Source organism: Aquila chrysaetos, chromosome 2, assembly GCF_900496995.4.
Source record: "Aquila chrysaetos chrysaetos chromosome 2, bAquChr1.4, whole genome shotgun sequence".
NCBI classification, from domain to species: domain Eukaryota; kingdom Metazoa; phylum Chordata; class Aves; order Accipitriformes; family Accipitridae; genus Aquila; species Aquila chrysaetos.
In genome coordinates, this window is record NC_044005.1 from 51,237,568 (window position 1) to 51,523,586 (window position 286,019).

At 48.5% G+C, this 286,019-nt stretch overlaps 3 protein-coding genes across 40 annotated transcripts in view; 1 reads left to right on the forward strand and 2 right to left on the reverse strand.

Moving 5' to 3' along the window:
* LOC115348958 (ninein-like protein) overlaps nt 1–6,125 on the forward strand; it is a 19,666-nt gene extending 13,541 nt beyond the window's left edge. For 23 of the 27 annotated variants that reach the window (XM_030032520.2, XM_030032657.2, XM_030032687.2 and 20 more), the window contains 7 exons: nt 1–161; nt 865–972; nt 1,687–1,756; nt 2,916–3,167; nt 4,226–4,438; nt 5,274–5,390; nt 5,472–6,125. The exon at nt 1–161 is cut by the window's left edge and continues 40 nt beyond it. In XM_030032520.2, coding sequence (XP_029888380.1) covers nt 1–161; nt 865–972; nt 1,687–1,756; nt 2,916–3,167; nt 4,226–4,438; nt 5,274–5,390; nt 5,472–5,660 — 1,110 coding nt within the window. In that variant the 3' untranslated portion in view covers nt 5,661–6,125. Of the gene's footprint in view, nt 162–864; nt 973–1,686; nt 1,757–2,915; nt 3,168–3,415; nt 3,527–4,225; nt 4,440–4,972; nt 5,251–5,273; nt 5,391–5,471 lie in introns of those variants that run through there. The other 4 variants (XR_005931630.1, XM_030032625.2, XM_030032634.2 and 1 more) reach the window with 4 other exon arrangements.
* Nucleotides 6,126–7,730: 1,605 nt separating this feature from the next.
* On the reverse strand, nt 7,731–11,046 carry GINS1 (GINS complex subunit 1). Of its 4 annotated transcripts, XM_030032747.2 has the most exons (7): nt 10,930–11,040; nt 10,783–10,847; nt 10,586–10,681; nt 10,095–10,185; nt 9,449–9,565; nt 8,500–8,574; nt 7,731–8,224 (listed from the first exon to the last, which is right to left on the reverse strand). In XM_030032747.2, the coding sequence occupies exons 1-7, from the start codon at nt 11,002–11,004 to the stop codon at nt 8,156–8,158; spliced, it is 588 nt and encodes a 195-aa protein (XP_029888607.1). In that variant the 5' UTR covers nt 11,005–11,040; the 3' UTR covers nt 7,731–8,155. The 4 variants fall into 4 exon arrangements, with proteins under 4 accessions (XP_029888607.1, XP_040976998.1, XP_029888617.1 ...); XM_041121064.1 differs by having other exon boundaries at nt 7,731–8,574; nt 10,930–11,046; XM_030032757.1 differs by lacking the exon at nt 9,449–9,565.
* A 10,005-nt stretch (nt 11,047–21,051) lies between these two features.
* SLC8A1 (solute carrier family 8 member A1) lies at nt 21,052–165,823 on the reverse strand. Of its 9 annotated transcripts, none has more exons than XM_030041947.2 (11): nt 165,741–165,823; nt 135,826–137,661; nt 42,015–42,121; nt 39,320–39,340; nt 38,483–38,500; nt 38,360–38,374; nt 37,612–37,680; nt 36,625–36,755; nt 35,341–35,440; nt 29,348–29,623; nt 21,052–26,698 (listed from the first exon to the last, which is right to left on the reverse strand). In XM_030041947.2, the coding sequence occupies exons 1-11, from the start codon at nt 165,791–165,793 to the stop codon at nt 26,322–26,324; spliced, it is 3,003 nt and encodes a 1,000-aa protein (XP_029897807.1). In that variant the 5' UTR covers nt 165,794–165,823; the 3' UTR covers nt 21,052–26,321. The 9 variants fall into 9 exon arrangements, with proteins under 9 accessions (XP_029897807.1, XP_029897743.1, XP_029897752.1 ...); XM_030041883.2 differs by lacking the exons at nt 37,612–37,680; nt 165,741–165,823 and adding exons at nt 144,516–144,735; nt 146,919–147,076; XM_030041892.2 differs by lacking the exons at nt 37,612–37,680; nt 165,741–165,823 and adding an exon at nt 148,265–148,434.
* Between the last annotated feature and the right edge of the window lie 120,196 nt (nt 165,824–286,019).

The window sequence follows — 286,019 nt, forward strand, 5'->3', positions numbered from 1 at the left end:
GTGAATCCTGATGTAAAACTGACTCAGAAAGCAGCTGCTGTGAGAAGCGTCCTGCCAAGCAGGGGGAGCAAATGCCACACAGCCCATGCACTAGTCGTCTGTCTTGGTTGCTTGGGGAAGACAGGAAGAACTTCCCCACTCAGCTACTCTGCCTCCCACATGGAGTGCCACAAACTGCAATGCTGTCCTCCCTGCCAGGATGGACAGTCTGTTCCCTTGAGCTCTCCCCTGAGGAATTTGGGTCCTGTATGGACCTGGGGTTCAGCAGTAGCTATTGGATAGGACTGTCCTGTTTAACACAGGACTAAGCTTCCTTCCCACAAGTGCCTGTATTCATGGCCTCATGGAAGACTGGGAGTACCAGTAGGAGTGGAAGGATAATGAGGCAGAGAGGCTACCTTGGATTTGGGGTCATAGCTGTTGTGTCCAGCACTGTAAAATCACAGACGCCTCACAAGCAAGCTGACTTCTCCAGACATGGCTCTATTGCAGTTGAGGGGTTGGGACCACCACCTGGTTATCCTGTAATGAAGTCTCGGTCTGTCTTGATGAGCCAAATCACTTTGTTTCCACTCCTTGGCAGGCCCTCAAAATAATTTCAGCTAGCTGGAAGCCACACAAATTCAGGCTCTGATGCTATTTGTCCTTATTCCCCTTTATTTCCCTTCCCTTGAAGACCTGCTCCTTCTCTACCAATGTCTCTTGATTGTCCCCACATGTTTTGCATGAGTTATTGGATGGTTGTTTCTCAGATTTCTTTAGTTCTTGCAAACCAAATGACAATAGAGCAAGGAGCCAGCGTAGAACGCCAAGAGCAAACTGGGCTTTTGCGTGGTTTTCTCACTCTGTTGTCTCTCCCTGCAGGGGAGAGCTCTGCCAGCTGCTGGAGGAGAACAGCTTGCTGAAAAGTCAACTTGGGAGACTCCAGCAAGAGCTGAGGCTAGCAAAGGAGAGGGGCAGCAACCATGATGTGTAAGAGAGGAGCCAGCTGTGGGAGGCTGGCAAATGGGTGGATGGCTAATGCTTGTAAAAGGAACAGCCACTCAGGTGCATTTACCAGGTTTCAGCTGGCTCAATCTGCCTTTTGTTTTCTCATTTCTGAGCATGCCAGCACACTCACACCCTTTGCTCCATGCAAAAGCAGCCTGTGCTGGGACGGGTTTGGCCAGCCAAAGGCTTGGGCAGGCCAGAGCACAGGGTCCAGAGCTGGGTTTGTGGAAGGCTGTGGGGATGGGTGTACTGAAGCAGGAAAGGATGGGCTTCTTCACTACACTAACCTTTTGGCCAGTGGCCTGCTGCTGCCTTGGGAAGCTTCAGATAGGAGCTAGGGTCACCCACCGAGCCATAAATCCAAGCAGAGACAGGTTTCTGGTGCGGATGGTCCCACGAGTCTGCTAAGCTGGCTCTCCCACTGTTCTTCATCCCCTGATTTTTAGGCTTCTGACAATGTTGCAGGACTTTGGATGTCCCCAGCTGTCTACCCTGGGCTAAGCTGAGTCACCTCTTGGGGCAGAGACACCTGACCCATTCCTGAATCAGTTCAGGACCATATCCGTTTTGGCCTGGCTTTGCTTCCTGTTGCAGGCCAAAACTAGATGTATGGCTCCCCAAAATGGGGCCATTCTCTGGGGGGCCATGGTTTGCTGCTTTCTGGCCTGAAGCTGATCATATCCCTCTCCCTGACAGGAGAAACGTGAGCAAGTTGGGCAGAGAGAAGGTGGAGGAGCTGGCTGAAATAGCAGAGTTAACAGCATCGGTAAGAAGCCATTAACACTGACAGGCTCTTGGCTGAAGGATTTAGGAGAACAAAGACTGCATGTGCTTATAGAGGAGAACGGGAATGTTTATTTCAAACAGTCAGACCCAGTCTTGCTTTGAAGAACCAGCTTCGTTTTACAGCTTGTCAAGTAGGGAAAATTTGTGTGACAAAAGCTAGTGCAGGTCTTACAGAAGGGAAGGTATTACTACAAAATCTCTAATGAGGTTGACTTTACCTACTTACACTCTTTCTCCCAGAGATTTTGCTCACTCCCAGTTTCAAACCCACATGCTCACGAGCCCTTAGACATGTGTGCACCAAGGCCTGGCCAGGATTGCTTGTGTGCAACATGGATGAGGGTTGCAGGTTGTTAGTTCCTCACCCTGTTTCTGGGATTCCTTATGACTGGGAACCATAACCTATTTTTTGGACATGTCTTTTGTACTCTTCAGGGCCAGCAGCCACAGCAGGGTGGCCTTTGCTGGCCCTTGCTGGCTTCAGCTTCCATTAACCTTCAGCCACAAACCTGCTGCCCATTATTTGCTTTTCCTTCTTTGGAGGAAAGCTGTGTTGGTTGCCCATTTTCCGGGGAGGCTAGCAGAGGAATGGGATGCCGAGTGTGTTGCCGCCCTGCTGTTAGATGGAGGCTTTCTGCGGACATTTTATCTGTGCTGTGGCCTGGTCAGAGCACGGGCCAGAAACTGCACCTTGCTCAGCATTACTGCTGGGGATAGTGTCCTAGGAGCAATATCTGGGGGATGGTGCCCTTTAGTGTTGATGCGGGCTGCTCTTGTAGCCCTTACTCTGCTCTTTTGTCTGGTACTTTCACACATGCACATGGACACGTTTCCATTCATACTGTATTCTTACCAATCTTAGTATTTCTGTTACACATCTGTACAGTTGCCCCCCCCTGCCACCAGTGACCTCCAGGGCTATCATCTGTGCAGGTTTTCTTACCCAGGAATGCTGTGCTTCAACTCGGCCACCGGGCTTTGTTCAGGCTGGGAAATGAGGGCACTTGTCCTTAGTGTCTGCAAGGCCCTGCAGCGACAGCAGTGTTCCTGAGTGGGAATCCAGCAGGGACAGTGTGGGACAGGTTCAGTCTCTGTTGCCTCTCTTCCCACCAATTGGTTTTTTTCTCAACCTTTTCCAGAGTGAGAAGAGCAAGGGGGATGTCTCCCACCTGAATGTCAAGATGCGTCAGCTGGGCTGTGAACTCACTGAGTGCAAGGCCAGTCATGGTGCTGGCCCTGGCACTGTCCAGCTGCAGAGCCAAAGGCTTGCAGAGGCTGAGCGGCTACGAGGAGCAGAGATGGCTGCAAGGCTGGAGCACCACCAGCAGCATGCAGCGTGTTGGATGGAGACAGAGCTGCTCCAACAGCAGCTCAGGGCCTCACAGGAGAAGGTGGGTGTCATTCAGTTGGTGGCAGGGTGGCAGGCTGCTGAGTGGTCCCTGCGATGTTGGTATGGCCCTGCTCGGGGCTGTATCGGACACCTTCCCCAGGCAGAAAAGACTGTCCTCTTCCTCTTTGTGGGGGACAAAGGACTCGCCCTCCAGCTCAGACGTGTCTGAAACCAGTTCAGGTGCAGCTTGGGACAGGTCCTTGCTCGCAGCTGCCCCTGCACTGGCCCCTCTGTCCTTGTCCTGTGCAGGCTGGCTGGGCAGAGATGGAGGCTGAGTGGAGGTGGCTCACACAGGAGTGCTAGGAGCTGTGGTTCCCCATGGCTTAGCTGACAGAGGAGCTACAGGAGTGGCAGGATCAGGTAGGAGCTGGGCAGGGATGACAGGGGCCAGGCAGGCCATGTCTGACGGGAGGGAAATGAGGTGATCAGAGCAGGGGAACAAGGACCACTAGGATAGAGGAAAGCCAAGGTGAGAAACCTCCAAATGTTAATATCCTTATCCTGCCTTCTACCCTGGGGACAGACTCAGGGACTGGCTTTCCAGAGTACAGCTTGCCTATGCCTGCCTCCCCTAGGTCGCCCTAGGGCAAAGCTGGACCAGAGCTGCTTCCAAGAACTAGTCCTTTGCTGGTAGCAGGAAGCAGAGATGTAGTACAGGCAGGGATTGAAGCCCAGCTTGCCTGGGATGTATCTAAGAACAAACCCAGGTAAGCAGACCCTCTGCCTCCTACCATTGCGGCTCTTGGTGCTAGGACTCCCTCCCAGAGGATTCCTCCAGCAACGCCTGCTCCTCGCTGCTCAGCAAGGGGATCATCTCTCAGCAAGAGGTCCCCATTTCTCCTCCTGCAGCTCTAGGTGCTCTCCATCCCCAGCTTTGTAGGCTGCCCAGCAAGCACCACTCCCATGGTCCTGCTGCTCTGCTGTGGCCGTTGCTGCTGTGAGAGCTGAGGCCGGGGCTGAGGGTGCTTCATAACCTCTCCCCTCATCTGCAGCACGCCCTGGGCCTGTCCCATTGGTGGCACAAGGCTGTAACCAGCTATTGGCCTTTCTGTGTTACAGCTCTTAGAAGCCAAAGCAAACCTGAGCCTGGCCCAGACTCGGCATGCTCTGCAGTTGCAGCAGGCCAAGGCCCAGATGAACAATGTGGTGCCAAAGAAACAGTTTGAGCGGCTGCAAACCAGCTTGAGAGAGGAACAGTGCAAGGCTCAGCAGCTCCAGGAAAACCTCCACCGGCAGGCTGAGCAGACATGCAGGCAGCTGGTCACGATCCAGGTAAGCAGGGAATTGCGGAAACTCAGTCAAGGGTACCGGGGAGGGAACACTGCCAGCTGGGAAGGCAGCTGTGTTCAAAGCCACCAGAGGTTTGGGTGGAAGATGCTATATATCAAGACCCCACATGGAAAAATGCACTCGATCTTCAAATTCAGCTGCAATTTTCATTCCTCATGAACCCAGTCACTGCCCTGCACTCAAACAGGAGCCCTCCCCACTCTAATCCACCTACCCCAGACCAGATACCTTGTGCCTAGAGGAGCAGGAGTTATCCAGGGAGATGCTCTGTGTTGGCTCAGGCTGGGGAAAAAAAGTTTGAGCCCTCTACATGGAGATGTAGCCTGCACAGAGTGGGGTGGTTTTATCTCTAGGGGACTGGGCAACAAGGTGTTGGGTTTTTGTGAGTTTGTCCTTGTTTTCAGGACACTGTGATTCAGTTGGAACTAACCTGGGGAAAGATGGAGCAAATTATAACCTAAGGAATTAAAATGAGCAGACACAAAAACTGCATCCAAGGAAACTGTCTCTCCCTGGGGTTTTCTGGACGCAGCTGAGAGAGGGGAGGCCATTGGCTTGTTTTTATAGAAAACATTGCTGGGAAATCTGTGCCTTGTCTTAAGACCCGTTGGTGCTGACCTAGGGAAGGTTGTACTGCTCTAGACACTTGTCCCACTGCTCTTTGCATCTTGTACCACCTCCGCTGATCCGCCCACGCTCTCCTTCAGGGAGTGTGAAGGTCTGTGAGTGGGGCCTTGGGGAAATGCATGGTCCAGGATTGCCAGGGACCAGGTGAGTTCTGGGACAACACAACGCTGGGCCTGGTTGCCCGTTGCAGGAGGAACACGAGAGTCTGCTGCAGGCAGCCGTGGAGCAGGCAGAGGGGCTGGAACACAATCTGAGAAGTGCGGAAGCTGTGCTGGCAGAGAGGGCGGCTCAACTCAAAGATGCCCAGGTGAGTGCAAGAGGGGTTAGTGCTGCATGTCCCTGCCCTGCATGGGAGTGCTGAACTTTAAGCTTCCTGTCCCTGCTGTAGGCCCAAATCTCCAGGAACAAACTGCTGATTGAAGACCTCCGTGAGGAGAACAGGGGGTTTGCAATGGCCCTACAGGTGGCTGAGCTGAAGCAGAAGAGCACTGAGGAGAAGAACCAGCTGTTGGAGGAGCAAGCCTCAGCTCTGAAGCAGCTTATCGGAAAAATCACGCCAGCATCTCTGAGTGGGTGATGGGGCACCCGCTGTGGTAGCCCTGCCCCTGGTCCTGGCTGGGGTTTGTCAGATGCAGAAGGGGAGGTGTGGCTGGGTTGGGAAATCAGCTTTGTTCTCCCTGGTCTTGCCAGGATTTTCCTGGGTAGAAAGTAGAAAATGGAGAAACCAGACAGTCCTTTAAGGAAATTGGTCCTGTGGTAGCTGAATTTTCCTGCTGAACACACCAGCTTTGGTGCCTTTCTCGGTGGCCGAGTATGCTGTTGTAAGTCAGGTCTATCTGAGGGCAGCCATCCCACAGGAGCTGCCTGCACTCTGGCAGCGTGTTTGGTGGTGGTGTGGATGCTCCCTCTCTGTGGAGGGGTGCTGTTGGGGCCATGCTATTACAGCTGGAATGCCAGGGCAGGAGGGCTTGCAGGTTCCTGCACCTGGCTCACTCTAAGCAGGAAAGCTGTGTTGTGGCATTAAAATGTTTGCAGTATTACAGCACCTCCTGCCATCTCCGGTCCGCTCTGTATTTCAGTAGCTTCCCCCAACTGTTGCTGAACTTTTATTCCCTACAGCTCCTCTTGGGCTCTAGGAGACTCTGGCCCTCCTAAAGCCTGAGCCTAGGATCCAAACCAACGTCCTACTGGATTGTTGCCTCTGTGCTGAGCAGGACAGAGGGGCTGGGGGACGAACCCTTTCAGTTTGAGCCTCCAAGGCTTGGGGCAGGGTTGGTGACCCCTACTCAGCACTGCACTTCTTCAGAGGAGACGTGGTAAGTGAACTGTGTCATCTTGCCTTCCTTGACAGCTTGCCATCTTGTTGGCCTTCACACACTGGCAGTGAGTACTGCTCTTGCCAAAATAAGTTGTCTAAAAGGCCACAAAGCCAGGCATTCACATCAGCAAATACCAAATTTTTTCATCTGCCCAGGGTGTTACCCTCTGCATGGAGGATGCATCATTGTCACGGTGCCCCTGCCTTGCTCTGTGCAGAGCAGAGCGTATTTACTTGGGGGCTGTGGTTGCCACTAGCTATGAAAGGACTTCTAGAATTTTGGGGGACATGGAGACTACTGTACAAGAGAGATTAGACAAGCCTGACTGGATCAGGGTAGCAAGGCAGAGCCTGGACAAAGTCAATACAAAGAAGGGGACTTAAAAGTAGCTCAAGCTGTTGTTGGTTCAAGAACAAAAGGGAATAAATTGGCTGTGAGCTGAAACTCAGCCACTGCCTTTAAGTCCCAGCCTGCCAGGGCAGAGGGGTTCCCCCACCCTGGGACAGTGCCAGGAGATGGCTGGAGGCTGTGAGTGAGGCAGCCGCCTTGGTCTAGGTGTGCTTTTTCTGCCCAGGTGGATGACAGCTGAGACTCCTCTTTCTTTGCCTTGGGGGCAGCCCTGATTACAAGGGCCGTGAGGGAAGCTGGGCTATTACAAGGAGAGAAGCACCACAGAGGGTGCAGGCTAGCTCAGGGAGGTTCCTTGGCTGGGGCTGGGAGAGCAGTGCAGTAACACCCCAGGCATTTGTCCTGTTCCTGTATTCTTCCCTAAGTATTTGCTTTTTGGCTCCCGTCAGATGTGGGCTAGGCAAACCTCTAGTCTTACCTAGGGCTTATGTTTTAGAAGCGTTACCTCTCAGCTGCTACTTGAGTGAGCAGCTCCATTAGGAAAGACCAGACAGGGAGAGCAGCTCTTCAGCCTTGCTCTGGTTTTGTGCTAACTGGAATCCTTAAAACCCTCTGCTCCCTTTCCTGTCCCTGGGCCCTGCCAGACCAGTGCTCTGGGGACGGAGACTCTTCATAGAGGGACAGAGGCACAGCCCAAGCATGCTGGGATAAACCTTGGCCAGGCCCATGACCCAGACTGCAGTGCTCATTCACTCAGCACCTTAAGGAACAACATTTATAGGCTTCTGATGGGAGAAAAAGCTTCATGTCTAATCCTAGAAAGAAGCTTGTGCAGCCTCCTCTGATACTTGGAGAAGTAGCTCCACTGAGACACCTAAATAACCAGTTGAGCATCACCCTGCAGGGTCAAGGTGGGTTGGGCCAGAGCGCCAGGTCAGAGTGTTTAACAAACACAGCATTACCTCTTGAAAAACACTAAATTGAAGGCGGAAGCAGTTCTTTATTTTGCAACTGTGGAGCTCTCCTGGCTTCCAGAGCTTAGCCAGTTGCTGTCTTACTCCTACATGCCCAGTGTGAACAAAGAACTGCTCCAAACACAAATAACCTGCTTGTAGCTGTGGGGCTTGGATAACACCACCGCTCCCCTGCCCACCCCCCCCCCCCACTATGCTGGATTCCCAGGATCGCTACATCACCAGTATGCACCCTTTGGTCATGAAGAGCTGGCCAATGTGGTCTGCATACTTTATAAACTCAGGGCTGATCTTCATGTCAGGTATCAAAGGGCGTTGAGAGGAGTGGCACTGCAGAAATGCTGAGGTGTCTGAAGTCCTGCACGCACCAGAGTTCATTCCCTGTTGTGGGCAGGCCACCGAGCAAGGGTTGTCCCTCCTGTCCTGCACGCTTAAGACAGAATGTGCTCGAGGACTCCTTGTCTGATTAACTGCTCGCATTTCCAGCGGGGTAAAAAATGCTGCACAGAAACACAGACAAACCTTCCTTAAAACCCAGGCAGACTGGATTTGTTGCTGCACACAACCAGCTCTGTGGTACTGTATGGCTGCTGCATTGTGGTACCAGATCAGGCAGAGCTGAACCGCAGTCCTGGGCCACGCAGACAGCTTGCAGCATGTGCAAGGAGCCACATGTGCAGGAACTGTGACATGCTGCGAAGCTGGGATAAGCAGGGGATGTCATGAGAGTGAAAGGGAAGGAAGAGAATGGACCGCACTCTCTTGTCATGGGTACCTGGCTATTCTTCTTCAACAGGACAGTGGTACCATCATCGATCTCAAATTCTCCATAGTCTCTTAAACACCGCACCTGCAAAGCAGAAATGCAGCTCTCAGATCGCAAGATCTCCCATAGAAAACACTAGACGTCACTGCTGGCTTACAACACGTGCCCCAGAACTGTGAGTATGGACACATTCCTACCCGCCTGCTGGAGCCTCAATACAGAGCAGACCTGGAAATGCAGAACTGGACTGATCCCATGGTCTGTGGACTCCACCCGACATTCTCTTCCTGCCTCTGCCTGGAACAAGAAGTGCCGGCAACCAGCACAGCCCAGCCCTCCACAGAGGCTAGAGGAAGAGCAGTACAAGAGACAGGGTCTGGGGAACAGCAGCAGCATTTCCAGGAGAACCGCCCCACACACATACCAGAAAATGCCGATCTGTTAACAGTGAAACTGTCTTAAGGAGCAAGTTGATTGTCGCTACGTGTTCTTTCCAAGAGAACATCAGAACAGAGCACTTCAGCTACTGACTCCGATTTCTCACATGCTCTTGCTTTGTTGTATCGTGTAAAAAGATTTATAGTCTCATCTATCAGAGTCCATTTAAAATAACAACAAAGAAAACTAGTTAACAATCTTTAACATGGCAACAAGGTTTCTAGTTGATCAATGCTGCAAAAACTTCCCACTGGGATTCAGACCACTCGCCCCACCACACCAATACCCTGTGAACTAGAAATGCCATCTTTCAACATGCTTTGAGCCCTCAGTAGAAGAGGGAGTAAAATGCTGGCAGGCAGAGTGTAAAGAATAAAATGTAGAAGCTTGTGGAAGCTTTGGTGCTCTCGAAGGCTTTGCTTAATGACCTTCTGGCTTGGGACGGGGGTGAATTTCTCTAAAAAAAGATGGTTGGGCAAAATGTTTGTTCACAGACAGAAACCACTGATCTTGCACTTACTTCGATGTACAGGCTTTTAGGAGGTTTTATGTCCTGTGTAAGGTCCAGCCCTTCCTCTCCTCCTACTGACCTCATGTAGGTAGCCAGAGACTTTTTGTACCGATTGAACCACTCCACCTGTGGACATTAACAGTGATCCCTCAGGCAAAGCCAAACAGCTAATGCTGAAAGACAGGTCCCTGATGAGTGATATCTAGTGTATTTGTGCCGTCAGACCACCGTTCCCAAGTGTGTTCATGCCAGCCAAAGGTGAACGCAAGCTCTTCTAAAGGGAAAAACTGCCCCAGAGGCAGAGCAAACTGGATTCAGGGTAGAACGCTTGCTGCTAACGTTAGCAGCTCTGTACGTTGGTCTAGAGATGGGATTTGAGAGCGGCATGTGAAGACGTAGTTCTGCCGGCTGCAAGACTGATCTAGTGAAGACCACCTGATCCTTCAAAGGGCCGAGCATTACCTGCACTCAGTATCCATTTGGGATTGTACCCCCAGACAATGAATAAACAAATCAGTATTTACAGAAAGGCACGTTAAGCATCATGTTTATAGTGGGGGAAGAGAAGTCCACCTATTTTGATTCTACTAAATACATAATCCATCAGGAGGAGTAAGTGGAAAGAGGGGAAGAGTTTAAGACAAGGCCGACTCACTTCCTCAGCTGACATGTGAAACTGGATGGTGTTTGGCAGGACGCTGCCATACTCCCACCTTAGTGCTCGGATCCGCAGCAACCGGTCGTACCTGGGGCAAGAAACAAGGGGTAAAACCAGAGTCTTTGCTGAGGCGAGTGCTGGCAACATCCCCGGGCAACGCTGATGCCCCAGTCTGCCCTCAAAGCAGAGGGTAAAAACTTGGGTCGTTCCACCTGCCTGCCTTCAACGGATGTGATTTTTGGCCTACCCAGTAATTAAAAATTTTAAGAGCAGGAGGAAACAGGGCCTTCCCTTTGTGCCGGCGCTTGGTGGTACCGGGACTGAGCACAAAGGGAGCCGGCCCCGCAGCTGCACCCCGCGGAGGAACCGCTCCCCCCCGCCCAGAGTCCCAACACCCAGCGCTCGGGGACCCCCCCTCTTTTGAGGCTGCGCCGATGAACCCACGCTCCGTGACCCCTCCGGGCCGCGGCACCCCCCGCCCCACTCACAGGTAGGCCAGGACGCAGCGCTGGTTTCGGAGCAGGCAGCAGTGGCGAAACCGGATGAGGAAAATCAGGTCGGTCCGTCCCGACTTCGCTTCGGACCTGGAGGAGGAGGAGGAGGAGGGCGGGGGGGGGAGCCGCGTTACAGACCTGGGGGAGCACCGCCCGGGCTCTGCGGGCCCCGTACGGGGCGCGACACTCACACGTCCGCCTGGTTCCGCTCGTAGAGCGCCCGCATCTCCTCCAGCGCCTGCCGCAGCCCCTCCGCCTGCAACACCGGACACAGTCAGTCAGAGCGAGCCGGGGCCCGGCCCGTTCGGTCCGGTCCGGTCCAGTCCGTCCCCGCTCACCCGGAATGGCGGCAGGTTCCCGCCGCCGGCGCGGTGCAGCTCCCGCACCAGACCGGCCGCCCGCTCCCCCGCCATGCCGCCCCGCCACGCCGCGCGCGGGCGCGGGAAACGCCGCCGCTCGGCAGCCAATGGGAGGGAGGGGGCGGGGCCGCGCCTCCCGCGGGTCCCGCCCGCCGCTATTATGTGCACTGAGTTGTGGCGGGTCTCGGCGCCGCTGTTGCCGCAGCCGGTGCGGGGTTGGTTTTTGGGGGGGGGGGGGGGGTGTCTCCCGCAGGTGAGGGTTGCAAACCGGGGGTGGCAGAGCCAGAGCAGCCCCCCCGGCCCCGCCCGGAGCACCCCCGTCCCAGACAGCACCCAGCCCAGTGCGTGGAGACCCCCGCGGGACTGGGCGGAGGGACGCGCCAACCCTGCGCCGGGGCAGGACAAGCCCAACTCGTCCCCTCTCCTCATCCAGTTCTTGAGGCTTGTTTCGAGATTTCACTTTTCCTGTTTCCGACCTTTTTTTTGGCCTCCCGGCCCAAGGTGGCTCTCTGGGCCAGGAGTGACAAAAGCAGCGACCGGAGGGCCCCAGCCCAGCCTTGGCTCGGAGCAGGGCTACCCCCGAGCGAGGGCAGATCCGCTGCGGACAAGCCCCGTACCCATCCCTATCCCCGAGGACGTCCTTTGCATGCCCCGGGACATCGCCTTGCACACCCGAGGGTGTCCTCTTGCATGCCCCGGGATGTCCCCTTGCACGCTTGAGGATGCTCTCTTGCACACCTGAGGACGTCCCCTTGCACACCCCAGGATGCCCTCTTGCACACCCGAGGGTGCCCTCTTGCACACCCTGGGAGGTCCCCTTGCACGCCCGGGGCTGTACAAGCCCCAGCAGGGCACCGCGAGCTGTGCCAGCAGAGCCGAGGACAGGGCAGGTTAAAGTGAGGGGAACCAAGGTGAGGGGGGTCCAGCACCAGGACGCTGCGAGGAGCCCACCGAAAGCTGTGGGGTCCTTTCCTCTCCTGCCAGCCGGCGCTGAGCCTGTGACTTCCAGACGGTGCCTCCCTGCAGCAGCAATGAGGGCGGGGAATGAGGCACGACCACAGACACTTCTGGGGTCACGCCAAGAGCCCCCGAGTGGATAAGGCAAAAATTAGCGTTTTTACCCCACGCTTCAAAAAAAAAAAAAAAAAGGGGGTGCCTGTAGCAAAACTGGTTTCACCATTCGTCTTTTTGGTCTTCTCTGGGGTGCTGCACAGAGCCGTCTCTCTGACAACCTCCTTCCTGTGCTACCCCAGCCCTTCCCAGTGCATCTCCCTTTCGCCCGCAGCATCCTTCAAACCTGAAGCTTGCCAAAACTAAAGGGAGGAAAAGAGAAAACTGGGAGGTGTGTTTCTGGATGGAACAGGAAATTTTATAGCACTTGAAGCCCTGGAAAGGGAATTAATAACCCAGGACCACAGCTTGTCCTGTTCCAGGAATTTACATCCCTGGCCATGTGTTTCTATGGTTACTAGATATAAAAAATGACCAGCGTTTCATACGGCACAGTTATGCAGCGACAGTCAAAAAATGGAGGATTGGGGGGAGCACAGTGGGGCTTTTACACCACGATTGAGACACCTCAGTGCGGTTTTGTATGCCTGAAACGTTTATGCTGCTTCTGGTTAGGATGATGGCACCTGTACAACCGAGCTGGGACCATGGCTGGCTCTGGCAAGAGTGTTTTAACTCTCTCAACAACTGTTTTATTTGGCATTTTAGGCACAGAAGGAAAATGCCCAGAAATACCCCCATCAGCTGAGAGCCGGAGATGGGCTTCTGGGTGTCTGTTCCCCAAACAGACCTGTTTCTTGGCCTCACGATGCTGCAGCCCTCGGCAGCAGTTGTGTCTGGGGGGGGGGGGCAAGAGGGGTGACACGGCAGAGCTGGCGAACCCCACTGCGGGGGGTATTAGGTCACCTCTTGTCCCTGTGCCGCCACCGAAACAGATTTGTGCCTACCTTGTACTGCTTCCTTCAACGGCGTGGCATGTTTTCCAAAGGATCTGAACTGTACGTGGTATACTGGTGTCTAGCTGGGGAGCACATTGCTGTTAGCCAGCCGTGGAGTAAAGTGATCCCATGGCTGGAAACCAAAGCTAGGAAAAAACCCCACGCACGGCTTCAGCAGACGCTGTAGCAGCAGCCGTCGTGGGCGATTTTGCACGACGCAGTGTCAGGACGGGATGTCGGTCTTCGGGGGCGTGCCGCAGTCGTGGGGTTCATGAACGGACAAGGTGCAGTTTTATGGCCGGGCTGTCACGCAGGAGGGCAGATGGCACGGCCTTGGGGTGTCTCATGTAAGGAGAAAAAGTGCCCTGGCGTCGGGACTAGTAAGCAGCATCTCTCCCCTCTCTCCTCGCGGCCAGCCGGCTGCGGCAGGGACATCCACCCTCTCCCTTCCCACTCAACCTGCGGCACGGCGGCGGCGTGGGGCCCGAAGAAGCCACTGTAAAGCGCCTGGTCCCCAGAGGGCTGCCACTACAGAAGCATCACGTGTGGCTTGTCATTAATCATCGCGTTCTGCAGCGATAATGGCCCATCTGAGCCAGAAAAGATAACAGCAATAAACATACGTCCCTAATGCCAATTGTAGCTGCTGAAAATCGGTTGTTGCATCTTGCTGAGGGATAGAAATGTAACTGAGCCTTGATTGAAAAATTCGGGGGAAGCTGCCTTATCTTACTCCTTTGCCAGATTAAAAAAGCCTCATACATAAAAATAGACAAAATGAATGAAGAATTTACAAACATCTATATTTTGTGTTAGGAAATGTGATAAAATTAGGAAAACAGCTGAAGACACTGATTTATACAACTCTGACTATTTCAGGCAATGAGAGGTTTACATATCACAGTTTAACAAGATAAAAGGTCTCCCACAAAATACATAGATGACAGACAACTCATCTGAATTTGACGTAACACAGCATCAAGTACACATGTAATGTGATGAACAGTGCCAGGTCATTCTCCAGTTAGGTAACACACAACCTCTTGAATAAGGCAATTCAAATATAACTCTTAATTCAAATCACAACATACCCAGGCAGCATGCAGGGAAAAAAGTCATTTATTTTGTACATTGGAATGACACAACTTGCAACATGTTTCCATTTTATGTAGTTAGAGCAACAGGATATAAACCATTCAAATTATATATATATATTTATATATATATATATATCAAGTCAACAGTTGTCTTTACTGGAATAAAGATTATCTGTTTTTGGTAAAAATAAAACTATTTGAATTCACTAATTAACAAAATGCACAGTGATCAGAAACCCAATTCTTCTCACAGTTGTCTTCCCCGTCTCCCTCGCATTTCCTTGTGATGCAGCAGCTGCGTAACCCCGGATTCAGAGAGTTCGTTGTACAGAGGAACAAAAATTCACCGGCACGTAGTTCCCACGGCTGCAGATTGTGCTTTACTGTGGCGTGGCGTGACACCTGCGCCTGGTGGACGGCGGTGCTCCCGTCACACCCCACGGCTTGGAAACTGCTTTTCACGTCTCCGTTTCTGGGCGCCTGTCCACTAAAGCACTTACACGTGTGCCTGACTGGTGGTGAGTTAGAAGCTGAATTGCACGTGGAAACCGGTTCACTGGAACAGGGCCCTCATTTCTTTATTATCGATTAATTCCTCTGGACCTTTACAACCAAGAAATTTAAGAAACTGAATCTGCTCGGAAGTGAAAAAAAAAACTGAGCCAAAAAATCTCTCTGATACGGTGGAGCCTAACGGACGTGGCTGAGGATGTATTTCCACTGCAACAGACTTGGTGATCGCAGAAGATAATGAAGGCTTTTCCTAGCATTGAAAAGTACTTTCGAAAGGAAGAAATGAAGAAGTGAGATAAGATTTTTCCCCTATGAAAAAAAAAAAAAAGATTTGCAATTTCTGAACAGACTCATCGGGCAGCTTCTTCCTGGTAAAGAGCCGCACATCCCCCCATTTAACTGCAGACCTGCAGGGACGGATCCTCTTGCTGAGGTATCGCGTCCCGCGACGGCTGGGTCTCCCCTGCCCCGTCCCCATGCGGGGAAGGGGACGGATCCGGGCGGCAGCGGGATTACTCCTGCCGCCGGGTCGGGGCTGCTGCTGGCAGCGAGCGCGCTGTGGGAATGGCTTTGGAGGGGGCCAGACCTCCTGGGGCCGAAGCCCCGCAAAGCCCTGAGCACGGGTCACCCGTGTGCCTGTTGAGGGCTAATAAAGGTGTCGTGCTCTTAAATAATGAAGAGGCAGAAGTTACCTGTGAGGGGGTGCAAATGCCCCGAGCCTGCAAATGGATGGTCGAGAGATTTCTCTCCTTCAGGTGAGCTACACAGCAGCGACAGCAGCCGCAGCTGAGACCTTCCTGCTAGAGAACCGGCCCGGGGTTCAGAACCCATCTGTCCGCACGAGGAACTACAGGAGAAACTGGATTTTCAGTGTGATGGTTACTGGATCCCATTTATCACCTTTATAAAGTTGTCTTGTGCCTCCCTACTACTCTATTTTACTGCTCCGGTAAAAAAAAATCATTGGCGTATTTCTTTGCCCTTAAAGATACAAAAAAGCAAATCTTCAAAAGATAGTGGGGAGAAAGGTGCTTTCACAATGACATTCAGAGCAAAAAGAGAGAAACAACATTCTACAGATCATTAGAGAGCTATCTTTGGCAGAATATTTTAAATAAATTATTTTTACAAATATTTTCTGCAGTCGTATATTTATTTTGAATAGTTCACTTTCAGCTGATAGGGTTACTGGTTCACTACTCTCTATTAATAGGAAAACACCACAAATATAAAAATATATGAGCTCAGCACAATTTTTAGGCTACCACAACTGTCTCCAATGATTTCAAAAGTTGTAGATCGATACCACGGAAAATATGAAACAGGTTTTCTAACAGCACGCGTCAGGTCAGAAAATCACAGCTCGTCGCTGTTGTAAAACGCGCTGGGGAGGCCGGCTGGTGCCGTTGCACGGGATTAGCGTGGAAACGAGTCGGAGGAGCCGGACGCTCAGAGCCAGTCTCTGCCACCGCCGGACACCCCCCCGCCGGGAATCGTCTCTCTCTGACCATAAGGCTTAGAGATGTCGCGCTGGGGGTGCCTGAAGGGTTTCCACCCTGGGCAGGAGAGGAGGGAAGCGGGTGGGTGACGCCGGGCTTGCTGCGCTGAGAGTTTCTGACAAAGCAAGCCGTACCCGGTCCTGTGCTTCACCCCCCCGGAGGGAGATGAAGTGCGGCCGCTTTCCCTTGCAAAATCGCCTCCTTTCGCCTTTGCGTGGGCTGCAGGCTTTGCCCTTGCAGCGTGGCCAGACCCTGCCGCAGGCTTTGACCAGGACCCCAGCGGGATGGTGAGTCTGCCGGGGACCCCGAGCCTGAGCCGTGGTGGCCCGCGGAGGGGGCTTGCCCCGTCCCAACCTCTCCCCCCCGCCCAGCACGTGCCACCGAGTCCACCGAACATTTAGATTTAAATATTTCGCTTTGTTTATACAGCATGTACAGCATATACAGCATCAGATAATTATTTCCCAGTAGACTACAAGTGTCTCCCAAGATGACCTCTTTTATCAACAAATATATATAAATCGACGGTAATAAAAGAGTCGTACCAACAAATATTATGGCTTTTCAAATAGTGTAGCTGCATTGTGCCATTGAACTTAGGAGGAACCATGAGAGAGACAGAGAGATCGGGAGGCTTCAGCTGCTGAGCCCGGGGGCGACCCTCAGCTCTGACCCACCAGCACAGGGGCTTCGCGCTGCCGGGACAGTGCCGGCTCCCGGCGCCAGGCTTGGCGCAGGCGGCAGAGGGAAGGTGGGGTTGAATTGATGACCCGTGCTCTGGTTCCTGCCTCCAGGCAAGCCAGGTCTTCTGCAAACTCTCCTTTCAGCCCCGCTTTGGAAAAAATTTGGCTCTGCCCAGCTGGGGTCTGCCTGCCCTGTTCCCGGTGGGGTGACCGGGTGGTGCATCGGGCTCTCAGAGGTCTCTTTCTCTCTCTCTCCCTCTCGGTCAAGGTTTGCACAAGACGTCCGTCTGCCCTAGAGTGCCCTGCGGCCGTGAGGGGTAGGATGCACGGGATGACGGGTGACACGGGACGTGGGGGGGGGTGACCGTGGCGGGTGGCCGGGTTGATCGGTGCTTTGGGTGCATCAGGGTGGTCGCAGCCTCCCCCCCCCCGCCTGCCTCCCCCGGGCTACTCCCAGGGCGGCGAGCAGGGGGACCGCTGTCAGAGGAGAGCAGGAAAGCGTGAGCCGTGATTTTGGAGCACATCAAAGAAGTGCTCCAGCGCGTCAGAAAGACCAGAGGACAACCTTGCCTCGGCAGTGCCGTCCCCAGCCGCTGCCCTGGCACAGGGTGCCCGTCAGGCGGTTACCTGTGCCCCAGCACCGCACGCCTGCTGTGCCTGGCGGGGTGCATCTAGCCGCTAGCTGTTCCCCTCTGTTTTTAGGACCAGTGAGCCATTTAGAGCTCTTTCTGTCCTGCGTCCTGCCCCATCCATGGGGAGCATCCAGCATCCCTGGGACCGGCTGTGCAGGCAGCTGCCAGCTCCCTGCCTGAGCGTCCCTCCTCTCCTGAGTGGGACAGCGGAAGAAGTGCTGGTTTGAATTACATCCCTGCCAAGACAGATGTGTTTCTGTGCCCTCTCCGAGCTCATAGCAGCAGCCTGTCTTCTACTCTAGAAAGAGGAGCGGTTGCTTTCCCCGCATTTCAAGTGTGTGGAAATGGCTTTTGAGAACTGGAGTGGTCACTCAAGCACCGAGGTAACCGGACCACTTAATTACAGCGGAAAATTAGTAATGGATCTAAATTACTGCTAGTATTGTTTTTTTTGACTAATTCCCTTCTCATTTCCCTCTTCTTCAGAATATTATGGCCACTCCCTGCAGGCCCTCTGGCCGAAATCAAAGCTGAAGCTCGCGTGAACAAGCATGGCCTCTCCTTTAGCTCTGCCTGCAGGACGCTGGGCTGCGAGCAGCTCTGCCCGCTGCGGCAGCGATGGAGCAGCGCAGAGAGAGTCCCACGGGGAACCTGCTGCCTTTGAGACGTGTGAGCTCTCCTGGCAACAGCTTTGCTCCCTGGCAGTCTGACTGCTTCTTGCTGGGAATATCCCACAGGCTTGTTTGTTGGGGCAGGGGGAAGGTAGCACGTGGTGTCCTCCACGTCCTCTTCTCGCTTGAGTAACGGTGACATTTGCACCGGGTGAACGCCGGGTGTACCAGAGACCTCGGCGGATATCCTAGGGAGAGCGGTAGGTATAAAGATGCCCGCCACTGCTGAGTGGTCTTCAGGAAGTCACGGTTTTGATTTTACAACCTCATGCCACGTCTCTTCGGCACAGAGACCCGGGATACAGAGGGCTGCACTCTTTCAAACTCAGCATTTTGTGGCTTTTACCAGTATGCATGTGTTTCTTCCAGCAGGAGCTAGGAAGCTTAGGAGAATTCACTAACTTCTCCCCTCCATCCACAAATAAAACTCTTTTGCTGGATTGCTGAACGATGTCCTCAATAGGTAGTCTTGAAAGCTGGGTTATTTGCAGAGCAGTGCCCCCTAATGCTTAATGCATTATGGAAAAAAAGAAGCTGGACAAGTGTTGTCAGAAGTTGAGTTGTCAGGGAAAAAATAAATAATGTTTTCTTTCTTGCTAACATAGTGACTATAATGTAAAAGGTATTATCGCAATCTTTTACTCTCTAGAGCTGCTAGAAGTAGTGCATGTTTCCTGATTAAGAGCAAGACAAGCAGGTGTCCTGCATGGCTCACTGCGTGAGCATGTTTTTTCAAGAGCTCGGAAGACAAAGGAAGCAACATGGGGCAAACAAATGAACACACAACAGGCATCGGTTCGTTTTCATCTGTACAGGGGGAGTTCAGTCAAGGGGCATCTAATCACAGCTCTTATTGCAAGGCAAGACCAGGGCAATGCACAGGGCCATAGCTGAACGCAAGGGGCAAGGGACCCATCTCAGCATTACACCGAGCAAGAGGAAATCTGGTCGTGCACCTCCTTACATCCCTGGGAGTCACAAAGCCACTAGTTTGCAAAAGCTTTCATTAACGCTTCCAAATAAGCCTGATGGCAACCTGGGATACATTTGAACCACCAGGATCCAATCTATCCTGTTGCTAGTGCAGCAATTTTACAGTGACTCAGCAACTCTCCACATTTCTAATTATCTCTGCAAAGAAGCTCATCTGCCAGAAACTCACATTTCTGTAAGGGAGGAGCCTGCCAGGGGCTGTGGGCTGGGGCAGAGGGGCACATGCTCCTGGTGATGACAGTGCCATGGACTGCCATGGCAATTTTCATCAAGAAAACAGAGCAAGGCTGCACTCCACATGGGTCTCGCCTTGCTGTCATCTGTAAGGGACTCTTCTGAGTTAGAAATGAAGAAGAAATAAATCCAACCTCAATGAAGAGATCAGGAGGCGCAGGGAGAGAGCCCTGTGGCAGTCCTCCATGTCCTGCAAGGGTTTAGGAGATCTAAATGTGGATAAGCACCCCAAGCCATTGCAACTCGCTTTACTTAAACGTTACTCATTTTAGGCGAGGGCAGGAAACTTTTGTAGGAAGGTAGATAAGTTTTAGAATATTTAGAGCACCAAGAACAGGCTCCATTTTGAAAGAAAGGAGTTGAGGTGGACCTTGAACCCCCAGTTAAAGTGATTAGTTTGCTCTGGGAGCGTAGAGGCAGGGTTGGGGCGGGGGGGGGGGTGGTGGAGTTGGAGCATCTGTGGGACTTGATAGCGGTGGAAATTCAGCAGAAATGTTTAATCTTCCAAAAACTCATGAGTGAAGGATAGCAGCACAATGAAAATGGTGCCTGTGGGTGGTGGCTGTAACGGTGCCTGGGTGAGGAGCAGGAAGGGCTCAGCACACTGAAGTTCGCCTCCGCTGTGTGGAAACTTGCGTGGTCCTTTGCTTGCAGGGACTCAAGTCCAAGACATCTTTTGGAGTGGTTAATCTTTGCCCCGAGACACAGACACCAAGCCTGAGCTAACAAGCACTGCTGTTCGGTCCAGTGAGAGAGGAGGAGGCTCCTCTGCAGGGAGGGCATGTGAAGAGGCTCCACAGGGGGGGACCAGCCCAGAACAAGCCCCAAGCTGCACTATCACCGTGCGCAGATGGCCATTTTGGGGCCTTGAGCTGGCTCAGGATGGATGCTGGAGGACCCCAACATCAGGTAGCATATGCTCCTGGTGCAGTGCTAATGCTCCTTCCCACCACTACCTGGAACTGCACACTCTTGGGGGGGGGGGGGGCGGTGCTTGGAGGGGTGGAGAGCTGTTGTCGTGTAGTACAACAGATCAAGGGCTGTTTTGAATCAAACAGATAAAAGTACTGCCTGGGGTTGGTGCCTATAGCCAGCTGAAAAAGCTAGAGGCTGTCCTATAGCTGTGCAGAATTCAAGACGCATGTCTGTAGCCACGGCAGCTGCAGCAGGGGGACATGCTGTGGCAGTGCCTAAAACGGGGTTTCCAGGTCTGGCTGGGACCCCGTGGCACTTATCCCTTCCCCGTGCCCTCTGATGCTGGACATCCCACTGGCAGCAACCAGCTCGGCCACCCAGCAGCGCTCCACAGCACCCACTTTGGGAACCACGTGCACTCCAGTGCCCTCCTTCACACTTCTAGAGAGGGGAGCCCCAGGCTGGCGTTCGCTTTGGGAGGGTGGGAAGGAGCCAAGGGAGGGTGCAGGGCCTGCAGGAGAGAGCGATGAGCCACCCTGGGGGCACTGGGTGCTCAGAGACAGCTCTGGCTGTTCTCAAGATGCTCCAGAGAGACAGCAAGACACTGTGGAGACCCCTCGGATGCTCTCAGGGACGTGGCATAGAGAGCAAATCCTGCTAGTAACAGTAATCTTCTGGCTATCTTTGCTGACAACAGCTTCTGCTTGGCCAGACGGGCCCCTTTCCTTCGCAGCATCTCTTCCCCCTGCATGAAGGATGTTGCTGGCTGGTGAGAGGCTCTCGGCACCTCTCATTCCAAAAGGAGGAAGGCTCAAGTCCTTAAAAGGTGAGGAATGCCACCGTATTTATTGTCCCTTGGTGCTTTTTGCAAGAATACAGATGCCTCTGGATGCTTTCCTGCACAAGTCAAGAGGCACAAGATAAACAGGCTTTTTCGCAGCTGTGCTGTGCATGTGTATGCATGTGTGTGGTTGGTCATCGCACGCTCAGAGAGGCCAGAGAGGTTCCTGGTGCTCTGCAAACATGCTTCCCCAGATGGGCCTGGGTGCCAAAGCCTCCAGAAAAATAAGGCAGGGGTTTCTCCCAGAATAACACCCTCCGGCGTTAAGTCTTCCCTCTTTTCTCTCTGCCACTTTCTGGCTATGCCCAGCCCTGCCCCTCTGGGAATGCAGCTGAACCTCCTCCTTAGGTACGTATATGACCCCAATACTGTTGCACTTGATTCTTACCCAAGCATTTAAAAATAGCTGTAACAATACCACACAGGCTCCAGTTCTCCCCTCCCCGCCCACAGCAGAAATAGCACGGTGAGTTTGTAGACTGCATCCAGACTCGTGACCAGAAAGGGCTCAAAGCCTCCGTTTCCCTTTTGTCCTTTAAGGAAGCAATGAAAGCTGGGAGAAAGATGCACCAATGACTCTTGCAATGTCCCCTCACCCCAGAGCCGTCGCAGGCAGCCTGGAAATGGGTGACACGTGGGCGGGCGCATTGTTTGGAGACGAGGGATCCGCACCTCGGGAGCGAGCGGTTCCCTCGCTGCCCTGGCACGGGTGCAGGCGGGCAGCAGCAGTCCGGGCAGGCTCAGCCGTAAGATGCTGCAGGTTTGCGGCTCCAGCTGGCACCAGGGACCTGCAGAGTCCCTGACTCTTTTGCGCCTTTTCCGTGCGTTCAGGTAGTGGCTGGGATTTGCCTCCACTCCTGTTGGCCCCCGAAGAGCCGGGGATGTGGTTTTGCTAAGATGCTCAGGGCTGTCACTGCTCCGCGCGCTCCTTCTGTTTGTCCCCAAGCGCTTTGCAGCGGCCTGTTGAGTTACTCGGACGTCTGTCTCTGAATGTCCTTTGCACCGTGCTGCATCCTTTTCCATGGAAAGGTTTGCCTTTGGCTAGCGGGGCGATGAGAGGGGGTGACGAGAATCCGGGGCAGGCGGATGGACGGAGGCCGAGGGTTTGAAGTGCGGTTTCTGGCAGCCTCCCTGAGCCCAGGGCTTTATCAGAGATGCTCGATGCCCTTCCCTCGCGAGGGAGGGTGAGGAGGCTGGCAGGGATGAGGAGGAGATGGGAGAGCACGGGCATCAGACCCATGGGATGGGTGGGGGCAAGACGTGCCTGCGCCGGGGGCTGCGCTCCCTCCTGCTGTCCCCTGGCAGCGTGCTGCCAGGCACGGGCGTCTCGCAGAGGAGGGCAGTTTGCTTTTGCCTTTGGAGGGTTTGATTTAAAGACGAGGTTGGTGCAGCAGAGCCGGCGTTGCACCCTTGCGAACACAGGCGGGCGGCTGGGGCTGGGTGGAGCGGTCCTTCCCCCCCTCGGCACGGCAAGGCGGCAGCCAGGTAGGTGAAAGGCTCACTGCTCGTCCGTGGGTCCTCCGCCAGCGACCGGGCGGATGATACACATCACGCTTTGCATCCGCCCGTTAAAGATGCCAAAAAGCACGCAGCTGGCAGAGAATAATTGCATAAACAAGGCTGGTGTTTACTGTGTGATTTAGGCCTCGTCCTAAGCAAGCAATGCTCCATCATTCCCTTTGGAAAGCTCTGTGAGCAGAAGAGTTATTTACTGCCTGTTAAACTGAGCTGCTACACGAGTCCCGTTCAATTTGTTAATGACTTCAGCGACTGCAATTCATTCTGAAGAAGCAAATGATGAGAGTAAAATACCAACATCACCTTTCAGTAGATGTAATTACTGGGTCAGGAGAGCTGCTTTGCTTTCATCATTCACTGCCTGGGAAAAGCACACGGACGTGACCGGCTGCGTTCGCCTGGGGCTCGACGAGCGTCGAAGCTTGACCCGCACTCATCCTGGAGGGTGCCGAGCACCCGCAGGGAGAGTGGGGCCGGCAGCACGGCTGGCAAAAAGCATCGTAGTGTGTGCGGAAGGGCCAGGTTTGGGTGAGAGCAGCCCAGAGATCATGTTAAATCCTCTGGCTGCCAGGGTGTGTTAGCTACCTGCTCTGCCACACATCCCGTCACATCAGCAGATGGGAATTTTACTGCCTCTGGGCCTCTACAGACACCACCACGCTGCAACAAAATCGGCTACCTCCTACCCTCTCTCTTTTTTTGCTTGGTGGCACGTTTCTAGCCTGGAGCTCGCAAGTCAGCCACTGCTGTTGGTGCCAGCCTGACCGGCTGTGCGGCCACATCCCGATCCTGCACGGCCGATGGGCAGGAGCCTGACTGGGAGGAGCGGGGAACGCCCCAGCAGATGAAGACACTGTCTCCAGAGCTGGTGTTTGAGTTCAGCTGTCAGAGCGGGACCTTGGGAGCATTGCGGGGGTGTGGGGGACATCGCAGTTATTCGGGGACAGCGGCTCAGCAGATGCTGGATGAAACACAGGGAGGAGCAACATCCCTGGGCGCGTAGAGACATTTCTCCTCCTCAGTGCTACCCGAGATCTGTCCAGCCATGGGGGTCACAAACGGCCCACGGCACCTGGACTGGGGCACGGGCAGGCAGCTGCCCAGAGCAGCCTGAGCTCCCGGTTTGCTGCATTCCTACTTATCATTAGCTAGGGGCTTAACCTAGTGCAAGTCACTGGGAGGCTGGAACGAGAGCCAGGAGCCATTCTACGTGGCTAGAGGACACAAGCAGAAAGAGCTGCTGAGCACCTTGGGGGCATGTGCACAGCTCTCCCCGAGCCTAGGGCAAGCTAGCAATGACGGGGGACCCAGCACAGGAGCGGGTCCTGGCCCCAGAAGGATCGTGCTGCCGCTTTGTCCCTGGGTGGTTTCCTGCATCCCCCTGAGAGCTGGGCAGGCTGCGAGCCCCGGCGGTACCGCACACACCGAGCCTGAGGCGCAATGGAGATGGAGCAGGAAGAAAGCCATGGGATGGGGCAAGAGTGGGCGCGCGGAGGCACCGCTGCCCCCCCGACAGTGGCAGAAGCACAGCGAAGGCAAACCAATGAGTAAAGAAGAGATGGGCACAACGGAAAGGGAGACAATGGGAGGGGAGGGAAGGGTTTTCCATAGAGAATATGCAGGAGCACTACTGGATCCATCAGGAATCATTACAAACTTTATTTGTCTGTGCATTGTGTAGCATTGATAAGGATCATCACAATTAGTGGACTCACTGCCTATAGTGGTGGGCAATACACACAAAGAAAAATCAATGAAGCCAAACAGATGAAAATGAAATCATTGTACATAACGGTAATCATAAACCTGAACAACCTGCACCTGTGTTTGATTCTTCCCTCAAAATAACGAGAAACAAAAAGAAAAACCCCCAAACCCATCAAAAGTGAGAAAAGGCTCGAGAAGAAGAAAAAAAAACAAAACCCCAACTTCATATTCCTAGAGAAAATCTTACAACAGGTTACAAAAATTTCCACAGATTGTTCAAAATGAGTACAAATACCCCAGGCCAATCGGTTATGGTGCAAGCATCAGACGTGGTTTTCAGCTGGGTGGGAAGAGATCACCAGTGGACGTGCAGGCTGGGCGTTTGCCCGGCTGGGACACCACGAAGCCTGGCGAAGGGCGTAGGGTAACAAGACATCTCTCAACACCAGCGCACAATGTCAGCCCTGTGCTGCGCCCAAGGGGGCTCTACACCCGCGCCTCCCTGGGCTGGGCTCGTTACCCCAGCCCCCACTGCTGGAGTCGGGGGGTGATGCTGAGTTACACCTCCCTGCCTCACCCTTCCCATTGATTTCAGATTCGGACAGTGCAAAATGTGGCCTTTTTCCTTGGGGGATGCTTCCCGGTTACGCTCAGCAGCGTGGGAGATCTCGTTATGGCCCTTCAGCCCTTACGCTGAATTATTCTGCCTCCAAATGGCTGTGGGAAAGGACCAGCTTCGGGGACTGATCCTGATGGCTTAACGCTCAGAAACAGGGGCTGTCACTAGACCTCTGGGGACACAGGAGATATCGGGGTTCCGAGGCACCCACTGGATATAAAGGCATAGGCAGGCGAGGTGCTGGGAGCCAGCCATGCCACCCCCCCCCCCCCGGGCTCGGACGCTGCTCATCCCGCTCAGGCTCCCCGGGACCTTGTGTAAAACCTCCTGCGGATGGTGGAGGCCTTCACGCCAGCTTCAGCCATGTCCCGGACTGGCCGCTGTGGGGGGCACCCCAGCCACGCAGCGGGATGGAGCCTGCAGTCGCTGGGGTATCGGTTTTCCTCCCCTGAAAACCTACATCTGTGTGGCTGTTATTGCTTCTCATGGACCCACGCGCGGAGCAATAAATGGGGACAGCTTTCCCTCCTTTTACCCCCGCTAAGAGGAAACAAACGAACGAACAAAAACCTATGGCGAAACTAAACTAAGTAAAATAAATAAAACCCGGTGAAAAGAAAACACTTGTATCTGCAATGCTCAACCCACATGGCTGGAAGGACTATCGCTATAGGATGCTATATACAGATAGGGTTCATTTCATTCATGCAAATGTTACAAATACCACGACAGCATGCCCGAGGAGGCAGACGAGGCGGGAGGAAGGCCCCCGCCACTCCGCGCAGCCTCAGCTTAGGACACTGGACACGAGGTTGCGGCTGCGCAGCCCCGAAGCACGGAGGGGGAGAGGTGAGGGGCATGTGAGGGGGAAATGCTAGTTGTACACACGCCAAAACAAAAAAAAAAAAAACCAAACCCAACCCCAAATCGATGACGAAAACGGTTTGTGTTCTATCCTTAGAAAGCTCCCAATTTCCCCTTGTCTTCAGTCCGGTCTCTCGCTTCTCTCCAACAGGGCCAGAGGGACGTTCCTGAGTGGCGAAGGCAGGCGGGTGGTGGTCGGAGATCAGGACCCTCGCTTTCCTCTCCTTCCCTCGCCCACTGCTCTGTTTCTCACCAGCTACTCTGGCCTTCCCCGTACCAACACGCCCCGGTCGCCTTCGCATCCATCCTCCCGGGGGGTCGGCGGGTGGGAGAGAGCGATGGGAAAGGGCTCGGTGCCTATCAGCTGCTCTTGTTGGTAGAGTTGCAGAGAGGGCCCTGCCGCCGGGCTCCTGGCCGGGGCCGCTGCCCGGGGAGGAGTCCTGCTGGCTTTGGGGTCCTGCCTAGTTCAAAGGATGCTCCAAAGCCGCTTTCCATCAGCAGGTGTGTGAACATGGCAAATCTCTTTTATTCTTTCTCTGTTCATTATACACAGCGTTATATCTATATCTATACCTATATATCACTCTATATAGATACATATAGATATATATATATTTACTATCTCTGATTGTCCCTTTAGAAGCCCTTTATGTGGCAGTAGGCTTCCAGAGATGAGAAGAATATGTACAAGAGCCAGAGGAGGATAAAGAGTGAGGATGTGAGCAGCTTGGAAGTCCGCGGCCCGCCCAGCTCACCTCCAATCTCGGGTCTCCGCCGGTAGAGCAGCACGCCCACACTGATAAAAGCAAAAATGGTGAAGAGGGTGACGGAGAAGGCCAGGGTGCCAGGCGAGACTTGGAAGGCTTGTCCGTGCGCCGCGTGGTAGATGGCTGCGATCGACCAGGCCACCCCGATACCCAGGAAAACGTTCACGGCATTGCTCCCGGTGACGTTCCCGATGGAGGCATCCGCATACTGGTCCTGCGTCGCTGCTACTTTGCTGGCAAACGTGTCTGCAAAGGGAAGGCAGAGAGAAATCCTCGGGAAACAGCCAGGTAAGGAGGGACAGCAGCAGGCAGCTTGGGGACAAATGTCAAGGCATCACTTGGGGAATGAAGATAGGGGGTAAGGGGACAGGGTACAGCCCCGTCTATGGGCACTCCCAAGGAAGGGGACATCTGGCCAGAGCCAGAGTGACAATCAGGGTCCAGAAATGCCCAGGAGAGAAATCTCAACGTCCAGAAATATGGGGCTTCCCCCAGTATGGCCCCAGATGCCCCACAGTGCTTCAAGCAAGAGACAACACTTCCCAGTACTACATGGTGTTGGCCCCTTCTCCCACATCCTCTAATTTGTTGACCTGTAAAAGAACAGAAAAGGTTGGAAAAGCTTTATGGGAGCCACAATGGTTTGTATCTATCCTCCAGGTCCCCTGAAGTTTTGTATTTGTGTTTCTGTGTTTGCTTTAATGACGTCTCTCCAAAACCTTTTGCCTCACTAAAGTCCAGTGCCTTGTGCAGACCCTGACACTTTGGTAAACAAGTGGTCATCTTTCACCCCTTAGGGAGAAAAACCATGCACGTGGGTGTATGCTTGCCCAGGTGCTCCACCAACTTTAATACCAGTGGCAAAAGAGCTGTGATAAAGCTCAGTTGGCCTTTTACATGGCAGATCTTGTGTCAAGTAGACCAGCACGACACTGCTCTGCACCACAGGGAAGTGCTGATTTTACATCCAAACCCACTCTGGATCTGCAGGGGAGGTGAGCAGGATGGGGGGATTAGCATCTGGGTTTTGTCCAGGTGAGCACTCTCAGCTAACAATGAGAAGATGAATCCTTAACACATCTGCACTCCCAGATCACCTTGGGTACAGGCAGCAGAGTGTGGCTCAGAAAAAGAAAACGGTGAGGTCAGATTTCATGTTTTTTAATTCTACAGAGTTTCCTTTACGCTCCTTCCCAGTGGGACTCCAAGGTGAGACGGTGAAGCTCAGCCTGGCACGAAGACCCAGTTTCATGTAATGGGAGGGGCTGGGCACCTATAAGCACAGTGAGAGGGGCCATTTGCAGCAAAGAAATCAAAAGGCTGCTTTATTTTTTTAGAAAAGCTCCCATGGAAGTGCATCTGACTGCTGAGGGAAGGAAAAGGCATTTGCCCTTGATCTCAGCCTTGGTCATGGTGCAGTAATGGGGTTGTGGGACAATGCCGATGCCTCTGTGGCTCTCCAGCTCCCACTGTGGGAGGAGGGATGGGGCACACTGCCAGCGCCATGCAGAGTGTGGAAACAACCACGCACACTTCTGCAAGCTTGAGCAGTGCTTTTAACGCAGGGAAGGTCCCCGTCAGTCTTGTTTTCACTGCACATTTGTCTGATGCCTGTCTGCCTGCCTCCTGGAAGGCAGGTGTGGAGGAGACCAACTAGCACCCAGCTAACACAACACAGTCTGGGAGCATCTGCTAGTTCAAACAAGAGTAGCCAAATGTACCCTAAAAAGAACTTCTTAAATGCTACCCTTTGTCGACAAAAGCAGGAGGGAAGATTTTCGCTGTCAAGGGTGTGAGACAGCCCTGCAAACCTCGCACCTAAAAGCTCTAGTGCCAGAGGTCTAAAAAATGCTACTTCTCCTGTTCCTGGCCCTAATCTGTTCTTCCTTTTGGTTCTGCTGCTTCTTTTGGGGGATCTGATAGCCTTAGGACAATTTCAAGATCTTCAAGCACCTGAGTGCTGATCACTGGAAGTCTGGGGGTGGCAAGGGAAGGTGTGACCGACGTGAGGGGTGGTTGGGTTGGGGTAGAGCCCCTTCTCTGGGAACCAGGCTCTGCCTGGCCAGCACAGCACATGGAATAAGGTGAGTGAAAGGCACAGGCCCTCTCACACAAGCTGACGTGGGACTTCCCAGAGAAACCGTGTCACTGGGACCATCCTCTTCAGTGCACTGGTTCATCCCTAAGAGGGGCCCTTTGCTGAGCCAGTTGCAGCAAGTTGGCTGGGTTGCAGCAAGTCAATGTGCATTGGGAGGACAAAGTGGTATGTAGGTATGGAAACTCATGTTTTTTTCTCTCCCTGGTCAGCCCTCAGTCTCTGCTGTCTTCTGAGGCTGGGTGACCATTCCATCAGAGACACGTCTCCAAACATTTGTGGGGCCGGGGCCTTCCAGGGGCTTCACAAGTTGCATTTCGAGCAGCTCCCCCAGCTCAGCGACCTCACCTTGATCCATCCAAAGCTGACCCTGGTCTCACACAAAGGTGTCTGTGGGGGATGATGCACCCCGAGTATGGACTACCACCTAACGGGAGGCAAGGTTAAAGGAGCAGATGCTCAGAAAGTGCAAGACTGCCAACACAGGCAGCATTTTAATCAAAGACCAATTTCCTACTCTGAGAGTGGATGCCGTGGAGGCTGTCCACAGAAATAGACACTTCACAGTCTTTGCAAGGGCAAGGTCCTTGAAATAATTTTGTGGACTGAATCCACATCCTGGTTCGATCCTCCCTGCCCACCTGAGACCGAAAAACAACTTCCACATACATCTCATATCTGTCCTTGGGGGTCCTGCAGAGCACAGCCAAGGACCACACTGTGCCAGCTTTCCCAGCCCAAACCCAAACCCAGATTGGGCAGAGATGGACCTTTACAACAAATCCTGCTGTTGTCCTTACCTGGCACTGATGTCCCCAGTGCGACAAACACGACCGCGGTGACCGAGTCCTTCAAGCCAATGGTGCAGCCGAAGTGGGATGCCAGGTCACCGATGAAAGCTGTCAGGAGGCCGATCATGAGGATGGAGACAACAAAGCAAGCCCAGCCATTCCAGTAGTCTGTCGGGGGCACGAAGGCAAAAAGGACCTTCCAGAAGACAGTCAGAAAGTGCATCACGTAGTCGAAGCAGGAGGGCAGCTTCTCCTCCCCACATTCATCATCATCGTCATCTTCCCCTGGAGAAAACCACCAGTGCCTGATTAGACTCACCCATCCTGAGGGAGGTCGGGCAAAGCTCCTGTACATAAGGCACCCCCCCAAATGCCATCTCTCATGATTTGGGCCCTAGAAGGCCTTGACTTCCAAATATCTTATTTTCTGGGCGGTCATCAGAGGGGCTTGATGGCCTTTCCTGGCCCCTTTCCACGGCACAGAGACCCTCCAAAGGCATTAGTTTCAAAAACCAACCTGCACTTCAGAAATTGCAGAGCCTCGTGCCAGCACCTCTGCCTGAGTTGAACCACCAGATGCTTTCTGGGACTCAGCCCCTGCTCAGGAGCCCTTTCCCCAGAAGACGTGGGAAACGACCAGCCTCACACTGGCTGGAGCCAACTGGGGCAGGCAAACCCACCAAGAGCAACACGAGCCTCATGGAGACTCCCCTAAGGAAGCCCTTTTTCAGCCGCTTTTCACACGTGCCTGTGATTGCCTCCAGCTCTCTGGAAAGAAGGCTGGTTTGTGTGGCTGCTGAGCTGCTAGCTCTGGTGCTTCACCTTTTCTACAAATTGGGGTCCAGCCACAAAGAATACCTGCTCTAAAACCTCCCTGGTCCATCACTGCTGACTGTCCTTCCCTGTTGTATTTCCCTGCCCCTTCACACGCCTCCCTACGAGCTCTGGCTGCCCATTCCTTTCAGTCTGGTCTGACCCAGGTCAGTGGGTTTTCCCTGCACAAGAAAACATTTTCCCATTTGCACACCTTCCAGGTAACTGTCAAGCACCACAGGTCACGAGCCAGCTATGGGGCATCATTTGTCACAGCAAAAATGCACTTTCCTCCTTCTCTTTGTTTTCTGTCCCTGATCCAGGTCAGTGCTTCACTTCTCACCAATCTGTTGTTAATGCCTTGCAGGGGTCATTCTCCCAGCTGGAGACTGCCAGCAGTCCTGGCCCCATCTCTGCTCACCAGGCACACTGTGTGGGTTGGACCCTGGCTCTCCTGGTGCTGTGCTGAGTGCTCAGCCCCGCACAGCACACCGCTGCTCACGGCTGTGGCCCCTGCGGCACCTGCAAGACCTGGGTCTCCAGCACAGATGAGGAGTTGGGGATGTGAGTCCTCATGCCCGTCCTGCCTGATGTCCTGGGGGCTCTCGGACCCTGAGTGCCCGCTGCTGCATGCCCCCAGAGGCTCTCCGGGAGTTGCGCATCCACAGCCATGCCCCCTGGATGTGCAGGCTGGCTCGTGCCCAGAAGCTCTCCCGTGGGTCACAGGGAAAGAGCTCAGCAGACGTCGGACTGTCCCGGCCCCCTCCCCTGGTTCCTCGGCCCTTTCCCCTGGCACTGGCCCAGCACATCTTCACCTTGTCAGTCCCAGCAGGACCATGGGCATCCAGGCAGGTGTCTCAGCTTCTCCTTTCCCTGCTCCAGGTGTCAACACCTCACCTGTCTCTCCAAAGCCACTTGGCATCCAGCCTCCAGGGAGTCCCCATTGTGCGGGGCTGACCGGGCCAGTGAGCCCCTTGGGGCTGGTGACCTCCAGCAGCTCAGACATGGCATCTCACGAGCCCGCCGGCCAGCCTGTCCTCTGGGCAGGCTGCGTGGCAAACGTGGAGCTCCCCCAGCCTGGCACAGTGGTCAAAAACTCCTCCTGCTTGTGCTGGAACCACCCCTGGGCATGAAGGGGAGGTGATGCTTTCCCGATGAAATCAGTGGAAGCCTTCCTGCTGCCCTCAAGGAACAAGGATGGGTTTCTAAGTCACGAACGTCGGGGATTCCAAGTCCAAGGCCATTGCAAGTTGTGTTAAAGACATCCCTTGCACTCGGGTTGGTGATTTGTCATTGTCTTTGATGCACTTTTTTTTCCCTCCAAGGATGTGGACCACCAGATCTCCCTGCACGGCTGTTGGAAGAAGCTCCTTACCAATGGGAGGATGCAACGTGCAGTCCCCGTCAGACGGCACGAGTGAGCCCGGCTTTCCTTCCCTGGAGGACACCTTGGGATGGCAGAAAAAAGGGGCCATGTCCCAGAGTAGCCAAGAGCACCCAGTGAGACCTGAGCCTCTGCTCCGCTCCACCACAGTGGGTGAGGGGACGAGGTCCCACCTCGCCAGACACTGGGTTTAAAGGGATGATGGCTCCGTGCCTGGGAAAAGCTGCTTCTCCCAGCAGCCACAGTACTGATCAGGCTGGCGTAAAGCATTTGAATGAGACCGTGCTGGTTTTTTCTGCCCCACTGCTGGCCAGGGTGAACATTCCTCCTTTCACATCTTTCTCCACAATGTGGATGTTTGATTGAATAACAAAATTTATAAAGCCTCCTACAGGGAGAATAAAATGGTCTTGCTGTATGCTGTGTACCAATACGTGGGTATCAATTAACCCCATGTTCGAATGGTGGCTCTGTGCAGTGACAGCAGAGTTACAGGGGGAAGCTGCTGGTGAGCTGCTTGCTCTGTTGCTGCTGATAGCAACAATCGCTTTCTGCCTCATCGCAAAGGTGCTGATGAAAAGCCAATTGGGGGATCAAGACATGGCATCCTTCCTGGGAAAGCGGTGGCCAAACCCTGCGCACTGAAGTTTCACCTCTTGGCTATTCCCCTTTGTGGTCCTGCAGAGAGCACACGGTACATGGGAGCAAGAAAAGGAAAAGGCCCAGGGATCATCCAGATTGTGATCACCCTCAAGAGACGTGGTAACCTGTTAGGGGAGCCAACCTGCTCTTGGTTTGGCCCAGCTCCGGTACAGGTAGTCCTTGCACTCTGCTGGCATCTGTGGGGCTCTCAGCAGAGACGCGGCTGCAGGGGAGAGGGCAGTGACGGAGCCAGTGAGAGCACGGCAGGAGGGGACTTCTAATGTGGGTATCTGTCTGTACAGAGGGGGTACGGCATCCCACGTGAGGACGGGGGTGAAGCTGGAGGGGATTCAGTGGGGCCACCAAGAGGATTGGAGCCTGGAGGATGTTGCCTATGGGGAGAGGTGGAAGGAGATGGCTTGGTGAATCAGGAGGAGAGGAGGTTGGAGGGGACCAAGCAACAGCCTACAGTGACTTGGAGGGCATGTACAGAGAGGATGGAGTGAAACTCGCCTCTGCACTAAGTGATACAAGGGGCAACGGCCACAGACTGCAACTTGGGTGGTAACATCAGGAGAAACATCTCCTTCAGGAGGGTGGTGCAGCCCTGGGACACATACCCTGGCTGATGGACATCGTCTTTGGAGGTTTTCAATATTTGGCTAAATAAAGCCAGGACGGACCAGGGAAAAGTCCTACTTCGCACCCTGTTGGGGTGCAACTTTGCACACATCGTTTGTCTTCAAAGCACCTTTGCAGATCAAGACCAAACATAAGATAGAGGCAGTGGGAAACTTCATGTCTCTACAAGAACTTGATGGAAAATTCTGTGTTGCTTGGCTTTAAAGCTTCAAACTCACTATGGCAGAAACAGTAGCTAATCCGTGGCATGGTGTTATTATTTTGGCAGATAAAAGTACCCTATTCCTGTGCATTGTTGTGAAGATAAAGAACAGTTTTTTAAACTGGGAAGCCTATGCTAGCCTCATTGTTTTGCTCGTTGCACAAAGGCTGGTACTGGCAGGATACACTGTGCTGTGCTCACACTGTAACTTTGCAGCAGGTATTTTCTCTCCCAAGCTGCATGGCAGCAGTACTGTCATGGATCTAAACCTTTATGGAGATGATAAAACAGACTGAAAAGTGAACATGAGTGCCACTGTCATAACACTCATCCAGATCTGTCTATCATTTTATTAAGCAGCAATAACGTCTCTCTTTTGAAGAGCTGACCAGATCCTGTGAAGGTGACTTGAAATGCAGAGTGAGGTCAGATGGTGACCCCGGGGTGCATTCAGGAACAGGCTCACAAACCCCAGGATGTTTTTGCTGTGGAAGAAACTTTATGGGCTGTTAGGTGCACCCCAAAGGCAGCTATGGGTGAGAGGCTCCAGCTCAGCCCTGCGGACAGCACGGCACAGCGTGGCACAGTCTTGCCTGCACCTGCAACTGCCCTTCCACAGACCTGACCTCCTGCTGCTCCATCGCTCAGCATCCCTGCCAACACTGCTGCCGGTTGCTCACTGCGTGGGAAATGGGCTTTTAGTGTGTCTTTTCTCAGCTGGGATGTTACATTTTGAAGTGGCAGTGTGTGACTTTCACCTGCGCTCCATGGTGGGCTGCAGGGGAAAACTCAAACCCAAACTCCAGTGTTTGAGGCATTTTAACTTGCCTGGCACAAAGCTTGAGGAGCTAAATCCTGGCAAAAAAGTAGGTCCAGAGCTCAGAGACAAACTGCTCTTCCCCATCTGCAAGGGACAGCTCATGTCCACCAAAATATGCCACATTTATTAAATGTTTGTTAATCATCCTGTTAGCACTGATGGTGGCTGTATATTCAAGACACGGTGGCAATGGGGCTTTCACATAACTGCAGTCTTTACCTGTGTCACAGAGATGGGATCCAAGTACCAGTGATTATCTTTGCTTTAATATGGGATGCAATTTAATAATCGATTCTGGCATAGATTAGTTTAGTCGTATTAGCTACAAAACCTGCAGCAAGGATTGTCTTGCATGATATGTTCATGCTGTATCCAAAATAATGGAAGGCTCTTGGCTGGAGGCTCTAAGAATAACTATGCTACAAGAGGAGGGATCACAATTTGAGGAGATAGCTGCTGCACAATGTCCTATCCTCATTTTCAGAGGCAGAGAGTAAATGGTACAGCAATCACTTTTAATTACTTTGTGCTGGGCAGAGATTACCCTGTACAGCAGAGCTCGAGGTAGGAAGTGTGAATGTTCCCCCATGCATTTCAATGCACAATTAGCCAGATGAGCTCCAATTGCCTTCCCCAGTGATTTAATTTAAGCTGGTTGATTTTGCCCTAATGCCTGCACACACACAGCCCAAGCTGCTGGGCTGTGAGGTGGTAACATCCAGCCAGTGAGTTATAGTGTCTCCAGCTGTTAGAACCGCATCTGGAGGAGACCACCTTTCTTTAACCTTCCACAGATGTGGCAATGCTGATGTATCCTAGACTGGGCATACTGGTAAACGTGGCACTGGTGCCTGTGAAAACAGTAGAACAGGGCATTTCTGAGGGAAAGGCAATTCTCCAAGAGAAGAAGGATATGATCAGATATGATCTGATATGACCACAGATATCATGTGCTGCTACAGCTCTTGGGCTGCTGAGCCATTACCTCCAGCCACAGCTGGCTGGAGCAGCAGGAGCTCCTGAAAGCAGGGGGTCAGGGACAAATTTTGGCCCACAGAGAGGGTGGCTCAGTGACTGTCTTCAGGGCTTGGCACCCTTGCTACCGCATTGTCCTCACCGCAGCAGTACGGGGAGCACCGGGGATGGGGAGCACTGCTGCTTCGCTCTAGCATCATTTATGCCACTCTGAATTTACAAACTGTTCACCTCCCAAATCTCTCTCACTGAAATGACTTTTCCCCTCTGCCATCTGGTAACAGCCAGGGTGTTTCTCTGCCGGGTGCTAGAGACACACTTAATGCAGGAGGTTTCCTACACATCAGACAAGGTGCTCTCACGAAAGGGTTTAATCAGCTGTCTTATTTATGCAGGCGCTGTAAATAACTCTGCCACTCGTTTTGCCTCCTGCTGCTCCACTACGGTCTGTATTACTGATACAGCCAAGCCAAGACACGAGCGAGGCTGATGGTAATTCAACTGGAGCTGTGGTCCAAACTCACCTGCGCTGACAGTAATAGCCTCAATAAACTGCTCCCTCCAGCTGTTTGTGCCAACCACCAGGGCCAGGTTTGTCTTCTTAATGAGCTTGTCCACCGTGTTCTGTGGATGGAGATGCAGAGGAGAGAATTAGGGGCTATCGGGCTGGAGGTGCTGGGCTAAAACCCACTGGCACTAGCGCTTACAGCCATGCACTTATGGAAAAAGCTTAGCAGATTTTAAGCTCAGGTCAAGAGCCCCAGCAGTGAAAGCAAATGTTAAGTACTTGCAATTCCCCTTGCTGCTGCTCAGAAAGACCTTTTGAAACCTGTTCATGATGGGAGTTTGAACCATCTCAGTGGAGGTTTAACAGCAAATAGTGCTGAGGTGCCACAGCTCCTGTTGTTCCCAACGCCTTGGGAGGAATGTTTACCGGACTGCTTCAAAGCACTGTCTGGGACTTGATCAAGGCCCATTTGTGGAGCTGGGCTCCACCACCCTGTGCCGCTCAGGAGCTGGAGCTCAGTGCCAGCAGGGAAGGTGCTGTGGCAGCAGTGGATAGGCAATGTTCCTGGGCAGGCAGCCTGAGGGCTGCCCTCCCGCTGGGATGCCTCGGGCACACGCTGACGGTGGGCAGTGAAACCAAGGGAGGGAGGCAGCCACCGCTGCGACACAGTAAGGGCGGTCTGTTATTTTTTATACTGCAGAAAAATGGAAAAGATAATGCAATGGCCAGTTTTCAGCTCTTGGTCTGGCACATGCATTCACGGCAGCTTAGCTTCACAGCCGTTACTTGCGTTTAGGGTATCAGCCCTTTGCGCTGGGAGTCCCAGGCTCGGGGCTCACTCAAGACCACCTGTAAGTAGGAGCTGGGTGTAGCACACCACTGTGAGGACAAGGTTATATTTTAAAGCAACCTGCAGCATTTTGGAGCCCTGCCAACTCTTAGGCTCACCAGACTGATGTGCTTGTATAATAATAACCACAAACAGTCTGTGAATGGGACAGGAAGTCTGGGATCATCCCCCAAGGACCATGGCTGAGGTCTAATGGCCAGGCTAATGAGGATGCAGAGTGCGTTTTAACCCACAGCCATCTCACTGGGGTGACCCTCACCCTTTCATCATGCCTTGGCTCAGCTACCTTTCAAAGCGTCCCTCGGTCCTGCTCTGAGACCTTGTGATGCCAGGAGCTGCCTCACTTTGCTGCAATACCATCAACGTGTGCTTGCCAATGCCGTGCAAACGCAAAAGGAGGGTCCCCAGCTGGCGGGGAAGAAAAACAAGGACAGGGGACGTGGACAGTACCTTGAACTCGTAGGATTCCTCAATGATGACTTCGAGCTTGGTGTGCTCCCCCAGGACCGGGCGCCCCAACTCGGCGATTCGACGCTCTTCCTCCTCCTTGCTGGTCAGTGGCTGCTTTTCTTCATCCTCCTCTGCAAAGCAAAGAGCCCATCGGTGAGCCAGGCCCGGCCGGTCATTCTCTGGAGCTGGCTTCCCATCAGAGGGGGAGGTCAGGAAGCCTCTGGGTGGGAGCGTGAGCGACAGAGCAGCTGAGAAGGAGGAGGTCATGGAGCAATAGACAAAGTAGTTTTGCTGGGAAATGCTTGCAAGAGGTCTGCAACTCGTCCACCCTCAAAAGGAGTCCAGTTCATGTTCGGGGCTGGGACACAGCTTATCGCCTGGTACCTGCTGCCTCTCCTACAGGGATGCTGGGAGGGGACAGATCATCCCTAGGGCTGCACTGTTTCCCAGGTCTCCAGGTCTGCACTGGTGCATGGTCAGGACATTTCTATCAGCCTGTTACAACCAAAGAGAGCTGCCAGCAGCCCCAGGGCTGAGATGGGTATGAAATCTTGGCTCTGCCTCCTTCTGAGCAGGCCTTTACCCTGGGGAAGGGGCCGGCAGCCGGACAGCATGAAACTCCTGCTGTGATGGTGGGGCTGGAGGAAATAGTGCTGGGCCATACAGGTGCGAGGAGCCACCCACAGGGCACAGCCGGGCCCCAAACCCTGTGAGAGGAGGCAGTGGAGGGGCTGCAGAGCAATGGAGCCGGTCTGCACCGCCACTGGCATCCATGCAGCCTTTGGGGCACGGGGACCCCTGGCAGCGTGGCTTTTGTCACTGCAGACCCCCACTGAGCTCCCTTCCAGTCCAGCCCAGGGAGGAGCGCGGCATCAGCGCTAAAAAGGGCTGGATTCACCGGAGACGTGAGTTAAACTGTCAGTAGGCAAACACCCCGGTCAGTCCGTGTTAGACCGCCACGGCCCTCGTGCGTCACGCTGCCGGTACCTCGGACGGTGACCACGGTGCAAGGAAGAGGATGATCTCTAGCCTGGACCTTCCTGAAGACAGGTTTGCCTATCAAAGCGATCAGGAGGAGATCAGCAGGAGGGACCGTACGCCCCGTGCAAACCGCCGCTGTGCGGTTAGTAAGCTCTACTCCTACTTCACACGTGGTTAGCGTTGCTCCCTTGCCGGCTGCCCCTCGTCTGCACGGGTGGCACCACGCCGCGGGAAAGCCCTTCTCCTCCTGCTGGCCCAAGGGACCGGCCTCACGGCCGGAGCCTCTTTAGTCTGAATTATTGCTTCCAGGGCTCCCGAGGGGCTGCGCTGCAACGTGCGGGACCCGGGACCTTCTCCCCCTGCAGTGCTCAGCCTAGTGACGGATGAAGGACGAGCAAACCTCGCTGCCAGGGAAGGGCACGGGCTGCGTGCCCGAAGCAGCCGTGGGGTCCCACACCCCCCGCAGTGCTCGGGCACCCTGCCCGCAGCCTGGGAAGCGAGGACAAGCTCCCCGCACCGCGCAGAGCCCCGTGCACACCTCCTGTGCGGGGAGGGGATGGCTGGACCAAGTGGAGAAAGCCCCCTGCTCCAAGAGATGGAGGGGGGGGGGGGGCTGCCTGTTGCTTCAGGGGTGACGGCTGACCCTCCCCGAGGTGGGGGTTAGGTGCGTGCGGCAGGCAGAGCACTCTGTGAGAGGACACGGCGTTAGTGTGACTGGCTGGGGACGTGGGGCCGCGGCACGGTGCCTTCTTACCCTTCCAGAGTTTCCCTCCAGGACAGAACAAAAGCAAAGAGGAAACCAAGAGGAAAGAGCGGGGTGAGCGTATGGCCATTAAAAGGAGGGAAGGGGGGGGGCGGGGAGAGCAGAAATCCATACCTGTGATGGTGAAGCCACCTAGATGAAACCAAAAATATGAGAGAGAGAGAGAGAGAGAGAGAGAGAGAGAGGATTAGCATCGGCACAGCAACACGGACACCCTGCAGCCCACAGGGACGTAGTGGTCCTTCCCTGCCCCACGGCCAGGGACTGCGGACACGGGGGGCTGCTCCCCGACATGCACCCCAGGGGTAGTGTGGGGAGACCTGAACACAGGCTTTTCAACCTACACCTGTAAGCTGCCACCCCCAAATACCCAATATATGCCACGGAGTGGGCAAAACCAGCGCGAGCCTGCCCTGGGTCTGGGGGTGTTGCAGGGACTGAGGGCAGCTTTGCTTCCCTCCCTGGCCGCCCTATCCTGGGGATGGCCAGCAAAGAAATTCAGAGGCTGGGTGGGCTCTAAATCTCCCCAAGACTGGAGGCAAAGTTTGCATCGTCTCTTCAGAAAGGATTGGCCAACTTTCCTGTCCAGCCACAAGCATCCCTGAGTCACCAGGCAATCCTGTTTCTGCCATGCCAATGTAAAAGGCTATGGGTTAATTTGCACGGCGCAGGTTTGTAGCTCGGGGTGTCGGCGGGTTTACTATGGCTGTAACGATGCCGGTCCCGAAAAATGCTCCTTGCCACAGCAGGTTACCGCTCATTAACTTTAGTGACTTTGGGGCTTTACTCCAAGGAAAGATGTGGCATTAGATACCTGAGCTTACTTAAATAGTGCTGACCACCCTAAAAGAGAATGTTGTGAACAAAGAAAAATGTCAAGCAAAATCAATTGTCTCCGAAAATACGCAGACAAACTGGAAAAATGGAAAAGAAAAACAAATGCGCGCTTACCAAGCTCATTCAACAACAGGGCTGTGAAGGAGACAGACAGAGACAAACACAGAAGAAGAAAAGTAAATGAATAATGAAATCAAAAGGGATATCCACAGAAAGACTCCAGATCCCAGGGCAGAGATTTCAGATCTGTAAAGCTGCAGGATACCATTAGTGTTGAGAGAAAGGCACTAAAAATAAAGGAACAGAAATGTTTCATGGGATTGTGGATTTAAAATAAAAACTATTGCAAACATGGGGTGGATATGTGATTAAAAGGCACACTCCAAAAATTCATTTTTCCCCTTTGAATTGTATGTGCAAGATCTTCCATTGGTCTCAGAGGCGGTTCTGCCCCGGGGGAGGACACAAGATGTCCCATGTGCAGCGGCTACTGGCTTTGACCTCCTCCAGCTGCCTAATGGGGAGCAATAGCTCCAAGCAGGCAGCTGTGCTTCTGGCATATATAACGAGAGAAGAAAAGTCTGTGGCAAGGCTTGGCTCAAGGATCTTGTTGCTCAACTTTTTAGGTCTCCAAAACAGAAGAAAAAGCCTCTCCATTAGGGCACTGGTGGGTCTCTGGCCTCTGAGGTGTGGACCTCACCATGGTTACATGGTCTAAGGGTGACAGACATTTCAGAGATGCTCTTGTCTCCAGGGTGCCGAGCACACAGCTCGCCCTGCCTTGCTGCCTTTCATACAAAACCAAGTACAAAAAATGAGTTAAAAAAAAATCATTGCATGGCCAAAGCAGCAACTAGCATCCTTTAAAATCTTGACTTGCCTTCCAGCTAGTGAGTTTGCAAAGCTGAGCTTCCCCCGGGTTTCCTCAGTTATCTTTGTGACCAGGAGGATGACGAACTTTCTTTCCTTTTCCTTCTATTTTTAATTAAAAATTTCGGCTGGGATCTCATGAGCTGGTACCACGATTCTCAAACCTGGGGCCTGGAAAGCGTGTTTGCTCTTGCCAGACTCACAAGGCTGAGCCCACGCTGGTCCCTGTGAAGCTGGGCAAATCCGGAGCCGCTGAGTTGAGTCGTCCATGTGTCTCTTTATCCTTGGCAACACTGGCTATGCTCCATAGATGCCACTGGCACCATTTAATGATACAAACCCCACCTGCAGAGCCTGGGCCATGCCAGCGTGTCTGATTTTTTTAGCCTTGCTTCTGCTAGCTAGTCACATAAACCAGCAGGAAACCTGAGGCAGGGGACGATGCAGCCGACCTAGACGGCACCAGCGCTGAAGGGGAACGTGGCATTGCTGCCGGATGCGTCTTTAGCCTGAAATGCAGCAGCACGTCCCCACTCAGCATGGGGACCGCTGGGGGCCCTCTCTGTCCTGAACAAATAATGTATTACAACCCCATGCCTGCTGAAGGGAGAGCTTATGTCCCAGAAATTAGAAAGCAGCTCCAAGGCAGACAGACCAAATGCTGCTGCCAACTTTTTACAAAGGGTTTAATAAGGGTCTCTTGTAGGGCAACTAATTATCTTAAGTAACTCTAAAACTGCTTCTTGCTCAGCCACCAATACTGCGCAGAATTAGCTGTTGCCATTAATTTTCACTTAATTTCCTAGCAGAAACAGATGCATGGAAAAATAAGTGAACTCTGTCTTTTTGGGAAGGTTTGCAGTTGGTTTAGAAATGTGATGAAAGAGGAAATTGTTTTTATTATTCCTATGAGAAGCTATTATCCACTGCAGAGCCATGAAACTTTATTTGAGCATAACCTGATTTCTCCTAGACTGATTGCATCTTACAGTATTACCTGCTGGTGCCGTGATTCTCAGCTATTTTCAGAGACTAGTGCCAGTATAAAAAGGCTAAAATTACTGCTCTGGCCATGCATTTTATTTGAAGCGAAGGCTATTTTATCTTCCGATAGAAATGATGCAGCGTTGCCTTTTTTCTTCTCGAGACTGAATTTTCTACCCAATTAAATGAAGGTCTAGCTGCGACGCAGCAGGGCAGCGCTCCCAAAATGTCTCTGGGGGCTGGCGATGCTCATCGTCCCCTGCGTGGGTGCTCCAGAGCCCTCCTGGGAGCGTGCCTTGCTCCCAGGGGGCCCTCGTGAGTGAGGCAGAGTCCTCCCGAAATGAAAGAGGAAAGAAAACAGAGCAAAAAGGGGCAGTGGCCAAGCTTCGAAGGAGGGAGGGCAAAACGGCCGGGAGCCAAAGTGCGAGGAGAAAGGAGTGTGAGAGTAGGGAGACACAGAGAAAGCGGACGGCAGCGTCTCAAGAGCTGGTCTGGTTTTACTCTCACACCTTTCACTCCTCGTCGTAGCCACACCGGGTCCCCAAGCACAAGGAAGAAACTGCACTCTTTCTCATACTCCTCACGGTCAAGTACTCTAAGGGTAATGAATTTCCTGTGGGAACACAAGACAAAGGCAAACACATGATTGGCATCACACACGCATGCAGTTCGCGTCCGCCCAGGTGCCGAGGTGCCGGAGATGGCTGGGTGGGGGGAAGCGGCTGCACATCCCTCCTGGGGCGTATGGGGAAGGGCAGGAGCATCCCCACCACCCGGCTGGCGTGGGACCTTGGCGGGCTGGGGAAAGGCTGAGTTCGGGAGGGGTGGGAAGTGTCCTCGCTCCTGCCCTTTTCCATAGGCGTTGGGGATGTGAGCTTGGTGTTGCAGGCGCCAGGCATGAGTGAGCCAGACAGGGACACACAGGCTGGGCTCAGCCCCGGAGCACGTCCCCCACCTTTCTTCTCACTCATCTCCACAAGCCGGGGCTCCCCGATCTCTAGGTAGAAGGTCTTGTTTTTCTCATACTCCTCATCATCTATCACCTTGATTGATATCGTTTTGCTGGAACAGAGAAGAAGAAATAGAGATTCAAGAGTAAGGGGGGAAAAGGGAGGAGGGGAGACAGGGAGAGGAAGAGGAGGCTGGAAATGGCAGGAAAAGGGGGCTGCGGACAGAAAACGGTGGGTTTGGTAGCACAGGCTGGAGGGGCAGCACAGCTGAAAGCAAAGGGCAGGAGCCGATGGGCCGAGCTTGCCTCAGGATGAGCACGGACCACAGGGTCAGAGCACCGGCAACTCACGGGGTACCATCCTCCCCGGCATGGCCAGAGGCCACGGCTGGACATGACAGCCTGGATCAGCCTCCTCCAGAGCTGCCTTGGCCTGGGGGCAGCGAGACACATCCCTTCCCTTTCCAAAAGCCCAGGGTACAGAACAGCCCCCTGACAGCTTGCACACACCGCGTAGGCTCCCGGCGACACGAGCACTGGGAACCAGCACAGACCAAGCCCCTGAAAGCACAATGCACTGCTTAAACCAGCCCCTGTGCATGGAGGAGGCTCTGTCTCGCCAGGCACAGCAGATCCGTGCTCAACATCATGATCAGCTGCTCAGTTTGGGCTTTGGAGGCTCCAATTTAGAAGTTCAAAAGGGATGCTGGAGTTAGGACTTTTTCTGTGGAGGGAACGTAAGGGAAAGACAGTCTTTCTGGTTAGGGCAGAGTGAAGGAAAGCTTCACTCGTGGTGAGATTTGACATTTTTATTTTCCTTTGCAACCAGCACATCCTACCCCAAGCTCTGAAGGTTTGGTTCTCTCCTGTTTGAGAGTTCTGCAGCAAGTCTTTCTTCTCAGATGGCCCAGTGTCCTGGTTTCAGCTGGGATAGAGTTAATTTTCTTCCTAGTAGCTGGTATAGCGCTATGTTTTTGAGTTCAGGATGAGAAGAATGTTGACAGCACATGGATGTTTTCAGTTGTTGCTAAATAGTGTTTATACTAAAAGTCAAGGATTTTCAGCCTCTCATGCCCAGCCAGCAAGAAGGCTGGAGGGGCACAAGAAGTTGTGAGGGGACACAGCCAGGACAGCTGACCCAAACTGGCCAAAGGGGTACTCCATACCATGTGACATCATGCCCAGTATATAAACTGGGGGCAGTGGGGCTGGGGGGAATCGCCGCTTGGGGACTAACTGGGTGTCGGTCGGCGCGTGGGGAGCAATTACGTTGTGCATCACTTGTATATTCCAATCCTTTTATTATTACTATTGTCATTTTATTAGTGTTATCATTATCATTATTAGTTTCTTCTTTTCTGTTCTATTAAACCATTCTTACCTCAACCCACGAGTTTTACTTTTTTTTTCCTGATTCTCTCCCCAATCCCACTGGGTGGGGGGGAAATGAATGAGCAGCTGCGTGGTGCTTAGTTGCTGGCTGGGGTTAAACCACGACAGCTGGGGTTGCCCAATTTACCCCTTGCGGCATCAGCAGGGCAGGTCCAAAGGCACAGCCCCTGCTCAGAGCATAGCCACAAAGCACGCACCACAAAGGGCGAAAGCCTTGCAGGAGGCTGTGGCCACCAGCAGAGAGATTTGCTTCTTGAGGCACCCAGTAGAGTGAAAATTGAGTGAACGAATTGCTTCACCAGGGGAAAAAATTAGCACAGAAGAAGTTTCCCAGCTCTTTTCAGGGATTCATGTAAGTAGCTGAGAAACACCCAGCTGAAAGCTGCTCACCAGAAGGTGACCAAACCCCTGGGGTACAAGGGGCTAGTGCATCGTGGGGTGGGACTACTGTGGTCTTTCCTACAGTGCAAAGCCCTTGCAAAGACAAGATGGGGAGGGGCAGAAATCCAGCAGCCCCTGCTCCTGCCCAGAGTGCCCTGCTCACTGTTATGGACGTGTGGCATTGCTGCCAGGTCAAGAAATAAGAAGGCAATAACAACAAGAAATAAAAAGGCAATGCAGTGACTGTCTGCAGCCCCCTGCTTGCTGCCAGTCTCCTGGCTGGGTTTGCTTTTTCCCCACGCTTGACGGCACTGTCCTTCTGTGAATGCTCTTGCTTAAACAAGCTTCTCAGTCGCTCTCCCCTTGCCCAAGCCTGTCTGTCCTTTGAAGAAACACTTCTTGTCCCATCCCTGGCTGCTCTGCGCTTTCCACACGCAGCCAGCACAAGTTGGAGCAGCCCCGAGGCTGCTCCAATGTATGATCAAGAAGGATCTGCTGTTCCTGGCAGGTCTTAGCACTGCAAACCCATAAACATGGAAGAAAGCCACGCTCTAGGGGAGTCAAATTCAGGCCATGCTGCCATAATTTCTGGCTTTCTCCCCTCCTTGCACGTCTGTACTGCCACCCAGAACCCCTCTGTTAAGCTGACAAGTATTTGGCAGCAGAGTCGACATTTTATTCTCATTCAGAGCAAACACCGCCAAGCACTTGGAGGAACAGCCAGGATGATTTCTTGTGCTGTTTGCTATGAGTCAGAAGTGTATTAAGTTTGCCCTTCATGCTTCTAATGAAACCATTTACTCAAGAGCAAGTGATGGCTGTGAAAAGTGTAACAACGCAGTATGGCTCAGTGTAATTGTATTTTATAAAGAATATCTGTAATAATTTGTTCTGTTTATAATTATTGCTGCAATAGGTTTGTACATAGGAAAAATGGTTACTAAGCATGCAGCTGATCTTGCTTTGCATTGATGAGTTAGGGGAAATTATCGTGTATTAAAAAACTAATGAAGGATGCAAAAATGCTCTCAGCCAAGCTATCAAAGAGGACCTGACAGAATTAACGGAATGGCACAATTTCAAAAGCATTACTAACAAAATCAATAATTTTCCTGACAACTCCCATTAAAATGTACACTGCACCCTGCCCCCCTGTATAAAAAAAAAAAGCCTTTCTCAGGAAAGTTAATTAAAAAAGCTGTCTTCATCAATTCTGAGGGCAGCAGAGGTATCAAGCCGTAAACTTCCTGTGGGTGTGCTCCAGCTTGCCGCGTGTGGCATTCCTCAAAGCCCCACAGAATAATTCTCTCTCACAAAAAGAAACCTGGGTGCCAATTAAAAAAGCTCTTCCTAATGCTTAGACCCAACACCAATAGGAATTCCTTCAATAATGCGGCCTCGGGGCTTAAAGTGCCATTGCCAGCAGGTGCTGCTATCATGCAGTTTTCCCAGCGATCTTTCTAGGGTGCGAGCAAGTGCTCTGTGTCAGGCAGACGTGCACTGCTGCTGTTTCTGCTGTACAAGGTTGTTGGGAGAAAGGGTGGGAGGAACAAATGGCAAGCCCGCTCTCTGGATGAATCTCCAATCAGCAAGAATTGCTAAGGCAAATTTGTCCCTGGAATGAGACTGCAATCCTGGAGAAAAGGATTACCTCCTAATGGTGTTTGAGATCACATCTGTTTGAGAAACAGCAAGTACGTGAAAATAACACAGGCTATTCTTAGAGCATGCCTGATCTCCACCACGCCGCCTTTTGCCTGCTGCAAAGCCCCTCCGCAGGGTCCCGCGTGCATGGGGCCTTGTGGCAGGTTTGATCAGTGGAGAATGAGGACGATCAGGCAACTGCACAATTTATCCTGCGCTAGAGGAAGGACTGCTTTCTACAGTAATCCAGGACACGCACTGATGACACCCTGCTCTTGCTGGACCCTCTGACATGGTCTCTGCTTCTCGCTCCTCTCCCAGGCAGAGATTTGCCGGGTAGCGCAGGCTGTGACGATGTGAGCAGCATCGAGCTAGCGTGGGGCTGCCTGTGCAGGCTGTGGATTGCAGCCCGTGTTCTAGGTGGCCTCACCTAGTCCCGTGCTCCTGCTGCATTCAGTGTCCAGTTTTGCAAGCCCACTGCCCGCAGTCCTCTTTTTCAGAGGCACATCTTGCTGCGTGAGGCTGATGTTCTTGCATTACAAGACATGGCGCGAATGAGGCAGACCAGGAGCGCCTGTCAGAGCCAGGACAGCTTGCTAAGGCTCACGGAGCGATGTGGGCTGCAGCGCTGAGCGCGGCGGCTGAGACGTCCACCCCTCGGTTTCCCTAGCTGGACACAGCGGGATGAAGTATGCCGAGATCCAGAGTCCCGACAGCGCAAGTACGTGCTGAAATTTGCATTTCAAGTCTCTCTCTCCTGTGGCTCAGGGGCTCTTTCGGCACAAGACATGATAGTGCTTGTGTAAACAGAAAACAAAAGGGACACTGTATAGCACCTGAAACCCCCACTGCTGACTCACTGCAGGGCCAGAAACCAGGAGTCCCAAATCCACGAGGCAGAGGGAAAAAACAGAAGATTAAAACATTAGATTAAATCAGCCTCTAAACCATTACGCATTTTCTTCACCTCGTGTGAATCTGGGGTCCATCTAGATGGTGCTTCCAAGCTGTCCCTCAAATCCTCACAAAGGTCTAGAATCAGCTTTGCTTTGGGGATGAAAGTGGCGTTTCTGCCATAATCTAACATTTCCAGGAGCTGAGTATTTAAGCCAAACACTCAAGATCCCATGACTGTGCAACACCACAGCCCTTGAAAAAGCTGGAATATATTTTTTTCCTGCCTTGTCCCTCGGTCACACTGCAGGTAGGAAAGAGCAATTTCTGGAGCATCTCTCCAACACATTTTGGGTGCCTGGGGCCGGGCTCTGTGTTGCCCTAAACCACCAGGCTTGGCACACCTCCTGCCTTCCTCCCTACCTGCTGCAGGCAGCCCCAGTGCCACCACGGGGCAAGTTTGCAGGAAACCACTGCTGCTGCTGGGGTTTTCTTTCCATTGGTGTTGAGCTAAAGAGCTCTGCTCTAGCCTGACGGCTGATGGTATCCATGGTGCATCCAACCGCCTGCATTTCTGTGCCAGAAATTGCTCTTCCCTGAGTCTGTACCCGAGGCAGTTGCTGAGGGAATGAGTTTCATTTCTATGTACGGGAAATCAAAGAATAAAACAAGTCTTGCAGAATTGCAGCTCCAGCTCTTCTCCTCTTGCTGACACCCAGCAGCAACAAGAGAAGGATGGTATGTTTGTGACCACGGCGTACAAATCTCTGCCCTTGCTCCAAGCCCAATGCTCTCCATCAGGATTTAGTTTTCATTTCAAACCATGCTATTTCATTTGAACTGTAAAAGTCTTTTAACAGAGCATTCCCACACAAACCTTAGTTACAATAGCCCATGGAAAAGTCCTCTTGGCTGGTGATGCTCTAAGGATGGTGCACCAAGGGAAGAACGGCTATACCTGATCGGACACAATGGCCATCCAGCACAGCCTCTTCTTCTGACAACTGCCAAGAGCACCTTGGAGTAGGAGGATACTAGAGCAGGACGGGCGTATAGACAGTATTTCCAACTGATACTCTCCCAGGCCCCAGGTATTTGTGTCTCAGGAGTTTCCTAACCAGATCAGGTTTCTATGTATTTAGCTATGCTCTGCAGAATTCTCCCATTTCCCTTTGAGCCTGAGTAAGCTTTTGGCATTTGTGGTATCCTATGTGCCAGGGAGAGCAATGTGATTGCTAATACCAGCTCAGTGTCACGGACAGCAAACAGCTGCTCTTAGGAGGTGATGTGTACTTGGCACAAGCGTGCCAGCCCACCTGCATGTTCTGGGCACATCTCTGGAATGGGCAAGAGAGAGCAGCCAGACGCCTGCCTGCAAGTGACCCCGGCAGGGACATGGTACTAGCAGGACAGGGCCGAATGTCCCCTGTCAATGGGCAAGCAAACTGGCTTTGTACAATGGCAAAGACGGGGCAAGAAGAGAGCTAATGCTTAGAGAAAAATGCCAGCTGGGGAAGGCACCCTGTGAGCAATCATCTTATGCATGTGCAGGGACAGGTACATATGTAACGAGCTAGCGCAGTCTAGCACAGGGTGACAGGAGCAGAACAGAGACAAATAGGGGAATATTTGTCTACAAGTATTTTTTTGACCAAGGCCACATGAGAAGATGGGCCCAGCCCTGGGCAGAGGTGTAAGGAGCTGGGACTCCTGGCTCTCCTACCTGCACCAGCCTTTTCTCTCTTGTGGGATCGGATGGCACCAGGAATGACTGGTGACAACCTACTTGGACCTTTGCATTCATATTGAACCTGAATATCTGCACAGTCACGGTGCATCAGTGGAAATCCTCAATATACTCGCAAAAATCCTGCCATTCCCAATCTACACTGTACTGCTTAGTTATGTGAAAAGGCAGAAAACCCTCTCGTGACCCAGACAAGTGACCAGAACTGCAAGGACCAAGGGAGCTTGCTGTTTCCAGGGCATCAGCAATCAGCTCCAGAGAGATCCAGGCAGGACATGGTGAGGGACAGGGGACATCCTGCAGGGCGCTTCTTGATAGGGCCAGATCTCCAGGAGCAGAGCTGCTGCTCAGATTCAGCATGGCGAAAAGTGGTTTTCATTGCTGCACAACATATCTCTTAGCTCTCCTTCAGAACTGTAGTCATGCCTTTTAAAAACTGCTTTCTTTTCTTTTTTTTCCCGAGTGAGAGAATGAGGTCAGCTACCTCCATCCTTGGAGATGTTCAAAGCTTGCCTGAGCAACTTGCTTTAGCTTTGATGTTGGCCCTCTGAGAAGAGGTTGGACCAGAGACCTTCTAATCCAGAAACCTTCCAATCCAGAGATCTTGCCCACCTCAACACTGCTGTGCACCTAGATCAGAGATCTCGCAACTAAGAAAGCATCATTGTGCCCAGATCACCAATGAGCCGGGGCTGGAATAGCTAAGAAGTACTGCACGTAGCCAGTAATGGTGTCTCCAGTGGGCCAGGAAAATGATCATCTCTAAACACACAACCAACCAACTGCTATAGCCATCAGTAACTAGCTTGCCCATGAGAACATGGCATGCTGTTGTTGCCTGGATAGACAGACACTTATTCCTGAATGAACAGAGGGAACAATGCGCTTATGCAGCTTGTCACCCATCCAGCTTCCACTGATCACCCAGGAGAACGACATGAATAGCTTGGAGGACTTTCAACTGCAGATTCATAGTTGCAACATCCAGGGTAGGCAGTCGGGAGTGGAGTCCTGTTGCCTCAGCCCGGTGCTGCCAGCCCTGACCCCAAAACAGCCAAGCACTCCCCACCCAGGGGGTCAGCGATCGCGGCGAGAGAATAGCCGCAAGGGATGCACATTCTGGAAGTGACATTTCAAAGCCACATCCATTGGTGCTGCCCCTTCCAGTACATGTTCTCAGACTCCCGCAGAAAGCTGTCACTTTGATTTCTCATACATCTGCTTGTCAGCCAGTCACTTAATTAGCTGAAGTTAAAGCTTGCCACGAGAGACGGGCATGTGGCTCGGGAGACTCCCTGCCCTGCGCAGCTCATGTAAGTGCTGGGCACTGGGCAGTGCCTGTGCAGAGGGGCAAGCGGGCTGCTGTAGGGGATCAGGTGCCGGAGGGGAGAAAGCTCCCAAATTATCATCAGGGCTGGGCACCACCAGAACCAGCGGCCAGGGCCGTGCAAACTGGCTGTGGCCACAGCGAGGAGTCTGAACCAGACCCCAGAGCACGGGGGGCTGGAGCCAACCGCCAAGACCAAGGCAGCTCTTTCTCTCCCCATCCCTGCCTTCACCACGCTTTGCTCTCCATCTCCTCGGCTGTCCTTATCTGCTTGGTGAGCCTCCCTGGAGGCTGCAGGGGCTCGAGGCCCTGACTGTGCTGTTATAGACGCAAAGACACCTAGCTGCTCCCTGCAGCACACAACTCTTCCGACCAGGGCACCAGTGAGTGCTTTTATGTAATTAGCAGCTTCACTGCTCAAATTTCTGACAGCTACTTGAGGAGGGAAGTTGTCTTGCTGCTGGAAGGAAAAGGAGCAGATCAGGCTTTTCTTACACCAGTTGACAACAAAATTGCACGTGATGGTGAGGAGGCGACAGCCTCACGTGCAGAAAGACGCCCAGGTCTGCGGTGGAGGTGTTCGTCCCAGCCACAGGGGACGTGTCTGGCAGGGGACACACGAGAGGTCAATGCGATGCCGGCTCAGCCAGTGCAGGGACACACCTTCCTGAGGGACAGAAGATGCACAGAAATGGGCCAGATTATGTGAACGACCTTGTGTCTCACGTGATTTTAGCTGTTACACAGTGGCCTCTGACAGAGGAGAGGGTTCATTAGGGTTTCTGTCCCTGCTGATGGGATCCCGTCTTTGTAAGATGTCCCATGAATCACCCATGCGGGTCCTTTGCTGAACCAAGCCTTGCTGACATGAAATGTCTGTACTTAATGAAAATTTTGCCTGCATCATGCTGCAAACGTGACATGGAGGGCAAAGGAAAACCTGCCTGAAGCTAAGCCTGACGCATGCTTTGGGAAGTGTGGATGTGAGCTGATCTGATGTGGCAGCTTGCTTTGCTGGTCCAGCAGCCCAGGTCTGCGTGGGGCTGCACCGTCCAATGCCTACCAAACCCATGATTGAGCACACCAGCCTGGGCCCTGCAAACAAAGGGAGGGGGAACCGGTCCCTCTATCCTCCCCCCACCTCTGGAGCCAAAATTCATCTGGCTGCTCTTATTTTCTTGGTTGCCCTCCACCTCCTTCTCCAAGGCTTGCTGAATCAATCTTTGTAAGACCACAGGGCTGTGTTGTCATTTCCATGGCTGCATAAACCAACTGCTCCCCTGGCCTCAGGATGCACTGAATTTAAATGGCAACATACAGCTCAAATACATAACACTGGCCTGCTCCAGAGCATCACTACCAGGAAAATCCTGGAAAAGGAGTCAGCCTGCTCTTCCCTGGCCTTGTGGAGATAGAAGATGTGAGAGGTGGTTTGCAGAGACAGGAGGACTGAGAGCTGTTGCTGCTGGAATAGCTTCTGAGGCACAGCTGATGCTCAGTGCCTCAGAAAACACTTTTCAGGAGCAACGATTGCCAGGTAAGATGATTTCACATGCTAGACTGAATGCTGCTTGACTCTCCTCTTGGGAAGACCATATTGGGCAGGATTTGTCAGACCAGAAATGCTTTTCTGCGGAATCCTCGAGGTTTGCTCTGATCTTACTGTGAATTTTGCACTCTGGCTAATGCAATTCTTCATTCATCTGCCAATGCCACATCTTGCAAGGGGCCAGCTACGCAAAGATGCATGGCACTCTCTTGATCTGCCCCAAAACAGGGCCTGAGCCCGTGGTCATGCTTAAATGTTTCACTGTCCCACGACAGCTGAAGGTGTGACGTCCCCCTTCCCGTGGCTCTGGATGCAGTAACACCAGGTCAAAACAGTGCTTTGCTGTTCTTCCCCAATCCCACTGCCATGCATGTCTAGTAATGGTCATCCACAGTCCTTATAGCCCCCAGAGTGCCTGCTGGAGGCAGAATCACTGGGGGACCAAACAGGAGAGACTCCCTCTAGATCAGTATCTGGATCACCAAGGACAACATGCGCTAACGGTGCAATATAAGTGACAATGACCAGGAGGGAAAACACATTTGATGTGCATTTGATCAAAAACACCCCCAGCAGCAATTGCTTAAGGCATCTGGGAAAGCTGACAGAGCAGAAATAACTTCTCCCCTGGCTTTGCACAACCCTGCCCATGCCAGCTAAAAACTGCCATTAGTCCCTAAAAATTCAGCCCGTGCTGCAAGCAAAGGGTTGACTGCCCAGGGCTCAGCCCAGCCCAACATCCTTGCTCAGTACAAAACCCCTGCAAATCCCATTTCTAAGCCTGCAGGGTTCAGAGTCAAAACCTGGCATTTCCCCCCATTCTGCCTTCCTGGGATTTTCTCCTTGTGCCTGGCTGGTCAGTCAGGTCTGTGGGTAATGCGGGTGGGTAACGAAGGGGACAGACACTCGGCTCCAATGTTTCATCGTGCTCCATCGGCAAGATTTGCCCTGGTTCACAGGGAGCTGGGTGATGGGGGGTGGCGTGTGGCAGGGAAGAGGCGTGTGCTGAGCTGAGAAGGGGTCAAGGCTGGATTTGAAATCCCCGCTGGAAAACAAACATGGTGAGGAATAAAATCGCAAAGGAGTTCGGGTGGGAGAGGAACTCTGGGTCAAACCCCCATCCCTCTCCCCCATTGTCCTCATACATGTTTTCCCCAAAGAAAGCAACTGGAAACTCATACAAGTGCTTCTTGCTTCTCTACGCACCCAAATACGCATGCGGCTTTTCTTTACAGCCAGGTCCTCCCATATGACAATAATTGCTCTAGCCTTTCAAATAAATACAAGTTGCTCTTCCCTGTGTGCACCTGGCATAGTTGCCATGACAATGCTCCTCAAACCAGAGACATCACTCTTATTGAAATGGCTTTGGCACTCCCCAAAATGAATTTCAACAAGCAACTGCCAGCAGAGGGTACATTTCTGCAGCCCTGTTAATCATTTAGCAAACTTTGCTAAGTTAAAGCTGACTAAACAAAGCAGTGGGGACCATGCAAAATAACAGGTCCATGTCTAATAGCATGGCTTCAGCATCAGAAATCGGGATTCAAGGAAGTCCAAAATAATTCTGTTGTGCATCAGCTGCTCCAAAACCGCCACTGCGGCAAGATTTTGTATCACTCATACCAGCGCTTCCCTCCCAGGGAAGGTACATTTCAAATCTCACTTGCTGGGGTTTCAGGGCAAGGGAGAATTTCCCTTGTTGTTTGGGAAGACACTGGCCAAGGCGTCTTGATTGTGCCCTGCCACTGTGCCAGGGCTGCTGACAGGTTGCTTTGCAGCTGGAAAAGCAGCTGTACATGGGAAAAGCAGGAGAGGATGAGGGGATGTTCAGTGACAGCAGAGGGCATGCCGCAGAAATTCAAAGGGCAAACATCAATATCGAACGTGCAGGTTCCCTTTCAGGAGCAGTATCCAGTTTCACTTTAACTTCATGCTCAGTCAGGGACGCATCTGACTCCTGTTATTTGCTGGCTGGCCCTGAAAATCAGCCCCCTCTTCTCAAGGCACTGCCCCAAAACTCTTGGAGTGGTGACCCAAATGCAGGATCAAGGCCTCCTGGTGGTGTTGCAGAAATAAGCACTTCACCATTGCTACGTTTATCATCCTTTCCCTAATGATGCAAGCGACTGACTTCAAGACTCGGAAAGTACCTGTGACCGAACCATTTTGTGCTGTGCTGCTCACACCAGCGTGCCCTGCTGCTCTCAACAGCTTCTGTGCCAACTTAGCAAAACACGTGTGCATGCACACACGTTGCAGTCAAAGTGCTGAACAAAATGACATCTGCCTTAACGTGCGATGTGTGCATGTGTGCAGATGGGATCTGCATTTGCAGGCGCAGCACACAGCTAACATCCTACCTGCTCTCCCCGCGGGGGCCCTGCTGATGCTAATGGACTCCGGAAAAACCTTTTGATCTTTTATGAGCTTGTCGCTAAGTGTCACACTGAACTTTTATTAGAAGAAGTTGTAAGTAATCTTCTGTCAAGGGAGGTTCAAGTGCAATGCTCACATTTTAGCAATTTAAATGACTGGCTGCAGAGCTCACTCCTGTTCAGACTCCCTTTGGAAAGTCACCCATGCTGGACCAGTATTGGGGGTTACCTAACTGTATAAAAGACACGAAGCCTTTGGGTACCAGCATATGAAATACTGTCATTATACAAGCTTGAAGCATCAGGGATGCTCATTTCTGAAGACCATATCCCAAGCCGTGAGCTACACCCCAGTGCCATGCAATGCCATCGCTGTGCCACAAGGCAAGCCCTGCAAGGGAGGCGATGCGGAGCTACCCGGGGATAAGGCCAGCGAACTCCGAACAGGCCCCGTAAAGTACTCCCCAGCCACCCCCAGAGAGGGGCTGCTGCTGCGGCAATGCTGCCTTAAACAGTGACAATGTCTGGAGCATTAAGTTAACAAATGACCCCAGAATGTTCGCTCGAAGTTCTGCACTAAAGGTGCTGCTCGGTGTTTTCACAATGCTGTTTCCATCTTTTGGGGACGGCTCTGGCCAAGAAAGAGCGTGTGCTGGGGTTGAGTGCCAACGGCGGGTTCCTCTCTGCCCTGAGCCCAGCAAGACACTGCAGGGAGGGGACAAACTTGGCCCCAGGGCTTGGCTCCGAACACGGCAGAGCAATGGGGAAAGCTGGTCTGCCTCTGAAATTTGTGTCTCTGGACACCACTTGTTTTCAGAAAGAGGAAGTAAACGCAGGAGCTGATTTTACCTCCCCTGGCTGGAAACACAGCCAAGCCTTCAGAAAGTTTGGGAGTTGTTTTCATTTTATTTTTTTCTTTCCCCCTTCCTTTCCAATGAGTTGCCTCTCCAGAGAGCAAAGGAAAAAAGCATGTCAGCTGAGAGCTGAGACGGGATTTTTTCCCTGCCTTTTCAAACACCTCCAGGTCTTTAGCTGCTGCCAGCGATTAATGCCCATCGCCTTGCAAGGACCTTTCTGAAACAGCCCTGAGAAGACCAGAGGATGCTAATGTCCTCAGGCTGCTGTGTCCCGGCAGAAGCAGGCGCTCGAAGATGTGCAGGGCTGTGGTACCCGGGTGGAGGGTGCTGCCGCAGCAAGGAGCCATTCCCCGTCCCAGCTGAAGGGTTTTGCCACGCCGGCAGCTGGAGCATCCTGACAAGGGCTGCTCCAGTGGGGTTTCCCTGCTGCTGGACACACTGGATGTTGGGAGCACATGGGCAATTTCAAGAGCCACCGATCTCACTGCATGACTGACACACCGTCTGTTTACTGCCAAATAAATTAAACTGTGAAATACGGCCCTCTCAACTGAAACTCTGTGTATAAAAACTCGTTGAAAGAGACACCAGGTCTCCCGAAATCCCCAGTGATACATGGGGTTAAAGCCTGTGGTGGGAGCACAAAAGCAAACGCATATTTGCTAAGGATCCCTCCCAGTGCTGAGATAGGCAGGAAACCAACCCTAGAAGGAGGATGAAAAAATTCTGCTTCTGTCTCCAGTTACCAAGGAGATTGTTTAAACAAAGCTAAAATAAGAGGAACCGAGTGGCCGAGAGAAACGTGAATGTGGAAGAGCACTCGAGTGCTTTGTGACAGCTTGCTGCCTTACAAGCTGGGCAGGGTCTCTGCGATGGGCTCGATCTTGGCCAGCAGCTCTTCCCCTCTTCTTGGGGGAAAAAGTCCACATTTCAGTTTACATGCACCTGGGTGAAAATGGCAAGGAGTATTTAAAAATGGCAATACAGAAAAGTCCTTGCCCACAGAGGCCTCAGCCATGTGTCAGCCCCATTTATGGCAATCGTGGCAGCAGGACGCAGCATTTGGTGCCCTCAGCCTAGACCTCTCTTTGCGTGTTCAGGCCATCAGAGGAGACCTCCCTGTGGGAGCAAACTAAATCCAGCTACATGTGGGGCTAAAAATGACTCCCTTTTGTGGCCAGCTCAGCAGCTCCAGTGCCCGTCTATAAGCTCGGAAGACTGGCGGATATATAGAATGCCAGATGGAAAATCCTACTGCAGAGCTCTGTGGACACACACATGGTGGATTTGCTCCTGTGACAGTCAAAAGGTCAGAAGCCAAAGCCCACCAGATCGTTTGCAAAGACAGGGCTCTCTTAAGCCCCACAGGTTGCACACCCCATGTCAGGGGCTGCCCCAGGTCCAGCTGTGCATTGCTGTTATGCTGGAAACTGCTGATGTTACATGGAAGCAGCGATTCCCACACAAACCCCAGAGCCCAGGAGCTGGTTTCCATCTCTCTGCAATCCTTAGTTAAGACAACAAGAGGGAAAAGTTCCCAGATGCTGTTTCTCCATCTGATTCTCATATCTTACGCATGTTCATCCGGATGCCTGATGCCCTCAGGACTTGGAGTTAAAGGCAAAGCATGTCAAAGCGCCTGTCGTTAAACTTGCCCATGACTTTCCACTGTTTCAGAGTCTCTTTCAGTTGCTTGATACTTTGCCAGACTTTAGCCATTCAGTCTGAAACGTTCCATGTGGAGTGGCCGCTGCTGAGAGAGTTATGAAAAGCCCCACCATCTTTGCCACCGAAGAGTCAGCTTCAGGAAAAAAAATGTGCTGCTTTGCCCATGCAAACATTTTTTTCCCAAACACCATATTGACTAATTCTTTCTTCCTTATGCTTTGCTGCAGAGGATGAAACTTAGCAGAAGGATCTCTCCAGTGCTTAGGATGTGCCAATCCCATAAAAATTTGCTTAAATTAGACCGAGTTCTAAGACTCTAAAGACTTGCAAAATGCGTAGGCTTTCTTCGAACTGGCAGCTCAAGGTCTTGGAAGATTTCATCTGCTCTGGAAACGCTCCATCCTCTCCCAGTGCCAAACCTGCCTTTGCACAGGCTGTGCCCTCAGCAGGGCTTTCCCTGTGCCTGGGAGCCGCTGGGGAGCTGGGAGCTCTGGCCGTGACGGGGAAGCTGGCTGGCCTGGGTGCCCGTGGCAGGGGCAGCCGCAGAGCCTGGGGAAACCCCAAATCCGTGCGCACCCCCCCGGCCCCCCCTTACTGTTGGCCTCTCAGCTATGAATACCTCTGAGCACATGGACTCCTGCTTGCTGCGGGGATGACAGGCTCCCGCAGTAATTTTGGTAGCCCTCCTCATCAGCTTGCGCTAGGGAAGCGATGGAGCTTGCTGGGGCATCTACACCTGCTCCCTTGTACTCCGCCTGGGATCTGCAAGGGATGATTCTCCTTTTTCAGTTGTCCTGATCCTGAGCTCGACTCAGTGAGCCAGGGCTGCTGGGGAAAGCCAGAGGCACATGGCTGAGTTTAACTCTGGGCCAAAGCGCTTGGCTTGGTAGGACCATGCTCCAACCTGCTCATTGCGTTGGCTGGCTGCAGATAGAGTGACGCTACGGAAAAAAACCTCCTCCTCCTGGGAAGGGCAATTTAAAACCAGAAGACTTAGAAGCATTTAAAGCACAAAGAGATAGAAACACTCCTCAGTACTGTGCTCGGGAGTTTCTCCCTAGCTTGGGCCTGGTGGGAACCCCAGGGATGGTTTAGGAGCTGTTGGGTGCAAGGAGGGCAGGAGGGAGGCCGAGGGAACAACGGCTGCCCAGAGAGCCCTCCCAGTGCAAAGCTCGGGAGGGGAAGAAAGACAGAGAATCAAAGCTAGCATTAATTGCCTTTGGCTCCAGGAAGCCATGCCGGTGATGGTAATTACAGCGTGAAATAAAAAAAGGTGCTTTTAAGAAGTGTTCCAAAGAGGCTGTCTGTCAGGATTCAAGGAAACTGTAGCAAAGTGTGGTAAGAGGAAAACAAATGGACCAAAACAACCAGCCAGGAAATAAAGGCTGCCTTTTGTGTCCTGCCCCTCTTCCTCTCTGAAACTCATCAGCTTTTCGTTCAAGCATGGGAATAGGTGCTGTCGTGGGGATGTTAGTGCTTTCGAAGAAGAGAATGCAATCTCAGCAGGAGACTCCATTCAAAGAGTCTGTTCCGGCAGGCTGAGGTACCCTTCCAAACGCTCCGTGACGCAGCCCCCACTGCTGTCATTCATCACACCAATTCACACCATCTCATCATGACACCTAATTTCTGACTGAATATCTGGATGCCGAACTGACTGTAAGCATGTTTATTTATTACAGCCAGGTAGGGATCCTCTAGTAGCCACACATAATTGCGGTCCTATTTTCTCAGCAGAGCTCACACTTTTAAAGCTATTTAGGTGTTTAAGATTAATTTAAACCCTAACCACAATAGCTGTAGCAGGGCTCAAGCACGGTCAGGGTTTCTGGCCACGTGCCTGCAGGCTTCAGCCCGAGCCTGACCGGCCAGAAGCTGTAAGAAGAACAAAGAACATCCGTGGTAGCACAGTCCCAAAGACTCAGCTGATGGTACCGCCATGTGCAGCAAAATGCATGGGGATCCGGACCAAATCTGGAAAGAAGGGCTGTGAGGCCGTGCAATAAAGTCACATCTGCCCCCTCTGCAGTTTTCAGCATGTTTTGACTGCATTGCAAAATGAATGGGGAAAATCTAGGCAGCAAGCAGTGAATGAGCCTCCAGAAGCGCTCAGAGGATGGCGGCCAGGGTGAGTCCCAACTCGGTGGGCACGGGGCTTGTGATTTTGGCCGAGCCGAGGTGCCCAGGAGCAGCTGCTGCAGCCTTGTACTCGGGAGCTGTCTGCAGAGGTGAACGTTTGTTTACGGTTGCCGTTTCCCCAAAGGGACCTTTGCAGAGCGCGTTAGCAAAAGCCTCTAATTTTATTGGCACTACTCAGGGAAGATGTCGGGGCATGGAAAAAGAAAAAACAAACAAAAAAAGGCTTAGGAATTTGGAACGGTGCTGCATGCATTTGCTGAGAGATTTTTAATTTGCTGCCTCCTTTTCTGCGAGCTACACAATGTATCAAAGAACATGCATTTTTTTTTTAAAAAAAGAACCCTCTAGTAATGGTCTTTATTATTTCCAATTCATAGCTGCCAGAGGGCCTGGAGGATTATTCTGCACAGAGCTATAAATGATGCCCCATATTAATGATTGCTTTCACTGATCTTCGGAGGAGGAAAATTCCAGGGTGACTTGTGAAGATGAGATTTCCATTTCTACACCTCAAATAAACAGCTTCATGTCAAAATCCTAGCAAATAGGCAGAAAAGTGTGCTTCCAAGCTCCCAGAAACCCAGATAAAAATGCCTAAGGTGTATTCCAAGTGGATGACAATTTACGTGCGGTGGCCCCTGCCAGAAAAACAGCGAACAAAAATGATCTCCAGCTCAAGAGCAAAAAGGACCCTGTACCACGTCTGTGGGCTAGACAGCATGCTCCGGCATGAGGGAAGACCACAGCTTTTCCTGGGGCCAGAAAACGCTGTTGTTTCCCAACTGAAACAGCTGTGCCACAAAAAACATCAGAGGGAAGCTGGTTTGAAAGCTGAAGATAATACAGATTTATGTCCAATTCACGCAAGATCTAGGTATAGGCACCGATTCCTCTGCGTTTCCTAAGAGGCACAGCAAGTCACACATCAGGCCGGTTGCTTCCCTGGTACACATATGGTGTCCCACAAATAGCAGGGCCATGTATATTTAATAGGCACTGGCACGCACACACACACATGCACAGCCTGGAGGCGTGCAGCCAGAGCCGCGGCAGCCTCAGACGCTTGCAGCCTCGATGCTGGCTTGTGTTGGTTTTGCCTTCTAAAGTCCAGAGCACCGCTGCTTCCCTTCTGCTACGCCTGTTTGCGATCATCAGTCAGCCACAGGTAAGGGTTTGTTTTCCAGCTGGTGGGCACACACAAACCCTGTAAATGTAGTGTGTCAAGAAGGGAGGGTAGTGCCGCAAGCAGCACAAACCTGTCTGCTGACGTGAGAGGAGTTGTATTCACCATGAATTTTGTCCTTTATTAGACCTCCTGTATTCACTCTATTATTCATGAATCCAGCCTCATTTCCTCAAACTGCAGGGGAAGCCAAGAGCTAATCGAGACGAATAATCTTTGGGCTGGCACCCTCCACCCGCTAGCACCCCATGGGGATGCACCCTGTGCCAGGGGAGCCAGGATTTCCATTCCAGGGCTGTTATGAGCACTAGGAAAATGAGCAATATCCAGGCAAATCAAGACCAGCTGCAAAAGTCACTGCAGCCATTAGGAAAAATTTGACCAGCCCGTCGGGCTTCCCTTTTTCTAGGATGTTGATAGCTACAGGAAACAGACACTTTTTAAAGTTTTCACAACTGGGTTTCAGGAGGACTCGTCAGCCTTATTAAATACAATATTTCACTCTGCGAGTCCTTATTTATTTATTTATCTTGGCCCTGCCATCCCCACAAAGCTGCCTGGAAGTGAGGAAACGCGGCCTCACTGAATTTCAGACTGAAGCAATGCTCTGGGTCTGCAAGCCAAAGAAGAACAGAAGCCAAGTTAAAAATGTGCATGCATATATATGTATACATATTTGCCATTATTCTTTGTGGCAAGGGTTTGGGAATTTCTTTTGTTGCTTTCATTGTGTTTTTAGACCTTCGTTCCAAATCTGATACTTAGAGACACATATTTTGTTACTATATCCAGCAACCATTATGGCATTTTGATTTGCAATGTGACAGGCTACTCCACAAACAGGACTCCAGCCAGGCCCTGGTAAACAAGAGAAACAAGGCTGGGAAGTGAGGTATGTGGAAGGCTTGTTTGTGTGGTTTGTAGCTGTTTATTTAATAAAGATCTTCGCATAAGCTGGATTCCATGTATTGATGCAACCAAAACAGATGCTGCTCCGTAAGTGCATCCAGGCGATGGTTGATTTTTCCCACTCTCTCCGCGCTGTTTGCTTCAGCTGTGTGCTCAGATCACAAGTGGATTCGTCCTGTTCCTCCATGTGGATACTAAAAGAGCCCAAACGCCTCAGAGGAAATGAAAGTGCCTGACTTTGGAGCTGGCTGTGCACACCAGCCATTTGCACCAATTTGCATATGATTTGCATTTCATCACTAATCACTGCACAAATGTGCGGAAAATACCGTTTTAATCAGCTGACTGTGGGCAAACAAAGTAATCTCCCTTGCAGTTTGGAGCCGGTGATCTCCTGTCACGGCATCAGAAGTGATGTAAATGGCTGCTCAGACGTCCTGGGCTTTTCCCGGGCAAGCCAAGCCGCCAGCCCGCGGCCATCAGGACGCCCTGCCCTGTCCTGCCCGTCCGCCCTCCTCTGGCTCCCTCTCCCTGGCAGCAACGATTTCTTCTAGGAAAGCGGTGTGACGCTCTGTGCTACTCATGCAGTTGTTACTGTCAAGTATATACCAGCACCCCAAAGCTCACGCCCGCAAGCAGAGGCTGGAGGCACTGAGGCACAGGACTCATCTCAGCCCTGCCAAAACTGATGGACTTGCTCTCAGCAACACCTTCCATCACTGGACAGACAGATATCTCCAGGGGACAGATATTTTCAGGCTATTGGGAAGCCAAACATTGTGGAGAAACCTGCTTTCACACCCGGGGCTGGGCAGTTGGCCAGCAGTGGGCTCTGCAGGAGCACCAGCAGCTTCTCCTCCCGACCCACCGGTTTTCCCGTCTTCGCGTTGCACTTCAAGCTCTTTCCGAAATCCGCATGGGGCTTTCAAAAGATGCCATATGAAAACCTGAGCAGCTCACAAAGTGCTGTGCCCTTGGACAGACATGGAAAAGGGAACCATGGCCACAGAGAGCTACTTGAGGAGGAGAAAGGCAGGTGCCCGTCACCAAACGGGCAGTGAATTGCAGCGATTCCAGGGGGGTAACTGGGCCTGCCTGTCAAACTGCAGAGGCTGCCAGAGTGACGCACCTGCCCCTTACAAAGCCAGCTACTTTTTGGATAGGTATTTTAAACGTTTTCTTACCAGAAAGAATTTACACCTCTCTTCCTGTTGCTTGGCACTGCGGGAAAAATCTCCTTTCTGCTACGGCAGTGGGAGGTGGGGCACAGCCACAGAGATGGCTTTCACCGATGCCGGGTGATCTCAGACACACAGCCCCTCTCACCAGCACGGCTCTGCCCCCGCACCCTCAGAGGAGACGATGCTCCAGGAACCGCACCGCTGCCGGGGGGGGACCGTGGGGTGTCCCGGGGGAGATTGTAGTCTGCTGGCTGGGAGGGTGAGGCTTACAGGATCACCGATGCACACTCGTTTCCCTGCCCTGCCTCCGTCCCCTCCCTCTCCTTGGAAAGTTCATGACCGTTTGGACATTTTTAGCCATGTTCAAAAATGCATTTTGGCATAGCGTGCTTAATAGACATTAGAAAGTTATGGCCTGCCAGCAGGCTTTCTGCTGCTAACCACGTGCAAACTCCACATGCAGCTTTTTCCGCAGCAGGGTCATGCCTGATGTCTCACTCCTGTGTGTTTTTGGGTGTCTAATACAGGGTTGAGCTACTCCAGCCGCCACCTAATTCACTTGAGACATCAGTCAGCCATGGGCAAACCAAGTCTCATCAATCAGCCAAATCACAAACCGAGCCTCATTCATGCCAGCACATGCAGAATGGCTGGTTTTCCTTCCCGAATCTCTCGAAACCAGGCAGACCTGTTCAATTCATCTTTTAAAGGTTTGTTGATGGGTCAAGACAGAAGATGGGAAGTTCTGACAGAAAGGAAATTTCTGGGCAACTCTGGTGTGACTGGGTTTCCTGAGGACAGAAGTGGACGTTCATGAGCCTGGGGCTGAGATATTCAGCAGAGAAATCCCAGCTCTGCTCAAGACCCACTGTATGAGGTCTCAGGAGAATGAACCAGGCCAACATTTCAGCGCAGCGTTTGGAGGAGGATACTGAAGTAACCCAGTCAAACTGGCCCAGTGCCCAGTGGCCAGTGTCACCCCAGTGGGCAACAGGCCAGTTCAGCAGCTCTGTAAATACAGCCTTTTTAATGAAAGTACTGAACTGGATCTGGATGTCTGGCCTTAACAAACCCAGATTAACCAAGGACTGACTCCGCTCTGCTGCTATTTTTAGCTTCCAAAACCAGTCCGACCATGTGCTGCCCTACACCCTCTGCCTGTGAACACTTTCGGCATGATTCGACTCAGAAACAGATTTGACGCAAGCACCTCTGTATCCGTTACTCATCTCCAACATCCCCGTGGTGCTGATCTTCCACCTCTTTCCATGTCATACCCGCTTCAATCCACGCGAATGAGTGGGTGTCTCCAAACGCTGGTGGACCGGGTTGCCCAGGAGCTGCCTTGGAGCAATCGGGCTACCAGGCTCAGTGGGATGCTTCCCAGCAAAACCACCTGAACGTGCACACGGTATCTCCTCTGAGCCTCGGGTGCTTTGCTAATCTAACAAACAGGTACATGCACTGCCTCGCAGGTTCGTTTTGCCACTGACAAAACACATCTCTGGAAGCAACAGCTGTTTGGGCTCATGCACCAAAATCACTCAGCAGCTTTAGGGAAGGGAGACCAGATGGGGCCAAACTGGTCGTGAGGCAGAAACGGCTTAGCCATGTTGGATATGATCGAGCAGCCTTGGTAGGTGCCAGCTGAAATGTCCCAGCCGGCTGGTGGCACGGGGAGGGCTGCTTGCGCATCAGGATGTTCAGATCTGCTTGGAGCATGCTGGAAAAGTGATGTCCTGCTGGGTCGAAGCCAAACAGATATGGCCCCCGCTGCCTTTCTCTCAACACTTCCAGGGCTGAGTGCCGGCACTCCGGGCAGAAATGCCATGTGTCCTTTCCTAGATAGGTGAGGCACTGCACAGGCAGAAACTTGTTGATATGGAGGTGTGAAACCCAGCACCGAGCTCATGCTTAAAAATGGAGGTCCTGCAGGACTCCTTATCTCTCCCGCTCCATGAAATGCACTCAGACAAAGCTCTGAAAAAGAAGTCACATGGTTTTTCCCCCCACTTGTGATTCTCAGAGGAAGACGGGGTCTTTAAAAGTGTAGGCAATCATTAGTGGTCTGGCTCTATTGTTTCCCAAATCTCAGACCACCAGAAGAGGACAATGAAGTTTGGATCTGGAAGTCAAAATCTACTTGAAAAAAGCACGCTCAACCCCACCCCAAACCTCTTCAATGTGAGCTACAAGTCCTGCTGGACTGGGAGTTCTCCTTTCTAACTGCTGGACTGCATAAGTGGAAGGAGAAAGTTTTTTTCCATTGCAATTCAGCGGGGAGTTATTTTTTCTTCTTCTTTTTTTTTTTTTTTTTTTTTTTTTTGTCAGAAGGTATAAGATGAAAAATTATTAAAGGTAACTATTTCCTGGAACACAGATGGGGCCCTGTGGTGCAGATGTGAGCGTTAAGCCTTATCTGCATCACAGTTTCCAGGAAGCCGCTCGCTTTAACCCCCCAATCAGCACTAACACACAGCCCACACCTCAGCCGTGGACACATCTGGTCTCTCCTTGCTGAGGACTGTGATCACCAGCAGCCATCCACAAGCAACGGCGGGGAGGACGGCTGCAAGCAGAGAAGCTCAGCTCTGGCTCCGGCTCAGCCTGGCAGCGGTGGCATCGCCTGCCGCCAGCTCTGGTGGGGTTTGGTGGCCCAAGTGAGAATGCCGCTGCTGACAGTCGAGGCTGGACTGGCTCTGTTACCTCTCCCATCCTCAAAACCTCCTTGCCCTGGAGGAACAAGACGCTGAAGAAGGGGAGATCACCACAGACCTGTTTCTCAAATATGCTCTTTATGACCCAAAATACGTAGTTTCCATTTTTATTAAAAATTATGCATTGCTTTATGGCCTAGGATCCATTTAGTGTACCTTATGCTATTGGTTAAATGCCAATTCATTTAAAATCTTACTTCCTCTGTTCATAACACGAAGGTCACAGTGCCCCTACAAACACTCTTATCAGATCCTTGCCGACATGGCTGAAGCTCTCGCTGGTTGTATGAAAGCAACCTCACTGTCCTAAATCAAGACATCCTTACCTCCCCATTTGAACACACACCTGTTCAACAGACCAGCAGATCACAAAAGCTGTTTGGCCTTCTGGCCCAAATAACAAAACTCAAATGCCTTTCCCCACGTCAAAGGCAAACCATGGGATTCCCACTGGTGTTGCACCACTCCTCGCGGTTTCCACGCAGACGAGGCCTGACTCCATCCCCCTTACATCACTCCAGCTAACCGCCGATGGGCTCAGCAACCCCATCCGGCAGACATCACGAAATGAACTCCATGAGATGACCAACCCTCTAAAAATACTGCTGTTTTATGAGGGGGAGGGCTTGGGTGGGAAAGCGCCAGCATTTCTGCTCTGGCACATTTTAGTCTGGCCCTGCTCGGCTTTCAGCCTGTTCAGCATTACGAAACAGCAATCTCACATTGCACAATTAAACAGAAACCTCTCCTTCCTGCGCGGGGTCATCTGTCGTGGGGAGAACGTGTGTGAGACGGATCCCCTCCACACTCGCCATCTCCAAGGAACCTGCAAAAAGACTTTGCAAATCCCTTTTTCCTCCCCGAGTAGCCATCCCTGCCTGCTTTCTGCTAACAACCCGGCTTTTATGTGGGAGGATAGCGAATTGTACGCAGGAGGTTTGGGGAGACCAGGCAGAAATTGCCGTGCCCCTGTGAAACCAGTGGGAAACGTGCTGCTGGTGCCAGGCGCAGCAGTGCTCCGTCCCGTGCCCGTGGCTCCCAAGTCCTTCCTCGCACCGTCTCCCTGTCAAACGCACTCGTGCCGGTCGGCTCTTCGTTGAATCTCGCCGCGCTGAGGATGCCGTCCCTGTCCTCGCACCGCGATCCTGCCCCAAGGGTGCACCCTCTCCCCTGCCAGGCCCGTGGGCAGTCTGCTGCACCCGTGGGTGTCTCAGACCTGGGCATTTCCCCCTCTCCCCAAGCATGCAGGATCAGTCATCTTACAGAACGCCCATGCCTTCGATTAGAACATCTGTTTATTACCCCTTCCTGATTCCCCACAATCCACGCAGGGAGCAGTGCCACTTGCCAGGTGTCGTTCCACGGAAAGCCCCAAGGGCAGAGCAGCCCCGTTGGACGCGCGCCCTTCCCCAGCGTGTTCACCCTCGAGCGCCGGGAGCTGGGGTCTCACGTACCCCTGCTCCCTGGCACTTCTCCTCCCGCTGCCTCCATCCCTCCCTCCCCAGCGGCAGGGGCCGCGGGGCAGCCCGGACACCCGTCCCGGGAGAGATGCCGAATTACACCGGAGTCAGCAGCGAGAGCCGCCTCCTTGGCTCATCCCCGAGCCTCGATCCGCCAAGACAAACCCAGGCCGGTCACAGAGGGCTCCTGGCAGCGCGCCCGGCTGCTCCTCTTGCTTAAGTGCATTTGCTCGGAGTGCACGCCTAGTGGGAACCATTGCTGCCCCTTCCCTCTCTCAAGGAGCCAGGTACTGCCCACGTGCCGACCTGCCACAGCAAGGGTTATCAACTGTAATTAATGCCTGGCCCATTTCCCAGGGTCATCTCTTCCTTCTTGGGAGGAAAGGGAAAGGGAGTTGTGCGGTCGCGCCAGCCCCACCAGCGCGATGAAAGTGCCATGGTGCAGCCGAGCCCGGGGACGTTCCTGGAGTCCAGCCTCGGGCAGAGGCACGCTCCAGCCCAGGCTGGCGGAGCAGAGAGCAGTACTCATCCCTAGCCCTCACCTCCCGCGAGGCTGCAATACCGGGGAATGCCCCAAAACACACGCTGGGAGATGCGGTTGCCCCCACCCTCTGCCCCAGCCCTTCCCTGAGGCACAGCCCTGGCTCTGGGGAATGTGCAACGTCACCGGGGCAGTGGGAACGCCTGACCGGCAGCAGGTCTTCAGGCAAGGACACCAAGGGTACAGGAGTTGTTGGGAATCAGTGGAAGTTACTTCTCTGGGAACAAGGGACAGCGCACAGGGACGTGTAGAGCACCGCTATCTGGAGGACGACAGGGCGTGCAACTTGTTTTCTCCAAGCCTGCCTGAATGCTGCATCCGTGGCACGGTATCTTCGGAAAGATGAAGGTGACCTTGAGATGTGTTGGCGGAAGAGTTGGAGGACCTCGAGATGTGTTGGCTTTCCTGAGAAAAACTCAGGGTATCAGGGCAAAAACGCCCCGTCTGTTGGGCAGGGGAGGCGGCGGTGCTGGTGGCACAGGGGCAGGCCAGGCTGGCTGGCAGGGAAAATCCAAAATCCACAGCAGTGTGGGCTAGAGGCACGCTGCCCTGCAGCGGAGACCACGCCGCAGCCTCTGCCGCTCGGGGGGAACGCCCGGAGTTACTCTTCACCAGATCTCCTGGCTTTCCTCCCTATTTTCCCCCCACTGCTCCGTCCTTTTTTGCAGCAAGGGAAACCTTTTCTCCGCCTGCATCAGCTGTCAGCTGCCCCGTGAGCGAAATGGGGCCGGAGCGGGGTCTGTGGTGCTGGGGGGTTTTGGCACAGTGAAACCTGGGGGAAATGAGCACGCCACAGCCCGGCCCCGAGGAGGGGATTATAATGTGCCTGTTGCATGCAGGACTTGACGTCCCACATAGTTAATGCCTCCTTAATCACTCATAAGCCACTCTGCTCTGAAAGAGTAATAATAATAATAATAAAAATAATAATACCCCCCCCTTTAGTCTCTTTGCTTTCTATTTTCCTGTTTGTAAATCCCAAGGCCTTCAACAAAACAGTGTCACTGCTGAGTGAACTTAACCGTTAACCTACAAAGAGCCACCAATGATTATGCCTCTGAAAATAGATTTTATCCATTCCCTCCACTCCCCTTTACTGATCTAGACAAAAATGCTTAGTGATTGTTACTTGGCAACCATGGTAAAAATGTACTGAGCCACAAGTGGCTACAAAGGATGAAATCACTGTCATGAAATTTCCAAAATAAGTACTGTAATACCAGAACTCTTATTCCTAAGAGGAACAAATAAATCTCTTCCTTCCTTATATCTTTTTTTTGTTGTTTTAAAGGAATTTATTTTTTTATTAGCAAGGTACAATTTTTCTTTTTGCTTCTTTGTGAAGCTTCTTTGTGACCTGATTCAGCTTATTTTGCTGCAGTGAGTATCAGACACATTTCTATGCGTGTAACGCCACACAGCATTTGGGAAAGCACAGACACACTCTCCTGAAGTCTGGTCAGAAATACACAGTTGTAGGATATCTCTGTATAGATGTGTGCATGTGCACACACATCATCTGGCACACTTTCCAGACTCTCAGAAGCAAGCCCAGGCACAGAATAAAAGGTTAATCCATCTGAGACTGCTTTAAACTAGATATCACTAGTGCAATGAAAAGCTGGGATGGATACCAGTTATTGATTAATCAACTGCCTGAACCTACAGTTGTCAAATGTCCAACTCGCATCTCCATAAATCCATTCTCCTCCTATGGCTTAGCTCCTGTATTCAATGCTATGTAACCCCAGGGACCACCAAAAAGAAGATGCAGCTTGTAGGAGATACTTTTCCAGATAATGAACATCTGAGATTTAATCTTTGATAAAATATTTCACAGTGAGAAAATATTTGTGTCGTGGCTCTCATACGGAAAACTCTGTGCCTTTATATCTGATTGAAAGCTGTCTTTGGTAGCCTTTGATTAATACATGTTTCTCTCTTGGTCTCTTAATAAAGCAGGGAAGAAATTAATGTTTTTGTTTTGCTCAAAGGTGCGGAAGCTGGCCAGCTTCTGGACAGACTGAACTCCACACAATCAGAGAGATCTAAAACCAATGTACACCAAGCTTAATTTTTCAAACAGGAGCCTCTTGAAGTTGTCTAACTTCTCACCAGGGAAATAGTTAATTCCAGAGATTAAACACTCTGTCTGGAGACTCAGGGGCAAAATGTAATGCTGATTAGCATTTGTCTCAAAGCCTGATTATTCACACTGTTCCCCTTTTAGGGAACATACTTCTTTAAAGCTCACGCATAGATTTGTGCCCACAGATCTGCCTTCTCTGATCAGTACCCATTAATCACAACTTTCCCTAGATCTGAGTGGCAAGGGCATCCATTCCTATCCAGACCAGTGCTAGATGGGATCAGCAATCTGAAAGCAGATTCACCCCAGTTTTCAACCCAGCCCAGCCCCAGAGCCCTGTATGCTGCGCTGGTGCTTCGGGCAAGGATGAGGAGCACAAGGAGGTGCTTGTCCGCCTCCGCCACGCTCCCCCGGGCAGCGGGAAAGGCTCCGAGGGGGTTTCAGCTCCTGCAGCCGGAATATCTGCTCAGCTCCCTTCTGCCTCTTAGGGTGGAATTTTACCAGCAGCGAAGCAACCCGCACCATCTCTTCCTGCAAGAAAGGGCTTAAGGAGCAGGGTCTCACTTCTCTAGGATATTTCTGGGCTGATGCAGGCACTCCAGCGTGCTTGCAGTGGACGGTGGGTTGAACGCCCTGGTTTGCAACAGAAGAAGTCTTTCCCTGCTCTGCTGCTGCAAAGGAATGAAAAATCCTGGTGGCAAAAGCTGTGCTGTGAGCCCCGCACGTGGCTACCCATTGAGGATGCTCCCTGTGCAAAGGCAGCAGTGCTTGTTCAGCCTGTCGCAGCCGGTGCTCTCTACCCGAACCTGCTGGCACCCCCGGCTGAATCCGGGCCCCTCTGAGCCCTGCCTTGGCGGTATGGCCTGAGCGAGGAAACCCGTGAGCCCTGGCTGGACCCCGGTCCCTTGCTGACATCTCTGATCCACTCTCAAATGCTGCTTTCCTATTTTCCTGTCTGGCTATAATGCAAGCACAAGTCTGGAAAAGACATCTGCATCTCCCCAGCCTTCCCTCTGCAAGGGTTTGGGACCAGCACCCAGACATCCCTTGGAAAGCCCTTGCAGACAGTGAAATGGTGGAGGAAGCAGCTTAACCGTGTGAAATGAGACGATGCCAATAAACATGCTCTTCCCTCTTCTCTGGATTCACCTTCCCCACCAACCTCCCCTCCCTTACACCTGGCCGAGGGGTTTGGGCTCCTGGGCCAGGCAGGCTGTGGGACACGGCTGCTCTGGTGGACACAGCACCGGCGTCTGGCCCGCCTTGCTGGGATTTCGCCCTAGGCAAAGCCAGGGAAGGGAGGAGGGTCCCCAGCTCCCTGCGGTTATTTCATGCCTCCTCCCCAAAGCCTTCAAAAAGCAACTGCCAGAAATCCCGTGGGCACAGGGAATAGAATAGCTCCGGGGCTCCCTAGCTCAGAGGGAGATGCTTTCATCTGTAAAGTAGCATGAAACAATGCTGAGAAGGTAAGAGATCCACGCAAACAGGGTGAGTTTTTAACCAACCTGCCCAGGACAGTGACACAAAAGTAGCCTTAGAAAAGAACGTACTACAAAGCCACACACAGCATTTTGCATCTGTTTCCTGAAGCCTGTGTTCAGCTGGGCTCTAAACTCCCCCAGGAAACATTTCTGCTTCCTACTAGCACTTTAGAAATGGGTTTGAACACTGGCTTTTTAATCGGTGAGAACTGCCGAGCCATATCAAATTTCTCATCCTTTCAAAAGATTCTTTCAAAAAAATCCCCTGGCCTGCTAAATTGCATCTACTTTCTAAATGTACAGTGCAGACATGCAGAGCTATGGCTGACTAATAGGTATTTAAGTTAGCTATTATTTTCTTCTGCAAACAGTGGCAAACCACAAATGCTAATCATATGGGATTTCATCATCTCATGTGCTGAAACCTTGGCACTCCGGACAGCTGATGCGCAGGGAGAAATTAAAACTCTGCATCTCAAAAATGCAAGCCCTAAATGAGCTGCTCTGAAGAATGACGACCCAAACCCACCTCAGCAGCTCTTCTGCAGGATCAACTTGTTAACATCGACTTGCTGGCAAATTCCCAGCACGAGCGGTTTGTGGGTATTTAATGCTTTGATTGCAAAAGAGGCACCCGGCAGCCGGGCGGTGTGACCGTACAGAGACTCAGCATCGCCCCTGACCCCATGGCCTTCTCAAGTGCTGTCTTGCCTCAAGCGAGCGCCCTTATAATTTCACACCATATTTTCCCTGGCTTGGCAGTAGCTGCATTGCACCGAGGAGACGTGTGTGCAGAGCGCTACGTGTGCACAGAAGTGCCTATGGGCAGGAAAGCAAAGATTGTCCATGTAACCGTAACTCTGCAGAAATGCATGTGGTCATGCATCTGAAGTTCAGTGTTCACGTACTACATCTCCAGCAGCCAAATGTAATGGCACTGCTTGCATAAATCGTTCTGACCACACAGGAACAGGGCCAACGCACGCACCTGACTGCTCCTGAGAGAGCGTGTGTGAAACATTCATTTAAAATCATTTCCACACTCAGCTGCCATCACTGGGACCTCAGCAGCACTTTCAAGATGTAGCCCCAACTAAAACCCATTTCCTGGCCAACAGATAATCCTGGCATAAAAGCCAGGCCCTGCCTGCCCCTGTTCTCCCCTCCAAGGCAGACAAAGAGCAGGAGAAAGGAGATATTCCTTCTGTCCTGCAGGCAGCAAAAGGAGCCATTTCTGTGAGATTTTAGAAGGTCGGGTTTTATTTTGGTCTTGTTTTCCCCAACACCTGGAACAAAAAAATGTTTCCTATTTTAATCCCCCAAAGCTGATGACCTCCCTGTCTCGGGGTCAGCACACTCGCCACCTGCCAGCAAGTGACAGATTAAAACAGCCACCTTCACTGCGGTTCTCCAGTCTGGGAGCTTTTCGAATCAGAATGAGACAGGCTATTTGCCAATTCGCTTTTAAATAAAATGTGTTTTTCAGCAGGGCAGGAGGGCAGCGGGGGCAACGGCAGCCTCCCCTGCCTCCCGCGCCGTGCTGGCGGCTGGTGGCTTGGGCACATCGCGCAGGGCGAGAGGCACCGCAGCAGGGATGCAGCAAAGGGGCGACCGAGGTACCAGTGCCGGCGGGGGTCCTGCGTCCGCCTTCTCCTTCCACCTCTCCCTCCCGCTCCCGTTTGGCTCATCTCTGCCCTCCTTTCTGTCTGCCTCAGCTTCCAGCTCTCTTAAGGACCAGAATCCCAGCAAGTCATCACGGCAAGCAGCACAGCAGCAGCCGTCGGTGGGAAGGGACATCTGCTTAGCTTGGACAAGCGAGGATAAATCCCCTCAGCAGCGGGGCACGGACACAGTAGCCTGTCCAAACACCTTCATGCAGATGCCTTTCTCCATTGCCCTGCTTCTTTCTCCCTACCTTTCCCTCCCCCCTCCACTGAAGACAGGATCAGTCCAGGCAAGGAGCTTAATAACCTGTCCCCAGCCTCCACTAAGCATAGAAGCCCTTAAATAACTACCAGTTGAGCCAAAAGAAGGCTGCCAGTTCCCACCAGCCTCCCAGACAGCCAGAGTGGGGATTGTACTGGGGAGCAACGAGCTGCTGCCCTGGGTGGGAGCTGCTCGTGGTACGGGCAGCACTGGGGTGGGCTGGCAGCCCTCACCCCGGCCCCACCGCAGCTTCACGTCTGCGGCCGGCTGGAGAAGCACGGTGAGGCTGGCTATGCCATCGGTGCACAGCAACATTTGAAACTCTGCCATCTGCCAGAAGAAATCGATTCTATTTTAACATGGGTTATGATTCTCTCCTCTCTTTTGAGAGCCCAGGGGCAGCCCAGCAGTCCACCAGGCTCTGGCCAAGGCTGGTTTAGCAATTTCTCTTCATGTCTGGGACAATATCCTACAGCAGGTGATGAGTCGCCCCGACCTCCACAGGCATCCCGAGACACGCGTGGACTCCAGACAAAAGGACGCGTTGGCTCTAAAACTGCTCGGAGATAAAGAAAGAGATAAAGGCAGGAGGTGTCAGGAAGGCAGCGGCTGTCAGAGGAGCCAAGGGACGGATTAGTTTGCATAATTCATTCCCGCACTTCAAGGGGAAGCTCAGGAGCCAAGGTCTCCTCTTGCTGAAGTTGCTCTCCTCCGTCGGTGTGCAGCAGAGACACGATCAATCATGGCCACTGCAGCTCCCCAGTGACATTTCTAAGTGCTCTGCTGAGCAGAGATGAATTAGAGACGGTCGCGGTGTAACTGTGGGGTGTCCAGGTCTCTCTCCCGGGCTCCTGCAGCCACCAAGCTCCATCCTCGCTCTCCTCTCAACCACATTTCCTGAGACAGATGGGATCAAGGAGATAACGCTTGTACATAGCGGCACCAGTCCTGATAACAAGCTATTAACAAGAGGCGTTTTCAGACTGTACCACTTTTAACAGGAGACTGACAACTGCAGAGTAAATAACATAAAGCAGATAAAACCTGAGTGTTTCGCTGTCTGTACGAAGTGCTGCTCGCAGCCACACGGCAGCGTTCAGACTGCGAGCCACGTGCTGGAAAACTCAGCCATGTGGTCTGATCCAGCACACATCACCTCTGTCTCAATCCTTCGGTGCCTCAGTTTCCCCTATCTCTATGACAGCATGATACTGATTGGGCTTAGTGAAACACCTGGGGACCTGGGGACCTCTGAGCCAGAAGTGCTGCATAAGACTCTAGATGTTGCTGCAAATTTTATGCCGACGGCTTCCTTGGGTTAAGTATGGGATGCGGGTAGCAGCATGACCAGTTGGGATTTGGAGACCAGTTGGGACATCGGAGCCTAAACGGGCTCTGGATTTCTTGCTGGACCACTTCAGCCCTGTCGGTATCAGCTGCCCCCTGTAAGCAAGGAGAAATCTTTTGCCAAGCTCATCCTTGTGTACAGTGCGCTCCCCGGGGCTGCAGCTGCTCTTCACTCTCTGCTTGTCCAACCGTCTTCATCTCAAGAAGCAAGCCCTGAGCTGTGACGCATTCCCTCTCAGCTCTCTCTGGAGCCTCAGCTCCTGCAATGAAAGGACGGGAGAGCTGCGTGTGCCCTTTGCTCCCACCAAGGGCAAGGACCGCTCCGTCCTGCAAGAGCCTGCTCGTAACGTCACAGCCTCTGCCCAGGGGGATGCTTCCCCTGTTGGGGCTGTGCTCCCCAATGCCACGCACGGCTCCCAGCTGCAGCTATTTTTTAACTGGGTCGCTATTTTTACTGGGTAATGCTTCTGCAGATCACAGGACCTTCCACTCTGCCTCTGCCCGAGGAGCCATCAATCTGCTGGGCAGCTGTTTCCACATCTGGGAAGGAAGAAAGGAAAGAGCCCTTGGGCTGAAGCAGTGCTGGGACAGCACAGTTTGAATGTGGTGCCCTCCACCGCCTGCTACATCCATTCCCCCAGCAGCTTGGGGGGACCTTTATTTCTCACCAGGGTTACCAGGGCCACCAGCCTCCCGCATGAGATCCAGAGCAGCGTGCAGAGGCACGCGCGGAGCGCGTGGGAGCCCCTCCAGGGCATGAGGAAAGCCAAGGGGCAATTCGGCACCGCTGATGTGATGGCTGGATCCAGGCGTGATCCCACCTCGCCACCCGAGCTCACGACAAGCACAGACTTGCTTCAGCTGATGCAAAAGACATCCCCCAACTATTTAGGTGCCAGCGAAACCCTGAAACTGCTAGGCTGGACCAGAGGGTCAGCATGGCAGTGGCGAGCGAGATAGGCAGACGTAACCTCGAAGAAGGTTATTTCCTCCTGAAAGAGGAAACAAGGTGTGAATTAACGAAGCCGCGGAGCGAGGAGACAACGGCGCTGTTCATGCCAAGTGCTGCGGAGGCAGCTTGCAAATGGAGAGCAGCAGACGTGGTGGGAACAGGCAGCGCTCGGGGAGCCGAGGGCCCCGCCACCGCACCCGGCCCCGGCACCCAGAGCTAAAAATACTCTGCTCCCAGCATGACGCCTGGGAAAGAGCGGGATTCCCATGGCACAGCCAAAAAAGCAGGGAGCGTGCAGGGGGTTGCAGCGGCACCAGGGCTGCCGTGCAAACCCACCATTGTCCCTGGGAGGGAGCCAGGCTGGGAAATGAGAGGCTCTGGGAGGAGGCAGGAGGAAAATGTGCAAGTCATCCGTGATTCCCATCCAGGGGACAATCCAGATGCATCAAAGGCAGGTCCAGCCCCGACTCTGCAGCTTCAGTTGATGCCTACGGTTTGAGCTTTTTCCTACCTCCCATCGGAAGACCCTGCCTCCAACGCCAAACTTTTACTACCGTGGCTGACGTCTGTCCGGGGTCAGCATCAGCCCCGCATGGACCCTGCTGGGTCACTTGGCTCGAGCAAAGCACCAGCCCTCCCCGTTCGCAGACATCTGGCACCGCACTGCTGGTGCAATAGAGCAGCCCCTCGCAGCCTTCCCACTCAGCTCTGCTGCCCACCCGAGGCCAGCACGGGTGGGGGCATGCAGGCAGGTGGGCAGCGGGGCAGTTGCTGCCTATAGGAAGCCAGCGTGTTTTCTATAGGGCCTGGGAGATGCAGTGTGCATGAGATGGAGGTGGGCAGGGGGAGAGGGGAGCCTTGGGGACGGCTCAGCTCAGTGCTCCCAGGGAAGAGCACCCAGCAGAACTCAGCTCAGTTTGGGAGGGGGCGAGTCATTGCCAATCCACAAAGCCACCCGCCAAGTGAGGAATTTAAATAGATGACATCTATTGAACAGGTCAAGGGGGTGTTGCTTATCAGTGCAGGGGGTGAGATCTAGTCTCTCCCCTGGAAGAAGCACAGGTTTAAGTCACAGGCAGCGGAATTTTTGAGGTTGCCCATCTACCCGCCTGGGTTGGCGCGAGGGCGTGCACGCTGGCTACGACTCACTTTGTTCAGAGACGATGTTCTTGCCAATCTCAGCAATACAGGATGATGTAAGTATATCATCCATTATTACTATTTTCATTCTTGACACATGGAAAAATTAATTTTCTTTTAAAAAGTGATGTATGAAGAACCCAGATTTGCCTGAATAATATACGAACCTATAATCTGGCTGTTACCCTTTGTCTGAAGCATTAACATTAGCAGAAGGCAATTTAGGATGATTGCTTTTAAGTTGTAAAACCAATGTTCAATTAGAGCATGAAATGAAAGACTTATCACTAGTGCTGGCATAGAGATTTATTCTCAAAGTATTTCTTTTCAGCCATAAAGATGCTGGTTTTGTTGAAAGTGACATGTTTAGAACAAGCTGCTTTTGTCTAATATTACTATGAAAAATGGTTTGGAATCAAACATTCTTATATTTAGGATAATGACAGTGTTTTGTTAAAGAAATTCAACATCATGCTTTGAATTTCAGTTATTGAGTTCAGTTTGAGGAGATTTCCATTCCTCTGGCGGGTCGTGCTGCACCACGGGCTGTAGAGGATACTGTTCACCTTCTCTGACACCTCTTTTGGTATGGTGGTGGTAGTGGAAGCCGCGGTGACACCACAAATGTTTTAACGACCAAACAGAGCTCCCAGCAGTCTCCCGCAAGTCTGAAGCTTTGTGGGATCCCAGAATGAACTTTCTGTGAATCAAGTCTTTGTGAAACGCTGGGGACCAGAGCCGTAGGCAGCCTTTCCCCCCAGCAAGCAAAGAAATAACTGCAAGTTTGTGGGTTGTAAAGACAAGCGTGCCAAAGTGCGGTGTCAGAGGGGTACTCAAGCCCTGCTGGCCCTTGGCTGCACGTGGGGAAAAGCACGGGAGTGGGCAGCCAGGCTGAGCACAGCGGGCAAGCCGGGGCTCTGCTTTGGTACCTGCCAGCGGTGCCTCGAGTGTGGCAGGCACAGCTCGCGAACCCGTGTCTGTATGCAAACCCTGGGGCTTTTAGGCTGCTTCAAAATGGTAATTCCCATTTTGTCTGCGCCTTTGGATGGCCAAGACACCAGACTTTGTAGTGAGATCTCAAGAGAGGCATGGCGAGGGATGGATTTGTCAAGATCCAGCAGCTACAGCAGGAAAAACTGTGCACGCAACACATGGGGTTTCACTGGGGAAATAAAAGAGAAAGGAGTGACAAATAGCCCTCTGGTACGTAACGCCGTTACACAGCAGCTGGTCTGCACGCTGCACAGGCCTCTTCAAGTGATTGCTTTGTCCCAGATATTGCTGATTTTCTGCATGCAGTGCCGTTTCTTTGCTGCATGCTCCCCAGGCCCCAGCGCCCATTCGGCCCCATGCTTTCCAAAGGGAAGCGGTACGTGGTTGAGCCACTGGCTGCAAACTCGGGGTTTGCACTGGACTAGGCACAGAGAGTGACTGCTGCAGGAATAACAAAAAAAGGGCGCTTTGCTGCTTGCTGTGCCATCGGTGCTTGGAAATATCTGGAGGGCACTGATGGGGGTGAGAAAGCCCCAAGACACATGCAGGGGACAGTCATGGTCGGGGGGCTCGGGCCACCCAGCACTGGCGGTGGGGGAACGGGGGGAGGGTGCACATCTGTGCAGCCTGCCTCTCCCTAATTCCTCCCAAATCAAAAAGACCCCTAAGTGGAGTTTAAGGGACGCTGGGGCTCCCAGAGATGCGAGAGAGCAAGACCATCGGGGCTGAGCTCTGCCTGCGAGAGGGGAACCCTCCCCTTCGCTGGCTCCCACGGGGGGCAGCCACGATCTGCCTGGTCCCAGGGAAGCTCGCCAGTACGTCTTGTTCCTGCTCGGCACTATTAATTTGGCTAAGCAGTCAGAGCTGGCAACTTGTCTGCACAGAGTCCTGCATTGAATAATAAGTCCCGACGTCGAGACACAAGGTAGAGCCTGGACCGAGCCGCCAGCAAGCTCCGTGAGCTGCTCCTCTCAGTCTGGCGCTGCCCACCGTGCCTGGGGGTCTGGCACTACCATGCTTCTTGCCCCTCCAAAATGCATCGCTGTCTCCCAGTTTCTTCCCCGTTTACAAGCTGTGATCCAGATGCCCATGTGCCTGCTCTCAGCCTAGAAGCACAGTACAGACCAGAGTTTAACTTCCCCAGATTGCAGCTCACATCTTTCTCTGATCCTCTTGCAACATTCATATAAACATTACGCATGCAAGCAATAACACGCAGCAGCTCTCTGCTGGCATAAAATGGCCAAGTCCGTCATGCTCAACGGAGAGACACTGATTTCTGCAAGGCAAAGGTCTAGACCTGAATTGCCACCAGAACTTTTTCTTTTTGGTAGAAACATTATCCAGCCATGCTTTCATGTGCTCAGGTTGGCAGTTGTTTAGTTTAACAGTATGATATGGCTAGTTAGAGCAAGACAGCTGAGTATCTGCAATTAATCCGTGCCTGAAACAGACTGAAAATGAGCATTACAGTCTGCTTGGGTCTTAGGGCGCTGATATGGAAATCCCAGGGAAAAGATTAAAGGAGGAAAAGGACATAATATCTCAAGGGAAGTTTATTCCCCCAAAAGAAACCGCTGGGTTCATTTATACAAAGCTGTTTCTCAAGGCTGTAGCGATTATCACCTTGCTGAGATATTTTCCAGCCACACTTTGCAGAGGTCTGGATGGATCAGAATTACACCTTGGTTCTGGGCAGCCTCTGGCAAAAGTTTGTACAGCATCAAGAAATGGAAAAAAAAGTACTAGAAAGTTTCTCGCAGTGAGAACATTTGTCACCGAGATGTTTCACGGAATAAATCCCGGGCACGGGACCAAGAGAAGTAATTGGACTGGCCATGCTCCATGTTTAAGATACTTGTCTTGGGCTTTTCAAATGTGAAAAGAATATCAGGTCTTTCTTCCACAGAGCAAGGAATAGAGTGATTGATGGCATTTGTTTCTCAGGCTCACATATCCTTTAAGCCTTTACCCTAAAGCCATGCTGCTTTGTCCCTCCAAATGCTGCCAGAATGAAAACCTGCTATTTATTGCCGTCCTGAAAGCCCTGCAACGCACCGAGCCACCTGCACAGTGTTCCCGGAGCGGGCAGGAGCAGGCAGGAGCGGGCAGAAGCATGCCCACGTGGGAGCACGCCACGTGGGAGTCACGTTGCAGCACATAGTGAAATTAGCTCTGGAGTCGTGCAAGGACAGTGTCTCCAGAGAGGCACCTCGCCACATGCCTATGGCTCAGGAGAGCCAACAGAGATGTTTTCAGCACGCCTTTTGCTGGCCGCTCCCCCAGGCCGTCCATCTGCCACCTTGGTCCCAAGGGTGCCTCCAGACTGCCGAGGAGCAGGCAAACCCCAGCCCTTCGTGCACAACCCCCCGTCCCTCCCCAAATTCCTGATGGCTGGGAAAGGGAGGGAAGAAGATGGTGTGAAACACGGTGGTAAGACTGACACGGTAGGAAGACTGTGGCCAGAGCTACCACTATGCATCAGGGGATAAGAAGACCACAGCTGGATCTAAAGGAGCTGGGGACAACGAGCCAGCTCACACACTGCCAGCTCTGCACAGGGAGAAGCGAGCTTGTAAATGCCTCTGCTTCTTGACTCCATGCTGTGGATTAAATGTTTGGGCTGGCACATGCAATGGACCCTGCTGCCTGCTGAGCCGAGCACCCACCCATCTCATTTCAGGAATGACCCCTGTGAGGACCTCGGGCTGCACGGGTGGGTCCAGCAAAAGGCCAGGAGGAAGCTGGGGGAGAAAAAAAGCAGATCCATAGCTTTGGGGTTCACCTGGGACAGCCCCAAATCTATCCTCCTGCAGGCAGCCCCTCTTGGTCTGCTGGGCTTGCAGCTGGTTTTGGGGATCCAGCTCCTGTTGCAGGTGTGAGGTGGCTTGGGGGGCCAGAGGTGGGATCCGCCTGGGAAATTTGGGGTCCTACAGGTCCGTGTGTTTGGAAAGACTGAGTGCGGCTGGCCTGGGCAGTAGGGGAGAGACCGTGCTAGCTGCGAGCAGCCCAGCCTGGACTTGGCAAGCTGCTTCTTACTGCGCTAGACCCTCCACCCAGTGACTCCCCAGGCTCCTCTGGCATTGCATCGTCTTTCTTAGCAGGGATCTGTTGATTTGCATTTTTTTAAACTAATCCTCCATACTAATATGCGCCTGGCAGGTTTTGAAGTAAAGTAATAGCAACTGGAGCCACCAGTTACCCAAGCAGTGACACAGACGTAACAACAGCCCTGTGATTACGGGACCTGCTGCAGTCCCTGCTGAGATTGCCCATGCTTCTTAGGGATGTTGTAAGGATCAGCATATTAAAGACCGCAGCTAGCTGATGCTGTATTGCCAGGTAGGAAAGTACTCAAGCACAGATTAATTGCTCGCTTCAGGAGGTAATTAGTGGGACTCTGAGCCCCCCTTCCACCCCTGGCAGCACAGACCACAGGTCTCAGTCCATGTGTCTGCAACTGCACAAACCCTCTACCTCCTGAACTGTGGCAGCGAGCTGAGACGGATAGATTTACACAATATTTGTTTGCCAACAGGCGATCCGCCATCAATATTTAAAGCTGAATGAATCTCAAGAGTGGGATGAAGAGCCCTTCATAAGGCAGCATCCATCATTTTGGTTTTTAATTTTGCGCTTGCTCACTTGCTTCACAGCATTACACGCACATCGGGTAAATGAATAACGGATAAATAATTCACTGAATTGCTCAACCTCTTGGTTCTCCCAATCATCACGGAGCCTGGGCGCCTGGCGCAGGGATCCTGGAAGTACCAAGTGGAGGGAGATGGGTTTCGGCGGGTAGTGTCACATCGATGCATTACTCAATGCTTCTGGAATCCCTCTGCTAACAGCTGTAACGCCACAGCTGGCTCTACAGAGGCACGGCAATGCCTCTTGTCCTCCCAACACCGCTCAGGAGCTCTCAGGAGTCTCAGCAGCCCCTGGGCCGTGTCTCTGCTCGCTCTGCCCATACAGGGAGTGCCAGACACCTATCCCTGCCGTTCCCAGTGTGCTGCAGGGGTGCCAGCAGCATCACGGGCAAGTGCCTAGGACTTTTTGCTGTACCATCTTCATGCTCCAAGGGCAGCCAGAGAAATCCCAGTCCTCCTGAAGCCAGCGCTAAAACTGCTGGCCAGGCAAGCAGAAACGTCAGCCTCTGCTGCCATTGCTGGATGGGGAGGACGGGCTTTTGTTACCCCCCTGGGCTGTTTGGCACAAGGTCCTTGGACACCGTACTTCACAGCCCTCATCAGCACATTCTAAAGTGGCGCTTCCCGAGTCGAGGGTAAAAGGGAGAATGCTGCCAGTGACTGCTCTGGGAAAGGCAATGAAACCAAGAATGCAGCGACGCTGGGAAGCCCTCCCTACACCCTCTCGCGAGGCTACGAGCTGGTTGCACCCCACTCCACAGCCATCACACATTTATCCCTCCTGTCCCTTCTGTGTACCGGGCTGCTGCCCAAGGTCTGGCAGGTCTCTTCTGCTCTAACGCAGCTCTCTGCTCACCCTTCACTTTCCAGAATCGACACTGAGGTCTGCAGGCTGTGTAGGCCCAGTTCACATGCTGCAGGACCATTTGCTGGAGCACCCAGAAGCCTTATCTGCAAGAAATGCTAACAAATGTGTAACTGGATCGTAAGAGCATGATAGGCATGGGAGAGGCTGCGGAGCAGGGATTTACCATGTGCAGCTTTTCTGTCAAGCTTCTCTGGGGACCAGACATTCATCCTCACCAGTCTGCCCCAGTCACACTGACACCATTCATGAGACCTTCATCTCCTTCCACACGGTCTCATCCACACAGCAATAACCTCTCCCAATGCTCAGCTGCACACAGGTCTTCTGCCCTTGGACTGGGGCATCTTGAACTCTGGTGACGAATGCTCACAGCCTAAGCCCAGGGCTGGGCCACCCAAACAGGTCCTACAAGATGCCAGTGGCCAAAAGCAGAGCCGCAAAACCCCCAAGAGCCCCAGTGCCATGGCTGGAAATGCTCCACCTGCCTGCGTTGGCTGGGTGCTGCTGTTCCCGCAGCGGGGACACGGCCACATCACTGCCCCTTTGCAGCAGCCCGGCTCTGCCTCTCAACCGTCAGCACAGCACCCACCTCCTTTTTGAGGTCTTAGCCTTAGCCTTGGTCAGACTTCCCCAGCGTACCACCAGAGAAACGCAGCTCTGCTGGGAGAGTCCCTCAGGAGACTGGGGAGAGCAGACCTGCCAGAAGCGCTGCAAAGATTCCCTGGTCCAGCTTCTCCTTCTGGCTACCAGACACACAACTGAGCTGCTCGGGACAACCGTGCTCCCAGGCCCCGCGCTGGGACCTGTCTTAATTTATGGTGGCAAACAGAAAATCAACTCCACGTGTTTGGTGCAAAGGGCTCAGCAGTTCCTGCTGGAGGACGCTGTGTGCGCAGGAGATGATTTTTCTCCAGCAGTGATCAGCGGGCTCTGAACCTCTGCAAAGCAACTTGCTTTGTGCTGAAAGCTTTACAGTTACACCAGGACTTCTGCAGCGTCTGGTCCCAGAGGGGTGCGCAGGTGGTGTGACCTGCTCCAGGGCAATCTCAGTCCCTCTCTGCCTGCAGAAGTGCTGGTCTGACGTGACAGTCATGATCCAGGTCTGCTCTGGCTTCAGACTTGGTTTGTAAGAGAGTTGCCTCCCCGTAGCTTTGTGCATTTCTGGGTCTCCAGATGAGATGTTAGAGCTCACCAGCTCCACCTGGTCAGAGCGAGCCAGTAGGATACACGACACATCTTAAAGTTTAGCAACCAGATTCCTAAAACATGGATCCTGAAACATGCAAAACAGTTTTGGTTTTCCTGTAACATGGTTGCAGAAAACAGTCATTTCCCAATGCTAAACCACTTCAGCACACCCACAGTAATGCTTAGCTGGTGTTGGCGAAGGTATTTTGAGACTGCGGGCCACCAACATACAAAGCCCATGTACAAGCACGGGTCACAGGTACCCTGTGACACGAGGCAGCACAAGGAATGCACAGAAATGCTTCTGGCTTCCCCAGGGAGATTTCTGCTCCTCTCTCACCCCTCTTCTCCTGTATTTCTCCCAACTGCAGCTGTCACACAGACATGCATGGAAACTCATTGCAACAGTAAAAGTGTTGCTCGGCTTCAGCAGGAAACACGCAGGAAATCCCTGGGAAGCCACGCGCACCCGAGCGGTGGCAGGGGCTAGGAGAAAGCCTTTCCAAACCACCCCACCAGGAAAAGCCACAACCTCGGTCCAGTCCCTGCTGCACCGCTGCAGTTTCAGCACTAGTGGTTACAGGGGACACAGAGGTGAAATACCCAAGGGGTCAGCATTAAGGCAAGGAGCAAGCTAGTGCTGTGGCAAGAGGGGATCTCTAAAGCTCAGGTACAGCCTGGCAGTAAAATTTGACTTTTTTTTTGGACAGTTTTTATTATCCTGTGGGTTTTGTTGTTTTTTTTTTTCTTTTTAATAACAACAACAAAAGTCATTCTTTTGGCAGGTGCATGGAGCTGTGTTTTGCCATGAGAAATGGTTCAGCGTCCGGTAGTTGAGTTCATGAGCAAGTGGAGCGGTGTCTTTAAGACACTGCATGGATACCTCTCGTAACGAGAAAATTTGTGGCGGTACAAATGAGCAGAGAGCAGAAAGCAGTGGTGTAAGAGACCCCTCACCAGCCCCCGTGGACAGGGCTCCCAGCGGTGACAGGTCTCTGGCCAGCACTGTGCCCAGGGCGGACACACAGGGGTACAAGCGGAAGATGGGGCAGTTCACTCCTGTTCCTTCCCCCCACCACAGTCCAAGGAAGAGAAACAAGAACCCAGCACCAAAGCAAAATGTGACCAGATCCCTCTGCCTCCTTGGTTTTCTTTGTGCTGACCTTTAATAATTGCAGAAGGGGAAATGGGCTGGTCAGTTTGCATTAGGAATTCACTGAAGTGTCTGGTGCTTTCTCTTGCTTATCAAATCCAAGCCGCTTGGATGAGCCCAGTGAGCAATTAGTGCTACAACCTACAGCCAGAAATGTTAGAAGTCCATTTGCATATAGTTAGGAAGGAAAATGTTGATTAATTTGTTCTGATACACTCCAGAAAAAACTGCTCAAGTAGCGTCAGGGAGCTCAGGCAGATTATAAATTGCCTTGCTCAAGATTGTAAATATTGCATCTGTGCCTCCCTGTGTGTTTTAAAGGCATCTTCATGGGCTGTGCCTGTGTGGAAGAGATTTGTTTTAATATTTTACCAAGGAATGCATATTTCATCTGTGTGGTGCTTGCAAGGGAGGGATTTTTTATTCTGAAAATCTTCAGCTGTGAGGAGAGCAAGTGTGGACGATACACAGGCATGTAACTGCAATAAGCCAGGATGCTGCAGCTGCCCTGAGATGTGATTAAAAATGCACAGGGCAAGAACCAAAAAAGAAAGAAAAAAAGGAGAGAAAGAAAAATGGAGCAGGTGATGCCCCAGCAATGAGGGAAACAAGGCACAAACCACGGCGCTGAGCCTGGAGCCTCTCATCACTGCAACTGCGAGTGCGCCAGGGGCCAGCCGAGTCCAGGCAGAGAAGGACCTTTAAACAGCAGCTGCTGTTAATTCATGGCGATCACCTCTCACCATCGATATCCAGGCATTTACTGATCAGGGCTGGCATGGCATTAACATAAGGGATCTTATATCTGTATTTGCATCAGGGGCTGGTCAACAAAATATGTTGATCCCTCCAGTGCAGGATGACAAAGCTTTAAGGCACTTGGACCTGCTGATGGCCCCTCGTGCAATATTAGCAGCTGATAGCACGTTTTCTCTTTTCCTCCAAGGAAGAAGCTTCAAACTTCAAACAACTTTTTGACCATGAGGGTAACGGATTCAAACTTCCTGGCCTTGTGGAGTGATTTTCACAGACCCCTTAGAGGTCACCCATGGTCCCTCACAAGTCAAAAGCAACGGTGCTCAGCACAGGATGCTCAGGGCCTCATTTCTAATGCGCGGTGCTGCAGCAAGCGTTTGTTTGCAGGGCTCTGTGCTGCGCTGGCTGATGCTATCCCAAAGGTCTGGTCTCCTCCAGCCTGGGGGCTATGGGAAAAGCTACATTTTTCTTCAAATATAACCAAGGTTCACCCTACACACTTGCAGAGGAAAAACTGGAAGTGTGAACTGGGTGCAACCTAGCAGCTCCCATGGCCAATGCAAGAGCCTTCCATTGTCACTAAACCAGCCGTCTCATTCAGGGGTACTCTGACCCCGGAGGCTTCTTGCAGCACCAGGGCTGTCTGAGTCGATACTCTTGCAACAAGCTGTGAAAGCCGGCTCCCCGGGAAAGTTTCTGTCTCCTGCAGCTCCTTGCCGTGGCGGGCTGCAGCTACGTGTGCTCAGCAGTGTGCACAGCCAGCTCCCAGGAAGATATTTGCTGGGGGAAGCAATGAGACTGGAGTCCAATGCATCTGAAGACAAGAAAGCGACCCCCTTGCCTTGCTGGAGCAAAGGATCTCCCTGAACAGAGGGCTCCTCTTCTCACACAACAGCAGAAATGTCCCGGGGCCCTGCGTTCCCAGTGAGACCATTACGCTCACGCAGGAGGGTGATGAAACCACACGAGACCCTACCACAGCGACAGCTCCAACTGCCAGCAAAGCTGCAGACCTCAGCTGCAGGTCTGAGAGAAAATGGGGCCCATTCTGTGCGACAAGCAGTGTTTTAGGGACAAAGTTAGGAAGACAGACTGAAAGAGCTGCCTTTTAAAGAGTTGCTAACATTTAAAGGATGCCTTGAAGAATTTTGTCTATTTTTGTGCTGTGAGCTGAGCTGATCTAAATCCAGATCGGCTGCACTTCACAAACACAGCAGCTCTGAGTTCAGCCTGGTTTAGCTCTGGCCTTTCATCCTTGGGAAACGTGGCCTGCTCCAAAGATGGGAGGAAGCACATAGAAGAGAACAATGCTATCAAAAACGCCAGCAGTTCAGTCCTTGAAGCCAAAGAAACAGGCATGTGCTTGCAGGGGGTAAAATCCACGTGCAGCTAACTGCAGTTATTCCGAGACACTGCAAGAAAATGGCTAATTCAGCAGCCAGCCCATCCATCCAAGGCAGTTAAGAAGTGGAAAGACCTAACAGAAATTATACTGTAACTCACAATACTACCAGGGGTGGGTTTGGCTTGGATGGTGATACGGTTTGCCAGTGTTCAGCCTGACACTAACAGCAAGATGCGGGACATGCTGAAGACCTATGCCAAAAAAGGGCCCCTTAGCTCCTCTGAGACCTCCCCAGCTTTCAGCACCTGATCCCCGCTGGCCTCGCCAACGGTACCTGCGCAGGCGGCAGCGATGCTCGCAAGCCCTCTGCAAACCGGGCTTTGCGGAGGATGCCCGCCGCACGTCGCAGCGGTTGCTCGGCCAGGGTGGTGACTGCGCCGCAGGGTCTCTGCAGAAAACCAGACCCTAGGGCTGGGGTAACACAGAGAGAGGAGGCAGGGACCCCCTGCCCAGCTGCCAGCGGGGGGGGTGGGAGCACGCAGCCCCACAGGCTCGCACCGGCACCTGACCTCTGTCAAGGCGTTCGGTCTGGCTCTGCCGGGCACCGGCAAGGTTTCAGAGCAGCACGAACACCAAGCAAAGCTCGTATGCCGCTGGAAAGAGCCCAGCACATCGCTCCTCGGTGCTTACCCAGGCCTGTCACTAAAAACCGTCCGTTGTTTTTATCGCATGCTGCTGCGAGGTGGAGCAATGCTCTTATGCAGAGAGGAGACGTGCGGCAGCCAACGCTTGTCTTCTGCAGGGGTCAGGACAGACCTCAACACCCTCAGAGCTCCCTCCTAATGCACCCTCAGACACATCCCTCTGGTGAGCTGCCCATGGCCGAGCTGGTGGCCTGGCTTTCAATTCTCTGATTTCAACCAGAAAGCACCGAAGCAAGGCAGAGCGTTGCTCCACGCTGGAGTGGCTCCAGGCTTGGGTCAGTATGCCCTGAAAACCACTGCTCTGAGTGCTCAACTGCACCTGAATCAGCTGCTTGTATTAAGTGGGGCTGGAAGACCCGCAGCTGCCTCCTCAGGAGCAGTGGGAGAAGGAAAGGTCTTCTGCTGCTGCACAGTGGCTGTCCTGCAGTGTGTTTTCTAGGTACTGACAGCTTATCTAGCAAACGTAATCTGCCTGAAATTGTCCGCATTCATCACCTCTGCCATGGTATTTGCATGCCTCGCAATCTTTACCAGCTCTCTGCGATACAGGGAGCTGCTGCTACCTGCTGGGAGCTGGTGGGGACCCCACGGGGATGGCGTGCTTGAGTCCCTGGGGTGGGAGACGTCCCCCCTCAGCCCCTTCCCACCAGGCTGCCCAAACCCTGCTCCCTGCTGCCCATGACTGCTGGCTCCGAAGCACGACCATCTCCACCCTGGGGTAAGCAGCAAGGATGAGGAGCCTGGTTTTCGCTCCTCTTCTCCTAATGTTCTCCCTAGTGTTTTAAAAGCTCCCGCTGCAATGTCCTCTCTTTAGCTGCCAGCAAAAAGCCTGCAGGGCACGGGATGGGCAGCAGGCAAGCGCCTCCAGGTGCCTGCTTGGAGCCTTTTTGGGACACCCGCCATTCCCCCATCTGCTGGCTGTCGGCAGGAGGACCCCAGCTCGGTGGGATGGCAGCGGGTGAGCTTGCCGCTTCCTCTGCCGAACGCGGGTGCCCCCGAGCTGTGCTACCCCAGCTCTCCCTTTCTGTGAGAAACCACGCGCGGCGCCCGGCCGCAGATCTTTGGGTGGCCGCACGCCCTGCCTGGCCTCCAGCAGCCAGCTCCCGGGGGGAAAGCCGAATCGCTCTCCCAAAGACATAACCTTGTGTCTGGACGTGCAAGGGAGGTCTCCAGCAAAGGCCAGGCACTTGCAGGCAGGGTGCTGCAGTGACCGAGTATTTAGTTGTTGCATCTGCCTCTGGTTTCATCCCTGTCAAGTGGCATAAACAATCAAATCAACATTAATGAGGGCATTTGGTGGAGGCTTTTAGGTTCTTACCTTGCTTCTAATGATTCATTCAGCTTCCCTCGGCTCTTGCAACCCAAGCCCTCTCCATCTCTCCCTTCCTGAAAAAAACCCGCCGGGAGCCACCCCAGGACCTCTCAGTGCTGTCTGGAGAAATTAAAGGGGCTTGGGCTACCATGCCAGCTGTGAGGACTAAAGGACTCATAAGGGGAGCATGATTTCCCTATAGAGGCGAGGATGTTTTCTCCATAGAGGCACACAGAAAGCCGTCGTGTTCTCTTGAGCTCATTATTCTTAATTAGCAGCTCCATGGACTGGAGTAACCAAGATACTCCTGCTGCCACCATGTCCAGCCATACCGTGTTTTGTGATGGCATGCTGGCATCATCTTCACCAGCCCCCAGCCCCCTCCTGCCACCACTACGGAACGGGGACGTGCCACCGTGCTGCGGCCCCGTGGCCAGGCCGATGCTCTGCTGATGCGGTAGCCATCAGAGAGGGGACGGGGGAGCAGAGGAGGGAGGTTTTTTTCCCGCGCTGCCCCCTCCATTTTCTTCTCTCCACCAAGTCATGGCGGTGCAGCAGGGAGAAATTCCCTGTGGCTGGGGGGCTGGAGCCAGGGCATGCCCCACACCACTCGGCCCCCCACCTGATGGCACCAAAGGTGGGAGGGAGCTCCCTTCACCTCTGCACCATGTTGGCCTGAGCAGCTCTCACCCTGGTTCCTCCTGAGCGGAGAAACCCTCTAGCGCATCCCGCATCCGTCAGGCAGCTCTCCCTGCTCCTTGATGCTGATTTATGGTCTTCTTGTCCAGCTGCCAGAGGAACCCTTTATACCAGATAGCTTTTATCTCAAAATAAGCCCTGGAAAAATACCACAGGCTTTATTTGTCATTTGCTCTGGGAAAGTTTTGAGCTAATAAATAAAGCGAAGTTATTTTAAAGGGCAGCAGCTTTCCTGAAAACTTAAACTCAGAGCTCTGACAGAAACGACAATACCTCCATTGCCTAAATACCCATAACCTCAGCTCCTGCAAATTAGGTTCCTTAGGCTGCAAAGGACAAAACTTTGCAAATCAAATTGCTTCACACTTATGTAATTAGCAATTATCTCCCTGGTGGAAAATGATTCCTCCACCCAATATTTGGGTGAATCATACCCAAACAGGTTTTTTTACTTGTTTTTCACATGTGCACATACACAAACACAATCACATCAGGATCTCGGCCAAGTTCTCCCGTTTAATCTGCCGTTCATTTTAGTACAATTCAGACCACAGGTCTCAGATCTTAAACCACAGGAGACTTCCAAGTGTTAATGTTGGTATTAGCAACCCCACTGCCCCACTAACAGTAAAAGAAAAGTCAAGTATGGGTCAGGGATGTGGTCTTGCTCCCTAACATGGTCAGGCCAGCACTCCCGAGGACAGCTGAAGAGTTTCTGAACAGTTTTGCAGAGCTGTTTACAGGACTTGGGCAAAGAGGTGGGGGTGTTAACTCTCCCATGGAGGTGCGGACATGCAGGAGGCACAGCATCATGCAGGAGAAGGACCCTTCACCACGAGTTGGATTTTGCACCCTGATTTTCACACGATATATCAGGGCTATCACATCCTCTGCCAGGACTCGCTTTTGCCTAAACCGCATTGGAACAGCAGCCTTGTGAGACACCCCTCCAGGAACAACCATATTTCTCCTTATTCTCCTCGTATTGTGGGAGCAGACGTGGCCTTTCATCACTTTCCCAGCTGGAAAAGTTGGCACGATGATGAAAAAATGAATGGACCTTGGTAAATTCACCCAGTGATGTTGGCCAAGTTTAATTGATTCCCCCTGCTCAGGACTCTAACACAACCATAAGCACTCAACGCAGCCATTAGAATAATGTATATCCATGCATGTATCTATATTTTGATGGCAACCCATGAAAAGCTGGACTTCAAAGCCATTTAAACTCTTAAATTAGTTCAGCTCCCAAATCAGCAAGAAAAACACAAAGAACGAGGCCACATCCTAGTATTATAAACCAGCACTGCCTCCACCATCCCCTGAAAAACACAGCCTCAGGGCTTTGCCCTGACAGAGAGGGTTTATATACACTTTGGACCTAATCCAGGAGTCCTTAGTCACCTCTCAAAGGCAAAATCCCCATGGTCCTACAAAGCAGCATGGCATTGGTACCCATGAGAGAAATGCAGAACGGGAGCCACAGGAGGGTTTTTGCTTTCTGGCTGAGACAGGGACCTGTGGGAGTAGTGGAAAGCCGCCCGCACCCAATGGCGACAGCAAATACAGCTCTGGCAGGCAGGGCTGGAGGGTGCTTGGAGCAGGAGCACATGACATGCAGAGCCGTCCCCAGACTTCATTTGTCTGCAGCCTGCACTGGCCATCTCCTATATTATTTCAATACGCAGCTTGACTAGGACGGCTCACTTTAGGTTGCTGTTGGCATTCCTGCTCGCAAAGCGAACGGTTTGTGGAGTACCTAGTGCTTTTTTGTTGGGACTGGTTTCCCAGTTTGATGGGAAACATGACTTTATTGAAATGTGAGAATACTGAATTCCACCCCCAACACACACGCCGGAGCTGAGTGAGGCAGCCCGATCTGCTCCCCGTGTAACAACCAGCACAACTAAGAAAAGGCGATGGGTGATAGTAGTGGGCGACTCTTCTGAGAGGTACGGAGGCCCCCATCTGCCCACCTGACGCACCCTCTAGAGAGGTGTGCTGCTTACCGGGGACTTGTACCAGGGATGTCACCGGGAGACTACCAAGCCTCGTACAGTCCACCGACTCACTATCCGCTGCTGTTGTTTCACGTGGGCACCAGTAACACAGCCGGGAGCAGTCTCAGGAGTATCCGGAAGGATTACAGAGCCCTGGGAGCTGGTGGTAAGGGACTCTAGAGTGCAGGTAGTTTTTTCATCAAACCTCCTGGTCAAAGGGCCTGTCAAATTTGGTGCATCAACAAATGGTTACAGGACTGGTGCCACAGCCGGGGGTTCGGCTACTTAGACCATGGGACTCATTTTGAGAATCCTGGTCTACTGGGGCTGATGGGGTCCATCCATCAGAGAAGGGGAAGAGCATCTTTGGTCACAGGCTTGCCAAACTGGTGAAGAGGGTTTTAAACTAAAGATGCTGGGGGAGGGGAACCTCAATCCATCCCACTCCTACCAGTTTGATGCCAGTGCCAGTAATAGATGCCCAGAGCCTGGAGAGGGCTCACAGGTCAGTAGGAGAGCACCCAAAGAGCAGCACAAAGGAATTCCAGCCTCTCCAGCCAGGAAGTCGGCTTCATTGAGGGCCCAACTTAAATGCCTCTATGCAAACACATGTAGCATGGGGAATAAACAAGACGAGTTAGAGACGTGCGCACGCCTGCAGGGCTATGATCTTATTGGCATCACGGAGATGTGGTGGGATGGCTTCTATGACTGGAGTGTTGGAATGGAAGGAGACAGGCTTTTTAGGAAGGACAGGCCAGGGAGATGAGGAGGGGGTATCACACTCTATGTCAATGACCAGCTGGAGTGCATGGAGCTCTGGCTGGGGATGGATGAGGAGCTGACCAAGAGCCTATGGGTCAGGATTAAAGGGAGGGCAGGGACAGGTGACATTATAGTGGGGGTCTGCTACAGGTCACTTGACCAGGAAGACCAAGTAGGTGAGGCCCTCTATAGACAGATAGGAGCAGCCTCACATTCACAAGCCCTGGTCCTCATGGGGGACTTCAGCCACCCCGATATCTGTTGAAGGGACAACACAGCAGGGCATAAGCAATCCAGGAGGTTCCTGGACTGCGTTGATGACAACTTCCTTCTCCAAGCAATGGAGGAGCAATGAGGAGTGGTGCTATGCTGGACCTTGTTCTCACCAACAAGGAGGGGCTGGCGGGGAATGGGAAGCTCAAGGGCAGCCTTGGCTGCAGTGACCATGAAATGGTGGAGTTCAAGATCCTTAGGACAGTGAGGAGGGCGCACAGCAAGCTCGCTACCCTGGACTTCAGGAGAGCAGACTTTGGCCTCTTCAGGGATCTGCTTGGTAAAGTACCATGGGATACAGCCCTGGAGGGAAGAGGGGCCCAAGAAAGCTGGTTAATATTCAAGGGTCACCTCCTCCAAGCTCAGGAGCAGTGATGCATCCCAACAAAGAGGAAATCAGGCAAAACCACCAGTAAGCCTGCGTGGATGAACAAGGAGCTCCTGGACAAACTCAGGCACAAAAAGGAAGTCTACAGAGGGTGGAAGCAAGGACAGGTAGTCTGGGAGGAATACAGAAAAATTGTCTGAGCAGCCAGGGATCAGGTTAGGAAAGCTAAAGCCCTGATAGAATTAAATCTGGTATGTCAAGGGCAACAAGAAAAGCTTCTATAGGTATGTCAGTGATAAAAGGAAAACTAGGGAAAATGTGGGCTCTCTCTGGAACGAGACGGGAGACCTGGTTACCTGGGACATGGAGAAAGCTGAGGTACTCAACGACTTTTTTTGCCTCAGTCTTCACTGACAAGTGCTCCAGCCACACTGCCCAAGACACAGAAGGCAAAGGGAAGCACTGGGAGAATGAAGAACTGCCCACCATAGGAGAACATCAGGTTCGAGACCGTCTGAGGAACCTGAAGGTACACAAGTCCATGGGACCTGATGAGATGCATCTGCGAGTCCTGAGGGAACTGGCAGATGAAGTGGCTAAGCCACTATCCATCATATTTGAGAAGTCGTCGCAGTTCCCACTGACTGGAAAAGGGGAAACATAACCCCCATTTTTAAAAAGGGAAAAAAGGAAAATCTGGGGAACTACAGGCCAGTCAGTCTCACCTCTGTGCCCGGCAAGATCATGGAGCAGATCCTCCTGGAAACTATGCTAAGGCACATGGAAAACAGAGAGGTGATTGCTGACAGCCAACATGGCTTCATTAAGTGCAGATCATGCCTGACAAATTTTGTGACCTTCTACGATGGGGTTACAGCATTGGTGGATAAGGGAAAAGCTACTGATGTCATCTACCTGGACTTGTGCAGAGCATTTGACACTGTCCTGCATGACATCCTTGTCTCTAAATTGGAGAGACATGGATTGACAGATGGACCACTCAGTGGATAAGGAATTGGCTGGATGGTCATACACAAAGAGCTGCAGTCAACAGCTCAATGTCCAGGTGGAGACCAGTGACGAGTGATGTACCTCAGGGGTTGGTGTTGGGACTGGCGCTGTGTAACGTCTTTCTCAGGGACATGGACAGTGGGACTGTGCGCACCCTCACCAAGTTTGCCAACGACACCAAGCTGTGTGGTGTGATCAGCACGCTGGAGGGAAGGGATGCCATCCAGATGGACCTTGACAGGCTTGAGCAGTGGGCCTGTGCGAACCTCATGAAGTTCAACAAGGCCAAGTGCAAGGTCCTGCACATGGGTCGGGGCAATCCCAAGCACAAATACAGGCTGGGCGATGAGTGGATTGAGAGAAGCCCTGAGGAGAAGGACTTGGAACTGTTGGTTGATGAGAAGCTCCACACGACCCGGCAATGTGTGCTCGCAGCCCGGAAAGCCAACTGTATCCTGGGCTGCATCAAAAGAAGCATGACCAGCAGGTCAGGGGAGGTGATTCTCCCCCTCTACTGTGCTCTCACGAGACCCCACCTGCAGTACTGCGTTCAGCTCTGGGGGGCCCCAACATCAGAAGGACATGGACTTGTTGGAGCAAGTCCAGAGGAGGGCCACGAAGATGACCAGAGGGCTGGAACACCTCTCCTATGAAGACAGGCTGAGAGAATTGGGATTGTTCAGCCTGGAGAAGAGAAGGCTCCAGGGAGACCTTACTGCAGCCTTACAGTACCTAATGGGGGCCTACAGCAAAGACAGAGAGGGACTTTTTACAAGGGCATGTAGTGATAGGACAAGGAGTAATGGCTTTAAACTGAAAGAGAGTAGATTTAGATTAGCTGTAAGGAAGTTCTTCACTGTGAGGGTGGTGAGGCACTGGAACAGGTCACCCAGAGAAGCTGTGGATGCCCCATTCCTGGAAGTGTTCAAGGGCAGGTTGGATGGGGCTTTGAGCAACCTGGTCTAGTGGAAGGTGTCCCTGCCCATGGCAGGGGGGTTGGAACTAGATGGTCTTTAAGGTGCCTTCCAACCCAAACCATTCTATGATTCTATGACATTGCAATGCTGCTCTGGGATAAAAAAACCTCATAGTCTGTTTTTGTGTTCTCTTTCCCTTCTATATTATTTAACATTGTTTCACAACGGCTCAGTAACAGCATGCATGATACACTCCCTTTCTCCCAGCATGATGAACCAGAATTTTATATATAAAGCTAATAAGAGAGCAGCTCCTTGTGCTGAATGAGATACCAGACCTCGCTAAACAAAGAGCAAAACACTCCTCCCTTGGCTTGTCATCGGGTAATCCGTCACAAAGGGACTCACTGAACACGAAATTAGCTTTTTTTTTTTTTTTTTTAAAACTTCATAAAATGAAGGAATCTGGCTCCTCTCAAGGTGGGTCTAAAGCTGAAAGGCTACAACACAAGGCCAGCGATGCAGCAGCCCTCACCATGTTCACCAAAGGGGCTACCATTTATCTTATTTCAGGACATAGAGTGGCCAGACATCCCCACTGCTTTACATAAAACTTGCTTGTGTTGTTCCTGGCCTCCTTAAGGATTCCCAAAGATGCTGTCCACCCTCCTCTGCCGACGGAGGCTGTCTGGATCTGCAGTGGTGGTATCACTTCATGGCCCACCTGCAAAACAGAGAGTCTGGCCCAGACCCTCCACGGACAGCTTCATTGGCTTCAGCAGGCGGTGGTGATTTACACCCCAGGAGGAGCTGGCTGTTTGCTCCCGGGTGGGTTGCTGGAGGGAAATTAGATCTGATTGCGCGCTTGCTTATTTGGGTTTCGGCGCATCAAGCGGGGCAGCGGCTCTGTGGAGTGGGCACGTGGGGTGGTGCAGCTCTGAGCCCTGGATCTGCTCAGCCTCATTAGTTTGCTGGCAGAGCAATAACAGGCCTTCGACATTTTGGCTTCCTCTCCTGCCTCCAGCTCACACGTGGCATAAAAATCTCCAACTTTTTTTTTCAGTGTACAAAGTGGCTTTGTGCAGTAACCAGATTAAATTTGGAGAGAGAGTGAGCTATCAACCGGAGGCGTCTGATGTCAGAGCAGGAAATTTGAGGATAAGCATCTAAGAGCACTCCGTACAGCACTATCTCATGTGTAGTTCAGATGGCTTCAACCTGGTCCAGGCCTCACGAAAGGATGGCAATGAAAGCCAGTGATCAATAGTTAAGAGATCTGAGAGAGGTCACAGCTTTGAAAATAGCTCAGAAGTGAAAAACAAGGAGGAAGAATAAATGGTCAATTTTCAAGAGAACAAGCTCACCAGCAGGGTGCCATACAGTTGCATGAGAGGATGTACAGGGCTTAGTAAATTCTTTAACAGTCTGAGAAAAAAGCCCCCCCCATCCCTCCATATATGTATACATATATGTATATACATATTTGACTCAAGCTCAGAGAGAACTGTGGGAATCTTCAAAGGCACCCAAGAAGGGTGAGGGAGTGGGAAGATGAAGTCTGAAGAAATTAATGCAAAGCAACGCACACATTGATGGGAAAAAACCCAAACTACTCCTACACGCCCTACATTGTAAATCAGCTGTAGCTGCTCGTGAAAAGGACTTTGCAGCAGTCAGCCTGGTGAAGAACTCCGCTCTGACATCAAGAAAACAAAAGAAACCCTTGGACATGCAAACAGTAGACTGAAAAAAAATAGCATCAAACCAGTGCGATGACATTCAGTAAATCTGCAGCGACGGCACATACGTGGTTTCTGTCATTCCACTTCAGAAAGGGAGAACATCAAGTAACAGGGTGACAACTGATAAAGGGGTGCAGAGATTTCCATAGTAAGCCAGGCTGCACACAGTGGATTTGTTTAGCTTAAAGATAAAGCAATATATAAAAGGTCTGCCTGACACCTCTCATTTATCCTTCCTTGACACAAGAACAAGTGATCTCTTGGTGAAATTAAAAGGCAATGGATTTAGAAGAAACAAAAGGATTTTTATATTCTCACATAGAGCATGCCAAATTGTGGCACTAACTGACAAAGTATTTTTGAGGTCAGAAGATTAGTATGATTAAAGACAGAATCAGATGTTTAGGTGGAAAATACAGATACTTTAAATGAAGGTTTAGAAAAAAGCATGCAAGCCCCCGTGTTTTTATCAACAATATGCTTTCTCATTCAGTCTAGGTCAAACAGCTAGGAATAAAGAAGCAGTCCAAAGGTGCTGGAGGTAGGTTCGTAGCCCCAAAGCAGTGACCCTGGAAATGGTGCAGCTCTCCAGCCACGCCACTGTGTGTCCTGAGCCGGGTGCATAGAAAGGGAGATGCTGGCTTATGGCAGGGAGTCAGGGTCATGACAGCCCAGCACTCGTGAGACCATTACTGCAATATCTTCCAACTCCCATGCCCACTTTTCAGTATGGTTGTTGGATGGCCTCATAAAGGCTGAAGACCGGCTGAGGTCTGGAAAGCTCACCTGGCAGAATGGATGCAGGATAGGGACGCACCCTTCTGCTCGTTTGGGAGAGACTGATCTAACCTGAATGGCCAACAGCGTAATTTGTGCTAAGAGGAGCCTGAGGAATCCAGATGGTTATTGAAACATGTGTAAAGGCATGCAAATAAGTAAGATGAACAAAAAAAATTTGCTATGTCTGCAGATGGAAAAAAGGGTTGAATTTACTGGATAAGGGGAGTAATTTAACTCCCTTTTCTCTGGACCATATAAGACCCAGCATTACCCCCTGAGGAGGGTTTCCCCAGACTCCCAGTGGATAGGATTTCATCCATCAGCTGTTTTTATCCTACAGCACCCTTATTTCCCATCCTCCCTCCTTAGCTTGGCTCCTCTCAACCTTGTGCTTCACGGCTGCGCACTTTGGTTGCAAGAGATGGGTTTGGAAATGAAATTACTGCAAGATGCAGAGGGCAAGTAGGCAGCCCAGGGTGCGCTTCCAGAGGTCACGTCCTCCTGGCCTTTCCTATGGGAAAGTGCTCTCTAAACCTGCACACACCCTTCTCCAACAGGTTCAGAGCCTGAAGCCGACCACCCGGTTAAATGCCTGTGATGCCTTTCTCCATCTGGGTTACCCTGGAAGGACCGCTCTGCTGCAGGGAGCAAAAGGCTTTTTCCTCCCTCCTCGCTGGGACCCTGATGGTGTTGCTCAGAGTCAGAAAGTGACTCTCCCTGGGGAAACGCGAGCAGTTTGTCAGTGGTGGGGATACAGAAAGAGATGAGATCTCCCCATGGTGGGCTCAGCTTTGTGGTGGGAACGAGACTCCAGTTCCTGGCTGCTGTGAGGCAGGATCCGCAGACCGAGCCCGAGCAAACCACTCGCCATGGTGGGGGGATGTTTGCACAGTGAAATAGCTTCATTTCTTAGCTTCACGTGCCCTGGGATACATTGATATTTTTCTCTTGTGGCACAGAAGCATTGACAGCCTTCACACGGAGCGTCTCTGGGATGGCAGACAGGCGAGGAGCAGCGTTGCAGAAACACCGACGACTCTGCCAAGGTCCTGCCGTAGCTCGGCACCTGGACTGGGCACAGGACTAATTCTGTTGGTGCTCAGTGGGCTCTGGCCACCAGGCCACACTACCTCCTTGCTGCAAAGTCCCAGGTGTGCTCTGCAGCAAGAACAACAGTGACTGCAGCTGGCTTGGGACTTCCCAGCCACAGAAACAAAATTTGAGTTTTGCCTGGTACTGAACAAGTGCAGCCAGGGCCTGGGCGATGCCTGCAGCAGAAGAAGGGGTGCACAGAGGCCTGCTGATCACTAGACTTGGTTACTAGCTCCCTTTCAATGGTCCCACCAAGGGGAAAAAGACCATAATGCCGTTCCCAGCCCCTGCCCTGACCTTGGTAACCCCGGTGGGCCACCATTTGTGGTGTTCTTCTGTTTGCTATGGTGTGATGCAAAAAGATGAGTGCCATGTAAAAGCCAGCCTTCTCCCGGGACTGTTCGAGCACACATGCCCCCAGGAAATCTCCATTGCAGATCTCCCTTTGGCCTCTTTTTACTCAGAGAAGAGTGGAGTGATAAGATCTATGCACAGTTTTCAGCTGCTGTTTTGTTTTCGAAGGCAGCGTGGTTCATCAGATGGAGGAGATTTGTGCCCTGGCTCTCTGCAAGGTGGTTTGTTTTTGGAGAACCAGCACAGTCACCCGTCACAGTTACACCATGGTCCCACGCAACCAGTTTAGGGACCATCTCGCAGGGGACCCGTGGAAGGTGATAGCATCAGCATGTGGTACCTTCCTGCATTGGTGCAGGGGGTACCACCTGCCTGACATTGCTCACCTTTACGAATAAATTAGCTAACCATGCTTGAGCCTGAAAGCCCCAGTGCACGTGTTTCCTTCTGCTCATCCTCGCCATCCGCAGCTCCCGCGGGCAGGCGTGGGGCAGCCAGGTGGGACAGTGCTCACAGCCATTTACTCTGGCAAAGGGCTTTTCAGTGTTGCTGAAAACAATAAACTTAAGGAAGCCAGAGCTGGAGGGGAAGGTGAATGGCCCCTGGTCCTACCAAACCACCGCTCCTCCACTGCCAAAGCCCAGGCTCCCCAGTGCAGGTGGGCAATGTCTGGAGGGAAGGGAGCACTTGCACATCCTTGATTTCTTCCTGTTGGACTCTCTGCATCCTGTTTGCCATCAATAGGCTTAAACTGGCTTTCAGACAATTTAAGTTTGTGATTTTTTTTCCAAAGGTATCTCATGGAAAATGTTTAGAGGTCTTCGGCCCCAAAGCAGCTGCCAAACACTACTAAAGAAGGGCTGGGTAGTTTCCTTCCTCACCCCCCCATCAGGACTGTTTCACCAAGGGGCAGTGAGAAAGCCTCCAAGCCCTTTCACCCACCTTTCATTGCCCCTGTGAGACAAACAGCCCCCCTGGTATGGCGGGGGGAGGTACAGCGGCAAGGTATATTGGCGAGGGGAATCATGCCTGGCCAAGACCTGGTTTCACCACTGCACCGGGGCAGGGAGAATGGCTGCAACACATCCCCATAAAAGTCAGCGGGGCCTGGGGAGGCCCCATGGTCCGTGAAGGATCCGAGGAGAGAGACTGGGCATGGTTCATGGAAAAGGGAAACGCAGAGCTGGAACACCGCTGAGGAAGAAAGAGGGCTCTGGGTTTTGCAAGGATGGCGAGGAGGCACGCAGACACACGTAAGAGGAGGCGAGTTGGACAGTCACGCATCTAAGAATGGGCAGAGAAATCATCGCCACTGGAGGCTGCAGGGTCCTCCCCATCCCATAAAACCCTGTCAGAAAAGCAGGGGAAGGGGGCAGCAGCAGCTGATAGGAGGAAGGTGCCAGAGCTGAGAGTCTAAGACACTCATCTGGGAGGTACAGAAGTGCAGCTGGCCCTGTCTCTGGCACATCCCCAGCAATTCCCCCAAAGCCAGGGACCAGACAGATTTAAATATAAGGTATCTTGATCCTTATACAAGCTCTAACCCTACACTGGAGTCCTTTGGGAAATAAAACCAACAACCACAAGTCCCTTCCCTTTGGAGCAGGAGCAGGAGCTATGGCTTTGCATCCCTAAGTGCATCAACACACATTGGACATGGTCTCCCACAGCCCCAGCTACTATTTCTGTCCCCTGGTTTCCGCAGCTTCTTCCAGAGATGCCAGTGTGGTGTCCAATTAACTCATCAGTCACAGCTCCACGAGCTTTGCTGGGTGTAAACTCTCAACTACATAAATAATAAATAGGAAAATTAACATCTTGTCTCTGTTTCTCTGCTCCTTTCAATTGCAAATGTATCTGGTGCAGGCACCTTAGCGCATACACACGTGCACGCGCGTGCGCGCACACACACATACACGTGCACATGGAGAAGCTAAGTGCCTGCACTCCAGTTTGATTAATTCTGCATTTGGTGATGAGTTCAGATTGTGGCAAGGCTGTACACACAACTAGAAAATAAAACTGGCTTTAATAGACCTAATTTTCATTAACCTTGCTGCTTCTCTCTCTGCCTCACCAAAGAAAGGAACTGAGGTTAATCAGAAGAAAGGAGTCTCCTTCACAGAGCTGGTGGGAGTTTGCAACAGGGCTGTGTTAGTTATTTTCCATATTCCCCTGAGGCCCATGTAGGAGCAGACATTTAGTCCAAACTATATTACTTGGCTAACAAGATTTACAAGCAGTTTGAGATAATGCAATCATTTCCAAAATGAAGGAAAGGCATTCTCTAAAAAGTAAAGCTGGGAGGAGGGAGCCGAGGACTCATTTTCTCAAAATCCATTATGTGCAGCCTTGGTTTTGCGTATGTGAGCGTGTGTTGCTTTCAGACTATGAAGACTGAATTAAAGGCCAGCTCTATATATTCACCGCTAGCCTTTATCTGCAGCATCATTTTTCATCTTCATCTGGATTTTTTTCCCTCCCTCTGCCTCCCATGAATCTTATACAAACAAACAACAAAATCTAATCAGGCTGCCCAGCCTCACCTCTTCACTGCTGCGTGTTACTCCACGCAGCCTTCGCTTGTCAGCGGCAACACAAGAGCAGAGCATGTATCAATACAAACAGGAATGCTTAGCTAATGCAATAACGCTCTCACAGATGGATGCCTGCTTTGCAGTGTGTCAGATCCCCAGAGATCGTGCCTGCTCCTTATTCATATATGAAACTGTGGAGTAATGTGATTAGTTCTCCAAAATGACCGATGGTCATTGAATCATAGAAATCAGAGACGGAGAAACCAGCTGCATCGTACTGCTGTCCACCACCTCACCTATGTATGCATCCATGCATGTACACACAAACTCCCTGCTGCCGATGCAGGATCTCTCCCTAGGGCTGAGTACAGCTGGGTTTTAAATTACTCCTGTGATGGGGTTTCCAGCATCTCCCTGGGAGTCTGTGAGCTAACCAGGCAGACGTCACCCACTGTACTGACAGTCCTTCCTCCCCAAATGACTAATTTCCACTTGCTCCATCATCCTTGCTATGCATCCTGCTGAGCTCCCTGCCAGAAAGCAATCTTGTCCCAGCTCCACCAAGGTCTGCACACACATTTCTGCTGTTTCACTACAAGTGAATCCCTCATGTTTTCTCCACCCCCATGTCCATGGTCCTCCTGGGGATGTGCACTGAGCCGTGCCCATGTAGGCAGCTGAGGTTTCACTGCAGAGGGATGAGGAGATGCGGGTGGCCGTGGTGCAAGGGGCAGGATGGCCGGGGCAGAGGAACTCCAGGATGGGTCAAGGACCGTGCTCAGCACGGGAGAGGATGCACTGCCATGTGGCTGGAGGAGCAGGGGAAGAGCAAGGGAGAAAACCTTGCCCCCCTCCAAAAAAAAGGAAGGTGGCACATTAGAAATCCTGCATGGCTTTAAAGACAAACTACCTTCATGCACTTCATTTGCCAGGTTTCACATGCGCAGTAAGGTCTGGTAAGTGTACAGGCTGTTTAATATTAAATGTACTATTTATTATTTACACAGCAAAAAGTGCATGCTAAAGAGCTCTTCCAAGGCAGATACGCCGAGCCTGGCCCCAAAAAACCTCCCTCGCTCCTCCCGGCAAGGCCAAGAGGAACAAACTCTTTAGAAGTCTGGGAATACATCCACCGGCAGCACGGGTGTATGTAGGTCATGGCGATGCAGCGGAGCCCGGGGCCGCGGCCAGGCTGGGCCACGCTGTCTCTGGCCAGCGCCGTGGCTGGGGGTCTTCCCCCAACCTCGTCCCGCAAACCAGGTCTGCTCACAGCGTGGCTGCCCTCTGCGCCTTCCCTCCTGAGCTATGCTGCAGGGGAGTTGTCCTGCCCTTGGTATTTTCTGATTTCTGGCAAGGCGAAGTACGCAAGGGGAAAAATAAACCATTTCGAAACAGGTCAATGCTGTACATCGAAGAAGAAAAGGGAGGAGCGAGGCTAGACTGGGAGCTCGGCAATCCAGGGTGTGAGTGCAGGGGGGTTTCTCCAGGGGCGCTGGACATGAGCGCGGGGGGACGGGACTGCAAGGCTGGACGGAGGGATTCTTGCTGGAGAAGGTGGGGAAAAGCGGCGGATCTCTTTGGAAATCCCTCTCATTTCAAGTGGTTACACAATAGCGCCAGGTTGCCAGTTAAAGACAAGAGATGTTAAAGCTAAAAGTACCTGCAAAAGCCTTAGACCAAACCCCAGGCAGTGCTTCTTTGAAAGAAGAAAGCGTGCTCCTCTTAACCGGTTAATAGTTCACACTCTGGCTAAATTTGTAGCAGCCCACAATAAACGTGGGGGTCAGCTAACATCGCTGTCTGCCGGCCGTCCTCGTGGGAGCATGGGACGGCCCCTTCCTCCTGCGGCAGCTTTATCCTGGGACTGCCGGCTGCGCCTGGCGTCCCCAAACCCAGCCCTGCCATGGCCAAAAACACGCCGCGGCTCGGGGCCAGGCAGGCAGGCTGCACCCCCCCCATACCCTCGAAACTCCCAAGTGCTTTATTTTGGAGGTGTTGATAGCAGCAGTCATCTTCCGAAGCAATGAGTGGGCTCCTGGATTATGCCACCAGCAAGGCTTGTCTCCCAGTGTGCCACTGAGATGGCTGTGATATCGACGATCGTGATGGCTTCGAGGGGCTTTCGTGTTGATGCATTCAGAGTACCTCACTGTCTGCCTCCCAGACACAGGAGATGTTTAGGAGGCATGATGTTTTAAAGAAAGCAGCTGTGATATTTTCCCCTTGCACTGAGCAGTTTCTGGCAAGTTCTAAAGAGAAAAAATTAGCAGCAACAGCCAGCACACAGCGTAAGAGACTTTCAGATGATACCCTTATCCTCACCACACCGTGATGAGCCAAAGTTTGACACTTTCATATCAAAGCTTCTCCCATGTAGCTTCCATCAGACTCTTCTCCAGCACTTCAGTGCTTTTCATTCCTGCACGGACTTGTATTTGTTAATGAGAAAATGGAAATCACAGCTCCAGAAAATACATGTACAGTCCTATTGCACCCAAACACCCTGCAGCTCGGACAGAGCCTGCACCTCCTCATGACCAACACATGTGTGCTTATCCCCAAAACACAGACAGATAGCTGGGGAAAATTCCCTATCCAAATCCCACCATGCTAAAAAGTGAAAAATTATGGAAGCCCATACCCTTTAGCTTCGAGATGATACCCAGTGCACAATGCATCTCAAAGCCGCTCACTGCTCGTGGGCACGGCTGTGTTGCACTGAGCCAGCAGAAGCTGCCTGATAAACTAAAGCAGCTCAGAGTTCAAAGTGATGCAAGAAGCAGCAGGCAAAACACTGTAACTCATCAGATAATGTAAGATATCATAAGTAATAAGCAGCAGCAGCAGTCTACAAAGTAGTTTATAAAGGGCTTGATGAGTAACTCAGCTGAGCCTCTGGATTACACACAAGACGAATCATTTCATTTCTGTCCTTATGCAGCAGCCCATCTGCAGTGTGCAAGGAACCGTCCCTGCTCCTCACATCTCAGGGGCTTCACATAAAAGGGTGAGAATAGCTGCTAAAACCAGGCAACACAAGGCAAATTTTTCACTTACTCCTGAAAGAGATGAGTGATTCTGCATGCCTGATCTCTATAATTGGGGAGTACTTGATATGCACAGATGTGCAAAGCCCTGAATGGACACGCAGCTGTGAGAAGTTCGAGAAGTGGGCCATGCTGGCTGATAGCTATTCCCAAATTCAAAACCAGATTTGGCCAGAGGCACTGACTTACTTACACCTTACAAAGCTGCACTGATTTCTGCCCTGTGCAGTGCTGTTGAAATTCAGGAACAAAATATCTGCAAGGGGGACCCATGGTGAACCTGCATACTGTCAGGTGCAGAAGCTACAAGCACCCACTTCTCTGACCCCATCCAGCCACCACCTCCAACGCGTCAGTCCCGCTTCCTCAACTGAGCCTCCCTGGCTGTCTGCCCAGGGGGATCCTACTGCTTCAGCTTCCCTAATCTCCCAGGAATTTTCCCCAGGCTGTCTCCATTCTGGCTTCTCATGAAGGGTCCCAGAGTAACCTACTCTCTGCTTTGAATTGTGTGAATCACGGGGAGACACGGACAAGCCAATAAAGAACTTGCCTTATTCTCCTGAGGGATTTGGGTCAGCATCTTCGAAGTGTTTCCTCTACTTGCAACAAGGAAACCTTCTGCTGCACATGGAGCATGCGTGTGCAGGACGCATTACATCTCAGGCATGTGCTTCCTTGCAGATTCATCTGCAAACGCACAGCGAGGCTGATGTGGCCAAAAGGCACTTGGCTCCTTGCAGAGCACTTGTATGGTCAGACCAACAGTGAGCTGCGTGCATTCCCCAGGGACTGACAGGCCTCTGGGACTTCAGCGCCGATAGCCCTATTCCTCTGCTCGCACAGAGACAGCATATCGTGAAGGTCCTGTCCGGGGAGCAGCGGATTCCTGCAGTCTGGCTACGGGAGAGCTCAGGGGGAAGATTAACCCCTACTAGAAATGGCATCTGTGATTTCAGAGTCACGCAGAGAGACCAAGCATTTGGAGTGTAACCACCCCCAAACGTTGCTCATCGAAGCAACCTTAATTAATTAATTGCATTTGCAGCAAAACATGCAGGTGTGTCGATCTTGCCAAGGGAGCTGGGGCATTCCTGGAGGGTGCTGAGTTTGGGATACACGCGTGGCTCGCTCCCTAGCGCAGCCCAGGCTGTGCTGCGCGGGGGCCCGAGGACACCCTTCCTTTCCCCCTTGCGTGACGGGTGGGCGAACAGCTCCTGTCCCCAGCAGTGGGCTCTGCCAGCGAGCCGAGCTGCCCAGGTGGAGGAGCCTGGGGCTGGGGGGGGGGTGGCTGAGCACAAGCCGGCTCATCCCCGCGCTCCCCGCGAGGCGAGTCCTGCTAGCTGTTATCCAGCGACAACGCACTCCTGGGCCCTTCCCAGGCGAGATGGGTTCACGTCAAACGGAAAGACATCAGGAGGCAACGTCTTCAGAACGCTTCGGATCGCTGCCTCGCATTTCGGTCCACTGCGCCGAAGGTGAGTCTCCCCGGCCGCCCTCCGCTCTGTGTCCCCCCGTGCGGTGGCACTGCTGCCGCCGCCTGAGACAGCCCCCAGCTGGGCTTTGGCATCTCAGGTATGCCTCAGGCATGGGGACGGCAGGTCCCGGCTCACCCAAAGGAGAGCCATTCCCCAAAACTCATCTGTCTCTCGCGTAGCGCTCTGCTGCGTGATGCAGCACAGACAACATCCTTCAGCCCCCACAAGCTCGCTTGGCTCACGCTCGGCAGCAGCAGGCAGGCTTTCGGCTGCAGATTTCACCAGCAGCCCCAAAGCGGAGTTCTCCATACCATGACATTTCAAGGCAGCCCTGCCATTCCCGCACCTCTTGCTCTAGATGGTTCAGAATTACCCAGAGCTGATTTTAAGCCTCAAAAGGTTGCTTTTCACCATACCACAAAAAGCCATATAACTGCACCCTGGGAATCACCTAGTTGCTAGAGGAGAAGGGTTTGTTATGAAGGAGGACAGAAGTGCCTGGGAGCCTGTGGTAAAAAAATAACTTAAAACCCCCCACAGCAATCAAATAGTTAATGCTGCTTTTTATTTTCTTAAACCCTGGGCTGCCATTGCTCCTGGCTGGTTGCAGGTAGGAGCCCCTGCAGCAGCCGGCTGTCTGGTCCTGCTGGAGCGTGGGGTGCGGGAGAGGACTGGGCAGAGCTTGTGCCGTAGCTGACATTTCCAAGCACGGTTGCGTCAGCAAGGCTGGCGGGGTGCGAGAGCGGGAGCGCACTGAGCCGTACCTAGGGACCAGTCTGGCTTCCCAAGGCACGGCAAAATAACAGCACGGTCCAGTCTTCCCTCCAAACTCATGACCGTGAGACGTCTGCGCTTTGCTGCCTTTGTCCATCTGCTTCAAAATGAAAAGACCCGCATCTCTGATGGCGAACAACAAGGCGCAAACAGTTCCCCTTCACCTGAGAACTCCCAAACTGTCCAGGGAAGTGTGCGAACCCCGCTTTCTCCTGCTCTACAGCCGGTGGCTTGTCAGTAGGGCGAGGGGAACAAACCCTTTCTGGCTGAAAGATGGCTTCCAAGAGGGCTGTGGCGAGGGAGAGTGTTTCTATTCTGAGCCACATCTCCCAAGGTCTCCAGCGCCCGGCTGCTTTCCCAGAACTTGCTTTAATTTCTCAGGAATGAAGGGAGGGAGGGGCAGGCCACAGAGACCCCCTTTCTGGGGGGCTGCCTTTTGGCACCGTGACAGTGGGCTTTCAGCTTCGAGGCGGTCACAGGGAGGCAGGGGCATGAGAGTATGCCAGAGCGCCGCGGGCTCTGCTGTTTGCTCAGTTGGGTACGCCTAATCCTGCACCGTCAAACATCAAACATGTCAGGCTCTCCAGTTCTCTTTATTTCCTAATTTATTCTCCCAGACTAACATGTTGGCTGGTTTGTTCCAGTGTGACTCCTCTCCAAGGCAGGTTCGGAGACTATCCCAGCTTCCACCAGCTGGGTAGCAAACCAGGATAATAATGCGTTGCGGCAGAGCAATTAGCAGGGGGAAAGGAAAGCAGAGTGAGGGAACGGGCATGAATGAGAGCTGGTGTAAGCCACCATGTCTGCAGTGATTTATTTTCAATTTCACTTATTAAAACCACTCTGGGTACAGATTTCCTTTCCCCACTTCATCTTCGTTATTGTTCCACCTGCCTTGAGACTGGGCAACATGGGCGTTTTGACGGACTAATTGGAAGCCTGGCTAATTTCCCTGGTGCTTGCTCTGTGGTGTGACGAAACTACCGCCCCAGAGAGCCGCGGCAGCCACGCCAGGCAAAGCCCTTGCTTTCCCTGAGGCAGGTCTGTGCTGCAGTGCCCTGAAGCACGACTGTGTCCCCACCCTTGAGGCGATCTCCCTTTGTACTGCCATCCACAGGCTAAGAAAAGAGCAGGCAAACATATTTCTCTTCTCTCCAGATGTCCTGCCGTCAGGATCAGGGGACAGGAGGATACAGGTGGGACCCTCTGACTTGCTGCTTCAGGTACGGCACAGGGAGCTGCCGGGGCCACGGACAAATCAGGCTCCAGCAGAGACCTCTGCCCAACACAGAAACTGCCCAACCAAAGCAAACCCACACTGTCCTCCCATAAGGCTTCGCCCTGACTGAGGGGCTGGTGCCGGCATGGACCTGAGGTCAGCAGGACCCCCTGTTCTCATGGACGCAAACGAGTCTCAGGCTGGTTACTCCAGGCTGATCGCTTGAGGCATTACAGCCCTCGTGAGCTGAGGGTTGATGTAGGACAGATTTTTGCTCCCCTTAAGACCCCCATTTCACTCCTGCAGAAGAAACGAGCTTTTGGTACCATAACCAGCATTCCTTCCAGCTTGCAGGACCTCTCCAAAATAGGATATGGGATGCCCAGTACAACGTCTCCCACCAGTCAGAGTCACACCCTCGTCTTCAGCATTTCCTTGAGTCATACTCAACAGGCAGCAGGGCTTGCTCTGCTGGAGGAAATTCAAGGCAAGGACAATTTGCAGCACCAGAAGTTAGGGTGCTCAAAGCTATCTTTCCCACAGAGAATCAAGTTGTTTCAGAGGCGCATCTCAACCCCTCACCAGTGGAGAGTCTGCACACCAGCCGGCATGGGATCTGTTTGTGTGGGAAGCAAAAATCAAACAGGGAGTTTCTCCCTCTTGCACTGATGGAGACCATGACTATCTCCCTTGCAGGTGGCAAGCTGCCAATGACTCCCAAACATGCTGTGGTCTGGACCATGCTCAAGAAACCAACCCGTCACATTAATAGCTTCATCAGTTATCAATCAGCTTTTTTCTCTCCTGCCTTTAGGTCACCAAAGTGTTGAGGGCTGGTGCTTCTCCAAAGGGACTGATTTCCTTCCACAATGGTTTTGCATCCATCTCTTCTCCCCAATTTGCTCGTGTCTTCCACATCCCCAAGGGTTTGTGAGACCTATCAGCCAATTCAAAGGTGTTCATGGCCAGATCCAGCAGTATCCGCCACCCTGCATTTTGGACCCCGAACAGGACATACTGCAGCAAACCCAAGTAAAGGGCACTGATTTCACAAGTCAAAGACTTCTTTGGAGCAATGGAAAAACACCTACTTCCCATGCTAAACTAGGATTTGCGCATCTGTCTTCGGTGCCTCGCACAAGGAATTATGGCTGCCTCATCAGCAGGATTTAGAGCTGCAGTCAGCTCAGAAAGATCACAAGGCTGTATTTACTTTCTGACAGATGTACAGATTTATCACAACCTTTCCCTTGAATATATATGCCCTTGAGTATATATACACCCAAGGTGTCTTTGGGCAGAACTCCGAGAATATGACTGAGAGAAGATCCTGGCCTTTTCCTGGGCAGTTAAGCTTCCTGTCCAAGCACAGCAGGATTGATAGCACAAGGCATGCCAGAGGACGGGTTTCCTCACTTGTGCAATGTACCAATTTGGGTCTAATTTGCCCTGGCTGCCAGCTACTAATACGACAAGTACTTTAACCAGACATGTTCTTAGAGTGTTCCCCTTGCTCATGCGTGCTGGGCTATATGGTTGCACACTGTGATTGTGCATCTAAAATTATGGCAGCTGATAAACTGAAGGCAGAAAAGGAAGTTAGAGCTCAAGCAAAAGTCTGCCAAGTTTCTAATAAAATTCAAAACACAGCAATATTTAAGAGCGTACATGAAGCCAGCATTTGTCTGTGTTTCAGTCTGCCTTGAAATCCCCTGAGCAATCAACCCACGTGGAGGCAGCTTAAGGAATGGAAAAATCAGTCACTTCTATTTCTCATGTCTTTTTTAGTCTGCAAAGTACAATATGCAGTGGGAAAATGAGATCCAAACCACTTACTCGGCAACAAAAGCAATTTTGGTTGTTTTCAACTTGAAGAAAACAATACCTCTTCCTAAGGTGTCTCATGGCAGAAGTCCATGGATGCTTGACCAATCACCTATCCTCAGATATGAAAGTTTCTCAAAAGAGTGCACTTGTTCACTAGCTCCCCAAATGATCCTTTAGTTCCATTGTCCATGGGCACATGTATTGTGATCCAAGAGGCTTCTTCTCAAGTCGAAGTAACAAAAAAATCACTTCCTCCCACTATTACTACTGCGGCTCTAGCTACTTAGTGCTGCACTCCCAGGCACAGGTTTTTAGTCAGTTCTTGTTAATTATCCAGAAGGGAAGAGGCCTCATGGCATTTGTGCTGGGTCTGTGGTTGTGTTCTCCATCTTGTACAGGAAAGGTTTGGGAGATCCCAGCTGCCAAGGTCTCTGTTCCCCCCGGTCTTGCAACGAAAACAGTTCCTGTAGTGGTGGGAGACACACACAGATACCCTGGACGAGTCAGGAGGAAGCTGAGGGTCCCATTTATCTCTTGCGTGTCACTCTGTGTCAGCACATCCGTGTGCTCTGAGCTAAGCCTGGAAGGAGAGTGCAAATGTGATTCCCTGCTAGTTTCCCACCCTGGAAACGCCTCAGCAAGGACATTTCTCTTCTCTCAAGTCCAAGTGAGGAAGACAAGGCTGTTCTCTCCAGCGTAACCAGTGTCTCTGCAGGCATTGCTGTGGTGCGGCGCTGGGCCAGCATGAGCCAGAGGGCCACTTACACAACTTGCTGCCGTGCCATGGACACCATGGGTACAGCTGAGCGAGCGGGGAGGGAGAGGCCAGCCTGGCCTGGGGCATCCACAGAAGTATCCTAAGCTGTTATTCTCTGGGTGAAAGGAGGTGACAAGATGTTCGGAGCAGTCCCTACCATGGCAACACGCAGAACAGAGTACAAGGACTACGCTATAGCTAGCTTCCCCCAGGTGGAGGGGAAAGCTTCTTGTAAACTCTTCATCCCAACCTAACCAGGTTATGGCTATGAGGAGGTCCACCCTACAATATGGGGAGCACGCTCCAATCCCAAGGCAAGTTGGGACATTGCAGTTGGTAACAACCTAATACTGGGGTCAAAGGAGACCCGAGTCTCCTAAGCAATCTAACCTAGATCAAAGTAAGTATTTGGTGGGTGGGGAGGGACAATCCTGCAAGGAAGTATGCAAGGAAAGAGGCTGCAAGGAAGTATGAACCTGGAAAAAAGGCAGATGGGGCTGGAGTCGCCCACGGCTGTGCGGAGACCCCGTTTCCCCTTCCATAGGGGGCAAGCTCTTCGTTGACATTTTGACTTCTATCAACATGTTTGCAGCTTTCCCACTCTTGGAGAAGAGGGGAAAGCTCATGAGAAACAGCCCTCGGCTGCAAAAAAAGCGCCTCTGAGAGGCCTTATGCAGGCCAAGGTGGATAGCTAGAGAAATCCTTATGAAAGCTTTGACTAAACAAGATGCCAGTGGCCCTGAGTTGCAGCTGATATCTCCCGAGCTCTGATGATGTTAAGTTGCATCCTGGTGTTTGGCACAACCCCTTAAAATCACCACTTTGTGCAATAAGACCAGTTTTCTAAATACTATAGCTCACATTTTAGCTGCTTGTTTTATCAACTGTAATACCAGCTCACATGATACGAGTAGTAGTGCCCTACAATCAGAAATACCTTTGCTTGTGACAGTTTTGGCTCTAAATTTCGTCTCTGAAGTACTAATTGCCCTTATGGTGGGAGTTTTTCCCAGTTTTCCTTTTGAATATAAGGGATCTCAGACCCTTAAACAAGGCAGAGTAAATCACTGCATTTGAGTAGAGGCCACTTGCTGCTCTGGCTTAAGGCAAAATTCTTTATTTCCTCTAAATGTCCACAATTCCTTTTAGAGGAATAATATTTACTATCACAGCTGTCCAAAAATGTCTCATTAAGAATTTTTTTTCCCCTCACAAAACTTATCTTGCAATTATTTCCTGAAAATTTCAAGCCCTCTCTATCCTCCAAACAAAATGTTTGAATACCACATTTCCCCTGCCTACTTTTTATACTATTATCTTTATTATTATTATATTTCTTTTATTCCTAATTTTTAATTTATTATTATATAATAGGAAATACCTATTTCCCTGCTACTTCTTTAAGTCCTCACTGTTGCTGTATCCTACCCATTTGTTTGACTTCCCTTCCAGTGTTTCATTGATTTTTCAAAACTGTCAAAAAATGGAGGGAAAAAAAGAAAAACCGTGCTCTCACTTCTTTTTGCTAAACAGACTTTCTAAACCTGATGAAATTCTGAAATGCTACAAAGTTACCACAGCCATTGTTTTACTTTTCATTTGCCATATCAGAGATTTCTTCCCATAAACCCAAGGAATTCTGGAAAAGATGGAGTATAGGAAAGGAGAGAAGTTTAAGAGAGAAAGAAAGAATTTCTTCCCCAAACCTCCCTGTGACTTGACAGTCACCTATAGTCCTGTTTGGAAAGATGGAATAAGAGCCAGAAAGCAAAAAAGGTGAAGATTCCAGGTTTTGCGTTGGTTTAGGGATTTTTCCTGGATTAATCTAGCATTTTCTTATTTCAACACTGTGAGGTTTTGTATTTTTTCAGTTAAATTTCTTTCCCCCCTCTTCAACCAGCTCTATCCTTCAGACTATGTAATAATTTTTCCTATTTAATATTTCTCTAGCTCATCTTGCATTTGCTTCCAAAAATAGGGCTCAGAGCTAATTATTTCTGGTTCTGGGAATAATTAACTCAGACAAGAGCCCTCCCCATACGCAACCTGCATTGCTCCTGCCCACACAGCGCATTGTGTCTACATTTATCACATCCAAACACAGCTCCATAATTCTTTGTGCAAAGAAAATTGTAAGACGCAGGACACCATCCCCTGCCGGGAAATTTTGGTTTCCCGCCGCCCAAGATGATACACCCCAAAGCCTCCATGCCGGTGAACCGCTGTCTCTTAGGACGTGCTACCCCCCGAAGTCCAGGGGCAGGCAGTTTCCTAGTTACAGGGTATTTGTCTTCCGCACCAAGTGTCCATTTACTGCTGGTGAGATAGGGAGAACGAAGCTCTGGGGCATTATCAGCCTAAGTCAACACATACTATTAATAACCATTACTTCTGCACTGCATATTGCTTGGCACCCTCAGCCAGATTAGCTCTGCTTTTTGCATCACAGCTGTACACATGCTTATTACCACATGGTTTACAACCAATGCAATTACTTGGGCGATTACCAAAATCTACAGATACGGCAGAAAGACTTTTTTATCTCTTGAGCCATCAGAAAACCTCCAGGGCTAGAAAACCTCCAGGGCTAAAAAACCAACAATAAAGTGACTGTCACAGGGATTAAACTATTTCCCCCCCCCCCCCCCCCCCATACTTGCTTGAGTGTTTACTTTTTTTCTGGTTTACATGCAGAACTGCCCTAATCATCCTGGCAGTAGCATTGCCAGGCCCCCTTTCTTATGGTGAGAAGGGAAGAAGGTGACCGTTAGCGCGACCGCCTGCCTGGGGGAAGATCCGAGCTGGTGGAAAGCATCAGCTCTGGTTAGGACGGGTGAGAGGTGCTGGAGTGACCAGCTCAGACAGGGACAGAGGGAATCGCTGCCCCACAATTGCAAATTTCTGGCTATTTGCAGGGCATAACCAAGTGAGTTTGTCTGCTTTTAATTCTGAAGCATAATACTCACAGTCCTTTAAACTGTCTGAATTAAGAGATGGAAAAAAAAAAGAAAGGAAAACCTGGAATAAAGACAAAGCAAACAGAAATTATGTTCAGAGAAGCCTCCTGATACCTCTCAACGTCCCGTGCTGGAGAGAAAGATAAATCCTAAAAATCTTAAACTTTCCTACTTCCAGCATGTGTCATAGACAGAAAATCCTGGCTTTGCAAGGGGACACCAGGGACCCACACTGTTTTGGCCAGTTATACCCTGTGTTTCTGCTGTCCAGTACCCTGCCTGATACAGATGTGCCCTTGTGTGGACCAGCAAATCAATGCTTACAGGTTTTTGGAAAGCCCCGTGTCTCCTGGGTACATGGCTCAGGACCTCCAAGCTGTGAGCAGCTGTCCTGGTTTTGTCCTTATAATGCACATTAGGAGACAGAATGACTAGGAAGCAGGTGACAAGCAAGATGAAAAAACCTCAGTGAATTATTTCAGACAAACCATGCCCAAACCCATGAGCTTCTACTTCAGGTTTGGAGTGCAGTGTGGAAAGCTGAATCCAGCCTTTCAGTCCAGCAATAGCTAGAGCGTATTAGAAAACCTGCAAAGGTCCGTTGGTTTCCCTCAAGAGCTGCCCGGCGATTGAAGCTGGCAGGAGGCAGCTGTGGGCAAGACACGGTTGCTGTTTTCTCCTCCCAGCAGACTCCATCCCACCTGTGGGTTGCTGAATTGCAGAAATCTCACCCCAAAGCCCACTGGCTGGCAGGGGAGCTGGAGCAATGATGGACACCAGGAGGTTCCCACGAGCTGGTCCCAGACCCCCGTGCCTCCATTTCCCACCTGCAAGGGCAAGATTTTTGGGTTTTTTTAGGCTTGTACAAAGTCTGCAAAGTCCTTTGGGCAGGATGTGGTGTTATCAGGTGCTGGCATGGCAGGGCACTGCTTTTGGTCCCTGGATGTGGAAATACTGCTCCGTCACGTGAACCAATAAGGTGCTGTGGGTGCTGGGAGAGAGTGAGCGGAGAGGTGGTGCACAGGAGGGAGAATGCCACGGAGGTTGGGGAGTGGGGACAAAAGCATGTGGCTGCACGGTGACAGGTAGAGGCACAGCTGTGGGCTGCAGAGGAGGTGAAGGGCAGCAGAGCCAAAGCAGGGGTGACCCGTCCGACCTGGGCGTTCTCAGGAACCCACACTGTGGTTAAACCACCCAAGGGCAGCTGACAACACACCGTGTACAAAGCATCCTGCACGCACCAAGAGGACTGGCAAGCAGTGGGGTTCCCAGCGCAGGCAGGATGATTACACAGCTAGGAGAGCCAGGCTGGGCTGGATAAATCCCAAAGGGCCACTGCTGGACGAGCATGGGAACACAAGCAGGAGCAGGGTGGTTTTCCCTGCACGATGCCTGCGCTGGAGGACAGGAGCCGAAAGGGACGCTTTCGGGGCAGCAGCCCCCGCACACGCAGGTTCCCATTCACAGAGTCTCAGGCAAATGGGAGATGCTGGATGCTGTCTCCAGCCACACACAGCAGGGCAAAGATTTTCCTCGCTGCCCTGAGACATCTATTTTTAAACTATTGCATATGTTTCCTTTCATTACCAGTCATACTCATTTGCTTTGAAAGGAGGTTACAAATAAGGAGAAAGCCCCTTGTTAATTAAGTGACTGGATGGGCCCATGCCTTTGGCCGAAGTGATTTATTGCCTCCTCCCTCTCTTAGCAGCCACACAGGCTTAAAGGCTGCACGAGGAAGAGCTGCTCTGCTCTCGTTTGGAAATGAACTGGGTGAAGACCAACGTGGAGGAGATGGGATTGACCCCAGTCATGGGGTGCCTGTCTTTTAACCTCTAGACAGCTCTTTGGAGGGGAGGTCGCCAAAAAGGGGGTCCTCCCTGCATCATGCTGAGCACAGGTCGAAACCTGTCCCCAGCTCTGCCAGCACTGTGTTTGGTGGTATTTACTCTGGAGCAGCAAAATTCGCTCCTGCTTGGCATTTATGAAAGGTGTAAATACAGACAGGACAAAAGGACAGAGATTTCCTAAAATCTCATCCACAGGCATTTTTCCATGCACAGAAATACCCCTACTCTTTTCTAACCCAGAGGGCAACTTGTAACAGCAACTGATTTATCAGACAGGTTTCTGGCTGCCTTTGGAGAGGTGGCCAGAAAGTACCACTGGGAAGCGGGCTTCCCTGGGTGATGAGAGAGAGGGAGGAAAAAGGTGAAAAAGGCCTAAAGGAAAAAGAAAAAAGGTATGAGGAATAACATAATGGAGAGGGAGAGGGAAAAAAGAAGAGAAAGTGGAAACAAAGTTTAAAACAAGCTTCAACAGCCATCAAGGAAGCAGAAAATAAAATGAACACCTGGCCTCCAACAAGGTGTTCAAATGCCTCAGTTCTGGGTATCAACAGAAGAGCTCAGACAGGCAAACCGGAGGGATGTTATTTGGAGCAGCTTGCTGGCTTTCCCTAGAGTTTAATAATAGCAACTGTATTTATACGACTAAAATGTTTTTGTTAAAAGGCTAAGTACTGGTATGTCACGCTAGTCACTTTAATTTAAAATAAAATCTAAAAGTTCTCACTGGAAAGGCTTGCAGCTAACTATAAATATATGCAATATGCAGATGGATTTTTTTGAAAGCAGATTTATTCTTCTTCAGAGGCACTAAATTGCACAAGAGTGCAGCATTTCTGTGGCACAAATTTCCAGAGGCCCTTGGAGCCAGGTTTTCCAACTGGTCTTGCTGCAATTTTTTTTTAGCCCTTCTGCACAGAGCAGCAGCTCTGTCTGATTTGATGTGGGGTTTTTGATATGTGAAGAGATTTTAAAACATAGAAGAAGGAGAGAGAAAGGGGAATATTTAAAAGGAAGAGTCCTGGGCAGGGTGACAGCCCTCATCCTCCCTGTTACTATGAGCATTTGGAGGAAAAACCTGGTCAGTCAACTATGGGACCGAAAGCAGCTACCCAGACTCCAGTCCCGGGGCTTCTCTAGGGGAGCGACGATGGTCCCCAAGCACTCACTGCATTCATCACTTTTCCCGAAATGGAAACGGCAGAAAGTTTCCCCCAAGGATGTCCAGCCTGTGCCCTCGGCTGGCAGCACTCACAGCGAGACAGGATAGCCCTTCGTTCCCCTTCCCTCCCAGACACAGGGAGCTCTTTGCTGGTGGCCAGCGGAGAGCAGAGCCCGGTGCATCCCTCGATTCCCGCGACGCCGAGAGCGCCCAGCCCCACCTCCCATCCCCTCTGCGGCCACACCAGCAGATATCACAGGAGGATGCGGGCGGCCCTTTTTATTGAACGCTTCCATCTCCTTTGCAAGCCTCAGGACGGGCCAAAGGGGGTTCATCTGCTCCTGCAAACTGCCCGCTCCACCAGCCCCTCACCCAGACTCCGGCCAGCAGCCCCCTGCCAGGACAGGGAAAGCAGCCAGCCGGGTGGGAGCCTGCAAAGGCACCAGCAGCCTCCCCTCTTTTTGTGCTCGCAGAGAGCCAGAAAACATCCCCGACGGTCTTTGCAGGCGCTGTCTTTGGCTCCGTAAGTGTTGCTGGAGCGCGTGACATCGTGCGTTTGCGTCGCCACCCTAGCAGCGGTCCCTCAGCGAAGCGGTGGAGCTGCGGCAGCGGGTGCGGAGGGCAGCAGCGGGCGCGGAGGGCAGCAGCACCGCAGCGGGCAGCAGCACCAGCGGGCAGCAGCACCGCAGCGGGGTCTGCGGCGGAGCCCTGCCCTCACCCGCGGCTTCGCCCGAGCGAGCCCCACGACGCCTGGCACAGCCCCGTCCCCGCCGGAGGGCATGCTCCGTTCGTGGGCCTTTGCCAGGAGCAGAGTTTTCATGGCTGCTGTTAGAAGGGATAATTATGGTGAGCTCTTTAGAAGGGACTGAAGTCAGCCTGCTACCAGATAGCAGGAAATATTTATAACAATCACTTCCAACTGCAGCCTTTCATCTAAAATCTAAACAGAAAGCTGAAATCCCCAGGCCTGTAAGTCGATACCTTGGCTATATATGGTCAAAGAACTACACGGGGGAGAAAAAGATGCAAAGTCCCAAGCTATCCTCGTACACGCAGCACCAATGAGATCCATTACCCTCCACAAAATTAATAAGCCAGTATCGTCAATCAGCTTTGAAGTACGATTTTCACACTGTTGCGTTAAGAGCGCTGCTCTCCCCGGGATGTCTCAGCACGCCACGCTCACAGCCACGTGTACGACAGGGCGCGACACGCTGCAAACGCACAGAGATGTCCCCTGGCCTCGCGTGCCTGCGGCCGCAGTTCTGAATTATAAAGCGCTATTAACTATAGCAAAGTCATCGGGTGTCCCACTGCACTCTTGAGGTGAAGCACCGCCAAGCAGAGGCAGGGCATTTCCTGAGACACTCACTGGCGAACAGGGGAATGGTGTTTTCTGGTATTCAGGCTTGCAGAAACTAGAGAAAAACAACTCCTGCCTGCAAATGGACCTAGAAAATCACAAGGCACTGAAACGCTTTGCTTCAGACGCTAGTAGTGACTAAGACTTACCCTTTGCGAAAAAGTTCTTTTGATAGCAAAAGTCCACATTTTCCACTACAATTTCCCATTTTTTTAAGAATCCCCCACGTGTCCTTCAGCAGCAGCATGAACCAAGCTGCAGAGCTTTACTCAGAGAGGTGCTCCATGTGTCACACGTGTTCCCGCAGCTGCCCGGCCCCCCGGCCATGAGCAACAGCACAGGGGTGCCTGTGCCCCCAGTGCAGGACACGCGACCTGGCACAAGGTCCTCCTTCACTACTTATGGATTAACAAACTGGAGCCTGGCTGGGACAGCGGTGTTTTCTTGTCGCCCTCCTCTGCTTTTAGCTGAGTGTTTGCTAACCTAACACCGCAGATGTCAACACTGTCCTCCATTCCCCTTCGGCTTGCAAACTGTTGCCTACCTCCCAGCTTTCAGGTTTACTGTAATGCTGGAAGAGTCGCTATTTCTGGCTTTGCTGTGTGGTTGGGAAGGCAGGGATGTTGCCTCTTAGGTAAGACACAGAGTAGGGATGTATGCTCACAGACACACAGGCTTGAAAACCGGCATTGCAGGTTTCCCTTGCGGGGGGAAGAACAGGTTCATAGCCCCTGAAGAATCAACGACTTTGGCCCTGTGATACTAAGTGCTTTCTCTCTCCAAGACACTGCTGTGCACATGCACTCCATCACAGAGATGGTCTCATGTTCAAAAGCAAAGAGCTGGCATTCCTGCTCTCAGTCTGCTGCATGTAGGCTGTGAACAGCTCACCCGTAACATTAATCGCAAACCAGTCAAGTGAATTCGCCAACACACATAAGCCTTGAGCCGGAGCTCACAATGCTTGGTCCTCATCGGGAGATCAGCCTCTGCATAGGACATCTCATAAAGCAATCTGACAGGCAGATGAACCCATGTGCCTCTGGGGTAGCCTGTTTCTTCTTCATTGCAGTTGAATGCCTTCCCACCCACCCTCAATTCATTACTTGCAACTCAGTTTCAAGAAAACAACAGTGAACATCTGAATTAGAAAAATAGAGATTATGAAAGAAAAGTAATGTTTCCTTTTGTGAGATCTAACATACTGTCTCAACCTGCTTATTGTTACTAGGCAAACAGCAGCAAATTAATTTCTGCATATGTCCCTGCCATATGTGGTAACAAAAACACGAGAACCATTTCCATTTAACTACAAACCCTCTTCTGTTTCTCTTTCTGTAACTCATGCTGTATCTCAGCAGGGCATGGTCACAAAACCGCCAACCAACCAAATTTTAGTCTCAGTCAGTGCCAAAGCAGCAGTAACGCCGGCTAGCTACGCCACAGCAAATGGTGAGTTCGCAGGGTGGAAACAACCATCAGACCCAACAAACCTCTTTGCAGCGATGGCAAGTAAGAAGACGCAGGCTTGAGAGCTGCGGTTTGAAATGCAAACCCCAATAGCTTTTGCTGGTAGTTATTATGTGGGCTGCATCACAGTGCACGTTTGGCTGATGTAACCAGTGCCGGCGCGCTGGCAGCAGGAGGTCATCCTGCAGGCAGCACCAGGCAGGACGCACGTGCACCACCGCCCGTCCCGCTGCAGCCTGGGGCACGTGCCCAAGGGGCACCGAGGCATCCTGGTTTAGATCCCAGTAAAACACAGCTAATTTATTGATTTTTGACACCTGAGGAGTAAGCCCACCGGACATCAGTTGTCCCCGCAGGGAGCCTGTGAGGCCAAACCAGGAGCGGAATTATGCCTGTGTAGGTACCCACAGCGCATTTTGGGGCAGGATGACCCAGGCCCGCCTGGTTTGAGGCAGGGTACAAGCCTTATTCCACGGAGCCCATGACACTCAGGAGACAAGCAGAGGAAACTGGAGTGGTGGGATAGAGGGGAGGCTGTGGTGGAAACAGGGACAATATGAGGAAAGACAAGAGTTCTCTGTGAGAAGAAGGGGTTTTCCAACCCCAGAGGAGGACTAGGTGTGGTGAGGAGAGACCTGGATGGATGCCTGCGGACCCTTCCCAGCTCCCTTATGTGCTCCAGAGCCACTTTGCTGTCAATCTTCATTCTGCACGCCTCAGAAGCCCTGTTACCTCTGACCGTCGGTCTGCATAGCTCCCTGCCTGTGTGCCACAACCCAGCACGTGGTGCTCACAAACACGAATGTGGAAGGACAGACCTGAAAAGGAAGGTACATCTGCTAGATGTGCCCAGCCACAAGGTTGGAAAGGAAAAGGACCAAACCCCAAAACAGAGCAGCAATATTTGCATGCAGACTCATGCAGTTGCAACCCACCCAATTACACTCCCTAGCTGACAGGCAAGAGCTGTATGCGCTCTTTCAGATGGGCGTGCAGCATCCTCCGTAGAAATCTGACTGTTACATATATTTGTTGGATCTTCTCTCAGCAATTTCAACAGGTATAACCCAGGGGTTTAGCTACTGAGGAAAACTCTTCAGGTTTATCTGCAGTCTTTTATACTCCTCTAGACTTTAAAAATGCGCTGCCTTTGTCTGCAGCTGATAGCTTTGAGATTTGAAAAGAGCTCCTTTGCCGAAAGAGCAGCTGTGGAGCTTACCAACAGAAGCAGTGGCCAGATGATTAACCCTCCTGCTTCAAGGCATTTTCAGCCACAGCTGTGGCTGAGCTGGCTTCCCTCTACCAGGCTGCAGCCACCCTTGCAACTCTTCTGGCAGAAAAGGGAATTATTCTCCCTTCACCTGGCAGGAGCTGCTCCCGAGGCCTCAGTGCCCATATCCACAGGGCAAAGACAAAACGGCCTCGCGTTCCCTGCCAATGCATTCTCCCTCCTCCACTCGGCGGAGTCTGTGCAAAGAAAGCTCCCATTGACAAGATAATGAGAAGGAAGAAGTACAAGCCTGAAAAACACATCTCTGATGGGAGCGTTTCAAAAGGCAGCCAGCTTCCAGAAGGCAAGAACTATTCTCCACCACATCAGTTATCTACAGAGATGTGAGAAACCGGTTGACAATGAGAAATTAGATAATAAAAGCTCTGATTTAACTCATTAAGGTTTCCATTATGGCTCCAGGTATGTGTAGTCCCAGTGTGTGCTGAATTTTATTTATGCCTGCATTGCAACCACCTTCGGAGAGCGCTGCTACAGGGCACAGAGCAACAGAAGAAGAAATTGAAGGTAATTTTGTTCTGCAGCTCAAGAGATGTGAGCTGTTTCCACTGTCACAGCACGCAAGCAAACCTCCGCCTCCCTCACAACTGAACCTTCATCAATGTGACTGCACCCCTACAGCAGGATCATGGCCCAGGGCCTTCCCAGCACAGTAAGTCTCTGCAGGTCACTCAGTGTTAGTGTTGTGATGTGGATTTCTGTCACTGAGGACTGAAGTAGGCAAGGGTGACATTTTGTTTTGTCCCAGGTGTCTTCTCTAAAAAACAAGCCTTCTCCTCCTCCAGCTTTTTAAATGAAAAACAGGTACGCTTCTTTGGAGTTTCCAATTTTCCTCATTTTCACTGAGAGGAGAAAATGCAGTGAGGTACTTCTGGGGAAAACCCCTCAATCTAACATTTTCCCAGTTCCAGCTGTTGTAGGAATGACAACCAACAAACTTGTACAACCTCTGTCATGCAGAGAGGTAAGCCAAATGACCTTTACAGGCCATCTCTCACAGCTTTGACATACGTAGCTATGTTGTATTTGTAGTTTAGACCAGCTTTGAGATGAAGCCTTTCTCTACAGCCTATCATTTACGTTTAAAAATCGATGGCCTCCATCTTGACCAAGATCTGCCTGCAGACAGCAGAGAGATCCCACAGAGCAATGAAGAAAACCTCACTGGAATGTCAAGGTGACCCAGGCTGCTTGGACACACCAGTAGGCAGAGAAGATTCTCAGGAGATATGAGCTGGGTTTTCCTGGAAAGCTTTTACCCTCCTGGGTTTTGCCTCTCTCATGGTTTAAGCCCAGCCAGCAACTAAACACCAGGCGACCGCTCACTCACTCCTCCCCCTTGGTGGGATGAGGAGGAGTAAATATAATGAAAAGCTCGTGGGCTGAGACAAGGACAGGGAGGCATCACTCACCAGTTATGGTCATGGGCAAAAAACAGGCTCAACTTGGGGAAGAAACAAAATCAATTTAATTTACTACCAAACAAATTGAAAACAAAGATAATGAGAAGTAAAACCAAATATCAAAACACCTTCCTCCACCCCTCCCTTATTCCTGGGCTTAACTCCACTCCTGTTTTTCTCCACCTTCTCCCCCCAAGTGGCGCAGGGGGACGGGGAATGGGGCTTGGGGTCCGCTCATCCCACCTTGGCTCTGCTGCTCCTTCCTCCTCAGGGGGAAGACTCCTCGCTCGTCCCCTGCTCCACCGTGGGGTCCCTTCCCATGGGCTGCGGTCCTTCACAAACTGCTCCAGCGTGGGTCCCTTCCACGGGCTGCAGTCCTTCAGGCACAGACTGCTCCAGCGCGGGCTTTCCCACAGAGTCACGGCCATCCTGGGGGGCATCCATCCCCCTGCTCTGGCGTGGGCTCCTCTCTCCCCGGGCTGCAGGCGGGCATCTGCTCCCCCGCTCCCCTCCATGGCTGGGGGGGACAGCCTGCCGCCTCACTGTGGGCTGCGGGGGCATCCCCTCCTCCCCCACTCCTCCTCCCCCTCCTCCTTCCCTGACCGCGGTATCCGCAGAGGGGTTCCTCTCACATCCCACTCCCCCGACTCACGGGCCGTTCCCCTCTGGAATCTGTTCTCCCAGAGGCGCGACCGCCGTCGCTGAGGGGCTCGGCCTTGGCCAGCGGCGGGTCCGGCTCCGAGCCGGGGGAGCTTCCAGCAGCTTCTCACAGGAGCCGGCCCTGCGGACCCTCGCCTGCTACCAAAACCCCGCCGTACAAACCCAAACCAGCCTCTCCTGGCAAAACCTGAAGAGAAATCCTTCTGCTGGTTCCCCCTCACTTCTAAGCGCTGGGGCTGCATGACCTGTTTTGTAATGGGACTGATGGAGAAACCAAGGGAGGAGCAGGCGAGAGCAATGCTTGTGCTGGCGTGTCTCCAGACCCACTTTGCTCACCCTGCAGCATGCCCCCATCCTCGGGAGGATGTCCATGTGGGAAGAGCTTCCCCTCATGGGTCAGCAAATGTTTTGGCTTCCAGCCTCCCAAGGGTTTAAACTCAGCCAGTTAGTCCCAGGTTTCTTACAAGCTCATCACAAACTAGTCTGCCTCAGCCTCTCCTTTTCATACAGTAGCTTCACACCACCCTATTGCATTAATGACACACTGTTCTTTCTGCGCTAGAAGTCATTAGTGCGGTGGTGTTGGGGAGATAACCGCTGCCAAATCAAGGCCCCTGCTCACAATAACTGGTGCAAAGAGAACATTGTTTTACTTCATTTTTAATGACCCAAATGCAAGCCTAAAGCTACCCGTGTTCAAATGCGTTAGCAGAGCTCACCAGTTCTCCTCTAATTAGTACATGTGCTTAAGCACAAAAAGAAATAAATGAATAAAACTCATGCCACAAATCAAAGGGTGCTGTACCCCAGCAAGGACTGGAGGGCAGGCACTACGCCCCGCTCCCCATGGCTGCTGGTGGAGATCACCATCACGCCGAGCTCTGGGTCCAAAGCTGGCACGCAGCTTTGTGACTCCCACCTGCTCCCTTGCAGGATTTTCCATCACGTAACTAGGGTGCTAGAAGCAAATCCCTACTTGCAAAGAGCTGTTGCACAAGTTGCCTGACTTGATATATACCTTTTCAAAGTACTGGCTTTCACAGAGAAATTGAGATGAAGTGTTGTTGCTTCACCTTCTGCCACAGTTGCTGTTAGCAGGGGTTTTCAAAACACTTGGCCTGAAATCCATCCCCTGTTTAAGTTTCCAGAGTTAATGAAGGAAAGTTTGGTTCAAAATGCGACTTGAATTTTCTGTGAAGCAATAAAAAAAAAACCTCCCCACAGCCCCAAACATCAATTAATTTCTTCAGACCTTCAAACCAATTTATTCAGTTGCAACTTTCCTTAAAGGTAAAGCTTTCTTCCCTAATTAAATAATGTTCACACAGATCAGTACATTTTCCCTCATGTCCAGCAAAGGAATTTTAAACTGCTGCTCTAGCTGGGAGGGAAGGGATTAACACAATATTAAATATGGAGCTCTTCATGTTAACTTTTTTCCTTCCCTCTGTCACATGCGTGTACCCATCCACACAGAGTGTGATTACCTTGGCACCAAAATGCTGACCAATAGCAAGAAAATTCAGATCAATTTAGTTCTCTCTTTGCCCTGCACAGAGGTCTTTTTTGGCAAGGCCAGAAGAATTCTCTTTTCCTCATTGCTTTTACCTTTGCTGCCTAGTGCCAAGCCAGGGCTCTCCCTACAAGCACACTGAAGCTGAAACTTGTGCAATATCAGCTCAATGCATTTAAGACATGGATGTCAAACTCATGCTGTAGCAAGAGCCAAACAGCTTTTTCCAACCAGCTGGTGCAAACTTGAGCAGCCCAACCTTGCTCTAAGCTTTGATGGGACTAGGGGCCTCTGAACATGACCCTGAGCATGTTGTAGCTCTGGAAGTGCTCACCAGCAGCCAAGAGGAAGCACTCATATGAACCATTGTAATTTTGGCCCCTCTTTCATTTTCCTTCCACCCCTCCTTTTCCAATTTTTATCATGCATTCACCTCTCTTTTGACCTTATCCTGCCTCATCCCTGTACATGCACTTCTCTGGTCTTTCACCTACTCTAATTGTTGAGGCATAGGCATATGTGACCCTTAGGTATATAGACACCTTGAGGTATATGCATCCCTTTTGGAGATGGCTATAGTTGCTGCATGAGTAAGTCCATCTACTTACACCAAGGGGAAAGGGCAGTGGTGCAAATTGGCTTTGTAGCTGAGCTGTGCAATAGCTGAAGGCGACAAACGTGCCGTGTCCATGAAGCAGAGTGGTGGCTGAGCGGTGCCACGCTCCCTTTGATGTATAGGATTAAGTGCCTGGTTTTTAAACCCTGAGGGTCTGACTGTATTTTCCAGAAGGCCTCTTTTTTACACCATGCGCGTGGCTAAGTGTCCGAGTAGGCTGCTGTGGCTCTCCCTTCTCACTGGTGCTGGACTCTGCTCTCCTCTTCTCCAGTTCACATCTGAGACCTGAGACCCCAGCACGATACCACTGTGCTATAGCCCAGCCATGGGATTACAGCGACTGGGGGTGGAAATCAGCACCTCTCGCGCCCCACCTGCATGGCCCCATTGCAAGCCAGCCCCGTGCTCGCGCCCACGGAGGTGATAAGACGTCTCCTCTCACAGGTTTCCTTCCAGCGTTGCCAAGCCTCTCCCCCCTGCATCGCAGCCAGCAGCTAACAGTTTCCCAGCATCTCCACTAGAAATGCACTACTTTAGCAGTTTAATGAGCTCCCCAGGTTGAGTCTTTTACTGACTCCCCACAAATCACTGAAAGGACAAGCTGCTGGCTTGGTTCATTAGCAAGTGCTTTGTAGAAATCTGTTTGTTTGTATATTTGCAAGAGACCAACATGCTCATTCATAGTAGGTCTAGGAAGACTTGAATTGAGAAGTAACTTAAGCCTCCCACCTTCCCTTCCAGCTCTGCAGGACTGACAATAGAGGGCAATTTTCTCCCCAAAGCATGGCAAATTCTCCCCTGGCACACCAAGGGCTGGACAGGGCACTCTAGATACTAGTCAGCGTTTTTCTTAAAACCCCAACTCTTGGAGCTCTGGGATTCAACAAGAAATTTAATTTTCGCCTAAAACACAATGAGTGAAGAACCCCCTGAGGCTTTAGCTCTTGGCACGGCACAGGAAAACATCCCCAGAAAGGCTCAGACAAATAAAATGAACCTCAATGGCATTGGCATCAATTTCAGGTCTTGTAACACTTTAAGCAGCTGAATCACCAGGGAAGCTGTTCATGACAACATCACAGATGCAACTCATGGGTTCTGTGTACGGACCTAAAAGAAAGTGGGGGCAAAGACCAGGCAAAAGAGGAATACCAGGAGACAAGGATGCAGGAAAAGGAGCTCTAGCCTGTTGCTTGTACTTTTCAAAGTTACTGCCTTCAGGAGGTAGAAGCCCTCTGGCACTTCATATTTAAAAATTAAACAGGCACCAACTCCTTTGGCACCCAAGGCTGAACTAAAGCCTTCCTTGAGGGTTTGAAGTTGCTGAGGAAGAGGGATTTTGGAAAACTTCAGGCTGGTTCTGCAGTTCTACTCTGCCAGATGATATGAATCCATCCAAGCTTTCCCTCATTGTGGTTTTAATACATTAACACCCAGAAGCAGCTATGGGATAAAAGCTACCGCTGCAGTCCACAAAGCTTGCTGGCTCAGCTGGCACAGAGTGCAACAGTGAATGCTTGAACACAAGGCAGGCACTTTACAGGGAAATCAAACTGCCCTCCTGGCCTGGAGAGGGCAGGCTAAAGGATCAGAAGTCAGGGGCTATATATGTGCTGTGGCAAAGGAGGTGGGAGGGGAAGTAGCTGCTTTAGTAGCTAGAGCAAACTTGTGGGAAAATAACCTAAGATAACTTTGCAGGACTGCAGAGCAAAGGGGAACATCAGCATGGTGCTCCCTGGAGATACCAGGAGGCCCCTGGCTGGCAGGCACAGGGGCAGGAGCTTTGTCTCCTGTGCATTGGGAGAGAAGGGCACGAAGACTGTTTCTCTTTCTCAGGCCAAGTATTTACAACCCTTTCCAACTTCCCCTATGTTTTCAGGATAGCCTCTCCTTGCATAGGTGTCTGCAATGGTCTGTGCCCAGCTGCAAGGAAGAGCAGAGCATCCCCCTTTCAGTGCCAGAGCTTTGGGTTCCCATTACCTGCTCTGGAAGAGGGAGGACAGCACACAGAAATAAGGGGCCCGTGGTCCACGGGAATTTTCCTGGCTCTTCTCTTCAGATGTGTTTCCCAGGTGAAGTTTAATAAGCATAGCCCCTAGCCCACCGCTGCCTTCAGATCTGTTCATTAGCACCTTTGTGAGGGCCTTCCAAGACTGCCAGTTCTCAGGGGGCTGAGATGCAGTGTTTTAATTGTATATAATTAAATACTGCTCTCTTATCTAGATTTCAAAGTTTACTGTTGGGGCTTCAGTACCAATGTTCTCTTCCCCTCTAATTAGCTTCCTTAATCTGTGCAGCCTTGCTTCTTCCCCATGGGGATGGGGCGCTCCTGCAGGGAAGCTTGGATTGCATCTAATTATTAGCAAAGGAGACAGACGGCAGGCGAGCACTGGCCCTGTCCCAGATATCCGTTGGGAGCACAGAGCCCAGATTGGGTGGCCACAGGGAAGCTCTGAAGGTTGCATGTGTATGCACGCATTTGGTCTTTCTGCTCCATCTGTAGGTTGCTTTGCATGTTACCCTTTCACGCATCTGTGGCAGAAGACAATGCAGGACAGAGGCCACCTGACTGAAGTGCAACTCACATGATGAATGCTTTTGCCTGGGTAGCACATAACAACAGGAGAGGAAGAGTTCCCAAGACCTCATCTGACCCAATCCTGTCCTAAAAGAGACAGTACACCTGAAATCTTCAGTAAATTTTTGAACAGTATCTCTAAGCTGTCCTCTGCTGTTGACAGAGGTCGCCCACTCCCCCAAGCTACTCCTGACTGGACCCATCTGTACTAGGAGGAAATTTGCCCTCCTGTCTGATCTGAATTGCCCCTGTTGCTTCCTCAAGACCCTGCAGACACAGAGAGTATCTTATTGCCCTTTACACAGCTCAAGGCTTAGACCTTCCCTACGCCTGTGTCCTGCTAAGTTAAACAGCCCCAATTCTTGCAGTCTCTCACCTTGGGTCACATTTCTCAGACCACCGGTCATTTTCTATGCTTTCTGTTGGACTCCTCCCAACTTCTTCTGGAGTTAAGTGCTCAGAGGTGGACACAGCAGGGCAGAGAGCACGTAAGGGCGGCTGCACTCCTCGTGAATATCTTCAGGATGACGTCTGTCTCATTCATTGCAAGAGCATGACGTTGTGAGCTCAGATTTGGCTGCCGGACCACAATGGCACCCCCGACTCAGTTGTTCCCTCCCACTTGAATTTGTGCTTGTGACTATTCTTGCACAAGCACTTTACAGTGTCGTGCTTCTGCTCAGGCTATTTCCCAGCCCGCCTCTGTAAATCCCCATCCTACCTTTGATAATGCTTCCAGCCTCTCCACTCTTTCTATCTGCAAGTTTAAACACCAGACTTCTCTTTTCCATGCCCAACAAGCTCCAGTTCAGGACGAGCACCTGCTGAACACCTTTTCACCCGATCCAGCGTCAGACAGGTTTGACCCCGTCACCCCAGTGGCCCCATTTAACCAGTGCTTCCTTACAACAGTACTGAACAAGGCGACATTAAAGGCCCTTCTGAAGCTCAATGATATGACAGCCACTGCTTCTCCCTTACCCAAAAGGTTGGCATAAAAGGAAATTAGGTTGCCTTGATAAGATTTGTTCTTGACAAATATATGCTGGCTGTTATTCATCTCCTTGTTATCTTTGAGGTACTTACCAATAACGTGTTGATTTATTCTAGGCTGTTTTAGGTAGCAGACCTAATCTGGCTGAGCTGCTTTTGAAGGCAGCTCCTGAGCTTGCCTGCAGATCTCACTTATTGCCCAGAAAACCTAGCAGCTCTAAGAGCCCCTCAGGCATTCCCCTAACAACACGAGGTTAGATTTCAGTGTGCTCGCTGCGTCTGCAGACAGGTAGGTTACATCAGCTCTGTCCTATACCTGCAGGCCTCATGAACACAGACATCCACAGAGGGACCTGCTTCTTGGTGGAATCTGTTGTTCAGCTCTCTTCCCCCTCTCCCTCTGCATTGCTAAGGCATGGACAGGGCATCTCCTTCCCCTCTAATTCTCATCCAGTTCATGCTCGGCCTGACTCTGACCCAACACTCCCACGCTGCTCTGTTACGATCCTCCCTATTAAACTGATCCATTTTCAGGTTTTTGCATGATTCTTTCTGAGTTCCAGGTCACTGGAGAGCGCGTGAGTCAGGTAAATCTCCTGTTACACTTCCCTCCCTTTCCCCTGTGGTAGGATCATTTGTGCCTGGGGCATTAATGCTAACTTTGTTTATATTATTTTTACCCTATGTAGGAGTGACAGCTTATCCCCCTAGGTCCCATCACGTATCCAGTCGCTAAGGAGGAACTTAAATTTCAATAGCCAAACCTAAAGTGTGAATGTAAATCTACTGAACTAAGCAAATACAAAGCCCTGTGCAGACGCTGGTGCCAGGTAAAACCTGCTCCTCACCTGCTCGAGCCAAAGCAACAGGTTTCATCTCAGATCCAGCCGCCTGTTCTCAATGAAACCGGTGCATCTCTCCCTGCTCGTCGCAGCTCTCAGCTCCATTTATTCCAGACTCCCTGCAGAACAGACTTTTTTTTTCAGCCTCATAGGCTGTGACAGGGCTGCGTGTTCATGCAAGAGCTGCGCGGTATTCGGACAGCAGAGCCCGGGCTGCGCGATGGCGTTGCCAGAGGGAAGGGAGGGCTGCGGCTGAGGACGCACAGCTCCTCGGAGCACGAGGTCCGCAGCCTCCAGACAGGCGTGCCTCTTGCCCGTATCCAAAGGCACGCCAGGATACGTCATCTGTCACGACACGGGTGAAAGGAGCGCTCCGGCTGCGCGGGCAAGGTCTTGGGTGCGAGGACGGCAGAGCCGGGGCCGCGAGAGCAGCGCAGGGACGGGAGGGTGAGCGCCGGGAGCGGGGCCGTTAGCCCTGCGAAGCCGAGGGGCTGCCTGGGCAGCCCGAGGGGCTGATGGGTGCTTTCACGGCTCGATATATTCCTACTCCAAACTGTTTGCAAAGGCCCAGCACATAGCGATTTTGTTCTCCTGGAAGCCACAAGAGTTTGGAAAAGAACTCAGAGCAAATCAGTCCTTTTTTGTTGTTTTTTTCTGGACCCAGCAGGAAACTTCATGTCCTTCTTATGTCCCAGCCAGCGAGACAACAGCCTTGTCACCTGGTGACGGTGCATCTGGCCTCTGGGACAAGGCTCTCCTCAGGGCATAGTGGGCCTGTGGTTAATTTAGAGCCATGTCGCATGACCCCAAAATAGCGCAGTGTGTGACTACCGCACACCAGTGTTGCAACAAGAGCAAATAACCAGAGGGATCACTCAAGCACTCCAAAGAGCAAAGAAGCTTCCTGACACCAATACCACCTTCAGAAAAAGCCAAAGGTAGTATCTCTGCACTGGAGTCTACTCAGCCCATCTCCATCCCCGTCCTCAGCCAACTGAGAGCATCTGCACTCAGAGGACCTTCCCCTGGAAAGGACTTTGCTCTGATGGGGCAGGTGTATGCCATCAGCTCCATCTCTCTCTTTCCAGCACCCAGTTCACGGGGATCCAGTCTGTGCCCCCGTTCTTCATTATTGCTTTGTTTCTCATCGCCAGACACATTTTATTGTTACTTTGATTGTGTAGGAAGGAGTCCAGACACTATGGAAATGGAACCATATAGGGACTGGACGGAGGAGGCACATGCTGGTCACCCTCTTACTTGCACAGCAGTGGGAATATTTTCTCTCTTACGCTAAGATATTTTTAAAACAGAGAATGCCGTTATTATTTGTTGTCACCCAGGATCCAGCATTGCCATTCTTGGAAACCAGCGCAACGCCTCCGATGTCAGTGTCAGAAACATTATTAGTAGAGTTTTTGATATCTCCCGACATGTCCTAAGGCTAAATGGCATTTATGACTTGGAGAGGGCTGACCTTAACTCCAACCATGCCCGAGACTGCAAAGCAGAGAACATGCCCACTAGCACCGGTGCAGCTAGGCCATGCCCCTGGCCATCACAAACACTGTGGCTGTGAAAGACTAACTTTTAATCAAAGCTCCTGATCTGAGAGTACTGTAGAAATACAGGTGGTTCAGCAAGACCAGCCTGTGAAGGTTAAGCTAACACAGTTATCCTACGGTGCTGGAGAACAGGGGAAGGAGCAGAGACAAGGGGTAGCATCGGTGTCTTCCCCCTTGCACGGCAGCGATGTGAATGTGCAATTTTTGTCCCTGGGGTGAGCAAAGCCGGCAGGGACACATACAAGTCAGACCCAGACATGGAGGACGGTGCATCGCCTCCGGTACGCCTGCCTGCCGAGGGGAGAGAGACATCACATCTCCCCACCGCCGGCAGACAGCCGGCCGATAGCACTCCATCCGCCTGCAGCGTGCGGGATGATGCCTCTGGGCTCAGCCTCTGCCCCCGGGGAGGGTCTGTTTCTGACTCAGCCAGTTGTCTGCCAGGTCCAGCTTCTTGTCTCGGTTTGGCTTTGGATGAGAGCAGATGTTTCTCTGCCCATCTGCACAGATGCTTGGATGCCGGCTGTGGTCAGCTGTCTGCTTTTTGTTCTGTCACTCCCGTTTTAATCCCACAAATGCAGCCCTGCTGCTGGAAGAAAACTACCGAGTGCCATCCGCCGAGGTCAAACCTGGGGGCAGAGTATCAGAGGAAAGGAGCCTATTCCCAAGGCAGATGCACAATTTGAACTCAGCACTTGCATCGGCGTCCTGCGTACCAACTATTTACCTCTCCCTGCTCAAGGGTTTGCCACAAGTAAAGGATCCCATGTGCGCAGGAGGGAGAGGGATGGATCCCTGCTCTGTTGACAAGACCTGCGTATTGTCAATGGTGGTGGTGTTAATGTTGCTGCCAGCAGTGCTCAAGCACGTGCCAGGGAAAGAAGAGATTCTGCAAAGGGGGACAGGGCTTCTCCTAACCCCCACTCTTGCCTCAACAGCAAGGAGCTGCAGAGCAGCGCTTCACTCCCAGATAACTCTTTCCTGCGCCAACAAGCTTCGCTAGGTTTGCTGCTTTAATTTCTTAAAACAAGCCTAGATCCTGTGTTTTATAAATTACTACAATGCATTTAATAGGTAGCCTTTTCATAAAGGAGCACAGCGGATGTGTACACAGGCCCTGATGAAGCTAATAACTGCCTCTCAATGGCTTTCAGAGAGTTATTACATATTTAAGATCCAAGCTCCCTTAATCAACCACAGAGATGCAGCTGGCAGCAGTAAATTGCTAACAACAGCTCATTACAAATAAGGAAACATTGGTTTTTCAAGGACAAAAACCATGTCAGTTTTTCAGTGAGAGCTTGTCCTCACCCTTCTCCCCCCCACTCCCCCCAGTGATGTGCTGGCACAACTTGCTTCGTCCAATAACACAACCTCACCGCCTAATCCGCTCCACAGGGGACATCATCAAATCAAGTTCCTAGATTTCATGACTTATTTGGGCAAACGGCACAGACTGCATCCCGTGCTGACTCTCCCCAAGCCAGCTACGGGCAGGACTAGTCCCACACCACCGTGATGACACCGTGATGCCGCAGGAGCACACCCACTGGCCTCACTCTGGGGAGGAGAGGACCAGATCAGGCCGTAGGACACTCAGAGACACAGTTGCCAGTATGTGCTTGCCGGCTTGAGACCCGACGTGGCACTCGGGAATGATTTTTTCAGTACCTACCACGTCTGTGTCACTCAGTGCCCAGTCTGTATGCACAGGATAAAGGCAAGAACCTGCAGGCGTTTGGGCACAGGAGAAAGGGGAAGGTCTGTGAACACCACGTGGCCTTATTTCCTCGCTGTCTCCCAACAGAGATGCGGGGGTTGTCCAGTGCAAACGAGACGAGCACAGCAGTTTGAGAGAGGTGCACATGGCTAGGAGATATTAAGGCTAACATTTTAGGAGCGTTCAGGAAAGACTACACATCATGTGAACGAAGAGGAGAAAAAGAAAAGACAGCTCACCCTGTTATAGCTATATCTTCCCTCCCTGAAGAGGGGACGACCAGCTTTTGGCTTTCAGGACCCAAAGCAATGACACCTTTCAGCCCCAGGGAGCTTCTCCTCCCCAGAACTCCCCTGGAAAGGGAAAGAGGCCCCCGTGCCACGCCGCAGCCCGCTGCGACACACGTACTCAGCTCCCCGCTGTGGGCCATGGCCAGGGCCACCTCCCACGAGAGGGACCCAGGGCACTGGGTGCTCCGGCCAAGGACCCAAGACCCAGATCCCGGTGGCCGTATTTCGAACTGCTGGCAGGTCCCACTGGGCCAGGCGAGACTGCCAGTGGCAAGGGGAAAACGTGCTCTAAAACCCAAGCTGGGCGCTGGAAGCAGGCCGAATAAGAGTTTAATCTTTGTTTGGTCTGTTTTGATATCTCACACTGTGCCTCCAGACATTAACCCTGCGCAAGCCAGGGCTCGTGAGGGAGGGGAGGCACCGTGACACACGCAAACCAAGTGGGACGGACAAAGAGAGAGATAACGTGTTCAACGATGAAACATGAAAAGGGGAATGTTTGTTTGCTTCACCTTCGGCCTGGTTTACAGCGGTATCTCTGCCATATCAGACGACTCTGCTCTTCGACTGCGTCCTACTGCAAGGCTGACCACGCTGGAGGTTTCATTTTTTTCTCTGAAGCTGCAGGCCATGGATGCAAAACTGAGCTAGAGAGGTCCCAGGGCTGAGTCAGGATTTTATTTTTGCTGTTTCTTTAGACATACCTTACCCAACTTCTTTTGGAAAAGAAAAGGGGAACTTAAAAAAGCAGTACCACTTCGTTCCCCCCTGCCACAATCTATATTTATTGACATTGACATTTTTAAAGGGCTCTTGGGAGGGAGGTTATGTGGTCTCTGGGGTCACTTTCCCTAAAAAATCAGAGGATTTAGCTGATGTTTGTGTCACTGTTAGCATTTGGCTCCTAGATTTATGCTTCCAGAGAAATGCCAAAGCTGGCTTGGACAAGTCAAATTCAATGGGCCAAGAGTGCCACTTCCTAAACCTGCAGCAGACACCTTTTATAAAAACAGCTCAACTATACATATGAACAGCCAGAACTATTAACATAAGATTCTCCATGCATTTACAGGTGTAACTGCATAGGTGAAGTACCAGTTTAATCGGTTATCCACATAATTGTGTGTACCGTCTTCCTCACTGACTTATTAATGCAGTAAAACCTTTTCTTTTGGGGGATGTGGGTGCAGACATCTGAAATGCAGATTGTAATAGATCTCTAGTTGCAATGTTATCTCTAGAAAAACTACTAGTTTTTGAACATGAAAGAACACACAGTTTTCATATAGCTTTGCAGTCACATCTGGAAGAGGTGCCCCTGCTGATGTTTCGAGACAGCAAGGAGAAGAGATCGCATCAGCTGGGGGAAGGATTGCTTCCTCCTCTAAGATAGGAGGCTGGACTTCTTTTGAGTTATTTGGCATTCAGTCAGGAGATAAAAATACACTGGCTACATGAACCAGTGACCTCTTCTATGATCACAATTGCTGTGGTAGATGGGTGGGCAGGAAGAGCCTGCAACTACACATCTTCTCCATGTTCTCATCAAGAGAAAGCTTTAATCATTAACGGAGATGCAAGACAAGGCTGGAATCACCTTGCTGAGGATGGCCCCAGAGGGAAGGCTCTCTCTTACACTTTAAATCATAGCACCCTCTCCTACACCAGTGTCTCAGAGCCCCAGGTACCTGTGCAGTATCACGGAGACTGACCTTGCTGAGACCCAAGTCAGGCATCTTTAGCTTTCCCACACAGCTTGGACCAATCTATTGTACAAACCCAGCTAACCCCTTTGCAAAATACATTCAAATGCTGTTTCTTTCACTTGCCAACATGCACACATTGAACACAAGCTGTGCTTCAGGAGCAGGGAGCAGAAAAGCATCACTCCAAGAGGCCACCAGGCAGTGCTGGGATAAAATGTTCCACAGGAGGACCAACTTCTTCTCCATTATACGTCTTTTTTGGTAGCATCGGAATGAGGTCTTTGTTTAAATCCACAGGAGTGGCATGGCTTCAGCAGTTACACAGCTATTTTGTGTGCTCTGGGAAAGGGGACATCAACAGATTGCAAAATGGGAAAGTCTCTCTGGACGCTGCAAACAAACAACATGTTACGTAATTGGGCCTTTTGGGAACTGGAGGAAGGTCTCCAGAAGATCAGGGCCCTCCCAGTGCTTTCTAATTTTACTGGGACTTACCAGCAAGCCAGCCCTCTAATAATAGAGGCTTGTATGCAGTTTTCTTTCATCCTCGTGTCCCCCTGCAATGCCCTACCTTTGTTGTTAGTGCCGCAGAAAAACACATCTTACTCAATTTTACCAAGCTAATTGATACAGCCTAGAATGGCAGAGCTGAAGAGGCACTAAAGACCTTTAGAAAGGGCAGCAAAGCCATCTCTTGGCCACCAGAGCATGGGAAAACCTGGAGTTTTAGAAATTTATTGAATCAAATGTGCTGGGGAATTGCACCATTCTACATAGCTGTGATTTAGCTGAAGCACAGCACTAACAAGCAGTGACATAGGAAACAGGCTTTAGCTCTATAATCCACACAATGTGCTAGCACATCTTCTTTATTCCCAATAGAGCAAATTCTTCCAAGGGAGGATGCCTGTAAGCAGCACCTCAGCTTCAGGACCACACCGCCTTTGTGCTGTAGGGCTGTCCTAAACTTGTGCCCAGGCAAAAACGGACCTGTGGGAAATTTTCTGCAAGTCAGATTATACCATCCAACACCTGAACATGGACGGCAGCAGCTAAGTTTTAGATGAATACCTACTGCCTTTCAGGCACGTGAATAGACTGCAATTTCTACAATCAGTTTCACCCTTCTCCCAGAAAAAATAAGGTACGTGCATGTCCTCTCCCACCTGAATGGAACAAACCCCTCGCTCAACATATGGCCCTGCAGTTGCCACCTCCTCCCACCCCATTCCCCAAGCCCTCATTTGTACCAGGCTGTGAACTCCTAAAGTGGTGCTTCCCATGTGCGGTCCCTCCTTGTGATTCCAGGGAGAAATAGTTTAAAGGCAATAGAGATATGATAGCAATGTCCTGGCATCTGCACAGAAAAAACACACTTGGATTTCGAAGAAATCTGTTTCCCCCCGTTTCTTGCTTGCTGTGCACATGCTGACAGCCAGTAAGAGAAGGAAGGAGAAGGCTTGCTGCCAGGGGGAGGGCACACCAGCACGCCCCGGGGAGGCCGGGCAGCAGCTCCGACAGGATGCGGTCAGCCCGTTTCCAGCACACCTCTTGGTTACCGGGCTGTTGGCAAAAGTCAGCAGTCAACAGCTTGGTGGAGGAAAGGTGGTGGGCACAGCAGAGCGGGGAGAAGGCACTGCCGTCCCGCTGCAAAACCCCTCATCACAGACTGAGCGCCAAGACCATCACAGCGCAGACACAGGTGACGCTACCTGTCTTTGATGAAGGACAGCACAGAGATCCTGGCCAGAGTGATGGATCCAAGACAAGGGGGAAGCTGAAGCCCCTCTAAGCGCAGAGCCTGTGGCCATGTGTTTGGCCTGCCATGTAAACATGTCACATCCCAGGGGAACCGAGATCAAACATCAAAGTTTTCCTGCCAGTAGCCCAGTTTTGCTAGTGCTGAGTGACCTGGTTAAAAAGTAAAGAGCCTTCGGGGGATATCCTTATAGCCTAGTTCATTGCATCTCTGCAGACAACTCCCTGCTTCTCCCCAAATGAAAAAAAAAAAAAAAAATTCGAATAACTGCATTCCTCTCTGCTACAGTTATCATTCAGGAGCCATGAACAATGGCATATCATGTGCTCTCAACCCTTGTGTGAACAACATGCATGTTCTGGCCTCCAGACTGCTGGAGCTATGAAGCTCTTGCTTAGTTTTTCCTGAGAAGTCAAAACCCCAACTGGTCTAATATGCCTGAGAAATACAAATCACTTTTTTCTTTCCCCCTACGTCAAGAACTTTTATGATTCCCCTATTTGCTTCATTCTCCCTGTGCGCACAGAGCCGGTACAAGTAACAGACAGAACATAAGGCCCGCTCTCGGCACTCATCGTGGGTTCGTCTCGGCTCCTGAGAGACCACTTGTATGATATGCAACACTCAAGCCAACATTTAGCTCTCCCTTGACACAGCAGTGCCCTTTATCAGTAACTGCTCCAGGTTCTACACAGTGGTTTTGTGCTACAGATTCTGTTGTTGGCAGGGACTGATCTACAGACACAGACTTCACTGCAGGAAGAGCCTGAGGCTGGAACAACGCAACTCCCAACCCTTGCTTCTCCCAGAGCCCCAACTGGGCAAGGAAATGTCTTCACGACCTACCCAAGGATAGATGTTTTCAACCACTATTTACTGGGCTAATTTATATTCTCTACATAATGTAATAAACAAGGCTACGGCACTAATAATTTTTCCACTATCCACCTAGCAACAGTCAGGAGTAGCGTCCAACAGCTTTCAGCCTCTTTTTTATTTGCAAGTGGCCAAATGTGGCTGCAGTTGCATCCTAACCATGAGGCTTCTCTGCATGACAGTTCTTTTTCAGGCCATGCATTGGACAATGACCTAGGCCTGCAGCCTTTAGAAGAGGAGGAGGTGAAGTGACCTTCACCAAAGCCCTGAAGAGAGCATCAGTGGAACAGGCTGTGGCCCAGTCCTGGATGACCTGACCCTCAACAGGCAAGGGGAAGGAGGTACCACAATTCATACACTCAGTTTAGGCCCTTCGCATGACAGGTCCTTGTGACTGGGTGGTAACAGCCAGCTCAGTTTTGTTCTCTGCTCCACTGTAGTGCCGAGGCTATAGAGATCTGCTCAGTGCGTGGGTAGGGTGCAGGAGGCTGGGCTCACAAACCGGTCCCACCACCCTGCTGCTGGAAGGGTGCAGTGCCCCTGGGCAGGCATCACTCTCTGGTCTGTTAGCAAGGCAGGAACGCAGCATTTCAGGCTCCCCAAAGCACATAAGGCCATTCATGGCTTACGGCAACGTGCTGGGACCCAAACACCTCCGGTGCAGCTCTGGGAGCCACGTGCATTTAACTTCAGGAGAACCAGAGACTGTAAGTAACAAATAAAACCTTCACTTACACTATCTCATCGTTCTGGAACTCCAGCTCCCCGCAGGTGTCTTCAAAGTCCTCTCCTCCACCTTTGGCTGAGCCTTCAATGGTTTTGTAGGGCACAATAACATTTCCTCGTGCACCAGAGGTTCGCAACACTTTCACTTCCATGGTCCCCACACTTTCACTGACGTGTGTTACTGGCTCCTCAAAGGTGAAGATGCCAGCGTGGTCATCGTCAAAGATGGTGACGGTGGCAGTAGATGGTGATCCCAGGCAGGCAAGTGCTGAGACACAACTGGCCTCAAGAATGCCCTCATCCGAGGCCTCAGTGCTCACGCGGATGTTGCTGAGATGGACCAGGAAGTTCTCATCCTCCTCAAATATGTCGTCATCAATTATGCCAACACGGATTTCCTTCTGGGTCTCTCCAGGCTTGAAGACCACTGTCCCTTCAGTGAACTCATAGTCAGAGCCGGCATTGGCCGTCCCATCCTCTGTCCGGAAGTCAACGTACACCGTGTTGGTCAAATCGCCTCCCCGGCGAACGATGGTCAGGGCGACAGTGCCACAGTTCTCCAGACACTGGTAGGTACCCTGCTCAAAGTAGAGTTTGCTGATGGGATCATTTTCTGCCACCTCACTGTTGACCTCATGCATGCTGACAGCTTTACGGGCCTGGTCTGCAGCATGTCTCTTCAAGATGTTGCCAGCTCCTGTCATGAGCCGAGTGGCCTGAATGCGGTAAAAGGCCCTGCTCTTCTGCTGCTGGCTCAGGACCTGGTAGTTGGCCAGCTCTATAAGCTGTTCAATCTCCTTGTCGGGGTGCTTTTGTTTCAGCTCCTTCAGAATCCGAGCCATTTCCCTCCTGGCTTCCTCATCATCCTGGTCTTTCTCATCCACCTCCAACACCAGTGTCCCATCCAAAAAGTTCTCCACGTGAGAATTAGCAACCTTTCCGTCCATCTCAATATCAGCTTTGGAGGAGGGCCGGTCACCCTCATGCTCAATGATCATGCCTCTCTGCTTGCCAGCTCGGTATTTCTTGTAGACGTACTTGTAAAATAAAAGCCTCCTGTCAGCTATCCAGGCAAACACCACACAGATGGGGAAGAAGAAGAAGGTGAGCAAGCCTTCCCAAACCTCCACAATCCCAGGAGAAGACACAGATAAAATAATGTAAAGCCAAGTGTAAGCAAAGATGCTCCATGCCGCTGTAACAAAAAACACTCGCAAGTGCTTGATCTTCCTTATCTCTCCGTCTGGAACAACGTAAACACAGATCGCAATGATGACAAACATGTTAAATGCAGCACTCCCCACAATTGTGCTTGGCCCCAAGTCCCCTGCCGTGAAGCCATGGCCACACACTTCAATAACAGACAGGAGGATCTCGGGGGCAGACGAGCCCAAGGCCATCAGTGTGAGGTTGGAAACGGTCTCGTTCCAGATCCTCACCGTGGTTTTGCTGGTCTCGCCATTGGGCTTCTTGATGGTTATTTCCCGCTCTTGGGATGTAATGACTTCGATGGAGGACATGAAGCGGTCAGCTATGATAGATACTCCCAGGAACATGTACACCATCGCTACAAAATACACTGTTGCCCGAGCAATTTTGTCACCGAATGAGGGGTCTTGGGGTTCCCATATTGGTAAAATCACACCCTTTTTGCAGATGTATGAGCCAGTGCACTCCTCGGTGTCATTCACAGGCAGTTCGCTGGGGCTCTCCCCATGTATGCCATCTGCATGGAAGAGCAACACCAGCAAAACGCTCAGGAGTTGGAAGCTCACTGGGAAGGTGGGTGGGTGAGTTGCTCGCGACATGGCCGCTTCCACCGAACAGGTCCCAAATGTCCTCAACCTGCAGAGACAAAAGGAAAGATGCATTAAGTGAGGCCGACCAGAGATAACAGGTTTTCCTCCACACCCTGTTTATTTCCCATCTTTCCCAAACATATAATCAAGTTACTCCATTACTTAAGAAGACCCATCTAATAAGCCCATTTGTGTTATGATTACTGCAGTTTTCCATGTACAAATCATCTAGTTGAGTTATCTGAACAGGGACAGATTCCTGTGGGCTAGCAGTGGGCTAGCACCTACCCCCTTTAGCTACTATGGTGTTTAATGCCACTTTCTGTTCGCTGAAAGCCTATTTGTTCAATTGCATTTTCTTGTTTCTCATCTAATTTAAGCCCATCATTCTGCTTCTCAGCTGGCAGAAGTGTTTCCCATTTCAAAATTACAGTGCACTCACTCACTCGAGTTCAGGGTAAGAGCAGGAGAGGACAGGGAAATCTACTATCCCCCTATCATTTTTAGAAAATATTTTTATACTTGCTGTTTTTAATCACTGTAAACTACATATTTCACAACCTTTTCTTGCCCACAGTCCTCCCAAGCATCTACTCCACATCAGAAATCTGCATGAAGTGAGCTCAAGCCCTGGCAAAACCTTATTCTTAACAGTAACTTGGTCATAAGGTGCACCAGAAGGGCAGTCTTTAATTAATGATTTTGGAGCCATTCCTTCCACAGTGCATCCCTTTGCACCTTCCCAGAACTGGAAAGAGCCCCATATGCATCCAAGCCTGGCTCTCTTGGCATGCTTCAAGAGGAAACCTGTCCCTGCGCTCTTTTCCCACTAGGTCAGCTTTGACGGCTTCCCCTTCAAGGGCCTTTCTCACTCCATTTACAACATCAGTCATCAGGCATGACAGCAGTACTTGCCCTTATCCTGCCTCAGTATTTTCCAGCAGTGTAGAGGAGCTGTTAAAGAGGTTTTCGGTTAGTTAACAGTGCATAAACCGACAGAACAGATGCCTTTAAGTACAAAGAGATGCTTAGTGCAAAAACCTGAGCATGCTCAGTGTTACATTCTCAATTTTACTAGCCAATAAAAGCCAGATTCCTAGTTATTAAAGCTATATTTTCTCCTCAAGGAGAGCCTTTGCCATACTACGCTTCTCCATTCCAAGTTAATTTAATCACACGGTACTTAAAAATGTTTCTATGAAGAGAGGAAAATGAGTACGTCAATACCTTTACTGCACTGGAGAATACAAAAGGCTGAACTGGTTTTGTTCATAAAAAAACAACACCCCAGAAAGAAAAAAAAACCCCAATGAGTCCAGCCACGAAACGTTTTGACTTCCAAGAGAAGGATGGTATTCCGTATCAGAGATGGGACACAAGAAGGAGATCCAGTCAGCGCCTCCCGAAGTCCAGCCTCCCCAACGCCTGGCAGGTCTCACCCTACCATTTGCCATCTGCCTGGTCTCCAGCAAACACATGGCCAGGTCTGACAACTGCACCGCTGCACGTGTGGGGACACACTGACCAACCCGTCCGTGCTGAAGGCTGCATCCAGCGGCAGCACCCCAGCTGTCACCTGGGGCCAGTCACGGCGTGACCCACGCAGGACGGCTAAGCGCACTTTCCCTCCTCCTCCTGAAAGAGGGCTTGTTTCACAGCACAGCTGGGAACCAGGCTGGCTCTCCAGCCACGCAGCAGGCTACGCATGCTGCATTGCTGACTGCAAAACCCCAGCCAGGCAGGTGTTCCTGGACCCTCCAAAACAGGGACACGCCAACACCTCCTTGAGGAAAAGCACCCGGTCACCACCACCCATCTCCTGATCCCCCATGACACAGAAATGACCTCTCCTCATTAGGGCAGGGGCATATTACGGGGCTGCGCGCAAGTGAAGCACCAGCTGGAGGAAGCAATGGGTATCATCCTGCACCCACATTGTGGGATCTATTCTGCAAAGAGACGTTGTAATGATGGATCAAAGCCCTCTCCTCCATTTGCTTTTATTTAAGGATGCTGTAGTAGGATTATTGGGCTGAAAGAATAATACTGAGAATTTGTCAAGACAGTTTTATATAAATGGCATTTCCTCACCAGGAGCTGTTGGTCTGCCTCCCCCCCTCCCTCCTCTCAATCTTCTAATTAAGAAAAAAAAAAAAGATACACAGGGCAGGAAGTGAGCAAGTCGGAGAGCTGGGTGATAAGAACAGATAAGATGAACAAGAAAAAGCAAGTCTCCTGTATGAAGACAGATTTAAAACAAAGGACTTGTTTGCGTTGGAAATCCTGCTAATGCTACAAAAAGCTCTAACTGCTGGAGTCAGAAGCCCTGAACATTGCTCCCCTGATCACAGTCCCTGGGTACCTTCTGCTTCCCAGAATACAGGCTGTAGCCACCGCTTACAAACCTGAAGTAAAAAATTGAAAACATGGTATTTGTAGAGTACCTTGTTGCAGGCCATTTGGCGGAGAGCTAAGTTGAAACAGATGTGCGTTCATGGTCATTGAAGTTTAGCCGAAGCATGAATTAGTCACCCAACATCTGTACTCCTGTGTTTCACACTGCTCCAAACCAAGTCTCGGAGATATTTGATAAAGGGGCTGTCAAAACACAGACTGACTTGGTATCAACTCTGTTTATCCCAGATAGCTCCTAAGTGTACTTTTGTTTTTTTAAAAAATATGTAGGCTTAAAAAAAATTTAGTCAGGGCATAAAATATTACTCAGCTGCATGGTTTTTCACCCTCTCTTTCTAAAGGGCAGCAGTTTCAACAGAAAACTCAAGAGCATCCACCTGCCCTTGTTCAGTTATTTTCTCCCTGTGGCAAGTCATATCCTTGCACATGTACAATTATTCAGAGCAACCAGGCATTGTGAAATCCCCTTGGCAAGAAGAGGAAACAGATGGTTCTAGAGAAAATATTATGCTTTGGGTCACTGATTTAGGTCATAAAGAATGGGAGAGTCCCATCACACTTTGGACAAACTCTACAGTCTTAAAAGGATTCGAACACTGGAAGCCTCTGCCAGAAAAAGACACACAGTAAATCAGATTAATAAGTCACTTGGACTTCATTTGCCATGTTCTTCCCTTTCAAACATTCTAATATAAGTTGGTTTTGGTTTTTTGGTTTTTTTGAAAATCAAGTCCCATATTATGCTAAACAGTAGGAAAAAAGGCCTAGAGGTTTGCACCTGAGCAATCCATCTTTTTGGCCTTCCCATCCAGCTCTCCATGTACAAACAACATTTTTCCTCAGATGGCAGGAGATAAGAAACTTGGAACTTTTCTGGAGGGCTCAGATAGGTGGGGAAAGGCTGGAACTTTGGGAGAAAAACCCACCAGCCTTGGCAATGTGCCAGGACCCGGCTTTGAGCGGCAGTAGCATCCCCCAACTCTATGTTGGACTTTCTCCTGCATTTTGTGGTGCGGTCATCAAGCAAGATTCACGTACCCTCACCAGCTTTCCCACTTGAACCAACTCGCAATGAGCGTTATTAACACCAGACTCAGGAATTACGGAGGGCTAGAAAATGCTTGGCCACAACATGCTGGTTACGCACACACACCATCAGAGCCTGACACTCACAGTATCTCTGAGAAGCCGCTGCTATAAAATTAGCAGCATTTCTTTATTTGTACAATCCAAAATAAACAGCTTGGTCCCCAGAGACCCTCTTACTCTGCATTTGCATAGGGTCTCGGCCCGTGGTCAGCACAGTGCTGCAGGCGCAGCGGTAGGAATATTCCCAGACAAATCATTCATATTATTCTCTAACAAGAAGCAAGGCTACCAGAATGCCAGCATTCCCTCCAAACCCAACTTTGTTAGCTTTTCATTAAGGTGTCTCAATTGCATTTCCCATCCCGGCCATCAACAATAAAAGCAAATGCGGTAGCTGATTCACAGCACGCCGGGTTAGCAGCCCCAGCAAACCTCGCCTGCCACGGTGCTGGTGGCCTCGGCGTCTCTCCCCCAACACCTCTTGGGTCAGATTTATCACGGCAGCACCGGGCAGGGGTGCGAGCTGCTCCCGGACAAGCTCCCGCAGGGTGCTAGCAGTTGGTTTTGCACAGTCATGGAGGAAAGCCTGCAAGAGGCTGCGTGGTCCCTTCGAGGCAAGCGCGGTTTAGATGCAGCTTCTGGCCAAGGGACGTTGGTTCAGCCTTTATTCCAACCCTTGGTGTTGTGAAACACCAGGAGGGCAGCTGTTGCCCACAGCAGGTCTAGGAGGGTTGCAGAGATGTTTGCCTCCCGGCTGGACACGGGAGCTCTAGGTTTCACAAATTGGTTAGGAGAGAGCTCCTGCTGCCAGCTCGGGCTCAGCCCCCCAGCTCAGGAGCTGCCCGATGGGGAGAACGCAGCCTTTTAGACTCTGCTCTGACCTTTCCCTGGCAGCAACGCTCCTTCAGCCGGCCGGCTGCTGCATGCAAAGCGAGCCTGAAAGCTGCTCTGCGTTTCAACAAAGCACAGCTTTTCCTTTGCAGCAGCTTCCCCAAAGTCCCATCTCCATCTGGGCACTTCGCCCTTGAAATATCCACTGTAAGACCCTTCCTGTTATTTTCCTACACCTTTGTATCAGACGCAGGTTTATGACCATCTGCGACGAGCTGGTAGCACCATTTTTTTTCAGAGTACTGAAAAACACCGCTAGCCCAGGCATTTTCATTGCAGAAGGATTGGGCAAGGAAGGAAATGGCCTGGGCTCACAAGGAATGAGTGGCCACACAAAGAAAGAGGGAGACTTTCCACAGGGAATTTTTTTCCCAGCATCTGACAGAAAATCTGTACAGAGCAGCTGTAACACAGCAACGTTCACACCATTACAGCCACCACCGACGCTATCCGACGGTGCCTACCCCCCTGCGACGTCGGCCTTATAATAAACATCATTACTGTGAACTTATTGCCAGCTTGTATGGAAGAGGGGGTCCCCACAGCCGTGTCACTGGTGTACCAGAGGTGGGAGCAGCACCGTCTCCCCACAGGGTGACCGGTCCTGGGTGGCAGTAGGAAGTTGCTCTTCACACCAGAGCGGCTGCTCTTCAGCATGCTGTGGGGACACAACCAGGAGCATGGTGCAACACCACGGGGATTCCCAGCCACCCCTTCCCCGTCCCACGGTCAGAGCTAGACAGAGGGGAGCTTTTGCTAGTGGGAGTGCAGTGCTGCAGGGGGACAGGGAAGGCAGCTCAGACCCTCAAACATCAAACTCCTGACGTCAGCAGCAGGAGAAAGATGGTCTCTCTTTGGCCAGAGGGGCCAAAAACTTTGACAAAGCAGCAGCTACGAGCTACTGCAAGGCACAGTGAGCGTGCAAGCTAGAGAAACAGAGCCTCAAAGCAAGCCAGCTACTCGCTCCCCTGCCAGCGTCCCTGGTGAAAAGACAGCAACCCCCACAAAGGCCCCAAGTGAGAGGACAGGCTCTCCTAGCCAGCAGGTGTGTCCCCCCGACCTTCCTCAGAAAAAACGGCTGTTTCAAGTTGCGTGCCTTCTGCTCCTACCCCAAGGTCAGACCTGAAGTCTCCCAAGTCACAGCACCCCTTTCCCAGCTTCTCTTGCAGAAGAGCAGCACTTAAGAGTCTACTGCAAGCAATAACCAGCGTTCCCTGGGGAAAGCGCTGCACACCTCGCCTCCGCGGGTGGGACTCATACCCACTGCCCCAGCTCCGGAGGGCTAGCAAACCTCTTCTCTCCTGCTGACCCTTCCTGGCTATGCTGAAGCCTCTACACCTGTGCCTCATTGAAAGCAGCACTCTGCTTCACAGCAGGGCAGCTTGAGCAAAGCCTGTAGTGGGAAAAGACATGACTGTAGGAAAAAAAAAAAAAGCCCAAATTGTCTGGTCTCTGACCATCAATCAGTAAATCAGCCAAGAGCCTAGGTCCAGCTTCCTACAGCTGAGGGACACAAAACAGATGCCAACAGCCCTGCAAAGTACAGGGTGGTTGGAGATTTGTCTAGGCAGCCACAGGCGCCGCTGGCTTCGCTTCTGATCTTGACGCTGACCCGTGGCACAGCTTTGGTAAAAAGTAGCTCCTGCCAGCTGTGATTTTTACCCATCAAAGCAGGAGAAGGACCCTACTGCCACGCTGGCTGTACATCCAGACCTGTGGAGGGAAGCCACTACGTCCAAATACCGTGTCGCCACTCAGGGCTGCACAGTGTGACAGCACTTTAAACACAGCTTGGAAAACCCTTGGCTCGCAGCCCTGCTCTGGCTCTGCCCGGCTCCTTCTCCCTTCCACCCAGCTCTGCCACTCCAAAAGAGGCATAGCCTGTTGGCATCCCCTGCCTGTGACCTCGAGATCTCCGCATCAGGAAAATGATTTCCAGGCCATCAGCACCCTGATTGCATCAGTACAAAAACCATCAAAACCTTTCCAAATATAGTCAGAGGCACAAGCCCTCCATGAAGCCAATCAAGTAAAATACACATCAGGCCACCCTGTTTTCTGTAAAGGACATTAAAAAGTTAGAACAATTATCAGTCTGCAACTGATTTTTCCAAGTATCCTATCTCTTCAATGAAGCATCCAATCTCCTCCCACAATCTCCCCAGCAACTTTCCAAAATAAACAGATAAACAGAGAAAATAAAACACCCCCGATATAAAATTTCAGCCAGATTGGATGAATTTGGGGGCAGCTTGTAGAGACTGAGCTTGGAAGTGTTTGTCAGGGAGATTCCAGCCTTGCTTTCTAACGCATGGAGACTAAGTGGCAAGTCATCCCTTTCCCCCACGATTCAAGATCACAGCGAGGAAAATGCCAGGAAATGAGAAGCAAGGGAGAAATACTATATTTCTTTTGGGGTTGTATTTTTTTTTTTTTTTTTTTTTTTTTTTTTTTTTATCTCCCCTCCTACTCACTGCTATCCTCAGACCGTTTCTCTATCCCTACCGCCTGCTTTTGGTCTCTTCTTTATCAAGCAGCATCAGGCTCTTCCCCATTACTCCTCCTGGGCTGTCAATGCCTTCCTCTGCCTGTGGATCTCCCTCGCCGATTTAAGCACGGGGCTATCTGCCCAGTCTCCATGAGCCGGCTTTGAGGCTGCCTTGCCGACAGACTCCTTCTGTGATCTGAGGGCAGCCCTTCACCTCCCTGTGCTCTGTGTGTCCCTCTGTAAAATGGGAAGAGCAACTCCCGTGAGTGCTGGGAGAATAAAATACTGCTAATAAGCCTGAGGCTCCTGGGTAGCCTGGGGAGGAAGCGTCTGCCCAGAGATGCCCCGCAGGGGCCAGGAGAGAGGAATTAGCAGGCTTGTTGCTTTCCTCTTTGTCTGCCTGTGTCTGCTCTTCCCTCCTGGCCCATTTTTGCCCTGGGTTTCTAGCTGTGTGCGGGTCCCCTGTGCAGCGCGATGCTCTCCTGGGCTCAAGGAGCAGAAAGCTTCAAGGGAGCAGAGACAAATCCCCAGGCCCAGCTCCCGGCGTCCATCCAGGGACGAAGAGGTGGGAGACGTCCCTGGGAACGCGTGTGGGGAAAGGCTGAGGCGAATGCAGGTTGTGGAACCCGGGCGATTTGGACACGGTCCTAGACAGGAGCTGGGCAGGTTCGTTTGGGCCAGTGGCCCACCCTGGCACGCTGCATCCATCGGCTACGTGCCTAGCCCTGACCGGTGAAGGGTGGTAGCACCTCCCGGGAGAGTTACCGTCCGGAGGTACAGCTCTTGCACCGCTGACTCTAGAGGGAGCCGAACGCTAGTGCCGAGCAGATGCCCAGTTTTTAGACCACCAGATCTCAGGAAAGGGAGTCTGAGCCCAGGTGTGTGCCGGGCCTTGGCTGCTTATCTCAAAAGCGAGGTTAACCACCCCTCCCTCCTCCCCAGTCTCCCCCGCCTTCTCTGTCTCTCCAGGAGCTCTTTGCAGCAGCAAATCTCACTTCTATTTGTAGCCAGGTTTCCTTAGGAAGCCAGGCATATGAAATCACAGTTTCCATGTCTGTCTGTCTGTTCACATCACCCCCCCCCCCATTTCAGCTAAAATCACCAGAGGGATAGAGATAGCACAGAAAGCCAAGTTCCTACAAGCTTCCTGAAAATAGCTGGAGAGATACCACTCGCGCCCTCGGCAAGGGAAAGACTGGTCAGTAAGCTCAGCCCATATTGGATGCCAGAGTCCCGACGGCACAGCACCCTGAGCGCCCTGCGACAGACCTCAGTGCAGCCAGGATTTGCACAGCTGTGGGCACCGATGTCCATGAACTGGGAGCACACGCAGATCACGGCACCCTGAGCTTGAACAGAGCTCCAGGTTGTTCACTGTACCAGTCGCAAGGAGAGCCAGTATCACATGCCATTTGTGTTGTCTGCGACCAACCTGTTGGCTGGTTGTCCAGTGATGCTCGTGCCTTGGGGGACACTGGGCTTTTTTATAGGATCTGAGCTTCATTAGGATGCTGGAGAATGGTGGCTTTTCCCTGGTAAGCCAGCAGGACTGTATCCCCCCCCAAAACACAGAAGAAAACTAAATTCTGTTCTAGATGCAATGCCAGAAAATTGCAAGCCTGACAGCCCTGAGCAGATCAGGACCCTACCAAAGGCCCAAACAGGCAGAGAAATGGCTGTGCCTATACGGTGTCATGCAAGGTGCTGTGGAGACTCCCAAGAGCAAGGACGTGAGACAAATTCATGCCATGCCGTGTACAGCAGTGCAAGAAGAGCAAACTAGGTGCAGCCTGGACAGCTGCAGGACAGCGAATATTTAAGTCTCAGGAGCAATTCACAGACAAAAGATCGCAAAAAGCTTAGTGAAAGTGGTAGGGAGAGAGAAGCAAGCAAAGTTTCATCAGCTTAAAACTGTGCTACTTGGTGTTGGCATTCAGGGATGCTAGGCATAAAGAGGACATCCAATCTCCTCAAACATCTTGAACACAAACCCCGATACAGAGGAAGCTTTAGGCAACGCAGCTCCCCAGCACTGGCTTAGGAGTTGTTTATGCCTCCAGAGAAACGGAGCTGGTGAGGTATGAGAGGAGTCAGGCAATGCATCCAGTTCCCTGGGGAGATGGTGGTGGGGGTTCATGGCTTGGCTGGTAGGTTATGGCTCTAGAAATGCTAGATTATTTCCCTATTTGGGCTAAATGCCTCTGCTGGAAAAGGGGGAAAGCTGCTATTGAAGAACCAATTGGAAGGAAAAGGGAAGAAAGAAACATTTATCAGATGCACCCAAGGGAACGCAAATGCCTTTCTTTGGTGGTGTCCGCTGCCCCAGCCAAAGCCATACAGCACAGCTCTTTTTTTCCCTGCCGCCTTCATCCCATCAACGTGCAAGTGTCTCAGCTTCCCTTTTCTAAATAAAAGCGCACCTCTTCTCTTTGTGGTGGTGAGAAAAAGCACATGAATGCCTAGGCAGGTGTTGGGAGAGTGCACAGAGAACCCCAGCCTCTCTCGGGCCCCATTTCCATCGCCTGACTCGTGGATTTCCAACATCTGGGACCGGAGGAACAGCTTCCTGCGAAGCACAAGCAAAGAGGAACCCTGAAATCAAACACTCGCACCCACACGCCTGTGACCTTGTGGTTTTACTACAGCTTTCATTTTTAGACTCCAGTTCTCCCTAGCGCTCGCTGCATTTCTACAACGTTTCGGCAGTTTGCTTTCGCCCTGGAGACAGAGCCGAGCGCGGGGTTGCTTAGCACGGCTCGGCGGGGAGGGAAGCAACAAGGCTACGATTAAAGAATTAAACTCGAGATGACGGAAGAGCCCCAGCCATGCTTCCACCTAGACAAAGCCTACGTGATGAGCGCTGCTTAATGCCAGCCCTTAATAACACACGCTGATCGAGACGAAAACGGGAATTTCATCGCGGCTGCAGGTGCCTCCGACCACTCACCTCGGAAACCGTTTCAAGGCAGAAATCCCCGGGGCTGGAGGAAAAGCAGCCCTGCCCGGAGGCACGACCACCCCCGCCGGGCGGAGGCACCGCACCCCCGCCGCCGCGCACGGGGGAAGATGCCCGTAACCCCCCGGGGGGGGGGAGGCGGTTTGCTCGGGCCCCCCTCCCCGGCCCCACCTGCCCGGCAATGCCCGAACCTCGGGGTAGGGGAGAGGCAACCCCCCACCCCACCCCCCCTCGCCGCAGCCGCGCCTCCCGTCGCGACATGTCGCGATTGGCCGGCGGGGGAGGGGGGCGAGCCCCATCGCCTGCCTAAAGGTGCCGCGGCTGGGTTGCAAAAAGCATTCCCGCGGCGTGGGGGGGGGGGGGGGGGGAGCATCCTACCCCCGCCTCCCCATCGGTTCCCGCACGGCTCCGGGCCCCCCATCCCGCCTCCCTCATCCTCCCCCGGCACTGGGGACCCCAGTGCAGCCCCCCCCCCCCCCGGTGTCGGGGCGGCGGGCGGGGGGGGACCCGACACACGACTGGCCGCGCCGGGCAGGGTTGGGGCCGGGGTGGGGGCCGGTGGCTGTCGGTCCTACCTGGCGGGGGGGGGGCAGGAGCGGGCGCCGCCGGGGCCGGCTCAGCAGCGGCGGGGCATCGCGGCGGGGCGGGTGGCGGAGCCCCGGTGCGCGGCTGCGGCGCGGCGGCGGGCGGGAGGGAGGGGGGAGAAGGGAGGGAGGAAGGGAGGGATGGAGGGTGGGATGGAGGGAGGGAGGGAGCGCGCACACACACATACGCGCACACTCGCTCACACGCACTCACACTCACACTCACACTTACACTTACACGCAGCACCCCGGGGATGCGCTCAGCCGGCCCGCCCCGCAGGCAGCCTCCCCTCCCTCCGCATCCCTCCGCGGCGCTGCGCGGGCAGGGAGAAACCCGCCGTCCCTCCTCCGCGGTGGCAGCTTCAGCCCTCCTCCTCCTCCTCCTCCTCCTCCTCCTGCTGCTGCTGCTGCTGCTGCTGCTGCTGCTGGAAATATTTCCCGATTTCCTCCTCGGAGCGAGGGACTTTGAAAGGCAGGGCTGGTTGCGGACCCACCCCCGGCAGCCCTGCCCGCCCCTCCTGGGGCAGCCCCCAGCCCGGCCCTGCCTTTGCCCGGGACAGTCCCCATCCATCCTCTGCCGGCCCCCAGCCCTGCCCGGCCCGCTCCCGGTCCTGCCCGCCGCATCCCCCCGCCCGCCCTGCAGCCTGCCACGGCAAGCCCGACCCTATTTGCACCCCGCGGGAGGGAGGGAGCCCTGGGAGAGGTGGCGGGAGGGGAAGCGGGCGGGTTGCAAGGAGTGCCTCGCTGGGTCTGTCACCGTGCCCCACAGCGTCACCCGTGGCTGCCGCGATGGGGGGCAGGAGGGCCGGGAGCATCCCCAGGGGCCCTGGGCGGAGGTTGGGTCCCCTCCCATCACCAGCGCTGCGGTGTTTGCGGAGGACAGCGGGGGCCGTGGGGGGTCGGGCAAAGGGCACAGGGGTCATCTAGGGCCCTCCTGGGACCTGCCCCCCCATCTGGCTCTGTCCAGGTCAGCCCCTGAACCCACAGAGCCTCCTGTCCCCACGGGAGGGTCATCGGAGTCGGGGCGGTCCTGCGGGGAGCCAGCAGCCTGGCACAGAAGGACTCGCTGCACCTCAGGCTGGCCCAAGTGTCCTTCCTGGGCGCAATTCCCCTTTCACCATGCCCGAACGACTCCTCCACCCTGCGCTGGCTCCAGCAAGGAGCAGATGAACCCATTGTCCCCCCCCTCCAGGCAAAACTCTGGGGCTTTGGGAACTTAAAGTAGGACCAAAGCTAATAACTCACACACTGGTAGTCACAAGTACCCAGCGACCTTGAGTAGCCCTCTACACCCACGTCCTCAGGTGCAACAAGAACTGTGGAGAAGCAGAGCCATTATTCTAGCTCCTGCACCCTCTTACACCTTCTCCCTCTTACCTTGTTGGCTGTGCCTGTAATTTTTGTCACCACTGGCAAGACAGCAAGTCAGAATTTTACCTTTGGATTTCATTTGTGCTATTCTTCCTTTCTTTCCTTTTTTTAAAAAGATTTTTTGCATCACCATGGCCTTCAGCAGAGATGGAAAACTAAATTTCTCTGTTCAAGATGAGGTGTAAGACATGGACAATGTCACAAAACTCTTTTGTAAAGAATGTTGTGATGAACTGACCAACCAACAAACCAGCTACTTGTTATTAGTGTTGCAGCTGTTATTGATATTATTTAGATTTGGTCTCACTTTAAGAGCTAATTGCCTACACATGGGATGAAAGGTATTTCCAAATAAGAATTTGGTTTCGAAAAAAATGTGGTTTTGAGTCCAGTAGCTAACTCTGATTGTCTGTCTCACCTCTTTTCATTTAAAACTCTTCAGAGGAGTGATAAGGTTGCGTGTGGCCATGTGTGGTACTTTGATGGGACTCAATTCTCCCAGCAGGGCCATTGGTATAAAATGAGCACAACTAAATGTCCACAGTGTGCACAGCGCTGTGCTCTGACCAGGACCCGAGCAGAGCAGTGGATGTGTGTCAGTGGCGTTTGGTTTGGCAGTGGCTGCAGGACGCAAGGCGCTGCACAAGCTGGCATGGCAAACGGATAGTGTGAGCAGAAAAAATTGGCATGGTTGCAGCAAACACAATCCCTGCTGTTGCTTTTCACCCTGCACACTGAAATTTAATCATTGCAACAGTAAGCAGCGGAACTCAGATTTTAATTAGCTGTCAGCCATGAAGTTCTCCCTAAAGCTCCCCATTTCCCTCAGTCATGTTGCTGACCTACTTCCCAGCTCGTTCACTGAATATGGTACACAACTCCTCTGGAGCACCAAGACATTAACTCTGCTAATGGGGATCCGCTGGTGAGCGGCTCTCTGAAGAGCCAGGCTTGTCCCCAGCCTCTCCCAGCCCACCTCTCTCTGCAGCTTGCAGCGCGTGTTCCTCTCTCCCAGTGCCTCCTTTGGAGACCTCAGAAAGGCTGCTTCAGCTGAGGGATTTCTGTGACATTTGAGGGGACCTGAGGAAAACGAGAGTTTGTCAGTGTTTGTGGTGCTGCTCATTAGTCCATGCAAATGAACCCTTTGTATCACCCAGCCTTAATGGCACTGGGACAGAAGACGTGAGGCAGAGATGCAACATTAACCCACCTGCATCTGAGAGCAGCTTTCATCTGCTTGAAAAGGGACTGGTTAGGAGGGATATGAGGCTGGGAGGCTGGAAGAAGGTGTCCCCCACTCCCCAGTCCGTCACACACCCCTTTCCAGGCACATTCAGACCTTCATCATTCACAGTCTCCAAGAGAAAGGAGGAGTTGGGCTCTGAAAGAAAGAGTGGACGGTGGGGAGTAGGGGAAACAGTGAGCCCAAATGATGGGAGGAGATACTGTGTGCTAGGACTGCTCCACACTGCAGTGGCTATGGTTCACACTGCTTTTTCTCAGCCAAGCTAGCTGAAGTGGTAGCTGTAACAGCTTAGAGCTCCACCTGGGCTGTGAAATCTGCTGGACAAGCTGAGCAAATGCTCCTGGTTCTGCCCAGTGCTCCAGAAAAAAAATGCAACAAGAATGCTCATGTCCTGACACAACAAGTTTGTCATGGTGTGGGTACATTCATGCTTCATCATGATTGCAGCCTGGGCTGTGCTGGGAGAGGTGGTCGCTTGCTCCAGCTACCTTTCCTTCCTTGTCTCTCTTTGCAGTCATGCAAGTGAACACCTACCATTGCAAATGTGCTTACAACCACTAATTGGTAGTCTCAAAATCATGGAGGTTCTCATGCCAAAGCTAACGAATGGTTCATTCATTCATTCATTCATGCACACCCACAGCTCCCTCCGACAGCAGCCTGCATCTCTTTGCACAGTTGGTGGAGGAGGTTTCTGGGTATTGTCTACGTATGCAGAACAGAAAGACAATTCCTTCCTGCAAAGGCTGGGGTTAGTGGACTGTGGAGTCTCGAGCACAGGACAGAATGGTGCAGGCCAATTATCTGCTCAATGCCTTGGGAAAACAGACATATGAGCTCCTGCACTTTTTAGAGGAGAGGGACACAAACCCTCAGGTATTTCTTGGTTGAAAAATTCCGGCCTTATATTCACTCTAAAAGAGACAAGTGGTCAGGGCAAGGTGAGCTTCAGCTCAGCCACAGCATGCTCACCTCCGAGCAGCTGTCCTACCACCCTTTCTTGGCCCTGTCTGGAACATCTCCTCAGTGGGATGCTTTGGTCTCTGCTCCAGCTTTTGTGGGTTCAGATAATGCTGGAGTATAACCAGTGAGTCCTCACTGGTTAGTTGTCTCTGGTCATGGTTTTCCTTGAGTCCCACAGGAGATGCCAGAGAGATCCTGCAGGAGCAGATGGGATGTCACCTCTGGCTTGCCATCCATCTGTTTTTGCTCCTCACTGCAGCAGACCTGAGCATGCGCCCACTTCTCTGGCTCTCCTCTGCATGTTCTTGGCAGAGACCTGGAGATCCCTGAGAGTGGCGTTTCTAAAAAAGATGCTCAGAAACATAGTTTCCAGCAATTTGAGCATTCACTTTCACTGTCACCTTCAAACCTGCCTTTGCTGTTAGGAGGAGAAATCAGACATTTAGAAATGTGGCAGATGGAGTGGGTCACAGCAGGGAATAGGAAGGGCAGTTCTGCGTGCTGGACTTCGTACACTTCTTTTTGAGCTCTCCAGGCAGTAGGTCCTTAGCTGTTTCCAAGGTCCCAGGGAGGTCTGAGCGTGTGACAGTTGTCCATTGGCCAGCCAGAGGTCTTGGATGTGGAAGGTGTCTCCCATGCCTGGAAAACTGAGAGTAAAGACTATACCCCAGGGAGAAGGCAGTGCTCAATGGGATGTTTTGGCACGCCTGTGAAAAACTTGGCATTGTATGGTTTGCTCTCACTGCAATGCTTTGGGAGCCCGCAGAGGTAACTGGAGAAACCATGCTTGTGCTGCTTTCGAGCTTTTCCCCAAGTACTTGCTCTATACTGTGTTTTATGCAGGTTTAAACAACAAATCCGGAGCACTAATTGATGAGCATAGCATTTAACAGCTTGGGAGAGAGTTTTCCTGGAAGAAGCATTGACTGGCCAAATTTTGCAGACCACTGCTTGTGTGTGGCAGACACAAAAGAGTATTTGCACTGGAAACCACCTGCCACGTGGGGGTTGAAAGAGGAACCAGTTATAGGGGCTGGGCATGAATTTAGGGAGCTTGGAAATGGGGAGAGCTGCATGTATTTTGCAAATATCTAGTCTGCAAAACAAGCCACACACTCCTCTCTTCAAATTCTGCTTCAGAATCTCACTTGTCTTTTTGAAAAACTGCTTTCTGGTCATCAGGGATATACAGGAAAAATTCAATGTGTGCGCAGAATGACTTCAGCATCTGGGCTTAATGTAAGCGATGTGCAAGGTGCAAACTGTCTCCTTACTCCTCTTGAAGGAGTAGAAATTCAAAAGCCTTCCGGCAGCTGTCATTTGTCTCAACAGCAGTGCATGCTAATACTAGCATTTCACTCCCATCCCCATTTCACAGGCAAAAACCAGTTCCTAGTCTGAGTCACTGGAAAATGAAGGACCAGATGTCCCTTGCTGAACTGCCTGTCCCTTAGCATCTTTTCCCACCAAAAAAATGAAGCTTTGTTTTCCTGCTACAAAACTGCAGAATACAAGAACTAAAAATGCAGATGCAACATCAACTGAAATGCATTTCCCAGTGAAAGCAATAGCCTTGGGACTCTGCTGCCTCAAGACGAAGGTCCTGCAAGGGGCCATGGAGCTGCAGTGTGCTGGCCCCGGGGCAGCACTACAACTGAGCGGGCACTGGCACTCTCCACTTGACGCTCCAGCTCTTTTTACCACCATCCCAAGGTTGCCCTGGCCTGGAAAAAATTTGGCTGGAAAAAAACATAAAATCCCCCCAAATCCAGAATTAAAAAGCAACAAATGTGTTCTCTGGATTTGCCTTCTGCTTTTGAAACCTAGAGGTTTGATGTTTTCCAATTTACTTGGTAATCAGAAGTAAGTTAAAAAAAGAAGAGAGATGCAATAGTAATATGAAATCATATGACTCCAGAAGCTGGGACTTTAAGAGAAAAGTGCAAATACCATGATAATGTGGCAAGATCTGGGAGCCGTGTCCTGCAAACTGAGGACTGTGCTCCTTCCTCAGCAGCTCCCATCTCACATGAGGCCATATCCCTCATTTGATCTGTGTGCAAGGTTCCCATTGCTGTCAGTGCGAGACACAGGGTGAATTGGATGTAGTGCATGACTCCGGCTGCAGCCCCTGATTGTGAAGGTAATTTGGCCTCCTCTGTACCATCTGTTTGCCAGCCCTGAGTGAGGCTGGATATTCCAGGGAAAATAGACTTTTTTATTACAAGTGAGAAGTGACTGACCTCAGCTGCATAAAGCACCTTAATTATATTTTATTTATATATTCCAGGTCAAGAAAGCTGCTGGAACACCTTGCAAAAACCAAGCCCATTAGGCAAGAAGATGTGAAATGAATTCCCTTAAAGGGAAACTTGTCTTCACTATAATGGGCTTTAATCTGTGCTGTCCTTGCAGAGTGGTCAGAAATCTTGCCTCCTTGCTGCTTTGACTTTACCACCCTCTGTCTCAGCTCTGCCTCGTTTCACCTCCAAGTGTCCTTGCCTGGCTAGGTGTCCCTCCGGCACTGACCAGCTCCACCAGACATTAGCCCCTGAGTCCCGGGGATCGAGCAGAGCCAAGGAACATGCTGTCCACTGTTATCAGCACGCAGCAGTCAATTTTAGACCACAAGGACCCATGGCACTGGGAATTTCTGTGCTCCTCAGTCTTCCTCAAGGCACCTTGGAGAAGGTATGTGCCCTCGCTCCTGGCTGACTCTGTCCCTGCAACAGCTGAGGCAACAGCATGGTTCTTATCCTGGTTCACTTCTCCCCCCACAGCTTAGAGCTTAGATGTGAGTCCAATGGACTGGGACTCCCACTGGTGCACACACAAATCTTGCTATTTTGGCACAGTTTGCTCTATTTGCACTTCTGAAGATGTATAGACTAGAAACGCTTGTCTTCTCTGTGCTGCACGCTCAAGCAGCAGTGAGGCAGTAACCAATGCTGCATGTCCTCAACATAGTAATGGAAGCCCTGCGTGTAAAGAGAATTTAACGAAAAAAGAGAGAGACGTAAGAAAACCAGATTTAACTTCCGGATTACTTAATGGTTATAAGTTTGGGTTTTTCTGGAGATTTTGGAGAAATGAAACTGCACTGTTTGTGAGACCGGATTCTCCTTTCAAATTCCCCGTGCTGTCACGTGCCAGTCTGTTCCCCGCCTGGAATTTCAAACATGGTCTGTTCAAAAGCTGCTCTGAGCTAAACGGATTTTGCACAGCTTTCTGGATTGTGATGATGCTTTAAAACAATTGAAGAGCATCCTTTGCCACCACCTGCCTCGTGGTTAGAAATCCCCAAGTCTCTTATAAAAATCTTCTGCTCTTATGGGAAGCTTCTGGCAAAACTGTTCAGGTTCTGAGGCTGTATCCCTGGGTTTGTATGTGCAGGAGGGACATGGATGTGTGTGTGTGCGCATGCATGCAGATGTTTCCTAACGCAGGTTGCGCAAGCTCTGACTTCTTCCCTCTGCGTTTCTGCTTATTCAGATGAACTCCTGCTCTTCTGCAAGTGTTCCTATGTCTTCAGCGGGTGAGACAATTTCCTGACTGTAGCCGTCAGTCCGGGAACATGGGCTGCTGTGGTGTTTCTCTGTGTGTAGGCTGGAGATCAGGGAGACGGGGCAGAGCAGGGACTTCAGGGTTCAAGCATTCCCTGGCTGCTGCTGCACCTCCTGCTCTAGCAGTGCAGACAGTGCGGTGGCAGGTAGGGGGGGAACGGCAGGGATGGGAAAGCGTGACCGTATGGGGAGAGAGCAGAGATCTGGCAGTAGAACCAGTCCACTGGTGTGTAGGCAGCTGTATGTTTAGTAGACCAGTGTCTTAGCAGGGTTGATGGGAATACAGGCCTTCGTCTTTCATTCAGCTCTCTTCCATGTACACCTCAGTCATTAAGAAAGATTCTGGCCCCTGCACCTCAAGACACCAGTGTGGTATTTTGGTATTTGTGCCAGGGCTGTTAACAGTATCTGGCATTTTATTTGCCATCAGTAGACTCCAGAGTTAACAGCTGTATTTACATGACCAGTGGCATCAGGAAGGCAGGCAACAGCTACAGAGCCACCAATAGGGAGAAATAAGAGAAGTGAGAGGTCTAGAAGAGATGATTCAAGAGAAAACATTGCAGGAATGCAGACTGTCAAGTCAAGAGAAGACATATATCCTCACAAATCTGAAAGAATAGATGTTTCCCACTCTTACTGTCGATAAGATAAGAAGGCAGCAGGTTAAACTACAGGCAGGGAGACTGAAGTTTGACATGAGGAAAAGCTTTCTGTAGCTATGAGAGTAATGGTATAGGCAGCTGAATTGTCTGCAGAGAGGGAGAAGTCTGTGTCATGGAAAGGCTTTAAGATCAGGATGAGCAAACCTCTGCTGAGTTCAGATCAGGAGTAGGTGACCTAGCTCTCAACATCATTTCATCAGGAAGATGTATCTGAGAGATGAACAATCAGGAGACATTCAGCACATCATAAAAAGAAAACCACTGTTGTGGTTAGTAGGGTGAAAGAAAAGAAAACCTGCCTTCAGGCTTTGGACAAAGATTTGGTGTGGCAAAACAGTCAGACCACTGGAAATGAGGCCACGCTGCGAGAGCAGATCTAGGCAGCAATGCTATCCAAGCTTACACAACCTGGGAGCAGACCAACCTTGGTTCCAGGCTGGCGGCCAATTTCCTGGGCAGGTGAGCCATTTAGCCAGTGGGACACTGGGGAAGAGAGCTGCTCCGAAGCCTGTGATATATCCCACCTGGGCTTTGTCCTGTCAAGGTTTGTTCCAGTCTCATAGCCATTTAATTCACTTAGCAACCTCTTCCGTTAGTTTGTCGTGCTCAGACATAGGAACCTTGAAGCTCACCCAAACGCTCTCAGGAGCTGGCTGTACAGGAAGGCTTGTGTTGGAAACATTGGTCCTGCCATGGCGGTCCCTTGCCCTAGCCCTTCTGGGAGCCTGTCCCAATGTGAACTGCAAGTTGAGGTTTGCAGACAAATGGCCTGCCCTGACCAAACTGCGACACTAATGCGAAACAGCACAAGGACACACCTGGGCACTCTTCACAGCGATGACAAAATAGTGTCTTTGGTTAACCCTGGCTTATGGCTATATAAGATACAACATGAAGTAAGGGTATGAGAAGCTACCCAAACCTGCAGATCATAAGAAGAGGAGTAATGTACATGCAGCCGACCATCCCTGACCAGTAGTTACACTAACTAGATAGCAGCATGAAAAATAGTAGAGAAGAGAAACCTTGCATATAACAAAAGCAGGGTACTAGCTTAATTGCTGACTGAGGTAGAAATTACCAAGGCAACCGTATCGTGAGTACCAAATAAGTGTATAAAGTCAGGAAACCTGGGGCCAGCGAGGGAAAAGTAAATACAGGTGGATGGCTTGTCTGGGAGGAGAGAGACTTGGTAAAGAAGCAGAACCTGGGAAGAAAAAAAGAGGACAAAACCAGAATATAAGGTAAAGCAAGTGACATACTCGGGACTGATTGGGGGCTGTTGGTCAGCTCTGTGCTTAATTATGACACTTTGAAGCAGGACAATAAACCTGCTGTTTCCACCCTTCTTGAGTCCAGCTTGCCTTCAGGGTCAGGAGGGACTTGGTGTGCTTTAGGATTAACGAGAGTTGTCTCCCTGCCACTGGCAAGGAAACCCCTGAAGGGTATTACCTAACCACACCGCCCTTCCCTTCCTTGAGAGCCTGACTCTGTCGTTCAAGTCCCCATTTCTCCTGACTGACTCTACAGAGGATCTTAAGAGTAGACATCGGCACCATAAGAGTTCAATGGCTGACGACTAACACAGGGAGCCACGCGACAAATGAGGTACCTGTGCACGTGGCGTGACCTGAAGTCAACCAGGCCACGCACATCTGCCACATTCAGCATACCTCCAGCTCTTCAAAGAACCTGACTCACCGCAGTCCCTTCCTGTAGATGGTTTTGGGGGGGAAAGGAGTAGCTAAAGTGAAGTCTCTGCACAAGTCACAGCCACAAAAGAAAGGACACGTGTCAAATAAAATCCACTCCAAAGACAAGAAATGAAGCTGCAACTCAGGATGAAGGCAGGGAGTTTGTGCTGGCAAAACATCAGCTTTATTAAGGTTAGAGTCTTCAAACTTGTCTTGTTCTGTAATTTTCCGTAGGCTGCATACATCAAGGCATGTTTCAAGATAATCAGACTGTCTGTTTCAAAGAGAAGACTGTTAAAATTGGGTATGTTTTTATCAACAGGGACAGAAAATGTCTAGAAAACATGAGTAGTGGCACAGCTTGTAATGCTTACAAACTTGTCCTGTTTTGTAGCATTCCTCTAGGTCTGTGCATCAAAGCATGCTTAAAAATAGTCTGCTCAGTTATTTTTAAGGTAAGAACACTGATAAGGGTCAAGGGCCAAAAGTTTTCTAGTGCATTATCATGGGGGTACATCTTCAGGCATTTTAACACATTAAGACACTGTCCAGGCACACATGAAGCAAGGCACACACCTAGACAGGCTTGCCCCAGCCTCTAAAAATGCAAGGACTGTCACTGAATTATGGATCCTCAGGTGGGTCTTTGGTGATTTATAATGGAGATTCTCAAGTGTCTAGAAAGGGACCGACTATTTTTTTCTAAAATACTCATGATTTGTCCTGAATCTTACCCAATGATTGGTAGCTGAAAAGACAAATCATAGCCCCCGAGCAGATTTTCAATGGCAGGCAGTACAAAATTTTCTTTTCTCTGATAATAAAACGTGCATGTTCTGGACACACTGTTCTCCTCCACAGGATCATAGAGATTCTCATACACACTCACAGCAGAGAACCTTCAAGATTAACACTTTTGTCTAGGTTAAGTTGGAGATATGTCACACTTCAGGGGAAGGATGAGGTTATCAGCAAGGTTCTAAAATGCTCTAAGTATCAGTTACTCTTGTTCTCAGAAATTTGCTTCATATCAAATCAACTCAAGCCAAAAAGCAAATCTCTCAGTTATTGAGAAAGTTGCTTCTCGGAGCACCTATTTTCCACAACTAGTGGCAAAAAGTATTTTAAAATGAGAGAAACTTTTTAATGCATTTGTTTTCCAAGCTGTGCTGTGGACTAGGCCCAGTTCAGAACACGGCAGGAACAGAAGTGCAGGACATCACATAAGGGTCCACTGTGGTGCTGGAGTTCCCTGTATTAAACTTTTGAGTAATGTAGCCAGAGAGTGCAAGGAGGACACCTTTCACAGCTGCATATCTCTCTTTTTGCAGTATTTTGTCCATCAATTAACGCTACCAGGAAGATTTGGAAAACCTGCTAGAAGGTTTCAACAAACATTTGGCTCATCAGCAACTTGGAAAAACACACATGGGAGGTAAATGCTGGAAGTTAAACCTATTTTAGTTTCTCGGTCAGGATATGGCTTCTGCCCTGTGCCAGAACATTGGTATAACATGTGGCTTACATCTGAAAGGTGTTACAGCAGGCAGCAGAGCAGCAGTAAACATCACTATTCTGGACAATCAATAAAAATGGAGACCTGCTTATCCAGCTAAATACAGGGCAATCCAGAACATCTGTCTTGCTCCTGAACTGGGCATTTATCCTGGACAGGAGATGCTTTCACAGCCTAGCTTCAAATAGCTATGCTCTGAAAAGCAAGCTAAATCCAGGGGGTCATCTTGAAATAATAGTTGGCAGGCCAAAATGACTTAACATTTTAAATGCTTTAAAGGACCATATGGAATAAGTTACACCAGAGTAAAACAAACACTTGTCTCTCACATCCAGTGTTATTGTTAGCAGCTTATTCGACTGTGTGTATTTCTCAGCAGTGACAATGACTCACTAAATAACAGGATAATACCACGGATCACTAGCATGTTGTGGTCTGTGGCCACAGGAAGGGTTTACTTTTACTGTGTACATGTTGGCAGTCTCAACATGCTAGCAGCAAATCCAAATGTTTATTGCCGCATCTAGCGCAGAAGCACAAGATCTCTGCTTGGAGCCTTTCTGTAAGCCAAAAAGGTAACATGGGGCATTTCTAATATCATGCTTGCCAAACTGCAGCAAAAGCAACGAGCTGAGAATTAGATGCTGGGAAAGTAGATGTCACCTTGGTTTTGCTTCCTTGTTCCAGTGTGCGGATATGGCAATTGCTGATGCTGGGAATCAGCATGGGAGGGGGCTGCTTCAAAGAGATGGGCTCCCTATTACCACGCTAAAGCCTAAACCTTGATGCATGGTTGCCACTTGTGGAAACAGGCATCAAAGCAAGCTGCTTTGGAAGGGTGAAGAGGTTGTAGGGCAAGCGGTAAGACTGGTCCATCAAGCCCTAGGCCGCTGCAGAAAGCTTGAGAGTGGTCGGAGCTGCCTCAGGTGGACGAGCACGTCCCCTCAGATGCTTCAGGACTCTTCAGGCTTCTGCCTGAGGCCTGACACGCTGAAGCCCTGCCCAAATCACTGCGGGCCAAGACCCTCCATCACCTCCGCTAAGTTCATGTCCTGTCCCTTGCTTCCTATGCTTGTTGAACATTACAGGTAAAACTCAGCATCTTGGTGAGATCTCCCTGTAGCCTGGGAGACCTAGTCGCCTGGAAGAGTGTTTTCAGGTAGATTGCATCAAAGGATCCCAGCCCTTCTCCCAGTGGCTTGGGGCTGTACAGGTAGCCCCAGATGGCAGCATGCCATTTGTCTCCTTGCACATTGCTGTCCAGGCAGTCTGCAGGGACCCATCTAGCTGACAAAGAGGAGACCACAACCCCATTCTAGCCATGTTGCAACAGAAGGGTGTCCAACACACCTCAAGGTGGAGAAGAAAGCAAAAAAGGAACATTTCATGTGCAGAAGTTTCCAATAGGGACTCAAGGAACCTTGCTGGTGGGATAGAAAAGCAGCAATAGTTTTGCAGGCCACGTTCCTGCACTTTCCATGTTTTGTTATTCTTCCATTTTCACATTTTCCTCTAGTTTTCTGCTTTTGCTTTATAAGAGGGAAAGAAAAGCCAATTTGATGTTCCGATGAAAGGAAGGACAACTCTCTGGAAGAGCAGGAAATGGTGTGTGGTGGTTTCATGCAGGATTAGTCTGCAACCTCCAGGGCACGCCATGGTCTGTGGGATAACCTGGGAAACATCCCAGGGACAAAACTTCTGGTGAAATTCAGCCTGCACAGGATGAGGGGCTTGAAAGCACTGCCAGACTGAGGGTAGAAAAAAGGCTTTACACACTGTTCAATATAGTATATTCCCACAGAGAGTAAAACAAGCCAAGCACTGAATCTCCCAGCCTGGTAGGGGAAAATCTATACCTAAACAGCACTCCTTGGCAGAAGAAGTTCCTGAGCGTTTGTCCTCTTTGGGTATTTACAGACAGGTCATTAGTCATTGTTAAGCTGAGTAGAACCCAGACTAGTCTGGGGCATATGTTTTCCCACTGTACCTTTACCCAAATCCTGACATTTTCCAGAATCCCAGTTCTGTGAGTATCTTCCTTCTACCTAGGCCCAACTTTCTGCATAAGTAAACTGATGTAGAGTTTTCCAGAGTGAAATGTATGCCTCCTCTCCTCTCCTCTCCTCTCCTCTCCTCTCCTCTCCTCTCCTCTCCTCGCCTCTCCTCTCCTCTCCTCGCCTCTCCTCTCTTCACCTCATGTCTCTGGAAAAGGCTCAGCTAGAGATACCACAAACCGAAACCTGCATTTTATGTTAGCAACGTCAGAGTTCAGCATTCCAAGGATTTGGGAAAGATCCTAAAAACAAACATCCCAAACTCAGAAGGAAGTTCAGCATTAAATATAAAAGAAATCCAAATATGTTGAAGTATGGAAATCAAAACAACTTCAGCTTTGCCTTGCAGTGACCCCATGCAATAAGAATACATTTATGATTAGATCACAGTGACGGTTGGAGCCCTAGATAAGAATAAACTGAGTTTTGAAGACCTCCAGATTTACTGCATCATTGCTGTGTTTTTCCCTCATGTGTTGCCAGAATAATGCTGAGTTTCTTAAAGGATCAACTCCAAAATGAATGTCAAGTCATAAATTGCCTGCTTTACCTATAAATTGGCAGAAAACACCACCACTGCTTAAAGCTGTCCTGTTTTTGTCTCTTCCCATAGCAGCACAGATCAGCAGATGGTGGGTCTGAAGAGCGAGGCTCATGGCTGGAGTCTGTCTGAAGCACACTGGAACAGCAGGAGATCTCTGCAGCCATGTCCCTAGCTAGCCTGCTGGCACATCTTGCCAACCGCTTAGGGAAAACAACCTGGCCACCTCTAAAACTGAGCCTTTTAGCTCAGGATCATGCAACTCTGAATTCAGGTTATTTTTTCCTGCATTTATAAAGAGGCTTTCTCCATTTGCTGAATGCCTTGTCTGCAAACCCCAGCACTGGGTTTCCTCCCATGTGAGCACAATTCAGCAATACCATGGTGCAGTTTGCTAGTGAGATGCTGAATACCTGAAAACTTAGTATCGTCCAGAGCTATTTTATAAGAGCTAGACTCCAGCTTGGCATTGAAGGCAGCTTGTATCATGGGACGGAAATTTAGGAGTAGTTCATGTCTGTAAGTGACCAAAAAATGACAGCTGGATTTAGACCAGCTGAGGCTATTGAGGGTTATTTACTCATCTCTCCATGCTGTGCAGTTAGTTATTATACACAATGTTTTTATAAAGAACAAAAAGTTTGTGAGGCTGGATGGCTGAATCTAACACAGTGAAACAAAAATGGCAGCACAGTTTCTCTAAACCACAGGTTATTTTCACCTCCCATCTGAAGTTCTACTCTTATTCAAAAGGATTATGGCCACGTGCACATAAAAGATACTGGACATACTTGTGCTGCTACGCATGAGATTGCAAGCAGTGAGTGCTGCAGTACGTGCTGCAGTATTTACATGTGGTGCTTGCAGCCTGCAAACACAAACTTTTCCTAAAATGCATTCCCTCTAGAAAACTGCCTTTGTGAGTCCTCTGGTGAAACTCTCCCCAGATAGATCATTGTCCCTTACCTTGAAGGAGGAGAGACAAGGATAGGAAGATGATGTTTGGGGAGCAAGAAAACTAAAGAACCAAGTTGCCCATTTTCAGATTTTTTTGAAACATCATATTCTTCAGGCCTCAGTTCCTTGGACAAATCAGATTTGAATTGGCAAATGGATCTGCAGGTTTCTAGGCTGGGAACAGGCAGAGCCATCATATGAAGCCCATTTCTCTAGAAAGTAGGCACTAAAATGTATATGGCCAGAGAAGCGGATCAGTCTGTCAATGTGTCCCCAGAATCTACTCCAAACTTCTGACTTACTAGAGAAAAGACAGAGATAGTGTCCAAACTGCATCCTTCAGGAATCACCACAAAAATATTGAAGTTGTCTGAAGGAGGAGAATATACAGTGGGCTTACTTCAAGCCAGAGTCAGTCCGCAAAATCCTCACTGGGCGACTTCATGGTGTAGTTCTCCCCTGTGTGATTTGTTTTGAGGATGCTCTCTTCTTGGGCACACTATAAACCACAAACACAGCTTTCCCTTCTCACAAGAAAATCTGAATTCAGAGACCAGTTGTGGATGTCTGGTGCAAAGCCTTCTTCAGACCTGATGTCCGAAAACCAAGTGTGTTGGGTTTTTTTGAAAGCCACTAAGATTTAGGAACACAAAGTGCACCTAGAAGTCCTGTGTGCCTTTGGCTCCTTGCATGAGATACACAAGTGCCACCGGGGCGAAGGCAGCTTCACCCTTGTCCACAGCTAGCGAGAATAAGCACTGAGCTCAGCTTTGCCCTTGTTATCAAGTCCTGGGTTTCGTGCTGCCCCGACTCAGCTCGCAGCCTCGCTCTGTCTGATTGTGAGAAAGAGCAGAGCTCCCCCTTCCCCCTCTCCTCCCTGCACTCTGGCAAAGAACGCTGCGTGGGAGGACCTCGTGGCGGATGCTCGGAGACTGCAGCACTCATAATGACTAGTCACTTATAAAAGACATGTTAGTGATACTATCGCTAATGCTTTATATGACTATTTATATTCATGTCTAGGGTCTCCGAATGAGATCCGTCAGCTTTGCACAAGGGACCAAACAAACACTAGCAATACCCATGACTAATCAATAGTAAATATTAATAATAGCTAGTACACTGATAGTAATAATAATAAACATTAGCGATAACACAGCCTGCCTGAAAATGCTTCTGCTAGAGGGAGGGAAGGAGGGGGCGCAAAGGACAGTCTGCCCTGGGGCTGGGAACCCAGTGATGACTCCTGCTACCAGGGCTTTGTCTATTGGGGCACACTGCCTCAGGCCCTGGGCCAAACGGGAAGATCAGATTAAATAGGTCTCAGCTCCATCCTGCTCCATCCTCTTCCCAACCTGCCCAGGACAACAGTTGGGTAATGCCTTGCTCAGGGACCATGTACATCAGCTAGTCTTTGTCTCTGGAGAAAGGGAAGCGCATAGCCTCAAAGAGATGGGAAAAAAAAAAAGGGAAAAATTGGGCAAAAGCTTTTATCTATCAGCAGGCTCACAGCAACCTATAAACCAGAACCACATCCAACAGAAAATAGAAGCAATCTGAGTGTGGAATGCAGAAGTGTTCTTTCATAGCAATAACAGCAAAAAGGTTTATTTGTTAATGACTCAATAGCAATTAAAAAGCTATCTATTGACCCCAATTACATAAAAATTAATTTCTCTGCTAGCATTTCTATGGACAGATGATATGTATTTAAAAGGTACCTGTCAAAAAAAAAAAATCAAAGTTTGCCTAGCACAGACAAATTTCAGCTGCAGCTTAATTCTGAGTATTTTCTTTTCAGCACTTGAGAGGAAACCAGACAAAGAGAAGATTTGTATTTCAGTGAGTATAAAAAAGAGGAATGTGGGAATATCCGTGGGAATGCTAGCTAAATAAGGGGAAATGAGGGGCATACCTATGGGCCCTCTCGACTGCAGACTCTACTATGGAGTTACAAGAAAACATTTCCATTAGGTTCTTCTTATGTAAGGACAAGGGAAAGCATTTTCATTCTTGAATAGGAATGTTTATGACATTTGTGGTCTAGTAATTTCCCTTTACAATCATCCTTCGTATCTCTGGAAATCTCCTACAATTTCAGTCATATTCCTGATATTATTTTCAGTTCTTTCTGTATAATTTCACTTCACCTGCTCTAACGTTTTTTCCAGTCTATTAACCACCTGAAAAATGAGAAAGCTTTACCTAGCGCTTTGCAATGGGAGTATGAATACTGTATTATAACACCTGAAAGCACATGAACTGTTACCCAAATGTCATTCTGTAACATTTAAAGAAAAATATCATGTTTAACTGTACCACTGCAAACCAACAAGATTTTAAGCCAAGACTACAAAAAGCTTGCTTTGTGTTCTTTTTAACAAAACATTTCCATGGAGAAAGCCTTTCTGCCAAAGGTATACTCTGCTTTTTTGACAGTGCCCAGCTCACAGAGCTAACACATTTCAGTGCAAGTTGGAAGGAGAGCTATTACTTCAGTGCTTTGGAAATATTCACAATAGCACACAGCTGTTTTTGCTGGGGTCGACTTTCACAACACTGTAATGGCAGTTAAAACCGTACCAAAAATCCTTGCACAGGATGTAATCAACCTCAAATCTACAGAGAAACATTGAGAAACTGCCTTCAAGTGCCAAGAAAAACAACAGTCGTTTACAACAAGCTCTTCCTAATGTCCAGTCAGCTCAACCCAAATGAGACATGTTTCTCAAAACGAAAGTAGGACAGACCAGAGAAGAAAAAACCCTTGACTATTTTTATGAATTTTTCTAAATAGAAACACAAAAAGACTCAGACACTGGAAACTACCACCGATCCCTCCTGCCCCTCCGTCCGCCGAAGCTCTAACATCAGTCAGTCTGTAAATCCAGTTCATGAGTGATAAAATGCTTGTATTCCAACATTTTTCTCTTGCCTGTTTCAGACACTTGGAAAGTTTCTGTCCCTCCAGCGGCAAAGCTGTTATATGTCATGTTCCTTACTCAGAGAGCTTAACTGCTATCCAGCTATTGGAGTCATCCCATAGCCCCAGATTTACGGCTTTTCTCAGGATGTCAGTCTAACCGAATACCTAGGTGTTCTCAAGAAATGCTTGAATTGCTTTTCACTTACCCCAGCCGAGTCTCAGCAGTTGTGGGTAAAGCAGAATGGAAAAAAGCCCTCATATGATAGTGTCTCTAAATTTACCAGAAAGAAAGGAGCTGGGGTGCTTGTCCTTTAAGTGTCTCTAAAGATGGTTTGCATAGCTGGATCTCAGCTTATCTATGCTTTTCTGCTTTTGCTTCCATACATGGATCTGTTCCCAACAGTAACTTCAAGCTGTCGAAAAGAAGCTATCTGGCAGCTTTCAGCTTCATCTGACACATAAATGAGTGAAAATAAATAAATAATGATCTTTTCTGCTGTCTCCCTTTTTTTTTGATTTGCACCTCAGAATACCTTTTCTTTTTTTCCTTCTCCGCAGAGTAACATTTGCTATTTTTTGCAAAGTAATTCCTAGGTGAGGGCAAACAGAAATAACCAAGGCAGATTTCTCTTCCCCGTTTCCTGCAGGTTCACATAATTTTATTCTTAGAAATACCTTTTTTTTTTTTTCTTTCCTTTGCTTTGCTTATAGGTCAGGGTTTTGCATGTTTGCTACTTGGAAGCATGTCAAGGCAATATACATCATGTCTGTAGCGAGGGAAGGTTAAGAGTCAAATTTTTGGAGAGAGGGAGATTATAGAAGACCCACGTGACTGCTCCCAGATTAGCAGCAGTAGCAGGAGTAAGCATTCCTCTGATATTACAGTAGCCACCGTGGGACATGCCTGAAACACTGAAGAGTGGAAGCTGCAGTTTAGAAGCTCCTTGCAGATGTATTTATGAATAAATCACTCCTTGTTCTCCTTCCTACCTTCCATACTTCCTTGGTTTCAGTTTCAGAAAGGGCGGATAAAGAACAAAAAAGTGCACAGGGAGCCCTGTGTCACAGGTCAGGAAAGTAGTCATATAATTAACCTTAACTCTGCCCTTTGTTCTCTCTGCTGTGCAAATGGGAATGTTAAGGTCTCCAGTGAAAGGGCAAGACTAAGTATATGTCATTATTATTGTATGTTATAGTGGCAACTGGGAGTAAAGAAGATATTAGGGACCTAATCGATTGCTTCAGACTGGGCTCCCTGGATGAAAGAAAATGGGTGAAAGACATATTCAGGCACTTAGATATCTAAGGCTGAATGTAGGTGTCCATACTCAGGCTACTTGCATTGAAAATGTCATCATCAAACTTGGTGGTTTGGATTTATTGCAGGAGAAGGAAATTCCTTGTATATTCCCACACACGAATGACCTTGACTGTTTGAGATTTTTCCTAAACATCTGTTGAACACTTGGCAGAATAAAAGTTTTTGTAAGGGCTCACCAGCTCCACCTCTACAATTAATGATAAACTACATTATTTCATTATTATGTTACAAATTGCCCAATTAGAGATACTGCTTCAAATGGCATATTTGACTCCAGCTGTTTGGTGTCTCAGAAATGGGAGGGGATGTGTGTGTCTGTGTCTGTGTGTGTAGATGGGGATCCTGGGAGGTCTCCAGCATCTACCTGGCATCCAGAGCAAAGACAGCTGCCCTGGGAGCACACCCCTGCATCCCAGAGCAAGCAGAAGGCCCATGGAAGCATGAAACAGGCACCAAAAGGAATCACTTGCAAGAGATGAGTAAGTGTTGAAGGGGACCCTCCAGTTTCTAGCAGGCCAGCCAAATGATCGGTGCCTGTCATTTGGGGTGGTGGGAAGTAATGCGAGGAGAAAAATCCCTTCTGGAAAGCTGTCCTGGGGTTTCTCCAGCCTTTCCAGAGCAGAAGCCAAGCTCATCCTAGGAGGGTACTTGAAGGGGAATATATGCCGCTGTTGCCTGTCAGTCTCTATACTGATATATGCTGCATATCTCAGGTCTATGCTCTAGTACGTGTAAGAACATGATTCAGCAAAGCAATTAAATTCCTGCTTAATTTTAAATATTGAATAATACTTTTGACTTCATTGGGGTTATTCACGTGATTTTATTTCTATGCTTTACTAGGTTGTCCAGATATGGACATGAAGCTGCCACAAAGCAGCATAAAAAACAAAACAAGATTTGGCACTAACGTGTGAGTGTATTTGTATTTCACAGGTCTCTTGGCTTCCATGTATTGCTCCTAAAAGTCTTAGGGTCTTGCTAAGGAAAGCAAGACTGTTGCTTCCATTCACTGCAAGTGTCCTCCTTTTCATGAAGGAAGTGTTGAAAACCACCGCAAACCACAGGTGTGCCTAACCAAAGAAAACCATACGCGGCTTTGCAAATAACACGATAATGCTGCAGTCACAGTTTTGGTAGCCACAAGGCCAAGGGGGTAGGCTGTTTTCTGGCTTTGATCTGCCCTTCTGCACAGCCGCCGTCTGTCACCCTCCGGATGGGTGACACCACCCTCTTTGAACTCTGCTCCCTGCATGGAGTGGCCAAAGAGCTTCTCATATTTTCCATCGAGAGCTTTTCCATTCATCCCTGCTGGGAGAGGTGAAGTTTGTATCCGGGCACGTGGGTGATAAGGGGAAAGGCATTTTCCTAAAGCAAAAGAAAAAATAGGCAGCGGCGTTGCCAAGCACCGAGTGGGCCGCAGGGAGACGGAAATAAAACACCACTGACCTTCGTGCCCGCTGACTCGTCTCCTCCTCCCCAAAACACGCAGGACGGAGGGACAAAGCCCATCTTCGGTGGCGAGACGCGCGGAGGACGCGAGCGGCTCTGCTCGGCCTGGCACCACAGAGGTTTGCAGAAGTGCTGGCGAGCGCAGGCCCGGGACCAGGGCTGGTGCCTGCACCAGACAAGGGTGGTTGGGCTTCATCTGCCGAGGCCCGGCCCCCCCCCCGGGGATCCCCCCGTCCGCCCTGGCCTCCTCCCAGGGCTGCACACCCTCCTGGGGAAAATCCTCTGAGCCTTTCCCTCAGGAGCTGGGCCCGCAGCCCCGGGATTGCGTTGCAGGAGGTCGTGGCCCTGTGTGCCACCCTCCGCCTGTCGCGGCCGACGCCGTGGCCTCGACACAAAACGGGCCCTTGGTCTCCAGAGCCGCTAGTGCTCTTTCCCGTGCCGCGTGCTGCACTTCCAAGCCACCAAAGAGGTGCTGAAGCGTCTTTTATGAATATCAATGTGGATTTCGCAAGAGTGATTTAAATATAGCTGCCTGCTTTCCTGGGAGACCCTGTAGCTGTATTCTCACTGCAGCAAAAGCTGCACCATATGCCCAGCGTTCGCAGCCGTTTCCCAAAGACCGCCAGGGACTCGTTATTCTGCATTTGGCTTGTGCAGGGTTCCAAAATAAAGGCTTGCTGGGGAGAAAGGGTGGAGGGGCAGACTGCAGCTGACGTCTTCAACACGTTCAGATGTGCTGCTCAGGTGCATTTATGTAGCGTTACGTGCTACGAAAGCTGGACGCAGCTCTGAGCAACCTGATCTAACGTGGAAGTCAGCCCAGCTTTGAGCAGGGGCTGGACCTCCAGAGGTCCCTTACAACCTAAATTATCCTGTGATTCAGTGAGAAACTCGGGTTAGGATATAGTCATATGGCAGAGGAATAGCAAGGAAATCTGAACTCCTAGAGCACCTGGGTCATTTTCTGTCTGCCTGTTGTTTTTTGTGACTATCTTACAAACTCTCTGAGCGTGGTCCATCTCTCATTCCACATACACAGCTTGTCTCCAATGTTGCTTGAACTTTACTGCACTGCAAGTGAAAATCCCCTATTTCCCCCCTTTTTTAAAGCAAAGTGATTAAAATGCAGTTGGGCCTGTGCCCAGGTAAAGCACAAGAAAGTCAGGTAGCCATTCTTTACTTCTGTTAGGTATGTAAAGCTTTGCAAGTGAATAAGACTTTTTCTGTTTAGGGTAAGCAAATACATCTTAAACCTGGGGAGTGTCCAATTCTTAGTGATTATTAAGTGATTGTTTATTTCACCAAGGTATAAATTGCTGTGCCTTCAGGACAAAGCTAATAGAAAAAATGCTAATTAGTGCTGGTCAGAAACTTTCCAGTGGAAAATTTTTCTGTCAGAAACTCTCCTGATTAGTCAAAGTTGAAATGTTCCAGGAGAACGTGTTGATTTTGCTGAATCTCCAATACCACACGGTAGGCTGAGGTGGGTTGGGGTGGGAGTAAGGAAAGAGGGAATCCATCAAACCCCTCTTTCAGGTCCCCTGCCAATTTATCTGCCTGGCTGCAAGCAGTTTGGGGCAATCTGCCATGCAGACAACATGCTGGTGGACAAGTCCTGAAAATTCCTAGTTCCTGGATGGGAGCAGTAAATACAGAAGTCAGGGAGCCTGCCACATCTCCCTAGCTCCCTTTCACTGGACACCAGGCTGGGAACGTGCATGCAAAATGGCATATCAACATTTCCAAAAGAGATACTTCAGTCAGCTAAGTCAGACCTTCTCCTTTGCTTCCAAAAGAAAAGACTTAAATCTTGTTCTGGGATTTCTGCTGGAAGCGAAGGAGGATCTGGTCTGATACTAGCTGTGTTCATTTGGACTCAAGTTTCTACAGGTGTAGCTTCTCCATCCCTGACATGTAAAATCCGTATGCAGTGCTTTTTTTCATCTCACGCTTTCCTGCCTTCTGACAGAGCCACCTCTGAGGCTGAAGAGATGAGGATTGCAGCATCCTGGTCCCTGTGATATTCCTAAATTCAGAAACAGCCACACGGGCTCCAATTTACGTGTAACTTGAGACACTTGAGGGCTCTATGGCCAGACTGGGACTGAGAAGCCCACAAGCACTGGGCTTCTGTGGCGGTGATTGGAGGAGTCTGCTGATATCAGCTCACCTTGGACCTGCACTGCAGGACTTGGAGACCACTTAGATGGTGCATGCATCATTGTATGTTTGGTCCTGGCTCTGCTTGTGCCTGCTAACTCCTTTGCTTCGCTCCTGCTGAAACTGTCCTAGCTCTTTGGACTGCCACATTTCCCTCCTGCAAAGAACAGCTCTGAAGCTGTGCATACATGGGGGCGGTGGACGTGACCCTTCCCTTAGCTAGTGTAACCTCTTCAGATCCTGGGGCTGGCAGAACATGGCTCTAATGCTTATTAGAATACTGCAGTAACCAGGACTAAGGATACCCTGAATTGCCAAGCATTAATATTTGATGCATTTCAATATTTAAAGAGCTTGATAAGATAATTTAAGAAACACTGTCACTTTTTAAATTATTTGTAGACAATTTATAATGGAGCAAATCCACTTGGAATGAACAATATTTTGGCTAGGATAGACGTATGGCTCAGACAGCTGCCGACATTTATTTAAAACATCAGAGAGATGACAATTTTGAAATTCTCTGCTAGAAACCTCAGGTCTCAACAGGCCAGATTCCCAGCCAGTAGATGCAAGCAGAGGATGCAGGCGGTGTCTTAACACTGGTTGCAATTTTGTTGAGGGAAAGTTTTGCCTTTGGAAATAAAGTAAAAGAGACAGAGGGTTTCCCTGAAAGTTTTGTTTTCAGTGAAAATACTTGGGTTGTCATCTAAAACTTGAAAACCACAGCTGGAAAAAAAAGGAACTGCTGGCTGCCAAGAAAGAAAAAATAACCCTCCTGCCTTTTTTTCTTGATTTATTTGTTTTCCTGGAAACATCCTGGTGTGAGTGGCTACAGCAGTTTACACCTGATCAGGATCAGGCCCAATACTGATAGCACTGTCACTTGCTTGATAAAAGCCATATGAGTCTGCACAGAGTTCATTGTGGCAGTCACATCTCTCATACATATCACATAGCTGCTGTGTGCCTGAAGCAGAGGGCAGGGAGTCGATGGCACAATTCATGCAACGTTAAAATGAGCTGCTTTATGTAACACAATATGCTTCAAATGCACCCAACGCACCATGGAAACTATGCGAGGGAAGCCAAGAAACCTCTGTACAATAGCACAAACAGAGACAAACAGTCTGTAAAGGACAGCACACTTGGTTACCAGTGAGGCAACATTCTGCATCAAACATCCCCTTTGCTTCTGATTTTCCCATCCTGGTCATCAAGGGGGATCTCCAAACATGCCATCAAAACATGAGCTTGGGAGGAAAAATTCATACCTGCAGCGGATGCTGGAAAACAGGAGGTGTTGGTTTACAGTGCATGGGAATTTTCTCCAGCCGCGCCTCGGTGGTCCAGAGAGAATCACCACACTTTCTTTTCTTCCCTAACCACCACTGGGGTCTAAGCCACTTCTTCACCTCCTTCCTCTCTGATGCTCCTGCCTGCCTTCCAAACACCACCCTGTTCTCTCAAATTGTATGAATCTGTGTAATTAAAAAAAAAAAAAAAAATCATTCCCAACCTGCACTTGATGTGAAAGTGGAAAGTTCTCTTTTGCGTGGCTTTTCCTGCTGCATTGCTAGCTTAGGCCACCTCACTGCCTTTGCCTACAAACCATGCCTTGCTTACAGCCTCAGGTCTTTGCCAATCCAGTTGCTTTATACAGCCAGCACAGAAGGGCAGTGCAGGGAGAGGATTACTCTTTAGTGGTGCTGATTATTACCTCTGAAAATCAACCCATTGCTCCACAGATGCCTGGGCCAGGTGCATTAGCAACTGGAAGCTTGGTTTACAAGCAGAAACTGGGTGTCTCATTCGGCCTTTCTCTGTTCTGGTTCCTTCCTGTGCAAAAAAGAAATGATAAGGCTTTGTTTCCACTGTTGTGTCTCTTTGGATTTAGGGGGCAAGTTCTGTCTGTTACTGGAGGTACAGAGGGACTTCTTAGAACAGAAAGGTCTTATTCTGCTGGGTTCCTAGGTACGGCTATAATGCAGTTAGGAAAAGCAATTCTTTTTTTCACCAGTGAAGCAGGTGGCATATGCAACAACTGCTATGGCAAAAACCCTCATCTGTCCCAGAAAACACGAGCAAACGTGACAGAAGTGTAGCAATGCAACAGTTGAAGGTTTCAAAATGTTCACAATCTTATGCTGGATGAAGGGAAGAGAGAGGCAGAAAGAATGGAGTTGCACACTTACAATCATGGCAAACCACCTAGGAGCAGGCACCCAAGGGCAGGTTTTGTTTAGTCATGACTGAATGTCACTAGCACAGCTCTGCCAGTCATTCTGCAGCCAGAGGGGAGCCAGGAGCCCTGAAGGTTGAATATTGTGAATTTCAAAAATTTCTCTGCTCTACACTTTGCTTATGGCCTGATACTCATTTGTCCTGAATAGACAGGAGACCCCATCTTTTGGTTTCTTTCCCTGCCATGAAACCATGACCAGATCCACGCAGGCCAGTGGAGCTGCCAGGATAAAAGTGGTGCTTTAGCTGCAGAAATCTTGGTCACAGAATTTAACCTGAAGGTGTCCGTCATTCTGGGAATCCCAGAGGTCTTTTTTAGCCTTCTGGGATTAGGAAGGAGTTTTCCATCCTGTGGGAGGAGGTGTGTGGCTCAGGGGCTCCCTTGCTTCTGCAGTCATGTTGGGGTGATGGGATTTTGACAACTTTTCTCCGGAGTGTTTTCGTTTCTGTTCATCAGCTTGTTGGTGTGATAACATTAATCAGCACTTCTGTGGAAACAGTGCTTTTGGAGACGAACATTGTAATCAGGATGAAGAGACACTGATGAGTATTGCTAAAATTAAAGAGTCTAAATTCAGCAAAATTGCTTTCGCTGGGAAAATGTATTTTGATGCATAGCCGCCATTATCCACTAGCTCCATGCTAGCTTGACAAAGCCAGGCATGCTCGCAGTCAGAGGGGGTGGCACCTCGGTGGGAGCCCCAGCAAAGCTGTTCCTCACACGTTACGTTTTCCCAGTGGTACCTTCCTCAGTGTGTCAGTGGTCTCCCTCTTATGCTGTCATGTCACCAGACACTTGCAGCAAGTAGCTTTGGCTCCCAGCGGGAAGACAGTCCAGAAACAGAAAACCCAGCCCATGCTTGTGCTGGAGGAACTGGCAGCTGCCCACTGCTTGCTGCAGTGACCCTCATTCCAGACCATTCCAGACCATGCTGCCTGTTGAAGAGATTTGGGGTTTCTCCCTGGTGTTGTCAACCTCATATGGTCCATAGATGTACTCTGTGACAGTATCTCTCCTGCAGGGTAGGGAGAGAAGTCTTGGGGTGACACCTGAATGCCCTTGAGACAAGAGATGCCATTGACCTTGCTCTCTGATCTCTTACCACCACCAGAGATGCATGCTATTAACTCCTTAGTGGAGGAAAGGCTTTTCCTAAGGCAGCCTGAGCCCTTCTTCCATCTCTGACAGCCCCTCAGACACTGCCTGCCCCTCTCTGTTCATGGTGCCCAGTGCTTCTCAGCTCTTTGTAGGCACGAGTGTCTTGCTATAGAAAAGCAGCCATGTTGGGCATGCCACATGGTCCTGCTCCTCATCCCCTTGAACTCTCTGGCCTGCTCACTGCTCTGCTGACCCTTCACCACACATTCCAGCAGTCTCATGCCCCACTCCATTCAGGGATGGGTAGTGGGTGACACCCTCCCAGCTTTGTTCATCTACCTTTTACCTCAGTCAAAAAAATGTCCCAATTTGGCATGCTTGTGACTTGCAGCATGTGACTGAGTGCAATGAGACCATGCATGTGTTTGAAAAGGGCAAAACTGATAGCCCCTATTAATGCTTTCCTTTTCGAGGCTGCAAACATCTCACAGTGGATGGAGTTGTCTCTTTTCCCTCTGGCAGCTCTGCGCTTCAGACTCTGATCTCTCCTGGATGTGTGTAAGCCTTGCTGGAGGCAGCCGCTACAGCTATTGGGGCTGGAAAAGGGCAGTTCTTTGCACCCGCCTGTTGCAATAGTACAAACTGGAGTAGCTAAATACTCAAATCCAGAGAGTGATGAAAGTGTATAACATCTGTGTTAGTGTGACTAGAATCAGGTAATTTGTGCATGCACGTGACCAAATATTAAAGGAAGGTATCTATTTGTCCATAAACCTGTCAAGGGTGAAGCATTTCAGAAGTATTTCATGGCCTATAAAACAGAAATACAAAGCCTAAAAGTATCACTTCCCACTGAAAAGCATGAAATGGCTCTCGCTGCAAATGCTGGGGCCACAAAGCTGCAAGTGCACAGCTCTGGGGCATCCCAAGCCTCTGCTTTCCTACCCCTACTCAGGAGAAGTGAGAGTTGCTTCAGCCTCCATGAGTGGGTTCCTGCTTTACCACCTCTCTGCAAAGAGTGAGGAAAGCAGAGGAGAAAGCAGAATTTCTTACTGCTGGGTATTGCTGCTTATACTTCACACATATTGCCACTTAATATTGTTAATACAGTTCATACAACTCAGGACAGATTTAATATGCAATCAATATAATTACTAGGTAATTGTTAATAATTTCCTGCATGTTCTCAGGGGTCTGAAAGCAAGCCCCAGCCTGACAGAGCAGCAGTCCTACACAGCACGTTCCATCAATGGCTACATTTCCTATTTTTTTTTTCCCTTCCTCAAGACTATCTGCCCAAAATGTTTGCTTCACTCTCAGTTGGAGGGCAGAAAGGGGAAGAAGGGGGCTGATTTTGCCTGCTGCTTCCTTTTGTACTGTCAGAAACTTACCCCAGCCATTTCTTTTTTTGTGAGTTGATTAAATGGTGGCCTCTGGGCCCTCAGAAGTGAAAGACCTGCTTCGCGCTGGGTGAAGAAGTGGCTCCCCACACCTGCCATGAACCATGCATTTGTGGGTGGGAAGATATTGTTCAAGAGAGGACATTTCAGGAGCATCTCAGGCATCAGAGACAACTCTCATCTTCCCACTACTGCTAATCAGTAATGATACTCAGAAGACCCTCACCATGTGAGGCTCAGCACTGGCCTTCACCATATCAGCACTGGCCCCAACATCCCCACTCTTTTCTTGAGGCATAAAAAAGGGGATGATGTCAGCAGCCAGAGGAAAATAAGAAGATATGCTAGGAAATCTTTTTTGCTCATGGGAGTGATCAAACGTGGGCGTGGAAGCCCAGGAAGGCTGTTGGATCTCCATGCTTGGAGCCACTCAAGCCTCAGCTGGACATGGTCCTGAGGAACCTCATCCAAACCTGACCACAGTCCCTTCCCACCTCAATTATTTTGTGATACTCTGTATTTCCAAGATCCAAAGATTTGATAGAGAAAGTTTTCTGGAACTGATGACTGTCGCTTACCCACCAGCAGGCCTAGGGCAGAGGCAGAGAGCCCAGCGTTTCTTTCATGGGAGTGGGCTAGCTCCAGATTTACCCCCCTGACAGATACCCTAATCTTTGCACTGTGTTTTGTCTTCTGCTAGTTTAATATTCAGGACTGGAAGGCAGTGGAGACAGAGATTGATCACTTGATACTTTAGCAGTGATTATTATGAATTCATTCATTTAAACTAATTTGGAACTTATTTTTCTTGCTTTTGAAGGCTGCCTTTGGATTTTTTAATAACATTACTTCTAGTGACTGCAAAAATAAATATCTGACAGCTCTAGTTTAGCAATGTCTCCTCTGTCTGGATGTTTTCTGATGTATAATAATAAATACATGCTTGTTAGGAATATACGATCTATAAATCAAAATTTCCAAGGTCTTTGATTAATCTTTGTGAGTTGTGTAAGGAAGATTGCTTTCACCCTGTCACAAGCAATCCCTGCTCTGGGCTCTGGTAGCAACCACTGGCACTGAGGTCACAAACCAGTTTCTATTCAATCCCTTTTGTTTTCTTTTCCCTATAACTTTCTGAGAGATTCACCTCTGGGGCTAAAATTTCCATGCTGAGCCTCTGCCTGAGGAGGGCTTTAGACCGCTGTATTTTGGGAAGGAGAGCGCAGAGGGCAGTAAGAGGCATTATTTTCCCCTCCCTCCTACGGCAAGAACAGTGGGATAACATTTGCAAAGTGGCATGGAAGTCCTCCTTCTCTCCAAAGAGAGGCATACAACCCACAGCTGGAAGGAGCTGACAGAGGCAGGCTCACAAGCACACGAAAAATAGTGTATCAAGCATGAACTCAAAGGAGTTGCATGGGAAGTAGTGTGGTATAGCCCCAGACCAAGATTCCATCCCTACACCGGCAATGCCTATTCTCATTTGTGGGTCGCTCCACTCCCCAAGCATCATCCCCAGGATGGGGCAGGGGGCTGGGACATCTCCAAAAGAGCCTAAAATTCTCAGAGAAATGCCTGGACCTCCCTGATACTAACAGGCTTTCTGTGTCTGTTTTACTATAGACCATGAGTATCCATGCCCTGTTCACCGCGCTTGAAAAACCTTTTAACTGGGGCTTTTGGAGCAATGAGTTTCCTGGAAGGAGGAAGCATTGCCTCTAGACCTGTCACTCCCTGCCTGGTCATCTGCATGTTCTAATGGATGGCACAGGGGTGTGAAGGAAAGACATGGTGCTTTCCAAAGCTGTATTTGCTTGCTGCCACACTACATGTCTGCTGTGTGGCAAGAGAAGGTGGGGGCTATGGGGCAGGGATCTTGTGCTGCAAATGTAGGTGCTGATGTAGCACAAAAGGAAGAAATGGGCATATATCTTGCTGTATGCAAGCCTGCCTGTGCATACAGATCAGAGCTGCAGCCTGGAGGTATATCTAGATGAGCTCTTATTCCAGTGTCCTGCCCTCCCTTCCCCTGAGTATGTTGTTTCCACTAATGAAGGTGATGCCAATTAATAAAAGCTCTTTGTAAAAGTTAGCTCTTGGTTTAGAAATGGCCCACCATACCTCCTGAGAGCATTCATTTCTTCAGAACTGTTTTAGATTTTTTTTTTTTTTTTGGTTCTAACCTTGTTTTTGTGCTATGCTCTGAAAAAACCTGGTTCAGTCTGGAAAAACCTGGCTGGCAGAGATGACATCTTTGCTGATACCCCTGCTCTCTGCTAGAAAAGCAGTTGCAGCTTGATATTTGTCTCCCTGCCTGTCCACTCCCCACAATTATTCCTGGTTAACAGTGCTGCTGTGCCACAGCCTCCTTGGTGTCATCTCCTGACTTGGAGGACATAAAATAGCACAAGCAGCTGAGGATGCGTGGATGTGCGCCAAAGAAGGAAAATGGAAAGAACTGGTTTTTATGGTTTGTTAAGTTCAGTGACATACTGAGGCCTGTCTAGAGAAGCTGGAACAGCTGGCTTTTAGATAACTTCAGTCATTTTAAGGCCACCTTTTTGCAGACTTTAGTTGCCTGTTTTAATTCTTGATGTTCTGTTGGGTGGAGGCCATTGGCTGCCCTCTTGTATAGCATCAGGTGGTTGGTCCAGGTAGACTCCTGGATATGCTGGTGGGAAGGTACCCGTGGTGTGTCTAGTCCAATGGGTGCCTTAGTGAGGAGTTTGACCACATATACAAAGTGCATGCGATTCCTGAGTCTATCCATTTCTAGCATTTATGGCTACCTGTACAGTGCCAGAACTGCAGCAGGTCCAGTTGCAGCCCATTGTAACATGTATCTGATGACCAGCCATCTCCTATGGACACCTCCTGATTCAGTGCCATGTACGCAGATTGGGTTAGAGGGTAGGTACCAAAAAACCTCCTGTGGTGTGCAGCATGTTTATGACCATGGGTTAGTCCGCCTGGAAACCTGAGTGACCGCATAGCATGTTTTCTTCTACAGCATTAGGTCTGCCAGTTCAGATGAGAAGATGTGATATCTTCAGACATGGATTTAGCAAGACAATAAAAAAATCTGCATAAAACCCTACACTTCTTGCAATGGAATTATGCTTTTAGCTAAACTCTAGCCTTAGCTTAAAGTGTAGTGAGGTCTTCTGGTTTAAACTTGTCTTTTCAAGGCCGTATAGTTATTCTTAGTGGTCTAAGCTCTTAAGGTTGCCCGAAGTATAAGGATTCTGGTTTAAAAACATCCAAGCAATTTTATGTCTGTGCTTCCAGTGTATCTGGAAGCGGTGACAGATTCTTAATAATTTCAACTCTGTTGCAGAGCTAAACTGCAGTGTGATCCTGCTAAAGCTTCCTATCTGCCTGGAAATGAGTCAACTGGTGCTATGACAAGCATGGGGAGCAGCCGGTGTGCTGTTGGCGTCAGCTGGGGTGTCTCTACAGAATGAACATATGTTCTCCAGTGCAGCCACTTCATTTGCTGTTCCCTTGTTAACTTTTATGGTATGATTTTTTTCCCCCCCTTAATTAAGAATGTTGGCTTTTTGAGAGGTTTTTAAATTTTCCCTTATCTGTGGGGGTGGGGAAGGGCAGATGCTAGGAGACAGAAGCTTTCATTGATGAAACTAATGAGATTTTTCATGTCCTACCTAAGAAGGAAATTGGAATAAAGACACTAGTAACTCAAGCAATGTTCTGAAAGATGTTAATGATTGGCAGGTTGTTAAATTTGCATCCTTGCTATCTGGTAAAGAGCGAGGAAAATTAGATGGAGTTACATTAGTCTGGTGAATAAATCTCTGAAGACTGCAGAGTCCTCAGTTCAGCTCAGAAATGTTCTGCAAACTTGGTGGTGGCACTGGGTGTTGCAGAGGACTAGATCCAGCAGGCACATTAGTTAGGAAATCATAATAAAGAACAGAATTAGTGGGGACATGGCAATAAGAAATGGAGTTGTGATGAAGCTAGAAGGAAAGCATATTAATAAATGTTTTAAAAGGTAGAGGAGGAATAAATGCATATTTTTTCCATGGGGAGAGCTTGCCTGTGGAATCTCATGCATGTCTTTGAAAGGGATCTAGGAGAAAGTAGCCAAGCTTGCTGCTGATACAGACCTGTTTTGGATGGATCAAACTTACTGAGGAGCTGCAGAATGGTCTTGTAAATAAAATTCATGTTATTTAATTGCAAAATTATATTTGTGTGTGGGGGGGAGCCTTCAATATGCTTATGTGCTGTTCGTCTCTAAATTATCATGTACCATTTACAAAAAGGATCTGAGGATTTGTGAGACATTGTGTATAGTGCTCTGAAAACATCAACTCACAGCTCAGCATGGTCAAAAAGGCAAATGGGATGTGAGTGATTATTAGGAAAGATACCCAGAGAAAAGCAGACAACATTGTTATCCTGCTGGATAAACTCCACATGTGCCTCAGACTTGCACGTGGCATGAAGCTTTGTGCATGCAGTCTCAGAGAATATCATGGGAGCAATGAAGGGACAGGAAGAGGGGATCTGGGAACCAAGGTATGGGTGAACGCTCTTTAAGAAGAGTTTAAGTATGACTGGAAAGAAAACAACTGAAAGGGCTGTGATCAAGTCCTCCATGTTCATGAATAAGAGTGAGAGCAGGGAAACAGTAGATGCTGCTTCTCATAACTGAAAAATGTTCAAAGATTTTTTAAAAGCAATATTAAAACAGGCTGAAGGAAGGATCCTTTTGCATGGATCCTTTGTTGCATAACAAAGCTGTGGCGCTCCCTACCAGAAGATGCTGAACAGACCAAAAATCTAAATGAGAGAAAGCTTAAAAAAAAAAAAAAAAATTAGAAAACTCTTCCAGAGTTGATCTCTCAAAGGCTGTTTAACACAATAATAGCTACTATGGCCTACACTGTGGGCTAAGATGCTGGGCAAATATGGCAAGGAAGAGGTGTCTGTGTGGTGTCTCCCCTAGAATTTGTCCCTGACAGCATGTGATCACACAAAGTGCAGACAGATGTATAATGACGATGCCTGGTCTGTACACCTGCTGGAAGAATAACTTTTCTCCCTGTGTATTTTCCTTCCTGCCATTGAGTTTTCTGGCTGTTCAGAGAGGGGCTGTGTCACTATATGAATTTACAGAAATAAGCATGGTGGAACCTTGTTTGGGTTGGACTCTCCATTTTAATTCCTCCAAAGGATAATGACAATGTAGCATACAAGGACAGGTGACAGTCGGATATTTGCAGTATATTTGAGACAAGAAACTCTATTTTGCTCTACATCATCCCAGGAGCCCAAGTACAAGGTGTCTTGCAGTCAGCATTTTCCTTGTGCCCCTGAATGATGTGGAACAAGAATGTGAAATGTGATTTAACAATTTCAATGCCTGTCCTCAAAAGTGGTGGCATTTTGGTGGTGTGGGATCCCATCGTGTGTATTTTTTCGTGAGCCTGGGTATCTTCCGGAGTGAAAGCACTTTGCACATTGTGAGCTACTCTAGCAGTGATTGCTTTCGCTGCTAGAGTGAAAGTGTGAATACTTCTTTTTATTTCTACCACTTGCTAATCCTGTTTTGGCTGGTGCAGCCCCTGCAAAGAGCTCTCTCCATGGGATGTGTTACTCAGAAATGATCTGTACTATTGCTGAGATTCAGGAAGTGCTTTGATCTGTTTTATGAAGTGCCTCACTTGCAAAGCAAACCTGGTGAGCTTTTGCTGTCTGCCAATTTGGTGGAGAGGAGAAAAAAACCTAGCTTTTATTTTATCCTCTTGCCTGACATGGACAATTTTGCCTGGTATATTTACTAGTCTTCAACCTAAGAAGTTTTAAAAGTCGGTATTTCTTGGTACAAGCTAAAGTCCCATGGCTCAGCATCAGGTAAATACATTGGGGATGCCTCCCAGAGTGTCCCTGCTCTTTGTGGTGGGTGGCAGGTGAGCCAGGAATGCATACAGAGATCAAATGAGTTAGTTGACTGTTTAAAGAGGAAATTGGGAGAAGGATGGAGCTGGCTGGTGAGCTCACAAATGAACCACATAGGAGTTGCTGTATCATTCACTCTCCAGCACCAGCTGCTTCAAAAGGAAGGTCGAGTTTGCAACTGTGCACTCCAGCAACTTCTCCAGCCTGGGAGACACCAAGTTTGGGGGAGGGCTTTCAAAAGATGGGGGCTTTGTACCTCTGAGGGAGGAAATTGCCCTTTTAATCCCTTGGATGGGCAGCAAGTGAAATCAGATTGCTTAGTGCTTTCTGCTGTAAGGCTGTCCTTGACTGTTTGTTGTTTAAGGAATTTGGTCTCAGTTTCTCCAGGCTACCTGTCATATTGTGGATGTGTAATCGTATTCACTGGTCTCCGTGCAGCACAGCGTTGCTCTGTCGGGGAAGAGTTCAGCCCTGTTTCTGGAACAAGGCAGACAGTGGTGGTGGTTTCTCCAACCTTGGCCTGTCAATGAGCCGCCCCTTGTAGTGCAGGCAGGGCAGTTTAGCAGCTCCGCTACCATCTGTAGCCACCTGCCCCATGTCTGTAGCCACCTGTCCCACGTCTGTAGCCACCTGCCCCATTCCTGGCTCCTGTAAGCAGGCCTGCTGGGAAGGCAATGAGCCTGTGGCCCAGGATGTGGAAGACAATCCCAGGGAGGATAGAAGATGTGTGGACTTGGTTCTCTGAGAAACAGGAAAACCAGGACTGCTAGGGGTAAGCCAGCTGGTGCACTGGCTCTTTATTTACTGTCTCCTTTCCTCCTGTATGCTTGTGTACTGGCTAATGAGAAACAAATCCATAATTAAGATAGATACTGCAGCGGTTGGTTAGGGTGGCAGGTAGCATGTCTTGTTACTGAACGTGAGCATGGGCATTGGTGGCAGGGGTAACAAAGTCCTGGCAGATCCCCAGAGAAAGGGAAACTGTACTGCACAAGTTGGGGAGAGAGATGGGTGGGATAGGCTGGGAAAGGATGGGGAGAGGATTTTGGGTAGGAAGCAAAGGAAGGGTCTGGCTTTGAGGTGAAGGTGAGGAGAGAGAGCTGGGTAAAGGGCATATGGGTAGAGGAAGAGACTGGCTTACCCAGGCTAGTTGGGAAGGAGGCTAGGATGGCTTGAGAAAAGAGACTGAATCAAAGTATCACAAACAAAGATCAAATAAGGGGAAACAAGCCATGTGGAGGTGAGGTTAGGTGAGCCTGTACAGCTTCAAATGTGTTTTTTCTCCCTGTAAACCTGAAAGGGAATGCCTGTTTCATTCGCTGGAGTGGAATCCATATTATAGCTTCCATTCGATAAAATGGGAATAATACCACCTTGGTTAGCAGTGGTGTGGTGAAAACAGGTGCATTTGTGTGGTTAAGGACTGTAATGACAAGCTTTAGAGCTGGGGGAAATGAGCAAATTTGCCTGCAAAGTTGGCTTTGTGCTGTGTGATAAGTAGCCTCTAAAATTGTGGATGATGCAGAATGTCGAATTTTAGACTAGATGAGAGACCTTCATCTGTCTGGTCTGAACAAGACAAAAATCCTGTGGATGAAAGAAATATTTTATTTAAAAACCTTCAGAACCCATCTAATACACACAAGAGGTGGTGACTTAGGGATGGACAGACTTGCAGATTCATTTCTGGGAACTTTTTTATTTGTACTTCGAACTGGGAGAGATGCCAAGACTCATAGCGCCTCTTTCCATAAGCTGTGTTAGAAATTTAACTTAAAATATGCTCTAGATATAAGAAAGGTTAAACACTTTTGGGATATCTAAATATCTCTTATCTTCATGGTACAATAATTTATTATCAAGTCCTGCGCCTGGAGACAGAGGAACAAATTGTGCTGTTTCTGCTTTTCTGTTGATGGACTCTGATTTCTGTCTGGTAGCTGTTCCATATGGCTTATTACTTTTACTACCTTTTCCATATTAATAACATCCTTGCTTTTCTGACATATATTTCTTATGAGAGCTGTCAATTCCTTTTACCCTCATCAGGGAACAAGTCTGGCAAACATGTTTATGCACTGGATCAGATGCCAGTCCTCCAGAGCAAAATGAAACTAAAGTTACCACAGCTGGTGTCTAAATCTGCTGACACTGCATTCCCTTGGGAACAAACTAATTTACTCAGTCTTTACAGAGTCTTGTGAAGCAGGGAGCTGAGCCCAGGTCAGGAAACGGACAAGGCAGGACCAAAGCATGATGCTGGGTGGTAGGTAGAAAAGATTGTTTAAATGACAGCCCAATCTCATTGGCACAGAGGGAAGGATTCCTCAGTTCCCCATTGGAGTTAACAGATGAAATGTACACAAGGGCAAAGGCAATTACTCCCAGACACATTTGGATTTTAGACTACTTTTACACTTTGTTAATGGTCTAGGCTCTTTCTAGCACTGAATTGTGAAATCTTTGCAGACATAATTCTATCAGAGTTTCTTTACAGTACAGCAATTATGGTGATTGATATGGACAAATGTGATCTTGAAAGAGCAATAACGAGACAATATAGCTCGATACTAAAGCAAATGCATTTTGAAAATCAATTTTTGAAATGAGAATTGCAAGAAAAATCGTGCAAGTGTGTGTCTTTGTGCCTGGCACTCTCATTTTTGTCTGGCTTTTGTTCTGCAAAACTTTTAGCAATGACCTCAACCACACTGATGTGGATTTTTACTCTCTCAGAAGGCTGTACTGTGACAGATGTGCTTACCTACTTCTACCAAAAGGCTGGAAGTTAAAGTATATTTTGCTGTCTAGTATCTTTTTAGAGGAAGTGAAAATGTTCTGGAACACTCTTAGCAGTATCTAGAGGAAAATGTGAATCCATTATGGGGACATAGATAAAAAATTCTTACTACAAGTTTGTCTGAGCAAAAGAGTAGAGAGCAGATACTTCACAGAAAAGCAAAACGGGAAGAGTTAGACTGAACAGTGGGTCTGACCCAGCAAACAAGTTTGCCAACACATTTTCCAAGTATTCACTCGGCGCTATAAACAACCAGTACAGAAGAGAAATATGTGACCAGTTCTTTGTAAATCCTTGTAAGCAATGAACTGATCTGTAGCAATTTTCTCGTTTATCACCAGCTTCTTTCCAAACTTCACTACCTCTGAAAGTTTGCTAACCTCAGACTGCTTTTCCTCCAGTGCTGAGTTACATGAGAAGGAATGTGGTGTTTTTTACTGATATTTGTACAAGATGAAATCATCGTTACAGGTTCTTCCCTTCTCCTGGAATTTCTGACAGCTCCGGCTGTACAGGCTGCACTCCCCTCTGCTGGAAGGAAACTCAGTGCTCAGTGGGCAAGGTGCCTTGGGTTGTCAGTGGAAGACAGAAACCATGCTCTTTCTTCAGCGAAGGAGGTTTTCTTTCCACTGACTGGTGAAAGGCTCAGTGTGAGGCAGAAGATGCTGTGTCCTGTCCCTGGCAATGCACATGTAGGGTTTAATGACTGTGTTTTGCTGGCATGGATTTCTTACTCTTGTCACTGTAAGATTTTTCTCTCTCAAATACTATATTTAACCTGATGCTTTGTCATGCTGCTGTCTCTGAACAACAAGCATACATCTTTAGGGAGCTAGCTGCAGTATTTCCCAGATCCATGCCCTTTGGTAACCTTACTAGATTTTTCTTGCTGGTATGTATTATTATACCTTTATCCAAATCATGGAAAGAGGATTTCATATGATTTCCATCTCCTCAGTGCATCTGGATATGTTTGGAGCTGCAATGCTCCAGGATTTGAACTAGCATGCATCAGTGATAGAGAAGACAGAGGCATACTCAGGGAATAGGAGTACTTCTTTCATTTTAAATTCTCAAGAAACTCATGTGTACATCAGGAAAAGGTGATGCAACATGGGCCACCAAAATTCACTCTGTTACCAGACACTGGGCTCTCAACAGGTCTGTCTGACTCCAGCAAGACATGCCAGGTAGTTTTGAAGGTGCCAAGCACTGTAGATTTGTCCATTGACTGTATTCACTGTAACTGCCAGGGGAAAAAAAAAAAATTGCAAAAAAAGGCAGCATCAGTTTCTAGTTTTCTGTTGGCAGAAGGATCTTTAGGCTGCTGGAAGAAAGAGCACAGTAGTACCCACTGTCTTCTGGTGATGGGACCTCTGGCTAGCGAGGGTGGGGACCACTTCACACAGGCTGTCTTTCCTCATGCATCAAGATTTCTAGAAGCATCCATCACAATTGCTGATTCATTATTCGCTGTGTCCACAGTTGCCTTTTCTGTGATTACAGCTGATCACTGAATGTCTGAGCATGGCTGAAATTCCTGCACAGGGACTAATACTAAAGGAGAGGAGGCTAAATTGTATCCACTCACACTAAAGCTTCACTTTCTTTTGATTCAGACGAGAAAGCTTTATCTCTTCCCAGTGGGATAAAAAGGGAAAGTCACAGCAGGACAGTGTATTTGGGATTTGGCACTGGAGACTGAGTCAGGAGCATGTGGCCTTAATGAACAGATGTCTTGCTTTTGTTGGTACAGATCTAACCATTTGATTTATTTTAATGATGGTGCTTTTCATTAATGGTATGCCAGCAAACTGTGCTGGAATCTATTGTCCTTGGATCACCTCTCTGAGTTCAGGTGTTAGAAAGGACAGACACTACAAATAGGAAAATGGTGTCGTCTCACCAGAGTGATGTGCCGTAGCCTGACATTGAGACTTCCTGGAGCTTTCCTTAGTGTATTGCAAAAAATCTGTGGCATTAAAATAATTATTAAGGAATTTCTTTAACCCATGTTGACTTTCTGGTGTTGGAAGCTCATCTGACACATGTTGAATTATATTGGAGTATTGCCATTACTTTACTGAAAACTGGATTGGACACTTTTTTCTTAAACATCCATTTCGATAATATATTAAACAGTCTTAGAAATTGAGAAATGAGAGTATTATGTGACTAATTACAAATGAATCAGCACTTTTTACAGGTTTAGTAAGATGGCTGTGAATTACAAGAACCCACTAACTGCCTGTTCTGCTTACTTGCACTCTATTAGTGAGGAATTGCCTGCGAAATTGCTTCATTCAAACAAAACAAGAGGGAAAAGCAGGAAGAGAGGAAAACAGTAATCATTGGATATTTTCAAAACGTGACTGGACAAGGGCATGATCAACCTGATGTGGTTTGAAGTTGCCCTGCTTTGAGCAGAGAGTTGGGCTAGGGACTCTTGAAGCTGAGTTACTCAATGATTCTGCAAATTTTTCTGAATAACTTCTCAAGCTAGGGTTGACTTTTTTTTCTAAAAACACTTTCATGCCTTTGATTGTCTTGGATAGTGGAAGGAGTGAAGCAGAAGGGAAGAGCTGTCTGTGATAGCCAGGTTCAGCTCAGTTCTAGGCTGGGGAAATCATAAACTTGGATATGATGCCTGTAATCCCACTTCTCCAGTGAAAGGGAATATGGACCTCTGGCCATGAGGACTGTGCAGAATCCATGGCTGGAATGAAAACAGCAGCGCTCCTGCTTCCAAATGATCCACAGATCTTGCAAGCAAAGAATATTCTAACCTTAATAGCAAACATTACTCAGCTGCATGTCAGCAGTTACATCTGATCATGGAGTTGTCAAAGCTAAATCAAAATTGGTCCCAAGAGAGAATTAATTCTGGGCTTTCCAACACAGGAAAAGAAATGAACACCTAAACATCCACTTACATAAAGTTTGACTTGGACATCGAAAGTCTTCTTTCACAAACATCCCACAAATATTTCTTAATAGTTCTTAATATCTGTTGGAGGTTGCACAGGGGGTCTGTAAAATGCTGAGAGCAGATCTCAGAGGATGTGTGCCATACAACATGCTGCTTTACTATTCTATCAGCCTTTTCCCTTCTAAACCCTCCCAAAGCCTCCATAGTTTTGAAGACTGTCTACAGGAAGGAAAGCTGAGCTAAGTTCTAGTTTTTTGGTGACACTGATGTCTTCAGGAGCTTTAATGGACTTACCTCAGCAGGTGTAGGAGCTTGCCAGCACCTTGAAGTACCTTTGCTTGTCTAATTTACTTCTTAGCATTTCCAATCTTATTTTTAAGAGGGGAAAATGTAAGATTATGGTGTCTAAATACAACACAGTGTTGGAAGTCTCACATGGGACCAAAAGACAGAGGATGTGCTCCAAGCATTAAAAGCAGTGAGCATTCACTGAAGTCAGTGTTGGGCCATCTACATAGTCCACAGGGCTATGCAGAAAGTAGTAAGAGACCACTAGTTCCTCAGGAGAGCATTTGGAGGTAGAGAGTGAAGGCATGAGAGTGCAGCCTGGCTGGATAGATTTCCAGGCCTAAGGGTACACATATACCAGCTTAACAATCAAGATGTGTAAATTCATTTTAAGGCAGGATACACCCTGAAACATCAGCAGTTCTTTCTGAATATGTTCAAGTGTAGGAAAGGGCTCAGATGCCTTTGGAGTGGACCATGCTTTTGAAAACAGCTCGAGCCCAGCCAAAACGTGATGTCTGGGGACTAAAAGAGGACAGCAGTGCAGTAAAAGGCACTGGCTGAAGTCTGGTCAGCTGTGTGAGGTTGGAAATGGTCTGTTTGGGGTGCAGAAGTGAAAGATGAGCCATGCCTGAGCCCTCAAAGCCATGGAGAGAATGAGAAGGCAGCAGCCTCCAAACATCAGGGAAAAATTCCTCCTGCCACATCCTTGGACCCTTCACACTTACTCTGTTTCCTCCTTCTCTGAAAACCAGCCACCTCTATTTTCCTGTGTGGCTTCTCTGCTCACTTCAGAAGTTGAAGAGAAGTATCATTAAATGACCAGAAGTTGAAGAGAAGAGCCATTAAATGACCAAAAGCTCAACTTTTTCAAAACAGCTAATCCCAAATAAATTCAGATACCAAGTCATGCTGTGTAAAAATGAGCACTTCCCTAATTTGCTTGAAAATTGGAGCTTGTCCCCTGTAAAGGAAAAAGGACTTTCAAATTATTGAATAATCTGGATTGGTTTCTTTATTTCCTCCTGCCATTTCAAAGGGCTTGAAGTAGGCTTGTATTGTGGATTCTTTTCTCCTCACACTTCTTGGGAGCTACTGTGGAAATACTTCACCTACTAAGTATTAGTCTTATCTTTTTATGGTAGTTTGCAGGTCCTTTGCACATACCCTTCCCCAGCTCCTATGTGCACACCACATCTTTTCCCAGAGCAGGGACCTGGGATGCTTTTCTTCTTGCCCTTCCTCTGCTGTCTTCTTCACAGGGTTCTACTGGGGCTTGCAAACTTAACACAATGGAGTGTCCTGTCCTCAAATTGGTATGTTCCTACAGCCTACATCATCCTCTTGAATTTTGCCTAGAATCACTCAAGCAGTTCCCAAAATAAAATCTTGATGAAAGTTTTTTGAAAGGCTTCCCTCCTATGTAGGAAGCTGCCTGTACCAAATTATTGGCTCTAGAAAAGAGCTTCAGAGGCTGTGCCAAAACATGAAAATGTGTCACCACCTGTAATATCTGCACTTCAAACTCAGTATCTGTATTTCAGAAAGGACTAGTGCTAGTTTGGTGATAAGTTATCTAGTGGTGCATGTGTGGTACTTTGCTCCTGAGCCCTTTTCCTGGTATTGCTTTGTAAAGGGTCACTTTGAGGAAGCTAGCAAATTGAATTAATCCTCTGAGGAAACTACATTTGGAGTGTTCATTCACTTATTAAAGCAGAGACAGTGTTTAACTTTTCTTCAAGACAGTATTAGAGGGAAGTGAATGAATTATTGAATGAACTATCTTCAAAAGTTCCCTGAGGCTTATATCATCCTGCACTTACCAAAAGTATGAGGCCTGCTGTGCTCAGATAATCCATTTACAAAGCTTTTAAAAATATTTAAGGGTGAACTTTGTAGGTTTCCTATTTCCAATTAAACAAAGCATTAACTTCTTTTAGAAAAGCCTTTAAGAAGCACAAAATCTCATTGCTTAAAATAATTTTGGAAACTTGTTCCCAATTCCCAACAGCCCTCTCTATTCTTTGAACTGATTTTTTCTATAGTGTTATTTTGAGTAAGTCAGTTTATCCTGAGTTTGCCATCTCTGATTACCTCATGTTGTTCAGGACGCAGTGTATACCTAGAGATCCTGTGACTCAGGATACGCTGAAATTGCTGGTTGCTGGAAGGTGTGTGGGGTGCTAAGGAAAGGCATTTTTGCCACGCTTTATAGACTCCCAGCAGTGTTGGTGGGAAGGACTGCTGGAGATCAGTAACCTAACCTCCTATCACCAACGCTAGATTAGGGTGGCTGCAGCTTTGTCACGACTCAGCAGCAAAACCTCCAGTGATGGAGATTCTCCCCATCCAACCTCCCTGGTGACCCAGATGCTGGGGAAGACATGTCTTCGAATGCCCAGCCTGAACCTGCCAGGCTGCGGCTTTCCATTGTTGCTCCCTGTTGCACCATGTTGCAAGAGCGTGGCTCACTGCTGCTGTTAACTGCCCTTCACGTAGCTATTAGATGTCTCCTCTGCCTCTTCACTGACTGCTAAAGTGCAGCTTGCAATGCTTTTCTGAACTATGTGCTGCTTGGCCAGCACTATGGATAGGGTGGTGAGCGTTGCCTCCTCCAGAAGTTTTTGTTCTTTTTGTGCAACCTACTCATAAAGGTCAGCCCCAAAACTGACAATAAGGTTTAGCTCAAAGTCTCAAATTGTGTAACCAAACACAGTTTTAGGGTCCAATGATGTAGACTAGATGTTGCTCCTTGGTGAAATTTGAAGTCGGTTCTGTGACAGTGAATGAAAAATGTCAGTAATTTCATTAATATTGGTTTAAAACAGATGTAAAACTTACTGATTGATCCTGGATTTTTGTTTAAGCTGGATATGTTTCAAACATTGTAAAATAAAACTTTTTTTAATTGATTCAGGCATTTTCCCTCTTTTTGCCCTGTTCTCACAGAATGAGCTGTAAGGATTTGAAAGCACAAAATTTAAACTACTTTGCTAGAAAGGTTGAAAATGTGGTCTTGGAGGTTAATCTACCGCAGCTGTTGTGCTATCCAATGGGAACTTTTGCCTTAATGTCCTAGGGTTTTTTGCTGTTCTAATAGGTGGTATGGGCTGTGACTAATTCATGCTGCTGCAGAGGCAGTGGACGCAAGGAAACACCTTCTCCTTTACAGTAATGGGCTGCTTGATGAACCACTTACCAGGTCTCTTGTGTCAACATGTTACTTGCATATGCTGGGACTGTTCTCCCCCCTAGCAGGAGGAACAGCACTTGTCCGTTAAGGACAATGAAAGGTGCTTTTACAGCAAAGTGAGCAACACTGATATTAGAGCATGTGGTATTAAGCTAAAGGTAAATGTGACTTTTAAGAGGCTCTAAGTTATCCCAGTTCCTGAGGGCAAGTGTCTAAATGACCGCATGACTAATAAATAATTTTCAACCGAAACTGAATAATAAATCCCATCACGTAAAATCTAATTTTTTGTTCTATATATATTCTGCAGTCACTCCAGTTCTTGCTATGGTCCATCAAGTTGCAAAGACATCCAATACAAAGAGCTAAGAGTCATTTGCCTCAATTTAGAGTTTTCATCTGCTGCACAAGCTGGGAAATTAATTGGAATGGGTGTTCACACTTCAGGGGAAGCAGATCTGAGCTGACTTGAGACACACAATGACAACTTCCAATTTGTAAAGGGCAGCCTTCAGATGACTGTGGCAATTGGTTCCTCAAGTGAGTAGCCCAATCCCATTTCCACAGCCTCTGTTTGATATTTTGCTCCTGGGAACAGTGGAGAAATAAAAAGGGTGTTACCTAGAGATTTTTCAGTGCTTTTGGGCACTGTTGTCATTTGATTCCTAAAGGAGTAGAATTAATGAGTCCTGAAGGTGAACAGGATCAGAAACCTCTATGGGAAAGTCTCCCAACACCTCTGTTAATTCTGGAAACATCCGTGACAGTGTGATGGATGCTCAGTTCTACTCAGACTCTGGTTCTGCTTGTGAGCACACAGGTTTGGCAGTCCTGCAGATGCTTGCATGTCAGTCAGTACCTTTCAGACTCCTCTGAGACTGTTGACATTGCAGTCACCAAAGACCCTGAGGTAAAAGTGCAAAGAGAAGGGATCTCCACAAGGCAGGTGATAAAGTTGATTTGCTGATGAGGAAAAGACGAGTGAGTCTTGCAATGCCATGATGATTGTGTTGCATGGGACCAGAAAAGGTGTCTGTACCTTCAGAGACATAAAAAATGTGCTTCAGAGGAAGAAGGTGGAAAGAAGTGCATGGTAGATCATGTGGATGCCTTCGAATATATGAAAAGCCTCACCACATAGGATACTGCTTTCTCACATAAGGTTGTTGAGTGGATACAACTGGAACTGTCTGCCCTGCTCAAGCAGAAAAACCTGCTGAGGAGGTATAAAACATAACAATTTGTTATACCCTGGGTGGCATAAGCCATTCAAATTGCCTTCCTCTTGTGGTTCAGAAGGTGATGGTTTAATATGAAGTCAGAGTACAACCTGTCCAAACCAAGTCTTAATGTTTTATTACCAATTTTTGGCTCTCCATTTAGCTTTCAGATATTGGACTTTGGCTTTGGATGAAGACTTGATATGTTTAGCTGGAAACCAGACCTTTTTTTTGCAAAACACCATTTAACTGAAACCCAAATTTTTCAGTGCAAATCACTTAATACCTGACTGTGCCCAGCTAGGCACTTCTGATGTCCCACTATGCCTGTTTCATTTGTGACCCACAGGGTTCCTCAGCAGGCGGAATAGCTTCTGAGTCATTCACATCTACCTGAGCTTTGCAAAGCCAACGAGAAGTATCCATAGATATTTTGCAAATAAAACACATGGACTCCAAGGAGACCAAAGACACTCTGTAAACTCCTAGCCAACTTTTGGGTAGTGAGGAATGCCAATTGAAAGCAAACCCACCACTGTCACTCAAGTCATGTGTTTATACCATCTATTCTGGAAGATTTTTGAGTTGTAATTTGAACGTGTAAGGAAGGCAGCACTAACAGTGAAGCAGGGACAACAAAACTCTCACAACAAACAACTCCAGAAGTGCCAATTAATCTGAGCAGCAGGTGTGGTGAGGTAGAGAACTCGAGTGTGTTCACAAGTTTTCTTGCAACTCACCAGCCCAAAAGCACTTAGTACAGGGAAAGGGACATCCATACCCCAGTAGGAGAAATGAGTGCTGGGAGGGCTACTGATCAACAGCGTTTTCCCAGGATGATCATCATCTGCATTGCCTGGAGAATGGGGGTGATATGTTGTTGCAAGTCCTCTGTTACAGGCTGTTAAAGCTAGTGTCCCTCAGGGGTTATCAGAGCGTGAGGCACAGCAATGCTGATGTGAAACCAGGCATCAGGCTCCATGTATTTTTCCTCTCCAGCATCACCTTTTACTTAACAGCTCACATTTCACACTTTTTCCTCCTATTCATCATGTTCTAGATCTGCTGTTGTGCAACTAGACCTGCATCCCTCTGGCCATTGCCCCTCCATCTCTTTCTTCTTATTGGTCTGACCAAAGTCCTGTCACAGTCTTGTTAGTTTGACCTGTCACAGATATGCCACGTGATATGCAAAATCCTGCCTCTCTTGAAGGCAAATTGCTCTTCTGTTGGCCTTACTGTTGTCAGAGTTTCACCTGAGGGTATGGGCTGTGCATGTCTTTACGGGGAATTTCCCATCAAGTAGTTGGTGGAACCCAAGTAATGCAAGCAGGTATTGCTAGTATCAAGTCGGAGTTGGGCTAGAGACCTCCAGGAGTCCATCCCCTGATCATGACTGCAATTTGCTGCTGTAATAGTCAAGTCCATTACAAGAAAAGAATAAGCTTTCTGTCTTTGGACAGAAAAAGTCAGATGATCTGCTCCTGATAACTACTACTGTAAGTCTGGAGCCATACATTACAAATGAGATCCTGTGATGACTCTATTTGGTCTTATGGAGAACTTTGCCAGATCTGTCAGTGCTAAAGGAAGCAGGGAAATGAACATATCTGCACTGACTGAGACTGTTTTGAATTAACTTTCTATTTCTTTTTATTTCCCTGAGGCAAGGTCACATGAAGGTATTGGAAAATTTCAAGGCAAAGAAACTCAACACCTTAAACTTTGTATAAAATAGAGTTTTATATATATGAAACCCTGGGATATTTGGCAGTCTGGCTAATCTCTAAGCAATAACTAAGGTTTTAAATGCTTTTGCAGAAAATCTAAAGGATTTAATTCTGGCAAAATGATGTCAACACACTGTCAGTTGCCTCTTGGTAGGTAATTACAGAGAGCAATAAATGTTTTTGAACTCATAGATGTGGGCTACATCAAGGGGAGAAGGATAAAGCATTGAAGCTGTTAAAGGTAATCCATCTCCTGACTTGGAAAGATATGAATCTGGCAGATGCTTCAGCTGCCAGGTCACATATTAGCACAGCGCATCCAAGAAGCTCTAAGCTTTGTGCAAATAGCTTGTCTCCATATTGTGAAGCCCAGGTGGTTTGGCTGAAGTCGTGGAAGGGACTCAGCATTTGTTATGCTGAGATCTGTCCTCTTGCAGCTCCTCTGCACCTCACCTTACAGGGTGAATGGATTATAAAACTACAGTTAAGAGAGTTGTTTAGATGGAGACAAAATGGAACTTTTAACTAAAACACCTGTGTAAATGTAATGATATAGTGCTGCGGTCATAAATATTCATTTTGAATTAGATGGAAGACAGTGCACACCAGGAGGTGCCATGGAGAAGACAGCACTGTGCAGAGACTGGTTTTTAATTTGAGAAGTACTCTAGCCACATTTAAGATGTATTTTTGCTTTTGTATATGCAGAAAGTTCAAGAAATCTGGGGGAGGGGTTGTTGGCCTTTCTAAACACTGGTTTACATTTTTAGCATAGTTTCCAGTGAGGGGAGCAAGAGGACATAATGCCATTTTTTTTCCTGTTCACCTGTCTACTTGCTCTTGAATCCATTTGCCAAATTCAATGAGATCTGACCAAAGGGAAGAGATCTCAAAACTGCCAACTTAAATTATATCCCAGTGACCTCCTAGCTGCTACATTACTTTCTGTATGCTTAATGAAAATTGGCATTTACATGGAGGTAATAGCTCCTTTTGGGCTCATATTCATTTGAAAAAAGGCAAAGAGCAGTGCTTGCCCCTCCCACATAATCTGGGTCATCCTTCCTATAGAAGCTGTTCAAAATATTTTTTCTGAATAGTAAGTTTTTTCAGTCTTGAAAATTTCTGCAGCACCTTTTGTAATTCACTGGTATTAATCATAGATGGGACTATTCCACCCTGATGGTGTGAGAGGGAAGAAAGACCTTTACTTGGCTGAATGCTGATTTTCTTCCCTTTCAAGAGCTGCATTTGTTGTGTGTACCGCGTACCGTCAGAAACGTAAGCTAGAGAAATAGGCACACAAGAAAACAGTGAGAAAAAAGGAATAGAAAACAATGTTGCCAGGGCAACTTTCTTATGGTTTCCAAAGACTTTTTTTTTTTTAAATCCATGAAAACATTAGTCATACCTTTTTTTTTAATACATTATTTTTATCTATTAATTTGGAGTTTGCTTTGCTATAGTGTGGAAGGTGTGGAGGTAGAAGACCACCTCTCTAGGAGGAGAGTTGATTTGTCAGTGAGGTCTCAGGGCTGAGTTTGCAGTTAGCCAGGACTGCAGCAGCCTGATGTACCCATAAGGAACATGCTGAAGCTGCGTGGACTGACATGTTGTTATGCACCAGGAGGTGCTGCTTCGTTATGATCTCAGTAAGAAAGGCATTCAGATGCTATGAAGCATAATTTAAATGCTGTTTATTAGAGCTAGCACTGTAAAGGAGAAGCTAGTAGAGACAATGCCGTGTCCCTTCAGATTCTGGGAACCCCTAGCTGTGCGGCACTAAGAGGGTCTCTGGTGAGGACATAGTGTGCCATGCAGACCCCATCCATGGAGAGGTTCCACTAGTTCGGTCATTTGAGCTATTATATGATTTTCTTACAAGAAAACAACTCCATGCATCATTTCTATCATCAAACAGAAAGGATGTTGCCATGAAAACTTCTTGCTGCACTTTTAGGTAAGGGCAAGGCCACACAGGTGCACAGCTGCTGGTACTGTGTGGGAGCTAGCAGCAAGCTCCTCCATCACCGTGAGCTGGTAAAGGTTGTCCCGTGGCTGAGGGCCATGCACAGCACATCCTGGAGGCCACACTGGGCGTGCAGCTCAGCACAAGCCGTGCCCACCAGGACCAGCTGTGCTGAGGATTGCTGGCTCCTCGATGTGCAGGGGTTCCCAGGTCAGGACCATGATACGTGCATCCCTGTAATGATGGCTGTGGGAACACATTGCAGGGGGCACGTGGGAAAGCGATCTGAGACAGGCCCTTCCTTCGCTGTTGCACCCCAGGGAGACTCTGCAAACCAGAAATGTTAGTTTTCCTGCTGAAAATGGTCCAGAATGTGCCATTTACAGATATCTTTGCACTCTCGTTTTGCAAAAGCAGCTGTGATACTTTCTGTAACTGCACAGTGACTGCAATAAAGCTGTACCAGTTATACATTTATTGTCCTCTCAGATACTTAATCTAAACCAGAGTATTTCCAGCATACCTCACAAGTAGAGTGATTTTTGTTGATGAAAGTTTTCATCGTACCCTAGCATGGTTAAGTGCAGTTAGGAAGTCACCATTGTTCCTTCTAGGGCTGTGGGATTTTTTTTTTTTTTTTTTTTTCCCAAACAGGGGAGACTCTAAAGCCATAAAAAAGGAAAAGATTTGGCAAATAGAAAATTCAAATAATACTTTCATGAGTAAAATGAGATTTTTTGCTTTCATAGCAAGTGATTTCTTTACTTGAAACAATTAGCTTGCAGGAAAAAACCAGAAAAAATTATTGTGACTGAACAGACACATTTAATCCTGAAAATGCAGAGAAGGGAGCTTGGCATTTATCTGAATTATGTAACCAGTCCCTCAGTGGAACTGACAAGATTTTCAGGAGCATGTCAGTCCCCAAATTCCTTGCAAATCCTCATACCATGTATAGGGTCACAGAAATTTTCAAAGCCACTGAAGATGTTATGTGCCCTTTCCCTTGAAAGTGCACGCGCTGTCTTTCCGCTCTGACCCGTAGATGTTCACATGCCTCTTCACACCAGTCTTTTGAGGAGTCTGTGGTAACAGAAACCCAGGCTGTCATTGATGAGAGTCAATCCTCTACTGCAGTCAGTATATTGCAACAGGAACTGTGCTTTCTCATCTCTCTGATTCACTCCACCTTGAATGCAAAACTAGTTATTTCCCAAGCCCACTGGAAATGTAGAAGTATGGAGCCAAACTAACTAGTAGCTCACAGTAGCAAAGCAACTTGCTCACCTTGCTCAAAATGCTTGTCTCCATATTTTGACCATTCACTTCCTAACAACAGCTAGGCATAGTCAAGAAGAGATGCTGAAAACAGGAAGATTTACATTAGTGATGGAGACCATCCCTAGCCTAAACTGTGTGTATGCAAAAGCACTCCCAGCTACAGAGCACCAGGAACCGAAGGCAGAGGCTGCAAGGGATTTCAGAGTGGAAAAGGAAGACAAGATTGTTGCGCAGTTGCTGTGCAGAATAGTAGCTGGAATTATTTGTGAAATGAAAGGAAGAATAGGTTGCAAATTGGCCTCTTGCTCACAGTATTTCTGAAATAAAAATTTATGTGGTCCTTGCAAATCCTGTTGTGCACAAAGAAAGCCCTGGTGATTCAGGGTTGCCAGCTGCCCGATGCTCCTTGTGCTTGCTTTGGAGTGGTTGTGGGTTTTGGTTTTGTTTCCTGCAAGAAAAAAAGTGTGTATGGGCCACCCAACCGGGATAAGCTTGGGTTTCTGCTCTGAAATGGAAGCTCCTAATGTAGGACCTCTGTGTGGCCTCAGTACCGGCTCTTAATGGTGTTTGCACAGAGAACACTTGCAAAAACCGACTGAACTGAGACACAGCAGTTCCCAGCCATATCCTTCAGCTTTTCCCAAAGTATATGCAAAACTTTGAAAGCACGTGAGATGTTGAGACAACAGTGGGGAATAAAACGTTCAGGCAACCTTAAACATGTAGCAGATTGTCAGTTTTTCTGTAGGCTTTGGAGTGGAGGGCTTCAGAAATAATGTCACTGGCAAATGTCGTCCCTTCCAAGGGATGACGTTCATCCTGCAGGAGCGAGCCTGCCTTGTTTGTTTGCTGAATGAATTTATTTGCTAAATGGTTTGGACAAGTCATTTTGTGAGTGAGGGTGTTCAGCCAGCCGTTTACATCCTGGATGCTGGTTACCTGAGCTGCGTGACATTATCCCTGCTCGCTGCCTGGAGGGTGGCAAAGAGAATAAATTGAGAGGTGTGCCTCAGGTAAACACCTATGACTAGGAGTCACAAGCTCTTGCTAGATACATGGACACTTATTGTGATCCATAGGATAAGCTGCGACTCATGTGATTTCAGACTGGGTATACGTATTCATAAAAGTCATCCAGGAGCAAGTCCTACAGTTCATCTGTTTATTTATACACTGTTAAGTTACATGATCTTGTCTCATGAAATTATGAATAATGGAAACACAAGCAAACCTGGGATATGGCTTCAGGAATTTATTCCCTGCAACAGCTTCCTAGAGCCTTTGGCTCCAAACTTCCTTCAGCTGGCTGATGTGGAGGGAAACATCCACTCTTTATGCAGGATGAGGGACAGACAGGTAACGGCCAGACTGAGAGAAAACAGAAAGACCTCACCAGCTCTGGCTCCAGCATTAGTCTAGTCAGCCGAGGGGTCCAGTTCCAGTCAATTTGTGCCCTTCTATCATCTCCTTGCCCCTCCTCCGGGCGGGCACTCGAACTCATTAGGCTAATTGGGTGCCATGTGTGGTTTCTGCTTCCAGAACCTTCGGGAAACGGGTGGGTGGCCCTGGGGGTCGTTTGGGCAGTCACTCCTCCCTCCCCGCAGGTGCGACTGTTCCGTGACCTCTGGCTATATATGGCAAACTGCCTGGCTCAGCCTATCAGAACGGGGAACCGTGCCCCTCCGGCCCGCCCTCCGCCCCCTGTTGCCACCCTGTGGTTGGGTTCGTTGCTAGGCAGGGTTCGTTGTCATGCAGCGGGCGCCATTTTGCAGATCTTAGCCCACCGCAGTGTTTGAGACGTTAACTCCTTCGGGGCCTCACAGGGACAATATCAAAAGCCTTACTAAAATCTAGAAAAGCTATATCCACCACCTTCCCTTCACCCACTAGGCAGGTGACCTTATCGCAGAAGGATATCAGATCGGTTAGACAGGACTTTCCCTTTGCGAAGCCGTGTTGACCGTGCCTGAGGATTGCATTCTTCTTTAAACGCTTTTCAATAGCACCCAGTATGATCTTCTCCGTAATTTTTCCAGGAACTGAGGTTAGACTAACAGATGTGTAGTCTCCTGGGTCTTTCCTCATGCCCTTCTTGTAAATTGGAATAACACTGGCTTCCAGTCAGTGGGGACCTCCCCAGACTCCCAGGACCTTTGGTAGGTGATCGAGAGGGGTCCTGCCATAACATCCGCTAGCTCCTTCAGCACTCTGGGATGAATCCCATCAGGCCCCATGGACTTGAGCACATTCATCTGATACAGCTGGTCCCTTACAATTTCAGCATTCACAAATGGAAAGTCACTGTTCCCACACTCGTGGTCCTCCATCTCAGGGGACCAGGCAGCCCAAGGTCTATCAGTATTATTGAAGACTGAGGAAAAAAATGCATTGAATGCCTCTGCTTTTTCTTCAACCCTATTAGTCAGATGACCATGTTCATCAAGTGTCAGTCCAGTGTTTTCTTTAGACCTCCTTTTGCTATTAATGTGCTTAAAAAGCCCTTCTTGTTATCTGACACAACACCGGCCAGTTTCAACTCTAATTGAGCTTTGGCCTTTCGTGTCTTCTGCCTGCATGTATGAACCACAGCTCTAAGCTTCCAGTGAAGCCTGACCTTGCTTCCAGAGATCATATAATTTATTTTTCCACTTGAGCTCCACAAGGAGTTCCCTGTTCAGCCAAACTGGTCTTCTGCCCCTCTTGCTTGTCTTATGACATAGTGGAATTGCCTGCTCCTGTGCTTCTAAAAGGTGGTTCTTAAAAGCTGACCAGCACTCGTGGACTTCTAAGCCCTCACAAGCAGATTCCCAGGGTACTCTGCTAAATAGCTCCCCAGATAGCTTAAAGTTTACTCTCCTGAAGTCCAGGGTAGCAACTCTGCTGACCTTTTTTTCTCATTACAGTGAAAACTTTAAACTCAACCATTTCATGATTGCTGTGGCCAAGACAGCCACCTACCATCACATTCCCCATGTGCTCTTTTCTATTCACAAATAGCAAGTCTAGGTGGGCATCTTTCCTGGTTGGCTCGCTCAGTATGTGTGATAACATAAAGTTATCTATCATCTCCCACAAACTTCAAGGATTTCCAAGACCTGCTCATCACAGCAGTATGATATTCCCAGTTGATGTCTGGGAAGTTGAAATCTCCCATAAGGACAAGGGCTACTGATCCGGAAATTTCTCCTAATTGGTTATATCCTGGCTGGGGTATCGGTAATAGACACCCACGACATCATCTCCTTTGTTTTCCATCCCCCTAATCCTCACCCAGAGGCTCTCAACTACATCATCACTAAATAAGGGCTGTGCAATCAAACCTCTCCCTTGCATATGGAGCAACACCTCCACCTCGCCTGCCCTGCCTATCCCTCCTGAACAGCCTGCAGCCCTCCATAGCAGCACTCCAATTGTGGGACTCATTCCACCAAGTCTCACTAATACCAATGACATCATAGCTCTGGGAACAGACCAATGCTTCCAGTTCATCCTGTTTGTTTCTCATACTGTGTGCGTTGGTGTATAAGCATTTCAGATAAGCTCCTGAGCCCTCCATGCTCCCAGGAGCAGTGTAAAAGTTGCCACTAGCATTGCCACCCTCAGGCAATGCCATGCCAACCCTTGGCTTACCTACCGCAATCCTGTTGGTATCCCCTTCCCCCATCGATTCTAGTTTAAAGCTCTCTTGATCAGGCCTGCCAGCTTACGCCCAAAGATGCTTTTTCCCCATTGGGACAGGTGGATACTCTCAGGGTCCAGCATACCTTGTGTCTCGAAGGCTCTTCCATGTTTTAAAAACCCAAAGTTTTGGCAGAGGCACCACTCCTGGAGCCAGGTATTGATATCCTGGGCTTGCCTGTTTCTGCCAGCCTCCCCCATTACTGGGAGGATTGAGAAAAACACTACCTGTGCGTCTGAATTTTTTAGCATTCTGAAATCTCCTTTGATCAACCTCAGACTTTTTGTTGCAACATCATCAGTACCCGTGTGAAAGAGCAGGTATTCTGAAGGTTGTACTAAGCTCTTTGGTCTTGTGGTGACATCCCTAATTCAGACCCCAGGGAGGCAGCAAGCTTCCCTGAAAAGAGGGTCCAGTCTGCAAATGGATGCTTCCATTCCACACAGGAGGGAATCACCAGTGACCATAACTCACCATTGTTTCTTCTTGGCACGAGGGGTTGGTCTCTCTGACCTTGGCGAGACTGCTTGCGCAGGTTCCTCCTCTATCTCATTATGCACTTCATCTACCGTGCCCAGGGCCTCGTACCTGTTCTGTAAGGGTATCTTAGATGGTAAGGAAGGGTTTCTTTTACCGCGCCATGCTGTAATCTTCCACCTTGCCTCGGCCCTTGTGACGCTGCCTTCCTCCTGGCATGAAGTAGATCCTGCCCTGCCTCCGTTGTTGGCGTGCATGTATCAGCAATGGCAGAGTACATCTCCATTGATCAACCTCCCCCTCAGACTCTCCAATACTCGTCAGTCTGCCCACCTCCTCCTGCAGCTCAGCCACCAAGCAGAGCAGCTCATCAGTCTGGTCATGCCTCCCACAAGCTTGCTTGCTGTCTATCATCTCCACCCCAGGGAATATCCCTTTGCACATCCCACAGCTGGAAATGTGGGTGGTCGCATGCTTGACCAGGAGCTCTGTGTGGGTGCGTTGGTTCTACCAGGTGCTAGAAGCTCAGGAGAAGCAGAGGACACTGCTTTTTGCCGGGTGGCTGCCATGCTGCCCACTGCTGCTGCTCCTGCGGGTCCGGAGATAAAAGCATTGTGTCCGGATCCTCCTTGTGCTTTTCTGCATCGTCTGTCCGGCTGCTTCAGTTGGGTGGATCTCCCGGTGCTCGGAAGGCCTGCTTTGAGTCTGCTGTTGTGGGGAAGGGTCCCAGGGAGCAGGGACAGCCAAGCAGTGGGCTGCAGGGGACCTGCCAGCCCCACAAGGAAGGAAACAGGCTGGGGACATCAGTGGTGTGCTGCCAGCTGTAATCCAGGCAAGGCCTTGCCTGAGAGAGAAGTTTGTTGAACGCTGGCTTAAGCTCAGCACTGGATCGATCAGAAGAGGAGTAGTCACAAAACTCATACAGCTCTCAGTGAAACCTGTCAGGTTTCAACAACGACAGTGTGGTTTTGTGATTAATCCAGTGCATGAAGTGTCCCAGTGCACCTTCTGGATTCTGTTATTTTGGACAAAGACGCTTGGGTTAGTCAGGACACTTACTCAGCCAAGGCTTGGCCAAGTACCTGGGCGGGGGGAGCAGCTTTCCTCACCTTGAGGAGCATTGGGTTAGCTTGTAGGGGCCTTCAGGAGAGACTGTCCCTGACCCGAAGAGTTTGCACGTTGAACAGAGGTGAACTGGAGGAAAAGTGAGGAAGAATTGTTATGCCCCGGTTCAAGTGCTGAGCAAAGCCCAGAAAATAGATCTGCAAAGCCTGTCTTTCCACATCAAGTTTTGCTGCTTCCTCAGCTGGCTAAGGTGATGCCATGCCCGGACCTTGTCTCTGTGCTTCCACACCTTCCCCACCCTCCAGCCTGCCACTGCTTTTGTTTGTTCTGTGCTAGCAATGTATAATTTATCCTAGAGCAGAAAGTCTTGTCCAGGTAGTCTTTGGCAGTTTATGCCCCTGTTGCCCTGGCAGTAGGGATACTACAAGGTGCTTTCACAAAGTGCTGTGAAATAGAAAACTACTAGATAAGAACCAAGAAAGTAAGCTTTCTTGGCAGTTTCTGGGCTCAGATGGTTTTATGTCTTATAGCCCTTGCTACAAAATTCACAACTGCAGTACTTTGGGAATATGAAATTGGACTATTCTAGGACTCAGGGGCATCTTCCATAAATATAGGGCAAATCCCCAAACCAGCTCTAATGTGAGGTACACAATGGCAGGAGGAATTTCTCCTGTCCCTACAGCAGGAGATGGACAAAGCCTGGGATGGCAGATTTCTGTGTGTGCACCTGCATGGTGCAGGGCATGTGAGCAACGGAACATGGGGGAGAAAGCTAGTGGAAGGATGTTATGTGAGCAAATGTTGCTTCACTCAGGTAAAGCGTATTAATTCATTCATGATCTGAATTGAGCAATACTACATCTGTCTGGGAACATCTGATTTAGAAAAAAAAGGTATTTCAGGGCTTTCCTACACACAGCTGCTAGTCCCACAGTGAAATGGATTTAGTTAAACTGGCAGGGTATAGCCAGGGCTCAGCTCTGAGCTATTTTATTCAGGGATAGTTTGGCATATCTGAAAGACTGAAAGAGTGCCTGTGTTACCTCATTTCTCTCTGGGAGATTGATGCTGAGTTTAAATTTAACTTAATATGAAAACATCTGTTATTCTTCAGAGTAAATATGTTCTGATATCCTCCAATTGATTGAGAATCAGACAGTTCTGAAGACAGAAACTGAAGGCATTTTAAGTCGTTACTGTTTATACTTGGAGCAGGAGTGTTGTTTCCCACTCTTATGAGTCCTGACTAGAGGTAATAAAAACTCCTTCACAATGTGATGATGATTGAAAATGAGTTGTAGATGTTCATACCTTTTCAGCAAAAAACTGGGAAAAGGATGTTATAGACTGGCAGGATTGTTATGATCTTATGAAAAATTCACATTTGCCATATTAGCTGACTAGAGCCTAAAGCACTGTCTGTAATTGGTATTGTTATGCTAATTCATTATTTACATTGCAGTTGTGCCTGGTGACCTTAAGCATGCATTTGGGTCTTATTGTGTTTGTTAGGTGCAGGCACATGGAAATAGTGAAGTGAAATGTCATCTCACAACTTGTTTCACTTTCCCAGCTCCCGAGCTGAGAAGGGAGGGCAAAGGGTAGGCTATCCCTCTGACAGTCATGTTGGGTGCTCCCAGTCTTGGCTTTTTAGAATTAAATTGTGGGTTCAGATGACTCCTCTGAGGGGCTGCGTGCCATGTGCATCCTTTCTGTGTAAGGCAGCTTCGTTTGAGCCATCACTGAAGTGCTAACAGTGGCCTAGCAGGGCTGGTTGCCCAAACCCAGGGCTGATGTGAATCAAAGCTTGGACAGCATTACCTGCTTAAGTCAGCTTAAAGCTTGGCCTTCAATCCAAAGAGAAATCTTCTTAAAAATAAAATTTGAAGTGTTTCTCCTGTTGCCTTATTTTCTTATGGCAATCATATCCTACCCTTTCCTCTTCAAGGTGTGATTTGTAGACTTCCTTTGTTTCCTTCTTCCTCTATTTGTTTTCTGTCACAATCAGCTAGTTTTTGACCTTTGGAATGTCTGTGAGAGCTGACAGGAGACTCGCATGCAGCACCATTGAATGTGGTAGGACTGAGCTTCGCCACTGTGGCTCAAGCATGGCTTTTGCCTCCTTAAAACTTCCTCTCTTCCTCCTGCCCACTCTCCCATTTGGTGACACCTTGGCCCAGAATCATTTGTTTGTACTTTTGCTCCATTGGCAAATTTTATTCATATAGCTATTATGAATACACTTTTTTTAAATATGGATATTATGAATATGCTTTACATAGATGGCTTTTGCACTGTAGGGCCCTCTATCTGTGATAATTCATAGAAAGAGTGAATCTACAACCCTGTGGCACTGAGTGGGTTCAGACTTCAGTAACTAAAAGGCAGTCACAGTGCAGCTGGCTGGTTACTGTATGAACTGAAACAGGGTGAGACTAGTTTCAACACTGCCCCTTATGAAGGCTGGTGTCTCAGCTGTCCTTCCAAACCATTATTACACTTAACTAAAATGTTCCCAGATCCAACTGGTTTGGTTTCAGTTCCAGTTCCCCCTCACAGTTTGCAAACTTGACTATTGCATAAGGGTGCCCAGTGCTGAGCAGGCCTGGTGTGCTTTTCAAGTGGAGAGGTGTAAATCCACAGTAAATAACTATATGCCCAACTTCAAACGTGTATCAGAACTTACAAAGAAACCTGCCATCTCCTCCAAAATACGGAGTAGAGCAAGTTTCAGGATACTGAGGATCTAGCTTTAAAGAAACCCCAGGGCAATCTCGTTCTCCCCTGCTCTGGTGGAAGAGGTGACCAGAGACCTAAGGCTGCTCCATCCTCGGCGGTTGCCAGGACCCTGCAGATATAAAGCCATGGCCTCCCTCACCTAGTGTTTGGGGATACTCCTGCTCCAAGCAGGAGCTGGTATGAAGGACTGTGGATGTCCCTTCCCTGTGCTGTCGGGTGGATGACCTGGGCAGAGCAGAGCACCATTTATGCCTGCCTGGCAAGGTGTAAGAGCATGGGCAGCTGCCTTCTCAACATCTGGAGCAAGAACTTACTGTTTCCAACTGTCCCTGCTGCCCCATGGCTACGTGAAGCAGGTATGTGTGTAAGCACTTAGGTTGTTTGTGCACCATCCCCATGCAGCAGGATCCCCTTGTCTCTCTATTGCTGGCAGGTGTCTACTGCAGCTCACTGGTTTGTTTTTCATGTGGCAAAGCCAGAGTCCATCTGGGTCTTTTCAGACCTTTCATCTGGGTCACTGGGGTGCATTCCTGAGCCATCTGTGCTCCACCAAGAGCTACATTCAAAATGTAGCTCTGGCATCCATCTGGAATCCATCTCCTGTGCCTCCTCTCTGGTTCCCTGCCTCCTCCCTACTTTGTGTGCAACTCATTAATCTTTGGCTGTGCGTTTTGAGATCGCTATCTTTTTTGATCCGGTACAGTATTAGGCTGTTGGTGGGTTTATTTTTTTAAGCCCTTTCTGATTTAATGAACCCCTCTGCTCTGCTTCACTGAAGGAGCTGCTAACAGATGGCTGGCATTTGCTTTTCCATTTAAAAGGTTCAAAGCAGTTGTGCTCCCTGAAGGGTTAGCGAGATGCCTAGGTGCCTCGGCTGTAGCTAGGTTACTTGGTTGCATTGCTGTTCCCCCTTCCAGTAAGCTTTGGACATCCTTGCTGTGCCATCCCTGCCAGAGGCTGCTCTGGCTTCTAGCAGTGTCTGGTATTTTGCACGCCATGCAGCCAAGATTGTGTGGGATAATGCTTCTAACTGGAGCCTTTGCTCAGCCCCTCAGGAATTAGTTCCGCTCCTTGATCTGTGGCTAGTTTTTCAGTTGACCTTGTAATGTTTCTGGGCACCAGCCCTGCCTGGCCGTTAGGGCAGCAGTGTTTGTTTCTCAGCAAGGGTTGTGGGTCACTGTGGATTATTAAACCATTATTTGCTTGCTGGACCTGCATGGACAAAGGTCAAAAGCTTCTTCGTGGCAATGGGAGATACGCCTTGCTTCCTAAGAAAGATCAAAGTGGTGTTACTCACCATGTGCAAAACGAATGTTCTGTCACATAAAAAAAAAAAAAAAGGCAAATGAAGCAAGGTAGGTTTTTTTCAATTACCTAACGATATAGTACCTTCTGTTCCATCTATGAAAAGAAACAGATAATGTGTGCACCCCTCCCACACTGAACCAGCACATTTTGGATCTCCACAGGTGAAATGTGAAGACTTTCTAGAGAAAATCCAAACACACGACAGACAATTTGTTTGCAGCTCTGTAGGCTGAGTAAGTGCTGGTGGTATGACTGATGTTTGCTTCCCCTCATGGTCCCCTGAACTTACCATTATAAAGAGAGCTTCACTAAAAGAGTTGCTGTCCTGTAGAGAACTGTGTGCTCCTGACTGCGCTGATATGATATAGTGACATGTATTGGGAAAGAGTTCCCTGCTGCCCCAGAAGTCAATTTGCATGTGGCCAGCTTGTTTTGGAGGATAGTGTTTCATGATATGAATGCAGATATTTAATCCAATTTAGCTTCAGGGCCAAGGCACATTTGATTCACTAGCTGAGGTGCAACTTTGTCCCTTTTCTTTTTGAGATATGGCATGGGGTAACAAGGAAGGATATCTCTGACTGGGGATGCTTTAAAGAGAGCGGGGACATAAGGCACATAAAATACTTCTAAATCAAATGGAAGAGTGGGTCATAACTAAACACAGGTAGGTTTTCTGACCACCCACACCAAAGCCTTTGTTAAAAAGCAAATGTTTCACTGAATCAAAAATATTTTTTAATATGGTATCTGCTTGCACAGAGAAAATGGTATCACCACTCGTTATTTCACATGTTCTTGAATCCCTCCTGTGAAATTTGCTCTATCCCCTGTTTTGACCCATGGCTGGCACATTTACAGGTTGATTACTTATTGTTGTGTATTTTTTCAGTTTTGCCGCTCAGACTATGGGGGTACAACTGAAATGTGAAATGTCTGCCCTGTAAGGGCAGTTATGGCGCTATGAGTCTCCTCCAATCTGTTTAATTCCAGGCAAGCATCAAAGTTCCTGTCTATGCAAATGTCTGGTCATCAGGGCTTTTATTGCAGTAAGCAAGCTGTTAAAAAGTCACATCCTTAACATATCATTCAAGGAAAAAACCCAACCCAATAAAATCTGGCCTCTGTACAGTCTTCGTTTACATGATATACTTTCATTCTTTAAAGGAAAACCAGCCCCTTGGAAAACAAATAGCTGCTACGTCTTTTCTTATTTCCTCATCAAAGGGTCATTACCCACCCTGCAGGAATTGGTCGCTAGAGCTGGGGATCACAGACTCACATTTGCACTCCATGTGTCTTACTGTGTGTGTTCCACTTTTTCTGAATAATGCTGCCTCATGAGACAGGACACACCACAAAGATTTCAATGTCCTATAAAACAAGGTGTTCAATAAGCAGAAGAACTAATTAAAACTCATTTCCTTCATAAACCTGTTTCCTGTCCTGTTTCCTTTATAGGCAGCTTCTGTTCTGTCATCTATGATGCCTGTAGGTAATGAAGAACTACATCCATGCTCATTAGCCAGCCAGCAGACTTGTGCTGATGGGTCGCCAGCTGCTGCCAAGCACAGTTTATAACAGACAGCAAGAACACTTTCTGGACTGTTTTCCTCTAGCCAGATGCCAATTTTCACAAAACCTGTAAGGATATAAAATCCTGGAAACACTGCTCAGTGAGATTGATTAGTGAGTTAAAATTTATTAGTGGAGGATTGAAAGATAAATGAACAATGTGATCTCTTAAACATCACAGATGTAAGGAATCAAGCCAAAAGGGAAGAGAAGCATATATTGTATGTGCAATCAGGAGTGATTACTTGTGTCTTCATCCCCTTTTTCTTTCTACAGAAGATCTAATGTAACATAGTTTAAATTCCATAATCCTTCCAGGAAGAATCAGAACCTGACTTGATGTTTTCACTTACTGCTTCTGCTGCAGAAAAAATCTTAAATGCATGCTCTGCAAGAATTGCATAACTTTACCTTGCTATGAGCTTCTCTAAAATGCAAGTTTCATTTGTGAGTGACCTGCAGCACCTGTTACAAAAGTTATCTTACTTTAACGGGACAGCAAAGAACATGTTCTCTGGAGGATTAGAGAATACTGTTTTTGTTAGTTAATCAAAATCTAGATGAAGACTTACAATAGACTGTTGAGCCTAAACTGCTGTGATTTAGAGTGTCATATTTGCAGTGATACTTAAAACTGACTACATAAAATACACCTAGTCCTTCTGAAGGGTTGGATGGCAAATCCCTTGCCTTGTACTGTGTTGTAATTGATGGGATTACTTTGTCTAAGGTTTTTCCTCTGTGTAAGGCATTCATAACCTGATCCACTTGCATGTCATTGCCTGTTCATGGGGCACCTTTGCTTGTATGCAGCACCAAGTTTATGCACCTTTTAGCCTCTGGACCAAAGCTGGTGACTTCTGGCCAGCTTAGACAAGCTCTCTTCTGGCTCCTGCCCTCTTTTACATCATCTGACATGTGTCTTATACCATCAAAATTAGGTATAGCCCAATGTTGCAGAACTTTTCAAAGCTTTCACGCACATCGTCTTGAATCAAATGCCTTCCAGGACATTTGGGCTGCTTTCCTGACTTTGAGTGCAAGTAAAAAATTCCTTCTGAGTGTCATCATTCCCAAAGCAGAGTTACAGCATCCCACGAGCATGGCTCTCAGTCTTATCTCACTACTTTAGTTCTGTCTGGACAGCACTCCAAGATGTCCGTTACTCTGACTTGTCTGGGTTTGGCTAGCATTTGTTTGTCCCATCTATGTTTTGAGGCCTTAGAAGATATTCCTCTTCCTTCCGATAGTCTCAGTGGAAAAGTTGTCCTTGACTTGAGGCAGACACAGCCTCCTGAAATGGCAGTGGCATTTGTTTTCTATAGCAAAATGTCAGTGTTTGCAACCATTATGAGAATACTTTTCTATGCAATTTCTGCTCAGAATACAGTAATAAGTGAGAATACAAACTGATTCAGCATGGCACTGCAGTCAGCCCTGCTCTGATATGAATGCAAGCCAGTGGATGTTCAGATGCCTCACGAGGTTCACATCCAAAATCCAGAGTCTTTCTTGAGTTTGATTTTAAATTAATTTTGGAAATTGCTTGGTAGCTGCAAAATGTGCATGGGATTTGCTTATGGTCATGTCCAAGATTTTCAGAGAGCTTCATGCTAGTAGGATGTGTTGATCAAAACCATGATGTAGAGTTGCACAAAACATTAAATCCTGAGTTAATATATGTGATATAGCAAGGAAGAAACCAACAAAGCTAAACAATGAGCAGTTTCATTTCTTCCTTCCGTTACTGTGGGCTTCAGAGCACATACTCTGCTTTGTTTTCCACTGCAGAGTCTAGTCTAATAGCTAGAGATGTATTGAACATCTCACTGTTCAGAATAAACAAAGTGTTTTTTCAAGTCGCCAACTTTTCTCTCCTGTCTTCACAAACCCAGCTGAAAAACAGGTAGGTTTGTGCCAAGATGGAAAAAAATTGCTAGTTAGATTCTGTTTTTCTGGATAACACCGGAACCCTCTCCCTTTCCTGAAACCTTTGCAAGTACCTGCTGTTCTTTGTCTGGTTTAATTTCAAGCTTTCCTGAAGTTTCTGAAGTGTCTTCAGATTCTCAGCCCTTGCCTGGGGATTCCAGCATGCACAAAACCATTTGTCTTGTTTTATTAAAAAGCCAAACAAAACATCCTTCTTCCTCTGAATAGGATTGTGTTTGAAATATGTACTTTCCCAGTTTCATTTTGTAAACCAAGTACACAAATACCCTTCGTTGTCTTCTGGAGTGCCTTTGGGATGAAAGGGAAGAATACGGCTATAATAGATATTAAATGATGAAGAAATAACTGTGTCAGTCCCTGAAGTGTTGTTAGTGTCTAATTGCAACGCATTAGGTCAAAAGCACATTATTGTGGCAAAAGTAAAAGGGTGGTGTGAGAGCCCTCCTTGTATGTGTAATCAGGAATTCATCATATCTCTATCTAACATTACTGGAAAACAACTGATGTTTCTACTGAATTATTTCAAATGGCAAAGCAAAATCTTATTTTATTGTAAACAGCTGAAATTATTAACCAGCAGAAGCCAGTGTCACAACCTCAGCCTTGGTAAGAATCAAGAAGCACATGAGCTTTGTATCGCGTGATTCAGGGTACCAAGAAGGATGAAAAGTCTCTGGCCGATCTGAATCATTGTTCTGGCATCTGTAGCAGAACTGGGAAGCTCTTAGTTCAGGGTGTCCATCTCACTTCAATAGAGGAAAAAAGATAAGTTTCAGTGCTATTGCTCAGATTTGCTTTATGACAAAGTTTTCACAGACCTGGGAGATTCCCTTCTGTGCTGATAAACATAGTATTAACTGAAAGATCTCTAACAGTTTTCCTTATAAAACAGATATACATGACAAATTTGAAAAGGTGGCAGCTTAACTTACACAAGACAAATGCCTCAGTGCTCACTGAAAGTACTTCAAGACTGAATTTTTGAAAGAAGAAAGAAAGTGAAAATATTTCTTTGAACAAAATTAGAGACATGCAGCTTTCTGCATTTGATTTGCTAAGGCAATAGATTGTTCTTTGCAGAAAAAAAAGAAGTGATTCCTGAAAGACAGTGTGCCTGCTCAGCTTGTTTTAGATGGAGTTGACGTCCTCTAAGGATTAGACAACCATATATATTATATATAATTATATAAGCAATCATAGACAGAATAAATATGAGGATTAAAAACTTCTGAGAGAGTATCTTGTCACAGCCTCCTCGCGCTTTGAAGTGGCAGAGCAAAGGAAAGGATACAGCTAAACCTTGTTGTTTTCTTCATTTTGATGATCCAGCAAGGTCTGAGAATGTTCCATTGATTTTGAGGGGTTTTGGATCAGACCCTTGCTTCCTCGCAATGGCAAGGTCATGTATTTTCAGTGCAGCACTTAAAATATGTTCCTTATCTCCAGCCTGTGAACTGTGCCTGTTCTCAGTTGTCTCTGTTGCAACTGTCTCTGGGCTTGGAAGCCCTGCTGCTTAGCTCCTTGTAAGGTCAGCCTTTCCCTGGGTACTTTCACACTAGCATGTTTTTGCAGATTGTTGTGGTCAAAGCTGTCTGCCCTTTTGTGTCTCCTGGCAAAAATAGACTTAAACCAGTAATATGTTCAAGCTGACTGGTTGCAGGTAATCTTCTGTCTGATGGCTTTGCTCCTGCCATGCCAGTGCCTGGATTTTTGAAATGGCAAGTTCTTTCTCAGGCTGGCACTAACATCAGGTTCATTTTGATGGAAGGAGAGGCAGTCAGGGCCTTTTGGCATCAGTGTGGTACTCTGAGTGGTCTTGTGGTTTGCTGCTGATTGACGGAGCTTTTGGGGGCTACCAGGGTGCATGTGCCGACTAAGCTGCCATCCCATCCCTCTTGGCTGAGACAGCAAAGTCTCTCCTGCAAGGCTGGTTGCTATGCCTGTAAGGGAATGGGGGAGAGGTTTGAATGAACTTTGATCAGGAACAAGTTTGAAGATCTCCAGTATTTATCTTCAGTTGGAAGATACACACTTCTAGGAAATACATCTTCCTCATCATGCTCCGATGAAGGCCAGACTAGAGAAAAAAGAAACAGCTCTATTCAAACTGCTGCACTTCCCCTCTCTTGCAGTCCACTGCCAAGCACAATAAACCTTGTTTTGGTATAGACTGAAGCATCACAGGCAAAACTTGATTTCATTATTACATTTCATTTGTTTTCTTGGCATTGTCTTGCTCCTGTCAGGCTCCTCGATAATCCATTTTTCTTTTCATTTTGCTGTTTTTTTTCCATCCACTTACGTTTACTTAGTGCCCAAATCAATCTCCTGTTACCAGTCATTCATCTCAAATCCTTCCACTTTATAGAGACTACAAATGACTTGGAAAAGTCACTTGCATTTTATTTTTAAAGGTCATTTGCCAATAACAATGCAACATCAAATCTGGTTTCATACTTAGAGGAAATCAGCAAAATAGGTCATTTTTCCTCCCATAGATGAACTCCTTACTTGCTCATTTGGACTTCAGCTTTCTCCTTGGACTCCAGTGAATGATATTTCCAAGTGCTGCAACGGCACTTGGAGTAGCAAACTGAATGGGGAGCCTGAATTTTAGCTGTGTTTCTTCTTTTGTTTTGCTCTGGTTATGATAGCGGACACATTCTGACAGGATTGCTTTAAATCAGAATGATCCTACTAATAGTAACCGACAGTTTAATTGATGTCTTGGCTTTCCTCTTCATTGTTTTTGGCAGCAACACCCCTTCTACTCCATGATGTCTAATCCAGCACTATTAATATACTAAGTTCAGCAGCACACACCTGCTATCCATTTCGTTAAAAGTACATCTTTAAATGACCAAGCAATGGGATTTCTTTGTGGGGTGGCCATTGCTTATTTGTACAGTCAAACATATGCTCTTGCAAGTGTCCAGGTTGAAAGAATGGCAGTAAGTCATTGGAAAGAAGGGGACAGTTATTACAATAGCGTTATACATTTTAATGATAATTTCGAAGGGTTGTTAGTTTCAGCCCCCCCCGTTTTTTTGGGGGGGAAATCTTGCAAATTTTTTTCTGGTAGGCAAGGGCCAAAACTTTGGAACTGGACCCATCTCAGTGAAATTTGACACTGGAGCAGCAGATGAAGAGACAACAGGGCCCTACAAACCTAATAAAAATAGATGGTTAAGAAGAAAAGTGAAATCCTACTAATATTCCTACCAAGGAAAAGATGGAGAACAGATTCGGCCCTTGTTAGACATCAGAGAATCTGTGCAAAGACTCCTTTCATTTCCCTGCTCCCAGAACCACTCATTTTCTCAGACAGCCTCTTTCCTTTAAAAGACAGGAAATTAACTGCACTGAAATATGAAATGAATACATTTTCAGTATGATATATTGATTTGTGTATATTTTAGTTAGGTTTTCAAACATTTTTAAATAGTCCTTCTGTAAATCTTTATCTGAGGTTTGTTGGATTTTTTTTCTTGGCCTTTGGAAGGAGTTGGTTATTGTCTGTGTTAATTTCTTTCTGGTTCTTTTCCCCTCATCTCTCACATGTAATTTGCAACAGACACCTCAGGTCCTTTGAAAAGTTGTGGGTTTTTTTCACCAAATTCAGCAACAGCAGCTCTTGTTTCTTCAGATGGTTTCATCATGGTGTCTTTGACATTTTTGTGCCTTTGTATCATCCATTTATGTTTGAGGTAAAAACTGCTATGGCTGTAGTGATAAAAGTATGTTACAGACAGAGTTTGTAGTCTGCTTGGTAATTCTTCTGGCTGCACAGAGACGATCATCTTCTTTCATGTGGCCAGCAGGTAAAACCACAAAGATGGCAAATACCAGGGAAAGAGATTTTATGCTGAGCACTGCTTCCTCATTGTCTTTCTGGCTGATTTTATTTATTTCCCATGTGAGGCAAACAAATCCAAAAACTAGAGTGTCTTGTCTCATGAGCAGTCTCAGCTGGGGATGCAGGACTAGGGGGTGTTTCTCAGAAATGAGAAAACCAGATGCTCCTGGAAGAACCCAAAGGTTGTGCCAGGCCTGTCGGCACTGTGTGGTGATGTCCCACAAGCACCTCTCACCGTGAGTCCTGCTTTTTATCAAATTCTCTTATTTTTCCACAAAGAAGTAGTGATATGACAAAGAACTCTTGGGAAAAGTGTTCATTTGGCCAGAACATGCAGAAAGAAATGGGGGTCTCTGCTCTTTGTGCCCAGGAGAATCAGGAACATGGACTCATGACACCTTTTAGTTGTATCTCCAAGAAGACAGCTGTGATGTTAAAGCTGGCCCTGGATGATTGAGGGGAAATAGCAGAGCTATTTCAATATCACTTCATCAGAAGTGGAAAACGTTTGTTGGAAGGAAATGCCAAGCATGCATGCTGTGGGGTAATCAGGCATGCAGGGGAGGATGGGAAACATATGCTGAGCTTCGAGCCTTGGCTTACTTGCTGTTCAGCATCGGAGCCCATGCTTGCTCACTGGAGTGGGGAGGTGGGCCCCTTTTCTGGTGCACAGCAACACCCGAAAGGTGGATGCATAGCATGGGCTATGTGTCCAGCACCACCAACAAGTGCTGACAACCATGTCCTGTGCCTGTGGTGAGAGCCTTGGGTATTGCAGTGTGTGATGCACTAAAGGGTGAGCAGGCAATGGGATGGGTTTTACCTGATCAAACCTTCCCTACCTCCTCTTTGCCAGCTACTCTCTCCCAGCATCTTTATCAAGGTTCAAAATCCTATACATGTGTTTCCCTGCTGGTTAGTGCTTGTGTTTGCAGATCCCAGGGGCTCCTGAGTGCTGGCTGTCTCCCCTGCCCTTGCAGATCCTGGTGGCTGTCCCACAGTCCTGGAAGAGCAGGGCTGCAAAACCCAGGGAGCAGCATTATAACACCTTGACACAGGCCAGGGTCAGGGGCAGAGGTACTTATGGATGGACATACCAGTGTCAGCCCCCAATATCTGCCCAGACTGCTGTGGCCCAGAAGAGTTAAGAGAGAGGCAAATTATATTACTCCGTCTCAGTTGTGCTGCAAGTTTTCCTTCCCAGCATGTTCCTAGGCTGGCTGAGGGGTGATGAAAAAAGATCTGCCTTTGAATTCACCTGTATCATCCCCCATTTCCATCAGCGACTTGGCTGATTTTGTTCTGCTTGAGGGTTGTCTCTGGTAACAGGCAAATTTTGTTGTGGACAAACCCATCGCAGATTTACCTTCCTGTCTTGTTGCTGTTTTGCACAGATATCTATTTTAAAATGTGAGCTGAAGCTAATTGCTTATGTTTTAATGTCCTTTTCTTCCAGCATTTGGGGGAAAAAAACCCTACCTGTACTGGCAAAAAAAAAAAAAATATTTGGATAGAAATTAGGGATATTTTGTTTAGGAAATGTAAAAGCAAAACAAACAGAATTTCAGGCTGCCACCACTATCCCTCTGTCTACTGAAATGTCCTGCTGTATTTGCTGCTAGTTCCCATTGCTGGGGGTATTGTCAAATGTGCTGTTTGTTCAAACATCGCTCTTCAAAAGCGGATTCCTGAACTAGCAGGCTGGAGGCCCGACTGATGTAGCTGGGCTGAAACAACCCCAGGTAATTGCTCCTTCGTGTGCCTGGTAGATGGAGATAGGAGAGGGGGAGGCGTCGAGGAACACACACGGTGAGTTTCTATGGATGCTTTTTGGAGATGGTATAGCATGGAGGGAGAACAGTGCCCTGGTTCATGGCTGTCTTCCTGAGCAGCAGTAGGCTGCACAGATAGATAATCCCATGAACCAGGCAAAGAGCTGCCCATAGGCTTTAGAGGTGGGCCGCTGATCCCCAGGGTGGTGCAGCATCACACTGAGAAAGGACAATGATCCAGCTGTTCCCTAGTGCCAGCTCTAACCTCAATTTGTCTTTTCAGCTGTTTTTTTAGGTGACTTTCTGGCAGGCCCAACACAGATTGCCAGTTTCCCTCCCAAGGAAGAGCATATTTGCGGAGACAGGTTTGAATCTCAGCTTGTTTCTCCTTCCTTCTCCTTGTGGGACAGCTTGGGGGACCTGAGCAGAGAAACTTTGATCAGTAGTAAACTAGAAAGAAAAGGTATTTCAGGGAGATAGAAACTTTTTGTGGGTTGAATTTAGCAAGTAGTCTTGTCTGAGAAAATAGTTTCCACAGGAGCTGAAATGCTTCCTTTCGGACAGAGCTTTAAGCAGGTTTCCTATGTCATGCCACGCAAAATCAGCGTGTGTAGTGATTAACCATAGACAGACTGTGGGAGGGATGATAAGTTTCAATACAACTCAGTCAAACACATCTTTTTGTGCCCCAGAGTGAAGTTTAAAATGGTTCTAAGCACTTAACAGATTAGGATATTTTTAATGTCAGGTGTGCCTTTGTGGATTTATCCACATTGTGTAAGTTCCTCCTTGTGAAGTATTTTGCTTTAGGTCATCTGCCAATGCTACAGAAGCACCAGACTGTGAGAACAAAGGACCTGAGAAGATGAACTGAAGTTCATCTCCCCACTCTGTAGTTCCAGTTCCCCAGTTTTTTTTAATCCCGTGACAAACACAGAGTAGCTCAGAGCTTGGTATGTAAAGACTTCTTTGATTTTGCCAGTTTTGTCCATTAGATATGTAAGTGCCATGACCATATGGTGCTCTCATTCATTCAGTTCCTGAGCTTTGTTTATTTGCTCAGGTAGTCTCCTCAGCTGTTTACCTTACTCAGACTCCATTTTCTTTAATATACAGGCTGCATTTAAAAAGCTGAAACAAGTTTTCAACTCCTTATTAAGAATTTATTTTTGAGCTATACATTTATAGCTTATGTTTTTCTAGTGCAAGACACATCCATCACAGGGTGGGAGGGTGTCAACAGTAAGAGTAAAACTGTAATTTCTAATCTGCAGGTTGGCAAAATTGTACTGTACTGTAGCTGTAGCTGTATGCCACAACCAAGTCTACAACATAGGTGTCCTAGAGAGCATTATTGTAATCTGCCATCCCACACAAGCACCAAGAGCTGCAATATTTTATTTTGGGCCATTGGCTACTGGAAGAAAAAGTGCATTCACTTCTTGGGAGCTGCTAATTCTCTTGTGTTTGCAGAACTGAAGTGCCTCTGCCAAGCCAAGATGGGAAGGAGGGGGGCAGGGAGCAGTGACCCTCTGTGCTGCTCTGGTGCTCAGCTCCGTGGCAGTGAACTGGGCAGGAGCAGGGGAGGCCGGGCTGGCTGAAAGGGAAAGTGCTGCTGACACAAGTTTCTCCCACATTTGGGGCTGTGGCAGATGGGGCCATGCAAAGCTCCTCCGGACGTGGATGTGATCTCTATACTTATCTCTGTTGAACTTGGCATCCAGTGTTCCCCCTGGCAGATCAAAACCTGCTGCCCAGGTAGTTATTGTGCCTTCCTAAAGGCCACTCATAATAGAGCTGGGCACGTATCTAGTTATGCTGCTCACACTTTGAGCCTGAGTGGCCAGCCAGTTTTCCACCAATGGTGCTTGTGCACCAAGGTGGTATCTCGGTTGGATGGATGCACCTACTCAGGGGGTGGGAGGTGTACAGCTTTATGTATGGGAACAGGGAGAAGCAGCATTGTCATACTGCAGCTGCCGAGCTAGATTTCAGGTACCACGAACACCACTGCATCCTGCTGCATGTTGCTTCTCTAAATTTAGCACTGTCAATACCTCCTGGGTTAGCTCTGGTCTGTGTCTGTAGGCTGGGAGTGAGCCAAGAGCTCAGGGAGAGGATGGGATGCCGTGGGTCATAGCTCACACGTCTGGTGCCTAGCTGTCAGAGCCAAGGACCACTTCTCTCCTTACGTGGAAAAGAGTAGAGAAAGCATGCCCACAATTAGAAAGATGTGTAGCTTGTTGGCTGTGGCGGGGCGAATGGACTCTCCCACTCCTGACAAGAAGGGGTGCAACAAAATCAGTGCTTCAGTAGAAGGAATTAAGTATTTCACTCAAACTTTTCCTGTCTTTCAGCACATTGCAAATAACAAAATGGTTATAAATAAAGCTACTCTGCTAAGCAAGCAGCTTATGCTGGTGTTAGGAAGAAGAGACCAATTAATTTCTATCACAACAGAAAACAATCTTCAGCTCCCCTAGATCATGAGCTTCTTTGGGAACAGCATCACCATATCACTATACATTTCTCTGCCTGGTTATCAGGATGCAGATTTGTAGATGTGAGGATGTGAGCCTCAGAAATCCACTGTTCTGTGGGGGAAGGACAAGAACACGGTCATAAGGAATAGAAGGAATTTCCTTTTTTTGTTTTTCAGTGTATTTTATAGGCATGTGAAATAGACCAACACCTATCCAAAATGTCCCTGCTTTCTCATTGTAGTGAAAAATGACATTTATCAGCATGGCTGAGTCTTAGGAAAGTCTGTTATTGGAAGCAGTATGCAACTGTAAGAAGACGATATTTAGTAACATGCACATGAAGCTTTTCTTCCATTAAAATGCTGCTTCAGACAAGAATGTGTTGCTTGATGAGTTTTTTGGAGAGCAGATTTTCATTCATAATGAGAACACACATCTCAGCCACTGTTATTAATGTGAACATGCTCTAAAATGAAAATAGAAAGAAGCCAAAGCCAGAAAGCTGTCAGGGCAGCATAAAACAGCATTGGATCTTGACAAGGTGGGCTGTCCAGTCTCATAATAATGTTTAGGTACCATGGGAGGCATGTGCTGTGCGAGAGTCACTGGTATCAGCAGAGCAGTCATTCACATAGCAATCAAACTGGATCATCCAGTGGTCTTGGTGCTCCTCTCTAGTGTTTCTCTACTGTCCTTGGCTTTTAGGATGTTGTGGACAGAATTGCGTGTTGCAACTTTCTGGGGGTTGGATGCCTCCTTCTCATCTGTTGGCTGAAGAGGTGAGTGATTTTTCCAGAGCTTACTTAAAAAGGGGGGTCCTTACTGCAGTACCTTGCAAAGGGTTAGCCTTTGTTCTGCAGATTGCAAGTATCTCTCTCGGTCAAGTTGAAGGTGAAATACAAAAGTAAAGCGGAGCCCTCCTTCAAACAGTCACTTTGACTGGAAAAGGCCAACTTCAATTTATTTTCCCTTCTTATGATCATCTGTGTTGCAGTACATAAGACAGAGCCAGTGAGTCCTGCTGTTCAGCATTGTCACTCCTCTGCTCCGTACGAAGCATGGTGATTTGCACCTAGGCATGTGCACCATGCAGAGAGGAGAGCAGGTTAATACTGCTCTGTTTGCACGTTGCCTTGGCCATATGAATGCATCAGCAGTGAGAGATAAATAACACAACAGAAACTGGCAATGAAGTCAAATTGCAGAGTGTCTTCTAGAGAGAGGATTGTATGAAGGACTTGCTTTTCCCTTGTGGGTATGAGGTTGGCAGAATTAGAGAAGATGGAGGTTAAACACAGATGGTGAGGCGTAAAGGTGGCTTCCAGCAATGAAGGATGAAAACCCTCTGCCTCATGAGCACTACAAAGGCTGAAGGGGCATCTTTTGCAGCTGATGGGTGAACTTGTGTCCTTCCCAATCTTCACTTTGATTCCTCTTCTCCCTCCTCAGTGAGTTCAGCCCTAAACAGCCAAGCGAGTCTTTCCCAGCCCCACACACAAACTGAATCCTTTGAGTGCAGGAGCTTTGAGGCACAGGGTTGAAGCTAAGATCAGCAGGCTGGGGCTTACATGAGAAGTGGGTACTTAAATAAGAACAGCCAGCATGTCTGTGAACTAGCAGAGCCTCCAGCCCTTCTGCCCTACAGGGAAATACGTGTTTGCTAATTAGAGGTACCAACTTTTAAATTGCTCTGCTGTCCTCCTGGAATCTGTTATTGGGGGTCCTTCTTTGAGATCTGAGCTCAGAGCTCTGAGTGTTTGCATGGGGGACCCTGACTGCTCCCAAAGGTTCCCTCAGATCACGTCCCAGCCTGGGTGAGAAAGAAAAAAGACACACATGCCCCTGCCCTGCTCCCCAGCTAACAATGTGACTGTGGCCAGGCTGACAAAACATAGTAGTTGAATATTTTTTTCCTTTAAAACCATCCAGTTTTTTTTTTCCTTTTAGATTATAGTATTTCTGCTACCATATGAGTTTAGGTATCAGATAAATTGGAAATAGTCAAAATTGTTACAAAAAAAGTCAAAACGAACTCTTGAACTTAAAATAAATCTATGAATTACTGTTCTTTTCCCCTGTTTGCATACTTCACTACTTTTGGGTTTCCTTCTGACATGGAAATTTCTATTATGATTGCAGCCTTGCCAGGAAATACTGTTGGATAACTGGTTCACAGGAGTTTTGTAGGCAAAGAGGTAAACCTACATAAATATCTTAAGTCTCAGACACATCTTGGAGCCGAATTAAGCTGCAATCCCAGCTTTGCTTATTCAGTCCTTTCCTGTATTTAGTGTGGTTGACAAAAAGTCCCACAAATTTCATGTGAGCTGCAGGATAACTGAAGTTTCTGCTGTTCATGTTTGCCATTTCTCCCAAAGTGCTGGAGGTACTAGCTCCTGTGCTCGATGTTTTCTCCCTGCTGTAGCACGAGCTGCTTGACAGATTAATAGCATGTATTTTTTTATCTGTCAGTTTTTATAGTGTGCTGTGAACCCTGAGAGTATTTTTATTGCCTATCATTTTCTCCAGAAAATGAGTGATTATTTGTACTTTTTTTCCTACCATGAGAGTTCAGGCTGGTATTGACTCTTTCTGGGACAATCTCTACATGTAAGCAACTTTCACAGCAATATCAGCTTGCTCAACTACAATTCTGGGACTTTTTCATGTACTGAATCCTTTGGTTCGCAGGCAGAAATGTCGCTCTACCGAGCTGAGGAGAAAAAAGCAGTGCAGTCCCTCATTCATTTTCCAGACTGGGATTTTCACCTAGGTCTACAAATCCAGCTTCAAGTCTGTCTTGCTCTCCAATATACTGTGACATGTGCCTGTGCATCACCCAAAATCACATGCATGTGACTGCATGAGAAAATGAACTAATTATGTAGGAGGTCTGGAAGTGTTTAAACACACAAGCTTGTTATCTCAAAAGGCAGGAGTCACAGGGAGCTCCCTCTGAGTTTTCCCTGTGAACCACATATCTCCAGTTTAAAGTTTTGTGGCAGCCCATGATCTCCAAGGCTTTGTGGCAGGGGCTCCTGGACTTCATCAGGTAAAAAGGTGTTCTGCTGGAGGGGAAAGAGGAGATATGTGGTGTAAGCAGAATGAGGTTTGGAAGAGGATTCAATGCCCCAGGGAACATTAGCTGTTTTCCCAACTTCCTTAGAGGATCTTCAGCTCCTTAAGGATTGTCAGAGTTTCATCAGTCCCCAATGATCTGGGGTGATTTACATCCCATTCCTCCCATTTCCAGCTCCACAAGGCCAGGAGCTGGCTTGCAGCACATTTTAGTTTGAGACATAGGTGATGGTTGTATCTAGGAGAATGAGGCTCTGGCTTGTGCAGGAGAGGAGACTCTTCAACCTAGTTCTTGCTTGTTTAGGCTCTTCTGGGCTCAATAGGCACCCAGATCTGGGGATAACAGGGCTTGGAATAAAGACAAGGAGAAATACTTGCTTCCAAAGACCACCTGTTGGATTTATTACAGAACTGAAATTTGGAGAGGAGCATTTTGTGAAATTGCAGGGAGGTATCAAGGTGCTATGCTGATTTAGTGTCTTAGACAATGATCTGTGCAAGAATTGCACAGGGGTGGTTCAGTTTAGAAAAGAGAAGACTGAAGAGGGATATGATAAAAGCCTTACACTCATAAAAAACCTGCTCTTTCTCCATAGAAGGGCCATTAATTGTTCTTTGGTCTTCATGAATAGGACAAGATATCAGGAACATCATGTGTGATGAGGAGAGCTAGGATTGCCTTGCGGGGATGGAGAGGCAGACCCACTTTGGCACTGGGCTAGCCAAAGGCACAGCAGGACAGTTTCAGTTTCACAGAGAAAAGCACTGAATGTGCTGAAAACTCTTCAGCATCCCAGGGCTTTTGTGTTGAAGATCTGGCAAGTTTTCAAACCAAATTTGGAAAAATTTCTAGAAAAAAAAAAAGTGAAGATAGACTGTGTACCTCAGGTGTTGTTCATGTGGCCGTGCTCACCAGCTGCTATGTTTTGTGGGACTGCAAAGGCACCTGGAGTTTGGAGGAGGGCAATTCTTTTCTAAGGCCTGGGAAAGTGGGATGTATGAGAGCAGCTGCTGAATGTGCTCTTCAGGGGATCAGTTACCGAAACCAGATTGTTGCTTAAGGCATTCTTTTCATGTTATTAAAAACACCTGAGGTCAACTCAAAATCTGAATCCTGTATGTTATGTGTGGCCAGGGTCAAGGCAAGGCAGGTGGGACAGATCTGCTCCAAGAGCCACCATCGGGGGCACCTGGAGCAGGGTCTCTGGGAGGAACGAGGTGCACACACACAACCTGCATACAGAGGTTCAAGGATGTCTCAGCCAGTGTGAGGGCTCATGCTGACTTCAGTGTTCCCAAAATCAAATGCAAGGAAAAGAAAGCAAGTGACCAGGAGAAAAGCGTGATGTGGAGGAGGGAACTGAAGATATGAGAAAACCCAGAAATTCAAGTAAGCTGAATACTGATATACTAGTTTTGGCCTGGACTGTTGAAGGTTGTCCACTGCTTGATTCTTAGAGATTTTTTTTCCCTACTCCTGCCTCAGAGTTTAATAGTTATTTGTGGTGTTAAGACATCTATTGTACAAGGAGCTGATTCAGAGCTCAGACCTGCACTGTTCCTAGGTTCTTGAACTTCAGGACAGAAATACACACATAAATTTAATTCTTCTAGTCAAACTGACACTCTCCAGACCACTAGGCTTAAAATATGGGCTTATGGTTTTCTTATGATTGGAAAATGAAAGTAAAATGTCTTCATTCTCATTCGCCCCCTTCCAAAAAATACATCCTATATTTAAGTATTCGTATCTGCAGATGTCCCTTTCTACATAGACACTATATCATATATTTAACTATACATTCAGATAACATCCAGTCAGTCAAGCTTAACCCATCAATTTGAATATACCAGAAAAGGGAAATGCCAAGATAAAGAGACCAGATTTGCTCACAGATTTCTAGTCTAAAAGCAATGCCACAATGTTGGTATTTTAACAGAAATATAAAGTTGTATCCAGTGGTTTCCACTTATGGAAACCCTCTGTCAGAGTCTGAGAAAAGTTTTCATCTCAACAGAAAAAAATGGGCTATCGCTTCTGTAGCGTGGCACAAAATCTGGGAAATCCATCCTCTGCATTCCTTGTGCTGCTTCCAATCTGCCACTCAGATCTCTGGAAAAAGGTACACCTCTGCTGCTCCACTTTTTTGCTGAGGGATGTGAGAAGGACAGCAGTACAGGACACAGCAACCTGAGTCAAGGAATTAGCACAGAAACAACTTCAGGCATTTGGGGAACAATCAGCCCGTTTGGGAAAAAAAAAATTACAAAAACGTGTGCTGGATAACAACACTGGGAAATAAATTACAGAGAAAAGAGAAGCTGATATAATTCTTGTAAACAAAGCCAAGTATACAATTAGAGCTACTCAAGGCTTTTATTATGAGAAAGCCAGTTAATCCAACAAAATCCTTGTTCAGCTCTTTTTAAAAACAAACCCAAAAAATTCTGTGCCAGAGAAGCAAACTCCACAGAGGAACTATGTTTCATCTCTTTAGTAAGGGAGTAGAGAGTAAGATTGTTTTTTTTTCTGGAGAGCTTTTGTTGGGAGAAATAACTGGACATCAGATAATAACATCAAACCTAAGAACAAGGAATAGCAAGGATGAAACAGTCATTCTTTGAAAATGAAGCCTGCAATTTTCTTTTTTCAGACTGTCTGATCAGCTTTGCTCTTCCCCTGTGGCTGCACCATTGTTCTTCAGTGTTGTGTGCCCCAACAGCACTGAAACACTCAGAGTGCCTGAAAAGCACCTTTATAATTCTGCAGTCAGAGAAACAGCAATGTGTCTGCCACAGAAACCCCACTGGTGGGTCTCCTTCATGCAGGTGAGGCAAGAGCACCACAAATTCCTGGGATAAAAGCAACAGACATCCTGGACTGTGATATAACTGGTTTATAAGTAGGTGAGGTTAGCTGGGTGGTTTTGCAGAGGAAAACAATGCAGTGAGACCCAGTGGCACACACAATTTAGGGTGTAGGGAGATAGGAATACATGCTGTATGGGGTGCTTGAGTCTGGTATTTGCAACGCCTGACTCCAAGCAGGACAGACATATTCATCTCCCCTTAGGAAGCGTTATCCTAAGCAGGGCCAGCTGCATCAAATTCGTAGGTCAGGAAGGATGGGCTAATGCTGGCAGCACTGCCGGTGAGCCCGCTGTGCAAACTGGCGACGGATGAGGTGTTGCGGTGAGAGAGGCAGCAAGGGAGTGCTCGCCTTTTACCAATTCAGCACGGGGGGTGCGAGTCTGGGGAGCACCGGCGATGCACTGCAGCACTCTTCCAAACAGGTCGTTGGCCCCAGATACATCACAGGGTGCCAGAAAATCCCCGAGGACTGAAGCGTCTTTGCCACCAGTGCCACCGTTCAGGGGTGAACCCCACCACCGTGAGTCGTTGGGAGCAGCTCTGCAGATCACCTTTCACACTAAGAGGGGGTCACTGCCTAGGGTGCGGAGCGCATTATGGGCTGCAAGGGAAGAGGGTTTCGGAATTGCACGGGACTTATTATGGGATGCTTAAGGGGGGAGGAAAAGGTGGCAGGGGGATGTTTATGTGATTTGGGGAGGAACAAGAATGGGAAAATAGAGGGGTAAGGGGATAAAAGGGCCAGTCGTGTGTAAACAGTTTGCTGGTCAGTACACTCATCTGGCTGCACTCTGCACCCAGTCAGCGCAGTCTGTCCTATCTTCTTATTAAATTGCTCTCTAACCCTTTCCTAGGTGAGGGACTCTGTTTTCTGTGTGTATGGGAGTGTGAGTGCGGCAGCTGGCCTTGGCCGTGGGTCGGAGTGTGACCGGAGCGAGCGTGGGTGTGCGAGTGTGCGATCGCTAGCTGAGATCAAGCTGAACCAGCCAGCTAGCCGGTGACGTGGCCTGGGAGGAAGGGGCAAGGGGGTCTCTGAGGGCCGGCTCAGGGTGCGAAAGCATCTGTGTTTCTGCAGGGGCAAGAGCACAGCGGGGCTGGCTGTGGGACCGAGGGTATCCTGGCCAGTTGCATGTGTGTGACGAGCTGTACCAGCAGCTGCAGCAGCACTGCAGCCTCGGGGCTCATACGGCCCCGGATGCCAGCAACTGGGGAGACTGGGATCTGGGACAGCTACTGGGAAGTCTGGGTGTCTGAGCCCAGATATTGGAGGGATCCACTTGGTATGCATGTGCGTATAGATTCTCCTAGGGGACCTTTATTCTGTTCAGCTAGAGAAGGGATTGAGATGAGGCTGTTGGTGCTGTTTGTGTTGATGTGAATGTTTGCCTGTGATCTGTGTGGCCAGCCATGTATATACATATATATGTGGTATATAAATGTGCACTGTGTGCATGTGCCTACTGGGAAAACATGTTTAGGCTCACTGCTGTTTGGACCTGGGGGCACAGAGCTGCAGCAGCCTCACATCTCTCAGGCTGTTGAATCCAGCATGCTATATTTTCCTTGAACAGTACCAAGATTTTACCCTGGCTGGGGAATCTCTAAAAATGATGTAGTCCCTGCTAAACTTGCTTGAGCTGTTCCTTGAAGTCAGCCCTATTGCTTGGGCTGTTCCTTGAAGTCAGCCCTATTTCTTGGGCTGGCATAGAGGCAGGTTAACAAAGTAGACAGTTTTTAGAGCTGGTTGAGGTGCTTCAGAGGGGATCACAAGTTTGCTCCCTCTTCTCAGTCTGTAGATCCATCTTCCTTTCATGCAAGATACTGCAGGAAGCTCTTGGATTGCTCATGATTTGCATTTTATGGAAAGCTGAGCAAAGTGTGCTTTGGCCCACAGCCAACGATAATCAAGGTAAGAGTTTGTAGGGACTCTGCACTTCAATTTGAGCACTAAAAAAAAAAAGAAATTAAGCATAAATGCAGCTCTGTGGCTTACTGAGTGACAGCACAATTTCTGACACCTCTTGTCATTTGGGTAATGACAAGGACATTTATACTCACAGCAGGAACACTGTCATAGGGTGAGTTTTCTTGATGCTTTGTCTAAAAAACCCCAGACATTTAAGGAAAAGAAAACTTATTAAAATTAATGCTGGTTGAGAACTTTTGGATGGTGTGTTTACTGCCTGCAAATCTGTGGTTCATCAAAACTGAAATTTGGTGTGAACAAGTTTTAGTGGTTCTTTCTCAAGGATGAATATGCCCTGCGCATCCCAGACCAGCTAAGACTTTGTTGAAGTTTTTAGCTCCCTGCCAGACTGCTGGCACCTGCACTGTCAGGTTACAATTCTGCCACCGGCAACACAGAGCTACTGCTTTCTTGAAGGCTTCAGAGAAAATATAACAGCTGTTTTGCTTTTTCCAACATCAACTCACTGTCCTGATGACCAGAAATGTCCCTAAAGCCAGATTTTCTTAAGCCTTGCAACTCCTGAGAGCAGTAGAGCTGAAAAAAAGGGGAAGCAAAAAAAAAAAACCCAAGCAGGATAGTAGAGAAAAGAAAGAGTGAAAAAAAACCCCCTGAACAGATTTCCTGGTCTCCTCTGGCAGAAAGCAGACACCCTGATAAATAGATAGGGTCAGCCTTTACCTATTGTGTGCTTTGCTTGTAGGTTGTCTCTGACATATGATTTACCATTAAATATCTGCTGCTTGTCCTTGAAGGGAACTCTGTATTTCAAAAGGTACAAAAACATCCTACTGAGGTAATCTTCTAGGCTATTAAGTGCAGCCAGCTGTCTCGCTGAGCTGTATCTCTGAGGACCTTTTGATGCGGGGCTGTCTTAACTGTGAGCCACTGTGTGGTACATGCAGCTGCCTGAATTGGGTACCTCTCAAGGACGATGATGAGATGCTGCTGGGAAAGGTGGTCTTTTGGAGGCCACAGCACCATGTTTTCTCTTCACTGTCCCTACACAAGTACTGTCCCAGCAGTTCTGAGGGCTTTTGGGCCTTAAAAGCTTTGTGAACTCTTGGGAAACTGAAGAAGAAAACACCTCTGAAAAGCTCTTGGGAACATCAATTCTAAGCCTTTGTCTGGGCAGCAGGTTGAATGTCACTTTGGTACATTACTATTACTTCTTTCACATATCTGGAAGAAAAACTGTGGGCTGTTTCATCTCGGTCTTTCTATGTGTCCCATGGCTGAAGGAAGGGACATGTCTAATCTGCAGCCTGTGTAGAGGAAGCTCTGCTATACTGATAAATAAAAGAAATGTCAGCTCTTCAGAGGTGACTGAACAGCCCCATAACACTATCAATCACAGGTGCCACATAAATGCTACAATACATCATCTGGCTTTCGGTGGACCTTACCAATGTTTAACTTGGTCTCTTCCACCTTGTTACTTTGGTTTGATTAATTTATGGGTAAGGTTTTCATAAAGTTTCACTTGCAAAGATTTTCAGCAACAAGGTGAAACTGCATTCTCTGTATACCCTATGCCACCCTTTACTGGCCTGAAGTCCTGTGAAAATCTGGCTTATGCTTAACTTCCTCCTTGAACACTGAGCATTTCCTCCTAAACTTCCTCCTGGACCTCCCACTCTCCCTTGCTTGCAGTCATCTGTGAAGGACTCCTGAATAATTCAACAGTACAAAGCGACTGTTAGTACCCTTGACTCAGTGCTGTCCAAAGAAGAGACACACAGTGCCAGAGGCTCCACCACATCCTCACCTATCCCTTCTGGGACCCATAAAACTCCTGGACCATTTCTTTCTCCATAAAAAGACCTCTAACTTCTATTAATTGTAGCCATGTTCTGTATCAAGCAAGCAGTTAACTCCCAATAATCTGAGGTAGCAGCCACTTTCCCACACTTGCCATGCCAGAGCTTGCCCTGTGTATTGACATTAAGTATACGTCCCTGTCCATCTTAGATATATGCTTATATGTGCACATGCATGCCCTGCTAATGCGCATGTTTCCCTCTGAAACTCACTTTCCTCATAAAAAAATGCTCAGAGGACACCTCCGTCTTATCGAGCATTGCAAACTACCTGTGAGTACCGTTAACTTATCAGTGGAAGTTGCATACAAGAGTTCTGGGTCTGTTTTCACACCAGCCTTACACAGTCAGTGGGGCAAGGTGAAGGTTGAACAGAGAAGCACAACTGGTCTGCCATCTGGGGCTCTGCACCACGTCTTCTTTCCAAAACGTTTCCAGAAGAATGCCCATTGCTGACAACCAAAAAGGCTGACTCCGGTTTCCTCAGTGCACATCTTCCCTTGAGCATGGGCAGATTTCAACATGATGGTGCTAGAAGCTTCTGATAGGATTTTTACATACGTGCCCTGTGCTGTGCAGTGAAGTCGTGGGTGGCTGCAGAAGTGCCCTGGGAAATATGCCTTCGCTGTGAAACAACCCATGGGGAAATCCCAACCTGCTGTGTTGGGCACAACGGGCTTCTTCCAGTACAGCCATTCATGTGAACCCTGCCTGGAGTCTTGTATTGCTACTGGTCCTTGCTCACTTATCTTGGAGGACAGCAGTTGATAACAGCACGGACACACACACATATAGATGTATATTCACATATACACACATTCACATGCAGAGCACAAACCAGGGAACCTGGCAATGATGCTACTTTATGCGTCTCCCTAAATCATTTACAAGCTCTTTAAAATGGGGGGATTCCTGCTCCAGTATACAGCACCACCTCTAGCAGGTTTGCCTGGCACTACTACAGACATAATGTCGCGGTTCTTAATTATTGGCAAAGGGAGAGGTTTATATATTAAAACCAGTTCTTTAAGAGATCTGTATCTACCAGATCTTATCCTTCCTGTAAGAATGACAAAACGCTTTGCAGGACAGGAAGGCAAATTCCCACATACACCTCTCCTGAATCCACAAGTTGAATTTTGATCTTTGATTTGTTGGTGATCCCTAAAAACATGGTTTTTACTGTGCTGCAACTCAGACTTCTTCTGGCTTCTCTTCTGGCTTTTCTTTCTGCCCTGAAATTCAGAGTGTCTGGCTAATGAGCTTAAGCATGGCTGTCAGGATAGTAGCTGTGGTGGAAAAGAGAGAAAAGCTCCAGTTTGCTTCTGGAACAGCCTTTTCTGTCTATGGTAAGAGAAAAAGATGCTTTGGTTTATAGCAAATGAGCCTTTCCAAATGAATTTGGCTGGGCATGCAATGGCATCTTCCCGTCACCGCAAAATAAATTCCCCTGAAAAAATCCCTTTTGATAAACAACACTCAAAGTGACTTTATCATGTCAGAACTTAAACAAGAAATCTCCTCTCTGCAGCAGGCCAAAGTCAGGGAAAAATAGCAATGGATTCTCTCAGCTACACGCAGCTGGGTTTTTTCATCCTGGGTCCCTTTTCTTCACTGTGCGGTATGATCCCAAAGCCAGACGCTCTGAGCACGCTTCATGGGCAGATGCTGCTGCTGCTGCTGCTCTCGTTAACTAAGCAGGAGGCAAAGAAAAGCTGTGTTGTGAGTGAATCATTAGAGCTGGGTCTCTGCGCTAGCTAAGCACAGCCCCTGGAAGAGCCACCTCCTTGGAGTCAGAGCAGATATTCCTTTCAAAGATACGCTCCAGTTTCACTAGACTGGGCCCCAGCTCGTCTGCTCCATGGGGAGGGGACGTCCCCTCTACATTAAGCAGACTGGGTGACATGCCATGCTCTGTTTGATACAGGATGACAGGGCTTTGCAAGCCACGGCAGGACCTTTGGGCCATCAGCTGAGGAGTCCCTGGTCTGGAAACAGGGCAGGCACCTCCCCGAGGGCCAAGAGCTGCTCAGGCTGGTGCAAAGAAACATGAATTTTCTCTGTGCCCATGGGTGATGCAGCCTGGCCAAGCAGGGATGACATTTGCCTACCTGTAGTGTATAATGATGTCCCACAGACATGGACGGTGTCTGTGAAAGCCAAGTGAGCAGGCAAGCTTAAACCTACCTGCCACCCCATTAGGGATTTTTCTTTTGGCATCTTGATATCTTTTTAAATCTGGTACTCCACAGCCCTTTGATGTGCAGGTGTTGCTCCTGAGTGGCTGGTGCAGAATGTGAGCCAAGCCCAGATTTCCCCCTGGACACTACTGACATCCTTGCTACCATTCCTTGTCTCACAGGCTGGTGAGGGCTTCCTAAGCTGTGACCTCCTTGCACACATCCCAGGTATGTTAACTGCCATTACAATTTTCTTCTTAGCCCACTCAGCCTATCGAAGAATAGAAATACACCCTTCCAGAATTTCTACCCTTGGAATTAGCAGAATATTTTTTTATTTCTTGGATATATCTGTGCAAGTTCGTCAGGGTCAGGAGGCTCTTGTCCCAGCCTGAGAGTCATGAGGACGGCCTATTTGTTTACTTCTATGACTTTGAGAGGAAGAGGACACCAACATGATCAAGGTGTTTCTGTCCTAGAGCAAGGGGATCCTTCCCAGAGCCCCAGACTGTGGCTAAGTGAAGCTGTCTCAGCTTTGAATTGGAACCTGTTGAAAGCTGAACTGTCTCAAAACTCCTGCTCCACTGTCTTGGTCCCACAGAGATCAGACTGTTGGCTCAATCAAATGTTCAACATAACCCTAACCCACTAATCAAGCTATTTTTTCCCCCCATTTTCCAGTAATCTCCAAAAATGTATCTTCCCAATGTATTGTTTGCTACCAACTCACCTATAATATATGCTCCATTTCCCTTTAGAATGAAGGCCCATTCATGCTCTGCAGCATTGCTGAAGGATTTCCCAAAACAGGTGGTACTGCTGCCATCTTCTTTTTCCAGGCTACATGTCTATAGCGGCCCCTTGCAAACTCTTGCTTAATCCTATAATCTTTTGCAGCCTTTCCCAAGTGATGGTATTGTCTTAGTGTTTCTTCAGCCAATAAAACCTTGGGGTGGGAGCTGTGAACACACAGGTACCCTTACACAGAGCTCTGCAAGTCTTATTTGGCCCAGATCTCTTTGTCTCCAGTATTTGTCCCTTCAATCCCATCCATCCATCCATTTATAAGCTTCATTTGGCTGTGCAAGTCTTCCACTGCTTGGCAAATTAAAACTGTTTTGTCAAAGATTACTTATAGGTCTTGTAGTTCTCTGTCTTTCTCTCTCAATCCCCTTTGTTCCATCCCAATCAACATTACCCATCTTGTTCCATTTTTATGTGTGCTACTCAAGCTTGTGTGCTGTTGCTATTTCTCTCTGCCTGAATGTTCATGAATGTGATGAAGTGTTTCCAAACCAGTTTCCAAAATAAAGCTCAGTTGTCATCTTTTTCATTAACAGTCAGTGATACGTCCCAACTACTTATGGAGGGCAACTGAGCCAACCATGAGAAGCAAATTTCAGGGAGAGGGACATGAGAAGGAAAGAAAGAAAGGAGGGAAGAAATGAATGAATGAAGAGGTGGGGAGAGAGAGGGAGAGAGTCTGCAAGCCCACAGTGAGACAGAGAATCTGAGTCTATGGAAACTGGGTGAATTATTGATGAAATAATAAAACTTTTAAGGGGTTAATGTGCTAATTAATAATGGCGTTAATTCTTATTAAAGGGCAAACTCTCTGCTTATGTCATCCAGCACTGCCATGATGAAAGCAGCCCTGCTTTCTCCTGCTCCAGGCTGTGCTAAAGGCTCTCAGGGATTATGCCCAGAAGTCACACACAGAAAAAGGTGCTTTCAGATTCCCTTTGTGCCTCTTTTCTTATCTGTACATTCATCTCAGCAGACAAGAAAGGTGAAGCCAGGAAATGTCATATGTTGCCCCAATGTGAAAAGTCCTAGCCACATGGCTACATGCAGTTCAAAAAGACAATAGTTGAGAGACCTTAGTTTGCCTAATGAAAAATTGGTTTTGCCTTCACTTTCAAAATCTGGGGGCTGTAGAAGCTGACAGATGTAGGAAGCATTCTGCAATATGAGTCTGCTCAACTCACAGAGGAGAGTGCAAGAAATTAGCATTTTTCGGTTTTGAGGTGGATAACTAGATATTGCAGTGACTTTCTTAGGAATGGGGACGGTTTCCATCACCTGAAATCTTGGATCAGACCTCTTCTGAAGTGACATGTTTCAATTCAGCAAGAAGTTGTCAGATTCAATCATGTAGGCTTTAGATGGAAAGGAAAAAAATAATTCTTCTTGTTCTTTAATCAGACTGGAAAGTTACTGCAACCCCATGCTATTTTTTTGTCTATGAGCTGTTGGTTAACATGTTGAAGACATTCTAGAATGGACAAGCCTTCAGAGTCAGAGGAAGAGGTTGTTGAAAAGAGTAAATCATTTTTTATAAGGAAAGGAAAGGAAATATATTCTATCATCAGACTAGCTAACATTCTCAGAAGAAACAGAGCCAGTTTGGGGTGCATAAACCCTTCTTTGGAACTGAAAAGAAAAGCAGCAACTTTGAAGAGAAGCTCAGGTTGGGGGTATCTGTTTGGACGGTACAGAGTGTGACATTTTCTCTAGTGCTGAAGGTGCTTTCACCTGCCTCCAGCTTGTTTGCAGGCAAGGAGTTTCCCAAGAGCAGTTGTACAGACACAACCAAGGGAATAGTAAATTGCAAGGTGGGAAAGGAGTCAAGCCAGGCCAAAACCTGGTTCAAACTGGCTTGGCCATCAAAGAAATAAATTGTAAATTAAATTGAATTCTGATCATTGCTTAGATGATTTGAGAGAAATGGTGTGTGGTGGGTTGACCTTGGCTGGCTGCCAGGTGCCCACCAAGCTGCTCTATCACTCCCCCATCCTCAACAGGACAGGGGGAGAAAACAGGACAGGGATGAAAAGCTCATGGGTCAAGATAAGGACAGGGAGATCACTTACCAATTACTATGACAGGCAAAACAGACTCAACTTGGGGAAAATTAATTTAATTTATTGCCAATCAAGCAGAGTAAGATAACGAGAAATAAGAACAAATCTAAAACCACCTTGCCCCCACCCCTCCCTCCTTCCCAGCTCAACTCCACTCCCAGTTTCTCCACCTCCTCCCCGCCAGCGGCGCAGGGGGACAGGGAATGGGGGTTGGGGTCAGTTCATCACACCTTGTCTCTGCTGCTCCTTCCTCCTCATGCTTTTCCCCTGCTCCAGCATGGGGGCCCCTGCTCCAGTGTGTAACCCATGGGATACAGTCCTTCATTACATTCTCCAATGTGGGTTCTTCCCATGGGCTGCACTTCTTCATGACCTGCTCCAGCATGGGTCCCTTTCACGGGCTGCAGTCCTTCAGGAACTGACTGCTCCAGCATGGGTCCCCCATGGGGTCACAGCTTCCTGCCAGCAAACCTGCTCCAGTGTGGGGTCTTCTCCATGGGCCACAGGTCCTGCCAGCAAACCTGCTCCAGCGTGGGCTCCTCTCTCCATGAGTCCATGGGTCCTGCCAGGAGCCTGCTCCAGCATGGGCTCTCCACAGGGTCACAGCTTCTTTCAGGGCACATCCACATGCTCCAGCATGGGGTCCTCCATGGGCTGCAGGTGGAGATCTGCTCCACCGTGGACCTCCCTGGGCTGCAGGGGGACAGCCTGCCTCACCATGGTCTTCCCCACGGGCTGCAGGGGAATCTCTGCTCCGGTGCCTGGAGCTCCTCCTCCTCCCCCTTCTTCACTGACCTTGGTGTCTGCAGAGTTGTTTCTCTCACATATTCTCATGCCTCTCTTCAGCTGCAGTTGTACAGTTTTTTCCCCCTTCTTAAATATATTCTCCCAGGGGCACTACCACAGTCACTGATGGGCTCAGCTTTGGCCAGTGGCAGGTCTGACTTGGAGATGGCTGGCATTGGCTCTGTCCGACATGAGGGCATCTTCTTACAAAAGCCACCCCTGCGTCAGCACTGCCATGGCCACCAAAACCTTGCCATGTTAACGCAATACATGGTGTTAGGCAGTTTTGGAGGAAGTGATAGAGATGTTATTTGTGGAATGGAAAAAGAGACAGTTATTTACAGAATTACAGACTCACAGAAATGCTGGTCAGAGGGGATCTGCTTGGAGCAGGATTCTCACCAAATGCTAGATCAGGGCAGCTGTGGTTTTGCCTCCGTGAGTTTTGAAACCCTCCGAGGATGGTGATCCCCCATCTCACCAATGACTGGGGATGAACCACCATCCTGGGAAAATGTTTTTCCAATGCCCAACCTGAACATCCCAAGCTGCAACTGTGGCTGTTGCCTTTGTTACACCAGCTGGACCTGCTGAGGGGAGTTTGGCTCTGTTCTCTTGGTACTTGCCACCCAAGCTGTAGGCTGGGATTAGATGTCCCTTCAGCTTCTGCTTTTCCAGATTAATCCAGTCCATTAGCCTCCACCGCTCCTTGTATTTCACATATGGCCTGGATCATTTTGGTAGGGAGCAAATGGAGCAGCAGTCCGTGGACTGATGGGATTGTGGAGATGGTGTGTGTCATAAATCCAGTACCACTTTTGCAAGCCTGATTTTACAGGTTCAGTAACCAGCAGAAAAATGTCAAAGTTCACCTCAGTACCATGCAGTTGTTCTGCCCGGGGTCAATATCCCATTGTCAAGCATTGTGTCCACGGTGCATGTGCAAGGCGACAGAAGGCCAGCACACAGGTTGTAAGAGCCAGGTACAGACAGACGTGGAGCAGCCCTTCAACCCACATGTGCACCAAGAGAGTCATTGCAGTGTGCTGTGGGAAATGGTGTTCCTTGCTATGAGGTCAGAGATAAAAACCTGGACCTAGTGAAACTGGTTCTTCTAGATCATGGGATCACAGCACTTGGAGATGCGCAAGTGGCACCACACTTCAGAATAAGGGCACTTGGGATTTAAAGTTTACCCTCCAAGAATTAAATTATTTTGCTTTCTGACATTCTTGGTCAAGGAACTGACTAGGTCTGGTGGGCACCATGATCTCAAAATAATCCTGAAATGAGGGCAGCATTTTTGCTGAAGTGGTGAATCTGCCATACCTCTGATTTCTTTTTTATCCACCCTAGAGCAGCTACAAGTCAGCAGCAGAAGACAGAGCTGTTCGCCTGCATCTTCTCCCCAAGTGTTTTGCAAAGGATAACCTATGTTATTCAGTTTTGAGTTTAAGTTAGCAATGAAGCTTTTGTTTCTCAGAACACGAATGTGTAGAAAAGATCAACTGCTCTTGAAATCCATGGGCTCCTAATCCTTTTAACACCTCATAACCAGAGTGCACAGGAGATAGCAGGAGAATCTGGTAAAAACAAATTAGCAAGAAACAATAATGAAGATTTTAAAAACTGAGCTCTGGTAAGCTGCTTAGAGAAGGACATTTAAATCTTCTTTCTGAAGTTGTACCTTCACAGATTTATACACTATTACAAAACTAATCAGGGTTCTGCAATGTTTAGTATTACCTTTTGTCATTACTCATGGCTGCATAGCCTTTGACATGTGTTACATTGTTATTTTTCTTTATCAAGAACTTCACATCTTTTTTTTTTTAATTTTATGCAGTGCTTTTCTTTGCCTCTTGAGTATTTCAAATTTATTCCATGTTTTATTCACCCACTAGTGAACGTCTTATTTCCTTTGAGAATCCTCTGCATAAAAAAAGCTTTATTCATTTAACAGGGAGAGTCCAGATGTCTCCAGCTAAACTGATGCTGTATTTTGCACAAACCTATAAGATCAGGGCATTAGAAGAGTCCCCTCCCCACAAAGGAATTATATTAGCGTGACAGCAATGTAACCAGATTTGGGTTCTATCTTGTTGTCTCCACTCAAGTTTTAAGTTCTCATTCAGATCAATGGGCCTGGGAAAATATTAGTGGTTAAGGCAATTGGACTGGGATTTAAGAACAGCTGAAAGGGGTTAGGTACACAGCTCTCATTTCACTCTTATTCTATAGGGCCAGGAGAGAGCTGTAGGATAGGATTTCTCTAGAAATAAGAAATATTTGGAATATTCTCACTATCCTCACAAGTATTCCATTTCTCCTTCATGTTTTGGGTTAAACTACATAGTTCATGTTCTTTAAGTTGACACAGATCTCCATGTTGAAGTTGTTATATTCTAGAACAAACAACTTGTCTCTTTCTTTCTGCTTTAAAACTTCTGAGACTTTAATACGTTTGGAAGTCAGAATTTGGAATTAGCTATATCACTCTGACACTAAGCTTAATAGGCACATTAAGATACGTTTATACATCAGATTTTCTATCTGCAGCACCAAAATTAACTTCCCGCTGCCCCACAGTGATTTCACTGGTTTTCCCTACTTACTTTCCATCTTATACAAACCTTTGCCTCCATAAAGATGCCAGTGAGCAAGATGTATATGGAGCCATGAATGTTAGCTCTGGACAGTGGCTCAATTTATATGTGTAGCTGTAGAACTGGTGTGTTTGTGTGATTATAAAATCAGCAATAAGTTAAATATAAGGCTGTTTGTGTGGATCCCTGCCCCTCAGCTTCAACAGTTCAAAAAACCAGAAGCCTTACAGAAGACTCCTAAATCAATATCTGCCCACTTATTTTTCAAATGCCTACAGCCACATGCACATCCCTGTGGCATAATTAATTGCTCAGAGTAAATTCTGTTTGCAGCATCAGTCTGCATAAGCTTTACTTTCTCCTTTGCACATTCTAAAGATGGTAAGAACAGATGTGTTGCTCCATGAGAGATGATGCAGCCTCCAGCTACAGCTCAGCCCTCCGCTGGGATTCATGACCATGTCCATCCACAAAATCAGCAAGAGCTTGACCATCCCCATGAGTTTTGCAGCCTTTGCATGCAGGCCTTGAATATTTGAGTCCCTACTGTTTTAGCCATGCTCCATCTACATGGAGTGCAATGGCATGGCCCCTCTCTTGCAGGGACCTACAAACAGCTGTCCTGTGGTCCTTCCTGCACGGCGCTGTGGCACGGGAGAGGTGCTGGGACCCTGGCTTGCAGCGAAGAGCCATTTATTGGGGCTTTGGGCTCAAAAAAGCCCCATAAGAAGTCATCTCTGTCAGATACAGCCCATCCTTGAGACTCCTTTCAACCCTATAGCCCAGGGTGTGGGATGTGTTTCCTCTCACATTGCCCCACGCTTGTACCTCAGAGAAACAAGAGCTCTGGCTCCAGTGCATGGGAAGACCAGGCTTAATAACACTAACATCTGTAAATCTCGTCCTGTGGCCAAGTGTCCTGGTTTCAGCTGGGATAGAGTTAACTGTCTTCCTAGTAGCTGCTAGGTGCTGTTTTGAGTTCAGTATGAGAAGAATGTTGATAACACTGATGTTTTCAGTTGTTGCTAAGTCGTGTTTAGACTAAAGTCAAGGATTTTTCAGCTTCTCATGCCCAGCCAGCGAGAAAGCTGGAGGGGCACAAGAAGTTGGCACAGGACACAGCCAGGGCAGCTGACCCAAACTGGCCAACAGGGTATTCCATACCGTGGGACGTCCCATCTAGTATAGAAACTGGGGAGTGGGGGCGGGGAATTGCCGCTCAGGGACTAGCTGGGTGCCGGTCGGTGGGTGGTGAGCAATTGCACTGTGCATCATTTGTATATTCCAATCCTTTTATTATTATTGCTGTCATTTTATTAGTGTTATCATTATCATTATTAGTTTCTTCTTTTCTGTTCTATTAAACCGTTCTTATCTCAACCCACGAGTTTTAGTTCTTTTCCCGATTTTCTCCCCCATCCCGCTGCGGGGGGCGGGGGGGGGGTGAGTGAGCAGCTGCGTGGTGCTTAGTTGCTGGCTGGGGTTAAACCACGACACCAAGAAGAGCCTCAGCTCAGCTAAGTGGCTTTTTTTTACACCTTTTTGCAATATAACACATTTTAAGAACGTAAGAAGGGGTGGGCCTCCACAGCCACTCTCTGCTGACTTGAAACCCAAAGCTGTCTGACTTCTGGTTGTTGAAAATCAGGTTGAGGGGGTACTGAGGAGTTGTCGCAGGCAAAGGAGTCTCTGGACTGCTCCTGATGCAGCCTGTGCATTTTGGAGGCAGTGCCTTAACGTGCTGGGCTTTAGCATGGTTTCCTAGGACACATGGCACGTGCAGTCATGCTGCCTGTCAGCCAGTTGCACCTCAGAGCACTTGAGCCTCTTGACCAATCTTACCCAAATTTGAAAGTGGTCTCACAGATACCAAGTCCCTTGAAATTTTGTGAAACGAGATGGAGAGGGATAGAGCAGTCTTTATCACGGCACTGGTGAGAAAGACTGCACTGTCAGATCAGCCCTGGTGAGACATCAGGGAGACACGCTTGGTCTCAGGCACACTGCTAGGCAGGACAAGCAATTTCGGAAGAGAAAAGCCTTTCGGGAACCATGCCATTTGTGACGTGAAACTAGGCCCTGTCTTCCCCAAATCAGCTGGTAGTGGGGTAATCCAGACCCCAAAGAGGCTACAGCTTCCCAGGGCTTGTGGCATCTCCAATAGCAAACAGTGGTGGCAATCCCCTGGGAGATGTCTGTGACTCTCAGGTGTGTAATGTAGGTGGGAGCAGACAACTGGGCTCAGTTGTCCATCTGGGGGCTGGTCGCTTCAGGATATGCCATGATTTCTGCTTAATACAGTCACAGGAAGCTCTTCTTACGTATCCCATGTGTACAGAGAATATCATGTATACAGCCTTAGAGTGGTTTTGGACAAGCCCCACACTGTCCCATCTGCATTGCCTCCGCCTTTTGGATTCTCACCACCCAGGCACCCTCCCTCTGCAGACAAAGTTGATCCTGTTTGTTATGGCTCTTCTGGTCCATGCATGGTCCAACAGCACGCTGTGGATGCAGTCTTCCCCTTGTTTCTGGGCTTTATTAGGAGAATGGCTTTGTTTTCTTTGGCAGGGAGAGTTCATATTAATGGTCTGTTTTGAGTTTTATTTCTTTAACACAGCCAGCGGTCAGCCTCTGTACCTGCTGACAGTGTAATCAGGGGCCTGTTTTCCCCAGCGATGACATCTTCCTCCCCTGAGTCCTGACCTGATAAATAAAACAAGCCCTTTGGTTACCCTGGGGCAGCTGCAGAGCCCAGGTGCCGGCGGGAATGGTGTCGGTTCGCTGCCTACCGTGCTTTGCCCCGAGCGAGGGAGCACACCGATGCCGATGGAAGAGAGAGCTGGGGAGACGTGGAAGAGCTCGGTGTGGAGGAGGTGGGGAGCGAGCCAAGCTGGTGGCGACTGCTGGGAGGTGGTGCGAGCTTTGGTGCAGGGTTGAGACAACAAGGCTTTCTCTGGCTTCCCTGGTGCTGGATTTTGATCTGGAGGGAGGCACAGCGCGAGGAGTCTACCCAGAGGCCGTGGGACAGGAGGTGGAGAGAGAGCAAAGACACTGACAGTGCTGCCCTGTCTCCAGGGCACAGCATTTTGGAAATGCCCTGCTCCCCCCACCAGCGTGGCTGTGGAGTGTTACCCAGGTGAAGCCATGGACAGGGGTGTCGTGGGCAGCTTAGGAAAACAGCACTGATGCCCCCCCCCCCCCCCCTTTATGTGCAAATTTAGCTACCAGCCCTGCAACTGTGCAAAAGCAAAACGCCTGTTGCGCTGGGGTGTGCAAGCCAACCACACCAGCTGCGCTCATCTCCAGTGCACGTGCGCTACCGCAGGCACGTGGCTTAACAGCCAAAACATAGAGGTGGAGTTCCTCTGGAATTTCTATCATATTTGGACAAAACTAAGGGCCTTGCTGTGAAAATACTTTAGGCCTTGCTAATTGGTCCTGGGTCATGTCCTTCCCACTGAATCTTACTCAGGCAGCGACTCTGCCACAGGGATCCTGGTGTTTTCCTTCATCAGACAGCTTTGTGGCAGGCCTGCAGATATTGAGGTTTTCTGTACAGCCACTTCCCAGTGAATTATGGATAACCAGCCCCAACTGTTCACTCTAATGCAGCTTAGATGGAAAGATGGAAAAAAGCAGAGATCATTTTTCTTCCTTCTGTCTCCTAGGGGCTAAACCATAAACACACATTAAGCGCATACCTATAATTTATCTCTCTTTATAAGTTGAGTGTTCCCTGTAGAAACTCATTTTAAAAAACAACTCTGGTTCCCAGGTTTTTTTCCCTAGATTTTTTTTTTATTGGTTCTCATTACAGACTAGAGGGACTAACTGCTATGCTCACTGTTCTGGTTAATTATGTGGCTAACTTTAAAACTTGGTAATACTCATCTCCTATTGTTTTGTCTGGTGCCAGTTAACTGCTAAAATAATGACTAAGGTTGTGTTTTACTTCTTACAGTTCTGTAAGACATCTTCTGTAGAACATTCTCTCTAGACATGAGTCCTAAAGCACTTTTGTCTCCCAGTTTTGCCTTCAGCTTATGACTGGGGAGAATGCAGCAAGGCCACACGTCTCACATGGGTTTGGAGGGCATCTCCTTGGGCACACATTATTCATGCAGAGTGAAACTCTGCAGAACTGATTAGGAGGGAAAATGTTTTTAAAAGCTATCTTCTGGGGCGATTTTTGCAAACCCCAGCTGCTTTGGGAATGGAAAGACTTGGAAATACTATGTCCATGACTCATGGCTCTTCAAGTCTGGATACCTTCATTCTTTCACTCTTCTCTGCAGACAAGACTCCAGGATGAAGTGATGTGTCCTTTTGTCCAATGTGTACCTGGGAGAGCTTGTTTGCCCCAAGAGAGGAGAAAGGCCACATGAAAAAACTGTGCTGAATTTCCCACAGAAATTGCTGTGAGCTATTCCACACTGATAGGTTTAGATCAGGGGCGCTTTACTAAAAAATAAAATTTTGCATAGAGTAAAGTGTTAGAAAGAAGTGACTGAAATGAAAATGTCAGAGGAAATGCAGGAGTTAGGAGAAAGGGGAGTAGACCAGAGCAGATACTGCTATCTCCTCCAGCTTACCACACCAGAGGTGCCACAGATTTGACTGACAGGTAAAATAACTGCCCTGCTGTACTTTACAGCAATTTTGAACCACTGTCACAAACATAGTGCAAAAATACTGCTGACAAACAGGCTGGGGGGACATTAAGGAAAGATAGAAACTGAAGAAAACTTCAACCCCTCAAAGTTTCCCTGTGATATGGGGAAACCAGCCCATACGGCCATGTGAAACTGCCTAAGGACATGTCTAGGGAATTTGTGAAGGGTCTGGGTCTTTATAGCACTTAAATACCAGCTTAGCTTGAATTCACGTAATGCGGAGTGTTTGCTTCATGTCTGTGCTGACTCGGAGTCAAAGGTATAAAGGCCAGAGGGAAAGTCTGGGTGTCCCAGTGAATTCTGTGAAGTGCGCCCTGAGCTTTTTAAAAGTGATGGAAGAATGTTATGCCTCCTGTCAGTTTGGACGGATCATTGAAAACTGTATCAAGGGACAACTGGTGAAAGAGATAGTCCCTATTTAGCCAACTAAATAACACATCATACGCAACTTCATGGAGAAAATTTGAATTGTTTATATATTACAAACCTTTGTGCAATTTACCTTCTTTTCTTTCAAGTTCAATATAAGGGAGGTGCAAAAGGATACTTTATTTAAGGAAGATTCAAAAATATTTAAGAAAGGTTTAAAAGGAGATGTATGACAAGAACTACATGCACAAATATGTGTCCATATAAATATTTCTCTGTGTGTGTGTACATATGGAAACACATCTCTGAAGAAGGTGGAAAACTGACTTGATGCCTACATATTTTTACCTCTCTGCTGCTAGTACATATGTCAAACCCTGCAATATGGTAGCTGTTCTGGGAAGTGCCACAAAGATGACTTATCATATAGCCTCTCATTTTCATTTCTGAAGATTCAGGCATGCAAATGACTGGCTGTATGATCCCTAAGGGGTAAGTTATTACGTTTGAGTTTTTTTTGCCCATGATATGTTAGATGAGGAAATTACTGAATCAGCTGGAACCAAAGCAAGTGAGCCCACTATTGATGCTGGTTTTGTTCGTAGAGGGAAATAGGCATGAAGGTCCATCTGCAGTTGTTTTTAATTCCAGCAGGATTTTTTTTGTGAGGGGAAGATGTGTTTTATTCCTTTATCTGGGCACACAAAGCCATGGACTCCTTCCTGCTCACAACAAGTTGCACAATGAAGATCCTGGAAGCAATCTGATAAAAAAAGATGTTGATTTCTTATTGGAGCAGCAGTTAGGATGAGGAAAGACAGAGGAGGTAATTGGGAAGCTGGATCCTCATCTGCAGGCTAGAAATACAGAAAAATGTGCTCCATTTGCAGTCATTCTCATTACAGGCCCTTTTCTCTTGTCTGTGTGATAGCTTCCAAGCTGAATTTTTTATCCGGAAGATAATAACTGGGAAAATGTATCCAATAGGGTTAACAAGAACTGAAACCACCTATCATCTCAAACACTTTATATTCCAGTAGTATTGCATTTCCCTGGTACATGTATCCACCTGACATATATGCCTTCTCTTGCCAGCTAGAAGCAACACACCCAGTGCATATGTGTTCCTCTGAAACAGGACAAACAAATGAAGTTACTTGAGAAAAAGTCCTGTGCTGTGCCTGAATTAAAATATTGCTGATGTGCGGTGTGCACAGCCAGCATGGACTAATGATCTGGGCTGGGAGTTATGAGACTGCACTTGTAGTTGCTAATATGAATAAAAGTTTGGCCAGTTCTCTTTAGCAGCTTTTCTGCCCCTCTTTCTATCTGCTTGCTTTATTTAGGTCACACCATTTTCAGAACCACAAGATGCCTGTTACCAAACCTGTACTGCAGTGGGCTCCTGGACTGATCAGGTGATTGCTAGAAAGGATAAATCGTTAGAAGTATGGTGCTTTTGGGGAAGTGTACATTACCTTAAACATTTCCCACTCGGATCACTGTGGCGGCTAACCTTCCCCCTTCATTACTTGGCTAGAGTCTGGGTTGATCGGCCGGTGACCTGCAACCATCACTGTGGGTGTTCAGCAAGCCACAGGTATGCGGTGTAGGTCTGCGAGGTTGCGTACAAGCGGCAGAGCAGCTGAGCGTGTGCTGGCACTTGCCAGATTGCTCCTCAGAAAGATGGGGCTGGGGCTGAGAGTCGTGTGGGATGGCCCCGGGCCAGGGCTGAGGCACCTGCGGGCTTCGGGGTTTGCTCCAGGCGAGCAGAGCAGAGCCAGAGCACAGCTCCGCTGGGCAGGCTTCAGAGGAGAAGCGTCCAGGGAGGAAAAAGCTGTCAGCAGGATCTCTGTGTGGGGCTTTGCAGACTTTCAGCTGATCGGCTCTCCAAGGGGGAATTTCAGGGCTTCACTTACCTCATTTCCCAAGAAACCTCTAAAAAGACGGAAAATAAGAGACACAGAGTCAAAAGAAACCAAAGCTTTTGACTGGCACCTACTCCCTTGGCTTTGGACCTTGTAAAATGACTGACGGTCCTGGCATATCTGGGCTCTTATATATCCCATAAAGCTGAGTGCATTTCATTTATGTCACACTTTTGAATACACTCGCATGCACAATGAGTCGTGCTGTCTGCCAGTGGAGGAAATGGAGTAAAAGCAGAGCTGGCCAGAATGCCATAAGGGCTGTTCCAAGACCTAGCAAAGTCTGGCTGCATTTTCAGAAGGTTATTTAATCTCCCCACTGTTTTATATTAAAGGGATAATGGTCACAGACAAGAACCGCTGACACTTGTCAGGTAACCATCAACTGGAGTGTCTTGTCAGGTCTGGCTATAAACCAAGATATGGCTCCCAGGAGTAGAGGCCCCTGAATGTCTCACCTGCTTCTTCTGCAGGGCTCCAGTATGCTCCAGCCATGCCTTTGATAGAGCTGCTGCCAGCTGGCAGTCAGAGGAGGGTTCAGGACATTACAGACTGCTCTTGAAAAATTCCCATTACTGTGCATGAGCATGGGAAAAACTTTGTGTCCCGTTTGTGCCGACGTGGAAAAGCCACAGCTCCTCTGAATGGCTGGGGTGACCAACAGCTTTAGATTTGGGTATGTCACAAAGACTGTTTATATCAGTATCTCACAAACTTTCCTGCTGCCAGGAAGCAGCGAGGGCTGGCTGCGCCCCAGGGAGGGAAGCTGGGCCCAGCATGATAACACGGCTGGCAGGACCTGTAAGCCTAGTAGTCTCCTGAGCTTTGCCATATTTACCTTTAGGCTGCTATTGTCCCCTGTTTGCTGGCACAACATGCTTATAGGCTAGGTACCCAGTGGTATTTAGAGACTGAAAGATACAAACAGATTTACTGGGATTGCGGAAGAAAAATGCATCCTTTGTAGTTAATTTGCCTGCTGGCATCATGTGCACTGATTGAATCTTGCTCCATGGCCTCCTCTCACAATATGTGATTGTGCGTCCCGTGCCAGGATAGGCACATTATTCATCAAAACCCAACATTAAACTAAATAAATTACTCGGAACTTTTTCAACGAAGTGAAGCGAGATTTACCACCTCCTTTTCTCCTGCATTTACTGCAGTGATAAGGAAAGACACCCAGTAGCCTAAAGGGATATTCCAGATACTAATTTCCTAGCTTTGTAGTTGCACTTTCAATTTGCAGTGGCTCTGAGCTGCTCTCCTAGCAAGACACAGAAGGGAGTTTAGGCTGGATACGAGCATATTGTGCACAGTGAGGGAGTGCAGGATTGAAAGGCTACAGTATTGTTCATGCTAGCAAAGAACCTGGCCCTGCCTGAGATGTGCCTGGTGCCTTGGGTATTGCCCTTCCTTGGGTTGATTTAACACTTAGAAGCTACATTGGCGTGGGCCATCCTGCCTCTGCTGTTACACAGTGAAACCCCGAGTTCTACAGCTTCAAAAGGGCCTTTAAATGCCTTTTATACCAAAGAACCACAGCCAAGATCACTTCTAAGAGAGCCAGTGAAATGGTCAGAGCAATGGAGCAATCTGAAGGGCTTCAAGAGTGCAAGGGTGCTCAAGATGATGCTGGGGTGATGGAGTACAAGAGGCAAAGAGAGAAAAGACTCTCTACCTTTGATGAAAATGTTGGGTTTAGGAAGTGTTGTGTGTATCCTGTCTCCCAAGGAGATCAGATTTTCTGAAGAAATAGGAGAATTTCTAAAGAAATAGGAGAGAAGGCTGGTAGAAAAAGCTGGGGTTGTCTTCTAACCTCTTTATTTGTTCTGGTCCAGGTTAACCCAAGCACACTGATTCTCAAGCTTTGGTCATGCTCTGCTTTTTCAGAGGAGAAAACTCTGCTTGGTAGGGCAGCCCTGCCTCCCTATGGAGCCGAAACAGAGGCTCTGAAAACTTCAGTTCCAGGGTATATGCTCTTCCTACATACCTGTTTGCTGTGTAATAACTGGGGCAGGGACAGGAGCAAGGGCACAGTAGGTGTTCTAGGGGGTTAACCTTTGCAGTTTCTTTTTCCAAAAGTGAGGAGACAGGCAGAGTGGGAGAAAGGAGCCTTGTGATAAAACTCTGTAACCTTCTGCACTGCAGCAAGGGAAAACTGAAGCTTGTCTTTGGCTTTCAGTCCCAAATTGTAGGACCCTGCAGGTCAGAGTCTGAGCTGGGAGGAGAACCCGAGAGTTGAAAACTCTTGTCTGCTGTGAGTTTGGGGTTGTATTTCAGTCATCCTGCCCTCAATTTCCCTTTAACACCGGGGGGTCAGCCCAGCTTCCTTGCCATGGGTCCAGCCTACTAGCTATTCTTGCAGTGCCATTTCCCCTTTTCATTTGTCAATTCCTTCCCCCTGCAGTAAAGTTCAGGTGTGGTCAGTCTACCTGCTCTTTACTCTTTTCTGCTGCTTTACCAAAGGTCAGCACTGTGCTGAGAGACAACAGTTAGACTTAGAGACCTGGTACAGCTGTACCAGTTTTAGTCCCAGCTCTGAGTAACTAAGCACAAATTAAGGATGAAAATCAGCTCTGTCTGTACCAGATCAGATGTGCCTCCATGGGGAGAGATGGCGTAACCTTTAATAAAAAAAATCTGCTTGTAAAGCATGTCTGTTTGCAGCCTGAAATCTGCAACGTGATACAGGGTCCAGCATGATCAGGCCAGTGTACCTTCTTTCCACAGTCCCACTGGGCTGAACCATGCTTCGTTCATTAAACAAGCAGATTTCTAGGCTTTCAAGGGCTTGAAGTCCCGCAGGCTTTGGCCAGCATTTGTTTCAGACACAGAAGAGCTCTTCTTTGCCTAGCAGAGACATGAATACCTGTTTTTCCACTGATTCAGGGCTTTCTAGAGCTCCTCAGCTGTTAGTCTGTGTGATGCCTTATCAGCCCTGCAAGACAACAAAATATGTTGTCTTTTTGGTCATGAAAGTTCTTCATTACCTCCCCCATAGGCAGTACAATCACGGTCCAGTCACCTTCTTCTCAGTATCTCAGCACAGCTCTGGGGAGGTTTCTGGAGCAAAGCCAGTTTCCACCAGCTAATTCAGGTGGTTAAGTAATCATCAGTATGTTTTGGATGTGTTTGATATGGAAGGTCTGAAGGGGTAAGACCCCACTGATCCTGCCGTCCTCAACTGTACAGGGTAAGATAAAGCCAATTTTTGTCCATCCCTATCTGTAACAGTAAAAGACAAAATGGAGTAATGCAAAAAGCTTTTTTTGTTAAAATCAGAGGAGCTGCCCACAACTGGCTAGGGAGATTTTCAAAATATCGTCAGAGGTGGCTGTCTGTGCCTCTGTGGGCAGCATACTGTGTAAGGAAATCTCTCTTTCTCCTCCCTGAGGTGGTTTATTTAGGAAGAAAGCAGTCAGCAATGGTGGCATTAAAGAGATGAGCTTTAGACCTCTGAGTAGAGATGAAAGGGGAGCATTTATTGTCTGCAAAACACCGCTTCTGGTTTTCTGCAGAATCAGCCAAGTAGCTCTGCACCAGTTACACTTATTTCAATGTCTGCAAGACTTTCTTCTTATGCAAAAGGTTTGCACAGTTTCTATTTTCAAAGAAGGGATGAAGTTTCAGGAAGAGTAGCAGACAACATCAAGCACCTTAGCAGAGGATCTGATGTGGGTCTTATTTTCATGCTTTTCTTGTTTCAGAAGGAAAAAGATACTGCAAATTTGAAAAATTCCTAAGGAGAAGACTTATAACATTAAGCCCCCCCATCCCATCCCCAAAATGTGCAGTAGCTACTTCTGTTCATCATGATGCATCAGCTGCAAGATCAGCCTCCTGCAGTTTAGGGGTGCTTTGCAAGGTGGAACACTGCAAATCAGCAGGGACATGTGGTTGTAGCTGGTCCGTGCTCTTTTGTTTCACTGTAGATCTGCTGAGCTTTCGCTCTCAGCCAGGTTCCCACAAAGCCAAGGATTAAATTTAGGAGCTTTGATGATTCCTATTATAAGAGAAAATTGGTGTGTCATGTCCACTTCTCCTGCTGCAACAATTTCACAGGACAAGTTAAACCATTAAGCTAGAACACAAGAGGATAACACCATGCTCTGGTATACAAAACAACTACTGTGACAGAAGGCATTCTTGTCCACAAAAGGGAGGCTGTTTTGGTATTTCAGGCTCTATCAAAGGTGCCTTCCCAGTGGGACATCCCACTTAGACCAATTAATATCTGGGCTGGCCATGCAGAGGAGCCAAGGCAGTGCTGTCTCAGCCCAGGTGGGAACTGAAAATGCCCATGGGGCTCAGAAGGAGGAGGGTAACAGCTATCAACCCCTTTAACTGTGAGGAGAAAGGGAATTTATGCAGTTATATATGGTACAAAAAGACACTACTCAACCTGACCTGCCAAAAAGTAGTGTCCCTGGTTATTTTTCCCCATTGGACGAGTTCTTTGCACCCTTAGGAGAAATGCAAGGTTCAAGGCTTGCTTATTTTATGTGGTTTTTTGTTTGGTTTTTTTCTTTTTTCTTTTTTCTTGCTTCCCCCCTGCCCCACCACTTAACATCTACATTGCACTGTAGGTTTTGCAGGACCCAGGTGGTAAGTTTGTATTCAGTTCTAAAAGGACTGACTTCCACTTGAAGATGCAGCTCAAATTTCACTTTCAGAGCATGTCAAGAGCTGTAGCATGGTACCTGTAGCAGGCAGTTCCCCTTTGGAGCATCACTCCAGAATGTGGCACTGGGTGTCCTGCTGCAGGAAACACAAAGACATGGCTCAGTACCCTGCAGTATCTTGCCTTAAGACTCAAGGTGAAAAAGGAGCGAGAACTCAAGGCTGCTATTGCAGGCAGTAATTGGGGGAAGCAGTTGGCAAGGCACAGACAATTCTTCTAGCTCACACCTTTCAGCTGTCATCAGAACAAAATCCTAAATCAATATTATTGGTCCCCAGAGAGATTCAGTGGAGCTAAATTAACATAACCTCATAAATGACAGGCTTTCCCATTCATCTCAGTCCCTAGCAAAAAACTATCCATTGCTTCTTTACTGCAGTGGTCCCCAGGAGCAGTCCCAGTGTTTCAGGTGCTCCCACATAACATGTAACACAAAACAGGGCTTCCCAGCTGACTCCAAAGCCTTTGTTCAAAGTCAAAACACGACAAATGGGCGTAGTTCTTTCCAGGCTTTTGTGCAATATAATGTATATCACATCTGCTGCTGCAGCGGAGCATGTCTTTCTTGCTCCACCCTTCCTCAGTCTTCCGTGTCTCAAAGCCACGTGTCGGTGTGTTAAATGGTGGTTTCAGCAAGCTCTGAGGAGGCAGATGGCCTTCAGACCCTGTTGGCAGTGACCTGGTGTTCTGCACCAAGAGCGTGAGACAGACAGTGCAGGGCTCTTTTCAGGTATCAGTAAGAAGGGCTGAACAACAAATGGTGGAATAAAATAGCTGGTTTAATAAGGTAGAACAAAAAGGGGAATATAGATAGTGAGTAAATTTTATATTCCTTCAGATGCTGGGAACCCCACCTTCATGCAGCATGGGACAGACCCCGGATAGATTTTCCCATGGTGGACTGTGCAGATCCTGTTCTTGAAGAGGCTCTGCCTCCCTCCCATGCCATGGTGCCTTTTATTTTGCACAACAAACAAAACCATTTATCTTCTCCTCACAGCCTGGATTGTTACCTCTGTCATAATACCTACGAGTGTACAACACAGGCTGGCACGGGGCACTCCAGCAGGTTCCCTTGCAGTGGCTACTCATGCTAACGTACGGGCTGCTCAAGCCCTGCATACGACACCTGGTAGGGCAGACATGGACTGTTCATGACTTCTAATTCCTTAAATTCAATGTCTTCTGCGAGGCTCCCAATACACCTGGGTCTTTGGCGGGGAAAAGAAGTGAAGTATTCTCCAACCAGAACCCACATTGTATTGGGGAGAAGATTCATTCCCTTCAAAGGCAGCAGGCAATAATGAAAGGCAGGCAATAATTTACAAATGGAAATAGAAAACATATATTTTTTTAATCCTGACATCCAGAGGAAGGGCTATTTTTCTCTAGAATATCACACAAGTTGGAGGGGGGAAGGTACACAAAGGCAGGTGAACAGAAACAGGAGCTGTTTCAAAAGCCACGTGGTTGAATGAGGAAACCAGTACCATGGACGTGGGACACTGTTAGCACCCATGCCATGACGAGGTCAGGTAAGCTGCCTCTCCTCCAGTGCAGGCTGCAGCAAATCCTGGCTCTGCTCTGGAGGTCGGGCTAGGCTGAACGGAGTTGCTGTGTTGCCTGCATTGCATGAAGTTGCTGTGTAAGAGGCCCCTGGTTAATTGCGTTAGAGTCATGCAAGACGGAGGAAGATCACAGAGAGCTTTCTCTTGAAGTCGTGCAGTCTGCTGGGCATTTTGAGCTGACCTGAGCTGGCACTACCAGTTAGTTCTCTGAGCCTTTGGTTGGGGCTTTTTCTTGCCACTGGTGTTGGAAGAAAACATTTCAGTGAGAGTGTCAAATACATGACAATCAGTGCAGAGTTCAAACAAACTGCAGGGATACAGAGCAGGCTGGGTAAGAAATTTTCCTCATTTGGAGCAGAAAAAGAACTCTTTGTCTTCTGAAGAAGTTTATTTATGGAAAGGTCTGGAGAAGAAAGGGAGGAGAACAGAAGCACCTCAAGTTTGGGAAGAAAATTACTCTAGATGTGACCTACTCTTCTATGCTAGGAAATGCTGTTTATTACTTATCTGTTGCTCTCACTTTTTAGTATGCATAATAGACACTTCGCTAATTTTGAACAAAGCCCCTCTTGAAAAAGGAGCGATTTGTATGTGCATAGAGCTTTTCAGAACTGAAGGTCTCAGGTGTTTCCATTGTCTTTTTAAATATCTCAAGGTCATGGGGATATGATGAATAAGCAAGACTGAACTGCATTTTATTGTTCATGGGAGTTCACAGTGTGCACAGCAATTTTCTCCATTGGGGTTGGACTATTGTGTTGTATAACAGTGAATTAAAGATAGCCCACAGAATGAACGCAAGATGCCTCGCCTGTATTGTCAGGATTTTATAATAACCAGCCTGCTGAAAATCGCATAATTGCTCTGTTCTGGGGGCTCATTTTTCTGTTTTCCCATCTTTCTGATTATTTTAGGGAGGGTTTGATTTGGTTTTTCTTAGTTTGGAGTGTGTTTGCCTGAAAGAGAGACAGAGGAAAACCCTGATTTATAACTTTACAACAAGACTCAGTAACCTGCTTGGCCTGCACATGCAACACAGGATGACTGCAGATAGTCTCTCAAGCATCATTTCTGCATTGGTCACTCTGGTCTGTGCTACCAGGCTGGTTTCTGTGTTCCTAGGGCTCTCCTGATACAACCACACCATCAGCCACATTGGTGTGCACTGTTTCACCCCTGTTCCTTTGTTGTCTCCTCATGTTACTTCATTTGCGCAGTCCAGCCTGCGAACCCAGAGACCAGGCACAGAACAGAGGAGAGTTGGGGCGGGGGGAGAAAGGGATCCAGAGGAGGCATCTCTTGCATGGCAGAAGGTTGCCTGCCCTCCTTCCCTCACAACCGCCCCAGCAGCACAGGGCAGAGGGCTGAGGCTGGCAGAGTCTCTCTCGTCTGTCTTTTGTTACTGCCTTGCGTCTTTCCAGTCAGTGCCCCGGTGACGAGAAGGAAGAACTTGGATGATTTTGTGCTGTAAGGGTAACCAGGAAGACCTCCAGCACCCTGCCACCCACACATCTTCTCCAGGTTTTGGAGTGTAGTGTCCCACCCCAAACCATCCTCTGAGCAGTCCTTCTGGGACGTGCTGTATTCAGGTAGAAGTCTGCCTCCGACAGAGTTGCAAACTTTGACCATGGGGTGCAGGAGGCTGGGGTAAGCATCCCTCACGAAGCCCTTTGGGAGCAGATATGAGGACAGCTGAAGCATCGGGCCTCCCAGGGAGAAGGGCATTGCAGTACAGACCTACAGGCAGGAGGAAAAGTGGGCAGAGGGTCTGCCAGCTCCAGCCTGGGGAGGCCATGGAGTGTGGTGAGGATGTGGAATATGCCAGGAGGCAGACCAGTACTCTGACCCTGCAGATGCTGAGCCCTCAGCCAACAACAAAATGCCACCCTACGTTCACCTCAGGAACCTCTGAATTGTAGGAGATAGCTGGGGACTGTCATGGACATTTGGAACAAAACTAGCCACGGTGGATTTTTCCATGTCTTTGTTTTAAAAACTGACTTGACTTGTGCAGTAAAAAGATACTTTAAAAGGATCTTTAAAAGTGCCAAGAAGGAACACAAATCTCAGCGGGAAGAAGAATGAAGCACTGGTACAAAGCAAGGAACCCAGATAATAAATGGGTCCAAAGGAATCAGCCTTGAATGACTGCATAGCACTTCTTGGGTGGAAAACTGGTGACTGGCTTATTGTTAAAACAGTCCATATTTCTCGTGGGAAGTAACCATGCAGAGTAGTAACACTAATGTAAATAGAAGTTCTCTCCAGAAATTATTTCTGAGAATGCCAACAGTGTTAAAATAGTTGCTTGCTCTCTCCAAATAGACACCACTGAACTTGCAAATTGATGTAATTCCAGCAATGAGCCTGTAACTTTCCTCTGCAGTCATGTTGTTGATTTACCAGGTAAGAAACAAATATTCAGGTCTAACTCAGTAAGGCAAATAGGGTTGGATTTTGCTTTCCAAAAGATGACATGTCATGGCCAGGCATTCCTGCTACCAGGGAAGATTTGGGAGGATAGGAGAAAGGAGGAAGAAAGATAGGTTTGGGCAGAGAATCCAGCTTGCTGCTACTAGAAGATGTTGGGGAGATTACCAGAAAGTCCACCTATGTTTTTAAAACTTTTTTTTTCTTCTTTTAATCCTTGCATAACCTTTACTTTTACTGTAAGCAAATGACATTTAAGCTTTCTGAGTGGAGTTCAATTCCCTCTTTACAATAAGGATTTTTGTTTCCCTTTTTGTTTGTGTGTACTTCCCCAAATTTGTATCTCACTAACTCAAAAGCCAAAGCACCATTACAGTACAACTTGCAACTTCGTTTGTATCCTTAAGAATGAATTAATTTTGCAGAAGGCCTTTCAGATTCTGACTCCTCTTTGGGTACTTTCATTAAGACGTAGTTGTTTTAAAATGAGCCACAGTTTTCAAACAGTTATTCACCAGCCTATCTCAAAAGTAGAAAGAATTACATCACTGATTAGCACTGTTGCTAATTAGTGCTTTCCTTGTGTTTCCGACAAGAGTCATGATTTCCATCTCTGCCTTCTTTTCCAGTGTACCCCAGGGCTGAACAGTGACTTTTTTACTCGATGGCCCTGCAGAGTGACCCCATGGAGCTGTCAGGAGCCAGCCTGAAAACCCACTGACCCTTCCCCAGGCACTGAGAACTGGCTATTTCCAGGTGGTTCATGAATGAGGGAGAGTAAAGGTGAGCACCAGTGGCCATCACTTTCTGGGTCAGATCTGCTGAGATCAGGGTCTGGGCTCGACTTTCAGCACAGAAAATTTCCCAAGTGTTTCATGAAAGCTGACAATTAATACAGCTAAACTGTTCTTTGCAGGGGTTGTGATGTGGCTCAGGACAAACTGACCTGTAAATAAACCATACCTACATATTCCTTTTCATACGACTTTTTAGGCTTTTGGTTTGAATAAGCTTTCCTCCACTTTATACCAACAACTTTGTGATGAAGTATTGCATCTGAATTATTTCATTTCACACCTGGCTTCCTCTTTATATTAATGGTATTTTATGCATTTAAATTTCAGGAGAAGCTAAACAGAAAGCAGTGTAGCAAAGCAAATCTCACAGACTCGTTTATCAGTGTCACTTAAGGTGATGCTGTCTCTCCTGAGTCAGAAAGCTGCCCATTGATTTATGACCGCCTGCTGTTGGGATGAAGCTTTCCTCAAGTTGCGGGGTCTAAGGCCTGAAGACACTTTCCAATCACCTGCTCTGACTATCCACATGCTTCAGGCCGTCACATGTTCCCTTGGGACCCTGAGCCTATTTTGGCTAGAAGGAAAACTCCCAGAGGTGGATCCAACAGGAGAAGGGACCCCACCTTCATTGGAAACTGCAGCCTGTAAGCCATTGATTCTAGCTGTGTGTCTGTTGGACCAGGATCTCTCCATGCCTGCTGTTTCTTTCATCCTGCGCAACTGAAAAATAGCAGTCGGGTAGCTGGTAACCCACTGACAAGTTTAGGAAATGACTCATTATTAAATGACTCTTATTCAATGATTAAAGGCTCATAGGCAGTCTGTGTTGTAGTATTATGCTGGGCAGGCTTGCGTGCACATGCAGTGCAGAGCAATGGTTCAGGTGGGACCTCCTACCTGCAAGGTGGGACCTTACAGGGCTGTATCCTGGGTTATTAGTACCAGGGGGCATCTTGAAAGAGTCCCAAGCTTGACATCAGGATTGAGGTTTCATTTGTGTGTTAGTAATGTGACTGACTTCAGTATCTTTCTATTCAGCTGAGAATAATTTATTTTTGGAGACAAATAACTCATGACGACTTTTGCTGAAGATTAAATGGGCAAGGGAAGATATACTGCAGCTACGTGAGGCTAGAATTCACCCAATGACCAGTCTGGAGTAAATGGGGGAGGGACCTTGAGAAGGGGAAACAGAAGTGCTTGCAAGGATTAAGACTATCAGGCTTTGGAGTTTTTAGTCTAGGAGATGGCTGATCTCTCCTTGATGACTGTATTTTCTGGGGTTAAGAAGCAGCCCTCTAGTACACTGCAAACAGTGACTGGAACAAGAGAGGGGTGGGATGCATTTTCCAATTTGCTGCTTTTATCTATGAGACGAGAGCTGGGCCTGGAGCTCTTGCAGTGTTATGGTGTTGATAGATGTCTGCAACAAGCCAACAACATGGCTTTGCTCTGTTTGTTGGACTCAGCTCTGTGGTGCTTGCTAACAAAGCTTTTGTGGGATGTGTGTAGGCAGTGTTAATCTCTTCTCCTCAGAGTCAGGCAAAGCAAAACTATTTCCTTTCAAGGTCATTTGTAGGATGCTGCTGAGTTTCCAGGCTTGATGGTAACTAAGATTGTTCAAAGAAAAGCTCTAGTTAACTTCATCCAGCCTTTTTTGGCTTCCAGTAGGCTTTGGTAGAAAAGAGAGAACCAGAAAATAATGTTGTCAAAGATACCTCTGCTCTTAGTTATGCTGGGAACAAGAGACTGACTTTTCTGGGAAAGCAGCTGCCCGGGTTAGTAAAATCAAGAAAGCTTTTCTGAGATTTAAGTTTCTCTTCTCACCAAAGGTCACTTCTACACAGTTATTCACTTAGAGATATCAATTAGCCAAAATAGAGGTGGATTTGAGCCAGATGCTAAGAACTAACCCCTGCTCATGTGGCTTATTGACTGTAGTAGAGAGCCTGTTGATTTACAGGGGTGTAGTTACAAGGAGATCCAGGCCTTAATGAGGTGCTTCAAAGCCAGGAGTTATTTATGAGGGTATCGTAAGTTGAGAGTGAGGGTGCAGCCTCCAGGTAACTAAGAATCGGTGAACAGTTGAAATAAGCTCTGGAATCAGTGGCTTATGCTGGGTTCATCTGGGTCCACAGGCTTCATGGGGACTGGGACCAGTTGGTCCCAGACTGAGTGTTTTGCTGGAGACAAGGCCATCTGGAGGGCCAAGGAAGTCTTAGCACCTGCCCCCCCCACCCCCCCTCTTCTTGTTTTGCTGATATTTTGACAATCAAGTTAGTACCAACAGGCAGCTTTGCCTGCCCTGGCTTTGAGGGGAATGGAAGGATGCTTTCAGAGTCAAAATCCTAGAGGGAAGGGTGCTGTCGCTGTTTACCTGGGCTGGTAAACTTTTCAAGGCTGAAATTAGACTAGGCATCTGGATGTGGGGATATTTATTCAAAATAGAAATCAGCAAAGAAAACTATATGTATGATTTCCAAGCAGACCTTATCAGTCCAGCAACATTATTCATGTTTGCTTCTGTTCTGTTGCCTTACAGTCAAGAAAATGGGGTGTTGTACACTTCCAGTGTAAGACACAGTCACTGCTCCTAATAATTTACCATTGGGACAGGTGATTTTTCAAATACTCCCAATTTCTGGAATGCTAAATCTCTCCCAGAAGAGACCCAGACCACTTAGGAGTATTTGGATCCATGTAGACCCTATGTATGTGCTTTGTTAGTTACTACCTGCAATCCCTCAGAAGTCCGTGAATCCTTGGGCTGGGGTTGAAAACTACTGCCCCAGATAGAGATGGAGAAGCAATTTGCTTGTGTAACCCAGCTGGGGAGTGGTGAAGCTGCTGGAATGATATTGTCAGTTAAGAAAACTGGACCTTGTGCAATTTGTCAAATGGTCACTTTCTGTTATGACGGTTTCTAAATAAGCTTGCTTCATAGGTCAGAATTTTGTGCTGAACTCTCAGGTGTGCTTATTTTTGCTCATTTATGTGAGATTAAATTATTTCTTGTCTCTCTTCTGCCATGTCATGCATGGGCACTGTAAACAGTACTAATGAGGCTCTCTGTTATCATGTAGTACATATGGTTAATCTCCACCAAGTAAAATTAAGATAGGATTAATTTAATTTTTAACCTTCTGAATGTTTTGAAACAGTGTAGGTGATTTAGTTAAAAATGAGATATGGATGAGCTGGGACACCTACATTTGCTTTCATGGTATATTCAGATTTGGAAATGGGCTGTACATGTCCCTTTTTGGTAGGGCCACTGAATGGCTGCAGGAATATAAGGAACCGGACAGCAGAGGCTGAGACTGACACTTCTGAGTGCTACGTTGCATCTGCAAGCTGGAAAAGCATTCACATTGCATATTGAAATGGCAGGGAGTACTTGGAGCAGTGCTCTTACCTATATTGACAGGCTTGCTTTTAACTGTGAGGGTGTGATTGTTGAGTAAGGTTTGGTATCCACAAAAAGCCTTATCTGCACAGAGGTGATGGTCTCCCTGTGGTATCAGATGAGCTTTCCTAAGGATCTTGCTCCTGAACTTAGGTGCTTATGGGTCAGTCTCGGGCCAAGTTTGATGGAAGGCTGGACTTGCTCTTGCATTGAATCCTCTCCTGGAACTTGCACCTCCTGTCCAGCCCCTGGTGAAAAGGAAACGGTTGCTCCAGTCTTGCTCCACAAACCATGAGACCTTCCCATGCTTGGAAGCGGGGAAGCCTGTGATTAATGGCAAATAGCAGATGTAGTGGATGCTTGGCATCTTACTGGTTTTACTTCTCCAGAAACCCATCTCAAGCCTTTCTGATGAATTTTGTTTAATCTGCAGGAGGCCTACAGAGCCTGAGGAACTGCAGTGCATTGCTTCATAAGGCCAGTAAGAAGGATCTTTTCTTTTCTTACTTTGTTTCATAATGATTGATTGACCAAATTCAGGTTTGCTAGAGAAAGTTTTTTTCTTCTTGCTTTGGATCCTAAATTTACTCCTACGGTGCTTTAGAAATACATTATACGGAGGAAAATCAATGGAAATACCTTAGCAACAGGTTAATAATAAAGAAATAGGCCACTGTTATATTTTTTTCCAATCTTCCTGTGGAATGAGTGTCATATTTCCTGAAAACTAAATATAGCCATGTGCATTGAATGCTAATGGAGAGATTCCTCTAAGTAAAAATGTTACAGACACATCTTCAGAAAGTCTGTAAGGGTTCAGTAAGGATCTCAAAGATAAGTTCTTGAGCACATCTAAAATACTGCAGATGAGTTAAGGAAAGTCGTCAGAAGTAGTCTGTGTATCTTGTATTTCTGTGAATATTTTAAAAGGTAGGGAGTCAGAAATGTTTAAATGGAAAGTGTCCTCCTTGGAATAGTGTAGAATATCCCACTCAAGATAGAATTTATGACTTCAATATCCCCGTCTTCCCCCCAAATGCTCTTATCAGGAACTTGCTTTGATTATCCGTGCTTGCTGGGTTTGCAGGAATGACCGAGATATTACCATCTCTTGAGATAGGAAACCCAGTTCTTCTCTACAATGCTATTGTTCTTCATCTCTGCCCTCTTAATGAGCACTATTCAGCTAAATACAGCAGCAGTGGTGCCTAACCTGAGGGGTTTAACAACCAGACCGTGAGCTAATGTTGCAAAAGAGCAATCCTACCCTAAGTTACGTTAGCTGATGTGTGTGGAGGAGGCATTGGGGCCGAAGGGGGTAAGCCTGGGGAAGTACCTGGCTCAGGATACATTACAAAGAGAGGTGCTTTGAGTTGTCCACCCTCCGACAGGGAGTGGGAGTCTGTGACAAGCTCCTGTGAGAGGGAACTTCTCCTCCTCCTACATGACTTGTAGGGGGACAGGGTCTGCTCTGTTATCTCAACAGGTAGGTGAAGACCTAGTCAAGCCCAGCAGCTCTTTCCCTGCCAGGCGCCGCACGGAGGTGATTCAGCCCAGCCTGGCAGGGCAAGCTAGAGAGGGAGAGAATTTTCCCTGTGTGACTGCAGGCTTGTTTCAGCCCTGCTGGGCTTGCTTGTTCCTCCGCGGCAAGCATCCAGCTCCATCTGTGCTACAGCCAGTGCCCCGGCTGTACAGCACCTCTGCAGACAGCTTCTCTAACATGAGCCAGTTTTCCAGTTATGCAAAGGAGGAACTGCCCAGACTATTCAGACTGGGCTCTATAAACTTGTAGTAGCCTAAACCAGTGACAAGCTGCAAGGAAGGGATGTAAGCAGACCCTGCTGCTCAGACAGCTTCTGGCATTTTTGGAAGTTGCCGAGCACACCTTTGAAAACAAAGCCTAGGGAGGAAGGCATGAGCTCTTGGTAGGCTTTAGTGAGCTTGTTAGCTGCATCGTGAGTATCTCTGGTTCAGGCACAGAACAAGGATGCTGAGTGAAGGCAATTCTGCCACAGCTTTAAATATAGCAGCACAAAATAGCCTGACACTGAAATGTTGTAGGCTTTGCCTTATTTTGCACCCTCAGATGTGCAGTATAATTTGTAGTAAATCAGAACCTAGGCAGCTGCTAAATTTACATGTAGTTGACTAGAAGCAAGCTGAAAGCTCTTTCTTAAGCCTAATCATACTACAGAGACAGTGCTATCAACATCATACTCCAATGTGCATGCTAGGTTTGTTACGTTGTGCTAGTGAGAAAACTCAGATTCCCTAATGCTTTCAGTTAGCAAGTAGCTAAGCTTGTTTTATATCATCCAGCCAGGCCTGATTAAAAATGGCTGTTCTCTGCTTGTCCCCAGAAGGGCATAAATAAAAGTAAGTCCAGACACGTTCCTTACTTTGGGACATGTCCTTGCAAAGATGTAGATTATTTTTTTTTTTTACGCCTAAGCTCCGCTGATTGAATTCTTCAGTCTCAACACTTTTTTCGGGGGGTGGGAGAGCAGCGGGTAAACAATTGGTCCTGTTGTATTGGCAGCACAGAGCTTGCCCCTTGGCCATGCTTGGGTTTCATGGGGAGCTGCAGGATTTTCTGCCAGCAGGAATAGGGCCAGCCTTTCCCCCTGACATCTAGGAGGTGGAGCGATGTAGTGCTTTCGGAAGGACAGGCCAGTGGCTGGGCTTTGGGGGACCTAGGAACCTGCAAATTACTGAGGGTTGATCCACCAAAGGCTGTGGCTGACCAGCTGCTTCTCCAGGCAGGAAAGCCAAGAATCGGCATATCCCACAGCCCTTTTTTTTTGTTGTTGCTTTGTTTTTGTTGTGGTCGTTTTTGGGTTTTTTTCTCCCATGACTGAAATTCACCTGGTGCACAGGTGTTTGTTGGCAGAGGTACACAGAACTGCCCAGTAGACAGGAATGGCCAAGGTGCAGAGCATCCACAGGCTATGTGGATCAAGGCAAAGCCTTGGCTCCATACTGCCCAGGATCTCAACGCCCCAGGGACACTCTCAGTGAGCAGACCTGTTCCTCAGTCCCTTGTTCAATGGCTGTTTAAAATATCACTTTCCACTGGACTGGAGAGAGGTATCAGCTGCTCCTGAATCTTCAGGAGATGTCCTAGTATATGCCTCACAGTGTTATCAATTAATATGTATAATATGATTGAAATAACCAGGGAACTGCTAAAGTCCTGTGTGCAGCCCCCATCAGTTAATATTTAAAATAGGGAAACAATAATTGGACATGATTTAGGGTTTAGGAATAAACTATTAGACAATGGGGGTTTGTAGGAAGGTAGAATGTTTACGTCAGAAAAGATAATGGATTGTGGTCTGATCGACAAACCTCAGAGAACCACTTGGAACTGCCAAGACAGAGTAAGAAGTAGGTAAAAGGTGATTCCTACAGTGGGAGATCACGACCACCGACTCATTGACCACCTACTCAAATGATACCACCTACTCAAAAGAAGACAATGAAGGATGAAGATAGAGTCTGTGCACTAATTTACATGAGAGGCGAAGAAGAAAGAACCAATCATTTAGGGAAATAATAATGAATATGTATTACCTAAGTATATAAATGTGGGAATTTTTGAGACAAGGGTGTGCCGTCTTGAGACAGGCACCCATTCATGCACATCAATGAAATTAATTTGAAAATACCTCAACTCTGTGTGTTATTGGCTTGCACACCACGTAAACGAACTCCAGTTGTAGGACAAGAGTACCAGTGAGGAGCTAGGGTAGTGCAGGATAGTCCATGAGCTGGAGCTTGAAGTGAATGCTAACAGGATCCCCTTGGCTCAGCTGCAGCAAGATAAATCCTTTCTACCCTTCCCAGAGCAAACCTCCTCAGCCTGGGGGTGCAGAGGAGAAGCACCAGCCCTGTCCCCCTCCGAAGACCACCTCCTGCTCCTCTGGTCCATAACCCAGCCTCTGCAAGGCTCTCCTCCTGCAAGGACCGGTGCAAGCACAGCAAGGGCAAACTGCAGGCAAGGCAGGGAAGTGGTGCATGGGGAGCGGGGAGCTTTCTAGCAGCTCAGTTAGACTAATGAGCTAGTCCTGTTAGCTCTCTCTTCAGAAAGCTCACATTGGCAAAATTAGCTCTTGAGGGAAAGTGGGACAGCAATTTTAAGCGTCCTAAGAGACTTTTAAAAGCACAAGTCGTGTTTGCACATCCACAACTGCAAATGTTTTGATGAGCTCCAGATTAATTGAAGGATGTTTCAGTCTGATTTAATTTGTTCATTGCCCTGCTGACAAATTATGTATCGCTGTGATATGGGTGGGTGCCTTTATGCACTTGATCCTAATTATTGATAAGTCGGTGTGAGCAGTAATAGTGCCTAGCCTTTACCTCAGGGGGGCCAAGTGGTTTTAATCATCAGGACTTCATTGGCTGTGAATGGGGGTGAGAATATCGTGTTATTTCAGGGCTGGGAAAGCAGACTTCTTAGGGGATTTAGCCTGTCAAAGGCCTGGGACTAAAGCTGCCTCCTGTCTATAAGCTTCATTGCCAGCTCATCAGCTGTTATGAAGCCAGGTCATTTTGGGGATCTGGGTGAGTGTGGGGCAGAGGTCCTTGTATGATTCTTATCTTAAATACACTGTGTCAGGTACAGCTGGCATCAGGCCAAACCCAGAATACAAACCCAGGCATTGCAAGTCCCTATGGACCAAACCAGGCATTGTGCGGTGCATCAGCTTCTTCCCTGCAGTCCTGCAGAAGGGATGCTTTTAAAGCACGGATGTGCTCTGACATTCCCAACCTCTGGGTGACCCCTTGGGGGGCTTACAGAGAACAAGGGTTTAGAAAGGTGGCAGAAAACAGATCTGAATATTTTTGGTGGTAGCAGAGCAGGGGTGCAAGATAACACGGGCTAGCTCGGTGTCTTTAGTCGGAGGCTAAATTTCACAAATGGTGTTGTGAAAGTTGGGAGCAGCCAAGTTGTCTGCTGTGAGGAAGGCTTGTTCCCATCACAGTGCTCTGCTCCTTCTGGTGCTCACTTCTGTGCAGGTGTTTAGCATGAGCCTGGGAAAGCTGTGGTGGTGTGGGACTTCTGATTGTAAGGTGGTACATAATCTGTGTTGTAATTTAGTTTCTAGTTCTGGCTGTTCCTTTCTCAAATCAGACTGATGGTAAGTAGAGCAGTCGCATGTTCGGTTCCTGATTGATTTAGTATGAGCAGGGTTAAAAAAAAAAAGGTGCTAATGTTAGGTAGTTGCATATTCTTCATTCAAAACTATCCTTCTAGGCAGTCTTCCAGAATTTAGATAATTTCTTAACAAGAATTTTGTCACTTCCCAATGTGCTGTGTGAGCCTAGCATGTATCAGAATACACAATACTCATTCCAGCCACAGGACACTACGCTGATAAGGAATAGTAAGAATTTAAAAAAAAAAAAAAAAAAAAAAATCCTTGATTAAAAAATAACACTTATTACAAGATCAAGAGTTTAAGTGCCAGAAGGAGATCAGATCTTGCCCTTTGTTGAACTACCTAATTAACCTAATGCTCCAACAATCTTCCAGTTTTTCCAATGTGATGGAAAATGTTTTGCAAACTTGAAGGGTTATGGAAGTGGAAATACTGGGCTTTCTGATCTAATTCTGTAATAGGGACAAATAATGAAGGAGAAGCAGAAACAAATGCTGTGGAATTTGTGCGTAAGAATTAGCCAGGCTTGGCCCCTTTCTCAAAGTTGCTGCAATTGCATGAAATAGTTGAAGATGAAAAATGAGGTTGTCAGCCAGGACCCAAGTGCCCTGTCACATTGTGACAGTTAAAATGGGTAAATAAACTTTTTATTAAATATGAAAGTGCAATTTAACAGAGGACAGGAATACTCTGACAGCTGGACTGAAGCTCCTGACAAAGGAATTGCTCATTTTTATTTTAATTGTGTTGTTATTATTCCCCAGTGTAAAATGTACATGTAGGCTTCTGATGCTATCAGCTGGAGTATCACTACGTAGAGCCCCAGAAGAACCTGCTGAAGGAGACAGTGCTGGAGAGGGGGACACTGTGTGTCTTGGCCACAGTTCTTCCTGGGTCATAGAATCATGAAGAATGGTTTGGGTTGGAAGGGACCTTAAAAATCATCTTGTTCCAACCCCTCTGGCAGGGGCAGGGACACCTTCCACTAGACCAGGTTGCTCAAAGCTCCATCCAACGGCATACAAATACACAGCACAGCACGCAAAATTCATGGGATAGGTCTGGAGCTTCCCAATGTGCAGAGCAGCAACAGCTGCCAGTACAGCTCCTGGTGCTCTGTGGGCCTGTGGATAGGGAGCGTTATCGGCTGCCTCGTTGGTTACGATGAGCCTGGCTGGGGAAGGAGACCAAAGGGAGACAGCAGGAGGTCAGAGGAGTTAGCATTACATAAATCTACTTGAGTTTCCTCGACTTCCCAGTACCTGCAGAGACTGCATCTAGAGATGGAGCCAAAGCCTGTCCTAGCTTTCTCACCCAGGCACACATTCTCTCTTTGGGTGTAAAATAGGAGTCATCGTTCTCCAGTAATGGCTAAAAGCCTAATTATGCCTAGTGTGGCTGAGGAGAGCATTGCCTCAGTTAAAGCTATGGCACAAGGGCCTCTGGCCTTCCAGTTGCCTCTGCAAGGAAGGGGGAGGTGCTCTGGCAATTTAGGGACAACTTTCGGAACCGAATTTTCAGTGAAAATCCTAAAACTCCCTGAAATCCTTTCTACTTTGGGAGAACAGCAAAAAAAAAAAAAAAAAGTCTTCTTTATGAAAACCTGCAATTCATCATCTCTGCTAGCTAGAAATGCTTCTAATTAGGATGATGAGGGAAGACTGGACAGTGACAATTTGGGGACAATGAACAGAGACTGATCCACTTCCATATTCCTTCTGTCTGTTGCTTTGTGGAAGGATTTAAACCCAGGGTGCAAGATCACCACACTATGGATGTGTGTCTATTGTGCAGTGTATGTCTTCTCAACAGGCAACCCAAGCTAGACTGGGGTGTTTGGTAACCTCTCTACTGCTGCATCTTTGTTTTTTCCTTTTTAAAATATGCCTCGGGAAGCTAGGTATGATGCAGCAGTTCTTGTTTTCATGTCACGACTGCATAGCTGTCATTTCGAGTCTGTTTGGCAGGGTGACAAGATTGATAGCAAGGAGAGGTATGAGTGGGTACTTCACCACTCTCCCAACTTGAAGAAATTTACTGATTGTGCTGTAATTTACACACTGGGTGAAGGACTGCTGAGTGAGGTGCTCAGGGCTACCCGTGCCAGTACGTTGCTAGAAGCAAGCCTTGTGTTTTCCAGCAGTGGTCCAGAGGGGCTACGAGGATTAATGGGTTAGTGCTAATTAGCACAGCTCCCCAGGTTTAGCAGTACTATGTTTGAGACTGGTTTCCTAAAGAAATAAGGCTTACATGATCATTATGTCTGTCTGGTCTTTCTTCCACTCCCAATAATTCCTGACCCTGGTTGACAAACTTGATCGATCTGATGAATGAGCAGAGTTCCCAGAGTTAATGAATTTCCTGAATACTGGGAAAATTACTGGCCAAAGAAAGAGTCCTGACTGACTCAGAAGTTTAGTGCTGTGTTAGGTCAGCTGGCAGCTGGCCCAGATTGGCATCAAGGTGTGCTGCAGGCTGTGCCCTCTCCAACTGAAAGAGGAGATCAGCAACAACCGTCGTGTGAGACAGAGAAGCTGGGAGTATTGCAGTGGGGAAAAGTAGAAAAGAAAAAGTTAAAGGATGCAAATGTGCTGGAATTAATTCCACTAATTGGCAAATTGGCTTGTTAGGGAACTAGAAAAAAGAAGAATTCCCTATAAAAGTTTGTACCTTTCCCGTTGCTGCATTGTCCAAATACCTTCTAGTCCTATGTGAAGTTGCCCAGCTAGCCTTTATCTTGTGTGACTTTTCTTTCTTCAGATATGTCCTTTCCACCTGCTGTCTCAGGCTAGCCTGCTGCCTGAGCTGAAAAAACTTGATGCCCACATCAGGTGGCCTGGTGGGAGAAAGGTGAATCCATGGTGGCAGCAAGGGCAGTCCAGAAACATGGCTGCGCAACTTCAACTTGGTGCATTGCTTTGGTGATGGTTGAAGTTTGGCTTGTTCAGGGGCTCTGCGTTGTGCATCCAGCTCGAGTAGAGCTTCTCCTTTGTAACTATCAGTTCACACCAGGACACATGCCCAGTGCTACCAGAGATGATACAAACACAATAGAAACATGGACCTATAGAAGAGTGAACCCGTGCTATCAGTTTTGTGGAGGCTATCCTTGCTCTTTCACAGCACATCCAAATTCTGTTAAAATGAACTTGTGCTGAAGGAGCATGCCCTGGGAGAAGGGTCTGAAGAGGTGGTCTGGCAGTGCCTGTCAAAATCAGTGAAGGCCTGCTGGGACAAAGGTGCAGCTGTTGTTCTGGATGTGTGAAGGGCTCTGCATCCCCTAAAGAGGGATGCCGGTGAATACCTGCTAGGCACTGTTTATCAGCAGTGAGACAGAGCTTGGATCCGCATGGTTTAAATGGCCACAGGGTCACTACAAGCTCCAGAGAAGACAGACACACTGCAGGCCCCTCCGGGGCAAACACAGCAGCTGCTTGGTGCATGGAGTCTTGGCACAGTCATCTTTGCTGTCCCCATTGAGTATATGGATGTATGTGGCGGAGAAGGATGTTGGGAGGCTGACCAGAGCTGAACTTGGTCTGGTTACCCAACGTAAGGCAGAGGATAGGCAAGAGGGCAGTGGGAATTTACCGAGCTGTAAGTGCTCAGGTACTTGGGACCTCTACCTGGACAGAGCTGGAGGGGACCATGAAGGCATCGTTAGACTCAGGAGGGTAACCCCTCTTCTGGGGGTCCTTTCCCAGCAGGAGTTATCCTATGGGGAGTAGACTGGGGGGCATATGATAACATGGAGATGTGCCTGGGTGGCCATATGGGAGGAAAAGTGACACAGCAGCTGGGGAGGGATGTGGCTGGAAATGCAAATTGAGGCACGAGGCATGGTGGTGAATCTGCTTCATCGCTGCTCAAACCCTGGTCACTTCTGCTGCTTTGCTGTCGTGGGATGCAACAGGAGTTTGCCAGACTTGGGGCACAGTGGAGTAGAAGGATGACTCATACCTAAAGCTTGATCAGGTTTTTAATTAAAAATTTAAGTCACAGCTGTACATTTGGATTAAAAAAAAAAAAATCTGTTTCAAAACTATTGGTGAAGGAAGACCTACTAAGAGATACCCCTAGCTACTCTGTGACTATTAATATTGACTGTAACTGTTTGAATCTGTAACTTTCTAATTGTGGCTGGCTCTTACCCACCACTTTTGGTGTGAGTGAGCTGGCCTGCTGTGGAGGCTGGCTCAGGGGATGATGCAGTTTCATCTTTAGTTGGTGCAAGTGCCAATTAGTACTGTATGTGGTTGTCATTCCTGTGCTAACTCTGCTCCTTGTTACACTGTGGTGTCTCATCCAGGGATGCTCTTTTGTGAGAGTCTGTTGGTCCTCCAAGTCAGGAGATGAGGGAGGGAAAAGATGTTTCTCCCCTACTTTAACAAAACCTGTGCCTAAATGTCCCAGACAGCTTTTAGGAACTTCAATCTTAGCCCCTCATCTCAAAGTATGTAGAGCACATCACCAAAGATTTGGGTTCAGATTTGATGATGTCTTAGGTGTTTCATGAAGAAATATCAAGAGTTGAGTAAGTCCTTCTGATGAAACACTGTTAAAATTTGGTTACTGCATAGGGAGAAAATGCAGAGAAATTACAATACTTCAATTTGGTAGACAAGACTAACATCAAAGCTATGCAAATTCAGATTGGATGCTGAACTTGCATCTTCCATACTGAGTAACAGTTGGAGTTAAACCTCCTTCAGCTCTTGATGTCTTTAAATTACAGCTAGGTACCTTCCTTCTGGCAAGTTACTTGTTTTAGCACAGGCACAGTTGGGTGATGGCCTGTGGTTTGTTATAGCAAAGGTCAGACTTGACGATCTCCTCGTCTGTTCTGGAATGAAATCTTATGGATAAGTAAGACTTTTTCTTCAAGTTTTGTTTGCAAGGAAAAAATCTTTAGCATTAATTAGCATTAGTCTCTTCCCTTTTAGTATTTTCCTTCTAGTATTTTAATGAAAAATTAATCTCTGCTTTTATGAACAATATTAAAATAAGGCCATTAGCATCTTCTTTGAATAGCCATCTTTTAAAATTAAACCTAAAAAGTACTAAAATCTTCCTTCCACTTCCTTCAGAAACAAAAAGAACAAATAAAGAGCTGCAGCCATACTGACCACTGGTTGTATTCAACTGCAAATTTTGCTATTCAGCTGTTGTCCTGTTTTGTGCCAAAGGGATTTTTAGTGTGTGAGTGTGCATATTGTGGGGCCGCTGTACAACTTGGAGGCACAAAACTTTGTAGCAGGTAACCAGTAAAGCAAACCAACAGAATGCACCTTTCTGCAATGAAAAACAGAGATGGTGAGCCCCAAGGGAATTTCAGTTGTGATGGCTATTGCTGAGGAACATGTATGATATGGGACATACTGGAAATTACTGGAAAATTACCAAAAAGACTCACTTGTGTTGAAGTGTTACTAAGTGTGAACAGGCTCATGTTGAAGACTATTTGAAAACCTAGGCCACATGCTGGGTATTGTCAAATCTCAAACTGGTAATCTCTGTTTCATTAGAGCAGGTGAAGATTTCAAAAGAGCTCCAGGATTAGGCAATGGATCCCTCCTGAAAGTAATAGCCAGCGTAGCCAGTCAGCTCAGACCTCTTCTGCAAGGGTGACTTGGTCCTTTCTCTCAATCAGCTCTACTCAATCTATTATTCCAGCCAGGCAGCTCCTAACCTTTTTGAAAAAATTCATTACACCCAGTCACAGGTACTAACATACTTACTGACCACATGGGAATGTGTGTACGAGAGCGAGGGATGCTGAGTGGTTGCTTTGTCGCTTGTCCTCCGTTGTGGGTACCTTCATCTAACCTCCCACGAGTCTGTAGGGTGCTATCACTCAGGGTATCACTTCCAGGTCTAGAATAAACCTGGTTTGGAGCGGAAAATGAACTGCCTATCCCTGGGGTCTTGGGCATGCACCCTTCTGCAGAAATAGCCCTTTCCAAGTGGAGATGTAGATGAATGCTCTCTGATGATTTGAACAGGTCTGAGTCTTGGGGGGGGGGTTGCAGGGACGAGTGTGACTGCTTGTTTGGGCTCCGTTACCCAGGTGTTCAGTTTGAATCTCAAACTCCAAAGCACGGCTGATTACTCACACTCCCAGCATGGGTGCTTTTGCTTTAGGGGATTAAGTGAAATGTCATTTCTATAAATTGAGGGGAGGAGGGTGTTAAATGTCTCTCTAAGGCATCAATCACTTGAGTCCTGTTGTTACCAGAGTACGTGGGTGTGGTATATTAGTACTGACAGGGGGTCCTAAGATGCTTTTGTGCCCAGCTAATCATCACTCTATGCTTGTTCTTAAGACTATTGTTGCACAAGACCCTAATGCTTAGACTGATTTTTAAACAGAACAGCTGGAAGTGACACACCAGGGACAAATTCCTTAAAATTATTGGTGCAATTATGGTGGAGTTGCTGCTTGTGCACTGAATACATCCCTCTTGCTCTGAGTGATTGTGGTATTTGTGCCAGAGCACTGGAGCTGAAGTTGTAATTGCTGCATCCCTTCTCTTTCTTTCTTGGGGTGGGCTGGGAAAGGAGGGCATGCTGGGTTAGGTAGGACAATTTTTTTTGTATGCTTCTCAGTCTGGATGATTTGCTAGTGACCCTCCTTAAGCTCCAAGTTGTGTCTCCTGATTGGTCTGCAAAGTTTCCTAGGGTAACTAAATTTACCTTGGTGCATCAAAGCAATGAACTCAAGCTGACTCCTTCAACCAGCCTGCACCTTTGATAGGGAGAATTACATTCAAGCTGCCTTGTTCAGTGTTTAGGAGTGAGCTATTGTTCTCAAAATAGGGATATGGAATTAAATACAAAATCAAAGAGCTGAGCAAGGCTGTTTTTCAAAAGATTGTGCTGTAAGTGGTGCAGGAGACTTTCTTGTTTCACACAGTGGCAATGCAGCAAGAAGGTTTTTTTGTTATTATGCACAGTGGGTTAGCTTTACTGTTATCCACTGCTTACTAATTCTGTTGGGTTATTGTCCTCCCTAGTTCATCTGTTGGAGGTGGGATGCTTGGAAAAGAAGCTAACATCTCCCTAAATGTTCATATCCCTATTGCTATCCTGGATGGCACCTCTTACCCTCCAAAACGTCATCCACTTTTTGCATGGCATCTGTTGCACAGGAGGGAGAAATCCCAAGCCCTCTGGCAATCTCTGCTGTTGCAGTGAAGTACCTTGCCATTGTCTGAGCACAACCAATGTTCTGCCCTCTCTTCTGATGTTGTCTCCCACGTACCTCAATTCTTTGCTCTTTGTCTGAGATGCCCTTAGAACTCTGCTTCTTGGTTTCCTTGCCTGCTGCCCTGCAGCTTCCCATTCTGCTCTCTCATTGCTCCTCTGGTGTCTGGTATGGAGGATATTTCTGTATTTTCTTTCCCATGTCCTTTAACTGCTTCTCTCTTTTACTCTTCCTCTTACACCTCTGTCTGGGCCTCTGTTGATGAAGATCCATCCACCCGTCCTGTACACCTCTTTCTCTCCAGCAGCCCATCTTCACCTTCAGCCTGTTCTCACCAGCTGTCTCATATGCTTTCAATCTGTTGATCCTTATTCCACACACATCCCCATTCTTTCCCATTTAAAATACATATTAATTCCAACTGGTTCTTGCATGAGGCCCCTCCACAATCATCTCCAAAGCTACTTCAGTGACTTCCATCAGACCTCTCCAGTGAACATCTCAGTCACAGCAGCTGCAGAAAAAAACTTGACTATGTTTGGTCTGTGGCTCTTTTGCTTACTCCTGTTGAAGGAGAAATGAACAGCTCGCAGGAGTCTGTGCTGTGCTACACGCCAGGTATTAATGGAGTATTAGTGAGTGTTAAGAGACTTGAGTTGAGACTCAGAACTTTTTCAGGGGCTACATGGGTTGTCTGAATCACGTGCAATATATTAATCAAAATGCTGTCTGCAAGCTGGTTTAACTCTAAAAGTTACAAGGATACATATGTGAACCCAAAGGGGAGAGGAGTAGGGTGTAGTTACAACCTGAACATACCATATAAGCACGTACTAAATACTTCTCAGAGATCTGGGGTGTATGGTTTAGGTAGCTGACCACCCACTTCTTGGTTGAGATGAGAAGATCTCTCTTATTCTTCCTCAGCTAGATACAACTCTGCTCTCCTCCTCATGGATATTCTAGCAATGCACATAACCCATGTTATCATGGGCTGCAGTGTGCGAAAGCTTTTAGAGAAACCCCATCAAACAATCTGATGGCAATTGTTAATTAGGGTCATTACACAGTTCATGGCTGTAGAGGCCAGCTGAACATGCCTCTTGGCACAGTCCATGCAAAAATATTAAGCCACCTAGAATCATGGGCAGCTGCAGAATGATGTGAAAACATGCCTTTTATCACACTGTTGATGTGTCAGTTCTGGTATTAACTAGGACAGCATGATGCAGTATTTTGCCACCTCCTGCTGCTGTTATTCATCTTTACTATGAAAGCTCAGTATTGTCCTTTGTAAAATACTGCAGTTCACTAGCTACCTGGATAAAGGCGATCCTTATTCTGCTGTCTGATACTATAGCTCTCTCCAGAGAAACTTCGTTTAAGGGGGGAGCTGAAACAAATGCATTTATGGGAGACCATGTTACTAAAGTCTTATTTTTAGCAATTGATATTTAAGCTTCTTTTAACCCAGAAATGAACATGTCAGAAAACCCCCAAAATGTAAGTGTGAGTTTTGCAGGTAGAACTTCTAGGTCTGCTTGTTTGCTTAAAGGAAAGAAGAAACATTTTCCTTTCAGATCCATATTGGGCTTTTCTTTGGTACCAAAAGAAAAAATAGCTTTAAGAAGGATAAGTGTGTTGTTGTTGTAGGGTTTTTTTTGGTTTTGGGTTGGTTGGGTTTTTTTAATTGTTGTTGTTCCTGCATTAAAAGGACAACAGGTATAATGAAATATGCATTTGATAGTCTATAATAATGTAATGGCAACTGTATCTGGCCTTGTAGAGACAGAGCTTCTGGTGCCTCAATTAAGCTTGGTGTATTCAGTTTCACTTTCTTCATGGAGGGAAAGATCCCTGCATATCTTAAAGGATTAGCATCAAGCAATGTTAAATAAGGCATATATAATAAAGGCATATGTTAAATACTTGTTATCCATTGGTGTTGACAGCTCTTCAGCTGGGGGGCAGGGATTAGGCTGATAAAACATAGGTGTAACATGTTCTACTCTGAGTATCTGTGACAGAGGCACAGATCATGCAAAAAACCACTTGTGCATGAGTTAAGCCTGCGAACAAGTCCACCTTTCTCTGGTCAGTCAGTGCCATATCTTTGCTGTAGACCCTGGGTGTGCCCAGGTCCACAGGTAACCTCATTTAGCCTGGTCCTAACATGGCCTTACCTCAGTATAAAGCAGACTTGGCCCAGATCTAAAAGTGGTCATGCTCTCGCTCTTTACAACTTGTGCTGAAATTGCTCTGAATGACGACTCAACCCTTTACCTATGTCCAGATGATCATAAAGGGCCCTTTCTGAACTCCTGGAGTCTTCTCCAGGAGAAGAAGAGGGGAGGTCTGGGGAGGTCCCCGCTGACTGGAAACTAGCCAACATTATTCCAGTTTACAAGAAGGGCATGAGGGAAGACCCAGGAAACTACAGACCTGTTAGTCTAACCTCAGTTCCTGGAAAAATTACGGAGAAGATCATACTGGGTGCTATTGAAAAGCGTTTAAAGAAGAATGCAATCCTCAGGCACGGTCAACACGGCTTCGCAAAGGGAGAGTCCTGTCTAACCGATCTGATATCCTTCTGCGATAAGGTCACCTGCCTAGTGGGTGAAGGGAAGGTGGTGGATATAGCTTTTCTAGATTTTAGTAAGGCTTTTGATATTGTCCCTCACAGCATCCTTCTGGACAAGTTGTCCAACTGTGAGATGAGCAGGTACGTGGTACGCTGGGTGAAGAACTGGCTGGAGGGCAGAGCTCAAAGGGTTGTAGTGAATGGGGCCTCGTCTGCCTGGTCATCAGTCACCAGCGGTGTTCCTCAGGGGTCAATTCTAGGGCCAGTCCTGTTCAATATTTTTATCAATGATCTGGATGCAGGAGTTGAATGTACCATTAGCAAGTTTGCTGATGATACCAAACTGGGAGGTGCTGTTGACCATCTTAAAGGACAAGATGCCTTGCAGTGGGATCTAGATAGATCGGAGCATTGGGCAATGATCATTGGCATGAAATTGAACAAGAACAAATGCTGGATTCTGCACCTGGGATGGAGTAATGCCAGGCACAAGTATAAATCAGTAGAGGAGTGGCTGGAGAAGAGCAGCCCTGCAGAAAGGTCTGGGAGTACTGGTCGACAGCAGGCTCAATGTAAGTCAGCAGTGTGTGCCCTGGCAGCTGAGAGGGCAAACCCCATCCTGGGGTGCATGAAACACAATATAACCAGCTGGTCAAAAGAGGGGATTATCCCGCTGTATTCAGTGTTGGTGTGCCCTCCCCTTGAGTCCTGTGTGTAGTTCTGGGCCCCACAATTTAAAAAGGGTGCGGAGGTCCCTGAATGCATCCAGAGGAGGGCAACAAAACTGGTGAAAGGGCTGGAAGGCATGTCCTATGGGGAGCAGCTAAGGACTCTGGGTTTGTCTAGTTTGGAGAAAAGGAGGCTGAGGGGCGACCTCATTGCTCTCTACAGCCTCCTGAGGAGGAGAAGTGGAGAGGGAGGTGGTAAGCTCTTCTCCCGGGGATCCAGCGATAGGATGTGTGGGAATGGTTCAAAGCTGTGCCAAGGGAGGTTCAGACTGGACATTAGGAAGCATTTCTTTACCGAGAGGGTGGTCAAACACTGGAACAGGCTTCCTAGAGAGGTGGTCGATGCCCCAAGCCTGTCAGTGTTTAAGAGGCATTTGGACAATGCCCTTAACAACATGCTTTAACTTTTGGTCAGCCTTGAATTGGTCAGGCAATTGGACTAGATGATCGTTGTAGGTCCCTTCGAACTGAAATATCCTATTATAGCCTGTTCTAGCCTATTTTCCTGTCTCTGTCATGTGTCCTATCTTCTTCCTATCCTTTTACTGAGGAGTGCTGTGAGTCTTTGGTCCTATTCCTGCTGGAGGTAGTTGTTAAAGGCTCACAGGGGGCTAATGCAGAGTTCACTGCTGTTAGAAAGTAATTTACCACAGACAGTGGCTGTATTCAGTATCCAAAGGCCAGTGAATCTGGAATACCTAAGTAGGTAAAAATATAGTTTGACTTCTTGTGTCTCATACAACACAAAGGCTTTAACGTGTTCCTTGACATGATAAAAAGCATGGAGAGCAGATGGGCAAACTAAAGCACATGGCAAGTCTTAAAATATGACATGTTCTCAGTCTTTCTCTAGCAAGCTTCAGAGATGCTCTTTGAGAGCACATGCCCTCAATTACAGCTGTGTTTAACATAACCTTTTTCTAAAAAAAAATTAAAACTCCTACCCTTTTTCTTAAATCAATCTTAATCGTTTGGTTACAGTTAAGCAACTTGATTTTTAAGGAAGTTTTTTTACAATTGGGAATGTGTTCCGCTCTGGTTTTGTGTTCAGGATTACTGCAATTAGCTTTTTAAAACTATTGATAACTTGTTCACTATTTCTTGCCCTTCAGAATTTTTTGTAAGTTCTCTTTCTTAATTCTTTTCCCATCAGGACAGATAAAACACATCATCACCAAATGAGTCGGTTGTTTCTTTCTTCCGAAGTTTGAAAGCCTAATGCTTTCATTCAGTGCATTTTCCAAAAGGATTGAAACACAACATTTGGAAAGCATGTCAGTGAGGGGTAAAACTTTTATTTCTAGCTGGCTCCTGCCACCTTTCAGAACTGCCATCCTGTGCTCTGAGAGCTTTGTACGGTTCTGTTCCAGGACAGTACTGTGCCTTGATAGCAACTGCGTATCCTGGGAAAGCAGCCGAGAGGAGGCAAGAAAGCTGTCTTGGTACAGGAAAGACAAGGGACTCTTGTATGCTGCATACAGAAGTCTCATCCCACCAAAAACTTTAGTTTTGTGGTTCTTGACAGAGCCAGACTGCTCTGAGACACACGATAGAAGAACAGCACGAGTTGTAGGAAGGGAATTTCCAATTGGCCATGAGGGGGAGGGAAAATTTCCCCCTTGGGAGTGGTGCAGTGCTGGCACAATCCCAGAGAGGCTGTGGAGTCTCCATCCTTGCAAATATTCAAAGCTTGGCAGGATGAGTGGCCTGACTTAACGTCGCAGTTGGTCCTACTGTGAGCAGGAGGTTGGACCAGAGACCTCCAGAGGTCCCTGCCCACCTAAACCCTTCTGTGATGTTACATCACCCATGCTTAATATGGTAGATCTTGTGTATCAATACTTTTTGAGAAAAACAAGAAGGGAAGGTATGTGACAAGGAGCTTCCCAGGTAAGGAGGGGAACAAGAAGCAGGAGACTGAAGTAACAAGTAAATGTTACTCGGTAGTGACAGGTGGTTTAACCATCAATCTTCTCCAGTGCCTGCTTTCCTAGCACACAGTTATCCATTGAACAGTTTAACATCCCACTTGCAACAAGAAGTAGACTCAGAACAGTGAAGCAGCATGGGATGTCCGGCAGGCAGGGAGAAGCAAACAAGTCCCACCCCTGCTTCATATCCATCACTTCAACTCACTAATCAAAGTCTGCAAGCTCAGTGCAAACAGACATGTGAGCTTTGGAAATGCAGTAGCGTGGGGTGAAACCCGCCTGTGGCTAGACCTCTATGGATACAGTCAAAATGAGGGTTTAAGAGAGAAAAAGCCAGAGCCATGCTCTACAATGGTTCTGTCTCCTCATGTGAAATTTCTGAGGGGAACCTTTTTTCAAGCTGGAGACACTCTGCCTGCATTTTTTCCTGCTTTTATTAGTTAAATGTAAAGATGCAAAGTTTTGTTTGTTTTGTTTTGCTTTGCTTTGCTTTGCTTTCCCCTTGGTCTTATGTGGAAGTAGTTTCCTGTGATTTTGTTTTTTTTTCCAGGGCAGTAGGAATAATGAAAGTTCCAGTTTAAAAAAAAGTGTAGGAAAAAGCTTGGGAAAAAGTAATGCATTGCAGGAGAAGGAGAGTCACTGGGAGAGTGGAATTGACTAAGGAAGAGAGATGGTGTGAGACAGAACAGGGTTAGTGCCTGATCCAAATCCATGGGGACTACTGGGGACTGGGGCACTGTGCCTGGAGAAACTGGGGACAGGCAAGCCCTGAAAGAGGAAAGCGAGGGAAACAAAGCAAGCCAAGCAGCAGAGAGATTCTCTGGGAGGGTATGAAAGTAGGAAATCAGTCCAGGAGACAGACAGACTAATTGCTTAAAAGCTATTTTGGGAGGAGAGTTTCTCCCTCGTCTGGGACAGCTGCCTCCATCATGGCTCTCTCCAAAGCTGCGGCTGCCCTGGCCCAATCCTTGTGATAGTCCTGCTTCCAGTGGAAGGTTGGAGTGGAGATGTGCAGTGTTTCTTGAAGTAGTGCTTCTGTGAGTCTTACCTATCTGACTTATCAGAGAAAAGTATTAAGGGGGTTTTGTTCCTGCCCTTGGGGTTTTTAATGAGACTGCCTGCTGGTGAAAGGAGGTGGGACGTGCCGCAGACGTGTGCTAGCAGAAACAACCATCCTGGCCTTGGGCAGATGTGGGAACTCCAGCTCCCTACCTGGCTGGTTGTGTTAGGCAGAGGTTTTGGTTTTCTGGATCTTCCCCAGTCTTGCTTGTATCCCTTGGTCAGAGCGCAGAGTGAGAGCTATGTCTGGAGAGTCAGGAAAGAAAGGAAAGCAAGAAGAGGGGCATACACTGGCATCTCCTGCAAACACCATGCCAAGGTAGGGAATCACTGATCAGAGCACCTCAACTGTGCAACTTGCCTCTACTTGTTGGTCTTGTCTTGCCCCACATCAGAGCAGCAGTGATTCTCCAGGGGCTCAGGTGAGCAGCACACCAGGGCTACCAGGGAGCCGAGGCTGTGTGAGCTCTCTCTATTGTCACTGCGCTATCTCAGAGGAAAACCCTGTTTAAACTCCCGGAGGTGGGCAAGAATCCTTCTACTCAGGGGTTGCAGGAGTCCTTCAATGGTGGGACAGGCTCTCTTCCCAGATGCTTTCACCTTGGTGAGTCCTTGCAACGCCAGACTTGGGAGTCTGAGTGACAGTAGCAAGGGTCTTAACATGGTTCTTGTTACTGTGACAATTCCTTCTATGAATCTCATACGCTGACATCCTCTGTTGGCTGTCAGAAATGGAGGACTCTGTACAGGCTCCCAGACGCTGGGAAGCTGAAGATATTCTATGGAAAATTGTGTACTGATGCTTTCTCCTTCACCTTCACTCTTTTCCCACTCAGAGCTTCCTTAAATTCTTGCTTTATCTCTTTTCCTTGTCCTCTTATGTTTAGACAAGCATCACTTGCACCCTCTCCCATGAGGAGATTTTCCATGGGCTGCTGTTCCCCCTCGCAGCAGGGCAGTTGCTTATCTGGGAGCTCTGGCAGCCCTGGCTTCTCTTTGTTCCCCAAATACACCCACCTATCACCATTTGCAATAAGCAGAGGCCTCTTAGAGGGGGTGGGTATGGCTGTTAGATGCAAGTGGTTGCTGTCATTATTAGAAGCTGTTCTTCAATGGAGGGACATTTCCACAGATTGACTACATTGCAAGAGTTTCCAGTATCTTAGCAGTGTATTTAGTTTTACAATACTGCCTTGAGACGTGGGGGGTGTTCTTCTTTTTCTCTTTCCTTAAATACGTTCCTGATTCCCCGGCCTGTGCCGTTCAGCTATTTTGCCATTTGCTTGGGAAAGGAATTACAGCTGTAGCACGTTTGCCATTTCTTCTATAGCCCTGTGAGTTTTCAGTTCTGTCTGAGAAGTGTTTGTCCTGCAGCACACAAGTACTTCGTGCTGAGAAGTCCACAAGGCAGACACGTCTGTGTCATTTAACGCAGGGGCCAGGAGGAGAGTGTGCCACTCAGTGAACTCATGCTGGGCCAGAAAACACACTCACTTGCTACTCATGGTCCTGCAAAGACTGGCAGCCAAAGCGTGGAAGATCTAGGAAGCTGTACCTAGGATGGACAAACGTCCTGAGCTAACATCTGTAAAGGGGGCTTCAAGGCTCCCAAATACCATCCAACCCTGGCACATTTGTGGAGGCAACCTATTTCTGTCTTTGAAGTTGGATGCTCAGATATCTCTAGATTTTGCAGTTTCTCTCAACGTAGAAGTGGTGAAGCTGTTTTTCTTTTTTTAAACAGTCTCTTCCTTAGCATGTGTAAATTGCCAAGAGCAATCTAGGAACAAGATGCAATTTTTAATTAAGCCACATGTCTCTGCAGACCTGCCTTGTTCCATGCCCAAATGCTGCCTTCCAAATGCTACCTGTCTGTATCTACACTATCTACCATTTCCCTGGGCAGCAGCTATGTGCTGAACTGCTGCCCTTGGGGTGTCAGGGATGGGGGCTCCTTGGTGTACTTTGGAAAGCTTGTTTGAACAGTTACGTGTCTCCATCCCCCTGTGTGAGCTTCTTTATTCACGCTATCGGCTGCACGCTGGTTTTATAACAGTAAATAAAACATCAAGGACACAAATTCTGGTGATGCCAGTATTTGTAACTACTTGACTACCCTGAGGATATGCTCATGTGTGGATTTAGCAGGCAAGCTACCTAGAAAAGTGTTTAGTCACTTTTGTGATGTGCTTTACAAAGGCAACCAAATCAGGAGAACATCTATTATGGAGCAGAGGGGTAAACGTAATCTTTTATGCAAGTTTTCAACATTTCTCCACATCAATGTGTCTTTTATTCCCCAAAGCACAACGTGAGAGCTTTTTAGAGTAGAAAATTCTGTTTAATATGTTTCACAATGTATTTGAAGTCCAGCACAGAAACTTTTTCCTCGTGCTCAGCTCTGACTAAATCTGCCTTGGTTTCTCAGGAGAAATGCTTGCTAGGAAGGAGAGCACTCTGAGATCTCCTTTGATGTACTGATGAAATCATTGCTGTGTTTTGTATTCCAGTAGGCATGCCACTGTGCTTTATTTATATTTTTAATGCAATGCCATTTTATATGTTTCAAAACTGGCAATGAAATTAATATACAGTATATAAATGAATTATAGAAAAAGAAGAACTCTGGCAGCTGCTTTAGAGAAGTGATTAAAATTTAAAAGGCAATTTGCCAGTAGGAGAAAACAAAATAAACTCATTATTTACCATGGCTACATCCTTAATGGAGTGTGGAAATTATTTTATTAATGCTTTTGGTATTTCAGAGGGTGTTTTTTTTCTTGACAACTACAAAAGATCTGCTTCTTTACAGGAAAGATGATTGCTCCAAAAGTTATCACTTTCTGTGGCAAACCCAGTTGCTCTGGCAACTGCTTTCCATCCAGAAGATAATATTCAAGAAATAATTCTCTCCCTCCATTTTGGGCCAACAGAATTGTAAGTAAGTCAACTTGGTTTACTCCTCTAGATGTTAATGGCATTTCATCTAGAAAGAAATCTGGGCAGAGGTTGTTGGTCCACCGGGTCATTGGAGCTGTGCAAGAAGGGCACAGCAAAGGGTTTGGCTAACTTCTAAAAAAGGTCCTTGGATTTTTCAAAGTCTGGAAGGTACCAATATCATAAGCAGCAGAAAAGAGGAAGATCTTTTCCAAAGTCCTTGTGAAAAAGGCATGGGGATGGGGCATAAAACTGTTCACAAGGCATCTAGATCTGTGACCTGGCCCTTCTCAGCCAGACCTTTATGTCCCTCAGTCATTTTCTTAGCAGGCTGAAAGCTAGGACTTCCCTGTGCAAGTCTTGTAAGGCCATTGTCTGTAAGTCCCACTCCCTAAAACCAGGAATTTTGCTGAAAGCACTAATCTCTGTATTTCAGACTTTTTGAGACTTCTAGAGCTTTATTTATAATGACTTTCCCAGTACAAGTTTAGTTTACCTAAACTTACCCTTTAAAATCAACTAGGCTGCAGACCAGCCCACCCCCTAAGCTGTTGACCTGATAAAGATCATCTGGGACTTCAAACAGCAGGGAGAAACTGTACCCCTGAGAACTGTGACCACCTGTGAGGTTTTTTTAATGTTTTTTAATTGACTTAGCACAAAGGGAAATTGCAGTGATTTTCTTCTGACAAAGAAATAGCCTTTAGGTTTTGTTAATTGGATAGCAAGGAAATAAAGACTTGAGATGTGTTAATTGTTTGTGTTGAGATGTCTATTGACTGAGCAATTAGGATGACATTGCAAGAGGATGCTTGTGTAAGATGATTGTTGGGCTGGACTGTTTTGATGCAGAGATTTTGGAGCCTTTTACTTGTTAAGGTAACTGTTGCCTGAACAAGGTAAGTGGAAACGTTGAAACAGTGGGAGACGGTGCCCTGAATAGCCCTTGGGGTATACGTCTGCAGCGTGATAAGTGTACGCATGAATGAGATGAATCTCACTTCATTTTGGCTAGCTGTCTGTTTTACTTATTGCAGGAGGCTGTGAGTACAAAAGAGATAACAGGGCCTTGTGTTGTAAGAACAGTTCTTTAATCTTGCTAATCAAAGGATATTAGTGATGCCTTCTGCTTTTACATAAGGTTCTTTGTAATAATTTTAGCAGAGCAAAAACCACAACTGTAGCCAGGTCTTATCTCTTCAAAAGAATCTGATTGTTAGCAAAGGTATCTTGTAATTAAATACTACTTTAGTCTATTCTAGTATCTAGGTTTATTCCTTCAAGGCTTGGAACTAATTACATTCAGATTTACCCTTAGCCTAGGCGACTTCCTGTGACAGGCCTTGAAAGTGCTGAACTCCAGAGGCTGACCTTTACTTTTTCTAACAGTTTGGATACAAAGATGTAGTAAGGTACAATTGCAGGTACTGCTTCTGAGCAATTTTAAGTGGTGCTTTCCTTTTAAATTTGAAGTTACGCTCTGAGCTAAGGAAGTAAAAAATATTTAGCCAACTCAGTGGAGCATGATGTAGTGAAAAAGTGTAATCTGGATAAACAAATCGGATGTGTAGTGGGCCCTGTTGCAGATCATTTGGCTTGGTCCCCTTGGGTCTGGGGCTCCTGCAGTGAGATCCTGTGCCCATCTATCTGGGCCAGAAAAATGTCACATTTCTTTACATGGCAGCTACAGCAACCTGGGCAGTATTGTAGCTAGTCTGCTTTACTACTAGGTTACTAAGAGTATCCTACTAGCCTACTCTTGTCTCCGCACCAAGTAGGTCTTGAGTGCCAAGTATTTGCCGCTTCCCTCCACGAGGCAGAGAAGATGCCTGCCAATCAATCTCCTTTTGCCCCTGGGTCTGAACGAGGGAAGGGAAACGGCGGGTTCGTCTCTCTGGAGTAACCGCTGCTCAGGGTGGCAGGTCTGGGAAGGCGCTGCACGCCGCGGGGATCGAGCCACCTTGGGGAGGGCTGAAAGGCCTTGCCACGCTTGACGCCTTTTAGAAGTGAAACATAGTTTGTTTGTTGGTAGCTTTTGAGTTTGAGTGACTGATTTTTTTTTTTATTGAAGTGTTTTTTTCTAATTTTCTTCTTTCTTTCTTTCTTTTTGGTTGATTGGTTGGTTTTGGTGTTTTGTTGTTGTTGGGGGGGGCGGTTCTGACAAAACTTGCTCAGCCCAGCAGCTCCTTGGTCAGCCCTATGCCCTGCTGTAACACGCAGGAGACTTTGACAAGCCTTCTGGGCAATTTCACCTGCTCTCAATATTAGCAATCCCTGCCTAAGCTCTATGATGGGACTATCACTATTTGCCTCTAAGCAGCACATGTTCTTTACCAACGTGCCTCTCCTTCATAGGTGGGAAATAAAGAGGTGCTGTTTCACAGCTGGGCAAGTTGGACTGCAGAGACTTTTTGGGGTCTGTGTCCTCAGGTGACCTCCGGTGCCCTTGGTCACCTCTTTCCAGTCCATCTGACTTGTCCAGAGTCACAGATATACCAGTCTCTCCAAGGCTAGCTTTCACCTGCAAAACTAGGAGACAGCAGAGTGATTTTGGACAGTGGTGGAATGCTTAGGTACCGCCTGATGCCAACAGCTGAAGGACAAGGCCTGACTGTGAGGAAACACTTGCAGGGTGACCTATTTTCCCTGACCCATGACTGCCCTGGCCATACCATGAGAGCCGCTTGAAACTTTGAGAAACTAAAATATGCTAAATACGGTTTTGTCAGATAGGAATCTCTCTTCCAAGCAGAGATTACCCAGAGGGTGAGCTGCTCAGGGCAAATTAACATTATAGAAGTAAAGCAAGTTTAAACCTGTTTCTATTCATCTGGCAAGTGCTTTCAGGCTAATAATGGAAAGGGCAGCAGTGCTATGTAGTAATGGGCCTCCTTTCCGTTGTTCTGTGAAACTGCACTTCATTAAATGGCAACCTTTCTCCTGTCCCTAAATAGTAAACTATAGCAGTAGCAATATAAAAGCACTTCAATATTTTATAGCAGCTAAGGCTGCCTGCTATCTATAATTACAGTCAATACTTGGACTGGAGAGAAATGCCTTAATTTTCTTAATGTTTCATGCATGGAAAAACAATCAGGCTTTTCCTGTATTTCTAACTGCATTGGCTGGCTCTAGATGAGTGTGCTTTTCCAAATTATTACCAGGCCCTGGCAAAAGTAGCACTGAAGTAAAAACCTTCTCACAACTAAATGCCAGCCCTTGTTGCAGCCTACTTGTGCAAGCCTCTATCCCAAGTCCCGTTTAGCTTTGAGACCCCTAGTTCCACATTCATAGACCTTAAACCTTGATTAAATTCTGCCTGGAAAGCAATGAGCTTGGGAGCTCTCTGTGCCCTGATGAGTGCTAGCTGTATGTTTTGCCATCCCCTGCACCCCTGTGGTCCTGCTGGGAAAGGGAAAGTGGATGCCTGAGATCTTGGATGGGGAAGAGATGGAGAGAAACTTTGCTCAGCTAATGAATTACAGGTAGAAGAGAGGAGAGCAAGGGAGAAGCCATAAGTTGCAGGGTTCTTTCTATTCTTCCATGGGTTGTCTTGCTGGTCCTTGGGAAAGGAGTGTCAGGACCACGAGAGCTCCGGCTGCAGTCTTGAAGGAAGGGAGTCCAGCTTGCTCATGTGTGTATGAAGGACCAACACCCAAGTGGTGCAGTGCCTGTCCTTGGGATAGGGATGAGAGATCCCAGCAAGATCAGGTGGAAGCCAGCAGGAAGTTTTTGTACTGAAAGGACAAATAAGTGAGAAGCGGAGAGCATTTTCTGGCTGATGCTGCTTAGATCAGGGGAGTTGAAACAAAGGTGCTTTGGGCTGTAACTATCCCTCTTTCTTAGTTCTATCTCCAAAAGCCCCATCAGAAATGTAGGTAACATCATTCCCAGGTCCTTTCCAAGCAGTCTGGGCACATCTACTTCTTGGCTTTCCCAAAGAGATCCCCAACCTACAAAAAGAAGCACCTGTGTTGTCATAACCCATATGCTTTTGGCTGCATGCTACAGAGAAACTACATCTGCAGGCAACTGTCCTCTGTTGATGTGCCCCTCATCTGTCTCCTGAAGGCTGGCAGATGTATGCATGTTCAAGGCATCCTCTGTCTTTGTGCTTAAGTTTGCTTCCAAGAGATGCAGCCCCAGTTTGGGATGTGGAATCCAAGGTAACGGGGTATGGATATGGCCACACTGATCCATTGTGCACAACTGGCTAGAAAGATTTGGCATCTTCTACAGCCCGTGGGCTGCCTGCACACCAAAGGACCCACTGCTTGGACCATGTGCCTGTGTGTGACAGTGCAGAACAGTCTGACACTGGTACTGAAAAGCCATGCTTGCAAATAGGTATTGTGCCAAAATGCATGAGACCTGCTTTCAAGGAAGTCCCCCATTTATTTGTTCACTGCTGTAATTACTATGTCCCTGTGACACTGGTTGGACAGTCAAATGAGGAGAGGTGATTTATGCAGAGCTGATACTCTAACAGCAAGAGCTGCCAAAATACCTATAGCACTGCTGAATCCTTGCTGTAAGTGTCATTTGGTTAACACGCCAGAGCACAATCCAGAGCAGAAATTTCCTCATCTCTCACTGGCATGCATGGTAAACTTACTCTTGTGTTACTGCAGGTTGCCACTATGCACCTGCGGTATAGGCTATCTAGGTATGTTACCAGCTTGTTGAAATTAAACTACAGTTGATATGAAAGCTTTGATGGTAAGGAAAGATGAGGTGTTGACCTGAGAAAGAAGTGATTTCGCTGTCTCACCAGAAATACTTGTCCCAGTTAAGACCTATCATGTATTAGCAGTGTGTGTGTAAGTTAATGGAGCTAATGAACAGGTAGCCCTGTCGCTGGTGACTGTGGGCCCTGAGCTGTGGGGTCTATCAGGACTAGGATGCTGTAGGGCTGAGTTTTCCGCCGTAGAAGATATGTGCTTGCTGTTACTGGAGCAGCCGCAGATTCACGGTGCTCTGGCAAAGAGGATGATCGAAGAAAACGCTTGCTGCCTGTGAGCCTTTGACAAAAGCTTGGCAGCTCCGTTCCCTGTGCTGGCAGCCGTGAATGTCAAGGCAGAGGCTAGAAGAGGAAACCCTGCCCCCCGGTCTGAAGGAGAGGCTTTGCAGAGAGAGGGAGCATCTCTGGCAGGGACCTGCCCGTGTGGGGACGGGCAAGGAAAGCAGCACCTTTCCACGTAGGCCACGGCTCCTCAGCGGGTCTGGTCTGCTCCCCGCAGCTGCTGTGGTTTTGCCCACAAGGCCTTTTGCCATCTCCTTTTCTTTCGCAGGAATGCATGGCAACACCTCAGCATTATTTAATAAGAGTCCCATCCTACATACGGCTCCTCACGGTCTTTGCACACAGCAGTTGTGTAGCTTGATGCAGTGCAGGTGGGTGCTTGGCTATGGCTGGGCTGAGGACCAGGGTGCTGAGCTGCTCCGGGGCTAGCCACTGAATCCTCTCCATATGCTACCCTCCTGCCCCCTTTTCCAAAAACCACAATGATTTTATCTCCTCCGGGGCAGATCCATCTTATCCCCTGCCCGTGCTTAGGAGACATTTCGTGGCCAACAAACATAGCCATTTGTTTCTAGTCTTCTTCCAGGTAGAACACATTGGGTCTTTTGAATCCTGGTTCCAGGGGATATTTCTCTTGGCTCTCACAGCTCTCTGCCTGCCACTGTTTTCTGAACACCCGTTGGGTTGAGTACAGTTTGCAGCCCAAATGTTTGTGGGGGGAGGGCATCTCTGTGTCGGCCATTACAAATCTCCCAGGGATTTGTGGTCCCCATCACTGTGGATTCAGCAATGAGGACCGCTGCTACCTATGGACTCTCTCTACCTATTAGTTGCATTATCCCCTGGTTATACTCTAGCCTATTTCTGTCTAAATTACTGCATGTTAATCATACACCCTGGTCCTTTAGAGGCTGATGGGAGTTTCCATCTCCACAGGAGCTGGATTTATAGTTACAGAAGTAGTGTCACTCAGATCTTAATAACTTTTGCCTTGTGTTTCTTTAGTTGTTGGGCTTTTGTTTGGGTGTTGGGGTTTGTTTGTTGGGGTTTTTGTTTGTTTGTTTTTGTTTGTGGGTTTTGTTGTTTATTTATTTATTACCTTTTTCAGGAAAGTGTCACATCTTAGAGAAGAGTCTTTGGAGAAGCCCTTAAAGTCTTGGTAGGTTGCTCAGGATGCTGTGCCCCAGTGTACTTGTGGTTTGAACTGGTGCCCTGAGCCTCACAGAGGAGGTGTTCCAAAGAAACACATAGGCAGAACTACCAGAAAAGGAAAAAACAAATTAGAAAAAACCCATAACCCTGCTGTCAGAGAAATTGCTGCAAAGTTGGGATGCCAAATTTGAACAAGATGACTGCCAGCAGCTTAGACAGGGAGAGAAACTCACCAACCGCATGTTCTGGGAAAATTCTCACATGTATGAGGAAAAAAACTGCAACAAGCATGGCCTAGTGTTATAACTTGGCTGTAGTGCCATTAGCACCAGAGTGAATCCAAGTGGTACTCAGGGCAGGGAAAAAATAAAAAGAGGAGAAAAAAAAAAATCAAACCTCTTAATCCAGCATCTTTCTACACTGTTTAAAGTGGAGCCCAGTAACACCTAGATTAAATTATTCTAGGGAAACACAGTTGTTTAATCACTTACATGGCATTTTGAGATTGATGATAACGCCAATTTTGTCAGCCTCCCTCACATAAAATGTTGTATACCTGTCTGCTTTCATCTTCCTTGACAGCCAGGTCATATTTGACAATTCCTTCTCTAAACCAATGTACCTATATTTTCTGTCTCTTTAGAAATGAGAGGTTATGGTGTTTCTGCTGTGTTAAATAGAAGCCATTGTCTCTCTCACAACCCTTAGCTCCATTTTTGTCTTTTTCTGTAACAAAAGACTTTATTGGAGCTGAAATATGTAATTTTATACACTCCTACACAGCCATAGAGCACACAGATATGCATTATATCCGATTTACACAGCAAAACCACAAACTGCACTAAACTGGTTAGGTAAAACAAAGACTTAGTGGCAGTGGTGATCAGGATGGGAAAGAGCCAGTTTTGTGCTGGGAGATGCTGGGACAGCGTGCCTTGAACCAGACCACAAAGTCGTTTGTTTTTAGCCGCCTTGGCTGCATAGTCACTGCGAGGATAACACAGTCAGCTGGAAAAGTCCTTCCCCATCATAGCTGTTTACGTGTGTCTTGGCCATTGGTGGCACAGGGATGTGTCCCTTGCAGCTGTCCAGGTCCTACTGAACAGGGGATGAAAAACCACTTGGCAAAGACCACCAGCGATGCCTTTTAATGGGGAGAGAGACTCCAAAAGCAAGTGATGCTGCTGTGTGAGCTGCTTTTCTGCGGGAAGACTGATCCCCCGATGCCCAGGGCCACGTTTCTATTCTGTTCTGCTGCAGGGCTGGGGAGGTTGCTCCCACCTGTTAGAAGGAGGTGTGAGGGGGCTAGTGCCCCTGAACTGGTCACCTCCATGATGGTAACAAATCCCCTTCCCCTTTCCCAGGACCGTGGGCAGAAGGGCCTTTTGTGTGCAACTCTCTTAGATAAGAAATATAGGCGCACTTCTCAAATGACAAAGGTTTGATGGGGAGGGGGGACATTCATAGAGAATTCTGTTTTCTTAAAGACAGACAGCTAAGAGATAATAGCTAAATTATTTTAAAAAGTAAAATAATGATGCCACTTTTCAGCCAGCCGTAGGACATACATATATTTATTCTGAGGGTGAGGAAAAACCCCTAAACTCTTCACAAATGATTTTACAGTCTTTTCCTAGTTTAAGACCATCTGTGGTACTCCCTGAAGGTTTGACCCCATATTGTTTACACACAACTGGCAGTGTGCCAACCACTCAAGCTGGGGCAAGAAGCAATGCCAGTGCAAAGGCCGCATTCAGCTTAGCCAAAGTCACTTTAATTTGCAGAATAGCCTAGATTTCATCCTGAAAGTTTTCCCACTTCCCACCTCATTTCAGTTACTGAGTCAAAGACTCAGTTATTTGTAAAATTCTGTTTTTCCTCTGCAGTTTGGCTTGGGATCTTGCTGTTGCATTCAGCTTCCCTTTTTCCTTTCTTACCTCACATTTAATGCCAAGCAAAAGCAATTTTTATGCTCATTTAAGTGTCTAGGACCCCGTTCCAGAGAAAAAGCCACACCTGTGGGTAAAATCAGCCCTCCTTCAAATTCATTACAAAAATGGAGTAGGAGTTTCAAGTGTTCTTCTGAAATAGAAAAACTAGAATTTTCATTCAGTTACTTGAGAAAAAAACCCACTTTGAGGAAGTGTTCCTTTAATATTTTTTCTTGTTCTTGGAAGAGGTTTTGTACAAATGTGAAAATTAATAAGGATACAGATTGCAGGATCTTGTTTATGTGAACATATTTGTTGAAAGTTTGTGAGGGCTGAATATTGCAGTAATTGATGCGTGCTTGTATTTCAGTTTCTTATGGATGCCATCTGGTCCAGTTAAGTTGCTCTGTTGTTTTATATGTTGTGTTGTGGTGGGTTTTTTTTTCTTTCTTATGATTTTGTGCTTACTGTTGGGAGGGGGAGGGAGTGGGAGAGAGGGAAGCGTGGATAAATTGGAGGAAGGATGAAATATCTGTGAAAGCATGAGCGCAGGGTCAGTTCTGATTATTTCAGTTTGTATACGTGCTTTACATTAGGAACTGGCAGCGTGTGACTAGAAGGGTGGGTACATCTCACCCAGATTTTTGAACAGTAGTTGGCTAATGTCAGGAATGAGGGAGAACATCTGCTGGGCTGTTAGTGAAAAATACGCATCTTTTTATCCCCTGCAAAAATGGACAACATTTTCATAGCTGCAAATAATATGTGTGGTGGGGGAATTGAATTCTTCCTGGAAGGGCCATATCTGGACAATGCAACTACTC

Coding starts and splice junctions, on each gene's coding strand:
- GINS1 (XM_041121064.1), bottom strand. CDS start 11,004: ATGGCGGGGGAGCGGGCGGCCGGTCTGGTGCGGGAGCTGCACCGCGCC. Junction 10,186..10,585: donor CGCTGCGTCCTGGCCTACCT/GTGAGTGGGGCG, acceptor TTCTTGCCCCAG/GTACGACCGGTTGCTGCGGA. Junction 9,566..10,094: donor TTCACATGTCAGCTGAGGAA/GTGAGTCGGCCT, acceptor TAATGTCCACAG/GTGGAGTGGTTCAATCGGTA.
- SLC8A1 (XM_030041947.2), bottom strand. CDS start 165,793: ATGAGGGCTTTTTTCCATTCTGCTTTACCCACAACTGCTGAGACTCGG. Junction 29,624..35,340: donor GGCTATTACTGTCAGCGCAG/GTGAGTTTGGAC, acceptor GGTTTTCTCCAG/GGGAAGATGACGATGATGAT. Junction 26,699..29,347: donor ACTGGGGACATCAGTGCCAG/GTAAGGACAACA, acceptor TTCCCTTTGCAG/ACACGTTTGCCAGCAAAGTA.